This window comes from Trachemys scripta, chromosome 1, assembly GCF_013100865.1.
Source record: "Trachemys scripta elegans isolate TJP31775 chromosome 1, CAS_Tse_1.0, whole genome shotgun sequence".
In the NCBI taxonomy this organism is placed as follows: Eukaryota; Metazoa; Chordata; order Testudines; family Emydidae; genus Trachemys; species Trachemys scripta.
The window spans coordinates 9,027,177-9,298,203 of record NC_048298.1 but is presented as its reverse complement, the minus strand read 5'-3'; the positions used below and the strand labels follow the sequence as shown (position 1 = coordinate 9,298,203).

Below are 271,027 nucleotides of genomic sequence, written 5' to 3'. Positions count from 1 at the left end.
TGGGGGGGGGAGCTGTCAGGGGGTGGGGAGTGGTTGGATGGGGCGTGGGAGTCCCAGGGGTCTGTCTGGGGGTGGGGGTGTGGATAAGGGTTGGGGCAGTCAGGGGACAAGAGGCAGGGAGGCTTAGATAGGGGGTGGAGTCCTGGGGGGCAGTTAGGGGCAGGGGTCCCAGGAGGGGGCAGTCAGGGGACAAGGAACGGGGGGAGGGTTGGGGGTTCTGGGGGGGCGGGAAGTGGGAGGGGCTAGGGCGGGGCTCCTCCCGTCCTCTTTTTTGCTTGCTGAAATATGGTAACCCTAGTGTGTGTGTGTGTGTGTGTGTGTGTGTGTGTGTGTGTGTGGCCAGCAATGTTTCACCGCCCCGCCCCTTAAGAGTTACTGCCATGCAGGCGCCATGTATCACTGTGTGTGTCACTGAGATGCTGCATCCTCACTCACTGATGCATTGTCTCAATGCAGCACATGGGGCAGAGGAGTTGGTGGGTGTTTTGCCTGGACGGAGAAGGCCCATGTTTTCAGGCTGTTCTTAAACTATCAACTCTGAGGTCCTAAGTATTCATCTAAAAACTCCCACAAAACCGGGCCAGAATGAGACCCACGCTCCCTGGTGGGTTGGTGTGTGTGTGTGTTGGTTCTAAATAAGCCAGGGGCTGTGGAATATTGCCTCTCAAAAATGTTACAGCTTTGGCAGTTACATATGATGCACTATTAGCACACAACGTGACCCTATCTCATTCTATCCTCTCCATCCTGGCTACTTCATGGAAGGTGGGGGCGCTTCTCTCTTCCCACGCAATGCCTCCCTCCCCCTCACTTGCAGCTGCTGAGATGGAGTGAAGGAGGAGAGAGCCCAGATCTCCCCTACTTCCCCCCTCCCCCGCTCTCCTTTATTTAGGTCCTCACCTTTTTAATTCCCAGCTTGCTTTACTTGTGCCAATGAGCTTTAGCTGGAACTAGAGGCCAGAAGACATGAAAATAGGCTTAGTAGCAATCTGTGTCCTTCCGGTGTTCATAGAAACCAAACATTACACGGGAGGCTGCCAGCCCTTTCTGATCTCCCTCCCCTGGCTGCCCCAGAGATCTGTAGTATCACAAGGAGCACCTGATTATCCTTGGGAATCTTTCATGTGCAACCATGGTCAGAATGTGGTTCTCAGGATAGTCAGATGATTTTTGGATGTTACTTTAGACCTCTAGGACAGTGAGAGGGAAGTCAGTAAACGTTTGATGTGCCAGAGAGGTCCATAAAGAAGCCAAAGCCTTGAAGGGTTCTTGTATAACCAATCTAATTGATGCTGGTGTGGCTGGCCGCTGTTGAAGGCTGGGTCAGGAAGGAGCACATGTTTTAGTACAAGACTCCTTTGTCTTGCTGTTAGTTGAATGACCTGTCATAAGGTTCTGAAGATGCATGTGTTGTTTCTTTACATGTGTAGCAAGAGGCCAGGCCACAGAGCGTGGTGATGGAAGCTCTGTGGTGAAGCTGAGAGAGTAGCTTCAGAAATAATTCTGGTTTTCATTTTCTAATAAAGTTCCTTGCTCAGTGATAGGCTGTGATTGTTTCTATGATTCACCGCCACATGACAAATCAAAGGCCAATTTGTGTTTAATCTTAAGAAATAAATTGTGATATGACTGGGGCTGAGGCCCTACAGCCCATCCTGTGATCAAATTGTTGGTAAGGGTGTTAGCCCCAGGATGGATAGCCCCTAATCAGGAAGACTCGATTTAATCATGGTTTTCTACATAAAAATGCATTCTTGTTGGTTGTTATAACCTTCATACATATTCTTCACAACTCAGCGATAGATAGCTAGATGTAAGTTTCATTTTTAGAAGGTACACACTATACAATTTTAATTGATTTATTTTGAAAACTTTTCAGATTAGTTTTACAGCTATATCAGAAAATGAATGATTGTTTGGTTATTTCATTTACCAAAGGTAATTGAAGCAGGTATTTATGAAGTCATTGGGAGGTGAACTATCTCCAATTCAACAGGTTAATCATTAATATTTGGAGGATTTTCTTGCCATACTGTATTAGGAAGAGAACATCACCAGACAGACATTTAAATTGTTTTTTTAACTAAAACAGCAATGTTAAGTATTCTGGATTTTTTTCTTCAACAGCAAACATATCATATTTTAACAAAACACGCATATGTCCCTCACTTCTCACATTTATCTCCAGACTTTTTCTCCTTGTCCAGATCTATTCCGGCCCCAACAATCTTCTATTCATTGAACTTTTTGAAACTTTGCACTTTTAGAGAGGTAAGGGATTGACTCTGTGTACACAAATTGCAGAGGGACAATAGAGCTGAGGTCCGTTATTTCTCACCTCTATATATTATTTATTTATTTTAAAACATTTTTGCTGTTAACAAGCATGTTACCTCTGGAGACACAAATCTACAGTTTGAGAACTGCAAAACTAAGCATCTCTGATGGGATCTTCTAGACTGAGCACTGAGTCCCATTGGGTAGATAGAAAGAATAACCTAAATAATCTATACAGAAGTCTGTGGAACCCCATAAGATTGGGTCCCTAATCCATGAACTATTGGAACTCATTTACAAAATTTTTCTTAAACATTACATGAATATATTGTCTCATGCTATAGAATTAGAATTTATAATCCCTGTTCCATGATGAGATATATTTGAGCTATAATGTATCTTAATTAAAACTATCTGTAGATAGGATTTTTCCTCAAAAAAAAATTTATCAAAAAATCCAATTTAAATAAAAAAATCCATTAAAAAAAATTTTTTTTTAATCATTGATTTTTATCCACCCTGGTTAGCCCCAATGCCATTACCAAACCCCAGTCTGGATAACTCATTTGCATATAGTGTTCTTCAGTTCTCTCCTGACCAGTTGTACAGAATTGCTGGGTACTGTTAAACAACTGACATAGGGTAAAAAGTGCTTTATAAATACAATACTGATTGAAATACTATTAATGAGAATAAGTACTAGCTGACTGTTGGTGATGAAATGGTGGAAGCGGTGGGATTACAGGGGTATTGGAAATCTGCTGTACAAAAGTAGTAAATATTAAAGAATAGGCAAAAGAGGCTGTAGCTGATATCCATCCCAGTTAGGTCTGAAAAGGCCATTAGAACTAAGTAACACCATTAACATGGGATAAATAATATCCAGAAAGCTTTTAAAATATAGAACAATCTAATAATGAGGAGAAGGATTGGGTTTAGGGAAGAGCTGTAAAAAATGATCAAGCGCATGTTGCGATGGGTTGCCCCCCTCCCCCCCGCCCCTTCTGGGAGCTACCTGATGTACTGGGGTACCACTGAGCCAGTCTGTTCCACCAGCATGGGCCCCCTCACCCTGTTCTGCTGAGCCAGGCCCTCAAGCCTTTTATAGCACACACAGAGATAGGGACACACCCACCTGCAGAAAGACACAGACACTGAGATCAGCACTGCATGGGAAGGATTTCAGCTAAGGGATTGCCCAGCGCTCAAGTGCACTCCCGCTCTGGAGAGTAAACCCAAAATTGTATTGTCTTTCGCTGCACCGAGAACTGTACAGCATGAATTAACTGAAATTCGCCCTCTCCCTCAATGTGGAGTGAGAGAGGCACAGCTTTTTGCCCCTTCCCCGCCCCCCAGTCATGAATTACACAAACTGGGTTTAAAACAAAAACAAGTTTATTAAATACAAGAGGTAGATTTTAAGGGATAGCCAACAGATCAAAGCAGATTACCTTAGTAAATAAACAAAAACCGCAAACTGAGTTTAACACACTACACAGGTAGATATAAATTAGCAAATTCTCACCCTGAGTGATAAACAGGCTGGCAGACTCTTAAGGCCTAAGTTGGCTTGGTTTTTCCAGGTTTTCATAGACAGGCTAAAGATCCTTCTAGCCTGGGACCATCATTTTCCACAGTTCAGTCCTTGCCCCTCAGGTGTTTCCAGATGTGTTGTTGCAGGGAGAGTGAGGTACCCTCATGATGTAATTGTCCCCTTTTTATATCTTCTTCCTACTTGCTGGAAAGCTCTTTTGCTGGGACCTGGGTCAAACAGTTCCCATTGTGTAGGGCTCTCTCTGAGAGGTTTCTATTGTACACAGTTCTGGGGTAATCCTTGTGCTTGTGTGCATTTCCTCAATAAGCTATTAACATCGTTTGGCCTTTTTACTGTTGTACCTGAAAGGCTGCTTGGGGGTGTTTTCAACCTCAAAACATGTTTCAGTAGCCAAACTTCATAACTTCACATACGATGATAACACATACAATCCAATGACCTATTAACGTCTAGCAGATCAAGATTTTTGGAATTATATCACACAAGACATACTTTGTACAAAATATAGCCATTTGTGTAATAGGTAACTGCATCGCCCATGTGGGGTTCTGATGCGGTCCGCTGTGAGCCATATCTTTCCTGGCATGACGAAGCCAGGATAATCAGCACTCTTCTCGCGATTCCTGGTCTGGATGGAAGATGGATGACTCTGTCCCCCTTAAGAGGGAGTCCCCGACCACCAACATCCTGGTATTGAAGAGTTCAAGTCCCCAGAGCAGGTGTTCCAGAGTGCTTGTCTCAGGATTGTTTCCATTCTGTGTTTTCAGTGGTATTGGCTTGGGGCTAAGTGGTATCCTGAAATGTGACATGTCACTGCTTGCTTGTTTATGCAACAAGTGAGTCTCTTGTAATGTGAAGACATGAATCTTCTAGCCACTTAATAGCGTGGTCAGATTTCCCAGGAGAATGGCCTTTTACATTGCGGTGGCATGCACAGAGGTCTGAGCCTATGTTTCTCTCTGTGTTTGCCCTGAAAAAGGCCATTTAGCTTGAGATTTTCACTTGAGTCATAGGGCCTATGGCTAGAAGGGACCCCCAGATCATTTAGTCTGATTTTCTATAGATCCCAGGCCGCCAACACCACCCCGCTCCCACACACTAAACCCAACAACCGAACCCAGACCAAAACATTACAGCCCCCAGGAGACCAGACTATTATGTCCCACAGGCAGAGAATAGGAATACATACTCCTGAGGGAATTCTGTGCCAAAAAATTTTGCAAATTTTATTTGTCAATAAGTAAATGTGGATGCTCCAGCAGTGGGGCGCACAGGCCAATGGCTGCACAGAGGTGGGAGATCACCCTGCAGCCCCCTGTCCCCCGAGACATGGACTCGGCAGTGAGGCTGAACCCAACCCTGACACAGGTGCGCCAGGTAGGCTCAGCTCAGTAGGATCCAAGTGTGGAGCAGCTTAGTGGGGGGAGGGGGAATCCAGGTGAGGGGTGAGAGGTTCTGGGTACAGGCAGCTCAGTGGGGGGTCTGGGTGCAGGGGGGATTTGGATGCACAGGGGCTCATTGGGGGGGTTCTGGGTGCAGGGGCAATGGGACTCTGCAGGGGGATCCAGGTGAAGGCGGTTGGGGCTTGGCAAGGGGGTCTGGGTATGGGAGGATATAGGGCTCAGCGTGGGGGGTATGGGTGCGAGGAGCTCAGCTCTAGGGTTGCCAGTGTTGCCACTTTTCTAATTGCTGGTAACTGAAGCCCTGAGGCCCCAACCCCATTGCTCGCTCCTCTCCACTCTTCTCCCATCGCTCACTGAATCATCTCCGTCTCCCTCATCCCCACCAGCTGGGCTCCCTCTGCTCCAGGGCCTGACAAGGAGCCTGTCTGCAGCAGGAGGCAGCCCCGGCTGAGCAGGGGCTGGTGTAGGTTAATGACCTGGACCTCCCGCTGCCCCATGGTAACCCAACTTTTGGTGTCCAGTCAGTACATTTGACCGGATGCAGGGGGGCTCTGGATGCAGGGGGTAAGGCTCATCGGGGTGGGGGTTTGGGAGCAGGGGGGTTGGTAAGGGGGCTCTGGGTGCAGGATAGTGAGACTGAGCAGGGGGGTCTGGATGCACAGGAGTTGGTCAGACAGGGAGTGGGTTCAGCATCCCTTTCCTCCCCCCCTGTGATTTACCTCTCTGCCAGCTGCTCTGGGGACCCAAAATGTGGTGCATGCATTGCTGGGGAGGGGCGCGTGACGGCTCTTGCAGCTTCACTTTGCTTCCCCATCAGAAAGTCATTTTTCTGCAGAGAAGCAAAGAAATCTGCAGGGGAAATGAATTCTGCGCGCATGCAGTGGCGCAGAATTCCCCCAGGAGTAATAGGAGGACCAAGGTGCACTAATGCCCGAGGCCTCTGCAGGGAAATGATTGAGTTCTTGTTTAGACCACAAGGCCATTGATTGGCATTCAGTCATGACATTGATGGCATTGGTCGTGCTGGAGCACTTAACAAGAATGACCATGGGAAGGTTGTCATCTTCCTCCCCAATTTACTATCCTATATGAATTTAATTAGAGTACTGTTTATCCTTCTTCCAGATCATTAATGAAAAAAAGTCTGATTCTTAACTTTGATTCCTGCCCTAGATACTTCAGGCCTGATTTGACACTCTGCCATTTAGCATTAATTCTGTTCTAAGTGTCTTTGAGCCAGTTTCCAGTCTACATATGTGGTCACTCCAATTTGAATTATTTTTTCAAGTAAGATTTTGAGACACAGTAGCAAATGCTTTAAGCAAAACCCAAATATGTTACATCTGTTGTTTTCCCGTTGCCAGCTAGTTTTGTCATTCTATCAAACAATCTCTCGCCCCTCCCCCCCCCAAAAATAATTCCCTAACAAAATTGTGCCTGTCATTTCAGCAGCCTGATTCTGGTCTCACCGTTGTTTTCGAGTAGTGTAAGCCATTCACTTCAGCAAAGTTACTCCTCATCAACACCAGTGCAAGTGAGATCAGACTCGGGCCCTAAATATTTAATTATATTTTCTCATAATGCTTGTTGTATTTTGTTGGGAAGATAGATTAAACGTACAGGACACTTGGTGCCATGGTTTGTTTCTTTCTTTTTGAGAATTGGTACTGCATTTCCTTTCTTCTGTCACACAGAACCTTCCTATGAGTTGGATTTGCACAGGTGGATTAGAGTTGTGTGTGGACCCAAGGTTCCACCCATGCAGTTGTCTATGAATGTTCATGGTCAGCAAATCAGCATTTAGAATCATTAGCTAATTTCCTTAATAATGGCTGAGAACAAATGCCCTAGGATGTATGTAATCTGGACAGACTGATTTGTCCACATTACACAGTTCCAAGTATCCCTTTGTTTTCTCTTTATACATAGTTATTTGTAGAGAATCTTCCTTTCTTTCTAACTGTTCTTGTTGAGGAGGATTCTGGTATATCTCTTTTTGAGCTATCGTTAATTTCATTCCCCTCCACATTCACACTTTCCTCCTAGAACTTCTTTCCTTTGATGTATTTTGTAAAAGCTTCTTATTTCCTTTGACTGGTATTAACTGGTTTTGCTATTTAGCTTCTCTTCCCTTTTCCCAGAAAGCCGTAACTGATTTGGAATATGTTTGCTTGGTTACCTCCTCTTGTTCTTCTGAGCAGCCTCTGGGAAACCGCATGGGCTGATTCTTATTTCTGACACGCTTCTGAACTTCAGTCTGTTGCCCCTTGATTATAACATTGCTTAGGATTCCCCCAGCCCTCTCCCAAACTAGTGGACTTAATTCTTCCTCCCGTTGTGCCTTGCTTGCTAGATTATTTTTAAACTCCCCCCTCCCAATTTGCTTTCCAGCATTCTGTGATCCCATTGCTTACTCTGCTCAATTCAAATCACTCACAGTCACTTGTTCCAGGCTTTTTCTAGGCTTCTCACTCTGTAAGAAGTAGATATGGGAAGGTTGTCTGAAGAGTTACTGATTAGATTAGTCTACAGAGCCGGTCTTCTCCTGTGATAGGGGACTGTGGTCAGGGGGTGCGGGGCTGGGGGGAGGGGGGAGAATAGGGAGCTCACTGCAGTCATGAAGCAGCAGGACAGGATAGTAGCCCTAAAGAGCCTGGTAAGGGACCTGGTCTGCTAGCTAGAGGACTTGAGTCCCTCAGTTCTTCTGCTGTGGGGTGTAGCACATACTGGCCTGGGGCACACGCTGCTCCTTTGTGAACTACGTCTATTATTCCCTGAAAAAAAACTTTAAAAAACTCCTTCAAAAACAGACTCCAACAAGAAACTGCAGAATTGGAATTAATTTGCAAACTGGACACTATTAAATTAGGCTTGAATAAAGACTGGGAGTGGATGGGTCATTACACAAAGTAAAAACGATTTCCCCATGCTAATTTTTTCCCCTACTGTTACTCACATCTTCTTGTCAACTGTTGGAAATGGGCCATCCTGATTATCACTAAAGTTTTTTTTCTCCTGCTGATAATAGCCCACCTTAATTGATTACTGTTGTTATAGCTGGTATGGCAACACCCATTTTTTCATGTTCTCTGTGTATATATCTCTTCCTACTGTATTTTCCACTGCATGCATCCGATGAAGTGGGTTTTAGCCCACGAAAGCTTATACTCAAATACATTTGTTAGTCTCTAAGGTGCCACAAGTACTCCTCGTTCTTTTTGCTGATACAGCCTAACACAGCTACCGCTCTGAAACCTGAATCCCTCGTGTGATTCAGCCCTAACGAACTGACAGCTTTGATTTTGTGGATGCCTTCAAACACTACTACGTGACGCAAGGGATTGGAAGCTTTATGACTGTGCTGTCACATTCTAGTTTGGAGTTAGTGGCCTGCCTTAAAAGTGTTGCCTGGCATTGGGTCAAATGTTCCTAGAGGTGGCTTCCGTTTTGTGATACACCATCCCTGTCCCTAAGATTGGTCCTAACAGTGTCCGGGCTATGCAGAGTTCCATGTGATAGTTTAGGAGGAACAGGCTTAAGGCCATCATTGGGAGGAAGCACCAGAAATCTTCCAAGGCAGCCCGTTTCCAAGCGCCCTAGAGCCTTGTTCGGCAGCCCAAAGAGGATTGTACGAGGCTTGGATAAATATCCTGTGTAAGACTTCAAACATTTGGTAGTTTACCTGTGTACCGTGGCTGGCATCATGGTAGCTATAATATTTCTCTGATTACATCAGAGTCGTCTTTTCTCTTCCTGCCTGACAGTGATCATATTTTACCCTTCTAGAGCACTTCCTGTACATTTAGCCCCAGATCTGCAAAGGCATGTAGGTACCTAACTCCTACTGAACTCAATGGAACCAAAATACCTTTGACGATCTAGGCCCTAATCCTCTTGAGGGAGAATTTTACAGATGGGGAAACTGAGGCACATAGACGTGAAAGGGAGCATGTCAATGGTAGGGTTACATCTCAGGAGTCCTGACTTCCAGCCCTCTCTACTCGAGCATGCTTCCTGCATGTCAGGATTGTATGGATCTTGGTATGAGAGAGGCAGTGTGGTCAAGTAGTCTGAGCACAGCAGTATGTCAAGTGCTACTAAATTTTAACACTAGTTCTGAAAATGATTTTTGCTGGAGGCCTTCGGCAAGCCACTTCACTTCTTGTTATCTCTGGGTCCTATGTGTAAATCAGGGGTGATGATGCTTACCTACTTGACAGAGTCTGACACTGATTTAATCCTTCTAAAGCTGTGCTTCTTATGTCAATTTCTGAATCCCCTGGCATAAGAACATAAGAACGGCCATAATGGTCAGACCAAATGGTCCATCTAGCCCAGTGTCCTGTCTTCCGACAGTGGCCAGTGCCAGATGCTTCAGAGGGAATGAACAGAACAGGTAATCATCAAGTGATCCATCCCCTGTTGCCCGTTCCCAGCTTCTGGCAAACAGAGGCTAGGGACACTTCAGAGCATGATTTTGCATTCCTGCATATCTTGGCTAATAGCCAATAGCCTCCATGAACTTATCTAGTTCTTTTTTGAACCCTGTTATAGTCTTGGCCTTTACAACATCCTCTGGCAAAGAGTTCCACAGGTTGACTGTGTGTTGTGTGAAGAAATACTTCCTTTTGTTTGTTTTAAATCTCTGTCTATTAATTTCATTTGGTGACCCCTAGTTCTTGTGTTATGAGAAGGAGTAAATCACATCTCCAAGCAGTATTCAAGATGTGGGCATACCATGGATTTATATAGAGGCAATATGATATTTTCTGTCTTTTTATCTGTCCTTTTCTTAATGATTCCTAACATTCTGTTCGCTTTTTTGACTGCCACTGCCCATTGAGTGGATATTTTCAAAGAACTATCCACTATGACTCCAAGATCTCTTTCTTGAGTGGTAATAGCAAATTTAGACCCCATCATTTTATATGTATTGTTGGGATTATGTTCTCCAATGTGCATTACTTTACATTTATCAACATTGAATTTCATCTGCCATTTTGTTGCCCAGTCACCCAGTTTTGTGAGATCCCTTTGTAATTCTTAGCTTTGGACTTACAAAACTACTCAAGTATCAGGGGGTAGCCGTGTTAGTCTATATCTACAAAAACAACAAGGAGTCTGGTGGCACCTTAAAGACTAACAGATTTATTTGGGCATAAACTTTCATGGGTAAAAACCTCACTTCTTCAGATGTTTACTTCTCTCCATTCTGAAAACTGATCGTTTATTCCTACGCTTTGTTTCCTATCTTTTTAACCAGTTACTGATCCATGAGGACCTTCCCTCTTATCCCAATATAGCTTGCTTTGCTTAAGAGTGTCTGGTGAGGGACCTTGTCAAAAGCTTTCTTAAAATCTAAGTACGCTCTATCCACTTGCTCATCCTTGACCACATGCCTGATGACCCCCTCAAAGAAGTCTAGTAGTTGGTGAGGCATGATTTCCCTTTACAAAAACCATGTTGGCTCTTCCCCAACAAATCATGTTCACCTATGTATCTACAATTCTGTTCTTTACTGTAGTTTCAACTAGGGTGACCAGATGTCCCGGTTTTATAGGGACAGTCCCGATTTTTGGGTCTTTTTCTTATATAGACTCCTATTACCCCCACCCCCATTCTGATTTTTCACACTTGCTGTCTCGTCACCCTAGTTTCAACCAATTTGCCCAGTACTGAAGTTAGACTTACTGGCCTGTAATTGCCAGAATTGCCTCTGGAGTCTTTTTAAAAAATTGGCATCACATTAGCTATCCTCAAGTCATCTGGCACAGAAACTGATTTAAATGGTAGGTTACATCCACACGTAGTAGTTATGCATGTTGAATTCCTTCAGAACTCTTGGGTGATACCATCTGGTTCTGGTGACTTATTACTGTTTAATTTATCAATTTGTTCTAAAACCTCCTCCAGTGACAGCTCAATCTGGGACAGTTCCTCAGATTTGTCACCTAAAAAGAATGGCTCAGCATGGGAATCACCCTCGCATCCTCAGCTGTGAAGACCGATGCAAAGAATTCATGTAGATTCTCCACAATGGCCTTCTCTTCCTTGAGTGCTCCTTTAGCACCTTGATCATCCAGTGGCCCCACTGGTTGTTCAGCAGGCTTCTTGCTTCTGATGTACTTAAAAAACTTTTTGCTGTTACGGTTAGCCAAAGACTCAAAAAGTTCTTCAAATTCTTGGCCTTTCTAATTTTATTTTGACATGTCACTTGGCAGAGTTTATGCTCCTATCTATTTTCCTCAATAGGATTTAACTTCCACTTTTTAAAGGATGCCTTTTTGCCTCTAACTACTTCTTTTACTTAGTTGTTTGGCCGCGGTGGCACTTTTTTGGTCCTCTGACTATGTTTTGTAATTTGGGGTATACATTTAAACAGAGCCTCTATTATGCTGTCCTTTAAAGGTTCCATGCAGCTTGCAGGGATTTTACTTTTGGTGCTGTAGTTCTTAATTTCTGTTTAACTAACTTCCTCATTTTTGTGTAGTTCCCCTTTCTGAAATTAAATGCTACTGTGGTGGGCTGGTGTGGTGTTTTCCACACCACAGGGTGTTTTCCCCCCATAGGGTAGTGACTATTACTAAGCGGTAATAGTGTCCTTTAGCATTGCTCATCAAATAGTACATGGTTATTTATTTAGCATAGATACTTTGCCTGGTGCTACTCAGACGTGACACTCCTCATCTCCAAGGAACTTACAGCGATCATGCAGTTGGCTCTGCACAGGCAGATTAGATTTCTGCATGGACCCAGCGTTCCACTCCTGCTGCTCCATTTGCAGGAACTGAGCCCAAATCAGGTACAGAGAAAACAATTCAGACATAAAACACTGGGGGCTTGATGCTGCTCCCATTGAAGTCAAGGGCAAATAGGGTGACCAGATGTCCCGGTTTTATAGGGACAGTCCCGATCTTTGGGTCTTTTCCTTATATAGGCTCCTATTACCCCCCCATCCTCTGTCCCGATTTTTCACATTTGCTGTCTGGTCACCCTAAGGCAGTGGTTCCCAAACTTTAACAACCTGTGAACCCCTTTCACTAAAATGTCAAGTCTCGCGAACCACCTCCTAAAAATGAACATTTCCAAGGATTTTCTCCTTTACCTGAGTATAAATTATAAAAGCAGTGATCTTGGAAATATAAAATTTGTTTTTATGACATGTTTATTACCCACTATTTATTATTAATTATTTATCATTACAGTATTTTTATTACATTATGAAAACGGCAACACTCTTCCAAGATCTCGCTTTCGTAGCTTGTATCACTTTGAATAAGCCTGTTATAAGACAAGGATCCTAGGTGTCATCAAGGAGTATCAGATGTGAAACAGCAGGAAGGTATTTAAGAAGCCAACTCAGAGTTCCTCCTACACAAGCATTCAGGTCTTGAGCAGTCCAGGCAAACAACACATGTTACAACAAAGCTTAAATTTGTTCTTCATAATACTTTTAAAAACAACACTAGCTGCCTATTTAATTTTAATAACAGCAAAAAATATCCACCTCCCTTTTCCATTTCTTATAAGGAGTCTTGAAGTTTAAATCTCCTTAGTGTGATCGATATGCTTGCTTTGATCTGCTTAGTTCTTGGAAGTCTAGGGGCTCTGGGCAGCTGGGCCCATGCTGCCCGGGGTCCCTAAGGACAGCTCTGGCCGCCATTAGGGAATTTTTTCTCAAGAACCCCCTGTAACATTTCGTGAACCCCTGGGGGTTCACGGAACCCCAGTTTGGGAACCACTGCCCTAAGGGGAAACCCCCCATTTACTTTGATGGTGTAGAATCAGATCCCATGTGAGGCACTAATCAGGAATGCAATTTGCAATTCTGATGGCCCAAACTAGGAATGGGGCTGAGGGGAGAAAGGAAACGCAATATATTCACTGGACCTCGTCTCCCTCTGGAGCTTTGTGACGTTTACCAGTGCTTGGAAATCTGCTGGGAGCGCTGCAGTGGTGAAGATGGCTTGGTTCTCTAATCCAGTGCTTCCAGCTGTACAGATGCTCTCCTCACTGTTCTCCTGGAATTAAACCTCATTCTATTTTTCTCGTTTCCAAAACAAACTTCCTCTTTGGCAGTCATGTCGCCCATCATTGCTGGGAAGAAAAGCCGTGCAGCGTTTTCCATCCAGTCAATGGCCTCGATGGGTATGTGTACACTGCAATTAGACCACCCGCAGTTTGCCCATAACAGGCTCTTGGGACTCGGGCTAAGGGCTGTTTAATTGTAGTGTAGACATTTGGGCTTGGGCCACACTTGAGCTCTGGAACCCTCCCACCTCGAAGGGTCCTAGAACCTGAGCCCAAATGTCTACACAGCAATTAAACAGCCCCTTAGTGTGAGCCCCAGTCATCTGTCCTGGGTCAGCTGTGGGTGTCTGATTGCAGCGTAGACACTCCCCAGTGTTTCCCGCTCACCCTGCGACAGCCACAGGGAGAAAGTCTAATGTTAACAGCAAACTGAAACACACTGGAAGCTGCCCTGTCTTGAAATACACACCACCCTGATTGAAACAAGCTGAGCGGCTCTGTTGAAACGTGGAATTGAAACTTAAACAATGTTACTTTTAAGTGCTAGAGCTATGGGTTGTTTTTTTAATGTCAAGATGGTGCTCGAGTGTAGTGTGTGTTTAATTTGCATTAAGTGAGAAGATGAGAATTCCTTAACAAGTTTCAATATTAATAAAGAGACAGGTCAAGAAAGGGTATGTAAATATACTTTATCGCTGCAGTCCCTGTTTTGTATAGTCGGACATTTGTATGGCTAAAATGTAGCTCACTGCTTCCATCCGTTCTCTCCTTTGGCTTGGCTGCACCATCTGATTTGCTTGTAATGCATTCGTGTTTATTTTTGTTTTTTCTTGAAAACTTAATTTCACAGCCCATCTTGTGCAGTTCTCATGGAGAATTTCTGTAAATCTAAATCAATCAAAAGCACCAGGATCAGTCACTGTCAGATGTTTTTGAGTTTATGCTGGTTAATTGCTTGAGTGCATAAAATTAGTTAATGCTTTAAAGATGTAAAATGTTATATAAGTGCTAAATAGTTACATAAGTGCAAAGTATTGTGTATTGCACTATATTTTTTCATAGTATTTTGCACCTAAATAGCACCTTTCATCCTAGGTAGGGTTGCCAACTTTCTAATTGTACAAAACCAAACATCCTAGCCCTGCCCCTTCCCCGAGGCCCTTCCCCTTCCCCTTCCCTAGGCCCCGCCCCGCACTCACTACATTCCCCCTCCCTCGGTGGCTTGCTCTCCCCAGCACTCATTCACTTTCACTGGGCTGGAGTAGGGGGTTGGGGTGCAGGAGGGGGTGAGGGCTCTAACTGGGTGTGTGGGTTCCAGAGTGTGGCCAGAAATGAGGGGTTCACGGTGCGGGAGGGGGCTCTGGGCTGGGGCAGGGAGTTGGAGGGTGCGGGCTCTGGGGTGGGGGCCAGGGATGAGGGGTTTGGGGTGCAGGACGGGGGTCGAGGCTGGTGATGGGGCCGAGGGATTCGGAGTGCAGAAGGGGACTGCGGGTTGAGGCAGGAGGTTGGGGTGTGGGAGGGGGTATGGGCTCTGGGCTGGGGGTGCATGCTCTGGGGTGGGGCCGAGGGGTTCAGAGTGTGGGTGGGGGCTCTGGGCTGGGACAGGGGGTTGGAGTGCAGTGGGGGTGAGGGCTCCAGCTGGGGGTCCAGGCTCTGGGGTGGGGATGGGTATGAGGGGTTTGGGGTGTAAGAGAGGATTCGGGGTGGGGGGGGCTCAGGGCAGGGGGTTGGGGTGTGGGCTTACCTCGGGCGGCTCCCGGCCAGCAGCACAGCAGGGCTAAGGCAGGCTCCCTGCCTGTCCTGGCAACGTGCTGCACCCTGGAAGCAGCCAGTAGCAGGTCCGGCTCCGAAGCAGGGAGGCCAGGAGGCTCTGCATGCTGCTCTTGCCTGCAGGCACCCCTCCCACACACACACACAGACACAGCTCCTGGCCAATGGGAGTACAGAGCCAGTGTCAGGGCGGGGGCAGCGCGCGGAGCCTCCTGGCCTCCCCGCCTAGGAGCCGGACCTACTGCTGGCCACTTCCAAGGCGCAGCGTGGAGACAGGACAGGTAGGGGCTAGGCTGCCTTAGACCCGCAGCACTGCTGACCGGACTTTTAACGGCCTGGTCGGCGGTGCTGACCAGAGCTGCGAGAGTCCCTTTTTGACCGGGCGTTCCAGTCGAAAACTGGACACCTGGCAGCCCTAATTCCAGGTGCCTGCTTCAACAACTAAATGACATTCTTTCCCACTACGGTAGATCCAGAGTAGCATAACCCCATGTGCAACCTAGACTCTCTTTTAGCTTGGCACAGATGCAGGGTCACGTGACAACTCCTTCTGACAATTTGCAGGATCAACAAAATCTTTATTTTTGGAGCGAAGGGGGAAACTTCAATCAATTTGCACAGGGCAGAAATGCTTTGAACGAACTCAACCGATGTTTTTAACCTCGAGTGCTGGCCATTTTTGATTTATGGAGAGTCATAGAATTCAAGGCCCGAAGGGACAGTTAGATCATCTGGTCTGATCTCCTGTATATCACAGGCCATTACATTTCACACACTGTGTTTGGCTAAAGCATATCTTCCAGAAAGGCATCCCAGGCCAGATTCGAAGACATGGAGAATCCACTACTTGGTTGTTTGTTCCAACGTTAATCACCCTCACTTAAAAAATGGTGCATAATTTCTCACTTGAATTGTCTGGCCTCCGCTTGTTCTGATTTTCTCAGCTAGATTAAAGAGCCCTTTAGTAAGCAGTATTTCTCCCTGGGAAGGTTCTTACAAACTAATCAAGTCACCTCTCCATTTTCTTTTTAATAAGCTAAACAGATCAAGGTCTTTAAGGATGTCTACACTGCAATAAGAGACCCATGGCTTGCCTGGATCGTCTGACTTGGACTTGCAGGACTCAAGCTGCAGGGCTATAAAACTGCACTGTAGACATTCAAGATGAGCTGGATCCCGGGTTCTGGACCCTCCCCGTCACAGCCTGTCAGAACCTGAGCCCAAATGCCTACCCTACAATTCTATAGCCCCCGTTAGCCCCAGTCACCTGGCCCCGGCCAGCTGGGGCTGTGCTGCAGGTCTTTGATCGCAGCGCAGAAGTACCCTGCGTCTGTCATGGTAAGGCAAAATTCTCCAGCCCTCAACTAACTTTTGTGGCTCTTTTCTGCACCCTCTCCAATTTTTCAACTACTTTTGTAAAATTTGAATTAACATCTAATTGTAGGTTTAAGGAAAATCACTCCAACCTCCAAAAAAACAAGCCACACTGCTGACTGTGGTAGTTACTTAACGTTTGTGATAATTGGATTCTCAGAAAGCCAAACACTTTCTAAGCTATAATGAGATTCATACTTTAATTGCTGTGTCCTTTTCCCAGGCATGCAGTGGAGCCAATGAAGAAAACAACCACAATCAACTCTTGGATGTCTTGTTACAAGATATGGCCTCAAACGACAGTGGTTTAGCTTCTTAATGAGGGTGCATTCTTGAAAGACAGTTTTAGGGCCAGATTCCGTTATAGTGGGGCCTATTTGTGCCATTGAGGAGATGCACAGGGATTGGATTCTGGCCATAACATGCCAGTGCTGAATTTCCCCGGCAGAAGGGCTCTCCCCTCTGGTGTAAAGCCACCAGAACTAGCGCTTGTGCCAGCTACCCTCGCCACCGTGCTATAGGGAGCATGCTAGGGTAGGGGAGGGCAAACTTTTTGGCCCGAGGGCCACATCGGGGTTGTGCAACTGTATGGAGGGCCGGGTAGGGAAGGCTGTGCCTCCCCAAACAGCCTGGCCCCTGCCCCTTCTCACTTCCTGCCCCCTGACTGGCCCCCTCAGAACCTCCAACCCATCCAACGCCCCCTGCTCCTTGTCCCCTGACTGCCCCCTCCTGGGACTCCCGCCCCCTACCAACCCCTCTGCTCCCTGTCCCCTGACTGCCCTGCCCCCTACCACACCCCCACCCCCTGACGACTCCCCCTGGACTCCCACCCCCATCCAACCGCCCTCTGCTCTTTGTCCCTTGACCACCCCCTGCCCCTAACTGCCTCCCGGGATCCCACCCCCTTATCCAACACGCCCTTGCTTCCTGTCCCCTGATTGCCCTCCTGACCCCCATCCGTGCCCCCTGATAGGTTCCCCGGGACTCCCACTCCCAATCCTCCCTGTTCCCCCTCCCCTGACCACCTCCCCCAGAACCTCCACCGCCTCCAACCTCCCCCTCCTCCCTGACTACCCCCCAGGACTCCCCGCTCCCTTACCCAACCCTCCCACCTCCCTAGCAGCAGCAGGAGCTCGCAGCCATGACACCCGGCCAGAGCCCGCTGTGCTCCCCACGCTGCCCAGCGGGAGCGGCAGGCCAGGGTGCAGCCTGCACGGAGGCGTGGCTGCGGGGAAGGGGGGACAGCAGGGGAGGGGCCGGGGACTAGGTTCCCTGGCCAGGAGCTCAGGGGCCGGGCAGGACAGTCCCGCGAGCCGGATGTGGCCTGCGGGCCATAGTTTGCCCATGTCTGCTAGGGATGAAAAGGGCACGGTGTCAGGGCTGTGGCATGGCAAAGCTACATTCCACGGCACCAATCATCCACTTACATGAGGTCCCTTTGGGCCAGATGCAAGTAACAGAAATCAGAGCAGCCCCTAGGTTGCTGTAACTCACCCTAGGGCTGGGCCAATGCAGAATCAGTGAGCCATCACCAGCACCCTGACAGCTCACAGCCCCTCTCCCTCCTGAACTGAGCCGAGCTTGGAGCCAGAAGAATAAAGCCCTGAAGCTTGAGTGAATCCTCTGGCTTTCTTACCTCCCACCAAGAGAGATATTTGGATCTACTGAGCCCCAAGATGCCCATTACAAAAGGGATTCAGTGGGCATTCGGAATGGTGGTTAATCCTCGCTCAACTCTCCTGCATCCACAGTTGTCCCTGGGCATGTGTCCAGTGTGGGTGGCTGCACAGGGCCTCATGAGTTGGGGGACCCCGCTCTCAGCACCTACAGCCTTCCCCCTCTGCTGACTTGCTGTGACCCTGCCTCTTGAGATGAACTTGGACTCAGTCTCCCTAGCCCTAGTGACATTCCCCCTGCCCCAATCGCTTCCAAACTTCCCCTGCCCTCTCAATAACAAGCTCCTGAAACCACTGCCCCCGCTGCTGAAAAATCCTTTTTAACACACCCCAGTGACAAATGCCTTTTTCCAGCCTCTGCTGAAATCCTCTCTAGCTTCCCTGGTCCAACCCCCGCTTCTCGCTGGAAAACCCCAAACCACAACTGTCAAGCATCAACAATCCCTCCGCCCTAGCTAACCTCTTCACTCAAATATGCTGGGTGGTTTACCAGAATGTGCCCTGGGCACAACATGTCTCTGTTACTGCAGGGCTGTGCAAAACCTAATGCCAACTCCACCTACAAGGAAGCCATCCAACCACAGTACTTAGCACAAACTCTCACTGGGCAGAGGGACAGATTGGAATAGAATATCCTCTCACCAGCTCCTCATGAAGCCATACAGTTCAAGCCCTCCCAGCGGCAGCATTCACCTCTCAGAGTCGGCGGAAGGCAATAAAGCCAAGCTGTTCCAGTTGGTCTTACTGCGGTTCCTCTTAAAACCATCCCTTTACCAAAATGGGGAGTGAATCATGGAGGGGCCTGAGAGATTCGGGATCCACCGTGCATTTTCTTATGCTCATTCTTTCCTGGTGAATGTATTGACCCCCTTCAGAATGCAGAGCAGTTCTTGGCACTTTACCCAGTATTGCCTCTCAGCTGCGGAGTTCGAAACCCTTCACATAGGAGAGGAATTATCACTCCCATCTTACAAAAGGGAGGATCTGGGTCACAGAAGCAGTAGGTGACTTACTCAAGGGCACACAGAATGTCAGTGGCAGAGAAGGGACATTCCCAGTGCGTAACTCTCACCACTAGATAATACTAAACTGGAAGAGTCTGTGCTCCACCAGGAAAGAAGTGGGGGCCCCTTCCCTATTGGAGGGGGGGGGATCAATTTTAAAGCCCCCCACCCCCAACAATTATTTTAGCATTTACTTAGTAACTATGCAGCAGCCTGTATCAGGGTCTTACCTGACCCAGCATCAGACACTGCTGATGCTGCCATCTCTGTTTCCCTGCTCTGGTCAACTCTCATGCTTCTCAATGAGCTAGCTCTCCAGGCAACTCAACATCCGCTCCTTGCTTCTGGGGAGAAACAAAAACTCCAACCCAGCAAACCTATTCGATCCTGGGGCATCCCCAGGAGTCCACACATTGCACTTGTCCTCACTGGGCGATAGCTCATCTTCCAGCCCCTCAACACTCTGTTTGCTGTGACACAGACTGAGCCAAACCCGAGTGGCACTGTGACCCCATGCACCAGGTTGCAACAGTTGGGAGTGGGGTCCAGCCCCATGGGAGAGCTGCGGGGTGAGTGAGGGGCAGGCTTGCTGTCCAACCCCTCCAGGGCTGGTATGGAGGGGACACCCGGAAAAGTGTATGTTTGCCTTGGGACTTGCAACCCATTAGAAGCGTCCCATGACCCACTGGTGGACTGGGCCCTACCATTTGGGAAACACTGGTTCTGGTTACTTAAGCACATGCCTAACTTTACACATGTGAGTAGCACATGAGGTCAATGGACAGACTTGTGTTTAAAGTTAGGCATGTGCTGAATCAGGGTCCAGGACAAGAAGTCCGTATCCCGTTGCAAATGGTAATTTAAGTCAGTGAAGTATAAAATTTGGCTAGGGTATCAGAATTCACTCCCTTATGTTTGCTAAAAGTGCCACAGATGGTGAAGAACTCAGTTTAACGTCCCATTGGAAAGGCAGCGCTATGGGTGGCACAGCACCCTGTAGTGCCACCAGGGGGCGCCGGTTCAGTAATGAGTCAAGGAGAAGAACACTGGGGGTATGTCTACACGACCCGCCGGATTGGCGGGCAGTGATCGATCCAGCGGGGGTCGATTTATCACATCTAGTCTAGATAAATCGACCCCCAAGCGCTCTCACATTGACTCCTGTACTCCACCATCGCAAGAGACGCAGGAGGAGTCAACAGGGGAGTGGCAGCAGTCGACTCACTGTAGTGAAGACACTACGGTGAATAGCTCTAAATACGTCGACTTCAGCTACATTATTCATGTGGCTGAAGTTGCGTAACTTAGTTGATTCCCCTCCCCCCCTGCCAGGGTAGACCAGGCCTCAGTTTGCATCGAAGGCTGATCCCTGTGACTTCCCTGACAGATTGCTATTACTATTCATAATTATCCCATCCTCTGGTTTTCAGTCCATATGACAGTGCTCATGCCCAAGCCAATCGGAATTAATTTTTAAAGGAAGCTTTTGAAAGGGACTGTATCCAATGCTCTACTAACATGTTGGTATATTGCATCGACTGGGTTCCCGTCATCTACTAACTTTGTAAATGGATGGAAAAGTCTATCAAGCTTTTTCTGGTATAATTTGTTCTTTATGAACCCCTGCTACTTAATGATCATGCATCTTTTAGTCTCTAGATGCTTACAGATTTATTTCCCTTCCTGTTCTTCCCATGATTGTACCTGGGTATTAAGTTAGATTTACTGGACAACAATTACCAGGATCACTGTTCTTTCCTTTTATGGAATATCTGTACCGCATTGCCTCTCTTCCTCCCCAAATCCTTTGGTGCCTCTCCAGATTGCCAGGACTATTAAAAAGTAATTGCTCTCAATTCTTTTATTCAATTAGCAATTTAGGACACATGTCTTCTGGACCGCCCGATTTTCATAGAAGAGATACAGGCACACATTTTTCATAGTATTTCTTTTCCTGCTGTTCTCATTAGCCATATTCAAGGAGGTTCGTTATTTCCTGATAGTATTGTAGCAGGAAGGCCTGCTGACCAGCTTGCTTAGTGGTCATCTCGTGGCCTTACAGTTTCTGCCATGTTAATCATCCCAGGGAGGCCCCAGTTGCTGCCTCAATCACCCCCTACATGCTCAGATTGCTTCCCCCAGAGCTTGTCACTACAAAGGAGCCTAGGGGGACCTGGGCCCACCCACTCCACTGGGTGCCAACCCAAGGCCCTAAGGGTCTCAAAGTGTCCAGCCCAGTTACTGAGCTACCCCAAGTAAAGTTGCCCTCTGGGTCACTTTCTACCAGTCTGGAGCACCTCAGATTTGGGCATGTACTTTCTCTAGTACATCTTGCCCTGATATACTTATAAATCCCCTTAGCCCTTGTACCCTTTTGGAAATTTCTTCTGCTTTTTTTCCTCCTCCTTTGCCTCTTCCATACAAACTGTAATTGACTCATTTCCTTGTTTCTGTGTTTTCCCATTTCAGTATGTCATTTTTATCCTCAGATCTGCATAGCCCTTTGAGGAGCCACATTGGCGGCTGCTTCTTAGTATGTTCGTTTTGTCAGAGGAAGTGTAATCTGCTGTACCTTGACTGCGGTGTCTTTTTAGGGTCCCACGCTGCTGGATTTTAATTGTTATACAGCAGCACGCCCTACATGTTAAGTGCTTTCCAAACACTCAGGGCGGACAATGTCTGATCCAAAGAGCTCACAAGCTAAGGACAGATATACAAGTAGGCCAGAGGGAATGGGAAAAATAGGCAAATACAAAACTGAACATCCCTGCCCCGCCCCTTCCCTGAGGCCCCTCCCCTGTTTGCTACATCCCCTTCCCTCCGTCACTTGCTCTCCCCCACCCTCACTCACTCTCCCCCACCCTCACTCACTTTGACCAGGCTGGGGGAAGGGGGTTGGGGTGTGGAGTGAGGACTCCAGCTAGGGGTGCAGGCCCTGGGGTGTGGCCAGGGATGAGGGGTTTGGGGTGCAGGAGGAGGCTCCAGGCTGGGGCTGACGGGTTTGGAGTATGAGAGAGGGTAAGGGCTCCAGCTGGGGGTGTGGACTCTGGGGTGGAGCCAGGGATGAGGGCTTTGGGGTGCAGGAGGGGGCTGGGGCGTGGAGTCCCAGAAGTGCTTACCACGACTCCCGGGAAGTAGCTGCCAGGTCCCTGCAGCTCCTAGATGCATGGGCAGCGCCAGGGAGGCTCTGCGTGCTGCCTTGCACCCTCAGACACCACACCTGTAGCTCCCATTGGTCGTGGTTCCCAGCCAATGGGAGCTGCAGAGCCTCCCTGGCTGCCCATGCATCTAGGGGCTTCAGGGACCTGGCAGCCACTTCTGGGAGCTGCGCAGAGGTAGGTCAGGTACGGAGCCTGCCTTAGCCCCGGGCCCACGCTATGCCGTTGGCTAGACTTTTAATGCCCTGGTTGGCAGTGCTGACTGGAGCCGCCAGGGTCCCTTTTTGACCGGGCGTTCTGGTCGAAAACCGGACGCCTGGCAACCCTAACTTTGGGTCTGATCCTCATTTATTAAAGTGGGGGTTCATTTTAATTACACTCAGTTTAAGGCTCCCTTACACTGCCAGAGTGGTGTCAAAGGACCAATGTAAATGAGAATCAGTCCCTTACATATAAGTCAACGTGATTCACTGTAGGCAGCGTGGCAGAAGTAGGTTTTTAAGAAGGACTTAAGTGTGGACAGGATTGGACCTTGCAGATGAGCTCAGAGAAGTTATAATGTGCATAGGGGGCTGTGTGGACAAAAACTCGCAGGCGATTGTGTGAGAAGCTGTAAATGGCTGTACGATGCTTAGGATTACAACTTTTCTCCTACTGCATCCTGAGCTTTCTGCTTCTAACCTCCTCTCATAGCAGCTGGTGCCTTACTCAGATCGCTGTCCCCTCCCCGCCCCCACACCTTTCCTAGAACAGTAACAGGAAGCAGAGTATGTGCAGATAACTTTCCTTTCTTTGAGCACTGCCTGATTGGATCCAGTGTTGCCAAGACTCATGATTTTCTCTCGTGGTAATTATTTTCCTTAAAGCCCCAGCTTCTGGAGTCAAGTGGATACATGATGATTTCAGCCTTCATTCTTAAAGAAAAAGTAAGTTGGTTGTGGAGAAAGCTTCAAAATGTGACCCCAGTGCACCCTAAAGGTTCAAAAAGCAGAAGGTACATAAAAACACCAAATCTACTGTTTTTACATAATCTCTGGCTTTAAAATCATATCTCATGATTTGTGATGAGCCTGATTCATGATTTTTGAACGTTTGGGGTTGGCAAAACTGTGGACTCCACTGAAGGTGATGCATGCATCCTGAGTGCACAAACTCTGTGATTTCCAGATAGCACTGGAACTCCGGCCGGGGGGAGGGCGGCGAGCCCGCTGCGGCTCCACTCTCCCCGGCGGCGGGAACGCCACGGGGAGGGCGGCGAGCCCAGTTGCGACCCCGCTCTCAGGCTGGAGCACCCCGCCATGCCGCCCCCCTCCAGGCGCCACCCCAAGCAGATGGCACTGCCACTAATTTTTTCTTCTAAATGGATCCCCAAACTACTGGATCCACAGGTTAAAAATAGATAGGAACCATCAGGCACGGAGCATGGCTATATGTGTTGACCTTCACCCTGCCCTGTACTTATGTGTCCACATTACTTTAAAAGCAAGAGTTCCATTCTGTAGTGCATGAAACAATTTGCTCACTTATTCAAACCAGGAAATACTATTGTTTCTCCAGGATTATTCTCCCCTTTTACGGAGACAGAGAACTGCATTCAATCCAGCAAGGAAACTACGCAGCTAAGGGTATTAGATGCATACCTAATAACCAGCAACTTTGAAAAGGTTCTAAAGAATCCAAGTCTTTGTTTAAAATCTATGAAATCTGCAGAGATTCAAGAGTGGGAGAAAAAACTTAGCTCAAAAAAAGGTTAGGGGACTTTTTTGCATTAATTTACTGCTGTTACGTAACTTAAAATGGCAATGCTATTTGTTAAGTGAAAAAATATGTAAATACTGTAGTCATTCTCTCTTACTAGGTCTGTGGTATGAGTTTAGTTTCAGTCACTTAACAGGGGACAACTCTGGTACTAATTCTATGATACTCTAACCCTTGATTGTTCTAACTGAGAATCAACTCGTTTCCATATAGTTAAGGGGAGCTTGTAAAATATGTAAGTAATAACTGACAGGGCACACTCACCTCATGAGCAACTCCTGTCTGCTGGGTGTGAACCTGCACTCTGTCTGTCTCTCTCTGCTTGTGGTGCCTCCTGTCAGCTGTTGCCCTGACCAAGTGGGTCTTCAGTGGCTCAGCCTTCTGGCAAGGTCATGTAGTTAACATGAATGAACAAACCCCTTCTGGGGTGAAAGGTCCAACTGGGCCTATCACTGTGCCCTAGTTGGTATCTGCAGCCCTGTCCCTGGGTTCAGTTCTCTGCCCCTTCTGGGCTACTTTTAAGTTTGTCCCTGCCCTGTTCAAGAGCAGTGCCCCCCCGCAAGACTTTCTCCTAGGAGCATCTTTGTCCTCAGCAGTTCTTACAGACCCAGTTCTCCAGCCAAGTCACCTCTCACATTCACCCCCCTTCCAGGGTGTAACAACGCTAATCAAAATAATTGACCATCTTCAGCCCCATTCTAGAGCTCTTTACATTCCAGCCCTGTGCTTGGACTTCTGCATGAAACTTGTCCCTTTCTTCAGGCTTAGGCCACTTCCCCAGGGGCAGGACCCAGGCTAGCCCACTACTCCAGGTCCCAACCCAGGGGACCCTACAAATAGCAGCCGTGTGCTGCTTCCTTTAATAATCCACTGCTACTCCCAGGGCCACTTCCCACATAGCCCCTTCAGGGTTCTCTGTCTGTTCCATGCCTGAGCAGGGTCTCTCCCAGGCCTCCTCACCTGGAGAGTTTCACAACCTTACCCCCTTCTAATCCCACCCAGGAACTGCCCTATTCAGCCCCTGCAGCTCTTTTTAACTGGGCCTGCTGCGCTGTGATTGGCTGCTTCTCTACGCCTCTCTAGGCAGGCCTGGAGGATCCACCTTCACTGCTCCTTTCCTGGGGCAAGGTGTGGTAGGATTGTGAGGTCTCCGGCAGGAGGCCTCAAAGGGGCCTGGTAGACCCCCTCACAATAACCTCTATACAGACAATCCTCTTATAGCCGTTTCTTTTCTCATGGTTCTGATATTCCTCGCTCTGTATCCTTACGCCTGTCTAAAAGTGCTAAATGGGCTAAACTGATGTTTCCATGCTCACTCAAGGACACAGCTCATCTTAGGCCCAAGTCACCAAAGCACGTGCTTGACTTTAAGCACACAAGTTATCTTATTGACTTCAGTGGGCTTACTCACATGCTTAACTGATGTCCGTGAAGCTACTTGCACAAAATAAGTACTTTGAGGAAACAGTGTCTTGCTGATTAATGACTAACCCAGCCAAGGTGAAGATTCTGATATCTATGACATTCTGATTTTGTCGTGATTAATTTTATTTGAGATTCAACACAACACGCAAACTTCATATGGCTTGAAAATCTCCCTCTCCCAGAAACATAATATTGGTATAAAAAGGGAGGAGAAAGCAAGCTATTTGGTAGCTTGCTACATGATTGTATCCTTGTTGAATTAGTTGGGAACCACTATTAGAGTACTGAAGTATAGTAAATAACACTGGTACCGTGAGACGTTTGGTGACCGGACTTTTGTTCATCACTAGATGTGACTATTTAATAACTTTGTTCGCTTTGGGTGAAATTCATCCCCATGCAGTGCAAGGCCCTTGCACCACTTATGTCCCACTTAAGCCCTTATTTGAGTGTGTAAGTTGGACATAAGTGGAGCATAGTCTTTGGTTGAATCAGCTTGATTCAAAATGAATGTCCTGCCCCAAATATCTTGCCAGTCCTACGTACTTAGGATAAACCAGTAGCTAAAACATTAGCAAACTTATCCGGCATAGATAGTACAAAAAATCATCGGAGGCTTCAAAGACAGAAAACAAAAGTTCACATTAGCCTCTCCACCTGGAAATACTATAACTGGGCGGCTGTAATTCAACATGTTTGGAACTGTTTACATTTTAGGGAAACTCAAAACAACAGGCACAGCACTGAAGAATCATACTGCTCTTTTTATTCTTTCATGCCAGATTTATGGCAAAGACATTTTGCTCAGTCAGGAGATCAGACATCAACCTTTTTTCCAGTCCGGAAAAAGGCAATTGGCTACCCTTGGTAGCAGGCCAAAGCTCTCATCAACTTCCTATGTGAGCTAGCAGGTTTCCTCCTTTGAGCCAACTCCCTTAGGTCTGGGCAGGGCCGGCTCTAGCATTTTTGCCGCCCCAAGCAGCAAAAAAAAAAAAAGCTGTGATCGGCGGCAGCTCTACCGCCGCTTCATTCTATGGCGGCAATTCGGCGGCAGGTCCTTCGCTCCCAGAGGGAGTGATGGCCCCGCCGCCGAAGGGCCAGACATGCTGCCCCGTTCTTCATTGGCTGCCCCAGGCACCTGCTTGCTAGGCTGGTGCCTGGAGCCGGCCCTGGGTCTGGGGGCTGCTGTGGGGATCCATACAGGCAATGCTTGGAGAAGAAAGGACGGTTACTTACCATAGTAACCGTGGTTCTTCAAGATGAATGCCAGTATGGATGGACACTACCCAGCCTGCTTCCTCTCTATAGTACTTCAGTCTTATAACTGTTCCTTCCACTAAATACAAAATCTGAGTGGTGATTGGGGATGCACTGCCTTTTATTATCCTCAGGGAATATACAATATTATCAGAGGACATAGGCAGGGTGTATATGCAGCTTCAACACACCGCTACCTAGAAAGTTCTGAGCTTGCATGCCCAAGGCACAGCTAGATGGCAAATGCTAGGGAAGACAGCTTTCATGACCTCCCTCTGGCCACTACTTAGGCTCTCACTGGAACAGGAAATAGCAAGGGTCTAGCAACACCGGCTGGAAAACACCAGAGGATCACATGGGTCTAAGGGGGTCCCCCGGGTGCAACTGGGACTGTGAAATTGCTGAGCCCTCTGCCCCACCAACCTGGAGTATCCCTCTCACACTGATGCTGTGTCAAGCCACAAACCTCTGGCAGGTACTGCGATTACACAGACATCCACAGGCAGGGACACACCCAACTGAGTTATGAATGATCTCCCAGACACTCAAGAATGATCAATAGGCTCCAGCCAATTCTCCCCCAGCCTTGCACCCCAGAACTGTACCGTCTTGCACTGGTCAGAAGCCTGGCCAGTGTAAGTTCATTACCCAGGCCTCCCCTTCCTCGATGTGGAGAGGACACACACTAGCCTTTGTAAACTGAGCTGAGAGTTCCCAAGCACTTCAACCAAAACACACTGTTTTAGGTGAAATAGAAAACAGATTTATTAACTACAGGAAGATAGATTTTAAGTGATTATAAGTAGCAAGCGTAGAGATCAAAGTTGGTTAATTTAAAAATAAAATTTTCATCTGAATTCTATAAACTAAACAGGATTTGAATCAAGCAGGGTCTCACCCGACGGATGGTACAAACAGGTCGCAGATCCTCAATTCACAGTCTGGAACTGCCTTGCACCCTGGGACCACCCTCCCCAGTCCAAAGACTTTGTCCTCCAGATGTTTCTTCCAGCTGTTGAGTTGGAGGGAGGGGGGATGGAGACAGGCCAACTGATGTCACAATCCCTCTTTTATAGTTTCTTCTAGCTTGCTGGAAAAATCTTTTGCTGTGCTGTGGGGACCAGGCAGTTCCCATTGGTCTAGCAGTCTTCATTGTATATGTGCTCTATGATAGTGGATGCTTTCTTTGATGGGTGTTGATGAGCCATTAACACTGTCTGGCTATCCAGGGCTACTCCCTTGTTGTACCTGAAAGGCTGGTTGTGGGTGTTCCCAACCTCACAACATATTTCAGTGACACATACAACAATACATCATAACTCCATGTACCATGATAGCACCTACAGTCCAACAGGATATTAGTGTTCAATGGATTAAGACTTTTAAAATGATACCTCACAAGATCTATGTTGTACAAAGCATATCATACTTATATGACAATGGTGAATGTGGGCATTCCAGGGTGCTGCGTTGAGGTATAGAATGGCACAAAGGGTCTAAGGCCTTGTCTACACTGGCAAGTTTCTCCTGAGGTGTACACACTGCCAAGCCACTTAGTGCGCAGAAACTGCACAGTTGCAGCACTGTTTAAAAAAACCCACCCCGATGAAAGACATAGAGCTTTCTGCGCCGGGGCTACAGCGCTGCGGTGCCAGTGTAGATATCCTGGTTGATTACAGTGCTGCGATTGGTGTGAACACCCAACAGCGGATTCCCTTCAGTGCTCTCTGAGTGGCACTGTAACTGCCGGCGATATAACTCTGCCAGTGTAGACATACTTTAAGACTGTGACTGTGGAATTTGCAAATGCAGTGATGTTTTCCAAGGCAATTTTGGGAGAGCACTGATGTGCCATTAATTTCAAATACAACGGGGTGTCGGTGGGAATATTTGTTTGGAAATCAGGAAAATAAATAGCAACTATTCAGAATTTTTTTTTAAGATTCTCATTCCAGCAACAGTAAAGCATCTAAAGCTTAAGCCCAAAATCAGCTTTCTTAATTGCACCACTCTAAGGCACTCATTCTACATTAAGCACAAAAGAACAGAAGAGAGTTAATGCACTGGTCTAAGAAGCACACACTTATCAAATAATGTGATTCAGAGATATTTAAGTTCTAGGAAGCATGACTGAGATCTCACCTGTTCTGATCAGGAGATGTGACAATGATTGAAATTTTATCCATAATATAATTCACAGAATCATTGAAATCAGAGATGTAAAATTCCTACTGGGTCAAGTCTACTTCATTTGTTCTGGGGGTACGTCTATACTACCTGCTGAATTGGCGGGTAGTGTTCGATATATCGGGGATTGATTTATTGCGTCTCGTCTGGACACGATAAATCGATCCGCGAATCGACGCCCGTACTCTACCTCGGCAGGAGGAGTAAGTGGAGTCGACGGGGGAGCCGCGGCAGTCGACTCGCCGCCGTGAGGACGGCCAGGTAAGTCGAACTAAGATACTTCAGCTACGCGAATAGCATAGTTGAAGTTGCGCATCTTAGTTTGAACCCTCCCGATAGTGTAGCCCAGGCCTAAAGACCAGAACTGGACCAATCTCTACAGTATATTTTCTAGTGTGTTGTCTGTGTCCAATATAATTTTAAAAATGTCTCAAGCAACGGGGCTTCCATCAAATCCCTTTGGAGATTATTTCACAGTCTACTGCTAATTAATATGTATATCACAGTAGTGTCCAAAGGCCTCATTTAGCATCATGGCCTCGTTGTACTAGACATGCTGCCAACACATGCGTAATCCCTGTTCTCAAGAGAGTCAAATAGAGCTCACTATTAGGAAATTTTCTCTGATATTCACTCTACATTTTCTCTTTCTGAATTCCATCCCATTATTCTTAGTGCTTGTCTCTTGCACTTTAAGCAATTCTTCACCCTTTGTGGGGTTTTATCTCCTTCAAATACTTGTAGACAACTATCACATACTCCCTCAACAACTACTTAGTCAACAAACTAGATGATAACATTCAACAGAGGCTGAACATCTGAAATATTGAGATCAGACCTAATGACAAAGTTAAGCACATGACCAGTCTTGTTGGAGCTCTTCTTATAAAGCTCCCAAAGTCCCTCACTTCCAAGGAGACAGGTGGTGGCCTATCTGATAACAGTAATAATAGTTAGCACTTTGAAGAAGAGAAGCATTACACAAAGATTAGCTACTTATCCTCACTATCTTCCGGCAAAGTGGGTAATTAAATATTTAGCTTCATTTTACAAATGGAGCAACTGAGGCACAAAGTGACGTGACTTGTCCAAAGCCATAGAGGGCAACAGTGTCGTAGTCAGGGTTAGGACTCAGGAGTTCCTGGCTCCTAGACCTGTGCTCCGATCACAATCCTCTTTCTCTGTCTCCTTTTGAGCCAACATCGACCTGCATATTGAAGTCTCTAAGTTTCAGAACCTTATAGGACTCCAGCAGCTCAGAAAACAGCTGACACATTTCTTCCCAAACCTGCTGGTCTGTATACCAGCAAAGCCAGACGTTTTGGCTATGCCCCAGGGGCATCAAAGACAAATGCTCATAACTCATTTCAGTGCACAAGAAAGGTATGTTTTAAAAAACCTTTAAAAAAAGCATGCGTCTGACGAAGTGGGTAGTCACCCACGAAAGCTTATGCTCCAATACATCTATTAGTCTTTAAGGTGCCACAGGACTCTTTGTTGCTTTTTACAGATCCAGACTAACACGGATACCCCTCTGATACTTGACATCCTCTTTGGATAATTCACAACTGATAATCATACCATACACACGTACTTTGTGTTTAAAGAGAAAAGCATTTAAAGCGATTAATTGTGAAGGGGGATAGTCTGTGAACTGCATACCTGTGAGCTGCACTGACTCATGCATGTATTGGAAGGAGAACAGACAATACTAATATTTTTGGCTTCTTTTGTCTTGCCTTTGCAGTACAGTTGGGAATCTCTTGCCTGCCTGATTAAAAAGACACTGCGGAGAGATTTTCGTTTCCTCAGTGGAGTTTATAACGGCTTGAATACTCTAAATGCTAACATCCACTTTCTTACCCCACGTCATGCCCTCCATTGTCTGCAGGCCCATTGGTTTATGGAGGTGAAGTCTGTGAAAGAGGGCTGATACTGGCATTAATGTTTAATATTACGTTTTGAAAAGGCAGCAGTTTGAAATTGGTTTGAACACTCCCTTCAGTGTGTACACACATATGAAGAAAGGGGATTGAATTTAGGGGCATTTTCAACCTCACCAGAATCCCTGTGATTGCCAGTGAGATCTTCCAGTGAATTAGGACTTTTAACATAGTCTCTGAATCTGCATTATGTAGTGTGCGGGACATAAGCCTGCGCTTAAATAATTTACTGATTCAGTTTCAATTGCTGGACAGGGCCTACATGAACTAATGCAGCTCATCACGTTATGAGAATGAAGGTGCAACCAGTTCCTATCTATCTCAGAGATAAGGAAGAGAGGAATGAAGGAGGAGTAAAAGAGGCATTGCCATGTTGTGACCTGTTCTCTCACCTCCAGGTGGTCTCCATGAGGTCTCCATACCATGAGGTCCCAGCCACAGAGAATGCACTGTAGGTATTATATCCTTAACTCTCTTTTGTAACCAAGTTTCCTGTTGTATTATCTGATGGTTAATCATGCATTATCTGTGGAATCTACCTTTATTTTGCATTGTCTCCTATATGGTGTTTAGGCACCCAGTGTGAATTCCCTTAAACAGTGCCATCAAAGAGGAATATAAAAATAGCATCTTTCTGCTGTGACCAAGAGCTCTTGAAGGCACATTTCCAAACTGCACTCATTCTAGGCCTGCTCCTTCTATTTGATTGAAGCCCCATTTCCAAAAGGGGGACCCTTTCTTTTACATTTTAAGACAAGCCAAGGATTTTGCAGAGGGAATCTAGTGAGGCAGAAAATGGTTACCCAAATCACACATAACAACAGTAATTGAGTAGGGGAATACTCTACTTTTATGAACAGTGCCACGGAATCTTTAGTTACAAGACTTCTCGTCTGAAAAATGGTATCTCTAACAACACAGCTCCTCCAAACACCCTTGGTTCAGTCCTGTCTTGGAGGGAAGAATGCTATGTAATGAATCACCTGCCTAGATTTTCCATTAAGGTCTCCAGTCCAACTGCTGACCAGTTCTGCAGCTCTTGAGATCTAGCTGAATCAGAGCCCGAGATGATGGAGTGGCTGCAGGCCATGGGTTTGTTTGTATTCCTAATGGTTTTGTCACTACTTGGCACTCTAATGTCATTTATTTTCGCATCCAAATACCCACACACATTTTACATGAGGAAACTCAAAACACGCACACAAAATAAGCAAGTTTATGACTAAGGCCAAAATGTTTGTATAAGGGCAGACACAAACAACTGTCAAATCCCCTAGCTCTCTCAGTGGATTTCAAGCATATTTAAGAAAAACAAGATTCTGGGGTTGGTGCAGTCTGTTCAGCTCACCAGCAGAGGGCACGTCTTGCTGTCACTCTGGCCCTCACCACTAGCTCCATCCCTGGCCTGAGGGACCAGTGAGTGAGCTGGTTAGACAAACCCCTGTCAGGGATGGACTAGATAATATTTAGTCTCCCCATGAGTGCAGGGGACTGGACTAGACGACCTCTCAAGGTCCCTTCCAGTCCTATGATTCTATTATGTTCACAGCACTCACACAGAGAAGTTAAATAAAAACACAAACTATTCGTTCTGGAAGGTTGCAATGTAACACTACTTTATTTCTTAGAATCCACAACCCTAACGTACAAGAACCTAAAACAGAGACAGACAAAGCAGGCTACTCCCTAAGATCGAGAGCACAACTCACTCCCACCTTACGTCAGGCTGGTTCTTTGCAGACTAACTGCCGAAGATCCAGATTGCACACTTCTCAACAGAGCCCCAGCCTGTGAGCAGGACCAGGAAAACTCTTACTCTTAAAGTGATAGCTTGTAATTTTAACAGGTTTTTTTTATACACCACTCTCCCCATGTCCTGACATGAATAGGACCACCACGAAGGAACCATCTGGGGCTACTTATAAAAAGCCACTCCCTGGAGCTTCTACACTCATCAGCCAGCAGCAGAGGGTGCAAAGTGCGAATATGCCATTTTTCCTGGCCCCTAAGATTGAGCAAGGGGCCACCTCATGCTGCAGGACATAAGCAAAACATCAAGTGATGAGGTTTAGGAAGAAACTTCTTTTAACAGCTGGGTGTTCCACCGTTGTCCTTTTTGGGGCTTCTTGCCCCTTCCTCTGAAACGTCTGGAACTAGCCACTAGTGGAGATAGAGTACTGGACTAGATTAATGTTGTCTTTTGCTCTTTACACAACAAACATAATATGAAGGAACCACATGGACACAGTGGGGCTCAAATAACTATGCTTACTGAATATACACAGTACGCAAGGCTTGGCTACATATACCCAGCACTGCTCTGGTTGGGTTCTGGTGGCTCCTCAAGCATAGAACACAGCAAGTTCCACAAGGGGGCTTACCAACTATTTAAAGGAATACTGCCCTAGTCCTATATATTACATACTCCTTGCTCCTGTAATATAAAGAACATAAACAAGTTACAAAGGCATTACTAGCTAAACTACTGTCACCTAGGGTGGCCAACTTTCTAGTCGCACAAAACCGAACACCCTAGCCCTGCCCCTTCCCTGAGGCCCCGCCTCCACTCACTACATTCCCACTCCCTCGCTGGCTCACTCTCCCCCACCCTCACTCACTTTCACTGGGCTGGGGCAGGGGGTTGGGATGTGGGAGGGGGTGAGGGCTCTGGGGTGGGGCCAGAAATGAGGGGTTCAGGGTGCGGGAGGGGGCTCTGGGCTGGGGCAGGGAGTTGGGGTGCAGGAGGGGATGAGGGCTCTGGCTGGGGGGGGGTGGGCTCTGGGGTGGGGCTGGTGATGAGGGGTTTGGGCTGCAGGAGGGGGCTCCAGGCTGGGGGTTGGGGCTGAGTGATTCGGAGTGCGGGAGGGGGCTGCGGGTTGAGACAGGGGGTTGGGTGAAGGAGGAGGTGAGGGCTCTGGGGTGGGGCCAGGGATGAGAGGTTTTGAGTGCAGGAGGGTGCTCTGGGCTTGGGGGGAGCTCAGGGCTGGGGCAGGGGGTTGGGGCGTGGGCTTACCTCAGGCAGTTCCCAGTCAATAGTGCAGTGGGGGGGGGGAGTTAAGGCAGGCTGCCTGCCTGTCCTGGCACTATGAGAACCCTCTGCCAGAAAATCAGGCCTCTTTAAGATGTCTCACATTAGGCCCCCAAAGTCACTAGTAACTTTTCAAAAACTTGGTCAATATTCTTTAGCCTTCAAGGAAGCAGAGTGAATTTTTTCTTTTTTCAATTGGCTTTTGTTGCTGCACTCTGACTCATTTTCCTAAAATAAAGCTAAAATATACATTCTCTGTGCTAACTTAATCTAGTCAGGCATCTTTGTGGCCTATTTGGCCAGATCTATTTTTCCAGTTGGTCACCTTCAGGAGATGTCTGCTTCTTTTGCCTCTCCTCCTGTCCCAAGTTGTCTCCCTTTTCCATTCCCAAGGCCTCTAGGGGTACGACATCTTCACTGCAATAAAACATCCGTGTCTGGCCCATGTTACCTGACTTGGGTTTGCAGGGCTTGGGCTGTGGGGCTATCAAATTGCAGTGTAGACATTTGGGCTGGAGCTGGAACCCAGCCATGGGTGTTTTACTGCAATACAGATGTACCCTAGAACTTCCTTGTTGAGGTCCTAAACCCCTTCCCTCCAACATTACCCTCTCTGTATCTCTCAGGCCTTGACGGGCCATCTCTCTTCTATCTATCTCCTTCTCTGTGTCACCAGAACAAACAGACTTCTAAAACAACCTCTCCTAGAAAAATCCATTAAAGATTGCCAAACCCACTAGACACTCACTTAACTACACAGGACTTCAAAGAAAGCCTCCAGGTACTTACACCTGATACAGCCTGTGGTCTGGGTAATATGTCAGCTAAAATGATGAAAATCACCACTGTGTAAATCTGGAAGTCTGTCTGAGAACTGTCTAAACTCATTCTCCATGACAGATGATTCTCCAAGATATGGTCAGAGAAGCTATCATCCCATTCCAGAAATATGATGATGATCTCAATCCAAAAAGCTACAGAGGTATCAATGTTGTTAGCAACATCAATAAGTTATTCTTTAGACTCAACAGGAAAGTGCTATACTACCTAACAATACACCTGCCACAATACATAATAAGAGTCATACTGAATCCCTTCCCAAAATACAAATCACATTTGCAACACAGTTGCTCATCAATAAACATACAGACAAACAACAAAAAACACGAGGAAAGATATTTGTGTTTTTCGTAGACTTAAAAAAACCCTTGTGATTTACTATAGCAACTTAGGCTCAACTTTCAACTGCAGCCAAATGGAACTGTTGGCAAAACATATGACATAATTAAATCTATGCACCAATCAATCAGCTGCAGGATAAAAATAAACCACATGCAAACACGTGTCTTCAAAGAATAAAGAGAGGGGTAAAAGAAGGAGGCAGATTCACTTCCAACTTGTTCCAACACCTATGTCAGTGACCTACCTATTCTTCTCTAACAGTCCTCTAATCCATTCAACTCCTCAGAAAGAAAGAAAGTTAGTTTGATATGGATCACAAAATATTAAGACATGTGGGGCCAGAAACTTAGCTGGTGTAAACTGACATCAAATAGCCCCACTGCCATATCCCGAGATACAGCAGCAAAGGTTCTGGTCCAGGAGGGAAGAATTCACCAGTTTATCAGGCTCCTTCACCTACTTATACACCAGCAAAAATATTTTTAAAAGCCTTTAGCTCAGTCTGGCGCCATGAGCTATGACTTTAAATTATTGTAAAACAGAACAGGAGGCAAAACATATGACATAATTAAATCCATGTACAAATCCATTTACTGCAGGATAAAAACAAACAACATTATGGTTGCCAACCCTCCAGGATTGACCTGGAGTCTCCAGGAATTAAAGATTAATCTTTAATTAAAGATTATGTCATGTGATGAAATCTCCAGGAATACATCCAACCAAAACTGGCAACCTTACAACATGCAAACAGATGCTTTCAAAAAGAAAGAGGAGTAAGACTGGAATTAAACCTTCAATCTGTTCAAAATTATTTAATTACCAAATTAAAAGCGATATTTCAGTGTTACTCAATCCATCCCAAAACACCAATAAATAAGTCTGAAATAAATTATCTACTGTACTCAGATGACCTTGTCCTACTGGTGCCCAAACAGGACAGAAGAATCTATACCTTCTTTCTCTGTTCATGTTTATTGAAATAAAAACTTCCAAACAAACCCCCCAAATTACGGTCGCAGTCAGAATCACAGATTATCAAAGAAACCACCCAAAGCCTCCCCACTCCAGACTCTTTGTCCTGAAAACATGAAGATCAATCTGATATCATAGGCCTTCATGCCACCCACCATTCTACCAAACTCATTCTTTTTTCTCCACCATTGCCAGTGACCAAATAACCACACCAATAACATGCACCAGAGTTTCAAGTGTGTTGTTCTGTGTCTGAAGACAAGCTGACCAGCGGCTCTGCCATAAGTTGTATAAAACCAGTGTTAACAACGGCCAGAGTCTCAAATAAAAAAAATGTGGCAAATGTCTGTCCTTGAGCAAGGCACGATGCTGAATCCTCTCGTGTCTGAAAAAGTTCGAAAGCCAGTATGTAAGTCTGGCCACACAACAGCAGGACTCACAGTTTTGAAGCCAACAAATCCTAAATGTGGACACTAAAAGAACAGAATAATAAAAGGTGCTCTGTTGTCTCCTCTGAATCAGAGCACGCTTGCTGGGGACAATCTTTATATACTATATGTTCCCCCATAGGTTACCTCTAGCATCTGAAGAAGTGGGTTTTTTACGCACAAAAGCTTATGCCCAAATAAACGTGTTAGTCTTTAAGATGCCACTGGACTCCTCGTTGTTTCTGTGGATACAGACTAACATGGCTACCCCTCTGATACATAAAATACCCACCACTATATATCCCTGTTCTGGAAAGGAACTCTATTATTTTGAAAGTACAATAATGCCCCACTGAGACAATCTTCTGGGCAATTCAGTCATGCTAAATGGTGTTCTGAAAATGTTCCTTAAGCACCCTCTGGCACAGCACTCTCCTAAACTGTAAGCCACCGGGCTGGAATGCTGTTGCCTAACTTTGCCAGTGGGAAATACTTCTTAAAGCAAGTTGCATGTAAGTGGGCTATTGCAGGAGAAAATACCATTTTGGGAGCTGCATCCCCTTTTTCCCACCAATTACTCCATTTCTCCCCCGTGACATTTCCCAGTAACACTGGAAATTAATGGCCATACCCTGCCCCTAGCTGCACAAACCCTATGAAATGTATAAAACCATGCCCAAACCCCCTTCTTTAGCTGGCAGGTAGACTATGCTTCCTTTCATTAGGTTATATTTATTCCCCAAGAGCATCTGAAAAAATAACCAACAATTTTTCACGGGGAGGATACACATAGAAGCATAGAATATCAGGGTTGGAAGGGACCTCAGGAGGTCATCTAGTCCAACCCCCTGTTCAAAGCAGGACCAACACTAACTAAATCATCCCAGCCAGGGTTTCGTCAAGCCTGACTGTAAAAACCTCTAAGGAGATCCCACCACTTCCTAGGTAACCCATTCCAGTGCTTCACCACCCTCCTAGTGAAAAGGTTTTTTCTAATATCTACCCTAAACCTCCCCCACTGCAACTTGAGACCATTACTCCTTGTTCTGTCATCTTCTACCACTGAGAACAGTCTAAATCCATCCTCTTTGGAAAAGCCACATAAATGCATAAATACAAAGGGGTAACAGGAATGTTTTAATGAAACCTATCTTCCACTTCATCACCTTACCCTGGCAGGAGGCAAAGCGTTTCTCCCAGTTCAACTCAGCTATTGACGCACCGCTGAAGGTGAGTCTCAAAATATCTGTATAGCCCCAGGAGGGCTCATCACAATCTGCAATGAATCTGGAAGAGCAAAAGAGCAACCCCTAATCCCCATCCCCAAAGCATTGCTCTTCTATATGTCAATTGCTGTTTTGGCTGCTGCTGGTTAATTAAGTAAAGTGTCAAAAATATATTCCTATCATCTGTCCTGTCCACCAGCACTGTGACATCATCAGCATGGGCAAAAATTGCCATTGACAGAGTGAAATTCTTCTCCTTCTTCATCCATCCATTTAAACCCTGAAATTCCCTGTTACCAAATACTGTCTACAGCAAAGGGTGCAAAGAAAAACAATATAACCATGGACTCAAGGGACAACCTTGCTGTACCCCAGAAAGTATCTGTATAGCCCCCCTTTTTCCTGTCATTCGCTAAAGGGATTCATAGTGCATGAACATAAAAGAGCTGTAGCCAGTTAATAAGCTGTGAGGGAATGCCATATTGAGGAAGGGCCAACCATAATTAAGGCAGGTTCACTCTGTCAAAAGCTTTGGCCTGATCCAAGGCCAAAACATAACCCTGCCATTTTCCCCGTTGCCCAGTTTCAAACACTTCTCGCAAACTACACAAAGTGTCTGCCACTGTATGACCTTTAACTGCCTTAGACTGACTGGGATACAGTCATTTCCTTGCTATTGTCCCCAATCTCTTGGCTACAATAGAAGTCAAAATTTTGTAATCCATGTTCAAAAGGACAATTGGCCTCCAATTCCTGATATTTTCCAAATATCCTTTTTTTTTTTTGCCAAAAAATCAAAAGGGCTTCATAAAAGAGCCCAATGTGCTTCTAGTCAAGCCATTACTCCTGGAGGAATTTTGCGCCACTGTGAGTGCGCAGAATTCATGTCCCCTGTAGATTTCTTTGCTTCCCCGCAGAAAAACGACTTTCTGACAGGGAAGCAAAGGGCAGCTGCAAGAGCAGTCACACACCCTTCCCTAGCAGCGCAGATATGTTATTTCAGGCACCTGGAGCAGCTGGTGGAGAGCTAAATCACCGTGGGCCTGGGGACACTCCAGACAGTGGCTCCTACCCTGTGCTGGGATCAGCCGCTAGTCCTGGCTGGGTTGGAGGCGGGAGAAGACAGAACTTCCTCTTCCCCTGAAAGGAGTGGCTGGGACTGTGTCAGACCCACGTCCAGAAACTTCTCCCAGCTGCAGGAAGCTCATCATCCTCCCCTGCTTTTTTCCCCCATTGCTCCTCAGCTGCGGGGGGGAGGGATCTTTGTATGGGGAGCTGCTCCCCCATCCACCCAACCCCCATGCATCCAGACCTCCCATACCCAGACACTCCCGCCAAGCCATATCCAAACCTCAACCCCTGCACCCAGACCCCCTGCCTCCAAACCCCCACCCCTGTACCCAGACCACCCCCCCACTGAGCTCCCTGCACTCAAACCCCCACCCTGATGAGCCCCACCCCCCTGCACCACCCTGATCCCCCACATCCAGACCCCCATGCCACTGACCCCGAACTGGCTATAAACAGACCCCCCACCCCACCAAGCCCCCATCCCCCACCCCTCCGCATGCTGGATCCCCCACATCCAGACACTTCCTCCCCCCCCAACCCCCGCTGAGCCTGAACCACCTTCACCTGGAAGTCCCTGCAGAGTCCCATTGCCCCTGCATCTGGAACCCCCCCAACAAGCCTCTGTGCATCCAGATCCCCCCACATCTAGACCCCCCACTGAGCTGCCTGCATCCAGATTGTCCCACACAGAACCCCCTCACCCCACACTCGGACATCCCCTCCCTGAGCACCCTCACAATTGGATCCTACCTGGTTGAGTCTGTCTGCCCACAACTGGTGCCCCTGGCTCAAAGGGGCAGGGCCCCAGCATGTTTCTGGGGCAAGCCCAGGCCTTGTGCTGAGTCAGGGTTGGGTGCAGCCTCACCGCTGAGTTCTTGTCCGCGGGGTAGCAGGGGCCTTCAGGGTGATCTCCCACCTCCATGCAGCCAATGCCATGCTGGAGCCTCCGCATTTATTTATTGACAAATAAAACGTGCAGAATTTTAAAATATTGTGTGCCATCATTTTTAATTTTTTGGCACAGAATTTTTTATGTTTTGGCGCAGAATGCCCTCAGGAGTGATCCATCACTGAAAGCACATGAGAGAGTACCATAGAGGGGGGATCCATAAACCTCTCATAAAATTCTTCTGTCAAATCATCGACTCCTGGGGCAGTTCCCTTCTGCAGTAACAAGCTATCTGCACGAACCTCAATTTCTTCTATTGGCCTCACAAGTGAGTCCTGTTCCTTATCTGCCAATGTTGGAAAATCCGTGATACTATCCAAAAACTGCTGCTGCTGCTGGAAAGGAGGAATGGTTTGTTCCTGAGAGATCTCACTGTAATATTCCTGAACTATCCTCAACATGCCAGCAGGGTCCCTGTGGACATGTCCAGCACTAGGATTCCATAACACCATCATATGCTGCTGCAGTCTCTTTTCCTCACATCCTGCAAATACATTAAAGGAGGCTGTTCCACCTTTTGTCCTGAAGTCCTTTGCAAATTTATCTGATTCCAGCCATATCCTTCAGTACTGAACCATAATGGTCTCTAAGACCCTTGCATCTACGTGTTCCCCAGCTTGCAGTCGACTATGAAGATCTCTCAAATGGCTCTGCAGTACTAAATAATGCTTGTAATCAGATGTATACAGACGTCATGAAAAGGAATGTAAAGAGGTCACCAGGCTCCTCTTAGTCAGTTCCCACCCTTCTGTTTGGGATGCATAAAACTCCTGAACTGTCTCTTGTTCCATAAAGATGCTTTCAACCTTTCTACATGCCACTGCATTACTAAATAAACACGTATTTAGTTTCCAATAACCATGGCCAAAGTTCACTGTTCTGTACTCCCTGAGTTTAACTTGGACCAAATGCAGTGATAAGAAAATTCTACAGGCTGCACGCTGCAGCATCCGCTCACTGAGATAGCTTTCCCAAACACCCTGTCCAATCAATCAACCATTTCCCCTCCAAATAATGTAAATGCCCCCTTCTTCCTTAAATTAGGATGCCCCAAAACATCAAGTCAATGGAATCACACACTGATTGTAAATTTCAACAGCTCATAATCCTTTGAGTTGCTTTGCTCTGTCAGCCACTGCAGCTAAATAACTAAAATTCCCAATTAAAAACAACTGTCGAGCCATTAATACAAAACCTCTATAAAAAAAGATCTTTCCTCAGCTTCCGACGCTGTGGGCCACAGATGTAACACAATGATCCTTCACACTCCAATAACAGAAATCCACTAATAACCCTCTCCTGGCTGTAGTTCTACCACCTTCTGCACCAATATCACATAAATATAAAACTACCCCTATTCCATTAGCTCGGTGGACCAAAACAGATGGGTCTCTCCTCTGGTCCCTCTGAGCTACAAAATGTCACACCTAGAACATAGTCTCATTTCCTGGATACCCACTAGAACCAAATCCTGCCCATCCAAAAACTGAAAGATCATTTGCCTCTGGTGCACACTCGGGACGGGGCCTATGTTCTAAATTGCAGTTTTCGGTATCATCTAAACAAAGGTTCACAGCTACGTGTGGCCCCCATCTAGTTGACTGCCTTGACATTGCTGTTAAACCCTCTGACTTACCCTCCTCTCTTGTTCTTTTTTGTTTACCCACTTTTTCCTTGCTGACTCGTTCATTCCTCACAAACTGGGAGACCTCCTGAGTCCCCAGATCTTGATCCCAATTCTGATTCACCTCTATCCCGATATAATGCTGTCCTTGGGAGACAAAAAATCTTAATGCGTTATAGGTGAAACCGCGTTATATCGAACTTGCTTTGATCCGCCGGAGTGCGCAGCCCCCCCCTCCCCCCGGAGCACTGTTTTAGCGCGTTATATCCAAATTCATGTTATAGCGGGTCACGTTATATCGGGGTAGAGGTGTAGTTCGTTCTGAAGTAACTCAGACCCAATAGCTCGTGGGTCCCTTTCCCTCAATGAATGCACCCACAGACTCCTCTCTCTGCTCTTCCTCATCCGCAATAGCACCTAATACAGAAAACTTGTTATGTGTTTGAACTGTGAAAATGCTGTGTGGTTTGGACAGTTGTAGGGCACTCTCAGTCACTATAAGCCCAGCTGTCTCCTTGGATCCTCTCTTGCCATGGGTGATTTCAAGAAACTCTTCTATTCCTGAAGTTAAGCACATCAAATCCTGTTCTGCAACTGTCGGGTCTGCCAGACCCATAGCCTGCTAATCCCTCTGCGGTGGCTAGGATTCCTGCATGACAAATATCGCCTGTGGATTTTCCTTCCCCAGTTTCTCTTATTCTCCCTCCACTCCCCATCTCTAATTGTGTCCCCCACTTTACTAGTGCTCATGTCCCATCTCTATTGTCCTGGCTCTCAGTGGTTCCCACTCCCTTACCCTGACCCCTTCCCAGTCCTGTATCAGCAAAGAACAAGGTCAGCCCTTCCTCCAAAAATAGGGAGGCCCTGCCACTCAAAATGGGGCTTTCGTCAATCCTTGCAGAGCTGTTTGGCATCCTCTGACCCTCTGGCAAAGAAGGGTCATTCTGAGGCTAGGAATGATGTTTATCTCTATTGTGCCATGCCTTTAGGCACTGCCTATAAACATGTCCACTTTTCCCACACATGTTGCATCTAATGCAATCCCGGCAATCCTCAGTCTTGTGTGCATTAGAGCAGCAGAGCATGCGCTTCCTCACCACAGCCCACACTTAAATGTTCTGTCGGGTCACATGAAAAACATGTGCATGGCTGCCAGGGATACCTACAGCAGGGATAGTCAATAGTTGGACCGCGAGCCAAATCCAGACTGCCAGATGCTTTTGATCGGCCCCCGAAATCTTTTTATGTACTTATTATTATCATCATTGTTATTATTTTTGTATTATTTTCTCTGGGGTCTAGACATTGACTATATCTTGACCAATACATTTGGACCTTGACAAAAAACAATTGACTACCCCTGACCTACAGTAACTCTGCTCAGAACCAATGTAAAAAATATGGAGGAGCTGGTGCATTGTATTATTTACTTGGATAAGTTCAATGATGCCTTTAAATTCATCATTCCAAACCCTAAATCAAACATAAACTTTTACTGGGGCATCACAGAAACAAGGCTCATAACATCAGCTGATAGCGCCACAGGATCCACCAGTCAGTGCACAGTGACTTCTGCATATGTGTCCACCATCATGTCCAAAGAACTTACTCAAGGAGTAAAGCCTCCTTCGGCCCCACCATCTGAGGCTGCAGCTGTCTCCGCTGAAAGAGGATCAAAAATGAATTTCACTCTCTCTGTCCCCCACATACTCCTCACTGTCGTATCTACTTGAAATATATTGCAGCACATTTGGACGATAAGAGTCAATGTAGGAAGGAAGGTCTAGTGAATAGTGTGTTGGACTGGGACTCAAGAGACCTTGGTAAAATGGGGTATCTTGGGGATCTTACCTCACAGGGGTGTTATGAGGATAAAATCCATTAATGATTGTGAGGCGCTCAAACAATGACATGGGTCATATAAGTACCTAGATAGGTAGTACCAGCCTGTTCCTCTAACCTTAGAAAACATCCTGCAAGCCTAACTCTGCACACTTACAAAATTTGCAGCTGACTCTAAACTGTGAGGAAATGTGGAGAGCACTCAGAAATAACACAGAGGGGGATTAAAGAAATGGACAGAAGTTCAGCAAACAATGCAGTTAAATTCAGCAGAAATGCAGACTAATATGTTTTCATAGATTCCAAGGCCAGAAGGGACTACTGTGATCATCTAGTCTGACCTCCTGTATAGCACAGGCCATAGAACTGCCCCCAAATCATTCCCAGGGCGGATCTTTTTGAAAAACATCCAATCTCGATTTAAAAATTGTCAGTGATGGAGAATCTATTACAACTCTTGGTAAATTGTTTCAATGGCTAATTACTCTCACCGTTAAAAATGTATGCCTTATTTCCAGTCTCAATTTGTCTAGTTTCAACTTTTGGGGGGAAAAGGATTTAAAATACAGATATTCAATGGAAGGGAGAAACCTGAAAAACAGTAATGGTGCTACACAGCTATGAATTTGCAGTGGTGATTTGGTCATAAGGAAAAGGCCAATGCTGAGGTGGACTGCTTATGAAAAAACAACACAGTCAAGAACAGGTAAGTAAAATGTCTTCTCTAAAGGGCTGTGGACCAACCCCACCTAAAATAATACATTCACTTCTAGGCACCACTTACCAGAAAGAGATTTTTAGCTCCTTGGAGTAGGGACTGTCCTTTTTGTTCTGTTTGTACAGTGCCTAGCACAATCGGGTGTTAGTCCATGATTAAGGATCCTAGGTACTATGGTAATACAAATAATAAATACTATTAATAATGAATAACTGGAGGGGATATAGGGAAGATGAATAGAAAAGATCGTGGCAGTGGAAGGACAGACTTCTCAGCATAGAATAAAAAAACTGAATGTGTCCTACTTAGAATCATAGAAGATTAGGGTTGGAAGAGATCACAGGAGGTCATCTAGTCCAACCCCCTGCTCAAAGCAGGATCAACACCAACTAAATCATCCCAGCCAGGCTAAGTGATGACTAGGGAGGGAGAGGAATTCTTTAGTTTAGTAGCTGTGGTTAAAGGAATGATATGAAATTAAGAAAGGGGAAAGTTAAGCTGAATATCACTCTGACATTGAGGTGCACTAGGTTGTGGAATAGTCTACCAAGGGATGTGGTGGAAACCCCCTCACATGGGACTTTCAAAAATTATTTGTACCGTGGTACCAGACAGGAGCCTCAATCATGGACCAGAACCTCATTGTGCTAGTTGCTGTACAAACACTGAACATACAGGACCTCTGCCTTAAAGATCTTAGCTAAGACATTACCAAATGATAGCTCAGTGGTTTGCGCATTGGCCTCCTAACTCCAGGGTTGTGAGTTCAATCCTTGAGGGGGCCATTTAGGGATCTGGGGGCAAAAAATCTGTCAGGGGATTGGTCCTGCTTTGAGCAGGGGGTTAGACTAGATGACCTCCTGAGGTCCTTTCCAACCCTGATATTCTATTCTATGAAATGCAGTCCTACAGTGGCCAAGGGGAGATGGACTGTCTAACAGGCCTTTCCATCTCTAACATCTGTGGTATCAGGAGAAATAAATGAGATGGCACACAGCAGCCATGAACCAGCAATGGGTGATGATGACAAATGATCCTAAGGGACAAAACCCTGCTTGTGTAGTTTATTTGTTTTATCCATTTCTTTACTGCCCGGTGCCAGACAATTCCTCACTATATTGCTGGGGCTCCTAGCAGACACGCCACCACACTGCAACCCAGGGACGGAGCAGGGCTTGGCTTGCCAGAAACCACTTGGGCTTGGATCTCAGCATGCGTCTGTGAGCCCCGCTCTGTCTGTCCGTCTGTGCAGGAGGCCTAGGATTCAATTTTGTCCTCATCCTGGTCTGGAAGTGCCTACATGCCAGCGCACAATATAAGCCCGTAGAGAGACAGCCCCATCAGACAGCCAGGAAAGCCAGACTCACTGAACTGCCGGCCTGGCCTGCCCATCTACAATAGCTGCCTGCAGTGTGGGTCTGTCTGCAACGTTTGTCTACTTGTTTGTTATGTCTGCCAGTGTGTCTGCCATATCGGTCTGCTTGTTGGCAACGTCTGTCTTTCTGCCAGGTGCGACTGCAATGGCTGTAGGCTGGGTCTGTCTGTCTCGCTGCACTGTGTGTGTCTGGCTGTCAAGCCTGGCTGAGGGCTGCAGCGAGGGTCTGTCGGATTGTCTGTCATGTCTCTCTGCCTGTGCTGGCCGCAGCGTCTGCCCGTCTGTCTGCAATGGGACTGACTTAGGGTGACCAGACAGCAACTGTGAAAAATCGGGACAGGGGCTGGAGGGTCATAGGCGAATATATAAGAAAAAGACCCAGAAATCGGGACTGTCCCTATAAAATCAGGACATCTGGTGACCCTAGACTGTGTCTGCAATCCCTGCTCTGGCGGGGGGTCTGTCATGCCTGCCTGTCCGCGAGGTGTGTCCGCTTGTCTCTCTGCAGTAGGGTGACCAGATGTCCCGATTTTATAGGGACAGTCCAGATTTTTGGGTCTTTTTCTTATATAGGCTCCTATTACCCCCCCACCCCAATCCCGATTTTTCACACTTGCTATCTGGTCACCCTACTCTGCAGTGACAGACACACGGACAGGCCGGACCCCGAGTCTCTCGCCGCCCCAACCCCCCAGCCCGGCCCGCTCCCCTCGGGCTCGGGAGGGCGGCGGCCCCTTTAAGAGCGGCGGCCCCTCCCCCCTCCGCTCCTGCTGCTGCTGACAAGATGGCGGCGGCGGCGGCGGGGCCCGCGGGTCCGGCCGGGCCCGAGAGCCGGGTGCTGGGCTACACCCTGCACCGCTGGAGCAGCTTCTCCTCCACCTACCTGCCCGAGTGAGTGGCCGACCGAGCCGCCGCCGGGACCCCGGGGGCCGAGCGCGGCGTCGGTTCCCCGCGCCCGCCGCAGCGCTCTGGGCCTGCGCGGGCCGGCGGGCGAGGCCGGGGGGCAGAGCGGGCTGGCGCGGGCGAGGCCGGGGCGCCAGGGGGGGGCTGGGGACACGTCTCCTGAGAGGGTCCCGGGGCTTGTCCGCAGCCGGGCCCCGGCGCTGATCCGGGGGCAGAGGGGGCCGCTCCCCCCCGCCCGCCCACCCACCCAGCGGCAGCTCTGTGGGGCGGGAGAAGAGAGGCCGGCGGGGGTCTCGGACCTCGGTGCCCGGAGGAAAGATGAGCGGTGGCTGCAGGAAGGGGACACCGGGATCTGTGGGGTGGGGTGGGGTGGGGGGGCAGCTTTAACCCGGGGCAGGGGGTGACCTGATCATGTCTGCGGTGAAACGGGGCCCACCTGACACCACGGGGCAAAACCAGGGACGGTCCTAAACCCTGTGCCCCGTTCCTGCAGCTTCGCTAGTTCCTGCACTCGTCTTCGGGTGGCCTTGTCCTTGTCCTCATTTCCCCTCGCTCGTGCAGCCTCTGCAGTGCTCCCCGGGCAGCTCACCTCCACGCTCTGCCTGGTGTTAGGAGTTCGTGTTTTCTGTTCCTCTGTTTAAGGGGGGTGTGTTTGTGTGTGTAAGTAGGTAAGTAGGCTTTAAGGTTTGATCCAGGCTTGAAGCAAGTAGGTCGACGTTGCATTTTTGCCGTATTCACATAGCATCAGTAATGAACACCGAAGTGGTGAAATCTCGGTGAGTGTGAATCTAGGTCATGCTGCCCACTAGTTATGACCTGTTAAATTCCAATGGCTGTTGACAGTAAAATGAATAAACTTTATAAGTAGCATAAAACTAGTATGACGTGGATTTATTCTTATTGATGTTGACTGTTCAGTTTTGAATTTTCATAGATTTTTAAAGGTGCTATTATGGGTAAACAATCTGACCATCTGCATGAAAACAGGTCATAAATTCGGGTTGAACCAGAGCATATCTTCTAGACTGACATCCAGTCTTGACTTAGACTTCAAGTGATGGAGTTATCTCATCCTCTATCTATTTCCTCTGGTTAATTACCTTTACTCATGTGTTTTTTTTTTTTTTTAAAGTGTTTTACTTAGTTTAATTTTTTTTTTTTTTTTACTTAACCAGATTCAATGGCTGGAAGTTAATGCCTTTGCACATCTGGATTTCTTTAGTGTCAGATATCTTCTCTGTGCATGTACTCCTAATCTGTGACCAACTCATCTCTTCACCTTTCCTTTGATAAGCCATATAGACTAAACTCTCTCTTTGTAAGCCTTGTTTTCCAGAATCATAGTTGCAGTTGTTGGCTTTAAAAAAAAAATTTGAGAAGCATCAGGGTTGATACCAGAACTGGATGAAGTATTCCAGTATTGGTCTCGCCAGTTCTATTTACAAAGGTAAAGACTCACCACTGAATAGTTTTGCTTGCATAGCCAAGCATCCTCTTGGTCCTCTTTGCCGCAGTATCTCATTTGGTGTTCCTGGTTAGAGGCTATCTACCATGCTGATCTAACTTTTTTACAGAGTCTCTGCTCTTCAGGATACAATCTCCCATTCTGTAAATATGACTTGTGTTTGAGGATGTGTGACCTTACATTTAACTGTATTAAAAATAGGGCTGCCAAGTGCAAAAAATTAATCACGATTAATGGTGTGATTAATCCTGCTGGTAAACAGTAATAGAATAACATTTATTTAAATATTTTTGGATGTTTTCTACATTTTTAAATATTAATTTCAATTATAACACAGAATACAAAGTGTACAGTGCTTGCTTTATATTTATTTTTGATTACAAATATTTGCACTGTAAAAAACAAAAGGAATATTTTTCAATTCACCTAATACAAGTACTGTATTGCAATATCTTTATTATGAAAGTTGAACTTACAAATGTAGAATTATGTACAAAAAAGGTATTAAGAAATAAAACAGTGTATAACTTTAGAGCCTACAAGTCCACTCAGTCCTACTTCAGCCAATCGCTCAGACAAACAAGTTTGGTTACAATTTGCAGGAGACAATGCTGCCCGCTTCTTGTTTACAATGTCACCTGAAAGTGAGAACAGGCATTCGCCTGGCACTGTTGTAGCTAGTGTTGCAAGACATTTACGTGCCAGATGTGCTAAAAATTCATATGTCCCTTTTTGCTTCAATCACCATTCCAGAGGACATGCGTCCATGCTAATGATGGGTTCTGCTAGATAACGATCCAAAGCAGAACGGACCAACGCATGTTCATTTTCATCATCTGAGTCAGATGCCACCAACAGAAGGTTGATTTTCTTTTTTTGATGGTTTGGATTCTGTAGTTTCCACATCTGAGTGTTGCTCTTTTAAGACTTCTGAAACCATGTTCCACACCTCATCTCTGATTTTGGATGGCACTTCAGATTCTTAAACCTTGGGTCCAGTGCTGTAGCTATTTTTAGAAATCTCACATTGTAGGCTCTAAAGTTTTACATTGTTTTGTTTTTGAGAGCAGTTACATACAAATATAGATTATTTTTGTTAAGTTACACTTTCATGACAGAGATTGCACTACAGTACTTGAATGAGGTGACTTGAAAAATACTATTTCTTTTGTTTATAATTTTTACAATTTAAATATTTGTAATAAAAAATAAAGTGAGCACGTACACTTTGTATTTTGTGCTGTAAGAAATCAATATACCTGAAAATGTAGAAAAACACCCGAAAATATTTAATACATTTCAGTTGGTAATTCTATTGTATAACAGTGCGATTAATCATTTTTTTGAGTTAACTATGATTAATTGACAGTCCTCATTAAAATGTATGTTTTTGTGTGCCCAGATTACTAGCAATCTGGATTACTCTGTATTGGTGACACGTCCTTACAGTTATTCTCATAACTTTTTTGTTGTATAAAATCATTGCTGTTAAAGTTTGCATATGTTCTTCCAGATCATTGATAAATATTGAATAGTTGGGCTGAGAATGATCTTAGTGGTAATGGATTAAAACCCCCTCACTTGATGATTTCACACTAACTGCTATGTTTGGAGACCTAACAAACCTTATACCAAATGTAAAGGCCAGGAGCAGTCCTTTCCCTGGCTGTAGGCTAAAGTATTCTGCCACTCTTTAAATGGAGAAATGTTAAGTGGAAGCAGCATGAGAAGGAGTATTGAAATGTTGAAAAAAACCTCTGGAAGTGGAGCTGATGCAGTTACAGGATGTACACCATGACACAGTTAAAACTTAGCTTGTTTTAAAAGTAGACAGGACCAGACCAAATGATGGTCCAGAAATGTTGCTTGGGCCCACAGTTAAAACACAGTTCAGTCCTGCCTAAGTTGTAAGTCTGAATTATTTGAACCATAATGGGACATGCTAGGAGACTATGTCCTACTGTGTTATGGATAGAATTAATGTAGACTGCTGGTTTCCCCAAAATGATTAGCCCTGTCACTGGGAGAAGAACCATCCTTACTACAGTTGTGGTGAAGTACACCTCTACCTCGATATAACGCTGTCCTCGGGAGCCAAAAAATCTTACCATGTTATAGGTGAAACCGTGTTATATCGAACTTGCTTTGATCCACCGGAGTGTGCAGCCCCCCCCCCCCCCCCCCGAGCACTGCTTTACTGCGTTATTTCTGAATTCGTGTTATATTGGGTCGCGTTATATCGGGGTAGAGGTGTACTAATGTGGACAGGGTTTCTTCTGTCCATCTCTCATGGACTCTACTAACAAAACCATGGTTTAGACTCACCTTTGGCACTCAGCATGATTTTAAATGTAAAACAAAATTATGAAATGCAAAATCCTTGTCCCTGCTGGCCAGTTAGAGCTCTGCTAGCAACAGCTTTTTGAATGCTAGTAGGGATCTGAATCCATTGTTGACTTAAACTGGTAAGTGAATAAAATGTAGAAGGCTTGGGACTGAAGTTTAATTTTTAAACCGTTAACGTGATTCTAGGTATTCTCCCCGAATATTACACAAATACTTATTGGTAGCATTCAGATAACTTTCTGGTTGCTTTCTGTTAATATGGGGATGGGGCCAAAAGGCTGGAAGTACAGCCAGTACTTGGCAGTCCAGTCACCTGTTTGGCAGTGACAATACGGACAGCTTCTCTAGGGACTGTTTGTTTGTTTGAGGTTGGTGATTGCTAAACTATTAGTTATTGCAGAATCTGAAGTCAGACTCTTTAGGTTTAGTCTCTGTTTATAGAGAACCTTCCAAATATCACCCAAGGAAGTACTCTCTCGAATTTGCAGAAGGATAGCTCCAGCATCTTTTACAGCTGTTCCTGAGTTTCCCAAGCAGTCAAATGAAGTTAACGATGTTCAGAACGCTTTTGCTGTTGCTATTCAGAACTCCATGAGCAGCAGCAAGGGTGTCAGGAATCCAGGAATCATGTCATTGATTCTGTTGGTTCTTGGGAAAGTTATGAGTTGTTGCAAGGAAAATTGAGTCTAGAACAAATTCATACACTCATTGCTGGATCATTCTGTAGGATTTGATAAGGTCCATCATGGAATTCTGCTGTCCTGCCTCAGATGTGGCATAGCGTAGAAAGATAGCATTAAGATGACTTCCGTCTATTTCAACTGGATGAGGCTGCTCCTGGAGAGTTGTGATGGGCACCTGATCCTCCACTTTCTTAGCTCCTGCCTGCCTCCCCAACTTGTTCATCTATATGAACTGCTAGGATAAAGTGTGAAAAAGCATGGACTGAAATACCTGCAAGGTACAAATTGCACTGAGGACCACTAACTCACTTTGCATAAACCACAGAAACAACCATCTGATTGCAGTGACTTTGGTCACTATTGATCTGAGCTGGATTTGTTGAAGATTCTTTTTAAGGGAGTACATCTTGTAGTGTATTAAATATAATATGTGAAAAGAAGGGGACGGGCATTGATACCTTTTAATGTCCCATAAGTGCATTCCACTGGGGCTATCTTCCTAGCACATAGCAGTCTGAACCTCCAAATAGTGCCTAGTTTAGTCATTGTTTTATTGTGCTGGAGTAGCTTGATACTTGCAAGACGAGAAGAAAAACTGGATTTTCCTTCCATCACTTGCTCTGACTCACTGTAGACTGGCATTGCCAAAGAGCGCAGGCTCAGCCCCTGGGAAGAAATGGCTGTCTCATGTTGCTGACAAGTTTGTTGTGACTTTTCCCACCACTAAATATCCCATATTTTTTTCTGTAAAGCGATAAAACTAGGAAATTCCCTTCAGGGTTTTTATTAAGTGAAATAGAAAAGGTATACTGTTTCACTTCATAGGCGTGTATATTCCTCAGACACAAAACATCATACATTGTGCAGAATTGTTTTAATCCTGGGGAATTCTGCACCACTGCACATGCGCAGAATTCATGTCCCCTGCAGATTTTTTTTTTTTTGCTGCAGAAAATATATTCTGCTGGAGAGTTGCTGCAGTTATGCCTTTTGCCCAATAGGGGTTGCGATGGCACCAGAACAGAGGGTACCTGGCTCACCCGCTGTAGCAGGTACTTTTCTGTATTTTTCCCCACACATACCCAACAACCTTCTAGGGTCACTCCTAGGCTCCTTCCCAGCAATTACTTCCTTCTCCCTCAGTTCCTCCTTTACCCCTGACTCCCCCAAGACTTTGCACTGCATTTGTGGGGAATACGTTTCTGTATTGTAATTTAAATGAATTATTACTCAAAGTTCTGTATTAATATGCTTAGTAAGGAATCTATTTGTCAAAAAACATTTCCTGAATCTTTGTTGTTGTCTGTATTGTTAGACATGTTTGCTGACAGATATTTTGAAATAAATTACCAAAATAATTGAAACTGGCATGATTATATTGTGTTGCTTTGACAAATAAAATATGAAGAATTTTTAATTTTTTGGTGCAGAATTCCCCCCAGGAGTAAACTAGTGTCTACCATTCTTGTATTTACCCTTAGATATGGATAAACTTGCTTTTTCACAATCTAACCTATTAAAAAGTTTTGATCAGAACAGTCAGAGTGCTAAGAATGTGGTTGGTTGATTCTGAGCTGGCTGGAGTGGCATTCCGTTTTCTTTTTTTGAAAACTGGTAACATTCTGAATTCAGCTGTCCTGTGTTTTGAGATTATATTTCCACAGTTGTTTAGAAAAACTGATGTGACAAGCTTCTTCATAAACTTAGAGTCGAAATTTGTATCTTAATTTTAAATGGTAGGAAGAGGAACTCCCTTATGTTCCTTTAGTCACAAATCAGCTTTTTCTTCCTGTTCTAGACTCAGCCTTTGATTTGTGATCAGTGAAGACTAAGTATGAAAAGTTCCTGAAGCTTGTTTTTGGACTTTCCTTAAGTAGTTCCAGTTCTTTATTAATTAGGTGAAAGCAGATTTCCATTTGGACTGCAACAGTAGTGTCATCAGATTGCAGTCTGTCAGGTCCCTCTGAAAATGCCTTTGTTGGCTTTTACAGTAGAACTCAGTTACGAACACCTCTGGAATTGAGGTGGTTCGAAACTCTGAAATGTTCTTAACAAAATGTTCTGGGTGTTTTTTCAAAAATTATACAGCTGAACATTGACTGGATATAGCTTTGAAACTTTACTATGTTGAAGAAAAAAGCTGCTTTTAACCATCTTAATTTAAATGAAACAAGCACAGAAACGGTTTCCTTACCTTATCAAATCTTTTTTTAAATCTTTTCCTTTATATTTTTAGTAGTTTACATTTAACACAGTACTGTATTTACATTTTTTGGGTTTTTTTTTTCTGTTTTTTGTGTGTGTCGCTGCTGCCTGCTTGCATACTTCCAATTCCAAATTAGGTGTGTGGTTGACAGGTCAGTTCGTAACTCTGAGATTCTACTGTATATGTTTAGTGCTGTTGTTGTGTGGAGTCCATTAGGTAAAAAGCATGCTGTATTTTGATCAGTCATCCTTGTACACAGTGCAAATGTCAACATATTTAATGACAGTTGGATGCAGATGTAGAGAAACAATTTTCCTGAGTGTCTCAGTCTCTGCATTTCATCCGTCCATCTGCCCTCTTTCAGTCTATTATGCTGCTAATGGCAATTTTGGAAGAATGTTTGAACTACCACATTGTGCTTTAGATTGCTTTAGGTCTTAATACTTTCTCAGTGAGCTGAAGTGTGCTCTCCATTCATATGTCAGAAGTTTAGATGGTTGTACCTAAATTTTCATCCTTATTTCATTTTTGTTTTCAGAGTAAATGAGACCGTATCATGCTTTTATCTGCATTCTTGGATGGCATCTTCAGCAACTTGTATGCAAATAAGGTTTTCCTTTGAATGTATAGAATCCCTTCTATTAAATAGGAACACATTTTTTCCCTTTAGAGATTGTATAGTACTTACTGGGTCAATTCTCAATTTCAACAAGTGATATGCTTTGTGTACCTGATTCTTTTATTCCTCAGTTCTTTCCCTAGCTTTTCTGTTGCTGTATCTAGTAGTGAACCAGCAAGTTTAAATCAGTCTGGAAGAGTATATATAGGGCAGAGTGCTTGAACAATGTAAAGAAATGGATTTTTCTAAAAGTTATAAAAGAAAGTTGCAACTTGAAGTTCAAGTCTGTCTTTTTTTTAATGGAATAATCACTGATTAATCTTCACTGTACTTTTGGGTGTTGAAGATGAACAGAGACCACTCCTGAATTCAGTTGACATGGAATTATTGCTCCTGGAAACTTGGAATCAGACACATTTTTTTAAATCATCCTGGCAATATTTTGATAGTGGCATATCCCTTGCTGGGTCATCAAAAACTCTGTCTTCTGGTCTTCTATGTCAGTAGACAAGTTTCCTTCAATAATGAAATTGACCTTGAGTTATCCAAAGCAACTGATTATTTTTTTTACTTGATATGAGCACAAACTTCTTCCATCTTATTACTTAACAGCTTTTGTCAACATTTACATTTTACTTTAGAAAACGTATCTGTTTTTATTTCTTTAGTTTATTCAATTGATTGTTTCCAACTTCTTCCTTTTGATTTTGAACACAGAGTCCGATAAATACACACACTATTTGATAGTATTTGTTAATCCCTATGCACTAATGTTAATCCCTGCTTTCAGTATTGATCGGCTTTAACATTTATTGTTGGAATCAGAAACAACCATAGAATGAATTCTGACACTGACTAGTGCAAAATAAGATGGGCTAGTCAGCTTTATCACATTATCAGATGCACAACCCACCTTGAAGTTGTTCCTAGATTCTACCAAACCGTGTGCTTTTAATAGTTCAGGACTTTACCTTCTTCCTCCTTTTCAGTACCAAACGAAAAGTGATTCTGCCCATTAATCATGCCCTGCTCTTTCTTCAGTGACTCCACCCATTTCCCTTCCCCACTAGACAGTTCTAGAACTTGATTTATTGTTTCCTAGTAGTCATATAAATATCCCATGTGTTTTAATAACTTCCATTTTAGACTTGGTAAAGTTCTCAGTCACAGCTGGAACCTGATGTTTATAGCATCAAAAACATTTTAAAGATGATCTTTACATGAATACTTCAGGGTAATCTAGGAACTGAAAAAATTAAAGAGGTCCCATCCATGGAATAACTAATTAAAAGCACTGAAGAGTCTGGGAGGTTCACAAAGCTGCAAGCAGCTTCATTATCAGTTGGCCCATGCCTTTGATAGAAAGGGATGTTATGGAGTAGGCAGATTCTTCAAAGTGTTCGCCTTTTCCTAACATCAGCCTTATGTGGGTTCACTTTAACCTGGGTGGTGGGTCTTCTCAAGGCATTGGGAAGTCTAGGAGATAGTGCTGCTTAAATCTGATTTGAAGGATGTGTTGAGCTGAGTATCGTCTTCATATTGCTGACATTTTAGTCTGTAGGGTCTTGCCAGATTCCAAAGTGTTACAGTTTCTGCAATGAGATGAGGGACAGAATAGAGCTTTGCTGGACTTCGTAGATGAATGCTCTGGGAGTGTTGGAACAGTTCCCCATCACATCTGTCTGGGTTGGTCTGAGAGAAGATTCTGACAGTTTTAGGATGAACTTTTATAGTTTCTTGAAGGGAGAGAGAAGAATGTGGTGGTCATCAATGCCACATATAGGCCCAGTAGGTTAAGTATGCATTTCTGTGGACAGGAGGATATCCACAAGGGCAACAAGTAATGTGTCTATGCCATGTCTTGGCCTGAACCCTGACTGAGATGGCTCCAAGGCTGTGGAGGATGTTAAGTGGGTCTGGAGATGATTCTAAGCAAGCTAATCAAGAAGATGGCATAGGAAGGTGAGGCTTAACATGAGGTAGTAATTAGCCAAGGTCACCTGTGCAGAGTACTAATTTCTTTAGGATTAGTTGGAATACAGTTGCTTTAGGGTGTGAGGTAGCATTTTCTTTTTAAAGGAAATATTTACAGTCTTTTTTTGGGGGGTCCCAGAAGATCTTTCACTAGCCAGGAGGAACTGAGATCAATCACATATGGTAGACTTGATTGTTGTTAGCGCTTGTGCTATTTAAGTCTGTAAGCCTGAGAGAATTGGATGTGCTGGTGTTTATTTTAATTAATCTGAATAAGGACTATGTGGGATGCAGAACCCGAGTGCCTTCTCCTATTTCTGAGCAAGTGGGACATGTGTCCCAGTGGCTCTGGGAATTGGCCTATAGAAGGCGCAGATTCTCCCTGTGAATAGGTAAATGGCGGCAGCAGCAGCAGTTATAGCAGTAATATCTCAGGAACCCTATTGTGAACATCTTACTTTGCTTTAACAGGGATGCGAATCTCTTAAGGCAGATGGCAGTGGGTGGACCTTGAGAAGTGAATGGCCTGCAGAAAAAGAGGGTCACCAGAGGAACTGTATTTTTGTATAAATTTTAAAAAGTAATAGATGTGTTGATGCAAATGTAAATATTTACCAAGTATTAACATAGGTGAAGGCTGAAATTAAAAAAACTGAAATGGGGAGGGGTTTTAGGAAAATATCCCTCTCAATACTCTTAATTGAATCAGCTTAGATAGTGCACAATTTGATGTTCCATTTAATTGTGTGGCTGTATCACCGTTAGCTTTGTATTTGGGGTATACTGACTTCAAATCAATACACATACAATACTTTTGAAAACAAATTTTTAACTGTTCTCTAACAGTCTTTACCTATTTGTATTAAAAGTATAAGCTAACTCCTTGAAAGGTTGTAATACCTTCTGGTAACATATACCTGCTTTCTTTGATCAGTGTTTTACTAAATTACAGTTCTTCAGAGATTTCATTGTTAAGTAATATAAATTAGCAAGAGCTGTATTTCTTCTTTATTAGATCTTTATCTTTAAACTTCCTTTGCTAAGCAACGAACAAAAATGAGTTGGAAGACTGTTCTCTTCCCCCCTGCATTTTCTACATCCAGTTGGTTTCTCAGATTAGGATGAAGTAGTCCAGATTTAGAAAATGAAATTTCAACACCTTTAGAACAGACTCCTCCTGGAAAATAAGCAAGGTTGTCACTTCTATTAACTCATGACCAATGTGGCTGGCCAGTGATTTCTACTTTTTAGTTATGACGACCTGATAGTGTGTCAATCTTGGTTGTCATCCTTCATGTCAGTAACCCACTTCTCAGAATGCTATTTTATTGTTGCTGTCAATCCCCTATCTTTTTGGTCTTTTTACATGCATGTGATCCTCTCCGAACACTAGTGAATGATACTGGAAGCTCTTAAAAATATCCCCAGATAGGATCTCTTTAAACCCAGAGACATGGTAGGTTCCCTCCAAAGTGATGGGTACTACAATGTACACTCTAGTTTAATCACAATTTATTAGGCTTGTTCCAGGAATCACTGTAGTGATATTCTATGTCCTGTGTCATACAGGAGGCCAGAATATGTGGGTCCCTTCTGGTGTTAAAATCTGTTAATTATTGATATAATACTGTTAAAACTAGTCATTTCTGCACAATTTACATAAAAAGTAACTGTATTCAAATTAAATATTCTTGATTGTTCTCCAGTTGAAAAAGTATTATCAAAGTGTGTTTCTACAAATGGAAACAGAGTTACTGAGACTTTAAAGACTAGTAGTCATTCTGTAGTCCAGCTATAAAATTCCTTTATCCATTCTGTCCAAGTTGAGAACCTAAGTGCTTACAGGTTCAGAGCCCTAGATTGAGGCTCATTGAGGCAGGGACGTTCTGCGTTTATACATCACCTAGTGCAGTGGGACCACAATCCCTATTAGGGCTTTTTTTTATGCTGTTGTAAAATAAATTAGCAATATTCTTTAGGATATTAAAGATTAGAAATGTGTGAAGAACCTCAGGGGATCTAGCAAAGCTAACTGAATGACGACGTTATGGCAAAGGAAAATCCATTCTAATTAAAGGCCAGGTCAACATGGGGAGGAATAATTTGAATAAGCTGTAAACATCACTACGTTCCAAACTAACTGTAACCACACAGGAAAGACTTGGGTATCATTGTATTCAGCTCAATAAAAACAGCTGCTCCATGCTTAGCAATGGTCAAAAAAAGCAAACTAAGTTCAGATGTATAAAGTACGGAATAAAAAAAAAATTGTCATTATTTAAATTGAAGGTAGCCCTCACCAGGAATGCTGTGTTCAATTCTGGTTACCCCATCTAAAGAGAATATAAATAGATGTGGTCCAAGGAAAGGCCACAAAAATGGTTATGTAACTGAGTCTTTTGTATGAGGAGAGATTGAAATATTAGGACTGTTTAAAGAGGGGGTGACTAAAGGGGACATGATAGAAGTATACGCAATTAATCAGGGATTCAGAGAAGGTAAGTTAATTGTGCTTACTTATCTTTCCCAATAATGGATGAACAAGGGGACAGCCAATGAAATTGAAAAGTGGAAACCTTAAAACTGATAAAAGTAAATACGATTGTATGCAATAAACAATTAACCTCCGGCAGTCATGGCTGCTGTATATTGAGGAAGAGCTTTGCGGGATTAAAAAAATGCTCCATTTCTGGATAATGAGGACATATACAGTTACTTTATTAGAGTCAAAAGCCTACACTTCAGTGACCAGATCAGAAAGAATCTTTCCAACTGGCAATGGGATTCTTGCTTTTTTCCCCCCTCTGAAGTATGTGGTCCAGGCTGCTGTTGGAAACAAGTTACTGATCCAGTTAATACATTGATCTGATCCAATATGGTGGGCCCAATGATTCTGTTAGTCTGATAATCAGCCTTTTCTGGGGTTAAATTTTTATTGGAACACTTTATAAGAAAAAGATGGCTGCTTTTCTTACTGGGTAACAACACCAACTGATTTAGGGACCAAATTAGCCCTATGGGTTCAAAACCTGCAGCGTTTATGAAGAATTTCCAGCTCCTGGTTAATTATGGTCTCCTCTTTTTCACATGTAATACTTGAAAATGTTTTCCTCTTACTTATTACACAGATATTCTTACACTACTTTATTGTACTCTGCAAAGTTTAAAGTTGCTGGATTACATTTTGCCTGAATAATGATTTTCTATTGACTAGCTGCGGGGGGGAGAGACTTCTCAAGCTGTTTATTAGGGCAGATTTCAAAGCACAAAAACGCTTGTCTTCAGGTAAAAACAAGAAGGGTGGAACAAAACCTTACTATGTGGCAGAATTTTCCAAAGTACACTTTGAAGAGAACCTGGTATGAAATTTAATTTCTAGGGTGAATTTTTTGAATTCAAAATCCAATTGAACAAAGTAAAACACAACCACAGAGCGAGGTCATGTTTTCACAGAACTTCCTCAGGTGGAAATGCACTTTATTCAGAATTAGTTTGCACGTTTTAGCACATTGGGGAATTAAATTTGACTTCACTGTACTTAGAATTTCACTGTATCAGTTTCTGTAAATGAGTTTTACTGTACTTGTTTATTTCTGAATGCTTTATAGGCAAGTCTTGAGCATGCAGTGTATTTGGGAGAGTTAAGAGCGAAGCTATAAGTCTGGTACATGTTAACAGGTGTGGTTATGGCAGAGAGATTGTGTATAAGTGAACATCTCTTAAATCAGATTTATGAAAGCAGGAATTCACCTTCCTATGTAGTGAAATGCTTGTGTAAGAGCAATGCTACAGTATTGCAGAATCACCACTGAATGTCTTAATTCTTTCTTAGCTTTCATTAAAAGTTTACTTTATGGATATTTTTGTTTGACAGTTGCCCAACTTCTTTGGAGATCTTGCAAAATTCTGCAAAGAATAACTGGAGATTCACACAGATGTACATTGTCTATTGCATTACTCTGGTTTTCTGGCAATACCAAAAGATAGAGCTTATGTCAAAAAAGACTCTAGAGGCCTAATTCTCCTTTCTTGCTGGTGTAAATTAGGAGCAACTCCATTTGGTGTAAGTCAGGAATAACATTAGTTATCCCTTTGTCTAACTTGATGCTGTGTTCATCTTTATTCTGAAGGTGACACAGAAAAATGTAAATCTCATTAATCAGATTAATTCTTTTAAAAATAAAACACAAGTCTTGTAAATAGGCTTAATAGTGCATCCCAGCTTTGAAGCTACATAAATTATAGTAAATTTATTTGGGTTCATGAAAAGAAAGAATTGGTGAGGAATTAACTCTGAAGGTGCTCTTGGAAACCTCTTAGCTGTAATGCAAAATGTGAGCACAAGCTCTACTATTCTGAACAGCAAGTTTATGAAAAACATTGTAGCAGTACAAGCCACCTATTTGTTTTGGTTCAGATCCTTAAGAAATTAGAAATGGGTCTATAAAATTCCCTGTAAAGCTAAACTTGGTTCTTTCATTAAGAAAGAACTGCATAATTGGGTCACAACACAAGTTTTAAAAGGTACCGAAACTTACGGTATTTGTTTTATAAGAGGCAGTCTGTATGCAATTCTTGATTGAAGTTGCTGTAGCAGCAAATACTGTGCTAGCTTTGTTTTGTTAAATGTTGGCACTAGCAACTTACGGTGAGTGCTGCCGTTTCATGGAACTCTTGAGAAGTATATTTGAACTAAATTTCGTAGTCAGCAATTATTCTGCTTGTATTTTTCCATTAATTAAAATATGGATTTTTTTACCTTGGAGTTAATCTAACCCTTTTTTTACCATCAGTTAGTTGCTGAGGAAATGGTTAAAGCTCTCATATTACAAACATTTATGAACAAAATCAGAACACTCTTACCATATATCCTGGATGATTGAGGGGCAAGGCTGGGAGGGTGGCAGGGTAGATTTACGTCGTGCTTCCCAATTGGATTTTGGGTTGGTGGAGAGGAGAAATAGGAGCAGTGGATTAATGAAGAAATGTATGTGATCGTCCTTTTGTGCCAATGTTTTGGGGGCATCAGTTAATTCTTTGCTCCGCTAGTAGATTTGCTGATGTAGATTTTTCTCATTTTGGGGGACTGTGGAAAGATACTTTCAATAGATTAATAGATTTTTAAGGTCAGAAGGAACTGTTTGTGAAAGTCTAGTTTGACTCCCTCATAACACATGCCGTAGGATTTCCTTGTGTCAGTTCCTGCCTCGAGTCCAGTAGCTGTGCTTGAACTAAAGAATAGCTTTTAGTAAAACATCCAATCTTGATTTTTAAAAATTGCCAGTGATGGAGAATCCACCGCAATCCTTGGTAAGTTGTTCCAGTAGTTAATTCCCCTCAGTGATAAATTCAGACTAGAAATACGGCCCAAGCTTTTATCTGGCTTCATCTTCCAGTCATATAATAAGAACGGCTATACTGGGTCAGACCAAAGGTTCATCTAGCCCAGTGTCCTGTCTTCTGATAGTGGCCAATGCCAGGTGCCCCAGAGGGAATGAACAGAACAAGTGGTAATTCATCCCCTGTCGTCCGTTCCCAGCTTCTGACAAACAGAGGCTAGGGACACCACCCCTGCCCATCCTGGCTAATAGCCATTGATGGGCCTATCCTCCATGAACTTATCTAGTTCTTTTTGAACCCTGTTATGTTGCTATACCCTTTGTCTGCTAGGTTGAACAGCTCTATCATCAAATTTCTGTTTCCCATGTAGATATTTATAGACTGATCAAGTCGCCCTTTTTCTTAATTAGCTATATTGAGCTCTTTGAGTTTCACTATAAGGCATGTTTGCTAATCCTTTAATCATTTTTGTGGCTCTTCTCTGAACCCTCTCCAATTTGTCAATATTCTTCTTGAGGATAGAATTAGTGATGCCTCTGCAAGCCAAATGCAACCTATTTTTGACGGTGAATAGTCTATGGCTACATATTCCCTGCGAAAAAAGTTAGTTATCTTAAGGGGGGGAAAATTCACATTAACTGTCCTGCTGTAAAATCCTGGTGGAGACAAGGCACTGTCATTTTTACTCCAAAGTCAACCATGGGTGGGGTTTCCCTTAGCCACCACATGGTAAAAACTAAACGGTGCCTCATCTCCATTATGATTTTGTAGTGGAATAGGTAATGTGCGTCTGCTATCCGGTGGTAAAAATGCTCCCTTTTTGTCTGTAAAAACAAAGTTTGTATGGTAAAGAATTCCCTTAGTATGTTCACTTTATTCATCTTCACCTGTAGCAGCTTGGGTAAGTACTATGCTGTATTCTTCAGAGTATAGTCTAGCTGCCGCTGCTGTGACAAATCTTTGATCCTGCTTTGCCCATTCCAATTCCTACAGCATTAAGAAATTTGCAGGTCATATAATGTACTCACAGGAATGCTCAAGAAAATGCAAACTTCTGTAGGTTGCAAAGTTGACAAAAATTGGTCCTATTTTCTGAATTTATGAAAGTGTGATGGGATAAGCTGTCAGGTTGAATGCTGAATGAAGACTACTTGAGGGATAAGTGACTACTAAGATGCAAGAGTTCGATTTGGGACTTTTTTTTTTTTAGCTTTGGTTTGGTCTACACTAGAAAATTAGGTCGGTTTAACTACGTTGGTCAGGAGTGTGAAAAATCCACATCCCTGAGCAGTGTTTTAAACCAGCCTAACTCCCCATGTAGATAGCCTAGAGTGACAGAAGAACTCTTCAGTTGATCTAGCTCCGCCTCTTGGGGAGGTGCTTTACCTACCCTGATGGGAGAGACTTTCCAGTCAGTGTAGGTAGTGTCTACACTGAAGTGCTACAGTGGCACAGCTGTGCCACTCTAGTATTTTAAGTGGAAACCAGCCCTTTAACTAATCGCTTTCCCATATAGAGGGTTAATCTCTAGGCCTGTATGGCTAACTGAATTAATTTCTTGTATTTAAGTATACGTGAAACACAAAATCTCTTGATCTTTAGTTGCTTTTGCCCCATAAAATACAAGCCAACTACTAACTACACAAATAAATTCAGCAGAGTCCTTGAAGCCAAGAAAAGGAAGTGGAGAAGCCACCTCTGCCAGAGATATCAATCTTCAGTGCACAGACTCAATCCACGTCTCTCCCAAACCCGCATCCGAAGAAGTGAGGTTTTTACTCAGGAAAGCTTATGCCCAAATATATCTGTTAGTCTTTAAGGTGCCACCAGACTCTCTGTTGTTTTTGAAAATAAATGGGATTTGCAGCATGTCTTGCAGGTGGACAGATATGGGCTATTTTGGACAAGTTGAAGGGAGAGGAGTGAACTCAGAGTTCAGGGCCACTTCCAGATAGCATGCTGCTAACAGCTTCCTCTCTTTTAAATTGAGGAGGCCTCAGCTTGTGCACGTCTGCTGACCCAACTTTTTGTAATATGGCAGAAGGAGGGATGTGATTTCTCAAATTGGCAGGTCCCATGTTATTAAGGCCATAATTGCAATGCATATTAGCTTGGTTCCTAGCTGTCTGAAACAGCCCTCTCCCTCTGCACTGCTGTGACAGCTCAAGTCATCTGAGGTGCCTGAGCTCCTTGTGCTTGGATTTGCGTGTCTGAGGGTCAAGGACAGGATGTTCTTAGTGGAGTGTCTTCAAGTCTGGAATTTTGTTTCCTTGATGGGCAGAAAGCAAGACCTGCTGTCAGGCTTTTGCCAAAGGAGTGGGGGAGGAGCTGATGTTCAGTTTTCTTGTGTAGTTCTGAAGCATTGTACATGCATCCATAGAACTTTCTTTGTATTTGCATTTTGTAAATAAACATAACTTTAGGGTTAATTGAAACTCAGCTTTGAGTAGTAGAAACAGAAGGGACATTGTGGCTATTAAAAGAAATAGGCAAAAGGGGATAAATGTTGAAATCTAGTGAATGACAGTTAACTTTTGTCAAATTAAAGAAAAAAAACTGGATGATGTGCTAAAGGTGAAGGTCAAAGAGGGAGTCATGTAACAATGAGAGCTGCTGTATCTCTAGAAGCAGAAAAACAAGTTCTTCAAATACATATGGCACGGAGAGCCATAAAATAGTGCTCCAAATGTAGGGAACATACAGATAAGACTCGGACTGGATCCCTGGAGATGACATAGGCAATAATATTCACACATCCCATTGAGAGAAATAGAAACTTAAAGCAGGTCCAAATGATGCCAAGTAAACAGCTCCTAGGGATTAGTAGGAGTGGAATTCAGTTTTTCTGATAGTTGACCAGTCTCAGTAGAAATAATAAAAGTGCATAATATTATGAGCAGATATGGTTCACCTAAGAAATGTACTTTGAACAAAAGCCCAGTTTGGGGCCACAGAAAGTCTTAAATTTGTTGAGAGTTTTGGGATAGCACCACAGATACCAGTTACCAAATTAAATCACTTCTGATTAATCCGTGACTATGTCAGCTTTGTCATTGGGTTATGTTAATTATTTTTGACTTTTAAGAGAAACTTACTAGTAAGGTGCGTTATTTCTATGATCCAAAGAACTTTAAAAATTAAAAAGTTAGTGGTTCAGATATGTATTTAAAAAACCCCTTTTGTTAGAAGTTTTGCTTATTAAATCTTTTTTTGGTAACCATCTAAAATAAATTGCCATTTATTTATCTGTTGCTATCAAATACTCAAAGCTAGATATTACCATTTGAGGATTTACAGGATTCAGTAATCATTCAGATGCTGAAGGTAACTAAATTCTCAACGTGTTTTGAATATTCTCCCATAGCCAACTATAGAAAATTATCTTAAAAAAACCCCAAACAAACTTTGTGCAGCCTATTACTGTAGGAGAATTTATTTTTAAAAATTGATTGGAAATCTAAAACAGGTTCATGTGAATCTGGAGCTACTGCTTTTATGGATATCAGCCTCAAATGACAAATTTTAAACAGTAACTGTTTGAATCTATTAGTCTGTTTTCTGTTAAACTTTAACAGCCACCTGTAAGTGCTAACTTACGCAAATACACTTGTTTTACCTTGTACTTCCCCAAATGCCATTTGCCTATTCATCTGTTGCTTTTTGTCAAAGTAAATTGTGAGCTCTCTGAGGCAGGGATTTGTTTGTAACTGTCCTATACAGTAGGGAGCCATAATCCTTAATTAGAATCATTGGGTCCTACCACAAATGAAGTAACTATTAAATTAGTGAAATGATTATGAAAAACTGGGCATAGATTTGCACTATTGCAGCATTTTTAAGCCAATTTTCCTTACGTGCCAGGAATTCCTAAACTCTATGAAAAATGTCAGATTAGAAAATAACAGAAGGTCCTGTGGCACCTTTAAGACTAACAGAAGTATTGGGAGCATAAGCTTTCGTGGGTAGGAACCTCACTTCTTCAGCATCTGAAGAAGTGAGGTTCTTACCCACGAAAGCTTATGCTCCCAATACTTCTGATAGTCTTAAAGGTGCCTCAGGACCCTCTGTTGCTTTTTACAGATTCAGACTACCACGGCTACCCTCTGAGATTAGAAAATGTTGTCCTACATAAAGGATTCTTGAGTAAAGAGGAATATAGCAAAAAAAACCAAAACCTGCCTTTTTTTTTTATATTAAAAAAAAAAAAAATCATGCTGGAATCTTATGCAACATCACCAATATGGCAGTCAAACAATCCAGTGTTTCACCAGCTTGTTCCCTAGATGCTGAGGTGTTTAACCATGTAGAGTCAGACTATCTATCTGTGTAATACTTTGAAATTGGTTTGGGATTTGGCACTACCTTTATAACCACTGTATCACTGTTGGCTAGGAATCTGCCAGCAAGAATTTTAATTAGTGCTATCTTCTTCCCAATTACTTTCCCCATGTATGGAAACCAGACAATTACCACAACTTCTGCACCTCCTTGAGTTAATGAGTTGATTCTTTTGTCGGTTGCTACTAAATGTGATTTGACTAGGCCTCTCAATGTGGATATATTCAGATTACACTTGCATTTCATACAGTATATGTGCGTGCACACACATTCCCTTACTTCATTTTATTTTTTGGCAGAAACAATTTTATTTTCTCGCGACTTATTACAAATTCAGGGAAACAACCCTTAAATCAGTGATCAGGAGGTGGAGAGATACTATATAAAAATGGGCCAAAACATTAAATGTGGACATTGAAACTTAAAAATATGGCTTGCTATGCAGAATAATCAGGACTGACACAGGATTTATTGATTTTTGTCCAATCATGTGACAGGCCTTTAGGTAGTTCTAATGATCCTGGAAGTTTACTAAGTGCTGTTTAAAATCAAATAGCCTGTTTCCTGAGTGAGTAGGCGTTCTTTGTCCAACGTATAGATCGCTGTTTGCCAGTAGTGGTTTACTTACTGCTCTATAAAAAAGGCCTTTGGGTAATAGTTAATCCTAGTTCATTTACTAAAAGAAATATACCAAATGTTTTAAAAAAAAAAATGAATTATTGCACCACTAGATGATTGCAGGAATTAATCATCCTTCAGTTCTTGTTATCCTTCTATATCATTTTAGACAGCATATAAAAGTTATCCTTCTGACAGATGAGATACAAGAATGTTGCTTTTTTCTTGTGATTTTTACTCCTTTTTGAAACTATTTAGGAAGTTTTAACAGCCTTACAAATCTTTGCTATGTGAATATCAAACAAAATGATAATCATTATGACTGAAATTTTTTTTTTTGAGAAACATTATGCAATAATATCAAATCTCCCTTTAACAGGATGTTACCACATTACAGAGAGAGCATCTTTACCCCAACCAGGAGATGTTGTTTCTGGTGATTTTTATTAAATTGAGTGAAACTACTGACTCTGCTCATCGGAGTGCTGTTCTCTTGCAGGAGAATAGACTTTGAGTAGTGAATAAGTGGTAAATAAATACTGAAGTACTTTTTTGTCCTCTCTCTAATTTGCTGGGTACATAATTGATAACTTTTCCATAACCACCTCCTATGTTTTTTTGGGAACCGTTCTGCTGTTTTTGGACTTTTTTTCCCCCCTTTTCATTGAGATGCTATTAGTAGTCTCATGGTTATTAGCGGATGAGAGGAGATTAAGCCTTATATATATTTTGTATGTGATCATTTCTGCTAGGAAGCCCCAGGAAGATTATCACAGGATCATTTAATAATCCATCAATTTGTAATATTTGGTTATGAATTGCATTCCAATACATTCTGACTGGAGATGTCTGCCATATATGCATACAATCTTTTTACCACAATTTCTCCAACATTTTATCCCCTTTCAGTCTTTATATATTTTACATGACACCCTAAGGTACCATTCAAATAGTATCGTAAAGAAACTTTATCATGTTGCGGACTTAGGTTGGCGTCCTCTTTTCCAGATGGAATCCCATACCTGTGAGGTAATGTCTGTCCAAATTCTTTTCCCACAGTGTCCTATATGGATATTTCTTCTTTTGGGTAGGTGTCTGCAATGATTGATCAGTGTTTCCCAAACTTGGGATGCCGCTTGTGTAAGGAAAACCCCTGGTGGGCCGGGCCGGTTTGTTTACCTGCCCCATCCGCAGGTCTGGCCGATCGCGGCTCCCACTGGCTGCGGTTCGCTGCTCCAGGCCAATGGGAGCTGCTGGAAGCAGCGAACCGTGGCCAGTTGGAGCTGCTATCGCCGGACCTTGGATGGGGCAGGTAAACAGGCCCGGCCTGCCAGGGGCTTTCCCTACACAAGCGGTGTCCCAAGTTTGGGAAACACTGATAGAGTTACGATCTATGTTTCCTAATGGATCGGAAACCATTGCTTGTACTAAAGTTAGTTTTCTGTATGAAACAACTTATCTAGACAAGTTTTTGATTTCTAAATAAGATAAAATTCTTAGAACACCCTTCCAAGCATATGTATTTCCTGGCTCTCCCAATCTTTAAAACTCAATGGTTTGTGGTTTGAGTTCAAATCTGGATAATTTGCAAACGTTAAACATTGGTGAAGGGAAATTTTTTCTCTAGTTCTAGCCCAAATTGCAGCATAGCCTTTGCAGAGGGATAATTTATACCATTCTGGAGGATATAATTTTTTTTTTAATGTAACCCTGGTAACCTAGCAGTACATACACTGCCACAATTTTCTTGCTGAATAAAGATTAAGTGTTTGAGTGAATTAGAACAGGGGTTCTCAAACTTCATTGCACCATGACTCCCTTCTCATAACAAAAAATTACTACACAACCCCAGGAAGGAGTAACCGAAGCCTGAGCTCTGCCACCCTGGGCTGAAGCCCTTGGTCTTTGGCTCCGGGCAGTGGGGCTTGGGCTTGGGCTTCAGCCCCGGACTCCAGCAAGTCTAATGCCAGCACTGGCGACCACATTAAAATGGGGTCGCAACCCAGTTTGAGAACTGCTGGATTTGAGCACCCCTAAACCACTATTGTTTTGAGTTGTCTGGTTTGATATTTCTGCCTAATTGGAACAGCTAGTCCACCCTGTTAATGGTCTTTAATTATTTCATATAAATTCTAACGTTCTTTGCATTCCTGCTAGTTTTATCTGAAAGGATTATAGGAAGATTTTTGAAACAAGAAAGATCTCTCTGGCAAAAAAATCATTTTGACTGATTTTTCTACCTAACCATGAAACTGTATAATTTTCTCTGCACTCTTTTTTTCTTTTTTTTTTTTTTCATTTGCTAAAGTAGTGATTTTGACATTGAAATTATACAGCTCTTTTGGTTTTGTTTTATATTTGAATCCCCAGGTATTTTATAGAACTTGTCCATTTGTACTGAAATGTTTTCTGGAGGGATGATTTTTTTTAGAACCTAGCGAATATAGAGCTAACCTTTCAGATTTGGCATAAATTACTTTAAAGCCAGGAATTTTTCATTTAGTTTATGTTCTGAAGACACAGTATTTTAAGCTAATTTCTGATGTGTCCCTGTAAGTTTTATCCCTGTGATGAATTCTTTGTTGCTTTTCCTGTGTGTAAAAGGCTCCACGGCCAGTGCGGAAAATAAAGGAAGCAATGGACATCTTTGCCTAGTTTCCACATGTAATTCAAACAGAAAATTTAACCCCATTGATTCACTTAACAGTTTTATAGCTGGTATAAAGAGAAGTTATCCATTTAAGGGACTGGGGGCCTGTGAATTTATGGGACAGGACTTCAAACAGAAAGTTTCACTTTATTCTATCAAAAGCTTTCTGTGCATCAGGTGATCCAAGAAATGGATCTCTTTTGGTGTGGCACCATGAAAGATTCCAAATACTCTGAGAATATTATATGACACTTGTCTATCAGTTAATCTGGTTTGATCTGAATTTATGTAAACTGAGAGCATGGACTGCATTTGGTTAGCTAGTATTTTTGCTAAATTGTTCATCATGATTGAGCAGTGACAAGGGCCTATAAAGAGCTGCATATGGTAAAGTCTTTTCCATCTTTAGAGAGAGCAGCAGTAGCTTCTTTCATGGAGTAAGTTCCTCCCTTAACAGAATGGCATTAAAGGTACCCCTCCCCAGACCTGTTGATTCCTCTTCAAATATCTTGTAAAAATTCTGCTGGGAAGCTATCAAGTTCTGAAGTTTTATCACTCTTCATACTTAACGATTGTTTATAAGAAGACTTCTGTTATTTCTTTATCTAAAGATTCTTTATCTGTTTTGTTTATCTTTGGCAAACCAGCTACTTACAGATGTTCTTGAATCACTTCATAGCTTGGAGTATGTGAAGTACATATGTCGAAGCTGATTCCCCACTCTGGCACTTTGAGTGCAGAAGGTGGGGCCCCCCCCAGGATTCTAAAAATTAATACTGGCCACTCCAGGCTGGTATTAAACTCCCAAAGATACAGCTTTTCTCTGACCTTGGATGGGTAGATCCTACCACCACCCAGGTGCAAAAAAATCCCTTTGGACCCAGGAAGGTGCACTTGGGAATTCTTCCCTGTGGGGTACCCTCAAGCCATTTTTCCACCCCCCCGGGAAGAGCCGGGAAAGAAAACAAAGGAATGCAGCTGTTGCCACCAGCTAATTAAACAACATATGCACAAAACTCTTAGGACACAAACCCCCACAATCCTGTTCTTAAAAAAGGTAAATTTGATTAAAAAACAAAAAGCAAATATATCTGGAATGTAGGCTGTTGCTAGATTTAAAAAAGAGCAAATATAATAATTAAGCATCAAGAATGGTTTTCCTGAGGTCCAGCTTAAAGGTTACAAGCAAAAGAAAAGCACCTGGGGTTAGCACAGATGATAAGAGATAAACCTAATCGCGTCTTCCTAGACATTCCCTGATCTACTTACATATCTGGGTTTTCAGATAAGTAGTTTCGAGGTATGATTTGATGATTTTTTTTTATACCTGGTTTAAAGCTTCTTACAGCATTGCTGCTCTATCTCTCTTCTCTCCGGAGAACAGACAGACAAAGGGAAAGTTTTCCCCCCCCCCATTTTAAAAAGTTCTAGCCTTCTCATTGGCTCTTTTGGACAGGTGCCCACTCCCTTCCTTTTACCTCTGGGCTTTTTTTAACCCTTTCCAGGTAAAACAAGTAGTTTTGGGTTTAAAAATTAGTATTGTAAACTTACATTTGTTTTTCATTTTTTAGGAATATTTTAGTGGACAAGCCTAATGATCAGTCTTCAAGGTGGTCTTCAGAAAGCAACTACCCTCCCCAGGTAAGCATTTTAATTCTACATTAGTACTCAGCCCTATTGTGGCTTCCAAAGGCCCAAATTTTAAATTGCAATTTATATTACATCTTGACTATTATTAATCTAAACAGCTGGGAGAACACTTCAACCTCTCTAACCTCTCAGTGACAGACTTGCAGGTGGCAATTTTGCAACAAAAAAACTTCAAAAACAGATTCCAAAGAGAGACAGCTGAACTTGAATTAATATGCAAGTTAGATACAATTAACGTGGGTGTGAACAGAGACTGGGAATGGTTGGGTCATTACACTAATTGAATCTATTTTCCCATGTTAAAATATCCTCACACCTTCTATGGGTCATCTCGATTATCACTTCAAAGGTTTTTTTTTTCTGTCTCCTGCTGATGATAGCTCATCTCAATCGATTGGCCTCTTACAGTTGGTATGGCTACTGTCACCTTTTCATGTTCTCTGTATGTATAAATATCTTCTTTCTGTGTGTTCCATTCTATGCATCCGATGAAGTGGGCTGTAGCCCACAAAAGCTTATGCTCACATAAATTTGTTAGCCTCTAAGGTGCCACAAGTGCTCTTGTTCTTTTTGCAGATACAGACTAACACGGCTGCTACTCCAAAACCTAAACAGCTGGGTTATTCATGCTGGTATTGACTGATGGATCTGAGTGATCTGATACCTAAAACGTTACCTCTCTTGCAGCTTTTCTGTCTCTGTTCTTGGCAGGAATATTTACATTTCCACTTATGGCATGTTTGCCTCCTTGATTTTTAAAGCAGTTTCCTTTTTGGGGAAGAATGTCATGTTACCACAAGTGAATTTTGGCAGGTATCTTTTTATTCTTCATTTCAAACTTCAAGAATAAAACTAAAAGTGATTCAAGTTCTGCTGTCATTGAACTAATGGTGGGAATCTGCCATGCAGGCCCCATCTCCTCAGCACCTTGAGGAGCTGTGATAGAGTTCCTGTGCTCACCAGTCTTGTTTCAATGAGAATATTCTGTCCTCTAGAACAGACCACATACTCTTCATGTTCATCACTTACACTGCCAGACTTCTAAATGTGGAAGCTGTTAGAAATAGTAAATCATATTTCCCCTTCTTTTGTCTGATTACTGTGTTAGAACGTGGTTCTGTTTGTTCACTTGTCTTAATGTCACAACTTTAGTGTCTAACTCATCTTTCTACCATGATATTTTGGTTTCTGGAACTTCTGAGAGAAGTAAAATCTGTTCATCCTACCACTTTTCTTTCAAAATATTTGTTTGGCTTTTTCTCCAATAAATGTAAGCTCTCCTGTTTAAGCAAATAGATTTGCATGTTTGCAAAATCTGCTATTCGGCTTACCTCTTAAACAATCTAGTAATATTGGTAGAGTGTGCTCCTTTTTATCAGTCTTCTGGGACCATTTTTAAGCTCACAAATTTTGTCCTACTTATATATAAGGCTAAGATTATGGCACAGAAGTCACAAAATCTGTGATTGTGAGACCTCAGTGACATTTTCTGCTTCCGTCCCAGGGCGGTGGGGCTGGAGCTGTTGGGCGGCAGAGATGCCCACCCAGAGTTTCTAGTCACTGTGGGAACAGCAGCGGTGGGTGCTGAACTCCACCCTCCACATTTTGCCACTGTTACTTTTAGTAAACAGTGACATGTCTATGACGTTTACTGAAAATAACTGACAAAATCTTAACCTTACTTCTATGACCTCATGGTGCTTTTGGCTGCATTTGTTTACTCTGAGTTTACATTTTTCCTGATCTAGGCAACAAGAGATTTTCTTTTTCCCCCAGGACCAGTACTATTCACAAACTTCCTTGTCACTTTTACTTCACTAGATCACAACTTCTCTTTTTTTTTTTTTTGTTTTGTTTTTGATTTGCTTTTAAATTAATTTATTTAGCATATAATGTACCTGCTGCCACACAAAAGAGATTTATGAATGTTCATAATGTGTAGCAATAGTAACCCTCCACTTACCCACCCAAGAAACATCAGAAAATTAATCAAAAGAGAAAATGCCGCAAGACTTAAACTGTGTGGGGCAAATGCTTGGCTGGAAAGATGAATGTTCTGTTTCAGTCTGAAGGCTAACAAACATGCACAGGTCTGACAATATTCTACAGCAATGAGATCATCCACTGTGAATATCTTGTCTCCAGCCCTCATGTTTACAAGTCTAGGGCCTTTCAGCAAAAGTATTTTCAATGATCTCCATTGGCACAAAAATTAATCTACAAGAAGTCTTCCCCCACCACAAAGTTTTGGAGTTCAGAAAACATTTCACAATGTGTGCAGTTGTCAAAAACTGTGATGAAGAGTGACTTTTTTTGGATCCTGATGATCAAGGTTTCTGTTCAGGGATTGCTATTTAGGTACACACATAGCCACATCACTGTAGTATGAGCACCTGTTCTGGTTTTGGGAACATTATTTTTTACCTATTTGGTTGTTATCTCTGTGTTGTCTTCTGACTTCACAAAGCCAGAGATTTCAAGGAAAACCAAATAATGCATATTTCACATACCAACTTCCTCTGATCCCCAGGGCTAGTACATCTGCTCAGTCAGTTTAAAATTACTTGTTTTTTATCTTGTACAGCACAAATGTGTTGGTTTGTAGATGTAGAAAAAAATGTTGTTCCCCACTTCCAAGCAATCTTAGTCCATCCTAGAATGGTTACAGGGTAATGAGTATTGAGATTGAAAAATAACTTTCTTGAGAGCAAATCTTCTGCTTTCTCCTTCCTTACAGCTTCTGTGGCAGCATGTTCTTACTTTGTAGTATCAATTAGTAAGGAAATGTCATGTGGTATATTCAGAGCATTCAGCCTCACTTCCTTTCCTAGATTGTTTGGCAAGAATCTAGTTCTCTGCAACTGGAGACTCGTGTGTCTATCATGGGTTCGGGTCAAAAATTGTTTGTTTGAAATTAAGCTCCTTTCCCTTAGGTGTTTTTTCCCTTTGATTTTACAGCTTAGATTGTTCAGAGTTCTTGACTGACTTAAGTCACCTTCATTCTCATTGTGAAGGGTAATTAGAAGTTTACTCTCACTCCTATGTTCAGAACTGACATCAGTAAATAGAACATTTAGCCTTCTAATGTTTTTGAGAGACTTCATAACTGTCACTTAAAAAACCCCACTGAGAAATAATAATCTAACCATAGGGTCAAATTGGAACCCAGCTGAGTAAGAACCATTTCTTAAGCTTAATATGGATACTAAGAATGTAGGAACGTTTTCCTTTATGCCTAATAGTTCTCAAAGAGGCGGCCTTTCTAACAGGTAGTAAAAAGGGATCGCTGGTTTGGGGAAGGGATAGCCTACAGCAGGGGTGGGCAAACTTTTTGGCCCGAGGGCCACATCTGGGTATAGAAATTGTATGGGGGGCCATGAATGCTCACGAAACTGGGAGTTGCGGTGTGGAAGGGGGTGAGGGCTCCAGCTTGGTGTGCAGGCTCTGGGGGGGGCCAGAAATGAAGATTTCAGGATGCAGGCTGGGGCAGGATGTTGGGGGTGTGTGTGTGTGTGTGTGTGTGTGTGTGTGTGAGAGAGGCTCTGACTGGGGGTGCAGGCTCTGGGGTGGGGATAAGGGGTTAGAGGTGCAGGAGGGTCCTCTGGGCTGGGACTGAGGGTGGGAGGAGGATCAGGGCAAGGGCAGGGGGGTTGGGGCACGGGAGAGGGGCAGAGGTGTAGGCTCCAGGCAGCACTTACCTCAAGCAGCTCCTGGAAGCAGCAGCATGTCCCCCCTAAGTCTCCTACGTTGAGGCACGGCCAGGCAGCTCTGCACGCTGCCCCGTCCTCAGGTGCCACTCCTGCAGCTCCCATTGGCCGTGGTTCCCGGCCAATGGGAGCTGGGGGGATGGTGCTTGGGGCAGGGGCAGGGTGTGGGGGCTCCCTGGTTGCCCCTACATGTAGGAGCCAGAGAGGGGGACATGCTGCTGTTTCCAGGAGCCACACAGAGTGTGGCAAGCCCCCAACCCCACTCCCCGGCTGGAGCACTGGAGCGGGGCAAGCCCTGGACCCCACTCCCTGGCAGGAGCTCGAGGGCCAAATTAAAACATCTGAAGAGTCAGATATGGCTCCTGGGCCATAGTTTCCCCACCCCGGTCTACAGTGAGCTTTTTTTTTTTTTTTCTTTCTTTGACACATTTTGCCTTCATTTGTTAAGCTCTGTCAAAACAGTGGATTAGTTAGAAATGAGCTTGATTTTTCTTATAACTTCAGCTAATAAGTCAATTTAAAATATTTTTCTCTTGGCTATAGTTTTTATTCAGGCCTCCTAATAAGATCAGGATGCCCCTTATGTATAGACGTCCCTCTGTGCAAGGCTTGAGGAGGGTTGGTGTGTGTGTGTGTGAGAAAGATTGGGATGGTTTGGCACTGGGAAAACTTAGTTTTGTTCCACTCTGCTGTTTGTCTTAGCAGACAACCTATGAATCTCTCGATATGCCTGTAGTGAAATAAATTTTGGCATCAGAATTCTGTTTGTTGATAGGCTGAATTCCATGGGACTCTCAAGGCTTGCGGCCGATATATTATCAGTGTGAAATGGTGGATCTGAGTCCCAAGCCCAGTTTTCAGAAAATTAAATACTTTCTTGTGTAGAGTCTAAAGCAAGAAAATTCCTGTGGACAAACACAATCTAGTAAAGTAAATTTTCTGTAGCGTAAAAACTTGTTTTGATAGCCATAGGATATTGAAACATGTACAATTTTGCTGCTCAAGAAATTAATTGTAACTAGCATAAGTTTTCATTGGCATTGCTCATCCATGTTTAGCGTTAAAAGTGAGGTATGAGGAAATAAAGCCCTATCATTTCATTCAACTTGGTGAACCATGAAGCTTTATAATTCTGGGGTCAGAATGTTAAAGGCTAATCAATTGTGTGCATGTACGAGAGTTGTGTGGTGGAGATCGCAAGTATCAGTATTATTTTGGGGTGTTCTTTTTGTAAAGCTTTGGTTCACTTCCAAGGAAACAAACGTGCATTATATGATATTACATATAAAACTGTTAAAAATATCAGTGTTGAAAAGTCAAGCACGCAGAAGTTAGAAAAAGCTATAATTAAGGTTGCCTGTACAACCTTAACTCAGCCCTTTTTGTACATTATGATGGCTTTAATTACATGATCACACAGTATTTTTCTATAGGACAACTGCTTCATTCAGTGCATAGAATGGCCAGTACTCATTTTAATGAGCAGCTTTTCAATACTGTAACGCCTCACTTAACATTGTAGTTATGTTCCTGAAAAATGCGACTTTAAGTGAAACGATGTTAAGTGAATCCAGTTTCCCCATAAGAATGAATGTAAATGGCGGGGTTAGGTTGGTTAGATATTTTTTTTCCATACAGTACAGTACTATAGTTGGGAGGTGCCCCCACCTTACCTCACACAGGCACAGCCCACTGGCATTGGAGACAATGAGGTAGACAAGGAGGCTGAAGGTGCTGTAGGGCTAGGAGAAGCATGTTGCTCAGCAGCAGCGGCAGCTTCCCCTACTCTGCAAGCACCAGGGGCGGGGGACTCAATCCTCAGCCCGCCCAGACCACCCTTTCCCCAAGCCCTCACCCTTAACCTGCCTCTTCTTTCCCCACCCCCCCGTTACTCCGCATGCGGTGTCCTTTCTCCTCCCCCCTCCCTCCTGTCTCCCGAACGTCACAAGCCAGCTGATTGCCGCGGGCAGGAGGGACGGGGGAGGAGCGAGGACTTGGCGCGCAGGCTCCCCCCGCCTCCTGCCCGGGCAATCAGCTAGCTTGCAGCGTTCGGGAGGGAGGGGGAGCCTGTGTGCCAAGTCCTCGCTCCTCCTCTCTCCCTCCTGAACGCTGCAAGCCAGCTGATTGCTGCGGGCAGGAGGCGGGGGGAGGAGAGGGAAGGTGCTGATCCGCGGGGTCTGCCAGTGGGTGGGATGTGCTTTGAGGGGGAGGTGGGGGCATAGAGGAGCTGATGGGAGGGGGCTGCCAGCTGTGGACCAAGCAGGCAGCCAAACGGCATTCTAGCGAAGCATTGCACAACTTTAAATAGAGCATGTTCCCTAAGTGATCAGGGACGTAAGATCGAAACAACATTACGCGAGAGGACGTTAAGTGGGGAGTTACTGTATTTAGTTTCCTCCTCATTGTTCAGTATGTAGTCCCAGCCCTTATTTATTACACACTATTCAAACCTTGCTCTGAAGACAGCATTATTAATTTCCTCGTGGGCTTCTCTGACACTTATCACTATAGTAGCTGAGTGTTTCACAAATGTTAATGAATTTATAGTCACAGCACGCCTGGTGGAGGAGTTGAGTTACTGATACCTCTGCCTATCAAGTTGACAATTATTCTCATATTTTTCTTGACCTTCCTCATCTATTTGTTTGTACCAATCTGTTGTCTCTTATCTTATACTTAGATTATAACCTTTTGGGGGCAGGGGCCATCCTTTTGTTCGTTCTTTATACAGCGCTTAGCACAATGGGGTCCTGGTCCATTTTACAGGTGGGAACTGAAAAATTAAGGTTAGAAGCATCCACTAATTTAGGATGCCCAATTTGAAGCACGTAGGCCTTGATTTTTTTTTTTTTTTTTTTTTTAAGAGTACTTAACATTATAGATCACTTTTATGGTCAAAGCACAACTTCCATTGACGTTAATCCAGGGTGGATTTGATTTAAATCAAATTGATTTAAATAGCTAGTCAGGAAGACTCAATTTAATCATGGTTTTCTATATAAAAGTGCATTATTGTTAGTTGTTACAACCTTAATACATATTCTTCACAACTCAAAGATAGATGTAGGTTTCATTTTTAAAAGGTACACACTATACACTTTTAAACATTGATTTATTTTGAAAACTTCAGATTAGTTTTACAGCTATATCAGAACATGGATGATTGTTTAGTTATTTCATTTACCAAAGGTAAATGAAGCAGCTATTTATGAAGTCATTGGGAGGGGAGCTATCTCCAATTCAACAGGTTAATCATTAATATTTGGAGGATTTTCTTGCCATGCTATATTAGGAAGAGAACATCACCAGACAGACATTTAAATTGTTTTATTTAACTAAAACAACAACGTTAAATATTCTGGATTTTTTTCTTCAACAGCAAAAATAATATTTTAATGAAACAAGCATATGTACCTCGCTTCTCGCATTTATCGCCAGACTTTTTCTCCTTGTCCAGATCTATTTTGCCCCTAACAATCTTCTATTCATTGAACTTTTTGAAATTTTGCACTTTTAGAGAGAGGTAAGAGAGTGACTCTGTGTACACAAATTTTCAGAGGGACAATAGAGTTGAGGTCTGTTATTTCTCACCTCTATATATTTATTTATTTATTTATTTAAAACATTTTTTTCTGTTAACAAGCATGTTACCTCTGGAGACACAAATCTACAGTTTGAGAACTGCAAAACTAAGCATCTCTGATGGGATCTTCTAGACTGAGCACTGAGTCCCATTGGGTAGATAGAAAGACTAACCTAAATCTATACAGAAGCCTGTGGAACCCCATAAGATTGGGTCCCTAATCCATGAACTATTTGAACTCCTTTACAAAACTTTTCTTTAACATTACATGAATATATTGTCTCATGCTATAGAATTAGAATGTATAGTCCTTATTCCATGATGAGATATCTTTGAGCTATAATGTATCTTAATTAAAAATATCTTTAGATAGGTTTTTTCCTCTAAAAGCATTTTATCCAAAAAATTGATTTAAATAAAAATCAGATTTTTTTTAAAAATCATTGATTTTTTTTTTTTTTATCCACCCTGCTTTAATCACAACCGTGAGTGCTCATCACTTCTGCATATCAGACCCCAGGTGTCAAGTTGGGCATCCAGAAAATGAGACACGCAATTAATGACCACTTGTGGAAAGTTGGGTTGAAGTGACTTGCATAGCACCACATAGGAACTCTCTGGCAGAGGTAGGGATAGTATCCAGCTATCCAGGGCAGCATTTAAATGCCTTAGTGGTGAGGCTGTCCTTTCTCTTAATGCAGTCCCCTTACTGATTCACTACACACATTCCAACTTCTGTAACAAATGAATCACAGATCCTATATACAAGCCATCTTCACTACACAGCCCTGATTCATTCCCAGAGCAGGTCCATCCTGTGCATTGGTGAAGGCAGGACTCCTGTGCAGGGAAAAATAGCATGTGATCTTGTAATGAGACTGTCATAATGCATGTGCACAAAGAGGTTGAATTAAGGTTGCATAAGCATAGGCAACCTTAATTCCGACATTTTCTAAATTTTGGGTGCTTGATTTTGGAACTTTAATGTTCGTTTAACATATTTTTTTGAGAGTAATTTCCGAGATTTTTTTTTTTTTTAAACTGGTAAAACAAATTCCATCATATTGCCATCCATCTATCCATCAGCCCCACCCCACAGACCTGTGCCACTTGAACTAATGGAGTAACTGAGGGGCTGTGTGGACCAGCGTAGATGGGGATGGAATGCATTGCCAGGGGTTTCAGATTTTCTGACAGCAGAGGAATGGTGAAATTTGGGAATCTTGCATTCCATTCCAGGGCCGTGAGAAGAGTTTGCTCAAATGTGCACAGACTCTTCCACCTATTACCTCTGAGATGATCCTTTCTACCCTGTTTCCTATCCCATTCTCATTATCCTTATCTAGCCAGTCCCAGTCTCTACTCTTCAGGCTTCTGATTCATGTATCATTGTGCAGCAAGTTCAAGTCTTACCCCTCAGGACTCCGTGTCCCAGTGTTCTCATCACTGCCAGTCAGTCTTCTTGCCCAACCAGTTTCAGCTCCCTTTCTCCGTCTCTTCCTGTGTCACGTTCTCCTCTTCACCCAAAGACCTCATCCAATTTGTGTCTCTTGCCCATGTTCCCCATTCCCACTGGCTCACAGTCTTTCTTTTACTAGGCTCTTCATCTGATATGTGTATCCACCCAGGTCATTGCCCAGCCAGTCCCACTTCTCCCCCTGCACCCCAGCTTCTTATCAGATCCATTTCTCGTCATCTCCTTCTCCACTGCTCCGTTGGGTCCCCGTCTCTCCTCCTGGCTCGTAATCCGGTCTGTTCTACCCCCTTTCTTCGTGTGTAATCTCCAGTCCCAGTTTCTGTGCTCCTCACAAACATGCTTGTCCCAATCTACTCCCACTATAAATCTGACTTTTGTTCCCTCTGCATTTGAATCCAGCAGCTTACTACTTGGGGCCAGCAGGGTGGTCACTGAGAGCACAGGAAAGACTTGATGATTTTAGTTCATACCCTTGGATCTGGTATGACCTGCAGTTGCCTAGCAATTGCGGGGAGAGTGCTACTCAGGACAGACCGCATGTTAAGGAAATTTAGCTATTAAAATCAGAGTTCCTACTGAGCGGATTTTTACAGGGATGGCAAAAGGCACATCCTTGATTTAAAGACTACTGCCTGTCAAATTTAAATTCCCTGCTCCATAACATGGGGGCACCATAGGTTTTCAAAGAAAACCTTGTTTGAAAAATCCTAACAACTTATTTTTCACTAGCCTCATTCTCAGAAGTGGCCAAACAGTTTTGGTTGAAATTTTCTGAAGTATTCAACCTGAAACAGGCAGCTGGCATGGAAAACTTCAGCCGAGACAGTTAAAGTTCGACAAAGTTATAAGCAACTAAAAACAGAGTCTTCTCTAATGAAAGTGTTGGGCAGCTTTAACTGGGTGCCCACCAGCCCTGCCTATGATAAGCTGGGGAGAGGAAAATCCTAAATATATTTTATATCAATGCTTAAATATTACAGTAGTAAGGGGTACAGAAATAAGAAAAACAAGTGCATATAGATTGTGGAACAGAAACTGGGAGTGTAGTAGAAGTCTTACGGCCTGATTTTCAAAGGTGCTGAGCACAACAAGTCCTGTTGAAGTCTATGTAAACTGAGGGCTTAGCACCTTTGTCATTTAGGCTCCTTCCTGCATTCCTACAGTTTTGTGAGTAAATCATCTATTCTCCTAAAGCAGTCTAGAGTTCACACATATGGGGTTCATTTTATCTACCATTGAAATCCAACTATTTTTGAGCTGGAACACAGTTTTAACTGTATAGCAAAATGTCAAAATTGCTTAGGCCAGGAAATGAACTATGCTATACTCAACTAAAAAGTGAAAGTAAAGCTTCCCTTTCTGTGATATAAGTCCTACTGTTTTACCCTAATTATAGTTCAGACACCACTCAAATGTCATTTGATTGGTGCAGTGGGGTGTTTGTCAGGTTGTTCATTGAAAAAGAAATTGAAAGTGGAAGTCTAAAATCTCAACATACAACTGAAACATCTGACATCCTACCCCTTGGGTTATATTTAGTAAAGGGGTTTTCCAGCTATGTGGTTATGGTAGAGTTAAATGGCTCTTGTGGCCTTTAAGGCCATGAGTTGATTATGAATGAGTGCCAGCAAAAGGAAATACACTTCAGCTGTTCGTTAAACTGGATACTTTCTGGATCCACTCTTGAAATAGAATGACCCAGAAATTATATGTACAATGGTAAACCTGTGATGTAGTACTCTATTTAGGCAGAAGCTGGTATATTCTCGATTTTCATACTAGTTCTAGGTTTACAATGGAAATGTAATAAAATTGATAGCATTGGAGACCAGACTTTCATTTTATAAAAGAGAATCTTAGCTGTGGTTCCATTCTGATTTAGTACAATGTATGTACAACAATATGGATTCCTGTAGTTGATGACAGTTAATATATAAAAAAACAGGTTTTTAGATGTAATCCTTGTTATAAACATAAAGTAGGTCTTTAATGCAGTGAACTATGTCCACAGTCACTATGCCTGACTTAAATACAAAATCAACTTTTTTTTACTGTTTTTTATATACAGTACCTCATGTGTTAATGAAATACATTTACCTCCAGGGTGAAATCATGACAACTGCTTATTAATGAACTGAAATTGTTTGTTTAAAAACTAGCAGAGTATGTTGTGAATCAAATTGCAGGGATAATGTTGGGTAGATAAGACTTTAAATGTCTGATTCAGCCTATTGGCGCTGGAGAAATCACAGTTTGAGCTAATACAGAGCAGAAGTATTCTATCCTTATAAAAAAGAAAACGTCCTAAGCAGCAACTTCAATTTTGCCAAGTACATAAACAGTTGTCTGGTTCAAAAGATTTTTGTATCCCTGCAGAGTAAAGACTGATTTTGTTCTTCTGCCTAATCCCAAAAAATTACCTCTTGATTCTGCTCCTGCTGTGCAGATCATATCAGGGAGTGATTTAAAGTATATTGTTAAAACTTGTTCAACTGTATGTGGTAAACACACATGTAGATTCAACATGTGGCATGGGCCAGATGTTCAAAAGTGCTCAGTTCCCGCTATGACACATGGGGTCACATTTTTTTGATGCCTATGTGGTTGGGTAGCGGTTGCTAAGATAATACACCTCTACCCTGATATAATGCTGTCCTCGGGAGCCAAAAAATCTTACTGCATTATAGGTGAAAACACGTTATATCGAACTTGCTTTGATCCACCAGAGTCCGCAGCCCCGCCCCCCCCCGGAGTGCTGCTTTACCATGTTATATCCAAATTCGTGTTATATGGGGTCGCATTACATCGGGGTAGAGGTGTATGTATAACTTTGTTACACTCCCCTTTCCCCTGTACCTCAGTTTGCTTCTCTGCTGAAGCACAGGTTGAAGTTTCTGCGGTTTCAGGACTTCTCAGAAAAATTATTAAACAGAGTTAAACCTCAGAATTACAATGCAATCCCCTGAATGTTGGTGCTACTAGCAGTTGTCAGTCAGCCTCGGGGAGAGTACTATATGATTTTCTTAGTGAACAAACATTTAATGTAAACAAAAACATTTGGAATACTTTTGAATAACTGGTTTAATAAAAATGTTAGGGCACTGAATCTATTGGTGCTCTTTGTACAAACTCTCCCACTTTGTTACTTTACATATAATTCAGTGCAAAGTTTCAACAGAGCATATATACCCTTTTATACTTTCTGCTCTGATCTTCTCTCAGATTTTTTCAGTCTCTGTAGTATGGCATCAGAACCTTCTCAGCACAACAGTCAGGAGATCTTCACAATCAGCAGCAATTTCAGTCCCTGAGGTAATAGTCTGCGGTCTCCTCTTCCAACAAGATTAGGAATATGCAGCCTGTATCTAAAGTGGTAGAGGTATTGGAACGCAGCCTTCACAGCAGATGCATTTCTTGATCCTGTGTCAATCAGCCACTGAGTCAACAGGGCTGTCTCCCGCTCCTGTTTATAACTTTCACCCTGTGAGCTCTTTTTGGCTCTTTTCTCAGATGATGAATGTGTGGAACCTGCAAGACTACTCATTCTCAATTAAAACCTTCTGCATAGCTTCTAAAACAGCTAGTAAGTGTATCCGCTAACTACCACACCTCATTTCTAGATGTCTCTGCCCTTCCAACTAAGATGCCCTGCATATGTTGTGCAGAGAAAGGTTTTGACTAAAATCCATGTCTCCTCCCCACTGTTTCTCTCCCTTCCTTTGGACTAAAAATAATAAAAACTGCAGCATTTAATAAGCATGTAGACTACATGTGAGTTTGGCTCTTCTGAAAATCTGGCATTAATGTTTGCCAGAGGGTGTATCTGAGTAACCTAAGCATCTGATATGGAATTCTTAAATTCCTTGGAACCACAAGTTCAAATCTTGATAAGGTCAGTTCCAGTCCTTCAGCTTTCTGAGGTAAAACGGTGTAATATGTAAGTTTTTTATGGTATGAGATTTTTTGGAAAAGAACATAAGATCACATGGGATTTGTGCTAGTGTCCTAGGCCAAAAGTCCTCCATCTACTCCTTTGCTCTTCAGCATGCCACACACTAGTTCGCTCTGCTTGCTGACCAGTGTCCATTCCAGAAGAAGTTGGCGTTCAGTGCTGCTGAATTTATATGGTTTGTGAAGTTCTTTGGGATACTCTGATGAAAAGAAGCATGTAAACATAATAAATGTGCAGGTGGCTAGAGAGAGACTTAAGTTGAAATATGGCATTGAGCTCTGTGAGGCTTTGCAGAGAACTACTGGAAAAGCACCATGTCCTCACCTTGCATTGTAACTAGCTATTGGCAAAGTATTGGCATACCGCTTTTGTCCTAAATTGTGAATAAACTTTTAAGATTGAATTTCCTTGGTTTTGTGTCTTTCAATGCTATTATTTAACTAAAAAATAACTAACCAAATCATGTTTAAAGATTCCCTCATTTAGTATTAACCAGATGCTTTATAGTAATGTCTTTAGTGTGAATGCTGCTTCTTGTTGTGTTAGTAGTGTTGTGACACAGTGCATAGATATGGAAGTTTTTAAAAATACATAATCACTGCTATGATGTGTATTTAGGTTTGGCAGCATTCAATTGTATTTTTTATAATTACTGCGAAATTATGGGTTTAAAGCATTTTTCTTAATGTTAGCTATTTCATTTGTGGGAAATTATATTTGAGGTCAGACCATAATTGCTTAACGACAGCAGATGAAAGTCAAAAATTATTTTTATAACATTCAACACAAATTGTCAACATCATGTCAAAATATACAAAGTAAATATCCTTAAATCAAGCTCCGTTCCTTTCTTACTCTGCTTACCTGTAGACTTTGATTATTATTAATGGAAATTATTTCTTCATTTTGTCTAATTCTTTCTAGCCTGTGTGTTTTACAGTAAGACTTAGAGGCGCCCATTGAAATCATGATCCCATTGAGCTAGGTGCAGTATAAACACTTAGTGAGGGCCTGTTCCTGTCCTCAAGAACTTAGTCTAAATTTACAATTTTACTGCCCTGTACAACAGGTACAATGTGCTGTTGGTCTCAGTCCAGTTTCTAGGAACAGTTAGAGGTGACTGTACGATGGAGTCACAGGAGAAAGACCAAGGTCTGTCTATCTGACTGGTTGTGGGAAAACAAATTCCTCCATCACCCTGGACGTTGTAATTCTAGGTCAAGTTTGAGGTATGGTGGCAGGGCAGTTTCAACAAAGTTTGCATGGCTGCTTTCTGTGCTATACCTGCTTTGTGGATAGATACGACTTCAGTCTCTAATCTGGGATCTTTGAAAGCAGTCACTTGTATTTAAATTCTATGGAGTCTGTCACTTACTATCAAAATAGTTAAACTTAAAATGCTAGTCCATGTTTGAATCTGCTGCACCATTTTATGGTTGGACTAGGCCCCCCCATGTAGTTTGCAGTGGAAAGGTTTCTAGAATATTGTACGTCTGTTCAGACAGTAGCTTCTATTGAGGCTTTGTGACAAAATCAAGGGGAAGGTAGTGCATGTGGAGTTTATTGGTTGTACATTTTTTCAACCTCTTCTCACTTGTTCTATTGTGTGGGTGTGACAATCCTATTGTAGATCTCCCTGTCGTGAACTTAGGGAGCAGAACAAGATCTGCTATTCCGAAGTAAATTCTAGATTGTTCTGCTTCTGTTGGTGGGAAAAAACCCTTCTTTTGATTCTCAGAGAGAGAGAAGGGAGTTTTTTTACTCTCAGCTATGCAAAATTAAAACGTCTTGGTTCCTGGTGTCCAACCAGACTATTCAGTAGGAACATCTCCCTTCAGAGGCACTTAAGAAGTGTAGGATTCTTTCCCTCAGGCAGTGCTGGTTAAGGTGACCGATCAGGCCAGAAAATGGGAATTATGCCAACCCTTCAGCGCACAGGGGACAGCTGAAAGGAGAGCCTCATGAGCCAAACCCTTCTGATCAGTTTCTTTATGGACCAGGAGAGGCTCCCTATAACACATGAAATGGCCAAATATCATTTGATATGCTTTATAGGCAGTTGGTTCACCTATTACCGATGAGCCAAGCTTTTAGTGGCTCACTTTACTCTCTGGGACCAGGTAGTCTCAGAACTGACATAGTTAATGGAAGTTGTAGGTTAGCATCTAAGGCCTGGTCTACACTAGAAGTTTAGGTCACTTTTAGCAGCGTTAAATCGAATTAAGCCTGGACACGTACACACGACGAAGCCCTTTTTTTCGACTTAAAGGGCCCTTTAAACCGGTTTCTTTACTCCACCTCCGAGGGGATTAGCGCTGAAATTGGCCTTTCCGGGTCGGATTTGGGGTAGTGTGGATGGAATTCGACGGTATCGGCCTCCAGGAGCTAACCCAGAGGGCTTCATTGTGACCGCTCTGGACAGCACTCTCAACTCAGATGCACTGACCAGATAGACAGGAAAAGCCCCGCGAACTTTCGAATTTCATTTCCTGTTTGCCCAGCGTGGAGAGCACAGGTGACCACGCAGAGCTCATCAGCACAGGTAACCATGATGGAGTCCCAGGATCGCAAAAGAGCTCCAACATGGACCGAAGGGGAGGTACGGGATCTGCTCGCCATATGGGGAGACAAATCAGTGCTAGCTAAACTCTGTAGCAGTAAACAAAATGGCAAAATATTAGAAAAGGTCTCAAAGGTCATGAAGGACAGAGGCCATAACAAGGATGCACAGCAGTGCCACGTGAAAATTAAGGAGCTAAGGCAAGCCTACCACAAAGCCAGAGAGGCAAACGGAAGGTCCGGGGCAAAGCCGCAGACATGCGGCTTCTACGTGGAGCTGCATGCCGTGCTAGGGGGTGCAGCCACCACTACCCCAACTGTGTGCTTTGACTCCATCAATGGAGAATCATGCAACAGGGAAGTGGGTTTGGGATACGAGGAAGATAGCTCACAGCAAGGAAGCGGAGAAACTGGTTTCCCCAGCAGCCAGGATATGTTTATCACCCTGGACCTGGACCCCCGAACTCACCCAAGGCGGGCTCCCAGACCCTGAGGGCGCACAAGGGACCTCTGGTGAGTGTACCTTTGTAAATATTACACATGATTTAAAAGCAAGCGTGATTAATGATTAATTTGCCCTGGCAATCACAGCCAGTACAGTTACTGGAAAAGTGTATGGGGATGGAGCGGAAATCCTCCAGGGACATCTCCAGAAAGCTCTCCTTCATGTACTCCCAAAGCCTTTGCAAAAGGTTTCTGGGGAGGGCTGCCTTATCCCCTCCGCTATGGTAGGACACTTTACCACGCCAGGCCAGTAGCACGTAGTCTGGAATCATTGCATAACAAAGCATGGCAGCGTATGGTCCCGGTGTTTGCTGGCATGCAGACAACATCCATTCCTTATCTCTTTGTTATCCTTAGGAGAGTGATATCATTCATGGTCACCTGGTTGAAATGGGGTGATTTTATTAAGGGGACGCTCAGAGGTGCCCGTTCCTGCTCGGCTGAACAGAAATATTCCCCGCTGTTAGCCACGCGGTGGGGGGGAGAGGTGAAGTGATCATTCCAGAGAATTGGGTGTGTGTGGGGGGAGGGGGGTTAGTTAACCTGGAAACCGCAGCCCCTCCTTTTACTTTGCAAACCCATTTTAAATGGCCAACCCAACGGGTGCTTGGTATGGGAAATGAGGGTGCTGCTGTTTGAAACCATTCCCCCATGTTATGAAGGTTAAAAAAGCCAAAAGACTGTGGCTTACCATGGCTGCCTGCAAGCCGAATTCTGTTGCCTGGCACTGCGTGAGTGATCTCACACCAAACCGGCAGGCCCTCAATATAAGAGGAAAAGTGCGACCTTGTAACGAAAGCACATTGCTGTTCACATTACACAGCACAAATTTAACGTGAAAGAGTGTACCCATTGTTCTCTAAAATGTCGTTTTTTTTTTTTTAAACCACCTCTCCCTTCTCCACCACCAGCTGCAAATGTTTCTCCTTCGCAGAGACTAGTGAAGATTAGAAGGCAAAAATGGCAGACTCGGGATGATATGTTCTCGGAGCTCCAGATGTCCTCCCACGCTGACAGAGCACAGCAGAATGCGTGGAGGCAGTCAATGTCAGAGTGCAAAAAAGCACAATATGAACGAGAGGAGAGGTGGCGGGCTGAATCGCGGGCTGAAGAGGATAGGTGGCGTCAGATTGCTGACAGAAGGCAAGAGTTGATGCTCTGGCTGCTGGATCATCAAACTGATATGCTCCAGCGTATGGTTGAGCTGCAGGAAAGGCAGCAGGAGCAGAGACCGCCGCTAGAGCCCCTGTGTAACCAACAGCCCTCCTCCCCAAGTTCCATAGCCTCCTCACCCAGACGCCCAAGAACGCGGTGGGGGGGCCTCCAGCCACTGCACCCCAGATGATTGCCCAAGCATCGGAAAGCTGGCCTTCAATAAGAGTTAAAGTTTTAAACTGCAGTGTGTCCTTGTCCTTCCCTCCTCCTCCCCCACCCCTCCCGGGCTACCTTGGCAGTTATCCCCCTAGTTGTGTGATTGAATTAATAAAGAATGCATGAATGTGAAGTAACAATGACTTTATTGCCTCTGCAAGTGGTGCTCGAAGGGGGGACGGGAGGGTGGCTAGCTTACAGGGAAGCAGAGTGAACCGGGGGGTGGGGGAGGGAGGTTTCATCAAGAAGAAACAAACAAGTTTCACACCGTAGCCTGGCCAGTCACAAAAATGGTTTTCAAAGCTTCTCTGATGCGCACTGCGCCCTGCTGTACTCTTCTAACCGCCCTGGTGTCTGGCTGCACGTAATCAGCGGCCAGGCAATTTGCCTCAACCTCCCACCCTGTCATAAATGTCTCCTCCTTACTCTCACAGATATTGTGGAGCGCACAGGAAGCAGCCACAACAATGGGGATATTCTTTTCGCTGAGGTCTGAGCGAGTCAGTAAGCTGCGCCAGCGCGCTTTTAAACGTCCAAATGCACATTCCACCACCTTTCGGCACTTGCTCAGCCTGTAGTTGAACAGGTCCCGACTACTGTCCAGGCTGCCTGTGTACGGCTTCATGAGCCATGGCATTAAGGGGTAGGCTGGGTCCCCAAGGATCACGATAGGCATTTCAACATCCCCAACGGTTACTTTCTGGTCCGGGAAGAGAGTCCCTTCCTCCAGCTTTTGAAACAGACCAGAGTGCCTGAAGACGCGAGCATCATGTACCTTTCCCGGCCATCCCATCTTGATGTTGGTGAAACGTCCCTTGTGATCCTCCAGGGCTTGCAGCAGCATTGAAAAGTACCCCTTGCGGTTTATGTACTCGGTGGCTTGGTGCTCCGGTGCCAAGATAGGGATATGGGTGCCGTCTGTCGCCCCACCACAGTTGGGAATCCCATTGCAGCAAAGCCATCCACTATGGCCTGCACGTTTCCCAGAGTCACTACCCTTTATAGCAGCAGTTCTTTGATTGCCCTGGCAACTTGGATCACAGCAGCCCCCACAGTAGATTTGCCCACTCCAAATTGATTCCCGACTGACCGGTAGCTGTCTGGCGTTGCAAGCTTCCACAGAGCTATCGCCACTCGCTTCTCAACTGTGAGGGCTGCTCTCATCCTGGTATTCTGGCGCTTCAGGGCAGGGGAAAGCAAGTCACAAAGTTCCATGAAAGTGCCCTTACGCATGCGAAAGTTTCACAGCCACTGGGAATTGTCCCACACCTGCAACACAATGTGGTCCCACCAGTCTGTGCTTGTTTCCCGGGCCCAGAATCGGCGTTCCACGGCATGAACCTGCCCCAGTAACACCATGATTTGCACATTGCTGGGCCCTGTACTATGTGAGAGGCCTATGTCCATGTCAATTTCTTCATCACTCTTGTCGCCGCGCTGCAATCGCCTCCTCGCCTGGTTTTGCTTTGGCATGTCCTGGCTCTGCATATACTCCAGGACAATGCGCATGGTGTTCATAGTGCTCATAATTGCCGTGGTGATCTGAGCGGGCTCCATGATCCCAGTGCTATAGCGTCTGGGCTGAAAAAAGGCGTGAAACTATTGTCTGACTGAGGGAGGGAGGGGCGAGTGACGACATGGCTCACAGGGAATTAAAATCAACAAAGGTGGCTGTGCATCAGGGAGAAACACAAACAACTGTCACACAGAATGCCTCCCACCCCCCCCCACCCCAAGATTGAACTCAAAGCCCTGGGTTTAGTAGGCCGTTGATTTCACGGCGGTAGGGGGAAGCAAATGAATACAGAACAAATCTGGACCATCTATCTTTTACATCTTAGGCTGGCAGCAGACGGTGCAGCATGACTGATAGCCATCGGCATCTTCTGGGTGCTTGGCAGAAGATGCTGCATTACGATTGCTAGACATCATCGTCAAGATGGTGCAATAGGACTGCCAGCAGGACTGAGTCTCCAGGAGACGCAACACGTCTGCCCAGGTGCCTCTGACCGAACTTGCTGAGGAGTACGACGATGATGGGTACCAATCGTAATACACCATCTAGTGCCAAAAGGCAAGGAGCTGCTGCTGTGTAGCAATGCAGTACCACGTCTGCCGGCACCCAGATGACACATGGTGACGGTGAGCTGAGCAGGCTCCATGCTTGCCGTGGTATGTAGTCTGTGTAGTAAGTGAAGGCCCTGATAAAGGCCCAGTATGAGGCCTGAGGCCTGAACTAAAGTAATGGTCAAGACTTAGCTAACATAAAGTAAAGCTAAGCTGTGAGCCAGAGGCAGGCCCTGCTCACAGAAGCTGGCAAGGAAAGGGCTGATATTGCATAAATATATATTCACCTAGCAAAGTTAAAGTATAAACATGGTACCAAGGCATACCATACGGGAACATTCCACAGATAACATGGAACAGGCCGACCCATCCCAATGACAGGAGCAAAAGGGTAAAATGATGGATAGAGTTGTTTTGATCGAACCAACATGTACAAGGTGAGAGGCGGCACCTTACTACGTAGAGGGGTTGTACCTTGCTATGTAGAGGGGTTGCACCTCAATACGCCAGGAGTGATGTGTAACTTGTTTGTACCTGTGTATAAGAATGTATCCCTGGGGTGGTGTCTTTGTCCAGCCACGGGGGCAGTGGAAAGTCCCGCCACTGAGCCGGGTCCTGGCCAAGAGGCACTTTCTCGTAGTATGCCCGGTAGACTAAGTAATCTACGGGGAACTGCCATTGTGTCCGAAATCGCAATAAACCTAGTCGAAGTAACTTTGCATCTTACTAGACTCTGTGGTTATTGGGGGTTCTTGTCGAGTCTGCTGTGTCAGCTGTCTGCGCAGAGCTGAGACAGCACACGGAGGGAACACACGCACGCAGCCGAGTAATATTAACACAAGAGCAAGTAGAGCACCATACCGGTCGCATCTCACAACAGTCTGCACAGGTAACCCAGGAAAAAAGGCACGAAACGATTGTCTGCCGTTGCTCTTACGGTGGGGGTGGGGTGGGGCGGGGAGCTGATGACATGTACCCAGAATCCCCCGCAACACTGTTTTTGCCTCATTATGCTTTGGGATCTCAACCCAGAATTCCAATGGGCGGCGGAGACTGCAGGAACTGTGGGATAGCTACCCACAGTGCAACGCTCCAGAAGTTGACGCTAGCCTCGGTACTGTGGATGCGGTCCGCCGACTTAATGCACTTAGAGCATTTTATGTGGGGACACACACAATCGACTGTATAAAAATGATTTCTATAAAACCGGCTTCTATAAATTCGACCTAATTTCGTAATGTAGACATACCCTAAGAGAGATTGAATCAACAGAATGCACTCCAGAGTTAAACTTCAGTTCAAGCATTAGTGCATAGCTAAGTCACAGTTATCCAGAGCCTGGCCATACCTTGCAATGTCTTCTGAAGTCTGTCTTCCAACTCCCAGAAGGAATACATGAGGTCTCGAAGAGCATATGGGGTCTGACTTATTTTCTGGTTGTGTAGATTTCTTTTAAAGCAGTACTTCCTAATATGCAGCCCTCATCTTCCATTGTTTAATCTCATTCACAGGCAGGGACCATATAATTTGGAGTACCAACATTAATCGTTGTCCTTCAGCCTTGGTGTTACCTATGAAAATGTGAAGGCTGTAATTTTCCTCCTTCGAGGCGCGCACACTGCAGCATTTATTTTTGTGTTCAAAATTCATTCTCCTTTTTTTCCCCCTCTTTCCACAGTATTTGATTCTGAAACTCGAAAGACCTGCCATAGTCCAAAGTATCACCTTTGGCAAATATGAGAAGACTCATGTCTGCAATTTAAAGAAGTTTAAAGTCTTTGGTGGGATGAATGAAGAAAACATGACAGACCTATTATCCAGGTAAGAGATGATTTCAACAACTTGTAAATCATTCTAAATCAAAGGCTGGACTACAGTGTTCTTTCCTCCCCTCTTTTCTCCCAAATGGCACTTGGTTAATAAGTGCAAAAAGGCTGCTAGTGTAAGCCTGCTATTGGCTCCTGTGGTCCTATGTACAGCCCCATGGCAGATAACTAATGTGATATGGTCAGGCCAGGGAGCATATATGTCAAAATTTAGCTCTGGGAAACCTTCCCTACCTTGTTCTAACCACAGAGGATTTGTGGAGGGTGAACTCCTGGAGGTTTTGAAGAGCCAGGGTGCAATGCTTGTGGGCTGAGATTCCTTTCTTCTGCATACCTGAGACTCGCACCTAAATTTGAGCTACAGTTGTGGAAAACTTTTAATAGCTCTTTAGGAGTTGTGTAGTAAGTGTTCTCAATTGCATATGTATAGAATCTCATAACAGTACAGGTCTGAACTACTTAGCTGCTTTACCTTCATATTGATTGATCTGTCAAAGGGCAGAGTACAAAACTAATTTCTTTGTCTTAAAATCACTTTATTTGGTAGTCCAGTGCTAGGTATTTTATGGAAGGCAGCCTATTACCAGTTTTAGACTTATCATAGGTCTTAGAATAATTATTAATGTAAATTTGAGAAGCCCACCTAGCTAGTCTCCTGCCTCCCAAGTGAAAGGGACAGATAATGTTTAGATCACTCACTGTACTTCAGATGCAGAGGAGCCATACAGCAAGAGCCAATGTTAATTGGAGGCCAGCAACAGGAAAGCCCAGTTATAGGGAGTGTGTTGCTAGTTTGTTGAAGTAGTCAGTACTCGGCAGCTCTTTCTTGATCAAAGAATCAGACTTGTGCTGCCTTACCAAGGGAAACCATGCGGCATGAAGAACCTAGCATAGATATCCTGCAGGATCATGTTGTAGGATTTCAAAAGCATCTTCAAATTTGAGCTACCCCAATTTAGTAATTTTAAATTGCTATTGCTTAGTGCTTGAATTGTGGGGCAACTTGATGGGAAGAGGGAAGGTTTGAAATAGCATGCTAGTAGTTTGCTGGTATAGTTGAGCAGTCTTTGTGTCATTTGACTTCTCAGTTTGTCGGGAATTATTGCTTCCAGTATCATTTTTGATAAAACTGGACTTTAGTATAGTTAAATTTTATTATGAATCTCGATACCTTGCACTTTATGTAGTACTTTTTCATCTGGAAATCACAGAGCACTTTTTAATCAATTAATTTTCATCATGCTCCTGTGAGGTAGGCAAGTATTATCTATGGCTTACAAATGGGAAAGCTGAGTTGCAGAGAAGTGACTTGCCTAAAGTTACACTTTGAGTCAGCATAGACGGGAACAGAATCCATGTCTCCTGACTCCAGTTCCCTACTCGTATCACTAGACATGCTACCTCCTTGGGAGGTAAAGTGGCTGACAGCAATCCAGACACTGGTCCAGCATGCATACTTATGAATCAGTAGTAAAATGAAACCATCACGTTTCAGACATGGTTGCATTTACTAGCTAGTTCTAAAATACAAGGTAAGATTTAGTAACTTTATTTATTTTTTCCACAGTGGCTTAAAGAATGATTATAACAAAGAAACATTCACCTTGAAGCATAAAATTGATGAACAGATGTTCCCCTGTCGATTCATTAAGATAGGTAAATGCATTTTTTCAGCATTCTGAGTAGAAAATAATCTCTTCTTATACTTGTGCCAGTCTTGGCACTTGTGACTACGCTGTACTCAGGCAAAATATCCAAAATAGCTGTTCCCTTTCATGACCTTTTAGACTGGTTAGACTAGAACACAGTGAAGCCTTGTAACCAAGGAGTAATAGCGTAATATTTTGAATCCTATGGACTGCAAGCAAAGTAGAATACAAATGTAAAGAAATGTAATCATATAGCCAAGTAATATTGCTGGGGAAGCTGCTTACTGTCCTATTATGAATTACAGTACAGAGCTTTTTAAAAAAAAAAGTCCAGTAGTTTACTGCTGGTAAAACGTTCAGCATTGACAGCCTTCAAGGTTGAAAAGAGTTGAATTCTTCTATTTCCAAAACAGATATAGGATGGTTAGCAGGAACAGAAGCTTCCCTTGCCCCTTCCATACCACGTAGATCCACCCTGACTAGAGAGACAATATCTGGGGGAAGCAGCAGGTCAGTCCCCGTGATGTACCGAGTCATTGGTCTTTCTGTCAACGGGTGTATCAATTAGGGCCACTTGTGTTGGTGGTTTTTGCGATATGAGCATTTGTCCACTGAGAACTGGACAGAGTCATTTCCTCATTTCACCTGGGCCACCAAGCACAATAGCACATGGTCACTATTCTTCTTTGCTGCATTTCAGCGCGTGACCTAGAGGTGAAATATTCCAATTTATAAATTAGCTGAGCTATCTGGTCCCTCAGTATATGCCTACACTGCAATTAAAGAGCCCAGATCAGTTGGCTTGGGCTGTGGGGCTATAAAATTGCAGTTTAGATGTTTGGGCTTGGATTGGAGTCAGGGCTCTGAGACTCTCCCCTCTCGTGGGGTCTCGGAGAATCTGGGCTCCAGCCTGAGCCCAAATGATTACATAGCAAATTTATAGTCCTGTGAGGCTAATTGGCAGCACAACCACAGCTGGCCCCTGGTCTTATATTGTGGTATTAGACATATCCTTAGGTCAAGAAATAGAGAAGTTCATGGAGAATATTCCATCAATGGCTATTAGCCAGGATGGACAGGGATGGTGTCCCTAGTCTCTGTTTGCCAGAAGCTGGGAATGGGTGACAGGGGATGTATCACTTGATGATTACCTGTTCTGTTAATTCACTCTAAGGCACCTGGCATTGGCCACTGTCGATAATGGGCTAGATGGACCTTTGATCTGACCCAGTATGCCCATTCTGATGTTCTTATGTTATTTGCTTTGCTATAGTGACTATTCTTTGAAAGGAAAACAGCAAGGACATACTTGCAGAACAGTGGAGGAATGAGACAGGTTACTAATATAACTCACCGTATATGAATTATGTAGCTTGAGTATCTTGAGGTCGTGGTTTATCTTACCTCGCTCACCCAGACTTGGCTGAGACTAACTGAATGAGGCTCCTCTTGGAATCCATTCTTTCTGTCACTCATACCTCTGCTGTAGAGTTTTGTGAAGATGTTGTCTCCATTGTGTGCCAGCACCCAGGGAAGTGAGAACTTAGGCCCAAGAATTTAAATCTGTGATTTGTTTGATAACCAGAAACCCTAATGCCCATAAAAGTGTGCAAGTGTGTGTGTGTGGTGTTTTTTTTTTTTTTTTTTTTTTTTTTTTTTTTACTACTACTCCCCTTCCCCCCAATCATTTTCTTGGCCATATAATCTGCAAAATTTGGCTCTGAGGTACTTTGTGACAGAGCAAGGTAAAGCAGCACAAATGCTGCATTGAGTATAGAGTATTTGAATGTATTAGCAAAGTTGTATTGCCCTTAAACATGCTGAGGCCTTTTTATTTTGTCACAGGATAAAAATGTTACATTATGGTATTACTTTTCATATGTTGTGATGCAAGGTGAAAAAAGTAACACCAGTAACTTTTTGGTCATTTTTTGAGCAACTGGAGCATTAAATGTGTGCTGCTTTACCATTCAGAAAATGGTTCAGATGCTTTTTTGAGCTCAAATTTACAAATGGCTGTATTTTTTTTTTTTTTTTAAATAACATTTGACATACATAATTGCATAGGGGAGGCTTCCGAACTCCCTAACAATCCTGTCTCTTCTCCCCTCTTCCCCCCCCCCCCCCCAAAAAAAAAAAACCTGTTCCATACTTCTCCCACCCACACCCAACAAACTTCCAGGTTCACTCCAGGCTCCTTTCCTGTCCCACAGCTCCTCCATTACTCCTGGCTCCCCCAGGTCTTTGCACTGGTTTTGACTGGTGCAGGAAATACACTTCTGTGTTGTAATTTAAATTAATGACTCAAAGTTCTGTACTAATATGCCTAGTAAGGAATCGATTTCTCAAAAAAAATTATCAATCTTTTTTTTGGTCTGTATTGTTACCGAGAAACTTGCTGACAGATATTTTGAAATAAATTACCAAAATAATTGAAACCGGCATGATATTGTGTTTATAAAATATGCAGAATTTTGCAGAATTTTAAAATATTGTGGGCAGAATTTTTAATTTTTTGGAGCAGAATTCCCAGAGGCGTAGGACATGGGATACGGTCTTGCATGATATTCTTATCGATAAACTAGGCAAATACAATTTAGATGGGGCTACTATAAGGTGGGTGCATAACTGGCTGGATAACCGTACTCAGAGAGTTTTTATTAATGATTCCCAGTCCTGCTGGAAAGGCATAACAAGTGGGGTTCCGCAGGGGTCTGTTTTGGGACCGTCTCTGTTCAGTATCTTCATTAACGACTTAGATATTGGCATACAAAGTATGCTTATTAAGTTTGCGGATGATACCAAACTGGGAGGGATTGCAACTGCTTTGGAGGACAGGGTCATAATTCAAAATGATCTGGACAAATTGGAGAAATGGTCTGAGGTAAACAGGATGAAGTTTAACAAAGACAAATGCAAAGTGCTCCACTTAGGAAGAAACAATCCGTTTCACACATACAAAATGGGAAGAGACTGTCTAGGAAGGAGTATGGCAGAAAGGGATCTAGGGGTTATAGTGGACCACAAGCTAAATATGAGTCAACAGTGTGATGCTGTTGCAAAAAAAGCAAACGTGATTCTGCGATGTATTAACAGGTGTGTTGTGAGCAAGACACGAGAAGTCATTCTTCCGCTCTATTCTGCGCTGGTTAGGCCTCAACTGGAGTATTGTGTCCAGTTCTGGGCACCGCATTTCAAGAAAGATGTGGAGAAATTGAAGAGGGTCCAGAGAAGAGCAACAAGAATGATTAAAGGTCTTGAGAACATGACCTATGAAGGAAGGCTGAAAGAATTGGGTTTGTTTAGTTTGGAAAAGAGAAGACTGAGAGGGGACATGATAGCAGTTTTCAGGTATTTAAAAGGGTGTCATAAGGAGGAGGGAGAAAACTTGTTCACCTTAGCCTCTAAGGATAGAACAAGAAGCAATGGGCTTAAACTGCAGCAAGGGAGGTTTAGGTTGGACATTAGGAAAAAGTTCCTAACTGTCAGGGTGGTTAAACACTGGAATAAACTGCCTAGGGAGGTTGTGGAATCTCCATCTCTGGATATATTTAAGAGTAGGTTAGATAAATGTCTATCAGGGATGGTCTAGACAGTATTTGGTCCTGCCATGAGGGCAGGGGACTGGACTCGATGACCTCTCAAGGTCCCTTCCAGTCCTAGAATCTATGAATCTATGCCAGTCAAAGAGTTTTGAGGTGTGCCTTGATACCAGGTAGTGTTTGTTTTCTAGAGAGTATGGTATTTTGCTCTGTGATTAACACTCAACATCTTGCAAAAGTAAAAACAATCCTCACCTTTTCATTAGTTTAGTGATATGTAACAGTGACATAACAGAAGTGTGCATGGACTTGGGAATGAATGAACTGTGGAGTGTCAGAAGTCACTGCTGAAGAAACAGTGGCTGGATAACGTAGAAGAATGGGTCTGTGCTGTTCTGGACTTGTAAACACATGCAATAGGCAAAAACTAAGTAGAGTTAGGTCTGGTCTGTCTTTGGATGGAATATATCAGAGAGAGGAAAAAAGAGTCTGTTGGTTTTGTACACCAGACTAATAATTAATGGACTACTAGTGACTGGAAAAGCATAGCTAGAAGTCTTAGCATGAGAATAACCTTGCCTATAATGCTTCTGAATACCAAAGCCCCTTCATCAGTTTCTTGCTGAAATGGATTCCTTTCAAACAGAGAATCTTCATTTGTTACCTTTCTACATTGATTGAGATGGGACTCTCCATTCTAAGCTCCTTTTTTAGTACCGTAGTTTCTTGATTCCTCTATCTTTTGAGATGAAGTTTTTATGCTTTCTGCATGCCCAGAAGTAAATTTTGGTTTTGGAAAATTGAAGAAAGTCTACATAGCCACTTGGGAGAGATTAGGCATTTAAAAACTACAAGTGGCCTTTAGACTGAAACCTATAAAAATACTTTCTATTTTGTTTTATGCAGCATTGTTCATATAATAATGTGACATGAAAGTGTTTCTACTGTGAAATGACCATGAAAATGGTGTTGTGAAATCTGTTATCTTTCATGCTTACAGATCAAATTTGCCCAATTTACAAGTAAACTTTTCCCTACTTGCTAGCCAAGGTAATTCAACTTGGGATAGGAATGCTATGCCGTGTTCCTTGTGACATCACCAATAATCAAAATTCTGTAAGCCAAACTTTGCTCTTATATGAGCCTACTGGGTAAAACCCTGACTTCAATGAAGTCACCCATTGTCATCAGTGGGGTTGCACAAGTGTAAATGAAGACCTAATTTGGCTTGATGGTTGGAATTTGGTTAACAGTTCTATTAATAAGCATGCCACGACAGACTCAAACTTCCACTCCTGTAGTTGAATGAGCTCTGCAGAGTTAGCAGAAGGAAAAGGGGGGGAGGGGACCCAACCAAACCCCCAAATACCTTATGTTTGTGTTCAAACATGGCTCCTAACTTGAAAGGAGCAGACCTCTTGAATAAGAAGGCAACTTTAAAAAAAAATCTTTTAGAGTTGAGCTACACTTTTACAATTCGGACCGCTTGACATTGTTCGGACTTCATAGGCCATGCAGCAGAGCAGTGGGACATGTTTAACCCTTATAATAAAATTCTGTTTTGCCTGGTTATTCATTGAAAGACTGGGCGTGGGTGAGGGAAGCAGCTTACTTGGACGTGCCATATACCAATAGAAAGCTCATATATTCATTTCTTATCTCAACACTTTAATTTCTGGCCCTTCTACTTTCCCTGTTTTCAGAAAGTTTTGTTTGGGGAAAGCTCTTTATTGAGGGCGTGTGAAGGTGTTGTGAGGATTGTGGTTGTATTGAAAACTTATCAAGAGGAGTGTCTGACATACCAAACAACTGGCATGAGTTAATTAGTCCGCATGTACCATAAGCTTTGGTATATTGGAATGGAACTACACTTGCTTTACTGTTGTTTCTCTGGTAAGTCTTTGTAAATAAGTTGGCTGTAATGTTATCTAAATTGTATCTTGTAGCATGTGTTTCCATATACAGTAACTCCTCACTTAGTCGTCCCGGTTAACGTTTCATTGTTACGTTGCTGATCAATTAGGGAACATGCTCATTTAAAGTTGCACAATGCTCCCTTCTAAGGTTGTTTGGTAGCTGCCTGCTTTGTCCACTGTTTACAGAAAGAGCAGCCCGTTGGAGATAGCTGGTGGGGGCTTTGAATCTAGGGTGCATGGCAGCCCCTCCTATCAGCTCCCTGCTCCCCTAAGTTTCCTGTGTGGCAGCCGCCCAGCAGGCTATCAATTGCCGGGCAGTTCAGCTGTCTCTCCCCTCAGCGTCGTGTGCTGCTCCTGCCCTCTGCCTTGGAACTGTTCCCGGGAGCCTCCTGCTTGCTGTGCAGGGAGAGGAGGAGGGGGAGAGAGATGTTAATGTCAGGGTGTCAATCTCTTCCCCCCCACTCCTGTACCCCCATTTCCTGCACCTTATCTCCATGGGGGGGGCACTACAGGGCTCAGGACTGAGGGAGCTTGCTGACAGCACCTGCTGTCTCAATTTGCTAATCAATTAAAAAGGCAATGTACTTAAAGGAGCAATGTGCATCTCTCTCTCTCACACAGGGTGTCTCTCTCTCTGCCATACTGTCTCCCCTCCCTCCATTCGTGCTGCCTTGTAGAGTGTGAGCCTACATTAACAACGTGTTAATCCTTGAGGGCTCAGCAGAGTGCTAGTTAATCATTTAGCAGTAAGGCATTCCCTGGGAAATATCCCACCCTAGGACTCACTCCACCACCTCAACCAAGCATCACAATCATCATTGCTGTGTACAGTATTAAATTGTTCATTTAAAACTTATACTGTGTGTGTGTGTGTGTGTGTGTGTGTGTATATATATATATATATATATATATATATGTGTGTGTGTGTACTAACATGCATATAAAATATAGTCTCTTATCTGGCGAAAAAAAATTCCCTGCAACTTAACCCCCCGTGAATTCTTATGGGGAAATTGGATTCACTTAACAGGAACCTAACTACAACGTTAAGTGAGGAGTTACTGTACGTGTATGTTGTGTGGCCAAGTACCATAATGTCGGCTTGCAACGGTACAGTTGAGGTTGCTGTAGGAATTGTAGATAATTTAAGATTACATTTGAAATAGATCAGTGGTTCCCAAAGTGGGGGGTTATGAAATGTTACAGGGGGTTCTTGAGAAAAAATTCCCTAATGGCGACCAGAGCTGTCCTTAGGGACCCTGGGCAGCATGGGCCCAGCCGCCCAGAGCCCCTAGACTTCCAAGAACTAAGCAGATCAAAGCAAGCATATCGATCACACTAAGGAGATTTAAACTTCAAGACGCCTTATAAGAAATGGAAAAGGGAGGTGGATATTTTTTGCTGTTATTAAAATTAAATAGGCAGCTAGTGTTGTTTTTAAAAGTATTATGAAGAACAAATTTAAGCTTTGTTGTAACATGTTTGCCTGGACTGCTCAAGACCTGAGTGCTTGTGTAGGAGGATCTCTTTGAGTTGGCTTCTTAAATACCTTCCTGCTGTTTCACATCTGATACTCCTTGATGAGACATAGGAGCCTTGTCTTATAACAGGCTTATTCAAAGTGATACAAGCTACGAAAGTGAGATCTTGGAAGAATGTTGCCGTTTTCATAATGTAATAAAAATACTGTAATGATAAATAATTAATAATAAATAGTGGGTAATAAGCATGTCATAAAAACAAATTTTATATTTCCAAGATCTCTGCTTTTATAATTTATACTCCAGTAAAGGAGAAAATCCCTGGAAATGTTCATTTTTAGAAGGTGGTTCGCGAGACTTGACATTTTAGTGAAAGGGGTTCACAGGTTGTTAAAGTTTGGGAACCACTGAAATAGATGAACTCAGACTTCATTCACGTTTCTCCAGTCATAATATTTTGGATGATGGTTTTATTTCTATCCTCTATCACATGCTCCCTCAGTAGGCCTGTTCTTGCATCATTTTATGAAAACAAAAGCACCTTAATGCCAGTTAAAATACCTGTATGTTTTGTATGTGCCCTAAATATCTTCACTGCTTTTGATCTTAAGTGTGGTCAGATGTTTGGCTGCATGTATGTTCTCTCTGTATGCTGTTGCAGCTCTGTGCAGACAGTTTGCATAGCAGACCTCGAGTGAACCACCCAATGACCACAAGATTTGTTAAGGTGCGAAGGCATCCAGCCAGGTTTATTATCGATGAAGCATGGTAACAGCACCTGGCAGACTCTACGAGGATACTAAGACATGTATGTCTGTGATAATGGACACAGCTCAGTCAATGACGGGACTTTCCACTGCTCCCTAGGCTGGCCAAAGATACTCCCTCTGAGATACATTTTTATACCCCGATATAAACAAGTTACCTACTGTCACCCTAACCTTATCTTTTAGGAGGGGTCATTGTGTTTCTGTTATCCTTGGGGAATGTCTTTGTACCATCCTTGATATCTGGATGTTCTGGTACCACTTGATATCGGGCTGTGTTTGCATGAGTACTCTGTACTTAGCACTCCTTAGGAATGTGTATTTTTGCAGTATCAGCCCTGTTCTTGCCAGATTCTGTGATCAGGTTCTGCCTCATACTAGGCCTCTAATACAAGGGCTTATGTCTCAGGCTCTCTTCCTACTACAAAAAGTATATTGATTTCTGCTCTGCACCAGTTTTTTGTTACTGTGTAGCAGGGATTCATTTGGTCTAAACTGCTGTTTACATGTTCAGTACTGATTGCTGTAGTACTTGCAACAAAATATGCTGAGAATCTTTAGGTAGAGCTGTACTGAAGGTTTTTACTGTGGCTAGAATGAGCCAAAGATAACTAAAGCTCTGCCCCCAAAGGGATGGGAGTGCCTAGCATAATCCAGTACAGAACATACACACAATAGGGCGTGGCCACTGCAGTGAGACTACCCTTGCAGAACAAAACTTCGGACTTCATTTTTACAGGGGCTACTTCTCAAATACTTGAGAAGGTTTTACAGGCTTGAAGGGCAACACAGAAGAAGATACATAGTCCGGGGTGGGTGAAGGAGACAAAGGGAACTGTTGGGAAAAGAACTTAGATGGGGCATAGGTATTAACCTCCTCCTCCAAATCCTTCCTCAAAATTCGCTGCTTTGTTGCTTTTGCAAATATTACAAATAAAATAAATTTAAAAGAAAACTAGCGCAGTACATAACAAAAACAGGGTTACCCCCATGACCGTATTTTGTGTGAATCTCACCGCTCTTTCAAACTGCATCCCACCGTCTGTCTCTCCTTATGTCATGTCTAATTTAAATGGTTGCTACCCCAACCATATGACACTTTATCTGAAATGCTGTGCACATCTCTAGGAGCTGTATGAATCAGAGGGCAGAAAGCAGTGAACGTGAAGATGAGAAGCTTGCCCTTAATGTAGAAGAGGGGAACCAGGGAGAGATTCAAGACTGAGGAGATATGTTTAGAGTGATGGAAAAGGAACCTTAAAATGTCCTATGTATTAGAGTTAAAGGACAGGTTATACAGCCATTCAATTCATACTTTTTTTTTTTTTCTCTCCACCCTCATCTTTTGGAGCAACTTTAAAATATCTGATGAAATTTTCTTGGGCTTTGTAGCCCCTGCAAGGCGTCTATCATCTGTCCTTCCCATATGTGGTATAACTTCTGTTTTAATGCTAATTGTTTTTAAATACTTGTGAAATAGAATGATTCTGCATAATGGAACTCCGATAGTAAAAACACCACTGCTCACCTCTTTTCTGTTTTATTTGTGAACAAATGTAAGACCTTGTTGAATGTTTAATGAGAGCTATTGAACTGTTCGTGGTCTTACATCCTTGTGGTATTCATGGTTCACATTTCTGAAGTACCTGTCACCCTAATATCTGGACATGTACATAAATGATAAGAATTATCCCTAAATGGGATTTTAGCTGTCCAACCTGATCCTCTATTTCATGGCCTTTCAGAGTATGACTCCAAGTAAAGTGGGATGAGGTGGGGAACCTGCTATTCCATTAAAACGCCTGTGTAAGGAGAAGTTGTCGTCTTTTTCTTCCTGAGTCAGGTGTTAAACCTGGGCTGTTAAATCTTTGCTAGAAGCCAGTTCCGCAGTTTGGGTTCTCCATTGAGAAGTTCTGTCTCGGTCCATGTGAGGTATATCTTGTGCTCTGACAGCTTTCCAACCATTAGCTCATGTTTCAGTGTGAGGGACAAGTGGCAACTGTTGAGATAGATGGGCCACAGCCCCTTAATCATTTAGCAAACGATAGCTAATGCCTTGAATTGGACTTGGAACTGGGTAGGTAACTAGTTCTGAGGGTGATGCTCAGGGGTGGAATGTTCTTGATGGTCTGCCTTGCTCAGTAGAACACCAGTTCTAACATTTTCAGGTCTTCATGTCTCTTACTTGATTTTTCCTCTTTCCAAGCTTTTTGGGGGCTGGGGTGGATAGACAGATAAGCTATTAAGAGCTATTGGTTCTATTTATTTTGTGTTTTATAGCCTCTAAAATTGTAGTGTTGGGGACAATGCTTTTTCTTGTAGAGAAGGAACTAAATGAAAACAATCCATATTAAACTTTTATTAACCCTTAATTTTTTTTAAATGCAAATCTGTGTGTGAGAGAGAATTTGATAAATTGCTATGTATGCTCTTGGATTAAATCCACTTCTAATCAAGAGAAGAATGTTAGTAGTGGTTGCTGATGAGAAGGACTGGTTATTAAAGTCCTCTGTTCAAAGGACAAATATAGTTAAGACAGCAGGAGCATAACTTTCACCTGCACTGTGCATCAGTCCTGACCTAAAAAGATCGCCTCATATCTAAAGGGGGCTTCTGCTCTCCAGGGCCTGTTCAATCCTTTTTGCCTCGTATGTGATAACCATCACCAAGCAGTATCTTTGTTGGGTTTCTGTGATGTGACACCTATCCACTAGGAATTGAATTGAGAGTAACTCTCTTGGAACTCTGAAAGCCATCAGATGGTGGGTCACTTTCCAAACTGATGAATTTGAACAGATGACCTGAAGGCTTACGTCAGACATGTTAGAAATTCCATAAATTATCGGGTTGCAAGTATAGTTTTGATAATGCTGTGGTATGCCCCACCCAGAGTAGGAGACGGAGTAGCGGGCAGGTTTTAGTGCTGCATTAGGGAGCAACTACTGTGTAATATCTTCTCAGTTTGGATGCATCCGAAGAAGTGAGGTTTTTACTCACGAAAGCTTATGCCCAAATAAATCGGTTAGTCTTTAAGGTGCCACCAGACTCCTTGTTGTTTTTGTAGATACAGACTAACACGGCTACCCCCTGATACTTGTTACAGGTTTTTAACTTTCAAAGTATCCGAGCATTGTGGTGGGGAGGACTGTACTCGATGAAGTGATTTAGGGTTTTATTTGCAAGTTTAGCAAAGAATGGAGGAAGCCATCCCAACAGTCTAGATTGTAAAAGCTTGGAAGACATGAAAAACAAATTGTTCTTTATGGGAATGTTTATTTTTCAAAATAAAATAGGCATAATACATATCCTTCAGGCACAGCATTTGGCAAATCAAAGATTAAGAGCCAGGCAGTGTAGTGAGGAGAACCGTTTTTAATAGGTTTCAGAGTGGTAGCCGTGTTAGTCTGTATCAGCAAAAACGACGAGGAGTCCTTGTATCCCAGTTAGTCTCTAAGGTGCCACAAGGACTCCTCGTAGTTTTTAATAGGGCATCTTTGGTAATGAAAGTAGTCAAAAACAATGGACTGGAAATCTTCCATTTTGTGTTGTAGAATTTGGTTTTCTGTAACACTTTTTTCCATACTAGTGGTGTCACAGGTTAGCATTTGAAGATCATATGCAAATGTTGCAGCAAATTTTTTTTCCTTTGCAATAGCTAGGAAAAGCTCTTGCACACTAAGACATGTTCAACTGGGGGACATAAAGGTATCCAGGACTCTGGAGGTATCCTTTTTTATTATGTTTCAGAAAATGTCCTAATTTAGTCTAGTATCAGAGGGGTAACCGTGTTAGTCTGGATCTGTGAAAAGCGACAGAGTCCTGTGGCACCTTTATAGATTAACAGATGTATTGGAGCATAAGCTTTCGTGGGTGAATACTCACTTTGTCAGATTCATGTAGTGGAAATTTTCAGAGGCAGGAAATTTGACACCATCAGCTCAGGATTAAACAAAGACTGCGAACGGCTAGCCAATTACAAAAGCAGTTTCTCCTCCCTTGGTGTTCACATCTCCACTGCTAAAAGAGGGACTCATCCTCCCTGATTGAACTAACCTCGTTATCTCTAGACTGATTCTTGCTTGCATATTTATACCTGCCTCTGGAAATTTCCACTACGTGCATCTGTTTTAAATTGAAACAAAACATTTTGATATTCTTGAATTGGAATGTTTAATGTCCATTTATTTAACTGACCCAAAATTCAACACTTTGAGTCAATTCAACATTAAAAATCATTTCCCTATAGTTTTGCATTGCCTCATAAGAGCTGTAGAGCAGGTAACTGATGCCCTCTTTCCCCTATGGACTGGACTCCTTGCCCAGACTACAGCTTCTGTGATGCTTCCATGTGTGACTTCCCTGATGCACCACACAGTGTGGTCAGGGGAGATCATGTTGCATCATGAAATGTAGTCTGGCCAGGGAGTCTGCTTCATGGGGAGAATGGGGGCACCGGGCATCTGAAGTACAACTTCCATGATGCAAAGTGGCAGTATAGGGAGATGCAGTTCAGCAAACCAAAATATTTTTACTTGTGTCGAACAGCCAGAATTAAACATCTTGTTTCAGTTTTTCCCAGAGGAAAACTGAAGGAAAAAAAAATCCGTCAGAAAATACATTCTCAGTCAATGACTTTTGGACAGAAAATTCCTAGCAAACTCTAAACCTGGTATATTATGTTGACTTGGTATATTTGGCTTCCTGTATGGAGCTTGTGTATCTACCAATAAGCACTTTTTAAAACTAAGCTATTTAGGAGAGGAAGTGAAGTCTCAGTTTAAGCTACAGATAGATAGTTACAATTGCACAACTAAATATCAATGGGAATTTGGCTAGGACACCAGTGTCAATATTCCTGTTCTTAAGAATGCAATAACGGACACTTTTTTAATTACCACCAGTGGTCCGAGGATATTAGGGTTGTAACTGAAAAAATAAAATGATACCGTTACTCACTAGTATGATTGGTTGGGATGGAGTTTCTGTACCTCCTGTATCTCTCCATAGTTTCAGATCTATGCTGCAACTTCAGTGTAGAGTCCTCTGTCTTGGCTTGTGTTGTATAGTTAACACAGCTAAATGCTATAGATCTACAGCATTACACTTTATTCGTATTAGATCTGCCTACAGACCGGCTGTTAAAATTTTGCACTGGATTTTGGCATCCTTCGCTATTCCTGAGAGCATGTCATTTTTCCTTAAAGTAACATTTTAATATCTGTTTTCCCTTTTAAAGGGGTATTGTCAAATAGTTTAAGCCCCAAAGCTATCTTCTTTTACCTCTAAAATTAAAGAGGACTTTCTCCATGTTCCATAACTGTCTGTGTTGTTCTTCACATTTTCTAAATGCATGTACTATTTATTCCTTAACCTTCATTAGCAGGTCTCTACTGCTGTGGGCTTGAGCATAGTGTACTCCTGGGGGAATTCTGCACCAAAAAATTTGAAGTTCTGCACACAATATTTTAAAATTCTTCATATTCTATATGTCAAAATAACACAATATAATCACTCCATTCAATTATTTTGGTAATTTATTTCAAAATACTTGTCAACAAATATGTCAACAGAAACACTATAACAAAAAAAGATCCCCCCAGCAAGTAGAGAGTTAAAGAAACCCCTACAACTACCCAGTTCCAGTTAGGGGTTTTTGGAGGGGGTTGTATGGCAACTCCAGAGCCCAGACATCTGCATTCCCCTTCCCCCCAGAGCCCAGCCACATGGCACGCCCCAGCCCAGAAACCCACACCCCTCCATCTCCCCAGAGCCCAGTCATGGGGCACTCTTTGACCCAGACACCTCCACCCCCAGAGCCTTTACTCCCCCCACCTTCTTTATTGTCCTGCTGGGGTATGTGGTGTGAGGTGACCCTGCCCTTCCTCACCCTTTGCCAGACCCTCTCCTGTCCCTGGGAGGAAGAGGATCAAGCCGGGTAGCCAGAGCATGCAGAGCCTCCATCCCTGCCGTCCTGGGCACTCTGCTCACTGCTAGCTGGGCTCTGCAGAGTCCAGCAGCCCTTAGTGGCGGTCTGCAGCCCCAATTCTGCGGGGGAAACCTGGAACTCTGCACAAATTCTGCATTGCGCAGTGGCACAGAATTCCCCCAGGAGTATGTCATGGTATAGACTTGCTGTGGTGGTAGTTCTTACTAGTACTGCCTGCTGTTGAGGGAAAAGCCACATCCAGTGAAGTTATGTCACTCCAGTGTGTTTGCCCAAACTTGAGGTGAGGGCACAAGAGGAGCCCTGAGCAGGCTGCCAGCTAACCTGACATCCCTGATGTTAGAAATGGGGTGGGAAAGTAATAATATTTGATGGGGGGAGTTTTAGGGAGAGATGTATGCAATTGTGGAAGTCAACTACCAGGAAGCCAAATTGGTTTCATATGCAATTAGATAGAAATAATGTATGGATGAAAGTTGTGAACCTGGAAAAAGCACAACACTTTTTCCTCCCAAGCTTCCAAGACTATGTTGCAAATCATGTAAAGTAAAAAATAATCAAACTTGATATCCTCTTCCTTAACCAGGGATGGTATTTCTACTGTTGTCAAAAATGAAATAAACCACACACTTTTAAAATATCACGTACTGCCCTTAATTTGCCATTTGAGCTATTGTATTCAGATTCCAGCATTCTGACCCTCCTTTTCTCCACCTGTGTGCAAGCATCTAGACTGTAAAGATCTGCTGTCATCTTTTTTCTTTCGACTGCAAGCTGTTTTGAGGCACAGCTTAATATGATGTATGGCTAGTAGATTTTCTAACCTTACAGAAAATCAATAACCAAAAATTTGTGTGTAAAGGAAGAGAATTTTATTCTTGTTAAATCGTTATTCTCCTTGGGCTAAAAATGCATTCTTTTGAAATAGTGTTGTAGGTTTGATCAATAATCTAACAAGTATTTTACATTTATGTACCTTTCTTTTTTTTCCCCACCCTCTCCCCCTCCAGTTCCACTGTTATCATGGGGGCCCAGCTTCAATTTTAGTATCTGGTATGTTGAACTTAATGGCATTGATGATCCAGATGTGGTCCAACCCTGCCTCAACTGGTACAGCAAGGTAGGCCTGCATTTTAAAATGACTGCACCACTCTCAAAGCAAACACAATCTCAAAACACTGTAAAACTTACTCTTGTGGAATTGTACTATTTCTCTTCTGTTCTGCAGATATCAACTGTTTAAACAAGCATTTAAAAAAAAATATATATATATATATAAAGGCAAGTGCAGAAGCTTGAATTCAGACTTTCTGAAACTGTCCTGTGCTTTAAATTTGTATGATTTATTGTGTACCAGTGAGTCTATGGAATTTGAGGCAGATTTGTTAAATTGTGATTCTTTTTTGCCTTGCACCCTCTTCCAGTAACTTTTTTCCCCTATATTACCCTTTCTTTAAAGGGTCTTGTATACACTTGAACACTTGGTTATTTGAAGTAGGTGGACTTGTATTTTGTATTTGGTTTTCACTAGTGAAGCATGGCTTACACATAACAGGACAGTTGTAGGCATAGGCTTTAGCATGGTGGGAGAGGGACGACATGAGCTGTTCTAGGACACTGCTATAATGCAAACATGTTCCAGGACAAAATACTCAAGCTTAAACATATAAGGATCTTGGTGGTGATTTTCAACGTTCATTTCCATGTAAAGTGCTCTCTTATAGAGTAATATCAAATCTCGTCATACTGACCAAGACAAATGTGTGTATGTAGATGTACACGTTTTCATACGCACTTTTGTCTTTGGTCAGTATGGTGAGATTTGGTCGTTTGAAGTCTTGTGTACAAGAGAGCAGTTTATATAGAAAACATCAACAAAGTATGTGTGTGTGCATGCACTTGTGCACACAGACCTCCTCTCTTTTCCGAAACAAGAATGGTTGATAAAGGTCAATCCAAATAGTAATCCATGCAACTTTTCACCTCCCCTTTCATCTGTCCTTCTTCCTGTCACTAGGTCCTTGAATTTTCAATGTTGCCATTACATCTTTATAATACTTTACTTTGATAGGTCAGCCTCAAAACCTGTTGCTTTTATGGACTCTAAATGAAGTTTTATGAAAAAAAAAAATAAAAATGAAACTCCTCTCCAGAATTCCTGGTTCAATTAACCACACTCATCAACATCAGAGCATTTTTCTAGATTGCTTTTGCTTGACTATACTTCCTGTTCTCGTTCCTGCATTTGCCAGTGAATAGTAGAACACTTTTGATACTACTTAAACTTTAAAGTTAGCTGCAGTGGACTGTTTAACATGATTGATTTTTTGTTTTTGTCTCCCTGTTCTGTTAATTATGAGAAGTTTATTAAAACCCAATCTACAGCTATAGTGTGGCTCATCTACTTGAACCTTGACAGTTGTGTAAAAAATAGTCTTTAATGATTAAGGCGCTACTTGAATTGTGGGATGATTGTCAAAAAAAAAAAAAAAAATTGCAGCTGAGTTGCAGACAAGCCATGGAAAATTGCAGAAAAGTAATAATGGACGTTAATGGACTTCATTACCACAAATAATAAGGTCCATTATTACTTTTTTGCGATTTTCCGCTGTCTACCATCCAGGGCTGAGAGTGAGGGCTCCCACTGACAAAATTGTGATGGAAGCTTAATATTGCGGAATCCACAATTTCCACAAATATTGCAAGTTAAGTAAAGTCTTAATAATAGTACCCAAAAGCCCCAACCAGGAATGGGGCCCTGTTGTACTAGATGCTGTACCAGTGAAGATGTGGTCACTGTCCATGTATAAAAGATCTTACAGTCTAAGATGATGAGCATTATATGAAGGGTGGGAGACAATGAAATATATAAAGTGTGTAATGTACTCGTAGCTTTTCCCAATAAAAGCTGTGCTGGGCCTCTGCTTGTGTTTTACAATAACCATTTATGCTCATAGGGGCATTTCATTGTAAATATTGACCATCAAAATTAGCATCCAACATTAATTTCAGTCTTTATGGACTAAATACATCAAATGTATTCATGCCCTCAGTGGAGTTACACCAGGGTTGAATTTGGCCTTATGACTAAACTAGGGAGTTGAATATGCTCCAGTCTGCTTTTTTTTTAATCCTTCCATCACTTGAGTAATTTAGGAAATTTTCTATATAGGTTTCACCTTAAAACTAGGTACAGTTTTACTGATGTACGAGTGAACACTTTTAAAGTTCTAAACAATATCATAACTCTTAGAAACCAAGCTGGTATATGTTATGGTTTGTATATATAGCCACATCTGGAGTATTGCGTCCAGAGAGGGTGACCCACTACAGAAAGGATGTGGACAAATTGGAGAGAGTCCAGCGGAAGGCAACAAGAATGACTAGGAGTCTGGGACACATGACTTATGAAGAGAGGCTGAGGGAACTGGGGTTATTTAGTTTGAAGAAAAGAGTCGGGGGGATTTGATAGCAGACTTCAACTACCTGAAGGGGGGTTCCAAAGAGGATGGAGCTAGACTGTTCTCAGTGGTGGCAGATGACAGAACAAGGAACAATGGTCTCAAGTTGCAGTGTGGGAGGTCTAGGTTGGATATTAGGCAAAACTGTTTCACTAGTAGGGTGGTGAAACACTGGAATGGGTTACCTAGGGAGGTGGTTGAATCTCCATCCTTAGAATTTTTAAGTTGATGGTTTAGTTGGGGTTGGTCCTGTTTTGAGCAGGGGTTTGGACTAGATGGCCTCCTGAGGTCCATTCCAACCCTGATATTCTATGTTTTTTTCATACATTCAACTATATTGTGAAGCTGATCTCCTTGCTTTATTTGCATATTCCAGTAAGTGTTCTGAGTTTTTTGTTAGCACACAACTTAATCTCTTCCACATATGTGCTGGTAGTTGATTTTTGAAGTCACAGATAACGTTCACTCCCAACCTTTTCAGGTAACTACCAGTTCACAGATGACTGTTGTAAATAATTTTGGATTAAGAATGATAAACACTGCACTTATGACTATTGTAGATATTTTCTTTCCACTTGTAAACCTTTTGTCACAAAATTTAATGTTGATGGAAGATTGAAGGGACAGTGACCAATTTTTTTTTTAGTTTTCAAAAGATTTGTCAAAATTCATCCAACTCTAGGCATTTTGAATATATACTAAAATACAGAAACTGACCTCACCTACTAAAAATATGTTTAAAATAAAATGTATCAATATTCGATACCTACATTTTAAGAGGCAAAAAAAAAAGAGGTGAAATTTTAATAGTGAATGAAAAACCCCCAAATCAAATTCAATAAAGCTGGCATATTTCTCAATAATAAAGGCTAAGGGTGGGATTTTCAAAAGTGCCTGTGATTTATTCATAGCTTCCAACGTAAGAAGGAACAATTGTGATCTCTAGTCTGACCTGTATAACTCAGGCCATAGGACTTGACCAAAATTACTTTTTGAACAAAAGCATACCTGCAATTTTAAATTGGAATAATAAAAAAAAAATCCAGTGATGGAATGCCCACTGTGACCCTTGGTAAATTGTTCCAATGGTTAATCAGTTTTTTTTTTTTAAATCGCACCTTATTTATAATCTGAATTGGTCTAATTTCAACTTTAGCCATTGGAACATGTTTTACTTTTCTCTGCTTGATTCAAGAGCCCATTATTAAATATTTGTTCACCATAAAGGCACACATAGATAGTGATTAAATCACTACTTACCCTTCTCTTTAAGCTAAAGAGACTGTTCCCCTTGAGTCTCTCTGTAAGGCATGTTCTCCAGCCCCTTAATTGTTTTCATGGCTCTTCTCTAAACCCTCTGATTTATCAACATCCTTCTTGAAATGGGGGCACTAAAACTGGACACACTATTCCAGCAGCAGTTGCACCATTGCCAAATACAGAGGTAAAATAACCTCTCTATTCCTACGTGATATCCCCGTTTATGCATCCAAGGATTTTATTAGGTCTTTAATCACAGCATCACACTGGGAGCTCATGTTCAGTTGATTATCCACCACAACTCTCAAATCTTTTAAGAGTCACTGCTTCCCAGGATAGAATCCTCCATCGTGTAAGTATGGGTGTACGTTCTTGTTCCTAGATGTATACTTTTACATTTAGCCATATTAAAACATGCATAGTAAGCAGTGCACAAGCAAACAAAGTGAGCCATATTGCTCTTTATCAGAGATCTGTTCTCTTCACTAGTTACTACTCCCCCCAATTTTTGTGTCATCTGCAAACTTTATCTCTGATTTTCTTTTCTTCCAGGTTGTGTTAAATAGTGTAGGGACAAGAACTGATCCCTACACGATCCCACTAGAAATGCATCTGTTTTTTTATGATCATTCCTCATTTACAGTTACGTTTTGAGACCTATTAATTAGCCATCTTTTAATCCACTTCATATGTGCCAAGTTAATTTTGTATTCCAGTTTTTTAATCAAAATGTCATGTGGTACTTTAGTCAGATGCCTTACAACCAAACTTGTAATCTCGTTAAAGAGATATGGGAGCACAAGTTCAATTGAAAGTGGGTGTGCTAAGTTGCTTACACACTTTGGAAAATGTCACCCTAAATTCCTTCCATCTAATTATTGCTATTAGCATATTTAAAGCTAATGATAATTAGGGCTGTCAGTTAATTGCAGTTCACTCTCACGATTAACTAAAAAAAAAATTAATCGTGATTAATTGCAGTTTTAATTGCACTGTTAAACAATAGAATGCCAATTGAAATTAATTAAATATTGTGGATGCTTTTCTACATTTTCACATATATTGATTTCAATTACAACACAGAATACAAATGGTTCAGTGCTTGCTTTATATTCATTTTTATTACAAATATTTGCACTGTAAAAATGATAAAAGAAATAGTATTTTTCAGTTCACCTCATACAAATACTGTAGCGCAATCTCTCTATCGTGAAAGCACAATTTACAAATGTAGATTTTTTTGTTACATAACTGCATTCAAAAACAAAACAATGTAAAACTTTACAGCCTACAAGTCCACTCAGTTCTACTTCTTGTATAGCCAATTGCGATGTAGGGGTTTTTTGATGTAAAACATCAGAGCCTATAGGTCCACTCAATCTACTACTTGTTCAGCCAATCGCTAAGAGAAACAAGTTTGTTCACATTTACGGGAGATAATGCTATCCGCTTCTTATTTACAATCTCACCTGAAAGTGAGAGCAGACATTCGCATGGCACTTTTGTAGCCGGCATTGCAAGGTATTTACGTGCCAGATATACTAAACTTTCAGATGCCCCTTCACGCTTTGGCCATCATTCCGGAAGACATGGTTCCATGTTGATGAAGCTTGTTAAAAAAATGAAGCATTAATTAAATTTGTGACTGAACTCCTTGGGAGGGAATTGTATGTCTCCTGCTTTGTTTTACCCACATTTTTCCATACATTTCATGTTATAGCAGTCTCAGATGATGACCCAGCATGTTGTTTTAAGAACACTTTTTCTCTGAAGATTTGACAAAATGCAAAGAAGGTACCAATGTGATATTTCTAAAGATAGCTACAACACTGGACCCAAGATTTAAGAATCTGAAGTGCCCTCCAAAACCTGAGAGGGACAAAGTGTGGAGCCTGCTTTCAGGAGTCTTAAAAGAGCAACACTCTTGTGTGGAAACTACAGAACCCGAACTATCAAAAATGAAAATCAACCTTCTGGTGGTGGCATCTGACTCAGATGATGAAAATGAACATGTGTCCGTCCGCACTGCTTTGGATTCTTATTCAGCAGAACCCATCATCAGCATGGATTCATGTCCTGTGGAATGGTGGTTGAAGAATCAAGGGACATATGAATCTTTAGCACATCTGGCATCTTGTGACGCCAGCTACAAGAGTGCCATGTAAACGCCTGTTCTCACATTCATGTGACGTAAACAAGAAGCAGGCAGCATTATCTTTTGCAAATGTAAACAAACTTGTTGGAGCGATTGGCTGAACAAGAAGTAGGACTGAATGGATTTGTAAGCTCTAAAGTTTTAAATTTGGTTTATTTTTGAGTGCAGTTATTTTTTTGTACATTATTCTACTTTTGTAAGTTAAACTTTAAATAAATAGGATATCTCCGTTAATGTATTTATTTATCTCCTAGAACTGGAAGGCACCTTGAAAGGTCATTGAGTCCAGCCCCCTGCCTTCACTAGCAGGATCAAGTACTGATTTTGCCCCAGATCCTTAAGTGGCCCCCTCAAGGATTGAACTCTCAACCCTGGGTTTAGCAGGCCAGTGCTCAAACCACTGAGCTATCCCTCCCCACATGATACTTTCATGATAAAGAGATTGCACTACAGTACTTAAGTGAACTAAACATACTATTTTTATTTTTACAGTGCAAATATTTATAATAAAAATAACTAAAGTGAGTAATGTACACTTTGTATTCCGTTATAATTGTAATCAATATACTTAAAAATGTGGAAAACATTCAAATTTTTTTATATAGTGTTCTGTTTAACAGTGCGATTAATGGTGATTCATTTTTTTAATCACTTGACAGCCCTAATGATTATATATCTTTCCCCCTCTCTGACTGACAACTAAAACGGTAGCTTTTTCAGACGCTGCATGCTGTCTTTTGAGTTTTGGGTACTGTAACTCACTGGATCTCCTCCAGACCCTAGTGTCAAAATCCTGCACTGTTGGATCGCAGGTGGGCAGCATTGATATACTGGGGCATGAGTTCAAGAGTTGGTGTGAGGGAATAGCCTGCAGTGCTAGTTTTGGCATGTACACCATTTTTTTCCAAATACAGTTATGCAAGACAGCTGAGCTTTTGAGGTTATGGGTTTTCATGCTTTCTGTCTTTGATTTCAAGTAATGGCAATTAATGGTGTGTGTGTGTGGCAGCTGAGGGGTGAAAACATTATCTATATTCCTGTTTAATACTCTTTCCTTATGCTCTTTTGCTTAGAGAAGCTGTGACCTACTTACTGTTCTAAAGTATTTTGTTATATAATTTATGATTGTATGACGCTTACATAATTTTGGGAGTGAAGGGTTTTTTCCACTTTTTTCCATTTTCGTGTAGAATTCAGCAGCAAGACCAAAGAGCTAAAAAAGGAATGGCAGTGATTTTAAAGATTTGGTCTTGTGGTGATCACATCTTGTAACTGTATCAAAAAATTAAATCATCTTAAAGAAAGAAATAGCACAATGTTTTGTCTCATCTCCTTGAGAGGCAGATGCCGTGGAAAGTATATTACATTTAGTATAGCTTTGTAGGCTATGAACAGTTAACATATGCAATATTTACGAGAGCTTACACTTCCCTGCCATCCCAACAAATTTGTAAGAAATTCCTGTTAGTACCAGCCAGGGAAGTCTACCCTTCTCATAGGTTTTCTTGTGTTCCAGTAGTACCGTGAACAGGAAGCCATTCGTCTATGTCTAAAGCATTTTCGCCAGCACAACTACACTGAGGCTTTTGAATCACTGCAGAAGAAAACCAAGATTGCGCTAGAGCACCCAATGTTGACAGATCTGCATGACAAACTAGTGCTGAAAGGAGACTTTGATGCTTGTGAAGAATTGATAGAAAAAGCTGTAAATGGTAAGTGAATCCAAAGCAGCATCTTGTCTGGAAAGCCTATTGATGTATAAACTCTTTCCATAATGTACATTAAAATATACACAGCTGTATTGTGATAGCTTTTGTTTTGCATTATGTAAGGGGAGCTATTTAGTATCTGAAGCATGATGCCTTGTAAACTCTTGCTGGACACATGAGCATTCTCTGCGCTAGAAGAGTTAGTAAAGGTTTACAAGACTTACTAACGTTTTCCCTTGGTTATTACTATTACTTTGGAGCGCCGCCCCCCCTCCTCCCCCTCGGCAGAGTTTAAAAGGTGCTTCCAGGAACAAGTGAAGACAAGGTCTGTGACCCAAATAGCTGACAATCTAAAGCCAGACATAACATTACAAGAGAAGGTAATAAACAAAAGAAGTTGGGAGGAGTGTAAGGAAATGACAAGATTTCAGTAAGACTCACCAATTAGCAAGGCCATCTCTTCATTATGATGGATTTTGTTAAATTTAGTGGATTGTTCTTTTTAAACCTACCTAGTTGGGCAACACAGCAGAAATAATATTTTGGGAGGGATTTGAATGAGGGCAGTGGCTTTGTGACTGGGTATAGGGACAATATGCCTTGTAATAGGAGTCCGCTTACAGGAAGACCCTGAGGTGGGAATGGGAGAACTACTCCAAAAGTCAGAGCCTAGGCCCAGTGGCTAGATTCGTTATAAATAAATTAAGGTTAACCCTTATTTAGAGCATTATTTAGAGTGCAGAGGGAGCTTGAGTAGCAGAGTTGAAGTGTCTTTGCCCTACACAGCAAGTTTGGAGCACAACCATGGCTAGAATTCAGCAATTCCTGACTCTCAGTATTGTGCTCTATGTTCATTTGCTCTGTCTAGGTGAAACTTAGGCCTGGTCTACACTGGGTCGGGGGGAGATCGATCTAAGATATGTAACTTCAGCTACGAGAATAGCGTAGCTGAAGGCAACGTATCTTAGATCGACTTACCTCCCGTCCTCACAGTGCGGGATCGACGGCCGCAGCTCCCCTGTCAACTTCGCTTCCGCCTCTCTCCTGCTTTGTAATAACTGTTAATAAACACAACTTCCAGAAGTGTGTATGTGCCTGCTGGCAACATCAGTAATGCAGTTTTTATCAAAGCAGTGATTGGTTCCTGGGGTACAGTGGGAGTAAAAAGAAGTGTAACTAAAGATAGCCTCATAGTTTGTATCTCCTTTATAAATCAAGTATATCAAATAGCATGTTCTGTTTACTGTGTGGGATTTTGCTGTGCTACTTTCCACTCCTCTGGGAGTGCTCTGTTTTCTTCAGTCTTCTAGATTGTGCTTTTTCTAGGAAGTACTTTCTCTTACTTGAACAAATGATTCATAACTGCTGCAGTGTTCTCCCGCTTATCCAGGTATAGAAGTATTGGCAAAGGACAAGTATGGCAGATTCCTAGATCCAGTATTTCACTGGTTAACAAATCACCGTTGCTTTCCAGCTTAATCAATTTTTTTGTAGTGAACAGTCAACATGCCTAGTTCCTGACACAGTTTTAAATGTCAGGTTTGCATTGGCTGCTGACATCTCTTGGCATAGAGCAATGGCCTTGAACAATTGATTGCTTGCTTCAATTGCACCTATGCAGTGTGCAAAAAACTCTGGCTCTAGCTCTAGGCCAGGTCTACACTAGAAGAGGTTTGCTGTTACAGCAATACTGGCAAATGCTCCCAGTGTTAGATGCTGGTTCCTTGAGCGAAATAAACTAATCTGAGAAAAGCACTTTTATGTTAGTATAATTGCGTCTACACTAGGGCTTGTGCCAATACAGAAATTTGCTTAAAATAAAAAAGGACATGTAAACTGACACTGTTAGCAAAAGTTTCTGGTGTATACCTGGCGTTAGGCTATGGCCAGGGTCGGCACCAGCCCAGCAAGCAGGTGCTTGGGGCGGCCAAGGGGAAGGGGCGGCACGTCGGGCTCTTCGGTGGCAATTCGGCAGCGGGTCCCTCGGTCCCTCTCAGAGGGAAGGACCTGCTGCCGAATTGCTGCCTGTAGCAGGGTGGTTACCCTGCTCCTGCCTGGAAGGGCTTAAAACAGCCCTGGCAGAGGGCTGCAGCTCTAAAAGCTGGGCTGATTGGGGAAGTAGCCACAGCTGGGCCATGCCCCAAACAGGCCACAGCTGGCCTGTATAAAAAGGCTGGGAGCCAGAGGCCAAGCAGTCTCTCTGCCTTCAGAGAGAGAAGGGCCTGGCTGCAGCGAGCTAGACACAGGGTACCTGAGTGGAGCAGGCCTGGGGAAAGGCTGAGGAGCTGGGGAGCTCCAGCCTGGAAAGTCCCAGGCTGTGGCCTAGGAGAAGGCCAGGGGTCCTGGGGGTTGCAGAGGGCAGCCCAGGGCTAGGCCAAGGCAGCAGGTCCAAACCCTCCTGGCCTGTGATGAGTGGCCTATACTGCAGTCTATCCTAGGGGGCGGGGGCTAGTTGGTGACTGGCAGTGGCCTTATTCTGAGGTGAGGTAGGGATAGTGGGTGGGGGTTCCCTGGGGAGGGGAGACCCTAGTAGTGAGGGGTGTACTGCCAGGGGGCAGTCCCCGCAGATACAAGGGCACCGGGGTCTGGGAGGGACACAGGGCCAGAGTACAGGTGGATCACCAGCCTGCAGGGGGCGCTCCAGGATGCTGGAAGAGCTAATTCCCAGAAGTCACCAGCAGGAAGCGCCGCAGGGGTGAGTCCGCTCCTCTACATGGCCGAAGAAGAAAGCGGCGTGGTGGAGCTGCCGCCGATCGCGCTTGCAGCTTTTTTTTTCTTTCTTTTGCCGCTTGGGGCAGCAAAAACCCTGGAGCCGGCCCTGGCTATGGTTCTGCTGGAGAGCTTAGTGGTGTAGCTGCACTGATGCAGCTGTGCCGCTGTAAGCTCTCTAGTGTACCTGCTCTAAACTTGTGTGTGTGTGAGAGCTTTCCTGTTGACTTAATTGATCCATCCCCAACGAGCGATGGTAGCTACATCAATGGGAGAAGTTCTCCCACTGACATAGCGCTGTCCACATCGGCACTTAGGTCAGTGTAACTAGGTTGCCTCACGGGGGTGGCTGATTCACACCCCGAGCGACATAAGTTATACCAACATAAGTGGTAGCGTAGACACAGCCGTTAACTTGATACCTGCAATGTTAAGCATGTTATGGTATTGCGTCCTTTGTTCTTGTCCCAGTTTATTATAACTGTAGAGTGAGCTATTCCTTTCACTAGCAATCTAGTTGAATGATTTAGCATGAATTTTTATTTACACATGCTATTCTACATTCTGTCACTGATTCTGAAGGAGTATTATAAATCTGATTTCAGTACTTTTACGATATAATCCTGTTATCCAATACTTGGTTAACTGAAGCTCCCGGTTACGTGTAACTTGCATTACTCCCTGACTATTCTTTACTGATTCCCCTTCTGTTGCTTTGACCACGTTACGCCTGAACCCCTTCGCTGGCTTCCCCTGTCTTTCACATTAAGTTGCAACTCCTTAATCCCACTTTTCACCTATCTTTCCATCTAGCTTTCCTTCTTCATGTAGCCGCATTACTTCTGTGTTGTTATACTCACAACATCCCTGTAAAGTAAGGAAGTAGTATTATCCTGAAGCACATTTAGGCCTGGTCCACACTAGCCCCCCATTTCGAACTAAGGTACGCAAATTCAGCTACGTTAATAATGTAGCTGAATTTGAAGTACCTTAGTTCGAACTTACCGCGGGTCCAGACGCGGCAGGCAGGCTCCCCCCTCGATGCCGCATACTCCTCTCGCTGAGCTGGAGTACCGGCGTCGACGGCAAGCACTTCCGGGATCGATTGCTTACCTTCGGGTCTGGCAGTAAGCAAAGTGTAGACCTACCCTAAGTGACTTACTTGAGGTCACACAGGAAGTCTGTGGCAGAGCAGGGAATTGAATCTGTACTTCCAGAGTCCCAGGCTAGTGCCCTGAACCACTGGACTATCCTTCCTCTTTGGCCTTCAAGGCCAAACATCTTCATTCTGGTCTACCATGTTTCATTCTGGACTTCTACCACCACCTGCTCACCATGCTCTTTTACATTCTTATTCTGTCTTCTGTGTCTGAAATGCCTTCTCATACACCTCACTCTCAAGTTCCCTGCTTAAAACTTTTCTGAAACCTTTCTACAATAATTTCTTCATATGCAGAGTTTGGGGCTTTTTCATTCCTGAATTCTTGTCCTGTGTATTAGCTTTCCAAATAACTTTGTTTTGGTCAGTATAGTGTTGTGTATATACTTTCAATGCTGTACAAACGTACATTTAAAGAGAAATATATACAAATGCCCAATTAACTTTCAAGGCCTTCAGAGACTCTGAACTCTCCTGGCCATTACATAGCCTAAACCTGGGCATATGAACTTTTGACCTCATGTTGATCTTGAGGTTCATGGCCTTAACCTCACTTCACCACTACATTTTTCTTTAACAGGGATGCCTCACAGAGTTAGTTTAGCACAAATTGACTTAAAAAAAGGGGGCAAATATTTGTAATGCTAGGTTTAAAAATGTGACATGCCATACCTCTTGCAGGCCGTCACTGTATTATTAGACGGGAAGAATGGGTCTGCATGGATGAGAAGGAAGATTAGTGGAAGTAGAAGTGGATTTTTTTTTTTTTTTTTGGTGTTGCTAGTGCTGAACACTGGTGTCTTCCACCCTACCTCACTGGATAATTTCTTTTGAGAACTTTTTGGCAGGCAGTCACACTCTTCCCACAGATTCTTAGGACTTCCTCATGCGCACTATGCTCAGAAAATGAGCATATTGAAACTCTGGCAACTGGCTGACTTCCTCTCAAAACTAAAAGGTTCCCTAAATCTCAGTTGCTTCTTAGATGTAGCTCAAATACCTCACATTTGGATTCATTCCTGCATCTTCCAGACAGCCTACGCTCTGACAGACAAGTCTGGTTAATATTCCTGTATAGCAAATGCAGAATCCAAGTTACTTAATGGAACTGCATGAAACTACTGCAAAAGGTACTTACAGATTAGATTTCTGTGTGCAAGCTACAGGTAGTGTTCTGGTTTCATTTTTTTTCAAGGAGGTGCTTCATCTGGCTGTTTTTTCATGTCAATATCTGATGTTTGATCATCCACTAAGTCACTAGCCAGAAGTCTTGTCTTATAGTTGTTGACTGTGCTCAAAGTGCTTAGGGTGCATCAGAAGGGTGTTCAAAAACAGACTCCAAAGAGAGACTGCAGAGCTAGAATTGATATGCAAACTAGACACAATCAACTCCGGTTTGAATAAGGACTGGGAATGGCTGAGCCATTACAAACGTTGACTCTATCTCCCCTTGTAAGTACTCTCACACTTCTTATCACACTGTCTGTACTCGGCTAGCTTGATTATCACTTCAAAAGTTTTTTTTCTCTTAATTAATTGGCCTCTCAGAGTTGGTAAGACAACTCCCACCTGTTTATGCTCTCTGTATGTGTGTATATATATCTCCTCATTATATGTTCCATTCTATATGCATCCGAAGAAGTGGGCTGTAGTCCACGAAAGCTTATGCTCTAATAAATTTGTTAGTCTCTAAGGTGCCACAAGTACTCCTGTTCTTCTTTTTGCGGATACAGACTAACACGGCTGTTACTCTGAAACTTGTCAGAAGGGAATGGTTGAATCTTCCTGGAAATTTCAGACACACTGCAGTTTTGAGGGGTAATACTAAGCCATACATACTCCCTTCATTCAGTTATTCTGTAAAATTTCTTGCTACATAACATTCAACTGGCTGACAAAATAAAGTCTCTAATATTAGTAAATTGTACCTCACTGATGAATAACCTGTAATCTCTAGGAGATGGATGTTACTATATGCAAAATGCATCACAGTGTAGGTGTAAAGGAGTTAATAGATAATGATACATAACGAATCATCTTCTTTGGACATAATTGTAGAGCAGACATGGTCATTGACCTGTGTGAAAGGCCTCATGGGCTCTGGAATCTGATTTTCCTTTAAAACTAATAGGCGCTCTTAAAATTGTTTCTGCAGTGGAGTTGAAAATATCGTTCTAAACCACTGTTACTGTTTCATTGGAAACAGATGATATAAACCTAATCTGTCCTAGATCTGATCCTCCACAGGGCCTATGCAGTATGTTGTCTCTTTCTTCAAACATGTCAAGTCAGCTTAGCTGATAAAACAAGAACTACGAGCAAGGTACTAGAATAGATCAGATACCGGGTAGGAGATCCACCTAGGCCCCCTTCTACCTATGTGCCAAACCACTAGTGAGTGGTTCAGCTTCCAAAACAAGCCACTGCTGATTTATAGCGCAAATAGAATGAATGTGGAACTGCTCCCAGCTGAAAGAAACATTTCTGGGAATAGAGCTGGAATATCTCCAAACCAGTGTCCCATGGAGGAAGAAAAGCATTATTAAAAGAAGCTGAAGGCACAGCAGGGGAGAAGTGTTGTCTTGACAAGTGCAGTCCATGGGTTTTGAGTATGGGGGAGAGGTTAAACCACCCTTTTCAGGTCATATGGTGCAATTCATCCTCTTGTTCTATGTGTCCAATTATATCTGTTTGCTGCCAAAGGGATTGATGTTGCTATTTATCTCCTTTCTTGAAGACCAAACCATCGTAATGTTCCATAAAAGAATGTTTTTTTTTTTCCTACCTGTTTGTGGCTAGTAAAATGGGACTGATTCTGTTAACATGGAATTTTTTACTAGTGTCAAATAATAGAACGTATACTGTGCATGTATCTCTGGAGCGAGTCAAAATGCCTGAAAACCTTTGTAAGTTTTATAGCTAGAATTGTCCAACGTAACTCTTGTTTGAGTTTGTAAATGATGTGTAGTGTTTGGGGAGACCAGACTTCAGAACCTTAGAATGCTCAGCCTCTTCCAGGAAGCACTCATTGACTTGCAGAATTAAGCCTTTAATTAAACCTAGATCTCAGTCCTGACAAATTAAGACCAGAAAAAAATTAAAAATATGATGTGGTGAAAGTTCATCATGTACTACACATAATTAAGAGCTTATACAGTTTTGATTTTAACTTTTCCACTTAGAGGCATCTGGGGTAGGTAATACACAGCTGAATTTGCAGCTGTATTTTTAGGAAGTGGATGCCTATCAACTAAGTTCATAACTTTTAAAGTCCCTGCCTTACCCTCAAATGCCTGGTCTCCTGAATGGGGAAAAGTCCCCCCTCCACTCCCACCTCCCTTCCTAGGACTGACAGTCTCCACACTTTATAAAAAAAAAAAAAGGGGGGGGGGGTAGGGATGAACAAGTGAGTGTTTAAAGTTTTTTGTTTAGAGTTATAAACTTCATCTTGTGATTCAGGAAGCATATATATACTCTAACCCTGTACAAATCTGCTTTTTATCAGGGGCCCCAAAAGCCCAGTCCCCTTTTTGTGTCTCTGCCCCCTCTTCTCAAAAAAAAAAAAAAAAAAGAAAAAAGCCACCAACAAAAAATGCCCTCAGGTAAGCTGAGGAGAGAGATGGGATTTAAGACTAATTTACTTTTCTGTTTTGATCCAATGCCTGTTTGTTTCTTCTCAGCATTTACAACTGCTTTACCTTTTTCTCTTAGATGAAGCTCTGGAGATGCCATCTGACCCAGTTTCAGCTCAACATGAGCTAAAATGGCTGAATTTATAAGCACTTGCAACTTCCTCCCTTCTTGTTTAAATAATGGAAATAGGAACCCATCCTTAATTAAAACATGCCAGGCTAGAGATTTATGGATAACTGGCATGACATGGCAATCAGGCCAGGTTGATTCTTGATTGATGTAGTGGCTAATGTTTACTTTTTTTATTTTGTCAAAATACAAATTGAATAAGGTATGGTTTATGAAAATGTTATTAGTAACTGACATGCATATGACAGTTCAAAGAGAGCTCTAGAGTAGCAGTTAGGTTTGAGTGAGAGCATCTTATTTTAATCTGAAAATGTTCTGCTACAGCATAATGTAAGTGCAAACATTACAAGCAGCAATAAGTGGGTTTTTCTGTGTTTGCAGATGGCTTGTTCAATCAGTACATCAGTCAGCAGGAATACAAACCGCGTTGGGGTCAGATTATCCCCAAAAGTACCAAAGGTAAGAGTCTAAATGGAAACACTTCTTAAAAAAGAACAGGAGTACTTGTGGCACCTTGGAGACTAACAAATTTATTAGAGCATAAGCTTTCGTGGGCTACAGCCCACTTCTTCGGATACAAAGCTTATGCTCTAATAAATTTGTTAGTCTCTAAGGTGCCACAAGTACTCCTGTTCTTTTTGCGGATACAGACTAACACGGCTGCTACTCTGAAACCTGACACTTTTTAAAATTACCCATGCATTAGTAATTGCCACTATAGTAGTTTGTGGATACAGTGCACGAAGGTGATAAAAGGGAGGCTATAGGACAGCTTAGTCCTGGCTTTTACAGGTGCAGCTGATGTCATTTACTTTTCACTCTGGCACAATGCATTTATCTTCAGATTCTAAAATAATGTATGTGAATGCACAGTTCAGTAAGGAACCGTTCACAGAAGAATAGCTTTAAACCAAAAGTTATACAAGGTGGCTTTTCTGGGGTGGTGGAATATCATTTAAGGTGCCATTCCAGCTGACTTGTCTTCAAGCAGTTCTGAGGCTGCTTTTTACCATGCTGGGAGCTGAATTAGCCTTTGGCTGTCCCCAGCATTGGGGGCTGCAAAGGTTGGTTTAAGCTCAACAGTTTTTATGGACCTGAGGATATGTTTTCACATCCAGGGTCTGTTAAGTTCTCCTCTTGCAAGACACTCCCTGTACTGATAGAGAGCATTGTATTCACTGATTTACACATGACAATGATTTTTCTCTGGAAGATAGACACAAAAAGCAATACAATACAAAAATAATCTTGGTTGCTTTGAGTATAAACATGCTGTTCTCCAGATAATTGCTATGTCTATTTTGAATGTTTGAAGAACTCTGGGCTATTTAAGTTGTGCTGCCTCTGCTCAGCTTGTATGGCATGAATGAATGAATTCTAATTTTTTAGAAAAATCATGTATAATAGAAAATCTTTCCTTTGTCTTTCACAAGGTGATGGAGAGGACAGCAGACCAGGAATGAGAGGAGGCCATCAGATGGTCATTGATGTACAGACAGGTGAATGGTCATTTATTCTTTAAGAAGAAAGTTCTGTCCTATTTTTATTTTGGGACTTAATTATATTGAGCTGATACAAGCTCAGCTATAAATATGCAAACATATCTCGTTCCTTTGTATATTCTTTTCTTCTATTAGTGTTGGGACAAAACTCTCTGCTCTTAGTGCATCTAGATTGTTGTTCTGCTTTCCCTCTGTGGAGCCCTACTTCACTCTTCTAGATTTCAGGCTGCTTGTTTTGGTGATGCAGGAGTGACTTCTTCCATAGGTGATCTGATCTTTTGGTTGGGGGAGGGTCTGTTATGGGTGCCCTTTCCGCCCCTATCTGCTGCAGGTCTGAAGACTGGAAGCAATATCAACCTTTGCTGGCCAAGTGTTACTGGTCCCTAACTCACACTGATAACCTAGGAACCTTCTGATTAAGAGCCAGGGTTTTTTCCTGAGAAAGGGGCCTGGGGATCTTAAAACTAAACCAATCGGTTTTTTTTTATTATTATTATTAAATGATTGGCCATATGCTATGAGCCCCTCTTTTCTAAGAACTTACTCTTGGGGGAATTCTGCACTGAAAAATTAAAAACTGTGCACAATATTTTAAAATTCTGCAAAATTCAGTGTATTTTATTTGTCAAAATAATGCGGTATAATCACGCTGGTTTCAATTATTTAGGTAATTTATTTAAACTAGAGTATAATGGACGGAGAATGGGAAGTATTGGAGGAAATCCCCAAACCCGCTTGCCTAATCATGGGACTGGAAGGGACCTTGAGAGGTCATCTAGTCCAGTCCTCTGCACTCATAGCAGGACTAAGTATTATCTGGACCGGCCCTGATGAGTGTTTGTCTAACCTATTCTTAAAAATCTGCAATGATGGAGATTCCACGGTCTCCCTAGGCAATTTATTCTAGTGCTTAACCCCCCTGACAGTTAAGAAAAACTTCCTAATGTCCAGCCTAAACCTGCAGTTTAACATTGCTTCCTGTCCTATCCTCAGAGGTTAAGAAGAACAATTTTTCTCCCTCCTTTTAACAACTTTTTCACTGTTGCTGTCTAATTGTAATAAATATACAAATCCCTACCCTGTAGCTACTTTGTGTGCACTGCTATGGAGGAAAAAAAAGTGTTGTGTTCCATGTAAACACACAAGAATGGTACAGTCCCTGCCCCAAAGAATTTAGTCCCTCAAAAGATAGAGGAAAGGGGGATACAAGTAGGATGGTCAGGGTTTTGATTGACCATATCTTGATAGGTTGATATGTAATAACATACACTACACCTCTACCCCGATATAACGCTGTCCTTGGGAGCCAAAAAATCTTACTGCGTTATAGATGAAACCACGTTATATCGAACTTGCTTTGATCTGCCAGAGTGTGCAGCCCCGCCCCCCCCGAGCACTGCTTTACCACGTTATATCTGAATTCGTGTTATATCGGGTTGCGCTATATCGGGGTAGAGGTGTATCTCCAATTGCTGGTTAACCTTGCTGTTACCAGTCAGAAGACTTCGTGTTGCCCTCAACTCCTTATTTAAATACTCCTAACAAACATGGTTTCTTTCCCCCACCTAATCCATACAATTAATACAATGTAATAAAGATGACTTGCAGTTAGTGGGAAGAGAGGGGCGAGTGCCAAGCCTTTGGGTACATCTGTACTACGGGTCGGGCTGCAATTTGCAGCTTGTGTAGGTGTGCGTGCACCCGCTTTAATCTAGCGATCTTGCAAAAAATAGCAGTGAGGACGTGGCAATGCAGGCTGCACAAGCCTGTTTCACCCCTCTGGGTAGGTACTCGTGCTGTCTGCACTGAAGTCCAGGCTGCCTCCCGCATCCTCACTACTATTTTTAGCAGGCTAGCTAGATTAAAGGTACTATGGGTATGTCCGTGCAAGCTGCAAATCATACCCTCAGCTACAGTGTGATACCCCTTGAGGGGCAAGAAGGAATGTGGGCTTATTGAAGATTTGGGGGAGCTGAAGGTGACTATATTGGTTGTGGGTGTATAGATAGGGAGTTGAAGGCTGTAACAAGTTAAGGTGTATGGGCATGAGGACAGAATACATTTAAAAATAACTGGGGCTGTCAATTAATTGCAGTTAACTCATGAGATTTAAAAAAATTAATCGCGATTAATCGCAGTTTTAATTGCACTCTTAAGCAATAAAATAGCAATTGAAATGTATTAAATATTTTGGATGTTTTTCTACATTTTCATATATATTCTGTGTTGTAATTGAAATAAGTGTATATTTTTTATTATAAATATTTGCACTGTAAAGGTGATAAAAGAAATAGCATTTTTCAAGTCACCTCATACGAGTACTGTAGTGCAATCTTTTTGTTGTGAAAGTGCAATTTACGAATGTAGATTTTTTTATTTGTTTTTGTTCTTGAGTTCAGTTATGTAACAATGTAAAACTTCAGAGCCTACAAGCCCACTCAGTCCTACTTCTTGTTTAGCCAGTCACTAAGGCAAACAAGTTTGTTTACATTTGCAGGAGATAAGGCTGCCCTCTTCTTATTTACAATGTCACCAGAAAATGAAAACAGGCATTTGCATGGCATTTTTGTAGCCAACATTGCAAGATATTTCCGTGCCAGATACGCTAAACATTCGTATGCCCCTTCATGCTTTAGCCATCATTCCAGAGGACATGCTTCTATGCTGATGACACTTGTTTTAATAAAAAAAAAAAAAAAAAAGCGTTAATTAAATTTGTGATTGAACTCCTTGGGGGAGAATTGTATGTCCCCTGCTTTGTTTTACCTTCATTCTGTCATATTTCATCTTATAGCAGTCTCGAATGATGAACCCGGACACATTGTTCATTTTAAGAACACTTTTTTACTGTAGATTTCACAAAACGCAAAGAAGGTACCAATGTGAGATTTCTAAAGATAGCTACAGCACTGGACCCAAGATTTAAGAATCTGAAGTGCCTTCCAAAATCTGAGAGGGGCGAGGTGTAGAGCATGTTTTCAGAAGTTATAAAAGAGCAACACTCCAATGCGGAAACTACAGAACCCGGACTACTAAAAAAGAAAATCAACCATGTGCTGGTGGCATCTGATTCAGATAATGAAAATGACCATGTCAGTCCGCACTGCTTTGGATTCTTATCGAGCTGAATCCGTCATCAGCATGGATGCATGTCTCCTGGAATGGTGGTTGAAGGATCAAGGGACATGAATCTTTAGTGCATCTGGGACATAAATATCTTGTGATTCTGACTACAACAGTGCCATGAGAACGTCGGTTCTCACTGTCAGGTGCAGGGCTGGCACCAGCGAAGGAAGCAGGTGCCTGGGACGGCCAATAGAAAGAGGCGGCACGTCGGGGTATTCAGCAGCTCTTTGGCGGCAGCTCAGCGCTCCGCTTTAGTCTTCGGTGGCAATTCAGCGGTGGGTCCTTCACTTCGTCTCTTCCTCTTCGGCAGCAGCTCAATCTGGTTTTTTTCCCCTTCGCCGCTTGGGGCAACAAAAAAGCTGGAGCCAGCCCTGGTCAGGTGACACTGTAAACAAGAACCGTGCAGTATTATCTCCTGCAAATGTAAACAAACTTCTTTGAGCGATTGGCTTTACAAGAAGTAGGACTGAGTGGACTTGCAGGCTCTGAAATTTCACATTTTTATTTTTGAATGCAGTTTTTTTGTACATAATTCTACATTTGTAAGTTGAACTTTCATGGTCAACAGATTACACTACAGTACTTGGATTAGGTGAATTGACAAATACTATTTCTGTTTTTTTTACAATGTAAATATATTTATTTTTGATTACAAGTAAAGTGAGCACTGTATGCTTTATTGTGTTTTAATTGAAATCCGTATACTTGAAAATGTAGAAAACATCCAAAAATATTTAAATAAATGGTATTCTATTACTGTTTAATAGTGCAATTAATCGTGATTAATTTTAATTGCTTGACAGCCCTAAAAATAACTTGCTTGTTCACCATTAATTTTTATTATGGTTTCCTGGTTTGATAAAGTTCTAAACCTTTGTCACCCAATATATAATTATTGCCCCAGAGAGGAAGTACTCCATTTGCATGAGGCTGGCAAAGAGAGAGGTAGAAGAATCTGAGGAAGATCTATGAGGATAAATTTTCTTGTTAGAGATTGTATTGAGAAGAAGCACTACCATGAGAAATGAAAGCTGTGAAGCGCACTCTAGTGGCTATATAGAATATAGTTTTCAAGATCGGGTGCTTATTTCAAAGCCGCAGGAATGATGCTGATACAAAGAAGAGGGATATATGCATTTTGACATAAAATGTATTAAACATTTTCGGAATGAATGCATTGGTAAGTGTGATTCTTCCTCCCTTACTCAGAGCAAGTTGACTAGCTCAGGCTTTGACCTATGATCATTCTGATATTAAATAACGCAGTGAAACGGAGTCAGTCTTCCAGTTTCTTAAACTGACTAGCGAGTAACTCACTAAATCAAACACATGTACTTTTGTTTTCAGGGAGAACTGGACTTCCTCCCATTCTTTTAGTCAATTTCACCGCCAAGCTTTATGCCTTCTAGTGACAGAGGGTAACTTTGGATCATTCTTACAGCTCTGGAGAAGAGATTTCCTGTAGGCTCCTTGGGAGGCTGTACTTAGTTTTGCTTCAGGGCCTGCTTGGGCCTGCAAAGTTTGTTTTATGTGGTGGTGGTTTTGCTCATGAGGAAGTTTTGCTCTGGGTGTTTCTGGTATTTAATTTGGCTCATGAAAAGGCCAGGAAGGTTGCTGATACTGTTTGTTGTAAAACCTGCTGCTTCTACTAATGGCTGCTCAAGCTTCTTTTTGTGCTGGGCCCATTTATCGAAGGTGTGGGAATTTGGCTAGGCGTGGTTTTGGGGTGTATTTTACAAACTGAAGCTAGTCTCTCTAGGCAGCGTCATGCATGCCTAATGTTAATGGAAAAAGGGGAAAAAAAAAAAAAGGAACATACGCCTTGCCCCACTTGCTGAACTGTTATCACATAGATCCTGGGGATGAGAGGGGATAATAATTGGCGCTTAGCACTTTTCATCACTGGATCCAAGTGACTTTCAAAGATTGGCATTATACTCATTACCATCTGTGAAGACTGATGTAGGGAAAGGTTAAGTGACTTGCTCCATGTCTCACAGTAAGTCAGTGTCGGGAACAAACCCCTATTCCCTGATGCCCAGGCCTAACCTTTGCTGCTTTTAACTGTGTATTTTGTAGCTTATCTACAATTCTGCTCTTGCTGAGTTTCCAATAAAAATGAGCCAGCAAAAGTGAAAGACGTCACGGTCCGCAGGCTTAAAATAGAATACTGAAGCTTATGTTACTCTGTTGGGACAAGTATGATGTTGGTATGTTGCTTCTAACAATTTAGTCCTGCAGGACAAGTCAACACTAACTCTGCCCTCTTACAGGTATTTCTGGGAATAGACTTTTTTTTTATGGGTGGAGATGAAAGGGGATAAATACATTAATATGTTAACTAAAGATTCTGTGGGTTACTAGGTTACCTCTCCTTTAAGGTAATCAGATGATATTAAAAATATTTTTAAAACTAGTTGGACTGCTCTAATGCTACACTGTGAGTGAAGCTGGAGGCTAAAATTACTTTATTCTTTTTGTGTAGTGCTGCTTTCTGGGTTTTTTGGATTTTTTTTCACACATGGGAGCATCTTGGAGGGGACGGGCAACTCTATTCTGTATCCCAAGAATCTAGTCTGATATGCATGGTGCAAAAAGGTCTGATGCTCATGCTGTAATCCATAATGTCCTTCCTGGCTTAAGATAACTGTAGCTTCAAGGTAAGATAATCTTTTTCGGGACCAGACAGTACTCCAGTCAAACACCACAGCAGAACCAGGGCCGGGTCCAGCTTTTTTGCCGCCGCACACGCGGCCAGAATGCCACCCCTTAAAATGTGCCTCCCCAAGCACGTGCTTCCTCTACTGGTGCCTAGAGCCGGCCCTGAGCAGAACACTCTTAATATAGCTGTACAGAAGTATATTCATTAACCAGGTCATGCCCGACTTAGATCAGGGACAATAACTTTATACATCCACAGGCACATACAGTTTAAAATTTCCATTTCCATTTTTTCCTGTAAGATGGACCTATTTTTAAATCACTCTTTATATGGGAGGCAGGACAATTTTCTGTACCTTTTTAGGGGAAGAAAGTTATGACTGCATTTTGGAAGCCCTAATATAAGGAAACATGGGTCATCACCCAAGGACATTCGAGGTAAGTGCTTTGCCTAGTTCTGTAACAGAACTACAGTACCTTCTTACTTATGTAGATTCTGGCAAAATACCCAAACAGAGGAGTGAAGGCTTTGATTTCAGTGCTGTATTCCCAGCTGAACAGAGCTGCAAATAGCAGAGTCATTGCCTTGATGCATTTTGTAAGAGGATTCAGACATCTACTGCTAGTATCTTTATCAAAATGACCTAATCGTGCTTTGTCAGGCCATTTATTGAGCAAATGAGAGGCAGGTTCAGCATAGCAACAGGATTTTTTTTTTCTTCTTGCAGATGAATTCTTCTACTTAATGTCATGATGCCAAACATAGGTTTTAAGGAATAACAGCGTGTCTTTGACAGGAATACAATGCACATTTCGTTACGGAATCATTCCTTGCAGTCCCATAGTTAAGGTTGTGTTGAGTTTTGCACTAGAAGCAGGGATTCAGTCATTTTGTATATGAAGCATACGTTGTAGTGTCCCCCAAATAACAGCACTTGCTTCTTGAGTACAGAATGACTGTTCTGATAATTTACAAGTAAATTCATTAACTGGTTTAAAGTTACATTTCACAACAGAAATATTTTTAATGTTATCTGTCTGTGTCACTGTACTTTTATTCCTAATGATCTCAATTAAATAAAACAGACCCTTCAGACATTGCATAGATAAGGCTCAATAAAATCTCATGCATAGGCAACATTTGGATTAATGGTGATGAAAGCTTCTCCTTTATGGAGAAGCAGATGAACAATCTTCTTCACGGAATTCCACAAAGAACTGCTCCCTTTGAAAATGGATACCACCTCCCATTGTTTCTTATGGGAATGAAGCCAAGCTATCCTCCAGGAAGACCCACCATTTTATACTGGAGAAGGCAGGCAAATTACACTAGGTAGCTAAGCAGCGGGGCGGCCAATGGAAAGGGAGTTGCGGTAGTCAGCGGACCACAGATGAAGGCCTAGTTAAAGGTTTCAGCAGAGGTGGAATCAAGGCAGCAGTACACATGGGCAATGCTGCAGAGATATGGTGAGTCAGATTCAGACAAAGGCATTACAGGAAAAGTAGCCGAGGATGGCACCAAGGTTGGGGTAGGGCCGGTGGAGGCAGATAAGAGGCTTAAGTTGAGGAAGGAAAGAAAATGCTGCTTTTACTCAAATAAAAGCGCTTCTGTCTTAGGACGCTTACCTGAAAGCTGAGAATAAGACATGAGTTTACTTGGTTGAGGGGGAAAGAAGGGAAAGAAGGGAGCACAAGGTATAATCAAAGGTATTGGGAGAAGCACTGTTTGCATTTCATTTGGTTCCATTACTGTAACACAATTAATATGACTAAACGTTAATCTTCCCCTCCCCCTAGTTGTCTGTTGAAGTATTTACCTGGGGTAGCTTATATTAGCCTACCCTATTGAAAAGTTGGTAAGCATATTGAGAGAATTGGGGGAGGAGGAACCACTTCATTGGTATCTTATGCTGTATGAGTGAACCTAGCCATTGCTCTTTAGTACGGTAGAATCTAGCTATTCAAACTGATTGAGAAGCCATGTTATGATTCGTGTGAGTGATTCTTAGCAAGTGACAAATTTAATGAAAGAGCAAGGGTAACTCATTACAGTGTTTGTTTTGAGAAGTCTAGTTCAATTTTAATTTGATCTGTGCTTCATAATGTACTAGTGCTATTAAATGCACTGCAATATATTGTAAAAAAAAAAAAGTAAAATTTTCAAGTGCCTAAATTTCATTGATTCAGTGTGACTTGGATTTCTAAGCGACTTAAGCAACTTTTGAAAATTTTACCCGAAGTCGTCTTAGTATGAGCTTTAGTTACATTGGCCTCGATTTACATTTCTATTGAGGAGTGTAATCTTTTGTGCAGACTAATAGTGACGTGAAAATGGCTGCGTAAATGAACACATTCTCTGGAGATAGGCAATCTGACTGATTTGTTGTGTAGCACATGATTGGAGAGGGTTTCTAAATACTCTTCTGAAAAAGGGAAGCTTAGAGAGAAGTTGGTAGGCAGTATCTAGGTTGAGGCATGGTGTTAAAGGATGGACAGAGTAGTGCAGCTTCTTGCACTCTTGGGAAAGGGGGGGTTGTTGACGATAGCAACAGTATTGAGAGTAAGGGAAGAAAGGGGGAGAGCAGAGTAGGCCTCTTGGGGACTGCTTTTTTGCCAGAATAAGCAATTTAGAAGTACTCTTGAATATAGTTTTTCTAAGAAATACTTTAATTTTGAGTTTTGGGCATGGCAAGAACATTCGGGAATTTTTACCTCCAAATTATACCTCATAAGGGCTTTGGATGGATGTAACAGTGCTATAGCCTCTTGCAAATGTTCACTGGTTGACCTGTAGGAGAAATTCTAAATTTGTGCCATGAGTGGGAAAGGCGGAATTGAGCGGGAAGCTGGAGAGTGATGCAGCATTACTTCTTGGGCACAGGGAGAGTCTTTTCCTATATATTTTTACAATATGTAGCACAGTGGAATTCTGATCTTGATTGAGCTCTTGGGGTGCTGCTACAATATAATTACCTTGACATGCCAGGCCACTGCCCTCTCCATTCAGATCAATCCTCCAGTACCCATTGCAATGCCTGCAAGAAATGACATTTTAAAAGAAAAAATGTAGTTTGTTTACCTTTTGTCTGATCACTTTACTTGTATGTTGTTATATTTGTGTTGTGGGAGCACCCCAGTCATGGCAGGGCCCTATTGTGCACAGAGGGGAAAAATGATGGCCCCTTTCCCAAAGAGCTTACAATCTAAGTATAAGACGAGACAGTAGGGGGTTACAGACATGGGAGCACAAAGAGTAAGACAGTGCTGCTTTCTCCCCTGTTTGTTTTTAGTCTTTAGATCATTTCCCTATATGTCTGTGCAGTGTCTAGCACATTTTTGGTGCTACCATAGTACTAAAAATAAGGATTGTTCACATCTCAGATACATGGTAGAAAAATATCTACTATGCAAGCTGATATTGCATCAGTCTTTTTAACATTAATACACAGTAGACATTGCCTCTCCTGTCTTTTGCATGCAAAACTGGTCTTGATCAGAGTACAGATATTTGATATTCAGAAAAGCACCCTAATGGAAGCAGCACGCAACCTTGAAGAGTTGCCTTGCTCCTTGGTAATTGAAGACAAGCCGCTTTAATTTTGACCTTTGCTATTTTATGTATTTTTTTGGTTGGTCAGCTTGAGAGTTCTGAGGGAGCAAGTGAGAATGTAGCGCTCCTTGCCTGGGATGAGTTTGTTCCTATTCTTATATGTAGTTTTAGTTCTTTTGTACCATCTTACCGGGTCTGTCGCATCTTACGCGCATTTAACATGGACGATTTCAGCTTTATGCAGTTGGCAAAAACAAGAAAAGAAACAATTTTAATACTGTACCTGTAGTGCGGGCGATTTTGCCCGCCATTACACTCAATGTAATTTTGACTATACGTGATTTTCGCTTTACGCGCTGACTGTGGAATGTAACCCCAGCTTTTAAGATGTGACCAACCTGTAATACTTTTAGTGATCTTTAATCACGTCAGAACGATAAGGCTGCCAGTGAGCCTTTCTGGACACAGAGGTTGGAATACTGCATCAGACTTGCAGACCTTGTCCTGGAATACTGTCTGACTCTCAGTTGTATCTGAAGAATTGAGTGAAAATGAGGTTTGCCACTACCTGCACTTCTGTATTGTAACTTGTATTATCAGAATAGCACCACTGGGAATGGATCAATTTTATCTTCTCTCCCTCTGTCTCATAAATCATTGTGAGGTCAAATTGTTTTCCTACAATGGCTGCATGTGAAGCTTCCTTTTACCTTTTGTACTTTTTGTTCTTTTAGGACACACATTACCTTTTTTGCAGTTTTAATGTTAAATTGACTAGATTACCAAGAGGTGTCAATTGGAATTGGAGCCTCATTGCGTTAGTCTTCAAACACTTAGCCCTGGTCTACACTACAGGATTAGGTCGAATTTAGCTGCATTAGATTGATTTAAAAATGACTGTGTCCACACAACCAACCCCGTTCTGTCGACCTAAAGAGCTCTTAAAATCAACTTCTGTACTCCTCCCCGACGAGGGGAGTAGCGCTAAAATCGACCTTGCTGGGTCGAATTTGGGGTAGTGTGACCACAAATCGATGGTATTGGCCTCTGGGAACTATCCCAGAGTGCTCCATTGTGACCGTTCTGGACAGCACTTTGAACTCCGTTGCACTAGCCAGGTACACAGGAAAAGCCCCGGGAACTTTTGAATTTCATTTCCTGTTTCGTCAGCATAGCGAACTCAGCAGCACTGATGACCATGCAGTCCCCTCAGAATCATAGAGTGTAGAATGTTTCTATGATGATAGGTTATTCTATCATCTCCGTCCCTGAGGTTATCACAGATTAAAAGGTGGAAAAAAACAGTTGCGATGACATGTTTTCCGAGCTCATGCAGTCTTCCCATACTGATAGGGCACAGCTTAATGCATGGAGGCATTCAGAGGCAGAGGCCAGGAAAGAATTTAGTGAGCGCGAAGAGCGGCGGCTGGACGCGATGCTGAGGGTAATGGGGGAGCAAACTGACATGATGAAGCATCTCTTGGAGTTGCAGGAAAGCAGACAAGAGCACAGACCCCCACTGCATCCACCGTATAACCGCCTGCCCTCCTCCCCATGTTCCATAGCTTCCTCATCCAGATGCCCAAGAACGTGGGGGGAGGCTCCGGGCACCCAGCCACTCCACTCCAGAGGATGGCCAAGCAACAGAAGGCTGTCATTCAAACAGTTTGATTTTTAGTGCAGCTACAATAACTAATGTGGCCTTGTTCTTCCCTCCTCCCCCACCCCACCCGGGCTACCTTGTCCATTATCTCATTTTTTAAAAATTAATAAAGAATGTCTGATGCGCAGTGCGCCTTGCTGTGCTCTTCTAATCGCCCTGGTGTCTGGCTGCTCAAAATCGGACACCAGGCAGTTTGCCTCAACCTCCTACCCTGCAATAAACGTCTTCCCCCTTACTCTCTCAGATATTATGGAGCACACAGCAAGCAGCAATAACAATGGGCATGTTGGTTGCACTGAGGTCTGACCAACAGCGCCAGCGAGCTTTTAAACGTCCAAAGGCACATTCTACCACCATTCTGCACTTGCTCAGCCTGTAGTTGAACTGCTCCTTACTACTGTCCAGACTTCGTGAGTCATGGGAGCAAGGGGTAGGTTGGGGTAGGTGTGACTGCGCGCTGCTGCCATCTGGGAGAGCAGCCTGAGACATAAGCCTCCAGCTCAAAACAGCAGCGGTGACGGTGAGCTGAGTGGGCTCCATGCTTGCGGTGCTATGGCATCTGCACGGGTAACCCAGGAAAAAAGCACAAAATGATTGTCTGTCGTTGCTTTCATGGAGGGAGGGGCGACTGACAACATGTACCCAAACCACCCGTGACAATGTTTTTGACCCATCAGGCATTGGGAGCTTAACCCAGAATTCCAGTGGGCAGTGGAGACTGCAGGAACTGTGGGATAGCTACCCACAGTGCACCACTCTGTAAGTCCATGCTAGCCACGATAGTGACTCCATTGTTTTAATGCGCTTAGTGTGGACGTATGCAATCGACTGTATAAAATCGACTTCTATAAAATCGTCCTAATTTCGTAGTGTAGACCTACCCATAGGAACGTGTGGTCCCTGTCCTGACTAGCCAGTCCGTTTACTTAAAATGGGGGATACCACTAATACTAGTATTGTGTTTTCTAGAAGTAAACTGAAAGTTTCAAAGTGCAGCCTTTTTACCCATAAGTATGATATGTTGCCTAAGCCAAGACTAAGAGGGTCAGTATCACCATCAGACTACTCCAAATCCATTCACCAGACTTGTCCTCCCTTACAAGTCTTTGGATCCTGCTGAAACGTTTTCACTGCAATCATAGGCCTAGTAGCTGTATGTGCAAGTGTGGTTAGAGAAAACCGATACTGTGATTGCTCTGAACAGCCAGTGCAGCATAATCATCATTTACCAACTGTTAACACACCGTGGTATTGGAAATATTGTATTTTTTTTACGCTGTGAACAGAGATAAATGCAGTATGGCAGAGACTATGAATTTAATAAAAGTTGAAGACTTAATGGCAAGCCAAACGTTATGGAGGATGTCACAGATCCCCAATTTGATGGTGGAATAGTGCACATATATAAAGGGGGCTAGGAAGTGAAACTGTTGCTGCAAAATTGAGTTGCTTTGGATTTGTGGTGAAGGATAAAAATACATTTTACTTAAACGTTGGAAGAATAGTTGCAAACATTTAGAAGAAAACATAAAAAAACAAGTAACCATGAATCTCTTGGCAGCAGATAAATTTGTATTTGGAAACACCGTTGTCCTTCTAAAAAAAAATCTTGTAATAAATAAATTTCAGTACAAAAATTGTGCTGGCAATACAATAAATAAAAGATGTTTGGTTTTATTTTGTGCATCTGCTAAAACGCCAGTAGAAAGGGAAGGAATGTTAGTCATTCTGGACTGGGTAATGATGGAGCCTTTATCGCTGAGCTGGAATGTAGTTATGCAGTAAGAATAAAAGCAAATTTGACATTGTTTGTGTACATTTGTCTCTTCGTTGCCACTTGTAAGCACTGAGGTGCTTACAATTGGCATTTACTTTTATGATGATATTTTGAACATTTGCAAGATTTCATTTTACCAGGTTTTCTTAAGGTCGATTAAAAAGGTTTAGCTTTCATTAGATTTATTCAGGTTTGCTATTAAACTTCAACTGGAGCAACAAAGCCTTCATAGGCAGGCATGACATTTTGGCAGAGACCCAATAGGATACGTGGTCTGTGCCAAATCTTTTATTTTCTTCGGCTATCAATGAAGCTGTTGTGGTAATGTGGGTTTTGTGAACTGTGAGAATTTATGTGCACAAAGGGACTTGCTCTTTGCAGGGAACATTGGGAGCCCTGAGCCCAAGAGGAAGGGTAATTAAAGTTAATGAACCAGGATAACCTTTTCATGGTGATGCCCACTAGCACAATTATATAGACAAGGGTCAATAGCCATTTAAATTCTATATCACATTTTTAACTGTGCTGTTTAATTGGTACCGGATTGAAAGTTGGCAGACAGTTGTTATAGTAAACTAGTGCATATTTTTTTAAGAAAAGTACTTAAGTGAATACTTAAAGGGTTTTGAAAGCTGCCCCCCCAATTAGAAATACTTTTAAATTTTGAGAAAAATAAATTTGAACTCTTGTTCACTAATCAATTTGTTTTTTGATATTAAAATCAAATTTTCTTTTGAGGAGATCTGAGACTTCAAAGTTACCAAGCCAGTACACTAGATGCTTCCTACTCCTCTTCTTATCAGAGCATTGAGATTCTTTTTCACTTCTCCTTTGCGCAGAGACTCTATGCCTCTCACACCCAGAAGCTTCATTCAGTTATATCTGAGCATGACTGTCCGGGACACCTGTTGGAGACCGTTATGTTGGTCATTAATTGGTTGGTGGGGTCATAGTTTTAATATGCCTCATACTCTGACATTTAACTTTTGATGGGTAGCAAGCTCTAGAGGAATGGGCTTGGAACTTGAAGTCATGGAATTTTCTGGTTCTGCTACTAACTTGTTTTGGTGGCTTTCCTCACTTTCTCAAAATCTGAGGACTTCATAAATTGTAATTACCTCACTGTTAAGGGAATTAGTCTGCCCTTTTGTAAAAGATATAAGCTAGAACATTTGTAACTGAGTCCATGTCTAATAGCAAGCCTGCCAGAGCTTGGACTAGAACCCAATCTCAGGTTCTAGTTGATAGCTTCTGCACCACATCCCATACAAAATCCTAACACCCTGTTGAACAAGCTGTGCTTATTCACAGTACTCTGAACATGAATATTGTTGAATTTTTTTTGTCCTTTTCTCCAGTACTTTTACAGTGAAATACTGGATTTGATTCTCCCTTCTGAGATAGAGACATTATAAATAAAATCCGAATAGCCTAGAAAATCGGCTGTATATCTAAGGGGACTGTGTCAAGCCACTCTGAAAACCTAAATTATTGGATAAACCACCTCCTTTCCATTGCTCTTTCAATTAACCGGTGAGAGAGAATTGCATTCAGAAGGGAACTTGCTTGAAATTAGTACCAGTTTCCATGTCCACTGACTTATACATGGATTAATTCATGCTGCCTTTTCATCACATCACATCAGCCATACCATCAGGGGCTCGTTCACCTGCACATCTACCAATGTGATATATGCCATCATGTGCCAGCAATGCCCCTCTGCCATGTACATTGGCCAAACCGGACAGTCTCTACGCAAAAGAATTAATGGACACAAATCTGACATCAGGAATCAAAATACTCAAAAACCAGTGGGAGAACACTTTAACCTGTCTGGTCATTCAGTGACAGACCTGCGGGTGGCTATATTACAACAGAAAAACTTCAAAAACAGACTCCAAAGAGAGACTGGTGAGCTAGAATTGATATGCAAACTAGACACAATCAACTCCGGTTTGAATAAGGACTGGGAATGGCTGAGCCATTACAAACATTGACTCTATCTCCCCTTGTAAGTACTCTCACACTTATTATCAAACTGTCTGTACTCGGCTAGCTTGATTATCACTTCAAAAGTTTTTTTTCTCTTAATTAATTGGCCTCTCAGAGTTGGTAAGACAACTCCCACCTGTTTATGCTCTCTGTATGTGTGTATATATATCTCCTCAATATATGTTCCATTCTATATGCATCCGAAGAAGTGGGCTGTAGTCCACGAAAGCTTATGCTCTAATAAATTTGTTAGTCTCTAAGGTGCCACAAGTACTCCTGTTCTTCTTTTTTCATCCTGGGTAGATCATAAGTATGTTTTAAGGTCATGCCTCTTCAAGGCATTCAAATTAACTGGTTTTGTGTTTTTTAAAATCCATGTATGTTCTTTCATTTTTATAGAAACTGTTTATTTGTTTGGTGGCTGGGATGGGACTCAGGATCTGGCTGACTTCTGGGCATACAGTGTGAAGGAAAACCAGTGGACCTGTATATCTAGAGATACTGAAAAAGAGGTAAGTTCACCAAACATTCATATTACTAGTATCTGATTAAATGTATCATCTGTACAGTTACAAAATTCGTCATGCTTCTGTAGTACTTGTGTTAGAGTATTGCTTGCATTAAGATTAAGATTTCAGACGCTGAAGTTCTACTGGACTTTTGAAGTGCTTACATTGGGAGAATATGAAATAAAGTGGCTTCTCAATCTCAAATACTTTTCAGAGTAGAGGAGGGAAGAGGTTGTTTTATTTGTCAATAGCAGAATAACCCACAAGTTAGAGACAAGATGGGTGAGGTGTAATATCTTTTATTGGATCAACTTCTGTTGATGAGAGAAGCAAGCTTTCCAGCTACACAGATCTTTTGTTCAGGTCTGGGAAAGGTACTCAAAGTGTCACAGCTAAATAAAAGATTGAACAGATAGTTTAGCATAAGTAGTTAGCATTTATGGTTATATTCAAGGTGATGTGGCCTGTTAACACCTCTTTAGTCATAGGACAAAAAGGCGGGTTGATGGGCTACAGATTGTTGTAATAATCTGTAAATCCAGGGTCTTTATTAAAACCATGATTTTGAATTTAAGCTCCCAGGCTTATCTTTTGAAAGTGTTGGGCAGGTTTCATTTGAGGATGACATAAAGGTCAGATATAGAGTGATTGCTTTGTGAAAAGTGTTGACCCGGAGGTGATGGGTGTTTTTGTCTTTTATCATGTTCCTATGTGAGTTCATTTGAGAGCGTAGAGATTGTCTCTCTGGTTTCGCCCACATAGTTATTGTTGGGGTATTTAGTGGACTGCATGAGGTACACCATATGTTGTGATAGGAATGTGTAGGACCTATGGATCTTGAAAAATGTGTTCAGACGGGATGTTGATCTTTGTAACAGTGGAGATATGTCTGTGGGTTTTGTATCTGTTCTGGCAGGGTCTGGTCCCATTTTGAGCTGGTGTGTCCTGGTCTGTGGAGAGCTTGCTTTTGATGATGAGGTTGGGGGTTGTTTGCAGGCCAGAAAGGTGTGTGTGTGGGGGGGGGGGGGGGGAGGATGGGGGGGTTCAGGAAAGATTTATTTCAGGATAGGGTCCCCGTTGAGTATTGGCTGTAGTTGTTAAATAATACTCGTTTGGGTTCCAGTGTGGGGTGGAAGATGAGAACTAGGTGGGCGATCGGATGGGATTTTGTTTGTATTGAAGCAGGTTCTCTCAGGGTATTTGGGTGGCTCCTTCAATGATGCAATCTGCTTCTCTGGTGAAGTGTTCTTGTTTGGTAAAGGTGGTTTTGAGTATGTTTAGGTGTATATCCTGGACTTTCTCCTCAGAGTATATTCTGTGATATCTGAGTGCCTGGCTGTAGATAACAGATTTCTTGGTGTGTTTTTAGGGTGGTTACTTGGTCTGTGAAGGTAGGTGATCTGAGGGATTTTTTTGTATATAATTGTCAGTAGGGTTTGATTGTTGAAGCTGATTGTGGTGTCCAGGAACTTGATGCTGGTGTGGGAATGTTCCAGAGAAGAGTTTAATGCACGGGTGGTGGTTGTTGAAGTTGTGGTGGAAATCTGTGAGGAAGTTTGTCATCTGTCCAGTGGATGAAAACATCATTGATGTATTATACAGTGTGTGTGTGTGTGTGTGTGTATATATGTGTGTGTGTGTATATATTGGTTTTGTGGTGCTTTTGTCTAGAAATTCTTCATACAAAAAGATAGAATTCAGCAGGTAGCATATGTGGAAATAATTTGACAGCACTGAATGAGCAGTCTGTCTAATGTCACATTCCAATACTGGTTCTGAAGCTATATCAGTACAGAAATAACTTGTTACTTTCTTCAGCTTCTCTCAGCTACAGAAATAAAAGGGACACTTAAAAATTTGAACCTAACTAAAAGGCTTTGGAATCCTAAGAGCTTTAGTGTTTTTGCTTGTACCATGACCTTCAGCCTGTTTTTGCTTTATATTTGATGCATGAAGCTGTTGGAGCTGCTGCAGTTTGGGCTAGTAGGAAGCAACAAAAAGATTTATAGATTCATAGTTTAAGGCCAGAGGGGACCTTTAGATCATCCAGTCTGACTTCCTGTATATTACAGGCTAATACCTTTCACCCCGTTACTCCTGTACTAAACTTAAGTATTTGCGTTTAGATAAAGTGTATCTTCCAGAAAGGCATCCATTGTTGATTGGAAGACATCAAGAGATGGAGAATCCACCATTTCCCTTGTCTGTTCCAATGGTTAAAAATGCATGCTTTGTTTCTAATGTGAGTTTGTTTGGCTCTAACTTCCAGCCATTGTTTTTCTTTTCTAAAAATCCCTTTAGCACCCATTATTTTCTCCAGGTGATGGTTCTTATGCACTGTAATGAAGTCACCTCTGTTGTCTTTTTGATAATCTAAACAGATTGAGTTTTTTGTAAATCTTCTGCTGTAAGGCATTTTTTTCCAGTGGTGGAATCAATTTCGTGGCTTTCAATTGGACTCCGTCCAATTTTTAAACATCTTTTTTTAAAATATGGACACCAGAACTGTACACAGTACTCTAGTATCAGTCTCACCAGTGCCATATACAGCTCCCTACTCCTACTTGCAACTCCTTGTTTATACATCCGAGGATCACATAAGCTCTGTTTGCCATAGCATTGCTCTGAGAGCTCCTGTTGAGAAGCTTGCCCATTATAACTCCTAAATCTTTTTCAGAATCACTGTTGTCCAGGATACAGCCCCCCATTCTGTAGTTATGGCCTGCATTCCTTGTTTCTACATGTATAACTTCCCATTTGTCTATACTGAAATGCGTTACCTCTGGTGCATCATGGTTCGCATACTTGTGCAACCCAACTGAAGATAATGAGGTTTCACAGGCATGGGCATAAATACCAGGCGGGATTGGTGAATATCTTTCATACTCACCCTTCCCCTCCCCTCCCCAAACTTTTGGTGGGCTGTAAAGGGGAGGGTGTGAAAGCAGTAGAGGGGGCAGAGAAGAGATTCGGAGGTTGCTTTTTGCAGCAGTGCTGAGCATTCTATTTCTCCCCTCTTTCCTCTTGCCAGCTGCTGATTAGCTATTAATAGCTCAATAGGCAGGATGCAGTTGCAGTTGCTGCCTTGTGCTGTGGGAAGGGAGGGATGGGTGGAAAGTATGCCATGTCCTCTTGCTGGACAAACAGGAGCTTATAGCTCTGGTTCATGCTTGCACTGGGCTCAGTTCCTTCGTTCCTTCTTTGTCTGGACACCATTCCTGCTAGCTTTGAGCATCCGCAGGGCAGGAGGACCCTGGCTGGAAAATGATAGAAGCTGCTGCCCTAGCCAGTGCTTCTCCGCTTCCCCTTTCTCGCCTTAGCGGATGAGGCAGGAGGAGCTATGAGGGGCACTGATATGGTGAAGGAGGACAGCTATGGATGGTGGACACTAGGTGGTGACCAGGTACTAAGGGATAGCTATGGGAGGACAGTCCCTAGGAAACGGTTGAGAAAACCGGCAGTAGCAGTGCTAGGTGCTAGGGGGAAGCTATTGAGGAAAGGGAAAACAGGGCAGAATATAGAAGAGGGAAAGGAGACAGGTGCAAAAAACAGTTTGAGGAGAAAAGTAAGGGTTTGGGGATGAGCGAGAGAGAATCAGGAAAATTTGAGGAAAGGGAGAGACTGGGGGAGTGTAAGGAGGATGGATCTTGGAAAGGAGTGACTGTTTTTCGGGGGGGATAATCAGAAGTAAGAGGAGAAAAATGGCTCGGGGGAGAGAGAGGAGACATTAGGGTAGTTTATGGGGAAATCTGGGAAGGCTTCACACAAAGTCTTGAGGGGAATTTGAAGCAGAGGGAGGTTTACAGTGTGTGGGGTTTTTATTGATTATTGAAAGGGGGCATATTCAGAATTCAAATATAATATACTGTCAGTATGTACTATATATTATATGTACTTACATGCTAATAATGCCCATCTTTCTTATGAATGATGGGTAAAACGAGTGAAAAATGGAAAGGTTAGAATTTCAACTGAATAGGTACGCTAAAGAAAACACTCCAGATATTCCTCTAACAAGAAGGTCAGAATATACATAAACAAGTCGCTATAAGGAATAGTCTGTTGACATGGAATGGCTGAAAATATTCAAATAGATCCCAAGAGAACTTAAAATCTTATTTTCTCTTCATATTGTAGTATGTATGTATTTTATTTCTATGCCTTTAGTGCTTATTAATTTGGCACTGGTTTAGCTATTCACACTAAATAATTAAACTGTTAAGCTAAAATATGAGCAGAATGCAATAAACATTTCCCCGTTTATCCAATATAATCTCAAGGGTAATATAAAGTAACCAGTTCTAGGACAAAGAGGTGTAACTATAGGGGAGACAGTAGTGGTCCATATACACCTCTACCTCGATATAACGCGACCTGATATAACACAAATTATGATATAATGCGGTAAAGCAGTGCTGCGGGGGCGGGGGGAGGAGCGCACTCCAGCGGATCAAAGCAAGTTCGATATAACGCGGTTTCACCTATAACGCGGTAAGACTTTTTGGCTCCCGAGGACAGCGTTATATCTGGGTAGAGGTGTATTTAGGTTGCCTAGCGTTTTTTATGAAAGATTGTATTTTTTTTTTATAAGAAGCTGTATTGGCTCAATTGTTTGCAGCAGTCCTTTGAAATTCATTAGTGAGAGAGCCATCAGGCTAGAGAAATGCCTTTTCTTTGTCCCATTAAATTCCATTCATGTTTAGCTGAGTTACAAACTGTTGAAAATTGTATTCTATGGCTGGCGCAGTCAGCAAAATTTGGGCGCCTGGCCAAAATAACAGAACATTGTTTTAAAGCATTAGACCCACACAGGAACATGGCAGCAGCAGATGATACTGTGCTCAGAATTTGGGGAGTAGACAAGCAAGCTGTTGCCAGAGCAGCTGAAGCAGAGTGGAGTGAGCAGGGCTGAGCTCTAACTACCCCTCTCCCTATCAGGGATTCAGGGCATGGACCCAATGGCTCATCTTCCCACTCTGAGTACCATGTGGAGGCAGGTCCCTCCATCTCTGGGTAGCCCCTGACCAGCACCTGGACCCAGCATCCATTCCCTCTTTTTTTATTTCTCCCCCTGTAACAGGCTTCTCTGCATATATGGTAACTTTACAAACATGTTACCTCATGACGAAAATATGTGAATTTAAAGAAGCCTTATCATGGGTCTTACGTTGAACCGTGGTGAGTGTTTGTGGGCAGTGTACTCAATTGACTATATAATTAGCAGCCATACAATGCTTAACATTAATACATTTTAGGTTGAGATTTTTCAAACCTTCCTAGGGGGTCAGGGCACCCAATACCCATTAATTTTAATGGAAGTCTGATACCCAAATCCTCTCAGATTTTCAAAGTTGTCTAGTCTTAGAGCCTATATTATCACATCTGTCATGTTATCCTCATTCACTCAATATCCAGTTCTTTCATTAAATATTGGTATGTTGCTTCGTCTCTAGTTTTACTATTAATTGATAAGTATGAAATGTTTCTTGTTTTTGCGTTTGCTTAGAAACTGGCACTGTAACGAATAACTTTCATATATCAGATTTTAGTTTTCCTGGAAGAGGTCATACATGAATTTTAGTGAAAGTAATTAGAAGCGAAAATCTTTGGCTCATTGGGTAGCTGAATGAAAGACTGCAGTTGTTGTAAGCTGACCATTATCTAAAGTTTATAAATTTTCTCTTCCTGGAAATCCCAAAGCCTCTAAATTGGGTCAGAATGCTGACATTTTTTGGTAGTCCCAGTGGTTCTGATAAGTAAATCAGCAAACTGAATATAATGATAGTTAGTTTGTTTTTGATATTTTATCAATAGTACCATAATTCCTGCAATAATTTATTTGTATTACAGTAGCTTCTAGAGACCCCAACTGATATCAGAGCTCCATTGTCATAAATGCTGTACAGTCACAAAGAATAAAATCCTACGTTTACAATCTTAATAGACAAGACAGGGAAAGGGATGCAATGTATAAGCAAAAGACTGAGAACTGAGGCTCAGAGGAACTAAGTGACTTACTGAGGATTGCATAGGAAGTCTGCAGCACAGTGAGGAACTGAACCCAGATCTCTGGACTCCTTGCCTAATGCCTTAACCATAAGAATATCCTTCCTCAGCAGAGTTCTGATTTAGCAAGGTATTTAGGCACATGCCTAACTCTAAGCATGGGAATAGGCTTATTGGAGACGACAAAGGTGGTAATATTCCCTTTCTCCCAACCTTTGCCTTCCTTTTCCATTTAGATGGTAAGGTCTTTGGGACAAGGATTTTCTCTTGCTATGAATTTGTACAGTGCCTAGCACAAAGGGGCCCTATAGACAGCTGCAGCTTTGTGCTATCTAACAGATTGAATGTAACCTTTTAAAATCTAGAAATCCTCTACACAGAGATTTGTGGTATGTCACCATGGGCACAATACAAACTTTTATAAGAGAAAAGTTCATAGCCACGCTGTTCACAGTATATGGGAAAGTAACCCATCCCTAATATTAGCCCTTCTATATTTTTTCAAGCATGTCAAATTAGAGTTATTGTAAGTGATTGTGAGTTTTTAATTGTTAAGGTGCATTAAATTTGTGTAGGCATTTTTGTAGACTTTAAATCTAAATAAATGAAATAATTTGAGTCTAGTATTACTTCTATTGCAGTTTGCACACAAATACCTCAATTAGTATCAGGTGCCTGTTACGCTAGATACCACACAAACACACAGGGCGAGATGGTCACTGCCCCAGAGAGTTGACCGTGTATTCCTGCAAACATGCATGTGAATACCTTTTACACACACAAGTTACTCATGCATGCAATTGTTTGCAAGATCAGGGCCTAATTTTATTATTGCCCTTGCTTATTTTTATTTACTTGTAACCTCTGCGGTGATTTCTGTTAACCCCTCCCTGTTTTTATGAAGGTTTCTACTCCTCCAACATTGAAGAAAAGCTCACCCCTGCTTCTCCCAGCCCAACCAAGTACCTAGAGCAGGGGTCTCAAACTCAAATGACCACGAGGGCCGCAGGAGGGCTAGTTCATTGGCCCGAGGGCTGCATCACTGACACCCGCCCCTTGCTGCCCCCGGCCCCGCCCCCACTCCATCCCTTCCATGATGCCCTCCCCCTCCCCCACCTCTTCCCTGCCCCCATTCCAACCCCTTCTCCGAAGTCCACACCCCAACTCTGCCCCCTGTCTGCCCCCAGGTGGTGCAGGAGTGGCGTGGGGTGTGATGGGGGCTCAGGACAGGGAGTTGGGGTGTGAGGTGCAGGAGGGGTGAGGGGTGTGGGATGTGGCAGGGGCTCCAGACAGGGGGTTAGGGTGCAGGAGGGGTGTGGAGTGTAATGGGGGCTCAGGGCAGGGAGTTGAGGTGTGGGGTGCAGGAGGTGTGCAGCAGGGGGTTGGGGTGTGGGGTGCAGGAGGGGTGCAGGGTGTGGCAGGGGGTTGAAGTGCAGAGTGCGGCAGGGGGCTCAGGGCAGGGAGTTGGGGTGTGGGGTGCAGGAGGTGTGCTGCAGGGGGTTGGGGTGTGGGGTGCAGGAGGGGTGCAGGGTGTGGCAGGGGGTTGAAGTGCAGGGTGCGGCAGGGGGCTCAGGGCAGGGAGTTGGGGTGTGGGGGCAGGAGGTGTGCAGCAGGGGGTTGGAGTGTGGAGTGCAGGAGGGGTGCAGGGTGTGGCAGGGGGTTGAAGTGCAGGGTGCGGCAGGGGGCTCAGGGCAGGGAGTTGGGGTGCAGGAGAGGTGAGAGGTGCAGCAGGGGGTTGGGGTGCAGGGTGCGGCGGGGGCTCAGGACAGGGGGTTGGGGTGCGGGGTGTGGGCTCCGGCCTGGCGCCGCTTACCTAGAGCGACTCCAGGGTGGCAGCACCTCACTGAAGAGAGAGGCTCAGGACTAGGGCAGAAGGGCAAGGGAAGGGCAGCCTGTCCTGGCCCTAGTGGAGAGGGACACTAGGACCTGCCGGAAGCCAGCAGCCTGCAGAGCGGATTCAAGGTGTGCTGCAGGCTCCTGAGTCACCCTGTGCTGCAGGCTCTAGGCTCCTGGGCAGTGAGGAGGCAGCAAGTGGGTGCCGGAAGACACTCCGGGGGGGGGAGGGGGGGCATGGGGTGGCAGGTGCCCCAAACTTTGGGGAGCTTAACAGGCACAGAAAATAACTCGGGGCGGCGGAGATGAGGAGTTTGGCGGCGACAGGAAGTAACGGGGTGGGGGTGGGGGGAGCTCCACAGGCTGCAGGGAAGAGCTCCGCGGGCCGCATGTTTGAGACCCCTGACCTAGAGTTATTCACTTCCACTCCATTGCTCTCCATCACCTGGCACTTACAATTCCCACTTCTGACCGTGATAAAACTGCATAATAGCATTCCAAACTTCAGGCACTTTCAAAACTCCAAATGTCCGAAATAAGCATCTTTCCACTGAAACACTAAAAGTTTCACAGCAGCTTCACAGAGAAGAGAATACTTACATAAATACGTTATGAATCATGCCGTGAAGGGTCCCAAACCTTGGTCCTGGGAGATCTTGGGAAGGAACCAGTTCTCCACATGGATCACCCTTCTTCTGAGAAGGCTCAATCATTTGTGTCTAGGCTAAGGTTGCATACTCAAGTGGCATAAAAGATATGTGGTACCATAAGTTATGACATGCTAAATTGAGAGCCGCTCTTTTTTATGTTTGTAACACCACATGTGGCATGTGTAATTGCTCTGAAAAGCTTGTCTTTTAATAGAGACCACTGTTTTAGCTGTATCTTACAGTTTATGTTCCTGATGAGGCACCACAGAATAGTAGTCTTGTTCTAGTTCTCTGACCATATTTGGAAGATCACTTACCAGTTTTCTGTATTTTAAGGATTCTGCCATAAACTGAAACTCCTCCCCATGATGGTTTTAAATGCCTCCAAGTGCAGAGCAGAAGACCCTTGGATTTCTTTTAAAAGTATTATAGCATTTTCAACTGGCTATATTAGGCAATTTTTAAGAGGGGAACAGGTCTTTCCAATTTCTGCTAGAGGGGAATCTTAGTATGTTAACTTCAGGATTGATAGGCGCTAGTTCTGAGTAGTGGCAGGTGCCAAAGGCTATTCCCCTTGTTCTGTGTGCACACAGTTGATGAGAACAAATTTCTTCAGCACCATAGGTGGTCTATAAGCCAATGTGAAGACTAACAAAAGTCAACCAGACTAAAAAACACTTCTTGCCTGTCGGGGAAAGTATCTCCAAACAGCATTCAGATATGTCTGTAAAGTTTGTCGTCTTTGCATTTCTTCTCACCTAGTAGAGGCTTTGTGTTGGACTCATGAAACAACTAAAATTGCACAGAATACAGTGAGATTTGACAGAAGTAACGTGATTAGCAATCCCAATTTGGTAAAATGGAGGAGCCATTGATTTTCAGAGCCGTAGACCGATACTAAGCTAATCTGTTGAAATGTACCTTCAATTTAACAATATTCTTTCTCGATCTCTTGTGACTTTGCTGGCAGGAGAGGGTATAATTGTGTATTAAGATGATTATACTCGGTTCGTGGTTAGTGAGGTATTAAAGTTCCAGCCAACTCAGTTTCTTAAGTTTGTTGGCATCTCCCTATAGCAAATGCTGCTTGAAAGAGCATCACATTCCCCCCCCCCCCCCCCCCCGGCTTTTAGGCTTTGAACGAGCTCCAGTATGTTTAATAGGACTTAATCCATGAATGTTCCATAGCAAGCATGTGATTTGGTTAGACACCATATGAAGTAACAGGGCCAAGAGGCTTGAATTTAATGTTGGGAGCCAGGAACTCCTGAGTTCTAATCCTAGTACTGTGCTGACTTGCTGTGTGATTTCACTGCTCTTTACATCTTCCCGATCGGTAAAATAACAAGTATCGGGGGTAGCCGTGTTAGTCTGTATCTACAAAAATAACAAGGAGTTTGGTGGCACCTTAAAAACTAACACTGATCCACAGGAACCCTCCTACCAACACTACAAGAAGAAGAACTCTGCGTGGACTCCTCCTGACGGTCGAAATGACAGACTGGACCTCTACACAGAGTGCTTCCGCAGACGTGCACAGGCTGATATTGTGGACAAACAACATCACTTGTCCCATAACCTTAGCCGTACGGAACGCAATGCCATCCACAGCCTCAGAAACAACTCTGACATTATCATCAAAGGTGCTGACAAAGGAGGTGCTGTAGTCATAATGAACAGGTCGGATTATGAACAGGAGGCTGCCAGGCAACTCTCCAAGACCACATTCTACAGGCCACTATCCTTTGATCCCACTGAGGAATACCAAAAGAAACTACGCTATCTGCTCAAGAAATTCCCAGCTACAGTACGGGAACAAATCTACACGGACACACCCCTAGAGCCCCGGGGTATTCTATCTGCTACCCAAGATCCATAATCTGGAAACGCTGGACGCCCCATCATCTCAGGCATTGGCACTCTTACAGCAGGATTATCTGGCTATTTGGACTCTCTCCTCAGACCCTACGCTACCAGCACTCCCAGCTATCTTCGAGACACCACCGACTTCCTGAGGAAACTACAATGCATTGGTGTTCTTCCTGAAAACACCATCCTGGCCACCATGGATGTAGAAGCACTTTACACCAATATTCCACATGAGGATGGACTACAAGCTGTCAGGAACAGTATCCCTGATGAGGCCTAGTGGCTGAGCTTTGTGACTTTGTCCTCACTCACAACCACTTCAGATTTGGGGACAACTTATACCTTCAAGTCAGTGGCACTGCTATGCGTACCCGCATGGCCCCACACTATACCAATATTTTTATGGCTGACTTAGAACGCTTCCTCAGCTCTTGTCCCCTAGTGCCCCTCCTCTACTTGCGTTATATTGATGACATCTTCATCATATGGACCCACAGAAAGGAGGCCCTTGAAGAATTCCACCTGGACTTCAACAATTTCCACCCCACCATCAACCTCAGCCTGGACCAGTCCACACAAGAGATCCACTTCCTGGACACTACAGTGCAAATAAGCGATGGTCACATAAACACCACCCTATACCGGAAACCTACTGACCGCTATACGTACCTACATGCCTCCAGCTTCCATCCAAGACACATCACATGATCCATTGTCTACAGCCAAGCCCTAAGATACAACCGAATTTGCTCCAACCCCTCAGACAGAGGCAAACACCTACAAGATCTTTATCAAGCATTCTTAAAACTACAATACCTACCTGGGGAAGTGAGGAAACAGATTGACAGAGCAAGACGTGTACCCAGAAATCACCTACTACAGGACAGGCCCAACAAGGACAATAACAGAACACCACTGGCCATCACATACAGCCCCCAGCTAAAACCTCTCCAGTGCATTATCCACGATCTACAACCTATCCTGGAAAATGATCCCTCACTCTCACAGATGTTGGGAGGCAGGCCAGTCCTCGCTTACAGACAACCCCCCAACCTAAAGCAAATACTCACCAGCAACTACACACCACAGAAACACCAACCCAGGAACCAATCCCTGTAGCAAACCTCATTGCCTACTCTGTCCCCATATCTACTCTGGCGACACCATCAGAGGACCCAACCACATCAGCCACACCATCAAGGGCTCATTCACCTGCATGTCCACTAATGTTATATATGCCATCATGTGCCAGCAGTGCCCCTCTGCCATGTACATTGGCCAAACCGGACAGTCCCTCCGCAAAAGAATAAATGGACACAAATCGGACATCAGGAATGGTAACATACATAAGCCAGTAAGTGAACACTTCAATCTCCCTGGTCATTCTATTACAGATTTAAAAGTCACTATCATTGAACAAAAAAACTTCAGAAACAGACTTCAAAGAGAAACAGCAGAACTAAAATTCATTTGCAAATTTAACACTATTAATCTGGGCTTGAATAGGGACTGGGAGTGGCTGGCTCATTACAGAAGCAGCTTTTCCTCTCCTGGAATTGACACCTCCTCATCTATTATTGGGAGTGGACTACATCCACCCTGATTGAATTGGCCCTGTCAACACTGGTTCTCCACTTGCGAAGTAACTCCCTGCTCTCCATGTGTCAGTATATAATGCCTGCATCTGTAACTTTCACTCTATGCATCTGAAGAAGTGAGGTTTTTACCCACGAAAGCTTATGTCCAAATAAATCTGTTAGGCTTTAAGGTGCCCCCAGACTCCGTGTTGTTTTGGTAAAAGAACACTTATTCATAACATTCTTGTGATTTTTGGCTTAGTTACACATGCAAAATGTGTAGAAAAATGGAAGTGCTATGAGCATCCTCTCTGCTCAGTGCATTCCTCCTTGGGAAATTCCCCCCTTCTCCTGTCATTGTTAGTAATTCCCCAGACCCTCCCTCTCCTACATTCTTGCCCTACAATGTTTTCTGTGTGTTTATATATGTAAATTTTTCAGCTCCTGAGGGCAGAGGATATATCTTGCCTTCTGTGAACTGTCATGGTAATTTACATCTCTGTTAAGTGTTTAATCACTCTTGCAGTTTATTAACTCGCTTTATTTATTACAATTTATTAACTGTAGTACCTGTTAAAACATCTTTTTTTCTTTGAGAGGGGTGGTATTGCATGGAAGTTAGAGGTGGAAAAGCATCTGTTAGATCAGTGGTTCTCGACCAGAGGTCCAGGGCCCCCTGGAGGGCCGCGAGCAGGTTTCAAGGGTTCCACCAAGCAGGACCAGTGTTAGACTTGCTGGGGCCCAGGGCAGAAAGCTGAAGTCCCTCTGCATGGGGCTGAAGCCCAGTGCCCTGAGCTCTGCCACCTGGGGCTGAAGCAGAAGGCTGAGCAACTTAGCTTCACAGTGGCGTGGGACCCTGGGCAATTGCCCTGCTTACTACCCCTTAATGCCGGCCCTGGCTTTTATATGCAGAAAACCAGTTATTGTGGCACAGGTGGGCCGTGGAGTTTTTGTAGCATGTTTGGGGGGGCCTCAGAAAGAAAAAGGTATTAGATCATCCAATCCACCTCACCTCTTTCTTGACTTGTTTTAGAAATGGATGTTTTCTAATCTTCATAGGGTTTTGCATTTTTCTTGCATGATTCATCATGCTGTAAATTAGTGAGGCTATGGCCAGTTACTTCACTTTGAATTGAAGTGTAATCTGAATTACCTCAAGGATGATTTTTTTTAAAGTCTGGTTCTTCAGTGTGTCTTGCCTCTTCCTGTTTCAGATAGAGCAGGCAAAGGCCTAATTGTCATGATAATTAGAACTTTGTCTTTACAGTGGTAAATAAGTTAATCATTCCCAAAGGAAGTTATTAAATGGAAATTTGTTTAGATTTTTATTCAGGGAGCAGGACTTTGTGATACTTTGTTTGGTGTTATGGTAAGGCTTGCTTGAAGTGGTATTTTGTTCTTGACGGTGCTGATGATCACAGTGGTTCTGATGTTTACTGGAGTGAGTTAGAAACTTCTGAGGAGTTTGAGACAACAATTTCTTGGGGCAAAAGTTTAATGCTTTAAGTTGATACATTGCACTGGAACAATGGAGCTATCTGTCATGGAAGGGCATGATCGTGCTTGGTGAGGGTAACTTGTGTAACAGTGCTTTGAAGATGAGGATTGAAACCTTGAATTTCACCGGATGTTCCATAGAGAGCTAGTGAAGAAAGTGAAGCACTGGAGTGATATGTTCTTGATAGCCTGTATGACTGAGCAGATGGGTTACTTTGTTATGAGACAAGTGATCTAGATTCTTCTTGTCACCTTCCATTTTTAGGTTCTAAACTGATGTTTTTGGAACCAGATTAGGGATTTTACATTTCTGTTCACTTTTTAGGGTTATTTGCAATGAAACTTGCACGTTATTTGATTTATTTTAATTATTTATTTAGATTTCAAATTGATGCCTGTCCAAAGCTCTAGACATGCTAACTTAATCATATAATAAACACAATTAGATTAAACCTCAGCAGCATTAAAATCAGGAATTTGGTCAGCCAGCCAGCTACTTTTCATCTAGAAAATGTACCCTCAGCCTTCTCCAAAGGCTCTATCAAACATATATTTTGCAGCATCCCTGGAAGGTTGCCAGGCTGGGGCTATTTCAGACTATGGTGAAGAGAGCATGTTCCAGACTCTGAGCCCTCCTGGAGAAACACCTTGCCTGCCAGTCTCTTACTTACAATGAGGGGCTCTAGCTTGAAGTCCGCATGCTGACCACAGCTGTGATAGGATGGGTCGGAAGAGAAGCAGTCCCAGGCCATATAGGGCTTTGTAGGTCATAACCAAAACCTTAATCTCCACTCAGTGGGCAGCAAGTGCAGATATGGCAGCCCAGGTGTCATTTGTTTCCAGCAAGATGCCCCACTTTATGTAAGTGAGCTGCCGTGTTCTGCACTGTCAGTTTCCAAATGGCTTAAGTTGTAACCCCATGTAGAGTTTATTGCAGTAGACTAATCTTGAGGGAACAAAAGCATGGATAACAGAGGCAAGGTCCACATCTGAAAGAAAAGCTAGCAGCCTCCTAGCCCGATGCAGATGGTAAAAAGTCACTGAGTCACTGCGACATGACTGTCCAACACTGCCAGGGGGACTAATATCACCCCTTAATTTGTAGACACTATTAACTAATGGTGGATGTGCTCCTTCAGTCCACGGAGGGTGATGTTACCTCCTCTGGCGGCTTTTCCCAACTGGCCATCATCACCTCAGACTTGTCTGTTTTGAGCCTCAGCCACTCACTCTTCTCCAAGCCCCAGCATCAGTTAGATACTGTCTGAGATGTTGAATTGCGTTACCTAAATCAGATGAGAGAGACATACAGTTGGGTGTCATAAGTCCATTCAAAACTCAAAACTCTGTGCCTGTTTACTAAACTTTCTACTGGCCCCATATGCATATTGAACAGGAGAGGTGACAGAACAGGACCCTGTAACACCCCACACTTGAGAGCTCTTTGGGTGCAAGAGCAGTTGCCTACAACTACACATTGAGCTCTCCTTGAGAAGAGAACTAAGTTGCTGAACATCAGCCCCTCCAGAGTCTACAGGTGAGTTAGTGGCATCTCATGATTAAGGCTATGATTTAGTCATAGGTATTTTTACTAAAAAGTCATGGACAGGTCATGTGCAAAAATCAAAAATTCATGGCCCTTGACCTGTTCATGACTTATACTAAAAATACCTGTGATTAAATCTTGGGGGAGGGGTCACTGCTGGGGGGATACCTGAGGCCAGGGGCACCAGCTTCCCAAGTCCATGGACTATGGCTGCTCCGGCTGGCCGGGGACCACGGCTGGTGTGGCTGTCTCTGGGACCACCTGAGCTCTGGCCCCTGCAGAAGTCACGGAGGTCGCGGAAAGTCATGACACGGACACGGAGCCCTACTGTTGGTAATGAAAACAGCTGATGGATTTAATACCAGCATTGGACATCTTTGTGCATTGCCAGGAGATCATTGGCCAATGCAGTCTGTGTCATTGCCAGGTCTGTACTCAGATTGACAAGAGTCAAAGAAATCAAATGCATCTGTGAATTATTTCACAACCTTCTCAGCAGTCTTACCCAGAAAGCAAGATGTGATACTTTTTGATAATTAGTGAAAGCAATGACTTTTTAAGGAAAGAACTCATTATTGCTTCCTTCAAAGCAGCAGGCAACCTACCTTCTCTCTGAGAGGCATTGACAATCTCCACAAGTAAAGGTCAGTACTTCCCCACTGGCCTTCACTGGCAAGGAAGGACATGGATCCAAAGTACAGGTGGTGGGATGAAGTTCTTCCAACACCTCCAGAGTCTCATGGAGCATCACTGGTTTAAACTCTGGAGGAGAAGAGAAGGCCCTTGTTCCCTCAAGACCTTACTCTGCTATCACGGAAACAGACAGCCAATCCCTAAATGATCAATTTTGTCCACACAAAAAGCGAACAATTTCCTCTCAGTGGGAGGGACTCAGATCAGCTACTGAGTGGAGACAGTCCAGATTTACCAGATTATCACCTGAAACAAATCTGCTATCTGAGATTTCACAGATGCTATGATGGAGGAAAAGGTTTTTCTTTTTGTCTCCTACACAGCCACATTGTAAGAGTTTTTAAAAAGTCTTTATGCTGCAACCAATCAGTCTTGGCACGAGGCTTCCACTTTCAGTGCTCTAGCTGTCTTCATTTGTTGCAGATCATCTGTAAATCAGGGTAACCTGTGAAAATGAAGCTGGCCAAGACAGCACCCCATCAATGATAGACAAAAGAGGAGTATTATATGTATCCTACCAACCCACTAAAGGAGTGGTCTGTTTGTGGAACGTGATTCTTCCTCAGCTCCCTAGAGCGTTTCTGGTTCCATTAATCTTTGAAAGCAGACCATCAAAACAAGCCTTTTGCCCCAATAGGAGGGGTGAGCCCCAGCCTCATAATGCAGGATGAAATGGTTGGTCCATGATACAGGTTTGATATCCAGTTGCCTAACCTTCACTCCAAGTCCAAAAACGAGTTCCACACTGTGACCAGCTATATGAATTGAGCCAGTACCTACCTGGGATAGCCCTATGGTCGTCATGGTGGCCAGGAAATCCTGAGCTGCCTTAAGAGTCTCAAAGTTGCTGAGAACCATCAATCTGTACATTCTAATGCCCCTGGAATGAGGAATTTAGTTGGCTTATGAAGTGACTTGGTAGTGCCATGGGGCGAGTGGTACACACATACCAGCCCCATGTTAATCTCATCCCCTGACTCTCGTGTAAGTTGAAACACTGTATCAGATCCAGTTTTGGAGAAGAGCTCCTACATTTAAGGCTAGCTGCAATCAACCTGGTTACACCTCCTTTCCACTGAATTCCCCCCCCACACCCCATCCTGTGGCTTATGATGACCGCTATGCTAAAACTGGCCAAGCAGCAGCATCTACCGAAGTTTGTGTAATGTACACAAAGGGAGGGGGGGGTGTCTCATCTTTTAATAAATGATAGATGGTTGGTTAATTTCCCACCATCCAATCGTTAATTGTGAATTGAAGGCCAGTTTCCTTGTCTCCTGACAGCTTGACCTCCTGAGGTGAAACCAAAGGAACAGAAATTAAACCTCCCTTACAAATTTTATAACCTTGTCTCTCCTTGCCAGCTACAACAGAGATTGAGAATTCAAAGTCCGCACAACCATACCACCTAGCCTTGGGCTTCCATATTCCCACTACAGTAACTCCTCACTTAACGTTGTAGTTATGTTCCTGAAAAATGTGACTTTAAGTGAAACGATGTTAAGCAAATCCAATTTCCCCATAAGAATTAATGTTAACAGGGGGCTTAGGTTCCAGGGCAGCTTCCCCTACTCTGCAAGCACCAGGGGCAGGGGGCTCAACTCTGTCCGCCCACTCCACCCCTTCCTCCAAGCCTCCACCCTTGACCCGCCTCTTCTCCCCCCCCACCTCCTCCACCTGTACTTTGCACGCTGCGTCCTGGCTCCTCCCCCCTCCCTCCTCTCCCTTCTAAATGCTGCAAGTCAGCTGATTGCCGCGTTCGGGAGGCAGGGGAGGAAGGGGGAGCCTGCGTGCTGAGTCCTCACTGCTCCCCTCCTGCCTCCAAAAAGCCACAAGCCAGCTGATTGCCATGGGCAGGAGGCGGGGGGAGGAGGAGGGGAAAGGCTCTGATCCGTGGAGTCTGCCGACGGGCAAGAGGTGCTGGGGGGTGGAGGGTGTGGCGTAGGGAGGCTGTCAGCTGTGGAGAAAGCAGGCAGCCAAACAATGTAAGAGTGGAGCATTGCACAACTTTAAATGAGCATGTTCCCTAATTGATCAGCAACGAAACAACGTTAAGTGGGACTGTAAGTGAGGAGTTACTTTGTATGGCAGTGATGTCCCACCCTCTGTGACACTTGACAGTGGCCATCAAATGCCTGCAGTTGGTTGGCTGGGTAGTGATCCCTAGAGCTGGTTGGAAAAGACATCTTAAAGAAAAAACACACCTTTGCTAACCCACCACCCTCTCACTGTCGCACATTGAAGGGCCATTCTCCCCTTGCAATGCACTTGTGCTCTCTCTCTCTTTGTTCTGAGAGAGAGAGAGAGAGAGAGTCCCTCATTTCTACAGTCGTGTCTTTCTCCTCCCCATGACCCCACTGCCACTGTGGCCATATGGTTAAAACATCTAAATGATTGCTTACACGCTTGGTCCCTAACCTGCCAGTCTAACTGTCATGAAACTAACAGGGCAAAGTGCTGTACAGTGTTATTGGAATTGGATCTGGGCAAATGGCTTATAGCAGATAATTAAACATGTCCTAATTTTTGCTCATAGGTTGTGATTATTTGAATAGGTTGCAATTGTTTTCATTTTCCACAGGGTTCTAATTTCACTTAGTGAATGATTCTTGGTTTGGAGGTGATTTGTAAGCATTTTGTTGCAAATATTCAAAAATATGGGATGTATAGATTCCAAGGCCAAAAGGGACCCTTGTGATGGTCTAGTCTGACCTCCTGTGTAATACAAGCCATAGAACTTTCCCAAATTAATTCGTAGAGAATATCTCTTTAGGAAAAAAAAATCCAATCACTCAAAAATTGCCAGTGATGGAGAATCTACCACGACTCTTGGTAAATTGTTCCAATGGTTAATTTCTCTCACTGGTAAAAATGTATACCTTATATCCCATCTGATTTTGTCTATGGTCAACTTCCAACCATTTGGTCATGTTATATCTTTGTTGGATTGAAGAGCCCATTATTAAATATTTGTTTCCAATGTAGGTATTTATAGATTGTAATCAAATCACTCAACTTTCTTTTTGTTAAGCTAAATAGATTGAGCTCCTTAAATCTATCACTGTAATACATATTTCCAATCCTTTAATTATTCTTGTGGCTCTTCTCTGAACCCTTTCCAACTTATCAACATCTTTCCTGAACTGTAGATTGTCTTCACTTCTGAGTTAATTCAGATTCTTAGCTGGCTATTACCCCTAACCCTCCTGTTAATTTAATTCTAGCAAATATTATTGTAAAACACACAGCTCAGCTATACTGGACCAGTCCTTCACTGCTTCCTGGGTGATGAAAAAAGATGGCCCTAGGAGGACTTTTTGTCTTTAGTCTAATCTGAGCAGTGATGTCATTTGTATTATACTCCGGGGGGAATTGTGCACCACTGCGCATGCACCTTATTTTTTTTGCAGAAAATAACTTTGGCTGGAGAGTTACTGCAGCTCTGCCTTTTGCCCACCAGGGGCTGCTGTGGCACTAGAACAGAGCAACCCCAGCTGCCGATAGGGAAGAAAAGACGCTGCCTTCCTTCAGCGCCCTGTGGTGGGGCAGGGTAGGAGACAGGGGAAATGAGGGGACAGACAGTGTGGGGTATATGGGGCAGGTGTGGGGGTCACAGACTGGGGTTCATAATGGCTATTGTGGGAGGACAGATTCGGACAGGGACTGAATGGGAGTGGAGGCACAGGGCCACTTGGGGAGATGGTGCAGGGACATATGGGGCTGGGGTGGCTGAGGGAGTGCAGGGCCACAGGGGGAAGAGGGTGGCTGAACAGGGACAGAGAGAGACATGGGGGAGGGGTGCAGGGACACATAGGGATGGGGGGCTGGGGGCTGGCTGAAGTAGTGCAGAGCCACATGGGGAAGGTGTGGTAGCTGAGTGGGGGCAGAGAGAGACATGGGTGCAGGGGAGGGAATGCAGGGCCACCTGGGGAAGGGTGAGTGCAGGGTCACATGGGGGAAGAGGGGTGATTGAAGGCACAGGGACACATGGGGACGGGGGAGGGGGTTCAGGGCAACAGGGGGGTGGCTAAGTGGGGTGCAGGGCCACATGGGGATGGGGGAGTTGGTGTCGGGGTGGAGGGACACATGGGGACGGGGGTAGATGTGCCTGACTGAAAGGGCAAGGCCAGGGTCTGCACGAAGGAGGCTCCCTAACAATCCCTCCCTTCCCTCCAAAAAAAAATAAAAAATAAAATAACCTGTTCCATATTTCTCCCACCAACACCCAACAACGATCCAGGTTCACTCCCAGTCTCTTTCCCTCTCCGTCAGCTCCTCCATTACCCTTGACTCCTCTGTATTTTTGCAGACATATTTGCTGACCAGTATTTTGAAATAAATTGACCAAAATAATTGAAACTGGTGTGATTATACTGTGGTGTTTTTGACAAATAAAATTTGCAGAATTTTTAATTTTTTTTGCACAGAATTCCCCCAGGAGTAGTATTGGAGTATAACTGTGAGACTATAAATAATTCATTCATGCTTTGAATATTCAAAAGAAACTTCAGTATGTACACAGAATAAAAAAGTCTAATAGGTTCTCTTGTATCATACTAACTGCTTTCCTCTTTTTTTTTTTTTTTAATTTTCATCTTAAATCATAGAGCTGCTAAACAAATCATAACTGCATGCTAAAAGCTGCCTCTGACTTTAATCCTGTTCCTGCATGTCTGAGTCAGATGCCCGGAAAGGACTTTAGCCATGATTAAACCTATTTATTTGCATATGAGTGTACTTGTAAGTATATCAGCCAGAGCCAAAGTACTGCATTTGCTGCCTGAATGAAGAATATTTCTTCATCCTTTTCCCCTCACTTGTGACTAGATGCGTCAGTGGACAATTATCTGCAAAAATTGTACTTGTTTTCTTTTGGTACCTGAATCTAAAAAAAAATCCCCAAACGGTTTGTGGAAATGGCATTGAAGCATTCTTTCCAAAGGAGTATTTAGAGAGAACCTTAAATGTCACAAATTTTAGCCAGACTTCCTGTTTACATGCTACTTCACAGCTCTTTTTATACCTCAAGATCATAGCTTAGAGTACCTCTAAAGCTACAGTACTTGAAATTTTTTTTTTTTAAAAGCACAGGTGGACAAAAGCACCTTGTGGGTGAAATCATTATAGGTATTGAACTGTTGCAAAAGGATGTCACGTGTTTGCTTATGTTCATATCTGTGGCATGTTTGCAGAGTTCATGTTTGTGGCTGTAATGAGGGTAACTTCCAAGTTCAGAAGAAACTTTTGGCTGGATTCTTGTCTTACACTTTTATAAACCACTTAAGACATAAGTTACTCCTGACTTACACCATTGTAACAGGGCAGAATCTTCCCTAGGTATCCATTGTGTGAACATTCTGAAGAAGGCTTGCTAATCATGCATGTTATTAGTGGGTGCTTTTATTTAATTCGTTAGCATTTATCCCACATCCAGTTTATTTTGTAGTTTGGCCTTGTGGGCTAATAGAAGTGCTCTATGCTACAATATGGACACACCAACATCAATTCTTCTGCTAGTCTTTAGCGTCCTTGGCTTCAAGGGGCTTGAAATAAGTTCTAAACTGAGTGGGATGGTGTCATGAATTTACAGGATCTGTGGTATGCCCTGGCCTGTAGATAGTTTCCTGGAAATGCCCCTTGAAGTTATGTCTACACTATGACCTGGTGGTGTGATTCCCCAGCTCACATACACATACTCCAACTAGCTCTCATTGATCTAGCAAGTATGAGTAATAAATAGCATTGTAGGCATGGAGCAGCGGCACAGTTTAGCTGTGCCAAATATGAACCTGCCTGAAGCCAGTGGGTATGTACTCAGCATGGCTAAGCCGAACCTTTGCTGCCCCTACACATTCTACTGCGGTTACACTAATATTTATACTTGCGCTAGCCTGATGAGAACTAGCAGGAGTATATGTACGTGAGCAGGGAAATCACACCCCTAGCTTGTAGTGTAAACATAGCCTTAGTGTGCCAGACCCCCAAGGGATCACAGTCTCTTGCACTAAGTGAGGCTGCAGCACCTCACTACCTCAGAGACTGAGCTTCTGGGCTCCAACACTCCTTGTTCAGAGACTTTTACCCCCTGCAAGGATCAATGCACTTCAGCAAATATCTGCAGAAACTCTATGCAGCCCTTTCGAAACAGAGTAGGATTTATTCGTCAACTGGACTGAAGCATCAGGAAGTCCTTAGGTTAGCACAGAGAAGCAAAGGTTAACACGGCGTTCAGACTGGCCAATGCCACGGCTCCGCCAAGCTGCTGCAGAATCCATCTTCTTTGTCTGTCAAATCAGTCTCAAATGAGGCCTGCTGTGTCTCCGTGAGGCCAGTTCTGATCACAGCATGCGGTTGGTCGCCTCTTGGGCCATTGTTCTGCTATGAAGCCATGCTGAATTCACATGTTCACCTGCTGGGAGCCTTCAGTTGTTGAGTATCAATTGTTCAGTCATTGGGTTCCCATTGGCTTTCCAGATCCTCCAGTGATGCGTGTTGGTTCCGGCCAGTCCTTGAGAACCCGTTCATATCACTCCAGATAGTTATGTAACACATCACTCATGTCTCCTGCCCCCAAGCAATGCCAAGGTCGTAGGTACAGAGTCAAACGTAGTTCATAAAAAAATTACAGAAAATTCCCACATTCGTCACCCATGGGAGCTCGTTTTATAATGGTAGCTAGTTCTGCTGAATCTGGGATAGCATTGACCGGCCTAGAAGGAAGACCAAAATTGTTGTGTTGGATCAATCTTACGTTGTATAAGCATTGTGAGGCAGCAGTGTCCTAATTTGACTTGTTACAACATGTTAAACACTAACAATTTTTTTTTTAAAGCAGAATAAATTTGGATGAAGGTAGCATCATCAAGAATAATATGCACTCCTCTCTTTTCTGAGGCTTTCACTTGTGGATGGTTTATCCATTCCAGTCCCCCGGGGGAAAAAATTATACTTCTCTGTATATTTATGAATTGTAATCTATTAAGGGAAATGGAGAAAAATGAATTTCTGCAGCTGAGTGCGGACGGGAGGGAGTATTTGTGGAATGACAGCCTGCTCTTGGAAATAAAGGCAGAGTTGATTTATTTTTTTTAAATGTCCTCATCCTAGTTCGCTTCAGGACAAGAGTGTTTATCTCATGATGCTTATTTCTGAACTTTATACTGGAGACAGTGTTCACATTCCATTCAGTCTTTTAAAGCACCTAAAAGGGATAAATGGTCAGCTGTTTATTTTTTCCCCCCTGATTTTTAAACAATGTCCAGACCTGCTCCTGAGGTTTCTCATCTGGTTCAATCCATGTACAGCAGATTATCATTGCCTATAACTCTTTATTAGCACAAAGTTATGACATCCAAAACCAGCTAAAATTCCCCACGCAGCCTTTTCTTTAGGGGAAGGCGAATTGGTTTTCTCCTGTCTTGTTACAATGAATCTATTTTAGTGTTAACATTTATTTTTAAAAGATGTAAGGTGCAAAAACAATTTTTTTGTGCTTTATTGGAGTATGCCAGGGCTATGTGTTGCTACAATAATGCATAGTAACTCTGGCATAGATAATCATTTGAGCAGACCCTAAGGAATTGTTACAATCCTTTCTCCTTTTTGTATAGGAGCAAATTATTTGAGAGGTAATGCCCACTATGGTGCTCCAGAGCAAAAATAGCTGAACTTTTGAAAATATTTCATAAGTTAGTCCTTAAGTGGGATAATTGCTTTCTCTGTTTGCAAGTTAAATGAAGTTAAGTCTTAACTGAATTTTATAACGTGGTGTAGCATATTCAGAAGAGATTTTTCATAAAATATACTATGATTCAGCATTGCATGGAACAGTTGGGTACTGTGAGTGTTTTTTTGGTATTCCTCAAAGTCTGGCATTGGTCATTGTTGGAGACATAGTGAACTTGAAGGCCCTGTGTATCTTAGGTACTTTCATGGCCCCTTTTACAACAGTATCTGACTGCCTTACAATTTTTCATCACTGTGAGGGCAGTGCTGTTAACCCCATTTTACAGGTGGGAGGCTGAAATACAGACTGTGAGTTGTCCAAGATTGCAGAAGGAGGAGCCTGTGGCAGAGCAGAGAATTGAAGCCAGGTCTCCTGAGACCCAGGCGATTGCCCTAGCCAGCAGCCCATTCTTCTGCTCCATGGCAAATGGGCTATTGCTGTATCGCTTTCCATGCTACCAAGCAGCTGTGTGGCATGCTGACGTTGTCAGATCCTATTGGTTTTAGTTGCTCTTTTAAGAGAAGTGTAATTTTTCCACTGTCTAACTCAGAGAATCATCCAAGCTATTGGCCTCCACCAGTGTGGGAGTCTGGCATCTCTGGACACAGGTAGCAGTACAAAATGCTGGTGCACAAATCTTCACCAGGAGAGAGAGCAACTGTTCAGATAAAATCGTACTGTTGCTGGCAATGCCTTCCGTATCGCTTGAGAACCTTATTCATTTGCAAGTCTTGGAGGATATTTAATCCTTTCAAGTGAAGATATGGTCAGAGTGTAGAGATTTTCCTTTCGTACTCAAAATTTAGTCACCGCAGACTATCCCCTTGCTTTACTTAGGAAAAAAATGACTTTACTTCTCTTCTTCTCTTGGCCATGTGGAGCCACTACAGATATGGAAGAGGGAGAGCTGACTATCTTCTTCTTTATACATAATCTGCAGGCTTGTTGATCAAATTCAAGTTGCAGAATATTTATTTTGAGGAATACATAGGTGTACCTCTCACTTGTACCTTAATTTCATGCATAATTTATTTGAGGGCCTGTTTACACTGGCACTTTACAGCGCTGCAACTTTCTCGCTCGGGGGTGTGAACCCCCCCTCAACCCCCCTGCCTGAGCGCTGCAAGTCTCAGCATTGTAATGTACCAGTGTAGACAGTGCACCAGCGCTGGAGCCGTGCTCCCCGTGCTGGTAGCTACGACCCTCGTGGAGGTAGTTTTTTAAAGCGCTGGGAGAGCTCTCTCTCTCAGCGCTGTGCTGCGACTACACAATCCACGTTCACACTGCCGCGGCAGAGTGCCTTTCCCAGACTTGACGGAGAGCTCCGTGGAGTTTAGAAACTTATTTCTAAACCAACAGAAGTTGGTCCAGTAAAAGAGATTACTTCACCCACCTTGTGTCTGTCATATCCTGAGACCAGGAGATGATGTTGTAGCCATCTTGAACAGATGTGACAAGGATACACATAATTTACTTGGATTCTTGTCTGTTCCTCAGTTTGCACACCAGAAGTTTCGGAAGAGAAATGGAAAAGGTTCCCAAAGCTAACATTTGCTGTTAATTTGTTTGTAGGCTGAAAGTCACTAAATGTTACTGTCTGTGGCAAGTAGTCAAAAGTGAGATGCCTATTTCATAATTATGTCTCTGTTAAACTCAGGGCCACCCGGGGGGGGGGGGGGGGGAGTGGGGCAATTTGCCCCAGGCCCTGGGTCCCACAGGGGCCCCCACAAGAATATAGTGTTCTATGGTATTACAGCTTTTTTTATGGAAGGGGCCCCCAAAATTGCTTTTCCCCAGGCCCCCTGAATCCTCTGGGCGGCCCTGGTTAAACTAGGTAACATGTTCTTTTGAAGCTACCACTAACAAAGCTTGTAATTTACATGTGCAAATAACTAACTTTTTAAAAAGAGACTATTATAAATCTAGGTATTTAGAGGAAATGTTTAATGTAAAATGTGCCCTTTACTACTAATTGGGTACATCCAGACTACCCGCCGTATCGGTGGGTTGCAGTCGATTTACCGGGGATCGCTATATCGCGTCTCGTTAAGACGCAATATCTCGATCCCCGAACATGCTCCCCGTCGACTCTGGAACTCCACTGGAGCGAGCGGCGATAGCGGAGTCGACGGGGGAGCCGCGGCCGTCGATCCCGTGCCGTGAGGACGGGAGGTAAGTCGGAATAAGATATGTCGACTTCAGCTACGGTATTTCCGTAGCTGAAGTTGCGTATCTTACATCGACCCCTCCCCCCCCCCACTGTAGACCAGGCCATTGATTAGCACTTCGGCTATCCAAAGTAATAGATAAGTAGAAGTTAGCCTTAAACACCTTTGTTTATTTACTTATCCATGATACTTAAATTTTTCTCAAGACCACAGATCATCCTGGTGGCAGAGCCAGGACCACAAAGTCTCTTAGTCCCATGCTCTGCCCTCCAGAGCACACTGCCTCCTTACAGTAGAGATGCCTTTTTATTTGACAATTCTTTTTTTGAGTGGGAGGCTATGATGGATAAAAACTAATCAAGATTTGCCTTACTTGCTGTCTTCCACTGGAAAATCTGTTTCCAAAGAGCGTGGTATGCATGTTTTCGGTAGTAAGTTTTCTCTTCTCCCATTCATAGATGGGGAAGGTATGTGTAAAATTTCCCTCTTTGTCAATGGATGTGCACCATACAAAGCGGGTCTGTGTGGTGAGAGTACTAAATACTTAATAAATCAGTTCGCAGTTTTAGTGGTTCTGCCCAGATTCAAGAGAGGGCATAATCTCAGTGGGGTCTAGCCACCTTGTGATGTTGACTCACGGAATTTGGACCAGTCAAGGCTCTGGAAGAAATTTATTCTGTAGCCCTTTCACCGTATTTGATCTCTTCCATTACTAGTTTAAAAGGAAAGTTATATCTACTACAGTCTCTCTTCCTTCCCTGTTGCTTAATAAATAAGGAGTCAAGATTTTTAAACACTTCCGGAATCAACAAACTCATTCCCAGTTTGAATTCAGTCAGGTCACTCTCTCCACAACAAGTTGTTTCACTGTACTCTTTGTCTGGACAACAGGCCTGCTATTGTAGCTATGTGAAGTAGACTTCTTTGGATGAACATTCTCAACTGCCCACAGGCTCTTTATTCATTTCATCACGTTGCTGTAAGTGTCTTATTCATTTTCTTTTGTCCAGAGTATCTATACATATCTTTCTTCATAAATGGACCTTGTGTCCCCCGCACTGAAGTGTGTTCATATTACAAGGGCATGTGTAGACAAATATAGTAACCCTCAAGCAAGTGCAGGTTTAGACCTTTCCACTCTGGTTTCGATTTCAAAATAAACGACACCATTGTTTAAAGCCATTTTAAAGGAGTTGTTTTCATCGCTACCAAAAAGTGGTAGACTTACTGATTAGAAGCTTCCAGTGGATTCCTTATGCCCCTTTTCACTGTAGTTAATGCTCTCATGCATGCACAGTTTGAGTTTTTGAATAAGCTACCAATTAAGCACTCTTCTGGTGGGCAAGACTTGTACTAGAAAAGATGGAACAAGCTATGGAAATTAACTAACTTTTCCCTAGAGGTGTACCCTTCAGGTTAGAGATTAAATGTTGTTAGGGACCAGTCTGGGGAAGCTTACATTGTTACTCCCCTTGCTGTGCCTGTTACCTGAATACATAAAAAGGGGAATTAGGTCTCCAGAAGCTGTTAATTCAGCACATATAATTAGTACTTTAAAAAAAAAAAAAAATCTGCATTGAGACTTGAAGGATCACTTTGCCTTTACCTTGCTATTCCATTTAGATAATCGGAATGAAATATGTTACTGCTGACCATTTTTGTCTTCTAAGAATCTCTTCTTTTGGTTTGCACCGTTCCTGTGTTTCGTTTACTTTTGAGCAGTACACACTTCTTTACCCTTGGTACCAATGCCAAGAATTTGGTACTTTAAGGTATCAATGGTTTAAGGTTTATTTCTACTTTTCAGAGAAACATCACTTGAGAGGAAGGATGGTCTTGTGGACAAAGCACTAATTTCAAAATTAGAACATCTGAGTTCAGTTCCTGGCTCTGTCACAGACGTTGTGACCATGGGCAGATTGTGTACTCTTAACAGTGCCCTCTATTCACCGCCTGTAAAATGAGGATAAATACTTCTTGTCTTGTCCCTTTAGACTGTAAACTTTTGAGGCCAGGGACTCTCCCACTATGTGTCAGGGTCCCTGTACCTAGCATCATTGGTTGTCTCAACTACAAATGGATGCAATATCTTGATGCCATTGATGCTTGTGTAAATTACTTCATGAATTTTTGAAGTACGTTCAGGCTATACATCAAAAGCCTTTAATGTGAAAACAAAACTGGCACTTAAACCATCAGGTTCAGTATAAAAAAGACTTCACTTGCAAGGGCAATGACATAACAAATGGAGAATCCATAAAACATCTACTTGAAATACAGACATCGATCTTAACATTCCATCTAAATGGCTTCTTTAACAAAGCATAAAATGTTCTACTGTTCCCCTTGCCAAAGAGCATCCATAAGTGTCAGAACTGCATAAATGTGCTCAGAGATGGGCTTTCACTTTTGTGTTACAGGGATGACCTGCTAAAAAGGCTGGGGGTACCTCTAAGAAGTATAAAAACTAGGGCTGGCAAGCGATTAAAAAAATTAATCGTGCTGTTAAACGATTTAACGCATTTATTTAAATATTTTTGAATGTTTTCTACATTTTCAAATATATTGATTTCAATTACAACACAGAATACAAAATGTACAGTGTTCACTTTATATTTATTTTTTATTACAAACATTGGAATTTTAAAAAACAAAAGAAACAGTATTTTTCAATTCTCCTAATAAAAGTACTGTAGTGCAATTGAAAGTTGAACATACAACTGTAGAATTATGTACAAAAACCCCCCTACATTCAAAAATAAAGCAATGTAAAATTTGAGAGCTTACAAGTCCACTCAGTCCTACTTCTTGTTCATCCAATCGCTAAGAGAAACAAGCTTTTTTACATTTGCAGGAGATAATGCTGCTATCTTCTTGTTTACAATGTCACCTGAAAGTGAGAACAGACGTTTGCATGGCATTGTTGTAGCCAGCATTGCAAGATATTTGCATGCCAGATGGGCTAAAGATTCATACGTCCCTTCATGCTTCAACCACCATTCTGATGACAGATTCTACTCAATAACAATCCAAAGCAGTGTGGACCGACGCATTTGCATTTTCATCTTCTGAGTCAGATGCCATCAACAGAAGGTTGATTTTCTTTTTTGGTGGTTCGGGTTCTGCAGTTTCCGCATCAGAGTCTTGATCTTTTAAAACTTATAAAAGCATGCTCCACTCCTCATCCCTCTCAGATTTTGGAAGACGCTTCATATTCTTAAACCTTGGGTCGAGTGCTGTAGCTTTCTTTAGAAATCTGGTATTGGAACCTTCTTTGTATTTTGTCAGATCTGCTGTGAAAGTGTTCTTAAATCAAACATGTGCTGGATCGTCATCTGAGACTACCATAACACACAATATATGGCAGAATGCGGGTAAAACCTTGGAGCAGGAGACATGCAATTCTCTTCCAAGGAGATCAGTCACAAATTTTAATTTTTTAAAAACCAGCATCATCAGCATGGAAGCATGTCCTCTGGAATGGTGGTTTGAAGCATGAAGAGGTATATGAATGTTTAGAATATCTGGCACGTAAATACCTTGCAATGCCAGCTCTAAAAGTGCCAGGCAAATGCCTGTTCTCACTTTCAGGTGACATTGTAAATAAGAAGCGGATAGCATTATCTCCCGTAAATGTAAACAAATTTGTTTCTCTTAGCGATTGGCTGAACAAGTAGTAGATTGAGTGGACTTATAGGCTCTGATGTTTTACATCAAAAAACCCCTACATTGCTCGCCCGCGCCACTTCCCGCCACCCCCATTGGCCCGGCACGGTGAACCTTGGCCAGTGGGGGCCACGATCGGACGAACCTGCCACGTCAGCAGGTAAATAAAACTGGCCCGGCCCGCCAGGGTGCTTACCCTGGTGAGCCACGGGCCAAACGTTGCCGACCCCTGTTTTACATTGTTTTGTTATGGAGTGCAGTTACATAACAAATATATATTTGTAAATTGCACTTTCACGATAGCGATTGCACTACAGTACTAGTATGAGGTGAGTTGAAAAATACTTTCATTTTTACAGTGCAAATATTTTTAATCAAAAGTGATATAAAGTGAGCACTGTACACTTTGTAGTCTGTTATAATTGAAATCAATATATTTGAAAATGTAGAAAAACATCCAAAAATATTTAATTTCAATTGGTATTTCATTGTTTAACAGTGTGATTAAAATTCTGATTAATCAAAATTAATTTTTTTAATCATGATTAATTTTTTTGAGTTAATCTTCTGAGTTAACTGTGACAGCCCTAATAAAAACTCAGTTTTGTTTAATTGGAAAACCCGCCTCTTCAATATAAATGTAGTCATTCTGGAAGCTACAGTTGTCAATGTTTCTCCTAGATAATCAAGCTGTAGTGAGTTTCTTTTCCTTCCTCCCCTTTAGTACTGGTACTTCCTCTAGATGAGAATGGGAGAAGTGCAGAAAGAGTGTGGTGAGGAAAGAGGATTAAGAAATATGTCGAGAGAGGGGATGTGAGAAGGGTATTTAAGCTCTGATGTGAAAGTAGTTAACCTTGCTGCATGTCAGCGATGTACTGCTGAAATTTTCTTATAACGTTTGTCACAGGTCCCAGTTGAGTGCCCCTCTCACAACTCTCTAGACTGCTACAAGGAAACCCAGTGGTGGGTCTGTGGGTGTTTTAAGCCTCTGGATTCTGAACTGAACCCAGTCACTGCCCAGTCTTGGGGTCCTTAGGCATGCTCTCAGCACACAGATCTTCTGTCTTCCAGCTCTTAGGAGTGGGTGCTACTCACTGTCCAAGTGCCTAGACCCTGGTCTCAGTGCTGATGCTTCAGTCTTTTCTGTAGCTTACATATGCCCTCGCTTAGAACTCCACTCAAACTCCACTCCACTCTTCTGGTTTCCCTCTTCAAGGGGCCACATAGTAGGTCTGAATGCTTATTATACAGACTTTGCAGAGAAATCTAGCTCATGCTTTCTCTTTAATGGCACAGGAGTTAGAATACCGATAATTTAGAAAACAGTGAACATCCTCAACATAATGCCTTTCACTAGCTCACCCTTTCCTTGGGGAGTCCTTGCGGTCCCCTGCCTCATCCAGATCCCACATGCTGGGTTGCTTCCCTCTCCTCTTGAGCTGGAGAAAAATGGCCCTGAATAGATCAGCTCCTCCCTTTTTTTTTTTTTTTTTTTTTAAAGAACCTGTGTTTCATCTGTCAGGTGACTCCCTCATCAGTCTCAACACGTGACCAAAGATCCCCTCACAAGGTGACTTCGTTGCCCAGGTGACCTAGGTTTTTCTGGTTGGGAGCCAGTCTGTTGTCTAGAGCATTAAATGTCAGTAGTTGAGTATTTGTTAAATTACCCTCTATTGTTAAGCCATTGAAAGAACAAGGGAAGATAACTAGCCCACATTTTCACTGAAGACCACCACCTCCTCTACAATCCCAATGACTGGCATATTTAGTTTGGCTCAATGGCGGAAGTGCTACACTCCTGACCTTTGTTTTGCGTGACATCAACGGCCACCCAATGCCATCCACAAGGTCAGTTCTCAGTGACTTTCCCAACACCACCTGACCATGATTTACATAGACCTGGAACCATGCTAGAATCTACAGTCTGCTGACTGGTCCTGTTATGTGGCGATTGTAGAGGGCTTGGTAAACCGAATCCCACCATATCTGGCTTGTTACCACCGGTTTGTAGGTTGTCTAATATTGGCCACCAACTTGAACATTGCAAGGGGCTTCAGAAAAGCATTCATTCCTTTGCTGGACTATGGCTCCCAGTTTTGGCAAGGCACTCTTCTGGCAATATTAAGCCAACAAAAGTCCTGAAACCGCAATAGCATTGCTTGAGTCTTTGAACTCAGCAAGAAAAAGGTGGTGTGAAACTGTGACGGTGCTTGACTTTACAAGGTCAAGCCACAATGCCTGAAAGTGCCTCCTTTTCAAACCACCACAAGTAAGTGAAGATGTCATCTCCTCAGTTAATTGCCGACTCCTGCGTGGCAATGGAGAAAAACATTAGGCGGCAAGTCCAGTTGTTTTCACCCCTTTCTGACCCCTATAGAATAGATGAAGTGAATAAGGGTCTTTCCAACACGAAGTCCGAGAAAGTGGCAGAAATGGACAGAATATATCCAAAATTTCTGAAGAACCTTGTTCTAAAGGCAAGAAGGTGGCTGGCAGACTTTTTCAGCAACATCTACTCTTCTGCTATAATACCAAAAGAGTGGAAGATAGCCAAGCTCATAGCCCTTTTGAAGCCTGGAAAAGAGGCCACTGATCCAAAAAGCTACCAGCCTATCTCCCTCTTTAGCAGTTGCTATAAACTGTTGGAGTGGCTCATGCTTCAAAGGTTACAGCCAATACTGAAGCAACGGGTCCCCAAAGAGCAGGCTGGATTTAGAACCAATCACAACTGCTGTGACCAGGTGCTGGTCTTAACCAGCTACATAGAATCTGGCTACCAGTGAAAATTTAAAACATTGATCTGTCTTGTGCATATGATACTGTATGGCACAAAGGTCTCCTGCTGACGTTATCATTAGCTTTTCCATGGCAGTCAGCCATCAGACTCATCACCAAGATGCTGAGTAACGGAAGATTCATCTTGGTAAATCTGTCCACAAATTATAGCAATTGAACAGCCGCCTCCCAGAGAGGTATGTTTTAACACCTGCACTAGTCAGGCTCTATACCAACAACATTCCAGCCACATCTTCCTGTAAATTCATCTGTGCAGCCACAAAACCACAAACCTCCTCTCTGAAGGCCACATCAAAGGTCATGAACAATGACCTCCAGACACTTGTAATGTATTTCAGAGGTTGGTGACTGAAACAGGGTGCTTCAGAAATACTCCTCTCTGGCTTCCACTCGAATAACCATGAGGCCAAAGTGCTGCTGAAAGTGGACTTTTGTGGTCTGCCTCTTTCACCTGACCACAATCCATGGTATCTTTGTGTTACCTTTGATTGGATGCTGAACTGTTGCCAACACCTTGAAAACAAAAAGAAAATCGAGACAAGGCTTAAAATCATCCAGAAGCTTGCTGGCATATCCTGGGGATGTGATATATGCACGCTTCGAACATCAGTACAAGCCCTGGTCTTGCCAATGTGGAGTATTACACACCAGTTTTGGTGCAAGCAGCTCTCGCACCAATCTCATTGACATTGAAATCATTGCCGTGCTCAGGATTATTACTGGCTCTCTCAAATCAACACCAGTACTATGGCACCCAGTTTTGGTGGGCATTGTGCCAGCCAACATCAGGTGGGAGGTTGCTGTGGTCCGGGAGTAAGACAAGATCCTGATGGCTCATGACCTCAATTCACTGCCACTCTCCTGACTCAAATCCAGGAAGTCTTTCTGGATCCATGCATCAGCCCTACGTGCCAATAACAAGGATGCCAGCACTCTCTGGCTCGAATTGTGGGCCCCTTATGACATCTCAAACAAAGACCTGATTGAAGCTCCAACGAAAAGTCCTGGGATTTCGTCTTTCTCAGAGGCAGTAGATGATACTCAACTGCGTTTTGAACAACACGCAGAAGGTGTGGATCCCTCCTCCACAAATGAAAAATCCCCAAATTGTGACTCTGGTATGGTACAAAACCGTGTGATACATCATGGATAACTGCCCCATATACACCTCTACCCCGATATAACGCAACCCAATATAACATGAATTTGGATATAATGCAGTAAAGCAGCACTCCAGGGGGCGGGGCTGCGCGCTCCAGAGGATCAAAGCAAGTTCGATATATCGCGGTTTCACCTATAATGCGGTAAGATTTTTTTGGCTCCCGAGGACAGTGTTATATCAGGGTAGAGGTGTAGCTTACAGTGGTGGCAGAAGGAGGATCTGCCTAGTTACCCTAGAAATATTAAAATGGCTTTCAAATCTCAAGAGTCCATTTTCTCAGCCTGTTGCTTTTCAAATGTCATTTGAAAGAAGAAGACTAGCCCCACATTTCTGACTGGAGTTTGGCTGCAGAAAGATCAGTCTCACACAGAATTAATTTTTTTTTTTATAGATTTCCCCAAATTGTCACAATGCTATATATTGCTTTTGTTTAAAATAATCTTGTTGCCTACTGGTAACATAACTGCTATGTAATCTTCAGAAAGGTGTGTTCGTGCCTGTGATGTGATAGCATATCCTATTTATAAAATGCAAGAGAAATTCAGTATGGTTTTTTATAACATTTCAACAATTTAGGGTTGCAGGAAATGGTGCTTGCAATATTTATTCCTTTTTTTAACACAATTTGAATTCTTGTCCTTGAAAACACTAACATTAAGTCTCTTGGTTGAGGCCAACACTTACGTTTTTTGGTCATTATTCATCTCTAAAATATACTGAGGCAGTTTCACATTGTGTGCTTAGACTTCAAAAGTAGTTTTAGAAGTATTTCTTGTCCTGGTATTGTATAATTGTGATTTGCCTTATGACATTTTAGATAAGATTTTACATAGTGGACTAATTTCATTTATGCTGCTGGCTATGTCAAGTGTCATAATACCACCTCTGAATGAGGGATTCCCTAATTGGGCTTTTATTAAAGCTGAGGTACATAAGGTGCAGTTGGTTTTCTTCTGTAACTGATCTTTTAATAAGGGAAAACTTACATAACACATTCATGCTGGGGCAGAGGATTTTTGTATATTTCAATAAAGGTAGATTTATTTATTGGCTTATTTTAATCCTGTCACACTACTACAGACTAAAACATCTCATTCTTTATTTGAGCTTGATTTTATTTATTTATTTTTCCCCATTGCTCATGGAGGTTTCTGGGCTAAGCTTTCTTAGTTAACACTCTGCATATCAGTGCAGGCTCCTGACACTCTTTCATTTTGAGTCATTTGTACTTCTCACCTCCTAGCTTTTAGACTCTCCAGCTCTAATATTGAGCTTGCTGGAGAGCTATATTATTCAGTGTTTGGGTTTCTTTTTGTCAGAATGCTAAAATTACTCAAAGAACTCGTCCTCATGCCCAACCAAACACCTAAAATGGCTGACAAAAGCAAAATGTCTTAAGCTCTCACATCACTTCCAGATGTTGTTCCAAGTGATTCAGAGCAAGCCAAGGTTAAGATCAAATAAACTGTTAGTGTATAACCTGGAAGGGCGAAAAAAGCCTTTCTTCTCGTAAAATCTTATGTGAATAATAAAGTACATGAAACCTTGAACAAGTCTTTGCACACTTGGGACTCTGACAACACGCACACACGCACACACCCAGCACTTTTATACGTACTCATACATTGGAGTATGGAGTCACTTTATGGCCCATGCTCTGCAGCAGCAGAGTGGATACTTTCTGTATTATTTTTTAACTTTCTTGTTTTCTCAACCAAGGATAGAAACGTTGGTTATGTCATATCTTGCATATTCAGGTTTGATTGTATTCAGCCCTCTTGGTTGGATAGATTTTTCTGTAAATTTTGGAATTTTGGTAACTCCAAGTTTTTTTAGCAGCAGATCATGACCAGTAGTTTTTTGACTTGCAGTAGGGAATTCCTTCTTGAAGTAGTTTTACCTGCATAGGAAGAACAGTTCTTGTATTTTTTGCATCCAGATCCAGTCCAGGGTGTAGCTAACTGTGAATATCTGGAAAGTGTTGATCAGAAAACAAAAGTGGAGCGTTCTGATAGCAGGTCAGAGATTTTGCTGGATGAATGTTGAAGTTTCCATCAGAAGTTTCTCTGAGAAGCCTTTGGTATCTGGGAGCCAATGGATTAGCAGGATACCATGTTAGTCACTTCTTCCTTTTTAATGTTGGAAGGGACCATTGTAATTCTCTAACCTCCCGAATAGCTCAGGTTTGGGGATTTTACTTCATCAAGCCCTGTAACTTGTGGCTAAACTGAAGAATATCTTCTAGAAAGACTTCCATTCTTGATTTTAAAGATTTAGTTTTGGTGAATCTATCATATCTCTTGATAGGTTGTTCCATTGGTTAAGTACCCTTACTCTTAAAAATTGGCACCTAATTTTCAGTTTGTCTAGTTTCAACTTCCAGTTGTTGGATCTTGTCATGTCCGTCCTGCTTAATTAAGGAGACCGCTGTTATTACATCATCATCCCATGTAGGCATTTATAGGCTATGATATTTGAACTTGTGCATTGAGTGGATCAGCTATTGTCATTTTAATATCTTAAGTAGATTTCACATGCACCTGGAAATTCACTCTTTTAAGGTTAAGTTCTCAAAAAACTGCAGGTCATAAAATTAGCTGGAAAAGACGTGTATTAGGTCATAATGTCATTGCTTTTCTAAAGTGAACTGGACCTTTACAATGTATGAATAGCATGTGCCCATGCTGTAGGGCAGGGGTGGCTAGCCTGAGAAGGAGCCAGAATTTACCAATGTACATTGCCAAAGAGCCACAGTAATACATCAGCAGCTCCCAGCACCTCCCACCCACTGATCAGCTCCTCCCCGCTCCTGCCCATCAGCCGTTTCGTGGTGTGCAGGAGGCTCTGGGGGGAAAGGGGATGGAGCGAGGGCACGGCAGGGCTCAGGGGAGGGCACGGGAAGGGGTGGAGTGGGGGCAGGGCCTGTGGCAAAGCCAGGGGTTGAGCAGTGAGCACCCCCGGCACATTAGAAAGTTGGTGCCTGTAGTTCCAGCCCCGGAGTCGGTGCCTATACAAGGAGCCGCATATTAACTTCTGAAAAGAGCTGCATGTGGCTCCGGAGCCACGGGTTGGCCACCCCTGCTGTAGGGAATATCACTGGGGATGGAAATAAAGAATTGTATGTATTCTCCAAAGCAGATTATTTTATAAGGCTATATAATTGTTGAGTATTTATTTACCCTGACTGAGCAAATATCTGGGGCCCTAATAAATGTATTGTGCCTATTAAAATGTTTTCTAACTTCCTTTTTTAATAGAATGGTCCTAGTGCCAGATCTTGTCACAAGATGTGCATCGATATTCAGCGAAGGCAAATCTACACACTGGGCCGTTATCTGGATTCCTCCGTGAGGAACAGTAAATCTCTGAAAAGCGATTTCTACCGTTATGACATTGACACGAACACATGGATGTTGCTAAGTGAAGACACTGCAGCAGATGGAGGTCCCAAGCTGGTGTTTGATCATCAGGTCAGGTGCAGAGATAAACATTGAGTGCACTTTTACTTCACAGGCTTTGCTTAAAACATTTCTTACTATAGCCCATTACTAGAATTGAGAAAGTGTGTGCACCAGGTAATGCAACTAAAAAATATATTGGGAGAAATGGATATGATGTATTTTTTTAAAAATGTATGTTCCTAACTAGCAATGTTAATGTTACAATCTAAAAAACCTACCCTATTTTTTTTTTTTTTTTTTTTTTTTTAAGAACATGAAGTTATTTGTTAGTATCTTGTAATCTCCTATGAAGATCAAGAAACAATGCAGTTATGTCTGGGAAAGCTAGTCTTGCACAGTGATGTCTTGTCAGTGAGTAACAGTTGCTCGTCACTGGGATTGTGGCACCGCAAACATATTGTAGCCAGTGTTGGGTGTTACTGTGGACAGCAGTGCAAGAGCCAATGCAGATATTGGAAAAAGAGCTTGGTTTTTGATCAAAATTTGGCCTACTTTTTAATTTAAAAAGAATTATGGTGTGTGTGCGCGTGCGTATACACGTATATGCACTTCATAGGCATAGGAATTCATTACGGAATTGGCTGCCAATTTTTCTTTGGAGTATTGTACCTTGAAGAATTCAAATTCAAATTAAATTGATACTTTTTCCTACCTTTTGTGCCAAGCTGTGATCTAACCTGTGCTGAGGAGCCACCTAATGCTGTTGTAATTCCATCTGTCCTCCTTCCCTGCGTCCCCTGCTTTTTCCTACTTTTTTGTAACTCCGTTTGTTGTTTCATATCTGAATTAAGTTTTTTGGAGGCAGGGACCACATTGTCGTCTTTGTACTGAGAGGCACTTTTTGGGTGTTGTAAAATAGTTATGTTTCAAGCTTTAGAGATTGTTTAATAACAGTACATATCTCTTAACATCTATATTGCCATAAGACCTAGAGACCTTACAAGGTCAGAGCCCTGCTGTTTTAGAAATAACAAGTAGATGAGACAAACAGGAAGGCTGCTGGAGGAAGAGGGGCAGAGTTGAGCATGGGGTAACAAAAAACATAGGCCATTTTAATCCTAGCTGTGTGTGCAGTCCTTGGCCAGTCCTCAGTAATCTTGACTCCCCCTGCCTCGCCGTTATCAGATGGTAGCTTTTTGTATATGTTATGACAGAGGTTATTGCAAACAGTAGAGTTAAAAAGCAAACCATTGACGACTTCATTTTTACTCTTGTACATCAAATTTTGAAAACATTATTGAATACTCCGAGGTGACCAAAGTGCAGCCTGTGGTTGCCCTCATCTTATGCAGATGGGGAGAACGGAGCCACTAGACCCTGGCATGCAGTGTTGCTTCATGTGGGCAGCCAAGCCACATTGTAAACTAGGGGCCAGTAATCTCTGTGCACTGCATCTGTATTCCCCATGGAGTTAGCTGCAAACTGCTTCATTTACTACAGATTAAGGAAGGAGGATGTGCTGATGTTAACTCATGCTGAATACTGCTGTTCTACTGGTTACCTCAATGAGCTAAGGGTTTTTTATCTGCTGATATGAAATATTAATGTATTCTTCATTAAACAAATCTAGTTTAACATGCATCTCTTGCTTCCTACAGATGTGTATGGATTCAGAAAAACACATGATCTATACATTTGGAGGTAGGATTTTGACATGTAATGGCAGTGTAGATGACAGCAGAGCCAGTGAACCTCAATTTAGTGGATTGTTTGCTTTTGACTGTCAATGTCAAACATGGAAACTGTTGAGAGAAGATTCATGTAATGCTGGACCTGAGGACATCCAATCCAGAATAGGACACTGCATGTTATTCCATTCGGTAAGAGTTAACTTTGGATTTTAAGTTGTAATGCCTGGTTTTAGGGGGTGATACCTGTTCAACTTCATTGAGCACATTAATCTTTCTTCAGATTATTCTTTTGGGTGAGAAGTAAAACAGATATTAGCCACTTATAATCATTAACACTGGCACTGTTTGTAGGAGACAGTGGTAGTAATGTGTGTTTTTGTATACTTTTAAAATTCACCTTGTGATTTAGTTTGAAATGGTAGTAGTCATCTGAACTGTATGTAGTAGTGCGCTGACATTAAACAACTGTCGCATTCCCTCCTCTCCCTCTCCCTTCAGGGATGCTGCATTTCCGGGGGTCTCAAGTGATCTTTGCTAAAAGTTGGTAAAGCATTTTGGGATCCTTTGGCCTGATAGATGATGCATATTATTAATGGCAGCAGATGGTGACTTGTAGATATATCCATGTGTTTGAGTTTGAGAAAATAAGGGCCTGATTGTCAAAAATGTTCATTACCCAGCAGCTTCTTGTTCTTGAAAGGCACTAGCACAGTGGTCCCCAACCTTTTTGTGACCAGTAGCACATTCATGTTTTCAGAAGAGTGTGGCGGGTGCCAACAGTTTTTCAAGGCTTATTTTGTATTTGTACATTAAATAATACGAAAAACATCATATTTAATATTACATAAGATATGAATCCAGAGAGAAGCTGGAGAGAAACCGCGAGGACAGAGAACACCGGCGCCCGCAGCCCCGGAGTACTTTGTCCCCAGCTGGCGCAGGACCCTGGCTTCTCTCCCCTGCTGGGCACTAGGCAGGCCCCCCGCCTGCCGGGGCAGGGCCGGCTCGAGGTTTTTTTGCCACCCCAAGCAAAAAAAAAAGTTTTGGCTGCCCCCCACCCCAGCCCTGGGGTCGTCCCCCCCCCGGACCCTCCCCCACCCACGCTCAAATGCACATGGAAGGCATAGGGACTAACCCTCAAACCTTGTACCTGGAAAGGGATGGGGATCTAGTAAAGAGGGTTCAGGCAGAGGTGTGGAGGTGCTTGGGGGCTCTACACTGGCAGAGAAGCGGGGTGTGATGTATTTGCGGAGGAGGGTGGAGGAGGAGGAGAGAGAGGTTATCAGGAGGGTTGCAGGAGAAGAGGTGCAGGGGAAGGGGGAGGTGTGGGAGGAGAGGGCTAGGGGAGAGGTGCGGGTGAAGGGAGAGTACAAGGGGAAGGGGTTCGGCAAAGGAGTGATGCGGGGAGGTACAAGTGAAGAGGCCGCGAGCGGGATGGGGGGGGTGCAAGGGCTGAGAGGGGCAGGCGCTGACAGCTGCTTCCCCAGCCCCATGCAGGCAGAGCTGAGAGGACAGACACTGACCCCCAGCTGCCCAAGCCGCAGGGGTCCCCCGGCGGGGCAGTATCCCCCACTGCCCCACTCGGAGCCGGGCTCTGCCTCTCCCCGCCCCTTGCGCTGTGGGGGCCCGGGGCAAGCAGCGCGAGGCTGAGGCTGGGGAGGTGTGCAGCGGGCTGGGTCCAAGGGCAGGAGGGGGCAGCTCCCTGGCAGCTTGGGCTGCCCAGCCACTCGCCCCATCAGCGCGCGAGCTGGGATCCGCGCCCCCTGCCCAGCCCGGCGGCACCCTGCACAGCTCACTCGGGCGGGGAAACGTCGCGCTGCCCTGGGGAGACTCAGAGCAGCAGCAGTGGTGGTAGCGGTGGTGGCAGCAGGACCCCTTCTCCCTCCTTGGAACCCTGGCCCCGCTTCCCTCCCTCCCCGGCTCCTCACACACTCCAGGAGCCCCTCTCACCGCCGCAGCCCAGGCTCGCCTCCAGGGGACGATGCTCTGGCTCTCCAGCAGCAGGGCTCTGGCCAGGGCTGGCTCCTGGCTTTTTGCCGCCCCAAGCAGCCCCAGAGTTCTCTGTCCCCGGCAGGCCCGGGGCCACGGCTTCTCTCCCCTGCTGGGCACTAGGCGGGCACACATAAATGCCCCGGCGGGTGCCATGGCGCCCACAGGCACCGTGTTGTGGACCACTGCTCTAGCGGGTACTGAATACTCTTGTAAATCTGGTTATTTCATAAATTCCAAGCCCAGAAGGGACAACTGTGATCTTTTAGTCTGACCTCCTATGTAACACATGCCATAGAATTTCCATGAATTAATTAAATGTTTGAATTAAAGCTACCTTTAAGAAAAACATTCCAGCTATGATTGAAAAATTGCCCGACTTGGAGAGTCTGCCACAACCTTTGGTAAATTGTTTCAATGGGTAATTCCTTCACTATTAAAAAATTATGCATTATTTCCATGCTGAATTTGTCTAGTTTTGACTTCCAGCCGTTGGATCTTGTTATACATTTGTCTGCTAGGTTGAAAAGTCCATTTATAAAATTTTTGTTCCCCATGTAGGTACTTATAAACTGCCATCAAGTCCACTCTTAACCTTCTCTTCGTTAGATTCAAGCAGCTCAGTCTCTTTAGCTTGAATCATTCTCATGGCTCTTCTCTGAACCCTCTACGTCTCTATCAACCTCTTTCTTGGATTATGGGGACCAGAACTGGTTACTGTACTTATGTCGGAGCTTAAATGTGATCGGAGCTTTTTGAAAATCTGCCCTCAATTGTGGGCACTGAGGATTTTCAAAAATGTGTCCTTAAATGCCTAACCGCTATTCAGCTGTACGTTTATCTAAGAATTGTGGTGACAATATGAACTTTATGATTGAAGTTAAGCATGGTTTTTACATATTACCAGGCCTCTGAGATTAGATTTTTACAATATGTATAGATTAGTAGTATATTCTATTTTTCACTGTTTTAATACTGCCAACATAAAACATAAAATTTAAATTGTAGTGATTTATTGTGTTTGTATTTTGATCCCTTAGGAATTCCTATCTCTGTTCATTTAGTACAGGTGCGGGCAAACTTTTTGGCCTGAGGGCCACATCGGGTTTCTGAAATTGTATGGTTAGGGGAGGCTGTGCCTGACCCTCCGACTCCCCCCCCGCTTCTTGCCCCCGACGGCCCTCCCCCGGGACTCATAGACTTTAAGGTCAGAAGGGACCATTATGATCATCTGGTCTGGCCACAAAGCCGTCCCTACCCTTTCCCTTGACTCTGCTGTTGAAGTCCCCAAATCCTGTGGCTTAGTGACTTCAATTGGCAGAGAACACTCCTGCTAGCGATCCCTGCCCCATGCTGCGGAGGAAGGCGAAAAACCTCCAGGGCCTCTGCCAATCTACCCTGGAGGAAAATTCCTTCCCGACCCCAAATATGGCGATCAGTAAAACCCCGAGCATGTAGGCAAGAGTCTCCAGCCTGACCCTTGTTAGCCATTATACTATTTACCTGCCATGGCACGGTATTCCTTTGGCTAAAATCATGTTTTTCCATTAAACCATTCCCTCCATAAACTTATCTAACTTAATCTTAAAACCAGACAGGTTCTTCGCCCCCACCGTTTCCCTCAGAAGGCTGTTCCAATATTTCACGCCTCTAACGGTCAGAAACCTTCGTCTAATTTCAAGCCTAAACTTCCCCACAGCCAGTTTATATCCATTCGTTCTCGTGTCCACATTAGTACCGAGCTGGAATAATTCCTCTCCCTCCCTGGTATTTGTCCCTCTGATATATTTAAAGAGAGCAATCCTATTCCCCCCTCAGCCTTCGTTTGGTCAGACTAAACAACCCGAGCTCCTCTAGTCTCCTTTCATACGACAGGTTTTCCATTCCTCTGATCATCCTAGTGGCCCTTCTCTGTACCCGTTCCAGTTTAAATTCATCTTTTTTAAACATGGCCCATCCACCCCTCCCTGTCCCCTGACTGCCCCCCGCCCCCCCAACCCATCCTCCTCTCACCCCCCCCCCTCCCCCCCCCACCCCCCCCCCCCCCTTCCTGACCGCCCTCCGGGATCCCTGCCCTCATTCAACCCCCCTGTTCTCCGCTCTCTGACTGCCCTGACCCCTATCCCCACCCCTGACCATCACCCCGAACTCCCCTGCCCTCTATCCAACCCCCCTTGCTCCCTGCCCCCTACCATGCTGCCTGGAGCCCATGCAGCCCGGTGGCTGGCGGCGTTACAGCTCTGCCGCCCAGAACACCAGGACAGTCAGCTGCGCTGCCCGGCTGGAGCCAGCCACTCCACCATGCAGCACAGAGCACCGGGTCAGGCCGCAGCTCCGCAGCTGTGCTGCCTGGCAAGAGCTCGCAGCCCACCGCCCGGAGCATTGCGCCGGCGGCTCAGTGAGCTGAGGCTGCGGGGGAGGGGGAACAGCAGGGGAGGGACCGGGCCTTAGCTCCTGGGCCAGGAGCTCAGGGGCCGGGCAGGAGGGTCCACAGGTCAGATGTGGCCCACGGGCCGTAGTTTGCCCACCTTTGATTTAGTAGAAGATACTTTTTTCAAAGTTCCACTTTGTTTCAAATTGCCTTCTAAAGATTTAGAAATATTGCTAAGTTATTCCCACAAAATACTCTTTCAGGTAACTGTGTGAACTTGTGTGTGTTGTGCTCACATACCTGTTTGCACAAACTCAGCTTATGGAAATTTTAGACCGTTGTCTGTTTTAAAAAAAATACTTGAAAAAGAGCAAAAGCAATGTACCTACACAGAGGGACTTTTAATTGGTCATCCTTGGGGAAAAACAGTAACATACAACTGGTATATTTGATTAGTCATTTCTGTCTATTGTGTGTCTAATATGAATACATTTGTATTTGGATAACTTTTCTCTCTCGTGATCCAGTTTTTCTTTTGGTTTCTGTAGTGAAGTCATGATCTTGTGTATTTGACTAGGAGACTGTTTACCATAGAGAATGATTTTATCACAATTACAGCATTGTAACTTTACTGCCTGTTCAAACAGGATTGTAGTAGTTAAATATGGAAAAAGTTCTACTAGATCACTTCATTGCTGATCTGATATTGGTAGGATCCAGTACTGCTAACTCTCTATGTGCAGAACTCGTAATTGAAGTCAAGAGTTACATGCACCCTGGGCTTTCAGGATCTGGCCCTGGATCCGAGTTGGGAAGCAGTGAGCATAACAAGATCCAGTTGGTGGAAGTTAAAGTTAAATAAATTGAACATTAAAATAAAACATTGTTTCTTAGCAGTCAGGATAATCTAAATATTGGAACATCTTATCAAAGGAGATGGTGGACTCATCACTGATCTCATTAAAATGAGATTAGATATATTTGTAAAAGAGATGCTTTAGTCCAGCTTCGGATCGTGTGTTCATGGTGGAGCCTTCTGGCCTTGGGATCTGCGAAATCCTCCTGTTCATCACCTTCCTTCATGGGCCTGGGAGAGGATGACTGTACACGTTGCCCTCCACATGGTCATGACACCTGCAGCTCTACATTCAGACGATGATAAACAAATGTCATGGTTCAGGGCTTCAGGGGTCCACAAGGAATTTTTATTCTCAATTCAATTGGTGGGTTGGGTTGGGTGCAATCTTGCTCTGTGGCATCAGAGATACCATGTGGGGTGGACCAGTTCTTTGAAGTGTTACAGTGAATCATTTTCTTAGATGACTGATTAGTGAGTCTTGCTCTCATCTCCCAGGGTCAAACCTCCAGAGTTGGAGTTTGGGAAGGAATTTTCTCCAGGTCAGACTGGCAGGTGCCTTGGTGGGTTTTTATCTTCCTTTACAGTGTGGGGAATTGCCTGCTAGGATCATCGGGCATATCACACCAAGTCAATTCCCTGCCTTTGCAAGGCCATGGGCACTGATGGCACTTTGGTATCGTGTTCGCTGCCTGTGGCACAGCCGGTCCTCTTGAGGACTGAAATGCTTTAGTTCAGTGTTTCCCAAACTTGGGATGCCGCTTGTGTAGGGAAAGCCCCTGGCGGGCCGGGCCAGTTTGTTTACCTGCCCCATCCACAGGTCTGGCCGATTGCTGCTCCCACTGGCCGCAGTTCGCCGCTCCAGGCCAATGGGAGCTGCGGGAAGCGGAGCGGGTCGAGGGATGTACTGGCTGCCGCTTCCAGCAGCCCCCATTGGCCTGGAGCAGCGAACCGCAGCCACTGGGAGCAGCAATCGGCCAGACCTGTGGATGGGGCAGGTAAACAAACTGGCCCGGCCCGCCAGGGGCTTTCCCTACACAAGCGGCATCCCAAGTTTGGGAAACACTGCTTTAGTTTAACTAAAATAATTGGGCTCAATATACGGGTATGGGGTAAAATGTAATGGCCTGTGATAGGCAAGAGGTCAGAGGAGGTGATGTTATGGTCCCTTCTGGTTTTAGGGCTTATAGTTTCGTAGAGTTTAAATAAACAAATGTCGTCTTAGTTTACCCATGTCATCAAAACATCATAAAACGCTGAAAGATGAGAGGATTTGTAAGCATACTATGTTTGAAAGGTTACCCCAGTAAATCTTTCATTTAAGAGCAAACTGTTTGCCAAATTAAATCAACTTCTTTTTCTGGGGAAATCTTTGTGGGGGCAGGAATCAAAAAATATAGTGAGCTCAATTTTAATATTTTTTTTGTACATTTCCCATATGCCAAAATAGCCACACTGATGTAAATAATTTTCCCTTCTCCAACTAAAAATGTGCCTGAACTATTGCTTGTTTTCATGATTCATTGATGTTTTTGCAAATGCTTACTGAGAGCTGGTTGGCTAAGAATTTGTTTTCTTGAGCCCAGTTCAAAAGTTAAGCATCTGTTTTCCTTCCTCTCCAGAAAAACCGCTGTTTATATGTATTTGGTGGGCAAAGATCGAAGACTTATTTGAATGATTTCTTCAGCTATGATGTTGACAGCGATCACGTGGATATCATATCAGATGGCACCAAGAAAGATTCAGGGATGGGTAAGAGCTTCACTGTATAATGTTGTCTTGTTGGTATAGATGAAAGACTTAAGGTATATAGCAGAAGATAAGACCTCAGTGGTGGAGGATAGAGGCTGTAGTCCTGTTAGGTCACAATGGCTTGTTGACAATAGTGACATCCAACTAGAGCTTGCACTCTCTTGCCCACTCTGTACCTGTTAGTTAAATAAATGGCTGACTTAATTCTCCAGGGCTGTGAATTTGGGATCTTCACCAGTACTATTTTTAAGGCTTACAAGTAAATCACAGTTTGTTAGGTTTTACCATTCACCACAGTCTTGATGGCCTTCTAGCTATGTGACTTATATTATTTCCCTCGTTCTAGCAAATGATGAATGCTCATCACCTTGCAGCCTATAAAAATGGAATCTTAGCAAAGAATTTGCTAAAATATTTTGTCCCAATCTCTGGCAGATACTGAAAACAAAAGAAGTTCTACATATAGTTTGTTCCTTAAACCAATGCAGTATAATACCCCCTTATTTTTACAGCGTCTTTCATACAAGAAATATTCCAAAATAGTAAAGAGTCTCTCTTCCAGCTCATTATTTCAGGGATATATAAAGTCAGCCAAGACAAGAAATGAGCTGTAGAATTGATGAGGCAGAGATATAGGGAAGGTATTCCAGATGGCACAAGCCACTTGATAGTAGCCAGCTTCTGTAATAGGACAGAGAAATTTTATGCTAAAGGAAATGAAGGGACTAAAGGAGTAGAGGAGAACAGATTTGTGCGTTAAGCTTGGTCTCCATGTAGAATTTGCCAAGGAGAATGAACAGTTTTGAACTGATCCATAGGGAAGCAAGTGGAATTGTGAGAGAATCAATGGGTGATTTGATGCACCTTTTCTCTGTTGAAAGGCAGGTAGCAGGTATTTTGCAATGTGGAGAAAGGGGTTGAAGGGAAGCAGTGTGTGTGTGTGTGGGGGGGGTGGTGGATTGCAATTGTCTAGGCAAAAGGAAGTTAAGGCCTAGATCAGGATTTCTTCAACGGTGCAGTTGAGGCAGTGACTTACGCATAGTGGCACTCCACACTCAAAGCATTTACTGCCCATTGATGTTAATGGAAAGACTCCCATTGGCCTCAGTGAATTTTGCATTGGGCCCATTCTGCCTTATTAGCATTTTTTAGTAAGACTTCATATGTAAGTCTTGCCTTAGTTTTTCTTTCTTCCTTCCCTTGACATTGGCAGAGAGATTCTGTAGTTCAAGTTTGTTTGAATGGATCATGTGGCTTGCAACCATCTCTGTATTATGATCTATAAAGAGAATCATTTTGGTTCTAAAACCTTGTCAAGAATACCATGTTGTTGACAGGTGCTTTCAGAAATACCTAAGAATGATTATTAGAGAGAGAAGGTGGGTGAGGTAATGTCTTTTTTTTCTTTTTTGGACCTATTTCTGTTTGTGAGACAGGCAAGCTTACACAGAGCTCTGCTTCAGAAAAAGACCTGAAGAAGTTGGTTCAGTAAAAGATATTACATCACTCTGTCTCTAATATCCTGGGACCAAAACAGCTACAACACTACATGCAAGAATGATTATAACAGAATCAGAAACACTGTAATCGTTTATCTTCTAGGTCTGACACTTACTTTTCCCTCTAGGGTAAAATTACAACGTTGCTGATGTACATTTCCCTTTTTATGAAAGAAGGAAGGAATTTTCTGTATGTGCACAAACTGTGTTAAAGTATATAAACACCAGTTTTGTCTTCCTTGCCAAGTAAAGGAAGGGCCATAACTCACTAGAACTATTGCCTGTTATTTAATTGTGAAATTCCCTGTCACATTCAACCCTCAGCAGGGAAGTTAAAACTGTTGTTTTTCTGTGTGCCATTATATTTCTGAGAATATTGTGTATATTTGTAAGAGTTTCTCATTTATGCAAGTAATTTTGCCTTCTGTTTATTTGGGAAACAAATCACTTATGTTTAAAAACACCGCTTCCACCCCTTATTTTGATCTTTTTTTTTTTTAAGGCAAGTACATTGGTTATTGCTTATTTCAATCATACTCTCATAAATTGCTCTTTGCTCGTTTAGTTTGCTCACTTGGGTTAATTTAGTCATCTAAAGATTGAATAAATCTCAAACAAGGGATAAAAGTTCATGATACTTTTCCTGCAAAGTGATGTGAGATATATATCTATATATAGATATATAGATATATTTATTTTAACTCTTCACTGTCTTCCTGAGGGAGATCCAGATTGCATTCTGTTCACAATCTTATTTAAATGCCCTCTCTGTGCTTGGCGCTGCAGTAGGACCCCCTCCCCCCCCAAAAAGTCCGTGCCCACAGTTTAAAAAAAGAATATCCTTTACTAGTCTGCTAGCACTCGGTTATTGAGGGGAACTGCAGTTTTGAAAATCTAAATGGCAAACATTTGTGTGTGTGTGGCTTTTTAATGAACACCTGTGATGAGTTCAGATTTTAGAAACCAGACTTGTCTTATGACTAATGAGCATAATGAGCCACATTTCTCTGGCCAAGTATATTAATTGCACGTTTCAGTTAGTCAGACAAATGAGAGCATAATAATTAGCCCTCTTCCCCCCTCCCTCAAGCCCCCTTTAGTGTTGAATAGTAGACTGTGACTAAATGATTCATTAGAAATCATTTATGAATAGATTTTTCAGTTTGCTGTCCTCATGTCTGAGAAAGTAAATAAACAACTTTGAACATTTCCCTTGTTTGTGAAAGGGAATGTTAGAATTATTTGTTTTTAACAAGAACAGAAGAAAGGCCTATTATATTCGAAACCACAAATGCTGTCAAAGAATTACTTTGGTCAAAGAAAGCAAGTCTGGATTGGAACCCCTTTCAGAATGTTTAGTAATGAGGCACTGGTTTAGTAAAAAATAATTCTGACATAGGCCACTGTAATATAAACTTGACTCATCCCTTGAAATGCGGTTAAGGATGCTTGTTTTACATGTTAGTATCTTTAATGCATTGTACTTCATTTTGCTCCTGGTTTTCAGTTGTAGGATCAGATCCCAAAGTCTTACAATTCAGTTATATTTTTAGCCCAATGTACATCTGATGCCTTTTCTGCTTGGGAGAGAACCATAACCCTGATAGATGCTCTGTACCAGTCTTTCTCCCCAAGGACTCAAAAGTCCAGGGACAGTTGGCTCAAATTATCTTATAGACCAGTCTGTGGGATACTGTTAACCCTGAGGAGATGCCAACAGCCAGACTGGAGCTGAAAAATCTTTGGTCAGTGCTCCCTTGAGCAGATACCATACTCTGGGCCTCCGGAGAGAAGAAGTCCTCAAAGAAGATGCCAATAACATTGCAACCTCAACGCCAACTATCTCGGCATGGGCAGCCTCAGCAATGGCACAAGTTACATCAGCACTGAATCTGACAGTGCTCGTGCCCTCACACCAAAGGGCAGCATCAAGAGGCAAGACCAGATGGAGCATAAATATGACTCCAAGCGCCACATGGAACCACCCCACAAGGAGGACTTCAATGTCACTCTTCCAAAGACACAGCCTCCAAACTCCTTACATCTCCGAAATTGGAGGAGGCAAGCTGGTCAGCTGGTGGGGCGCAAGGGGCTTTTGGTCTGGTGCCAATCTCACTACTGACACCTGCACCAATAGCTGAGCCTGTCAAGGGTCGTACCTCAAGGAAGAACTGGAGACATGCTCTGCACCAAAACAGCAGCTGGCCCCAGGGGAACACCACTCTGTCCCTACCATTTGAGGAAGAATACTCTTCATCACGCTCTGACCCCTGTTTGTTCTTGCTGGCATCAAGTAGGGATTCCTATCCCTTACTGTCGGAGGACTCCCATTCCAAGCCCTGTTTCAAGCAAAATATTAATGGCACTGGGCTGGCCAACTTCAACCTAGCCAGTACCCCATAGCATGCTCTCTTAGCCATACTGGGGACTATCATCCTATATGTACTGGAGCAAATCCTCCTGTTTCTCAGTGAAGAGGAAGAGATCCTGCTCCCCAGCAGCATCAATAGGGAGGCCACTGACTCAATCAAACAATGAAGGGACAGCAACAAATCCAGCCCCAACTGAAGGAATTGTCATAGTCACCACATGAAGCAGTGGCCCTGGTACAGGTGGTACTCGAAGGCTTTCCAGGACCTCCTCTCACAGACCGCAGAGACCCTGCCGTTGAAACCACAGTAATCCAGGTGAGGTCTTGTAAACCTTGTCAATCACAGCAGAAGACCTAGTCCTATTCCCAGAGCAGACAGCCAGATTACCCGCCAAGAAAAAGATCTCACTACTGCAGGGGACACCCGTTGTTGTCCTCAGTCATTCCCCCTGCAGCATCACAGAGGCAGAAGGTTTGATGGGAATGTGGAGCTCTGATGTTGCATCAGAAGCTTGCGATTGCCTTGCCCCTTTCCACTGGGCGTGGTCTACTCTTACAACAGAAAGTGGATGTTGGACGTCATTTCCCATGGCTGCCATTGGTTTCATTACCACACTGACTCCCTATCCTATTTGCTTCCCTAGCCCTCTTCAGGGTCCCTTCTCATGAGAGCCTATTGCAAAAAGTGGCCCCGTTGCTACATCTGAGAGCCATAGAGCTGGTACCTCAGGTGTACAAGGGGGTAGGTTTCTACTCTAAATATTTCCTCCCCCTGAAGAGGGAGTCTTCCGCCTATCCTAGACCTGAGGAGAATGAACAAATACATATGCCACCTGAGTTTCAGAATGATAAAGCTTGCCTCCACCATTCATAGATTCATAGATTCTAGGACTGGAAGGGACCTCGAGAGGTCATCGAGTCCAGTCCCCTGCCTGCATGGCAGGACCAAATACTGTCTAGACCATCCCTGATAGACATTTATCTAACCTACTCTTAAATATCTCCAGAGATGGAGATTCCACAACCTCCTTAGGCAGTTTATTCCAGTGTTTAACCACCCTGACAGTTAGGAACTTTTTCCTAATGTCCAACCTAGACCTCCCTTGCTGCAGTTTAAGCCCATTGCTTCTTGTTCTATCCTTAGAGGCTAAGGTGAACAAGTTTTCTCCCTCCTCCTTATGACACCCTTTTAGATACCTGAAAACTGCTATCATGTCCCCTCTCAGTCTTCTCTTTTCCAGACTAAACAAACCCAATTCCTTCAGCCTTCCTTCATAGGTCATGTTCTCAAGACCTTTAATCATTCTTGTTGCTCTTCTCTGAACCCTTTCCAATTTCTCCACATCTTTCTTGAAATGCGGTGCCCAGAACTGGACACAATACTCCAGCTGAGGCCTAACCAAAGCAGAGTAGAGCGGAAGAATGACTTCTCGTGTCTTGCTCACAACACACCTGTTAATACATCCCAGAATCATGTTTGCTTTTTTTGCAACAGCATCACACTGTTGACTCATATTTAGCTTGTGGTCCACTATAACCCCTAGATCCCTTTCTGCCGTACTCCTTCCTAGACAGTCTCTTCCCATTCTGTATGTGTGAAACTGATTTTTCCTTCCTAAGTGGAGCACTTTGCATTTGTCTTTGTTAAACTTCATCCTGTTTACCTCAGACCATTTCTCCAATTTGTCCAGATCATTTTGAATTATGACCCTGTCCTCCAAAGCAGTTGCAATCCCTCCCAGTTTGATATCATCTGCAAACTTAATAAGCATACTTTCTATGCCAATATCCAAGTCATTAATGAAGATATTGAACAGAGCCGGTCCCAAAACAGACCCCTGCGGAACCCCACTTGTTATGCCTTTCCAGCAGGATTGGGAACCATTAATAACAACTCTCTGAGTACGGTTATCCAGCCAGTTATGCACCCACCTTATAGTAGCCCCATCTAAATTGTATTTGCCTAGTTTATCGATAAGAATATCATGTGAGAGCGTATCAAATGCCTTACTAAAGTCTAGGTATACCACATCCACAGCTTCTCCCTTATCCACAAGACTCGTTATCCTATCGAAGAAAGCTATCAGATTGGTTTGACATGATTTGTTCTTCACAAATCCATGCTGGCTGTTCCCTATCACCTTACCACCTTCCAAGTGTTTGCAGATGATTTCCTTAATTACTTGCTCCATTATCTTCCCTGGCACAGAAGTTAAACTAACTGGTCTATAGTTTCCTGGGTTGTTTTTATTTCCCTTTTTATAGATGGGCACTATATTTGCCCTTTTCCAGTCTTCTGGAATCTCTCCAGTCTCCCATGATTTTCCAAAGATAATAGCTAGAGGTTCAGATACATTCTCTATTAGCTCCTTGAGTATTCTAGGATGCATTTCATCAGGTCCTGGTGACTTGCAGGCATCTAACTTTTCTAAGTGATTTTTAACTTGTTCTTTTTTTATTTTATCTTCCAAACCTACCCCCTTCCCATTAGCATTCACTATGTTAGGCATTCCTTCAGACTTCTCGGTGAAGACCGAAACAAAGAAGTCATTAAGCATCTCTGCCATTTCCAAGTTTCCTGTTACTGTTTCTCCCTCTTCACTAAGCAGTGGGCCTACCCTGTCTTTGGTCTTCCTCTTGCTTCTAATGTATTGATAAAAAGTCTTCTTGTTTCCCTTTATTCCTGTAGCTAGTTTGAGCTCATTTTGTGCCTTTGCCTTTCTAATCTTGCCCCTGCATTCCTGTGTTGTTTGCCTATATTCATTCCTTTTCAGCAGACTTAAAACTGGTTCATGGTTCTCAGCTTGTAGGACACATAATTACAAGTGGCCATCCACTGACCCATAGAAAGTACTTGGGATTCACTCTGCAGCCAAATGACTACCAGTACAAGGTACTTCCCTTCAGACACTCCATTGGCCCAAGAGTTTGTTGCAAAATGTGCCTGGTAGTGGTGGTGCATGCACCTGAGGAAATGGGGCATCCACATCTACCCTTAAATTGGTTGGCTGATCAGGGCAGATTCCAGCAGGAGACTGTAACAAGCCTAGATTACACTCACTCTCTCTCTGTTCAGCCAGCTGGGTCTCCTACTGAACTAAGAAAAATCACTTCATTCCCCTGAAAGTTAATGGGAGCTATGATTGATTCCAGGTCAGAGAGAGCGTATTTGCCAAACAGGTTCCTGTCCTTATAATTGGTATTACTCAAGATAAAATCAAGCCTGGCTGCAATATACAGACTTGTTTTGGAATGTTAGGCTGTATGGTGGTGTGCATATACGTGATGTTGCTTGCCATACCTCACCTGCAACCCTTGCAACTCAGGCTCAAGTCAGTCTTCTCTCCCATCAGTCCCTGGATGGACAGAAAGGACTTGATGCCACCTCACATCCTTGCAGAACTGGGATGGTGTCTAGAACCCAAGAACATAAGACGACAGACTCTAATCAGACACTTCAGGGACAGGTTTGTCATCTGACCTGGTTCACAAAAGACATGAGAATTCACATAAATGTCTTGGGGTTCCTGTGATAGATCTGTTTATCGCAAAGGACCATGCCAAGTGTTAGAACTACCTGGACCTGATTTTACAACACTATGGTAAGGTACTCTATCCAGCTCCAAAGGCCCTCCATCTGACAGACTGGATGTTGGTTGGTTAGGTACCATGGATAGGGACTGCTCCCAACAAATTCTGGTTCAGAGCAGAGATGTCCACCAAGAAAAATGATTTATCAAAATGGAAGTCGTTCTCTCTATGGGCATCCCAACATGGCCTGGATCCTCTGCAGGCTACAATATTGAAGATCCTCAATGACTTGCTGCACGTAAAATACTCTAATGCTTCACTAAGGTTCACCTCGCACATTCTCAGTGTTCCCATCTGCCATGCAGTTGTGCTAGGCTTTTCCCACCGGATGATATTGAAGTTCCTCAGGGATGTGCTACCTATTTACCCACAGGATAGAAAACCTGCTTCTGCCTGGGACTTCAGCATTGTCCTCTTGAAACTCCTTTTGAACCCCTTTCAGAATGCTTCTTACTTCATTTCACTCTGCAGATGGCTATTATAGTTGTTATCACTTTGCCCGGGAGAATGAGTGAGCACCAAGGATTTATGGCTGACCTCCCTACACAATGTTTCACAGGGACATGGTAATGTTGAAAGTGCATACTAGGTCTTTCGCCAAGTTGGTCTGAGTTCCGTTTGAATCAGTCGCTTAATGTATGTGTCGTCTCTCTGAAGTCACATGTATACTGGATGATTCTAGGGTCTTACTTTACTACATCAACAGAAGCAAACCATTCACTGTCTTCCCATTTATTTTTGGCTATCTCTGGCCATTCCAAAGACCAGGCCATCTCATCACAAAGAATATCTTGTGTGGATAACGCAGTGTATCGCACTGTGTTGCCAGTAGGTTGATGTACCTCTCCCACTGAACATCAAGGCTCGCTGTAGCAGAGCTCAGGTTACATCCTCCTGTTTCAGAAATATGCCAATTTCCAAGATGTGAAAGGTTGCACCATACATGCTGCTAATAATCTGTTTGTTTTTACCATTATATTATAAACAGTTTCTGAGGAAAATTCTGAAATGTAAAACTTTATTGCAGTCACCCGTTGCAGTCTTCTTATTCTGAGCAATTGGACATTGAGCTGACAAATGGAGATAATCTATGAGAACATCCTCCATCTATTAGATGGGCTTATTTCCCTGATTTAGTGTTGATTTAAGGATTGAGAGCCCAGTGGCTTCTGTGAATGCATGGCACAAAACGTCATGGGCCAGTTTCTGAGCCCCAGTTCTGTACCCTTTGAACCACCTGAGTGGCTCAGAGGAGATGTGAACTGGCTGTAATTGACCACTTGAGGGAATTCTCAGCCGGTGTGAAACCAGTGGAGTCCTCTCCAGTGTCAGCTGCCTCCTGCCCATTGTAGGGGGGGGGGGGGGGAAGGGGAGGTAGGGAGTGGTGGAACAGAACTTCTGAACAGCAATTCTGAGCATATATACTCCTTGAGGGATCATAATCGTTTGGGGTAAATTAGAACAGCTACGCACTCTCCTTATCCTGAATGTATTTTGGTGCAGGAGAAAATTTGTCCCCATATTGATCATCACATGCTATGAGAAGACATCAGAATGGTAGATCCCAAGCAAGTAACTGTTGTCTTAATAAGGGTTTAATATTTTTACATGCACTTATGTTTTTAAATGTCCTTTTAAAGAGACTTGTTGGCTGAATACCCAAGAACACCTTTTCAGAAGCTCACTACTCATGTGTACCCCTCAAATGACTGAGGTTACTACATTATAGTTTAATTACCATCAAGTACTTAATACATTGTATGCTGCAGATGTAGATAATGAAGTTGTTGAACCTCCTATCGGAACAGTTAGTTTTTCATACAGGTTGGTGGTTTGTTTTTGTGCTCATTGATAGGAATCAAACATCTGGTAAACACCCTTAAAGGTTTTAATGTTTTCTAGGCTGAAATATTACTCTACCCAGCATCTTCCAATTAGTGTGCCCTAGTTCCACTGCTGTCTGATCAATTTTGTTGTTTTCAGGAACTTGTTCAGTCCAAAGCCTTTTTTTTCATTGTGTTGCAATAATATTTTTACTTTCTCATTCTCTTCCTCTGTAAAGGATTGAGTAAAAGGCCTTGTCTCAACACCAACTTGTGTGTTTAACCACTTCAGTTTCTAAGCTGAGTGAATTGAAGCAGCACAGCTTGTGTGTGTGGTCAAGGTGTGAGGTTCTAGTTCTGCGGTTATCTGTTCCACCTCTTTCCCCATGTTAAAACACCACTACTGTGGTGAGCGGCCTACCTCCTATCCATCTCCAAACTCCCTCCATTTTGAACCTTTTGTCAGGAGGTGGTTGACTGACACTTTTGAGGGGGAGGAAGTGTTGAGTGAATTTGATCTATTTTTGATTCTCATTCTAGGTGAACCCTGAAATTTTATCTTGAGTGGATCTCATCTGGTCTTACTCCCTTTTGTTCTTTACCTTTGCCAATAAGCTTTGTATTTTCTTTGCTCTTACAGGATGACCTTTCCTCAAAGATTTTCTTCTTCTTCATATAACTACAATAAACTAACTTTATATAGTATCCTTCATACACTACAGAGAATCACTCCTAGGCCAGAGGGACAATGCAGGTGATTTACAACAGCATTTAAAGAAGGAGGCTATAACTAAATATTCTGTTCTTCCAGGATCCCAGTTTTCTCACCCTCTTTTATTCTGAATATATTTATGTTCGCACAGACAAAAATTGGAAGCAACCATAAATGGTTTCTGTTAAGGGAAAAGCCACCCACATAAGCCCTTAAAAGCAAAGAAATGTCAGAGTAAGAGATTCTTTAACATATCTAACCTCCCACAAATCACATTTTACTGACTTACTCTACCTCTCTATAAACAAGTCCATATACTTCCAATATGAACAGTAACATAATACATGCATCATATTCCTCTCAATTGTATTACAATGTAGCCCTGACCTCAGAGTCTGTTGTGTGTGTATATATGCACTGTTTTTTTTAACTGTTCATTACTCTGGGTAGTCCTACAGAGCCAACACAGGTACGGGAGAGTGAGGTACTGGGCCTTTGGGCCAATTTTCCCCTCAGTTGCAAGGCAGAAGATAGTAGTGTTGCATAGATAACATTTCTGACCAAATTCTACTTATCACTAAAGATGATGCACAAGCCAGAAACAGCTCAAATGTGCATTGCTGCCAGCTAGAGGCAACCTTTCACTCGTAAACTTGACATGGAAATTGAGACAAAAGCTACGGGTAGGAGCGGGGAGAGACTAGGCTAGTTAAAGATCTCCAAGGACTTGTGCTTTCCACTGAGGAGCATAACTGGAGCCTGGAAAGAACTTTGAGTGGTGCTCACATGTGCAGTTTCACTGGAGGGTTGTACGTGTTCAAGTGTGAACTAGATGTATTACATATGTCTGTTTTTATCGGACTACAGATTTGAATATGAGACTTACTGAATGGCTTATTTACATTTTTGTAGAGAAATTAGTACTGTCCAGATTTTTTTAAATCTATGTAGGTTACTTTCCTGGCCCAGCATATGAAAATAGTGAAGCATAATACTAAAACCTGTTGCAAACAGGCTTGCAAAATGCAATTCTGTATATTGTTTAATAATAATGTAAAAAGGTAGTTAGCACAGGGCTTCTCTTCCAAGGAAGCACAAGATTGTATATACGTGTATGCAATTTCATAGTTAATTGGAGGGAGAATTTGCAACGTGTAAGCGCCTTGAGAGTTCTCCTGCCAAGCAACTTGACTGAGAGCCAGGAACCTTCACCAGCCTTTGTAAACTGACCCAGAAAGAAAAATGAGACAAACAGAATCGATAAACAAAGATCACGTGTTGGTCATGAGTGCATTTGAAAGGATGGTTGCCTGGGGAAACAGGAAATAAGAATTACACAACAAACAGTTAGGACTGCCAAACTGCTAATTTGATGACGCTGTTTCGGGGAACTACATACAATGAAACCTCCAGGAATCGTCAGTATTTCAACGTTTCTAAATCTGAAGGTAGAAAAGAGAGGAATACCTTGATGTTTATACCACAATTTTTCTTAGTGCAAAAAATACAACTTCCTCACAGTACCCTGTAGTCCAGGGGTAGTCAATTATTTTTTGTCATGGTCAGGGGTGAAAGTAACTTAAAGGAATTACCGGTATGCCGGAGTCCTTGAGGCGTGGCCTCAATAGGAAGGGGCGTGGCCTCAGCCAGAAGAGGCGGGGCCTTTCAAGATTTAAAGGCCCTGGGGGTCCGTCTGTGGCTGAGAGCCCCAGGGCCTTTAAATCACCCTGGAGCTACCAGCTGTAGAGGTGGCTGGGAGCCCTGGGGCTCAGGGGCAAATTAAAGGTCGCGGGGCTCCGACCGCTGCGGAGCTCCAGGCCCTTTAAATCACCACGGGAACCCTGCCGCCGCTCCCCCAGGGTGACAGGCTCGGGCAGGAATTTAAAGGGCCTGGAGCTCTCTGCAGATGCAGGAGCCCTGGGCCCTTTAAATCCCCGCCTGAGCCCAGCTGCAGGAGGAGCCCCGGGCCCTTTAAAGCACCACTGGAGCGTCGGCAGTGGGGCTCGGGCGGCGCTTTAAAGGGCCCGGGACTCCCAGCAGGGGCCGGAGCCCTTTAAATCACCATCAGAGAAGCTGGTCCAGTCTGGCATGACGTACTGGCTCTTGCCGGCATGGCGTGGCGTAACGTACCGGCTTACTTTCGCCTCTGGTCATGGTCCAAATTTCTTGGTCAAGTTATAGGCAAGGTCCAGACTCCAGAGAAAATAAAAGTAAAAAATAAGTAAATAAAAAGATTTCTGGCTCCATTCAAAAGCATCTGGCTGTCCGGATATGGCCTGCAGTCTACCTATTGTCTACTGCTGCTATTATCTACCCTGCTATAGTTTTACGGGAAAGTGTATTAGTCTGTGAGTCATGAGACCATGACTTCGAGTGTCGCCTCTTCTGACTACCATTAATCTGTTTGTTTGCATCACAGCCCTTATCATTAAGTAAGGCTCCAGGTATCCTATGGCCCCATTTGACAGATGAGGTAACCCAAAGATTATGCAAGATCAGTGCTGCCAGAGGAGGAAGTAGAATTAAAGTATCTCTTATGGGAGATCTAGGTCTCTTCCACTAACATGTCGGCGGCAGTGGCTATGTGCTTGGCCATACTCTCTGTAAAATGAGGCTACTTCTACATACCTGCCTCTAGGAAGCATTGACACAAACACAGATGATGATCTTTATTAAACAGTGCTATTTGCTGTATAGGATGGTCTTGTAGTTAAGGCCCTGGAGTCAGGAAAAATGGGTTATATCCTTGGTTCCTCAGCAGACTTCCTATATTATGGTGAGCCAGTCATAAAACACATTTTCAAGAGGTGAATGCTTAGTATGGTTTTCAGCTATCTTTCTACTTTGTGCCATCTTAAAATGATTTAAATGGTTTTAAAAGGCAAACATTTAATATTAAATAGAAGAAAATTAATCAAAGGAGATGTAATTAGCATTTTCACAATTATGATGTAGTAGCACATAATGTTTTTCTAAAATCTATGCTCTAGGAATTATTATGGGGGAGTTCTATGGCTTGTTTTATATAAGATGTTAGACTAGATAATCACAGTGGTCCTCTCTGGCCTTGAAATCTGTGAATAATGTAAAGGACTGCTATACCTTTTAGTTCTTTGGTACACACTTTTGAGGTCCTTGCTACATATTTAATCTTCGAGGCCCTTTTTCTACCATGTATGGCCTTCACCTCTCAATTAAGTTTCATCTCTTTATTATGCAGGTACAAACTGTGAATGTTGATTTGACTTTTATACGTATTTTGGTTGTCTCTAAAATTATCTGCAGGTGTGTATTTAATATTGAGGGTGGGGGAAAGGAATCTGCACATATCTTCTGCGTAACCTCTCTATGTATCTTAAAATAGCAAGAAAATTCCCACAAAAACATTGCTAAAAGGGAACATACGCCCACGCAAACCCTTCAAAGCAAGAAAGTATCCAGTTATAGAATCTTGCACCTCACTTGCTGAGAGCTAGCAGCCGTAGTTCATAGTAAAACTGGCAGAAATCCCTGTCCAGGCACATTCATTTCAGTTTAGCCTAAACTTGTTGCTAATAGATTTAAACTAAATCAAAACAAGCCTGGTTTAAACCAAAAAGTCTTTTGCACTGATTTAACTGTTTAAACCCACACCTTGAGAGCTTAAACGGGTGCAAATCTGTTGTTGTTTTTTTTAACACAAACAAACAAAAAAACAAAAACAAAAACTTCCTTGTCTTGGTTTAAAAAAAAAATTGTGTCCTGTTGAATTTTATCAAAATGAAGCAGTTGCCCTTAGTTCTTTCCAATCTTCTCCCTCTAGCAGAGATGAGGCACCTTGTTACTTTGGAATTAAAAGGCAACGAAGTTCTTCTTGGTGTAAATCAAAGGATTTACTTTAGTATTTATTTAATGCCAAGTATATCTCAGCAATGTACAGGACATGAGAGAACCAATCCCTGCCATATAAGGAATAACAAACTAGCTAAATAGAGGTCCCCATGCCTCACAAGCAGACTCTGTGCTTGCAGGTTATTTCATTTTCGTATTGTATATCGGATTCCTTCAGTTCTCCCTTCTCCGATACCTGCTTCCATCATTCTGTTTAAGATGTAACATTTACTTTCTCTCTCTTACTGAACAGTTCCTATGACAGGTTTCACTCAGAGAGCCACCATTGATCCAGAACTGAATGAAATCCATGTGTTGTCTGGGCTCAGTAAAGACAAAGAGAAACGGGAAGAGAATGTTAGGAACTCTTTCTGGATTTATGACATTGTGAGGAACAGTTGGTAAGTAAATTAAAAACTTCTCTGAAAGCAAGGTGCAGTTGTTAATTTTTACAAATTAGGGAGGTTATTCCATTGTGTGCTTGTGGGATGGTAGGAAAGTAGTATATTTAAAAAGCCTCTTCCCCCTGCAACGTGTTCAGATGCAGGCAGGGTTGACTCAGGCTTTCATCCTACTGAGTTGGATAACTTGGTTTCCTTGCAGCTTTACTGGGTGGATGGGTGGCCTCCAACGAGACCTTTAAAAATGTATGGTCCAGGGTCGCTTCCCAGATAGCATCTTTGATCCAAATCTCTCCTCTTACTTCTGTTTAGTGTGATGTATACCAGTTGGGTGCCACTACCCCACCCCAGAAAATTAATGGGTGAAGTTCTTGTCCCACTGAAATTAATGGGTCATGGGCTGCTAAGTCACTTAAGTACTTTGAAAATTTTGCACTATGTAATTAAAATGTTATAGCAGTTTCAAATTAACCATTTGCCTACTGAGTACTGTAACAGCTACCGTGCATAAGGCAAAACGTAGTTGCAGTAGAAATTAAAAAAATGTATTTTAACTAATGTTAAAAAAAATTATATAATACATGGGTTAAGAAATGTGTCTGTACATCTGGATATAGTGCTTAGATTATCCACAAATACAAAGTTAGTTTTAAAAGTCATAGAATACATATAGTACATAATCAGCAGTAACCCAAATTTACGTGAAGAAATTTAACAATACAGTTTAGATATTAGAATCCGAATACTTGGGTACATCACTCGTGAAAAGTTATACAGAAAGTTGGTTGTGGAAAGCAAATATAATTACATTCTGATGCTGTATCACATATTACCCTTTGGAAGTGACGGAGTTTCATACGACACCAGACTTGAAGTAAGGTTGCCATCCAGTTGTTATAAAACTGTGGTTCACAAGGAAGTCATTTCCTATATGGTACATTTATTTGGGATTAGGTGGGGCAAACTGAAACTAATAAGACTCCCTGATCCCTGGAATGGCCATTGTTTCCTGCCTTTTCTCTGATAGTCTCCCACAGCCCCTCCATTAAGGAGCCAGATACCTACCTTGCACACAATATGAGTTTTAATCAACCACCCACATTTTATGCGACCTTCTCTTTTGCTAACCTCTTCTTTTATCTGTAGCTAATTCTCATTTGCTAGTGGGAGAATGTTTGAATATTATCCTGTGTTCCAGGTCTTGTGTCTATAAGAACGATCAAGCAGCAAAAGATAATCCAAGTAAAAGCCTTCAGGAGGAGGAGCCCTGCCCCAGGTTTGCCCATCAGCTGGTGTATGATGAGTTGCACAAGGTATGGATGTCTATTTTCAGAGTGCTAGATTTCAGTTGTATTTAGTGGGCATAACTGCAGACCTAAAAAATAAGCTGGTTGTGTGTTTGCCTGTGATAAAGCAGAAGAAGCTGATGATGATATGACATGGTGTAATGCACTTAGCTTCATCGAATAGTTGAGTTTGGCCCTATGGGTGGTGGGAAGATCTGCTGGTGATGGTGAATCAATTAACATACAAGTTACTGAGCTGCTTCTTCCTTTAGAACAGGGGTAGGCAACCTATGGCACATGTGCCGAAGGCGGCACGCGAGCTGATCTTCAGTGGCACTCACACTGCCCAGGTCCTGGCCACTGGTCCAGGGGGACTCTGCATTTTAATTCAATTTTAAATGAAGCTTCTTAAACCTTTTAAAAACCTTATTTACTTTACATACAACAATAGTTTAGTTATATATTATAGACTTATAGAAAGAGACCTTCTAAAAACGTTAAAATGTATGACTGGCACGCACGACCTTAAATCAGAGTGAATAAATGAAGACTCGGCACACCACTTCTGAAAGGTTGCCGACCCCTGCTTTATAATATTAATAGGCATGATAGTGCTAAGTTAGAGGCAGCCAAAAAAGCAGCCTATGGGACAAATGCTGCCTGTAAAGTTCTGTAGTGAGGTTAGCTCACAATCATTCTCATGTTTAAAACAAAGGTAAAGCCCATGGAGGCTAAGTCCATGCATGCAGCGCTCAGTCCATATGGAGCAGCACATGCTGGCTCGCTTATGCTGTCATTGAATTGCATAGTACAAATGAGGGTGGTTGCAATCTTTTCCGTTTCACATACCCATCTTGTGGGCTCCCAGCAGACAGGGCCGGCTCTAGGATTTTTGCCGCCCCAAGCAAAAACAATTTTGCCCCCCCCCCCCTTTTTTAATTACCCCACCTCCGGCCCCGCCTCAACTCCGCCCCTTCCCCAGCCCTGCCTCCTCCCCCCAGGCTCTCAAGCCTAGGAGGGAGGGGGAGAAGCGGCGCACGTGCCGCGGCCACTCGGAGTCTCCCCCTCCCTCCCAGGCTCTCGAGCCTGGGAGGGAGGGGGAGCAGCAGCGTGCGAATCAGCTATTTCGTGTGCCGCAGCCGCTCAGGATCTCCCCCTCATCCCAGGTTTGAGAGCCTGGGAGGGAGGGTGAGCAGTGGCGAGTGAATCAGCTGTTTCGTGCGCTGTGGTGCGCAAGCAGCAGCAGCGGAGGTGAGCTAGGGCGGCCGGGGCACATTTTAGGGGCGGCATTCTGGCGCCGGCCATGCCGCCCCTAAAAATGTGCCGCCCCAAGCACCAGCTTGTTTTGCTGGTGCCTAGAGCCGGCCCTGCCAGCAAATGGCATTGTGAGACGCAGGCAGTTTTTGGGCATGTAATTCAAATTCTCCAAACTTTTAAAATCTTGTATTAATTTAGGAAGAATAAATATTGCTTGTGCAGGGGAAACTTGTCATTCAAAATACCGGTGCAGAATAGACAACTGGTGAAGAAAAATTAACTGCTGTCACTTAAGAAAAGGTCTGTACTGCAATCCAGAACTCAGCTGCAGCATGGATAAGAACAGCAGTGTGTATGCAGCATTGCAGGCTGCAGCGCAGGCTTTCAAGCATGCTGGGGACCCCTGGGTATGTACTTGCATTGCTAGTCTGCATTAAAGCCAGTGCCACTACATACAGTTATTTTTAGCCATGCTAGCATGGTTAAAGCTAGCATGTGTCTAACCATGCTGCAATCACACCTCTAGATTGCAATGTAGACATATCCTAAATGTTATAGACCATACAAGTCTGAGAGCAGAATTCTAAGTGCCACCGGGTTGCTGAATCATGGCTCCTATCTTGAATTCACTCTGTATGAGAAGCCATACATATTTTTAGAAGTCTCTGTTCAAATGACCTTTCTGGACTCCCCTGATATAAATGAGGAGTCTCCCTTCTATGGATGCTAAAATAGTGAATTTTTGGGGGTGTGTGTGTGTGGGGGGTGAATATATGGAGGAGGAGAAAAGGTTGAGTCTCTGCAATTGCAGAACCCTCTATGGGATATTTAGTATTCAACAGATGAGTTTTCAGGTAATAAGTGGGTTTTTTTTAAAATCCAGTAAAAGAAGGGGAAAAAATCAATACTACTTGATTTCCACTTTCCTTGTGCTTTACATCTCCTTATTGTAAAGAGGTCATGGACTCAGCCTCATAATTAGAGGGAAACATCTTCGTTATCCTGAAGTGCTTTCAACAACATGACTTTATTTTTCAAAATTTGCCCTTAGCGCTGGCAAAAATAGAGGCTTTGAGCAGAGATGTTGTAATGCATTTACCAGTGCTGTATCATTTAACTGGTCATTAGTGCCACAGCTTCTAGTAATTTGCGTGTGTAGGAAGACTTACCTGGACAGCCTTCTGATGTCAGAAACTAAAAGTTGTAACATTGAGTTTATGGTACTGCCGGATGCAAACCAGCAGAATGTGAACTGTACACCGTACTTGTTATTTATACATATAAATCTTTTTGTATACCCCTAGTTGACAAAAAACGGGGGGAGATGGGAACAAGGGCTTTCTCAAATGTATTAATTTTCAGTGTCTTGGCTTTTCCTTCCATTTTTCGCTGTGTGCAATTAATTCTTCTCTCTTTTACAGTGAATTATAATATTCATTGGTGCTTTATCTGTTCCAATGCAATAATAGCAATCATTTATGAAATCATGGGTGGGGCTGGTTCATTTCAGGATGCATCCTTTCCATTTTGACACTTTCTCCCATTAGCTCTTTGCTTTGCCTCCAGTTAAGGTAGGAGCTGAAGTGAACAAGCCTGTTGGAGTTCGCCATGTAGAACATCTCACAACCAGGCTATTGTATTATAAGATAATGAAAACAAATCTGGCCTTCCAGAAGCTACTTGAGTATTTGTCCATATACTATGGTCATATTAAGACAGTCGGGGACCTTAACAGTCCCTGTTGACCCATCCCTGTTTGTGTGGGTAGCTCCTGACACGTCTACTCTTAAAAGCATTCTGCTGGACTGGGATCAGCCCACAATCACTATCCTTTGAGCATTCTTAGGCCTCCCTAGAACAGGGGTTCTCAACCTTTTTCTTTGTGGCCCCTATAAAAACTTCACGGCCCACTTGTGCCACAATAACTGGTTTTCTGCATATAAAAGCCAGGGCTGGTGTGAGGGGGTAGCAAACAGGGCAGTTGCCCAGGGCCCCATGCCGCCGGGGACACCACGAAGCTTAAGTTGCTTCAGCCCCAGGTGGCGGGGCTCAGGGCCCCAGGCTTCAGCCCCATGCAGTGGGACTTCGGTCGGCTTTCTGCCCTAGACCCCAACAAGTCTAACACTGGTCCTGCTTGGCGGACCCCCTGAAACCTGCTCACAGCCCCCCAGGGGGCCCTGGACCCCTGGTTGAGAACCACTGCCCTAGAACACTGGTCCTTGTCTTCAGATGAGTTGGGGCCTAACTCAGAAGAGAGGACTTTGCTCTCACAAACCCAGAGAGCTGCTCACATCTCTCCATCAGAATCATGATTCAGTGGTAGCAGTGAGGATCCCCCCAATGCCCTCTGCTGTGGTGATGGCACTTCCAGAGTAGTGGGTTTCCAAGTTGTTAACTCATTAGGATGACTAGGATAGTTAGTACTTCAGAGCACCATTGTTGCAGGTTGTCTGCAAAGTTATGTTTTCAAGACTTACTTTGCAACCAAAAGAGAGATTCTGTTGTCATGTGACTCCAGGAACCTGAGCCCTAGGCCCTCTAGTAGCTATGCTTTAATTTGGTTCTACCACACACTGGTGGTCTGCCTCTGGCAGATCATTGTTTAAGTCTACTTCAGAGTCAGGGTCTTGGAGATCAAGAATGGAGGGAGAGTATATTAGCAATCTGTCACTGTTGAGAGGTCATTATGCCATAAGTCTTTCTGAACAGCAGTGCCAGAAAAGCCTAATGAGCAAAATGTGTTGGGAGACGATGTACAAGAAAAGGTTGAATTTCTACTGTTACTTCCACATAGCCACTATCCTATTCACTGTGAAGGGCTGTTGCATTAGTATGGGCTTCTCTCTTCAATAGATACAGTAACCTAAAGAACATTTGAAAGAAGTTATGTAGTTTATGGATATTAGAGATCAGTTCAAGATATCATCTTAAAGTAAGACACATACTAGTCTTTGACAGCACAGACTTATATTTTTCATCCTGCTAGACAGTAAGCTTGAGGAGAATTACTATTTCTCAATTTATTGATCAGCAGATTTGGTAGAGTGAAGCAAGCCTGGTAATAACTTGGAATAGGTTTTCAACCCCCCCCACACACACACACACACCTGTGTACGTAGTAGAAGAACATCTTCAGAGACGTGACTTGCCAAATGTACAGTAAATGTTTAATACATGTGCACATATCAACTTAAAAACTGTCTCTGGCCTACATAGGTTCATTATTTGTTCGGAGGAAATCCTGGCAAATCCTGCTCTCCAAAGATGAGGCTGGATGACTTCTGGTCACTGAAGCTCTGTCGGCCTTCAAAGGAATACCTGTTGAGACACTGCAAATACCTCATAAGAAAGCACAGGTATAATAGCGGAGAGGGCTTCTTTTGAGATGATTAATTACAAGTTGTAGCCTTTCCAAAAGCTTTTTAGAGAATTTGAATATTGTCTTTCATTATTTTGTAGATATAGCATTCCCCTGATTATGTAACGGGTTATAAGTTTCCCAATTATTTTTCATGTGTGTATTTTTCAACATATACAGAATTGTATACTGAACATTCATGGAGTATCTAGATAGAAGTTTTGTGGGGGAAATAAGGAGAATCTTTGAAAATTGTTATAGGTTCCCCTATTATTTTTTGCTGTTTTTCAAAAATAAACCCTGATATTCTTGTTGTCCCTTAAGGAATTCAATGACACATTCCTAAGGCAGTGTTCGAGTAGGCAATTATGTCTTCCAATGGTGTTAGCAAGGCCATGTGTCCAAATTCCCCTGCACATCTGGAAATTTACCCCCTTATTGGTTCACATGAAAATGTTTCTCGGATTCATATGGACCTAGTTGGTTTATCAAAGAAAAGGTTAAGAAGAAAGTAGATGAAGGTCTACAAGTACTTACACGGAGATGAGATTTCTGATCGTAGATGGCTCTTTAATATAGCAGAAAAAGGGAGAATGTGATCCAGGGGTTGGAAACTGAATCTAGTCAAATTCAGACTAGAAATAAGGTGCAATTATTTAACTTCGAGGGCACTTAACCATCGGAATAACTTATCTAGGGGGATATTGGTTGGTTCCCCATTTGAAGTCTGTTTAAAAAAGGAAAAAAGTGAATATCTTTCTAAAAGATCTGGTATAGCTCAAACAGAAGTTATGGGTTTAACGTAGAAGTTAATTGGTGCGGCTCTGTGGCCTGTCATACGTAGAAAGTCAGACTAGATCATAATAGTTTCCTCTGGCCTTAAGCTCTATGAATCTGCTAGGTGTATAGAACAGTGACTTGCTTAGTGGTAACCATTTGGCTGCTCCTGTTTACTCAGACCTATAAAATGGCAATGGTGCGAAACTGAAACGTTAAAATGTAACCAAACCATTGAAGACTGATTAAAGGCAAGCCTAAGGCTACCTCTGTAACTTGTTGTCAAGTAAATGTAGCAGAATTTAAAAACATTGAAATAATATCATTATTATTTATATTACCGTAGTACCTAAGAGCACTAGTCATGGACCAGGGACTCATTGTGTTACTACAGTGCCTAACACACAACAGAGTCCCTGCCCCAAAGAGTTTACAGTCTAAATATACACAGAGTGAGGGAAGGGACAAAACACACAAGCAGATTGAACAAAGTGATAAATTTAATGTCACGTTAGTTCCATATTTTTTTGGTGGAGGAGGTTGGTGGGTTTACTTAGAAGGGGATAAGCTAAAGGGGAAGTTCTCCAAAGATCCCTGCTTTGGCTGCTTTGCTCATTCTGGCTGTAGTCTCTGGCTAGCTCTTACTTTGCAGCCTTCTTCCAAGCCGCTGCCAGCCTGGCACCTGGGGAAGGGGAGACACCATCAAGTCCTAGTGCCCCCAGAGTGCGTGGCGGAGAGAGAGTCTTCTCTGCTCCTCTCTATCATTCTGGGTCCAGGAATTTGCAGGGAGGGAGGGGTGGTCCTGGCTGGGCCCCATTTTACCCCCTGTTCTCTGAGTGCTGCTTCTGCCCCCCTTGGCTGGAGTCTCTGGCTCTTTGCAGCTTTCTCCCAAGCCCACATTGGAGGGAGGGCAAAGCTACCACCTTGTCCTAGTGCCCCCATATTGTTTGGGAGGTCTCCCTTGCAGAGTTATGTGATTGGGGAAGCGGTGGCCCCATGCTAGAAGGATCCATTTTCCCCCCTAGCACTTTCAGCTATGTTAACTGGATCAAAAAGTTACAAAGCATAGCAGTCCTCATGCTTGAGGGTTGCAAACTGATTATTTCTTTTCCACTTACAGAAACTTTCTCCCCATTCCACTTTTGTGTGTGTTGTGTAATTCACTAGCTGAGCTACGGGAATTTATTTGGTTTTCGTTAGGGATGTCAATTAATCACAGTTAATTCACACGATTAACTCAAAAAAATTAATAGCGATTTAAAAAAAATTAATCCTGATTAATTGCAGTTTTAATCGCATTGTTAACCAATAGAATACCAATTGAAATTTATTAAATATTGTGGATGTTTTTCTACATTTTCATATATATTGTATTCTGTGTTGTAATTGAAATCAAAGTGTATATTTCTTATTACAAATATCTGCACTGTAAAAATGATAAACAAAAGAAATGGTATTTTTCAATTCACCTCATTCATGACAGAGATTGCATTACAGCACTTACAAATGTAGATTTTTTGGTGTGTTATAACTGCACTCAAAAACAAAAGAATATAAAACTTCAGAGCCTACAATCCATTCAGTCCTACTTCTTGTTCAGCCAATCGCTAAGACAAACAAGTTTGTTTACATTTACAGGAGATAATGCTGCCCTCTTCTTATTTACAATGTCACCAGAAAGTGAGAACAGGCATCTGCATGGCACTTTTGTCGCCGGTATTGCAAGGTATTTACTTGCCAGGTATGCTAAAAATTCGTATGCCCCGTCATGCTTCGGTCACTATTCCAGAGGACTTGCTTCCATGCTGATGACGCTTGTTTAAAAAAAAAAAAAAAAAAAAAGCGCTAATTAAATTTGTGACTGAACTCCTTGAGGGAGAATTGTATGTCTCCTGTTCTGTTTTACCCACATTCTGCCATATATTTCATGTTATAGCAGTCTCGGATGATGACCCAGCACATGTTCATTTTAAGAACACTTTCACTACAGATTTGACGAAACACAAAGAAGATTTCTAAAGATAGCTACAGCACTGGACCCAAGATTTAAGAATCTGAAGTGCCTTCCAAAATCTGAGAGGGACGAGGCGTGGAGCATGCTTTCAGAAGTCTTAAAAGAGCAACACTCTGATGTGGAACTTACAGAACCTGAACCACCAAAAAAGAAAATCAACCTTCTGCTGGTGGCATCTGAATCAAATAATGAAAATGAACATGCGTCGGTCTACATTTCTTTGAATTGTTATCGAGCAGAACCCATCATTAGCATGGACGTATGTCCCCTGAATGATGCTTGCAGCATAAAGGGACATATGAATCTTTTGCATAATTGGCACGTAAATATCTTACGACACCGGCTACAACAGTGCCATGAGAATGCCTGTTCTCACTTTCTGGTGACATTGTAAACAAGAAGTGGGCAGCATTATCTCCTGCAAATGTAAACAAACTTGTTTGTCTGATTAGCAGCCTAATAAATTTGTTAGTCTCTAAGGTGCCACAAGTACTCCTGTTCTTTTTGTTTGTCTGAGCGATTGTCTGAACAAGAAGTAGGACTGAGTGGACTTGTAAAATTTTAGAACCTACATTTTTATTTTTGAATGCAGTTTTTTTTTTACATAATTCTACATTTGTATGTTCAACTTTCATGATAAAGAGATTGTTACAGTATTAGGTGAATTGAAAAATACTATTTCTTTTGTTTTTTACAGTGCAAATACTGTATTTATCAAAAATAAATATAAAGTGATCACTGTACCACTTTGTATTCAGTGTTGTAATTGAAATTGATATATTTGAAAATTGCAGAAAACATCCAAAAATATTTAAATAAATGGTATTCTATTATTGTTTAACAGTGCGATAAATCGCGATTTAATTTTTTTTAATTGCTTGACAGCCCTAGTTTTCATTAAAGCTGATTACGTTATGGTTATCTCCAACACAATTATATTTTGTAGTGCAGATAGGAGCATTGCTGTGTCATCAAGCTGTGCTAAAGCCTTGGACAGACAAAGATTTAACACTTCTTCATAATAGTCGTGGTGGGAGTTAGTTCACACCACCGCTGCTGTTTAGCTAGGAACATATTTTCTGCAAGGCTCTGCTAACAACGCAGGGAGGTCTGTCAATTGTGAAACATACCTTGTGAAGGATGGTAGCGAGGGAGAAAGCTAGAAACTTTCTTAAATGAAACCACTTGCAGAAAGACCATAAAATTGGAGATCCTGCATTTTTTCTCTCTCTCGTTTGGGACATACACTTGATGACAAGATCTTAAGAAATAATCTGTTCCTGCTGGTGGTGGTCTAGAGATAATTATGATATGCCTCTTATCTGAAGTGTTTTAGGCACGGTGTGTCCTAGAGTGGGCCCTGGATCTCTTTTTTTTTTTTTTTTTTTAAAGAAGGTGCTAATGCATCATATGGAGTAAGTGCCCTTCTTGCTCCCCATCAGCCTTAATAATAGTACAGCTTGAGGGTGATTTCACCTTCATTAAAGGCATCTTTGTTTTGACTCATGCTTAAGGCTATGGGTAAGTGATTGATTTATTAAGGACAGGTCTGTGCTATTTCAGAATCACTGCTGCTTTACAGCAAATAGGTGAGGAGGCATTGGGACAAGAGGCACTCCCCTAGCAACCCTTTTAATTGCTTCTTCTCCAGAGCCCAGCTCTGTTAGGTTGATTTGGGCGGGACTTTTTTTATTAGTCCTATTTTTTTGGTGTTGGTTATTCTCATGATAGGGAGATGAGGACTAGGTTCATGGTAAAATGGCAGCTACAGTTCAGTTGGTATTTTGATTAGCTGAATGCTCCTATTGAGGATGACTGCGTTTATTAGTTGATAGCGTGAATCTAGCTTGACATTTTGTGTAGTTACTATAAATGGAGATTGGAACCATCCCCTGGGGAAATGGCAGCATTCTTGATGTCGTACTGTGCAGTAGAAGTATGTGCTCGTATCATGCAGCTATTAGCTAAAGTTTCAGTTTAGCTCTTCAGTAAGAGCTCTTTTTTCAAATGGCCATGTAGAAAACAGTGCATGAAGAGGTAGATTTGCATAGTCAGACATGCTCAGGTTTGAAAATTACTTTGAAAATTTGGGCTTGAATGTCCTCTTTTATACTGTACAATATCTGAGGCCTCTAGTCATATGAAATAGAGCTGAAGCTTAACCAGCACTTACTGGTGAGTCTGGTATACTGTCAAGATCACATCAAACAATCTCTCCTACCCTTTGACTGCTAATTCATGGTTACTTCTGCCTTTGGACCGTCCATGCAGCTTCCTAAAAGGTGTGAACTTTTTTTCAAGGAAGGAGATAATCAAAGACAGAGTGACTTGATTTAAACCAAAATCATTTATATAATTATAATGATTTAAATTAGCAAGCAGTAAGCTTGATTTTAAATAATTTAATATAATCATGTTTTGCACTTGTATCTTTATTTTCGTAAAGAAAGGTTGATTCTCATTGGTTGGTAACCATTAATACATATTGGTTTGCAACTAAATTTGATCCTTTTTGCTAACCAAAAGGATATACTATATGCACATTTTATTTAAGCAGTTATTGCGTAACATAAATGTATTCAGTTTCTTAATTTTTACTTTTTAGAAAATGGCGAATGATGCATGTGTTAATTATTGGTTGATTTTTTTTTTTTTTAATTCATGACAAAAAAAAGTGTTTTTAAATTGTTCTGTTAGTTAAATAAAGCTACCTTAAATGTGCTGGATACATAAGAAAGTCAAAACATGTTTTGCTTTTAAAACTAATTGGTTAAGTAGAGGAAGTATATCTGTAGTTAGTGAATTGAACTGGTTGTTTCTGGCCACCATGACCTTCAAGATTTTAGAACTAGTAGATCTCATCCCCTTACCTCCTTTTTATTTGTAGAGTGGAAGAGGAAAACAAGCTTTCTTGCTTCAACTCACAATCGGTGTCTCAACTTAGAATGAACTAGTCATTGAATTGAATAAACTGAAATAAAGAAAATATTCTCTCTGCAATTGCAGAAGAGGCTAGTGCACTTCAGCAAACTCTGGTTCCAGGTGCTTATCCAGTAACTTCAATCAGTTCAGTAGTCTGATTTTCTTTAAAACTTTGGCAGCAAATGTGATGCTTGAAATACTTTTATTTAATTTATTTTAATAAGTCATAGTAAGTTTAGGCCTTAACATATGTTGTCACAATTTCCAATACATATATTTAAAAAAAATAAAATGTATTTAATTTAAATAAAATACAATGTAAAGAAACAGATTTTTTTTTTAAATTTTAAACCAGTTTTATCCACACTGATCAAAGGAGATATTCAAAGCCAAGACTGAAGAAACTCCTTAGCATAGCACAATTAGGTTGGAATTGAGGTTCAGCCCGTTGAAAAATGTAGATCTAAAACTGCATCTGTTTGAAAAAAATGGCTCATTCTTTTTAAACTGAGAACTATATTGGCTGATGTGTCATCACTGCCCTCTACTGGGTGGAATGTCAGACCTGTGCGAGTGGCCTATAGAAGAAGGAAACCTTATTGCTACTATTGCAGTGAAGTCTCTGTTTAGCTTCTAAAAAGACCCATGCTTTCTGAAGCAGGTTATCCCAAGTTGTCCTCCCAAGATCCACAATGAACAAGGTAGATAACAATTGCTAAGTGCTTTTGGTTACAGAAGAATCACAGCAGCATCTTTTGTGATTTATAAACGTGCTGTCTGTTTGAGAGTGGCTGCTGCGATCAGTAGTACAAACCATAGAACTGGAGGGGCCTTTCAGTTAATGACATGGGGGGAAACTAATTCTTCAAGCAACCTAATGAAAAGTCAGTGTAACTGAGAGAATCAATCTCCAAAGCAAGATTGTCTAGTCTGTCCATTCATTTGTCTTTGGGTCAGACCAACTTGAAGTCCTAGGTTTATTCCCTTTTGGTCAGTGGGTGCCGGAATACCATACTTTTAAGACATTTGCAGCCCTTATATTCATTCCTAAGGGAATATTTTGGATGAAAATGTGCTATTGGTTTTTTAAAGGCGGTTAGATCAGGTTTTGGACATTTTGTGTCTTGATTGTAGGTAGTGGGTGTTAGAAATTTTGAGTTCTATCTCTGAATCTGCTGTTTGGGCAAGTGACTTCACTTCCTCATGCCTCAGTTTATCTCTCTGTGAAATGGATACACCACGTTTATTTGCCTAATGTTTTAGAACAGAGTACCTTATGAACAACAACTTATACAGCTTTGAGATACTCGGTTGTTTTAGCAAAGGGATAGAAGTCGCTAGCTTTGATTTCCCCTGAGCACCTTAGAATGCTGCTTCTGTACCCAGACTTCTAGCAGGAGGGGGCTGAGCTGTCATAGAATTCATGTGCTTTAAGCAGTTATCAGCTGAACAATTTGCATTTGTGACTTTTGCTCCCATAAGAGTAGGGAGTGTGTTTAGTAACTGAGCTCAAAGTAAATGAAAACAGTGCTTGCTTTGTGTGTCTTATAATCACATACAAGTTGCTTATCTCCTTCCACTGTACAGGTTTGAAGAAAAGGCCCAAACTGATCCACTCAGTGCACTGAAATACTTACAGAATGACTTGTATGTAACTGTGGATCATTCTGACCCTGAGGAGACAAAAGAGGTAAGGGTGAAAACTACTTCCTTTTTTTTTTTTTAGTTTAAAAAAAAAAAATAGAATGTAAAGGTGCATACTGTGGAACTTTTAGAGTTACCTTATATTTTCTTAGACCTTGTCTACATACACGTATTTCTTTAACTATACTAGAATAGTTAGAGGTACAACTCCCTAATGTGGTTGCAGTTATACTGATATGAAAGTGCTTATACCAGTATAGCTTATTCCCCTTAGGCCTGGGCTACACTAGCAGGGGGGTTCGAACTAAGATACACAACTTCAGCTATGCTATTAGTTCAACTTACCTGGCTGTTCTCACATCGGCGAGTCGACTGCCGTGGCTCCCTCGTCGACTCCGCTTACTCCTGCCCAGGGTGGAGTACAGGCGTCGATTCGTGGATCAATTTATCACGTCCAGACGAGACGCAATAAATCGATCCTCGATACATCGAACACTACCCGCCAATCCAGTGGGTAGTATAGATGTACCCTTATATATGGGAATAGCTACACCAGTGTAAGGCACCTTTATGCCAGTATAACTGCATCTAAGCTAGGGGATGTACCGTATAACTATTTCTATTTTTTAAAAACTCCACACCCCATACCAAAATAGCTATCAGTAAAAAACTGCATGCAGCCGGGACCTTAGATTTAATTCTAATGGGCTGTCTTGTGTTTGGGGGGGTTAATGAAATATAAACTCTGTATCAAATGGCACAGGCTTATAGTTAATTGGTTGGTTGTACTATGGAAAATGCATTATATTGCACCCAATAAAAGGAAATGCTGCTATTATGTTATATTAAGAAGATGTAAAAGGATTCTCTGATACCTGAAGGTGATGTTCTCAGGATATTTTTTCATTTGGGTTGTACATATTTAAATGTCTCTGAAGGAAAAAATTGAGCTCTTCTCCAGAATATATATTTCTCACTCTGGATTTTTTTATGTATCTTGATCACTAAGGCTTTTATATGGCCTTATCGCATTTTTCAGTGCACATATTTGGTTTTTCCAAGAGTAAGTTTGTTCCCAAAGCACAAATGAAGCAATAAGTTCCCAAGAGCTGATAGGAATTTCAGACAGCCTCTCTCCATTACATATGTCACTTTACAAAAGGGTTTAATGAAGTCTAGTAGCAGCCCTAGATAACTTACTGAACTTATGAAGTTTAGGATAAGCTTTTGGGTTTTGCTTCTATGTGCAGTTATGTATAGACCTTCAAAATGCTGTACAAACATGTAACGCTTATCACTCTGTCTCAGTTGCCCCATTTTAACCGGTTAGGGTGTTCCTTACTTTCCTTACATTGGTGCAAATGAGAAGTAGATCCACTGAAGTCAGTGGATAGTTACAGTTGTAAAGCTGGTATGAGACAAGAATTGGGCTCAGTAACTAAATGTCTTGCTCTAGTTCATGTGTCAAGTCAGTATCAAAGCTGTGATAAAAACTTGGGGAGTCTCTGATCAAAGCCCCTTAGCGTGCTGGCTAGATCATGTAATCTAAGCAAATAGAAATTGTCTAAGTATAGCCTCTAAAAGCTTTGTTTTTGTGGGGCTGTTACTGAAGGCCATATGCAATATGGTGCTGGGGTTATAGGGTGACAGGACTTTGGAAAATAATTTGCTTGTCTCAGGATCCTGGAAATTGTTGTTTAACCACTTTATCATAGATTGCAATTCATTTTCAGTAACATAATTGACATGCTACGGTTGTTGCCAAATTTAATAGGTAACATATCCATACAACATGTCTAAATTATGAGTTTCACACTGAAATTGACTCATACTAGCTACCTTCACATCTTTTCTCTTGTTTGGGACAGGAATAGGAAGAAAAATAACAGGAAATTCTTGCTATTTTTCAACCTGAAAAGTATTTGAATTAAATTTCATATAGTGCATAGAGGATCCCAAAATATTTCACAGTACTTTCACAAAGTCTCTGCAAGATACTCGCACAGTAAACTGCATGCTATTCAATTTATCTACCTTGCAAGCATGAAATGTTTGAGTTGACCATGTGAACCTGTGATTCCAGGGAAGGGTTTCAATCCTGATGTACAGGGCCCTAAGCCACTCTCTGGCTTTTCAGGATAATAGTTGTAATTTCACTACACCTTGTTTCTTTGCAGGCCTAATGCTTGAATTTTTTGATCTCTTTCCTCTTGCTTCTCTTTGCCAGATCAGTATTTACTGTTTAGCAGAATTAGAGCAGCTGCTGAAAACCTTCTGCAACTTCTTCCTTTACAATCTTTTCTGTTCCAATAGCTTCAACTCTCATAGACTTGTTGTATCAGAACAGAGCTGCCAGTCAGATGGCTTTATGGCCACGCTGCACTGATACTGACTGGGTATGTTTCCATGACGTCAATTTCCCTTCCGGTTATCTCATTGAGTTGGCTTCTGGCACTACATCTCCAAATGGCTCCTGTGTGTTCTTCTCAGCACTGATGCCATATTTTGCATCAAAATTGAAGCAGAAGTTTCATTGTTTCCCAGCACAGCTGCCTGCATAATCCCTGGCACCACCTATAACAAATGTGGTCTATTTCATAGCAAGGGCAGTGTAGCTTGTTGACGCTGTGTGTGCTGAATATAGCTCACCATTGTAGGACTGCTAGCTTTGATTCTCTTCAGAGCTCCTCTTACGGCTGTCTTTCCTCTCTCCTTTACCTTCCCCCATCTCTGCTCTGTCTCCAACCAACTCGCATTCACTCTGCAAAGCAGCAAGCTGATTGGATTTGTCCCTGATCAAGTGTAGTGTGATTGTTTGTGGTGTTCAGTGTCAGTTGGTGTTCACGTTGTGAGCCACAAATTTCAGAGGTTTGTAAGCATTGCTGTAAAAGATTGTACCAAGGTAAAATTCTGCATAAAACGATCTTAGCTTAGGAGGAGTAATTTCATTTTTTAAACTTCATTTCATATCTTTTCAGCAGTTTTGAGTTGAGTGCCAAAGAAAACAGACAACTTGTTCTTGAGAAACTTGCTCTGGCTTTGGTAACTAATTTTGTTTAATGTAGTGTGAATGAGAGACAGCATGGCACCTCCAGAATTTCAGCATTTGTTATGAATTTATCCGGTTAAGGGAATCCTATTTTTTTATTTTCTCTTATTTTTTAAATTCTGGAATATAGCTGAGAACCTCTTGGCATCATTTAGCACATGAATGCTCATTACGTTTTCCCCATGGGCCATGTATAGATCCTGGCTGTGCTGTCGCTCACCAACACAACAGATTTGTAAAGTCAGGTTCTGACTTGCGCAGATTAGTGGTGATCCCACTTGAAGTCATGTTGGATCCCTCCAGGCAGTTCATCAGCTTCTCAGATAGAAATGGGTCTCTGTCTTACTGGCCTAGAGACCTGACAGTTGTGGTGTGCTCGTAAGTGAGGTGACTAGCAGGTCTCCAGGGCAAATAGAAAGCTGATGATTACTGCACCAGTGTGTGGTGTGGCTTCCTGGCAGATGAGATGAAAGGCATACTAGATACTGAAATTTGCTAATACTGTTTTTTTAAAAAAAATATATATATATTGCACATATATTTTTCCTATTCCATATAAACAACACAGCCGTCCCCAAATTCATGCATCTGAAAAGGAGTGATTCAGACCTAAGGATGATAAATATAAGCTCCCAGTCTGGTGCTGCTATGAGGGGAAAAAATCCAGTGCTATTAATTCATGTAAACCTTAGCAGGTCACCTATTATGCCCCAGAGGCAGTAGTTTCTTAAGCTTTAATGTGACTATACCTGGAATGTTACTGTTCAGGAGGATATAAACAAACCTAGAGAAAACACAGAACACAAGTATCTAAGGAATGGAGAGTAAAATAATTCTGTAGGGCAAGATTGAGAGTGGAACTTCCCTAACACTGGAAAGTGAACTTGAGTGGGGACACATGATCACTCTATAAATAGGTTCAAGGTAACTATATAAATGAAAAGAATCAGTCACACTCAGAAGATGTAGAAGGAGCAATGCATTGTAACTAAAGAAGGAAATGTTTTATGCTAGGCTGTAGGCGGTGCTATGTATAGGCAGGACTGGATAGATCTGCTTATAATTATTTCCCGACACTTCCAATTATAAGACCATTTTTTCAATTGTGAGTAACTTTGCCAAACTGTAACCATTTGAGCTGAAATTTTCCATGCCAGTTGTCTGCCTCCGTTTGAAATTTTTGGGAAAACTCCAGCTGAAACAGGTCAGCCATTTCTGAGAACAAGGCTAGGGAAAAGTGTGTTTTGCCCATGTTGGGGGAAAAAATAAATACTGGTGACCTTTTCTTTGAAGAGCTCCAGCTCCCCTATGCTTTGGAACAAGAACTTGAATTTGGCCTGGGTAATAGGGAGGTGGTGATCTTGTGTCAGGGATGTGCCTTTTGAAATCTCACAAAAATCTGCCCAAATTTTGCTAAGTTATAAACCTTTTGAAAAATTGCAGTTCGCACATGCTCAGTAGAGACCTCTGAGATGGTAGCTGCTAAAATCTGAGTTCATCCACACTGAGCTTGCTTGAGCCTCTCCTAGCCCCTAAGTATGACTGGACTGCACATGTGCCATCCCCACAGAGCAACTGAGCATGCTCCCTTCAGCCCGGAGCTGCAGGGGTAAAGCTGGTCTCCTCCAGCTTGGAAGGAGGTCCCTGCAAATCTTTGTAAAGCCACTTTATTGTTCCCCTTCAGATCCCTCTTTAAACTCCCCTTTTCTGATGCCGTCAAAAAATTTGACAGTGGTTAGGCTGCTGGTGGGCTAAGACCACAGCCTTTGATACTGACTAATATTGTCTCACTGTATCCTTATATTCCTCTGTCTGTATCTGTCTGTCTTACTCTTGTCTTATACTTAGATTGTAAGTTCTCGTTCGATTTGTGAAGAACCTAGCACAAGCAAGTCCTGGTCCGTGACTGGGGCTCGTAGGCCCATGGATAATACAAATAATAAATAAGCACCTTCCTGAATCAGGGCCAGAATCACTCTTTCATACATGGCCATTTGCAGTGGCAATGAAGCTCATCTTTAGCACTACAAGCGCACTAAGCTTAATGATTGATTTAGTTCTGTTTTATGTATGTGTGTACCTCGCCCTTCCTTTGGAATCTGCACATCTGAGTACCAGAGGGATGCAGGCGAACAGGAGGAAGGTCAACAGAAATGATAAAGAGCCTTAAGGGACTGATTAAATCTTCATGGAAACATTAATTACTCAATTTGTTTGTATAGCTCTGCTAATTGGCGACTAGTGGTATGGTGAAGGGGGGTTTGCTATTCATAGCTGCCTCCCGATAGCTGAAGGGTGCAGACATGAAGGATGGCTATTACTACGTTGAAGTTATTCTTGTTGCATTCTCGCTCTTGTGTCTCATGCTCCCAGCCTGAGAATCTTTTAATGGAAAAACCCAAAACTTATGGGACTGAATGGATGGGGGTTGGCACTGGGATATGGATGATCAGGCCCAGGTTAGTAGTGACCAGAAGTTATTAACCATTTAAAGGTTGCTTGGCCTATGAGCAAAAGTTGGTGGTTGTAGTCACGTTCCTTCTGCACATCACAAACATCTATCTCATTCAGTGCTAATTGGCACCCTTAGTTGTCTCAGTTGGGCAACCAAGGATTGAATGGGCATGGAGACCATATCACACTCATAACTCTTATCTAGAAGAGGCCATTCCAAGACACAAATGATCTGGAGGGGTAGTTCAGGAGGCGTTTGCATTACCTTTATGATGTGTGTCTTCTGTGGATAAGTAGGACTTTTATCTCTGGGGCTCTGAATGTTGCCTTTCATGACATTTATGCTAAATTTTAAACACTGAATTCACTTAAAGCCAAAGGGAAAAGGAGGAATGGACACATGTAAATATAGATTTTACAGTTCTAAAAAAATGCAGTCGCAAAATCCTGTGTGGCTCTGCCTGCCTCTGTTATGACAACCACGGTACCATACATCTGAATGAACATAGTGCTAGGTAAACACAGCACAGGCCACCTTTAATGCAATTTGCTGTTTTAAGAAGCTTTTGTTTGCCTTATGTAGACATCTGTATAATTTGTTTGGCTCTTGTTTTTTTCCCCCACAGTTTCAGCTTCTTGCTTCAGCACTGTTCAAGTCTGGTTCAGATTTCACCACTCTGGGTGAGTATTCTAATGAACCAGAGATGAATTATGTTAAGACCACAAAGTGTAGCCAGGCTTATTACTGTGATAAGATTTCTGCTATTGCTATTGAAGTGAACAGGTATAGGCCACAAACGTGTTAGCACATTCCGACTGTAAAAGGGGTAAGTGCCTTCATGCCCTGTTACAGCTGTGGTGGTCCCAGGATATTAGAGAGACAAGATGGGTGAAATAGTTTCTTTTATTGGACCAACTTTTGTTTGAGAGAGAGACAAGCTTTCAAGCTTACCCAGAGTTCTTCTTCGGATAATAAAAGAGCAATAAAAGAGATTACCTCGCCCACCTTTTCTCCGAAAAGTGCCTTTAAATATTTGAGAAGGAACATTTCTATTCAATAGTGTTTATTGCCTCAAGCCCATTTTTAAAACAGCAGTCATCAATGGTCTCAAATTCAGGTCTCAGTGGATCATTTTGCAGCTCTTGTTACACCATATGCTGCGCCATTACCCAAATAAGCAGAAGCCGTGATCAAAAGAAAGGAACTTGTGTCGTGTCATTTTGGAATCCAGCAGCATGGTTACAGATTTCTGTTTGGTGTGAAAACACAGTGCAGTTCCTAGAGCAATTTAGTTGTTTGTTCCTTGCAAAACTGGCTCTTTGGACAGAATGTCAAGAATAAAGATGACAATGTTGTAAACTTACAAAAACAAGAACTCCCAAAACATAATTGGTTTCTCCTGACATATTTAACAAGATATTTTTCATGGTTATTTGAATGATAATTTGGAGATTGACCTATGAGAAGGCCAGAGGCATTACTTGGCTTTCGTTTTTCTAACTCTGTGCTGCCTAGCAGTTCCTGGTTTCATACTATGTAAGCACTGATCATTTTGGTATTAGCCAAATTGGCAATTTGCACCTCAAGAATTAATAGGGTACGGAAAAAAAAGACTGCACAGTTTGTCCAAATGGATGAGGAGGTTGTGCTGATCTTGTTTAAGCATTATCAACAGATACTACATTTTTCCAAGATGAGTTTTTAAATAAAAATTCCTTGACACCAGAGGTTGCGAGTTTCCAATTTTTTTGTTCTATTGTAACAAGGCGAATTAGCCTTTATCACAGTGGTGCCAAGGAATTATCTATTGTAACACTCTCACTGTGTATGAGCCACAGAGTTAGATTTCCCATAAAGAGCACGTATATGGTTTTAAAGAAACTGAATACTTAAATTGTATTTTAGTAGATCATTTTCCCCTTTGATTTAAAAAAAATGGTAACTTTAGAAAGCATCTAAATTGTCTGTATTTCTTAATTGGATAACATGGTATTCCAATATTTTGCAGTACATGATTAAGGTAATACACGAAGGTATTTTTCTTTTTAGTCCTGTTAAGATTAAGATCTACATTGTAACAATGTGGATATATTGCACCTTTCTTTGTGTCCTGTATCTTTTTAAAGGAAAATTCCCCTTGTTTCAGTCAATGTGACAAGTCTGGATTCATGTACGTAATAAGAATTAATTATGATTGAAAAGTGACCCCTTTGGGATACAGTGGTGTGAATTGTAGAAATTAGAGAGGAAGTTCCAGTACATATAAATAGGGCCCTACCAAATTCATGGTCCATATTGGTCAATTTCACAGTCATAAGATTTAAAAAATGGTAAATTTCATGATTTCAGCTATTTAAGTCTGAAATTTCATGGTGTTGTAATTATAGGGGATCCTGACCCAAAAAGGAGAGGGGTGTGTGTTGGGGGGTGGGGTCGCAAGGTTATCGTGGGGAGGGTAGTACTGCTACCCTTACTTCTGCGCTGCTGCTGGTGGCGGCACTGCCTTCAGAGCTGGGCAGCTGGAGAACAGTGGCTGCTGGCCGGGAGCCTAGCTCTGAAGGCAGAGCCACCGCCAGCAGCAGTGCAGAAGTAAAGATGGCCTGGTATTGTATTACCACCCTTATTTCTGCGCTGTTGCTTGCAGAGCTGTGCCCTCAGTCAGTGACCGCTGCTCTCTGGCCGCCCAACTCTGAAGGCAGCACAGAAGTAAGGGTGGCAACACAGCAACCCACCTAAAATAACCTTGTGACCCCCACCCCGTAACTCTCATTTGGGTTAGGAACCCCAATTTGAGAAATGCTGGTCTCCCCCATGAAATCTGTATAGCATAGGGTAAAAGCACACACAAGACCAGATTTCATGGTGGGGAGACCAGATTTCACGGTCCGTGACGTGTTTTTCATGGCCGTGAATTTGACAGGGTCCTACATATAAATCCATTGCCCTTGAGTGATGTTGGCTTGAATGTGAGACAGACCAACTCCAGGCTGGTTTAGAGGATGTATAGTGGATAGACTCTTGGCAGTGGATAGCAAGGCTGAATAAGCAGTCTGGACTGTTAATGCTGATGTGTGACGCAAGGTTGGGAAAGACTTTTGGTCACAGCCAGTGCAGTGAGGTGTATTCAGAAAGGAGGATGAGGAGAGAATTGCACATATTCCGCATTCCTTTAAAATGTATATATTTGGCATATTTCATTGCTTAATTTATTTCATGTTTTAAATTTGACTTATTTTTTCCTGTCTTTCTCACTCCCCCCAGGATTTTCAGATGTTGACCATACCTATGCGCAAAGAACTCAGCTCTTTGATACGTTAGTAAATTTCTTTCCTGACAACATGACTCCTCCAAAAGGCAACCTGGTAGACCTCATCACACTGTGACAGAAAAATCACTGGACATGTGAAAGAAGAAAAAAGCATCCATTTTCAGTATTTTAATTTTTTTTTACTGCATTGATTGACTGCTGTGTGCAGTATATAGTGACCCCTGGGTCTTTGAATGGGGCTTTATACTTGTATAATGAATACCTGAGGTTTTTCCCCTTGTTGAATTAGGCTAATAAAATGTAACTGACATAAAAATATATATATAATATATATATTTTTTCTGATTTTGATTTAAGAGTTAGCAAATGTAAGAAGAAGAAATCAATCATGCAGTCATCCTTTTTGCATTTAGGGGAAATGCTGAGATATTTCAGTCTCCTTGAAACTGAAGATGGTTTTACTTTTTTTTTTTTTTTTTTTTTTTTAAATGCCTCTTGCTTGATTGTAACTAGTCATGACATTTGCTTTGCCCTACTGGCTTTATTCACAGCAGTTGTGTAGCTTGGCAGCAGGACACTGCTGTACATTAAGGTAATGTGTGTCTTTATTGACTTGAGTCCTGTAATTGTAATGTGCAGTGTGAAGGAGGATATGTCTCAAATTTGCCACCCTCTTCTAGTCTGAGAAACTGACTAACACTAGCGTGTAATTGGATTTGCTATAGAGTGTGAACATAAATATTTAGCTGGTGCTACTGTAAATGCCTGGCTTCCATTCTCTGAAGCCTTCTACATAAAGCTGGCAGTCAAGTTTGAACCTCAGAGAAACCTTTGAAAATAGAGTGCAGGAGGTGCTGGTACAAGCATTTCTTCAGGGATGGTTTTATGTCTGTGCCTCTCCTGTGCTGTTTTCATGACAAACTTTGCAAGTCCTTGTAGAGTTCTACAGAATTGGGTCTTCCACATCCCCCAGGCACACGCTGCACCTCTACAGCACTTCAGTCTGGATGCAGTTTTCCAAAGCAGCACGTCTGGGTTTACGTACATGTTGGCTCTGTGCGTATATTTGTGTGTGAATGTGAAATTTAATGAGGATTGTTCGCAACAGCTTGTGTTTTGTCTTTGTCCTATGTAGCACAGCTCATTTAAGTGCATCTTAGAATTATTCTGTGCACAAAGGCCTCTCCCCTCGTTTAAAGGGTGGATTTATTAAAATAAGCTGAATGCATATGTCCAGAAAGTGGACTTTATTTTCTCCCTTGCAGAAAACGTTCTTTGTATGTAGGCCAAAGGGCTTGGAGCTGCACTGTGTCCGTAAAGTATAATGAAGGACACATGCACCTAGTGTTAGCATATACTTAAATTCAGTGCCAGAAAGCATGCAGTTCAAACTGGTTGATAAATTATATAAAGACTGTAGAGATTCATGTCTAGAGGGCCAACAGCCCATAGGACATGAATCCTGAATTTCCTGTGTCTGAGTAACTTTTTTTCTCTGAATTTACTGGAAGTATTGTGTGTGCAGGGATGATGGATTAGACTTTTTTTAAATGAAAAGAAATGACAGTGAAGAATATTTTTTTCATAGTTCTAGTATTCTTGTGCTTTCATTCAGTTAGTCCCTTTCTTCCTCACATTTTGTTTCCAGTTTCAGTACATTGGAAATCATGATGAAAAATTTGTAATAATATTTAGCTTATTAAGCTATTAAACACCCAGAAATCTCAGTACATTAGAGGCTGGATTTGCTTTAAAAACTGTGTGATTAGACTTGACTCTCTTCCCCCCCCCCCCCCCCGAAAGGATTATAGATGTAGGGGGTTTTTTTTAAGTTACCACTAACTTACTGTTGGGCAAGTAAGTTAATGTAGTTAACAGGTAGCAAATCAAAAAATCAATGGAAAACACAGTTTAGCAAATACAATCTGGTTAAATGTCCAAAAAAAAAAAATTTCTCCAGTAACATGAAAAAGTGCCATGCCACAGGTTTTTTTTGTTTGTTTTTTTTACTGCATGTTGTAACCCTCTGGTTCTTTGCAAGGTAATTGCTAGGTTAATTTTGTTGCTTCCATTAGCATTGTGCCATAGCACTGCTGTTTTGTAACTAAACTAAATTTTTCAGTCCTCAAGTACTGAGATTTACAATGCTGTGTGCTGTTTATCTTGGGACTATGATTATGCATTCTGTTCACAGAAACAAACTTGCTCACAACATCAAGCGGGTGATTCTTGTTTTTTTGGTGGTTTTTTTTGGTTCTCCCCCCCCCCCCCCCCAATCTTTCTAAGCAGTTTACCCCAAAGCATTTACTCTTCTAACTTTTTTTTCTAGCTGGTGGGTTTTTTTCCCCCCATGTTACCTTTTAACTTTATTTTTATTTAAATAAAGTTGAACCAAAGTGAAGCAATTATATTAAAAGTAACCAACAGTAGATTTAGTGGAGGGTCTAATAAAAAAACACCAAATGTTTTTGGGGTAGTAACCTCACTGAGAAGCATATCTTGCAAATCAAGCTGTGATTAAGTGACAACATATTCACTTTATTGAAGTGAAGTAAAGCATGATCTCCGTGTGATCTGATGAGAGATTTGCAAACATAATTGGCTAGCGTGTGTGTATGTGTGATTTTGCTGAAAACTACTGGGAGTAAAATTCTCAATTTTAAAGTTTATCTCTGATATATATAGACAGACACATAACGGCAAATGTTCAGTCATGGGCTTACGCCTGCTGTGTGCTAGGGGCAGGTGGGGAGGTTGTGGATGCCTGCAAGTGCAGAAAGTTAAATTCGCTAGCTTAGTACTTCCTACACAATGACTGACAATCCGGTCTCTTATCCCAAGCTAATGGGAGTACTTCAGGAATATCAAATATTGACACACCTTTGCTGTGTACACAGACAAGTTTACCAATTCTCCCCACCACCACCAGTCTGTGTGCACTTTATTGCTTCCAGCTGGTGATTAACCAGCTGCCATTTCCACCGCTCCTGTCCTTTTTAAGAACTGCTTGATGTACAACCTGACACAGCAAATGCATTTGCAGCTGTTTATTTGTGAAGCAATTGAGGCACCCTGTGGCCAGATAGGTTTATCCAAAGTGAGTATTTCCTATGGATTTGCTAAAGGGTATCCACTACTTCCCTGCCCTCTTTAAGGTTAGTAATCATAATTCTATGATTGGTGCTTTGCCATAGTATACTCTGCATCTCTTGTATAGCTGATAAAAAATAGATAGTGTAAAAAAACGTATTCAGTTTCCTGAGAATGTACAGAAATTCCTGTAATAGCCTGTTAAAGTACAGTTGTGATATTAGATTTTGGGGTTGTATTATGCATGGGCTTAAGCTGTGAGTGTCATTCCAGGAACTTATTAGCTCCAAGCATTATGGAAATACAAATGTCCAAACAGAAGAGATCCTCCACCTTGCTTGGAAAGGTCATTTTAGAAGACATTTTGTTATATAGTGCACTCACTGGATAACGTCATGCGTGTAAACACATGCTTTACTTGGTACCATCTCGGTACTTGATCCTGCTGATTACATAGTGCCTCAAAACACTTTAATACCGAGCCTGCCTCCTGGTGTGGAGCACATGAAAGAACATGTAGTATACATGATCTCTACTTTGTAAACTTACTACCACATATTATCCACATTGCAACTGTAGGCCACTTCATTACATGGAAATGTAAATTGGGCGTTCTAAAGTAAGCATTGTCCCATTTGCTTAAGTGAGCACTTTCTACCAACTGAAGTCTGTAAAACAAAGACTATTTTAACATACAGCTGGCTTATTTGTAGCGATTTATAAGGCAAAAAATTTTGTACCAACAATTTGAAGAATCAGAAGCGATAATTTAAATGTCTGCTATTCCCAGTGCTTTCTAACTAGTAGAGACTTCGAGAGACACTGAGCCAATGTCTACTGATATTGGTCTTCAGAATGTTTGTCTTTGGGATGGTGTTCGGTAGGTAAGTTTTTGTTCACACGAAGCTTGTTTTATCGTAATGTTCCTGAGAAGCTGTGTATAAATCTTCTGCAGAAAACAAGGCCCTTTACCTACTGCAAATTGCCAAAACTGAATCCAATGTTGAATGTATAATCTTAGACATGGGTCATGAACTTGGGGGAGTGGAAACAATCTCTGTATCACCCCACTTGCCAGTGGGTCAGAAGGCAGAAATCCATAGATGTCCATGTTTGTTGTGTGTTTTTAGATAAATCTGTATCCTTTGGATTCTTTCAAAAATGGTATCTTCAGGTAAAACTACCATTGTAAAACGTTTACACACATTTTGCATGAGGCATATAAATGCAAGGGACAAAAGGAAGATTTTGGGTTAATTTTTTTTTTAAGAAATCAAATTGACCAACATTCCATTTGACTCTTATCTGTTGTGAGAGGTCTCAGTGGCAGCATTCCTACAGTGGTGAGACGTGAATGTTGTCTACACCTGTCTGCAGGGCGGTAACTATTCAAACTAGCTACATCCTGATGCTTGCTGAGAGAGTTTTGACATATAGTTGGTCATAATCCAAACCCTTTTTTCTTGCTGATCAGAGTGAAGGGTGGTCATTCCTTGTAATCAGAAGATATGCTTATTCTGCCTTTTGCTCCCATGCACAGTACCCCATATATGTAGTGTTTAGATGGAAACAGTAGAAATTTAAATAAATACTGATCTGTTAGGTTGCCTATAATTTTGTGTGTGTGTAAATTGCAGGTTAACTTATGAGTAAGGCCACAGGTACTGTGTATGGAATTGTTTTCAAAACCACGTTGAAGCATTTGTTTTGAAAAATCGGTGGGTGCAGACGCAGTTGCAAAGGGTTTGCAAACAGACCCTGGAGATCAGACTGTAGGTAGATCTGCCTGATGATGTACTATAGAAAAGCCTCTGCACTGATTTCTTTCTTTGAGAATAGTTTTTACTATGACACAGAGATGGCATCCAATGTAGGCATTCTTTTCCCTGAGCATGGAGTTGCTTGAGGAAACCATCTTTCTTGCCAGAGACATCAGTAATGTGAAAACTGGTGAGCAGAGTGTAATTCATCTCTAAGTTTGCATAGCTCTGTTCCTAAGAATGAATAGCAGTGAAGAATCCATGATCTCTGGATGGGAGATATTGTCACATCTCTTATGTTCATTGCTTTTCCTTTCTTCTTCCCAGAAGCTAAAAAGATTTGTAATCCCGTGTGTAAAAATGTACTTTATAAAACCAGTTGCTGGAGGAAACAGACTTGGTATATGGAGAGTTTTCTTTTTTCACCTGTTTCTTCTAGGAACAAAAATCAGGAAGTCTTACATGGCTCATGAATGAATTCTATATCCAGTGTAGTAGGTTGCGTCTGACTTAACGTTTTTTCCTTCGATAGTTATTTCTCTTGTGAGATGGGAGTATAAAACGAGTCATAAATTTGCTATAGCCTGCTATCGTTTGGGTTAGAGTACCACACAGATGATAAAGCATTACAAAACAGGCACCAGTGTAAACTCCACTCAGAGGTGATTGGAGACAAAGGCTATGTACACAGTACAACTTAAGCTGGTATAAGTTGTCACTCAGGGATGTGAGTAAGCCACCCCCCTGAGCAATGTAAGTTACGTCAACCTAAGTGCTGGTGTGGACAGTGTCATGTCAGTGGAAGAGCTTCTACCACCACCAACAGGGCCTGGAGTAATTGATGGGAGAGTTTTCTCCCATCAGCAAAATTGTCATGAAATATACTGCACGCCTGTGCTAGGTAATCTGCCCCAGGCCTTATCTTGATGACTGGGCAAGTAGAATTTTGCAGTGTTGAGAAATGCTTTACCTTTTAGTGAGTTGGGAGTAGGTGTTGGCGAAGGAATTTAGACCAGGTGACTTGGTGTAAGGGAATAAACTGCTTGTGTAACCTGACCAGATTACAGTAATTTAAAGGGACACAGTCAAAAAGCTTCTACATAAAACAAAACTGCTGTGTAATGAGAAATGTACAGATCCTCATATTAATACACTTTTGATGGAGTTATAGCGCAAAGGTTTTTTAGTTGAATGCCTCCCCACTACCCGAGCAAGGTGGGAAACAAATACCCATTGCATCGGTGCAGGAGCATCAGAAAGTTAATCTAATTGATATGTGAAAGTGCATACTCCATGGCCAAGTCCAATTTTATTGTTGAGGGTAGCTGAGCGTAGTGGGAAAAGTTACGTCAGCATAAATGGGAAAGAGTAAAATAGGTAGTTCAACTTCCTTTACTATTCGGAGGTCAGCACCCCTTAATTTACACAGTTTGGAATCAAATCCCAGCTACTGTATTGTTGCCTTGTTCTTTGCATCCAAAAAAGCCAGCCCTGTGGCCTAGGGGAAGCGCTGTGTGCTGCCATGAGGGATACCCTGTAAAAGAGATGGCGTTCTCACCTCTATGGTGTTGGGACATGGGAATTCCTGACACTGCTCTACAGCAAATTCCTCCCATCAGTTTGAGCCCTGGTCATCTCCAAACACGACATCTATTCTTGACTGGGGAGAAGCAGAGGCAAGATGTAGGTGGGGGGAGATTGAGACCTGGTGGAGTGGGGTTGAATTAAGCCAAGACGATTGCTCCTTCAGGGGCATGGAGTTTAAAATAGCAGACAAGAGAGACCTGGAGGATATAATTGCATCTGGACTTCAAAAGACTCTATAAAAAAATCTTTCAAGAGGCTGCTAAGGAATCTTGATAACTATGAGGTGGAAGGAGGTGAAGCTGTCAGACTGAACACTGGTTTAGGAGTAGAGAGGAAAGGTAGGAATAAGCAACTAAGGGCGTGTCTACGCTACCGTTTAAGTCGATGTAAGTTCTATCGCTCAGGGGTGTGAACCCGCTCTCATTACCACTACAAAAGTTATTTTTCCTCCCTTGGTATCCTACTGTTAATTGAATTGTCTCGTTAGACTGACCTCACACTTGGTAAGGCAACTCCCATCTTTTCTTGTATTTATACCTGCTCCTGTATTTTCTACTCCATGCATCTAATGAAGTGGGTTCTAGCCCACGAAAGCTTATGCCCAAATAAATTTGTTAGCCTCTAAGGCAGGGGTGAGCAAACTTTTTTTTGGCCCAAGGACCACATTGGGGTTGCGAACTGTATGGAGGGCCGGGTAGGGAAGTTTTATTCCAGAATAGTATCCATGTGGGGGTTTATTCCAGTCAGTTTCCCCAGGTAGACAAGCCCTTACAGAGGAGGGTTCCCTTTGGGGGCTGGGGAGGCTGAGAAAGGGTGGGATGTGATAGGTTAGTGTAGTTTTTCAGAAGTCTGACCTCTCTCATATATAGCTCATTTGTAACAATTAAACCATCAAGTGCATAAAATCCACAAAAATCATATTGAGTAACTCCGCAAGTATTAAAAGAGGAAAATAATGTGGGGATTCAGTCATCATTACAGATGATGCAAGAACATGCCAAGAGAATTATTTATAATCCTACATGTCACGATAGGACCTGAATTGGGAAGGAGAGTCACGTTGCTCTAGAGGTCTTATTTAATGCAGTTTGCTTAATATATTTAACTCTGCACAGAATAAAATTTTAACTCTCCTGTCTCTCTTGGCTTGTGTAATACTGTTATAAGATAATACATCTCTTCTTGTTGGAAAATGCTGAAATGATCGGTTACAGAGGTACCAGGTGGCAATGTAGTTGAGAGTGGAGAAGTATCTGTATTGACACAATGTGAATCCAGGCTCAGGTACAAATTTTGAATCCGTGCCCCGTAGTTCATGGGTGGTTCAGATTTGGGGTACAGGTTTGGCCACTATATAGATAAGTACTTAACAGCAAAAACGGGTCTGGATTCTGAAATGCTCAAGTCACTTGTCTTGCTGCAAAGTAGCAGTTAGTGGAAGCTGCCTGCTTTAGTATAATCATGGGAAAACACTACATTTAATCAGTCTGAGGAATGGCCTTTATTTCAAATTAGTCTCGGTAATAATAATAGCTCTTACATAATGCTTTTCAGAGGTAGATCTCAAAAGTGCTTTATAGGGAAGGCACGAAGAGTTTGCAACTTGCCCAAGGCTGAGCCAGAGGCCTACCTGGGAATAGAACCCAGGTCTCCTGAGTTCTAGTTCGGTGCTCCATCCACCAGACACACTGCCTTTCAGTCCATTCTTTAGTCCATGGAGAATTAGACCAGTTGACAAAACTATTTTTCATGTGTGATGAACTAGAGAGAGGCCTCATGCCCAAGAGAAGTGGAGGGGAAACTAAGTGGAAGTGCATGACTTGTTTCTATTGGCTGTAGTTTTGACAGTGCTGTAGCTTATGCCACAGCTGTGAATATTGGTGCATTAGATTAGTGTAACTGTGTAGTAGCACCATATTACAGTGAGGAGTTCTTTAATATTTATTAACATGGGCACAGTGCGTGTTTAATCACTGTACTGTCATGAGAGGGTTGCGTTAAAAACTTTCAGGTTGTGGTAATCAGAATTTTTATGCAAGATTTTTGCTCTCTGGAAACCACCTGTGTTCTGATGATCCAAAAAAGATAACTAGGGGAAACTGTTAAAACGACCTATAGAACACTGTGTGGCTCTTTCACCTCTAGGACACTGATTGAAATCCAGCAGAGAATGGTTCTGGTACCATCTAATGAAGTCCTCACTACCGTCTCAAGTGACCCCCCCAATACAAATTACTCCAGTTAGTTCAGATGGTCTGTGTTGACATTCTCAGCAAAGGGGCAAAGGATTGAATGGAGAGGAAGCCTGGGTCACCCACGTATGCCTGGGGTTACACACCTAGGCTTCTAGAACAGGGCTGTGACTTTCCAATAGTGAGTAGTGTGCAGGGACTTTGTATTACTGTTGCCTATGTTGTGCCTGAGGTTAACTTGAGGATTTAAATTTCCAGGGTTGCCAGTACAGCACCTTTCACAAACACTGTGATTAAAAAATAAAAGTAAACATTTGCACTGATGCGACCTCCTTTAGTTTTAAGTTCATTTTACTTTTAAGTCCTAAACTGGGCCAGTTTCTACGTGCAGGTGAACTCCAAGCTCTCTCTACCTGCAGTGACCGAGTTTGGGGTTCTGTTTCTGAAGTTAACACCTGGAACCCCAGTGAGCTCCTTCCTTCTAGGTGTTGGCATGCCATCACCTATTGCATCAGCAGAAGAGAACTTTCAAAGCCGGCTTTGGCATGTCAGTGAGGGAGAGAGCAAGATGGGGGAACAGTCCTGCATCTGTTTCCTTGGAACAAGCCTGCTGAGATTCCATTGATTGGTTTGGAGTTTAACTTTTTGAGGGCCGCTTGAATTTAATTAGCAGCATTCAACATCGGTGTGGCATTGTAATTCATTAACCAAGTGAACACAGGTCAGGATAAACTGCTTTACAGTTGACCTTTTAAAGACACACATGTGGAAGATGAAAATCTTTGTGGCTATTTTTTTTGCACATTCCAATGGACAGCAGTTGATCATCCAGGCCTTCTTCCCAGTTCCTTACTCTTTAGCATGTTCTTCTCCATTGTGACTATTCATTCTTCACCAAGGTCCAGAGCATGCCTAATTTCCTTATGCTGATATACTGAAGGGGACTCTTCTTGAATGGAAGCTGTGGTGGATCACTTTCATTCCCTTCCATCAGGGCATCATTGTGACCCTTTCTGTCCAGAGTGCCTCAACATCAGTCTTAAAATAGTCGCTACTGATTGGGCCAGCCCTGAGCTGCACTCTTCTCAAGGCCTGCTGGCCCAAGAACAAAGGACATGAAATCATGCGCCCTGATTTCCACCCCCCAGCAATAGCGTGATGTTCTGCCACTTATACCACTGTACTGGAGAGAACTGGCTATTCACATCCTTCCAAACAACCAACATTCTGGTCAGGACGTAGAGGCCCTAGACTGTAATAAGACCTTATTCCAAGGGTGGCGTATGATTTGATATTGCATCAGCAGTGTGCTAGCTCCTTTGCAGAAGTATGAGGACAGAGATCTTGTCTTGAAGTTAACAAGCTAAATAATGGATTGGGGATTATGAAGAGGGCAGGGGGACCCTTCTGCTTGTGTAATGTAGATATTAATAGTCAAAACAGTTAATTATCAGCTTTCAGGGTTTATTGTAAGTTGCAGTCTCCTCTGCCCTCCTTCCTCGTTGCAAATAGGAAGAGAAACCGAGCAGGGCCAGGAGGTAGGGTGGGCCTCAAACTGCTTCATTAAGTGGGCTGTTCCATATGCAAAGATTTTCGAAACCTCTCCCCTCCCTTTCCACCTCCAGTCTATAAATTTGCACCATTAGGAAAGAGTGTGTCCTCCCACTATCCAGATTCCTTATAGATCACCCACCTGCCCCCTTTTTAAAATGAAATTAGTGCAAGAGCAGCCTCTTGCAAATGCCAGGGCTGCACTTCAGGCAGACTTTGCTGCCTCTCTTCTCCACATGAGAGCATTACATTGGTTTTATAATGTTGGACAACGCTTTTCCGCTTGCTGTGCCCAGCTGCAGAGAGAAGCAAATCTATTTAGAACATGTTCGGACCTAGCAGTTGTAATACAGAATAATCAACAAACCCACCAGGGGTGGCCATCTTGGAAGATGAAAAGAACGACCTAGAAAATACATCTGACAACTGGAAGCAAGGGAGATCCAACTGGAAGATGTTATAAGGTTTCTTCTACTTAAAGTTTAACCAAAAAAAAAAAAAAAAAAAAGTGGGCTAACTTAGGTGAACTACTTTTAACTGAAAATAGAAGAGATCTATACCAAAATCTCAGCTCCCACTGACACACCTACACTGTTCCAGGCTTTGTAGATACGAAATTGCATGTTTCTCAATGTTGATTTAAAAATTCATTTAGTGTAATTACCTAATACATCGCTCTTCAAGTTATTGAACCAACTGATGCACGCTTCCTTGAAACCCAGAACCACGGCAGGGTGTTAAAGCTGCCTTTTCACAGAATATCTGATCTTAGGGGAGAAGGTGATCTTCGAAATCTTTGGGAAACGACTTAATTCTGTTGTAAGAGAAAAGTGATGTTTAAAAAGTGTTCGTCTTCAGCTCCGATCAACTTTGCTCAATTTACAAGCGAATAAAATGATTTCTAACTGCAGAGATTCTGGGATTTAAACACCAGCCGTTCTTTCTACCTCTGATATGTATTTCTGTGTCAGCTTTGCTGCTGCACGAGACAGGAGAGTAGCCAGCTTGCTCTCCCACAGCGGTGTTGATTCTGCTGCCGGGGTGAACAGAATTCATTACTTTTGCTTTGGTTAAACTCTACATGTGAGAGTTAGTGAAACATGGGGAGCAACTATGTTGAGTAAGAAGCTGGAATTTTTTTTAACACTTTCCATCCTGTAACTGTACTTGATGATTCTTTCAATTACCAGGATATTTTAAAAGGCAGAATAGCATTGAAAACCTAATGTCTTCATTTTTGTCCTTGTCTGTTGAAGGTTAATGTCTTAAGGTTGCCCCCTTGGGGTGAGAGTGAGCACTCTGCTTACTTCCCGTGTCATTCTCTAGGCAGCTACAACCCTGTGCTCTGGTTGTAGGGCTTAATCTGGCAAACTGTTCCTGGTGAAGCTGATAAGAGTCCTGTGCACCGTTTGCAGAGTCTGGTTTTAAATCAATGGCCTGATGGCTGTATATTCAGTTTACTAACTTGGACCCTCTAGTTCATTGTGGGATATTGCAAGATTGCATTCCAGCAACTTCCGCATATGATTATCAGATGGATTTTACACATGCAAACTTCGAGGTGTGACCTGGCATCAGGTCTTTGTAAATGTTTTCCCTCCCACCTTAAAACACCTAGAGCAAGTTTTGTATCTCTGGGTTCACTGGCTGCTTGGACTACACTGTGATAGTCTCAGTGGATGTCATTAAAATCTTCACACCCAACAGTTGTGGGACAGATGCACCAAGCCCTATGTATATAGAGAGGATATAGTTATTAACAGTACCTTGGACAGTAACTGCAGAGATTTTAATGCTGTCTGCCACAAACTTTTCCCCTTGTACCATTTGGGCAAAGGGCCTTTATCCTCCATCCCACTATCCTGAGCTGTTAGCACTTGTGCATCTGATTAATTGATGATTTGTAGACCTAATAATCTGGGAAAGGGATTGAATCTTACATTGCATGGTTCCCATTAATGCTAATAGGAGTTGTGCCTGCACATAAAGAGAATCTATGTTTGACTGTTGTAGTAGTCTTTGAAATAGAACCTCATTCCTTACCCTCCACCCACATTAAGCCCCCAAAAGCTGTCTCCCATATGGTGCTTTGAGATCTGAACTTCCCCTAGTCAAGAATTTGGCACATCTACATTTCTCTTTGATCTCTGACATGGTGCCTAGTTGCATTTCTAGGACAGTCCTAAGTATACTTGTGCCCATTTGAGTCCCATTAGGTGGACATTCACTGATCATTTGCCTTACCTTCAACCCCTGCCATAGGAGATCTGGACTGTGAGTTACAGGAGAACGTTTGAATCAACGAGGGTCCTGCAGAGAGACATCCTGTGAGTTGCAGCGACATTTTCATGAGTAGGTAGAGGTCTGTACTGAATACTCATACAGAGCTGACGGAGCGCTTAGGATACAAATCACATTAATGCTCTGAGATACTGACAGGATTGTCCATCTGCATCTATCACCTCTTCCTGACCCATCACCTCAGCTATTCAGATTTTTTTTTTCATCTTGGAATGTTAATTTCCCTTCTCTGGCCCTTGGCAGTGTTATGATTCCTGGGTTGCTAAATACGTAAGCACTGCTCTGTGAATAAATGAATGGGTGAGCTGGTGAACAATGACAAATGTAGAATTCCGCTGTATGTAATGTACATATGGAAAGAATGTATTTTCATTTTTTTCTTAATAAAAATATATATACAAACAGGATGTGATAGTTTGGCTACTGTGTGTTCATTCCAGTACCATTTTCTCCTAGGAACTGAACGCACCTTTTGGAGGAGGCATATGGAAATTGTGATTTTTTTGGGGGGGGGGGTACATATTGAATGTATATTACAGGTTTCCGCAAAAAGAATTGGGACAAGTCTGTCTAGCATTCTTCTATGCCACAAAGAGAGCTGAAAGGGTATCCTGAGTACTGAAATCAGTGGTTAGCTGTGTCCGTGCACCCTGCAGCTGGTGCTTAACAATCAATCATAGCTTTTGTATTTGTAAGTAATATACAGTCAGAGCATTGCGGGGGGAGGAGGGGAATGCATAGGTGGGATAGAATGCAAACGGAAATGTACAGGAGACACACCTCCCACCCTCCATGGAACAGTGAGCCCAGCCACTTGCATGTTTCTGGGTTTCAGACGGTGTACGGGGATTGTGGTGAGGTGTCCATCCCACACAGGATTAGGAGTTCATGGAGGCTAGATGGGCCAATTAATCTCGTAGATTAAACACTGAGAGGAAAGCCCTAAGTAGAGGAACAGGCTCACCTGTGCAGGAACCGGCGGGGCCTGCATAAAGCCAGATAGCTGGCCGCTGATGGGGGCTGTTGCTGGGAAGGGCTGCAGTCACTCTTTGAGTGGAGGGAATTGGAGGCTGACAAATACAGAGGGGGAAAGCCATAGGAGCAGGAAAAGGCCCAAGGAAACACCAGCAAGAGGTAGGACTGTACAGGAACTGTGGCTGCTTGTTTTAGGGTCCCTGGGCTGGAACGCAGTGTAGAGGGCAGGTCTGGGTTTCCCTCCCAGCCACTGGGAAGTGACAAGGGCTTGGAGATGCCAGCCAGCAGGTCTGGATTTTGAATTCCCCAGAAGGGGAGGACCTTGGTGATCTGGCTGGAGAGCCAAGCCACAAAGAGGAAACTGCAGATCTGGGAGTGAGCAAGGGCTGCAGAGCGAGGCAGGATGGGGAGAAGATACCACCGGAGGGAGAGCGCTAGCCTGGAAGCGTTAATTCCCAGAGTGGCCAGCAGGAGGCGCCACTCACTGTGGCAGGGATGTTTATAGATGTTTTCATAGAAGGGTTGGAAGGGACCTCAGGAGATCATCTAGTCCAACCCCCTGCTCAAAGCAGGACCAATCCCCAGGCAGATTTTTGCCCAGATCCCTAAATGGCCCCCTCAAGGAGTGAACTCACAACCCTGGGTTTAGTAGGCCAATGCTCAAACCACTGAGCTATCCCAACTCAAAGCTATCTTAAATATTGGAAATACACTTGCAATTTATGCTTAATTTGTGGCCATGTCCCTTTAACGCAAGGTGTCCCCCCCCCCCCCCCCGCCGCCTTCGTCCCAACCAAAAACGAAGTCCCGTTTTACACACAAGAATGTTTATTGACAGAAATACATGGTGTCTTCAAAATATAGTTTGTAGGAAAATGCAAGAATTATAATCTCTACAATCCAGTTGCTCAGTAATTTCCAGTGTAAGTCAGACTCCTGTCCCTCTGAGAGATACCACTCTACAGCACGCAAGATAGCTGCATTGTGTACATGGGAAACATTCAACAACAACATCGCCTCTTTACACCTGTATTTTCCCTCCCCACGGTCTGTTTTGGGTATGATTTTTGCTGTGGTGGCAGTAATATAAACCTACTGTCAGCTGGACCATGGCATGACTATGAGCATAAAATAGGCATTATTTACACTTCTATGATTCTGAAAATAGAAGTCTTCCAAGAACTTGTCTTACCAAAATGTAAAGGTAACTCTGTACAAATAGAGATTGTGTCTTTACGTTAAAGCTATTGTTTCTGGGAGGATTTTCATTCTTTTTGGTCTAACACACAATTATGGCTACATTATACTATGAAGTTTTAAGGCCAAACATGCTCAAAGTTGCATTTTCTAGTTCTCCTATTTCCTAGTGGACTTTGAAGAACATGATCTACTCTGCATCACTTTCCATTCTTCATAGGAATCTTGATTTTAAAAGTGGGAGGGAAAAAAATCTATATTTTAAGATTCTTGTGGTTTAAAAATATGGTGTATGGAAAAAATAAATACATTTCACAATTCCCACTCAAATGTTCAGTCACTGCTTGCTGAACAATGTTGTTTGCTCTGAATAAGACCTGTAATTTCACAGTGTCAGGCCCTGGACCTGCATCGTGTTCTTCCAATCTGTGATATCAGGTCTCTGGACCCAATTCAGCAATGCAGTTAAGTATATACCTGATTTCAATAGGGCTTAAGCATGCGCTTAAAACTGAGAACTACTTTCTGCTCCAAGTGCGAGGCGCATATTTTTGAGCTTGCCTCCTCTAACATAAATAGTAACATGTATATTTAAAAAACAAAACAAAAAACACCGTAGCATGCTTCAACATGTGGCTTTCCCCTGTGGTTAGGGTGAGAGAACGAGACAGATGTTAGTCACGTAGCAGAAGGCACTCCGATACTCTGGTGATGAGCATGGTATAAGAACATATATAGAGTAGAAGTTGGTTGAATAGGGATGATTTGCTGAATTGAGGCCTTTATGATAATATCCTGCAATTAAAGATTCCTTGGCACAAACAAGCAGAGAGACTCAACATTATGTGAAAGGGCAGATGCGCAAGCTTACAAATGGATGAGTTGTCCATTAGAACAACTGTGAATCAACATGGTTATGAAAGTTATTGGAAATGCTGAGACCAGCTCCTTAAGGCTTTTTGTAACATCACGACGGCAGGTTCAGCCTGTTTAAATATGAAAACAAAGCTGCTTGTTCTAATGCAACAGCACGCTTCAAAGACAGTCACTTGGCCACTGTTGGTCAGGTTTAGCCATCACGCTTCACCTTAGAACACAGCAAGGGTCTTCTGGGCCTACCAAAAATGGTCATCTGCAGTGTCCCATGGGCAAGCTATAGTCTGAAATGTTAGTTTGGATCAGATTCTCATCCCCCTGATGCAGGTGAAGAAGTACTTGCCTGTGTGAGTACTCCTAGCCCTTTTAGTGGGGCTGCTCTCACAGCACTGGGCTCTGAACCTTACCTTTATTTCCCCCCCAAAGCAGTGCCAAGTACATTGCCACACCACTCGCAGTAATATTTACATATTGAACATGCACCGGTTTAAACACTTTTCAGACTCTTTCAGTGTAGGAGAGAAGGGGGAAGGGTTACTTTATATCAGAGAGTTTATCAATTCCTTGTACCAGGTACTCTGTTCTGGTTGAAATCCCTCCCTCTCCCCCAAACCTTTAAGCTGTGTGAATACCTTGGATGATTAACACCTGAGACTCCAAAATGTCTGTTACTTTTTCACCATTCCTGGTCTGCACTTTTCTCAGCCTGGATATGGAAATGCGTAACACTCCGTGCATAGCCCTCTTCCTCCATAAATCTGAACCCGCTCTACCAGAGAGAAAATATTCCCTTCGATTCACAGAGCAGGATCTTGGGTAACATTTTCCCATATTTGTACGTCAGACACTTAAGTACCTCAGGCCCATTGGCTTTCACTCATAGTAAGGCTCCTTAAGTGCCTTTTGCTTTTGAAAATGGGAGTTTGGTGCTGCTTCTGGAAACTTTACCCCTTTGAGCGCACAGAGATTAAGGGACAGATTTTTAAAGGTATGTAGGTGTAACACTGACAGACCCTGGGCAGGATCAAACCTGGGACCGCTGAAGCTTAGTGTATGAGCCTCTACTGCACGAGATAAAAGCCATGTGCCTCTTAGCTGAGGCTGTAGCAGACTCATCCATCTCTACATGGTCTCGGTGCTACTAGAAGTGGACAGAACGCATCAAGCAGGCCTGGGTTACGTACTTCCCCTACCTGAGGAAGCATGTCCCAAGCTTCAGAGACTTCCCTGTTGATATCCCGGACAAGCTCCCACTTGTAACTGAAACCAATGGGCGTTAGGTGCCTAAATACCTTTTAAAATTCACCCTGAAGTGTTTTGCCCTAGGTGTCAGAGCCCGGGCTAGCATCTAATACCCTGTCCTCAGACCACACTGCCTTCGAATTAAGGAGGTTACTTTCATTTTCTGCCTCTCCTAGACCAGCACACGACATCCCCACAACAATGAAATTAAAGGGATACCGTCCACTTGACCCTACTGTTAAAAGGTTTAAAGTAACTTGTTACTACTACACCTGCCCATGTGACTTCCTGTAAACTATTGAGGTTTCACGATCTGGTTCCTATCTTTTAAGATGCTGATGCTGTGTTAAAGACCCACACAAACAAGAGAGGCTGGTTACACCGGGAAACTGAACCTGACCATGAACTAAGTGAACAAACCGAAAAGGCAGAGGAAAAATAATTATCTAATCGCTTTCCATTACAGAAGATGAACAAGATGGTCCTTGCAACAGGAGAGTACAATGGTTAGGGCCAGAAGTATGATGCCTTTTTTTAAAGTGGATGGTGTCCCTTTAAAAAGAGAGAACCGAAGTCATCATTTTGGGTTTTGTACCGTGAAAGCCTTTTTTTAAAAAACGCACCTAAATTTGAAGCTTAACTAAAATCAAGCCCTTTTTAGAGAAAAGAATAAATTGTCGGGGCTTCGGGTGATTTTTTTTCTAAACATTGGTCTGAAGTTCTTATGTAGGCAAAAATCCCTTTGATTTAACCAGCCATTCTGCCAGCCCAAGGGCTATCGGGGCTCTGCCATATTGTCTGAAACAGATCATGGGCTCTTCAGCGCCAGCACCCTGGCCCTATGCGCTGAGCCACACAAGGATCGTCAGGGAGCAGCCAGGTGGGCTTGAGGGTCTGCCAGGGCTGGTCAGATGGCAGGATTGGGGCCTAGCCAAGTTTCAGATGGGAAAATACCCTGTTTCTTGTACCCGCTCAGACTTCTGCTTCTTGCCTTCGGTGATGCCTTTTGCGGGTCCTTAAACTTAAGACTGTGCTGGAGGGAAACTTGATAGAGAAGAAATCTGGGAAGAAATTCGGAACTTGCTCAGCTTTAGACAAACCAGCCTGGGATGATGCTGGGTGGGGGGGGGGTGGGGGGGGACAAACACCCTGAAAACTCACCTCTAGATAGGACTTTAAAAAAAAAAGTCTCAGAAATATGAACTCTTCTGTTCCCTCCCCCAGCACCTCCTGTAATGAAAAGTGGCTCTTTCCTGCACTGCTGGTGTATTTCATGCTAAAGCAGCGATGCCCCCTCCAGTGGCTGGAATCTGTACAGTGGCTTGACATGGCTACTGCCCCCAAGCTAATGATGCTGCTCCTTTTGCTGGTACTTTATCCACTGGGCTATCCCTGCCCATGACCCAAGCAAGGGCCACGCTTCAGAACTGCTCTACGGTGCCCAGCCATGAGGGGGAATAGCGCTGTACTATGTTGGCATGAGTGACGCTAGGCTAGCATGACCAGATAGCGACTGTGAAAAATGGGGACAGGAGGTGGGGGGTAATAGATACCTACATAAGAAAAAGCCCCCCAAATCAGGACTGTCCCTATAAAATCAGGACATCTGGTCACCCTACGCTAGGCTCTGCTCGCAGTAACGATGTCCTTGGAATTTAAGTGCAGCTCACTGCAGTTCGCCCTTTGCTGATACCTCTCAAGGCTCTCGCAGGTTTAGAGGCCCAGCCTGACACAATCCAAATCAATACGTAGGTGATTTCCAAGACTCTTTGCCTACTAAGGTGGCGACATGAGGAGGTGCTTTTTCTTTCAGAGCTTGATGCAACCTCCATTCGCCTTTCCTATTTTGAAACCTGTTGATTTCAACTGGGTGTGTGAACTGGCAGAAATTGACCCGTGCCACCTGGATCCGGATATGACATTGGGCGAGCTCCTCCCCTGATGAAGCCAGCTGTTGTTTAGCCTGATTGCTGAATTCTCTTTTCCTTTGCAGCTGGGCAGAGCTTTCAAATTATCTGATTGCACAAAATCCCGCCAGAAGCGGGACTAGCTAACATCACTCAGACCAGCGCTAATTTTGGCACTGACTTTAGGTTCCCAGTCACTGGGCCCCAACACATTCTTCTGCTTATGGCACGGGGAGCAGTGCTAGAGTGTGTTTCAGCGGGTCAGTGTCGGGCTGTAAAACAGCCTTGGGCTGTTTTCTTCTAATCCTGTGTTGGGGGCCTTTGCAGTGTTTCTGACTGATGCTCAGGAGTGCAACACATGTCCTTAAAGGAAACCTGCAGTGATTAACTGACGAGAGAAGCGATTACTGCCCACCATGGAACAGATGATCGGTTTGGCTCTTTCTAGAAATGCCTGTTGCTATTTCGTGCTCTCTCTCTAACAGTGCCTGGATTTGCTCTGAGAGCTGCCCGTGTTACTAACACTTTCCCCCCGGGAAGGCATGTGTGATGCCACAAGATCGGAGCTGAGGGGGGCAGCCCTGTCCTGGCACGACACAGATTTTTCTCTGTGTAAAAGAATTTTTGGGTTAACATCAGCAACTTCACTAAGTTTTTCCCCAGCACCAGCCCTTCCCTCACATAATGAGTTTGAATCTCTTTTGCATTCACACACTCTTGTCAGAACTGCATTTCCTGAGTCTGCCTGCACGCCAGACAATCAAGGTGGCAGTTTCCTATTTGCCTGCTGTTAGATGCCTTTTTAGCGTCAGTGAGAAACTTCAAGGCGCGTTTCGAGTGACTTTGTCATTGGATGCAATGATGAAACAGGGAGTTTAGTCCTGCTTCAAATGCAGATCTCACTAAGGACCCCTACTGAGTCCCTCCCTAAATACATGGTGGGCTTCCTACACACTTTAAACTTCTATGACCTTTGGGTTATGAGCTAAAAGAGTGGGCTTGGGAATTTCATTTGAATGGTAGAGGCAGTGCAGGTATTTCCTGCTCAGTTAGTTTATGGACATGATTCCAGCCCAGAATTAAATAACTCCGTTTTATTCGCTGTAGTAAGGACACTACGGTATCTGAAAAATGCTGCATTTTAATGGCTTGAGAAGGCAACATCCCACGCCAACATCTGCCTACAGTGAATGATGAATGAAGATATCCCATCTCCTAGAGGTGGAAGGGACCTTGAAAGGTCATTGAGTCCAGCCCCCTGCCTTCACTAGCAGGACCAAGTACTGATTTTGCCCCAGATCCCTAAGTGGCCCCCTCAAGGATTGAACTCACAACCCTGGGTTTTGGCTAAAGAAACCCAGCAGAAGTGCAGTCTTGGAGCCTTAAACATTGCCCCTGTCCTGAAGGAAGGGTGTATCCTCAACAGGACCTCAGTGTCAGTCAGTGGAATTCACACTGCAGGCCAGGAAGGTCCATGGAGGACAGAGGGAGTATTAAGGACCCAGGAGTGATCACTGGTGTTGGCAGGGGAAGCTTTGGTGAATGCAAAGGATTTTCCATAGTGATTCCAGGGAGACTTGGCAAATGACCAGGCAATCACGTGGCTTGGGATGAGGGCAGTTGCTGTTCTTTCCCTTATCTCCTGTGGCTTAATAATTGGCACTTCTATAAAGCTTCTCTGCACATAACAAATGGGGAAAACAAAAGCACAGAGCACCTAAGTGACTTCTTTGAGGTCACACAGAATGGACCCCAAATCCCCTACCCTGCACTCTCACCACTAGATGGCACTGCCCCCTCATTTGATTGGAGCAGAGCCTGGAGGTTTGACTATGGTATTGCAGGTGACGGTGGAGGTTACGTGGGGGAAAGATCCTCATTCTCCCGGTGAGCAGTGATGGAAGAAGAACAAACAGGGTGCAGAGCCTCATAATGTACTGGGCACTAGCAGCAGGTGATGCACATGACGGCAGAGCGAAGAACTGAGAAAAACCTATGACAGTAGGTTGCTAGCCCTTTGCCTCCAGCCCTTCTACCCTGAGCAGCACCCTTCACTAAGGCAAATCCGCTGTGATGCTAACGCGGTTTCTGGAGTTAGGCACCGTTAGGCACCAGAGGCTTCTGATCATTCTGTATCCAGGTTCTCAGCCCGGGGGTGGGGGGTGTCATGACCACTCTGCCCTTCCCATAGTGCTAGATCCCAGCTAGACGGAAGGGGTCCCAGTATGGAAAAGACTGAAAAGCCCTGCAAGAGGCCTTCAAGCGCTTAACCTTTTACGATGGCCAGAAGCTGAACTTTCTTGTCTCTAGTCAAGGCTTATATACCGGCACTCTCCCGCTATAGAAGCAAAAATACAACCTAGTCTGGACTGTGAATATGTTTTGATTGAACAACGTTTGGGCCAGAGCAAACGCCAGTCATGGTCTGCTGCCTCAAGGGGGCATTCAGGCACCTGGGTGGCTCCTTGCTCCACAGGATGCTCCAAGCGACGGCACTTGTGGCTCTGATCGTTTTGGGGTTGTTTTGTTTTGTTTTGTTCTGCTGGTAGAGTTTCATGTCACTTATAAATGCGTGTCCTCCTCTCCCTCCAGCTCCTCTTTTGTGAGGTTGTCCATGGGGACTATCCAGCTGTCTCCCAGCTCCCCGTTCAGGTTCACCTTCTTCTCCTGCATCTCTGAGGAGGTCTCCATCACCTCCAGAGTCGGGTTGTCATGGTAGCCATTCTCCATGGTCTGTAGCTCTTCTGTCAGGCGTTGCTGGAGGGGGACAAGAAAAAAACAACACAGAAATCTTTGGTGAAAACAAGAGCATGATCAGTCTGTGGATAAATGTACGGTATTTCCCAGCTGCCAACGTTATCCTCACAGCATCTGTCCACACTGCACAGTCATCTCACAACCAGACATGTTAGTGTGACTTTCCTGGTGCTGACCAAAACTAGACTTGCCGGGGTGCTGTAGGTCAGGATGGAGGGGCCTGGACTGGACAAGGCAGGGGTGCTGTGGGTCAGGACTGAGGTACCTTGGTGGGGCGCTGTGGCGAATCTTACAAAGCATCTGCCAGCCTTTGACACTACACAATCAGTGACTTTTAAAAAGAGCGTCTAAAGTGTAATGCAGCTGGTGGCTTGGTTCTACCTCAGCTCCTCACGCCCAGGGCCAGAGACGGGCAATCTCCCTGGCTCACCTCACCAGCTCCTGATTCCTTCAGCAAGGCCTTTCCTGAGCTCAGCGGCACATTGTCCTTCAGAACTAGCCTGCTCCACGCTCTGTTTTCTGCACCTGTCCTCCTGGCATTCCCAAGGCAGGAAAAACCCTGTTCAGGCTGAACCTTCTTTGACTGGGACCACCCTTGGTTTACAGCGCACTTAGGGTCACGAAGTGCCTCTATAAATAATGCCACGGAGTCCCACCTTAGTCCTCCGTGACAGAAGTCACAGATGGGAAAGGATAAATAGCTCATCCGCTCCCTCTCCCCTTAGCCAGGAAGCGTTGTTCTCCATTCTACGCTCCCCGCTGTCTTTCTTGTCCAGGCTAGTCCCAAGGTATTGGGCTTCACTATTTCACGCCTGCTACACCTCCTCTTTCTAGTGATATGGTGCCTGGAAATGAACTAACTTGCTGTCCATGCTCCCTCTGTTGTCTCTTTGGGCATTGTTGTGCCTCGCAGGTGTCTTGCACTGGTCAGGTGCCTGAGGGAGCATCCCCCAGGTGTCCTCACCTGGGCCTTTCCCAGCGCATCTTTGTTTTCTGCCCATGTTTCCAATCTCTCTCTCGGGCTCTTTCAAGGATTTGTCTGTCCTGGTTGGTTCTTGCCACTTCTTCCAGTTTCATATCATCAGTCTATGCTCTGAATGTGTTGTTCTAGCCATGCTCCCAGCTCAGCTGTGAGGCTAACAAGCCATCACTGTAGAATGGGGCTAGACTTCTCCCCCAGCTACATTGGTTTACCATTACCTGGGGTTTAGCCTGTTAATCGTTCTTCGAGTGTTCCTATCCAAGCCAATTCAAATAAGACTTCAAGACTCTACATCAAATGCTTTGCTAAAATCCATTTGACATAGAATCATAGAAGATTAGGGTTGGAAGAGCCCTCAGGACGTCATCTAGTCCAATCCCGTGCTCAAAGCAGGACCAACACCAACTAAATCATCCCAGCCAGAGCTTTGTCAAGACGGGCCTTAAAAACCTCTAAGGAAGGAGATTCCCCCACCTCCCTAGGTAACCCATTCTAGTGCTTCACCACCCTCCTAGTGAAAAAGTGTTTCCTAATATCCAACCTAGACCTCCCCCACTGCAACTTGAGACCATTGCTCCTTGTTCTGTCATCTGCCACCACTCAAAACGGTCTAGCTCCATCCTCTTTGGAACCCCCCTGCAGGTAGTTGGAAGCTGCTATCAAATCCCCCCTCACTCTTCTCTTCTGCAGACTAAACAATCCCAGTTCCCTCAGCCTCTCCTCATAAGTCATGTCTCCAGAACTCTAATCATTTTTGTTGCCCTCTGCTGGACTCTCTCCAATTTGTCCACATCCCTTCTGTAGTGGGGGGCCCAAAACTGGATTTAATACGCAAGGCGTGGCCTCACCAATGTCGAATAGAAGGGAATAATCACTTCCGTCAATCTGCTGGCAATGCTCCTACTAATACAGCCCAATATGCCGTTAGCCTTCTTGGCAACAAGGGCACACTGCTGACTCGCATCCAGCTTCTCGCCCACTGTAATCCCCAGGTCTTTTTTCTGCAGAACTGCCGCTTAGCCAGTTGGTCCCCATCTCAGTCCAGAAAGCAAAGCAATTAAGTTTCTGGCAGGATTTCTTCTTTATGAAACCCACCGGTCATGCTGCTTATTGCTCGTGGCTCTGTATAGTTACTTGATGTTCCCCTTCTCAGTTTGACTGTGGGTGGAAATTGGCCTTATGGGCTGATTACAGCCAGGATCACCCTGCCTTCATTTTTTGGGAAATCTGCACTAGCTTGTACTTGCCCTTTCCCCAGGCCCTCCTCCCCTGCCCTGTGGTCTGTGACGTTTCTAAAATAACTACAGCAAACTGGCTTGCTCTCGAATGCCCCGCGGGATGACTGTTCTACCAGGCTGAACGTGGGCGCTGAACCGTCCCTTGTAATGCAGCCCCTTACAATGAAAGCGACAGCGGAGATCAGGGAACAGAGCGCATATCGGAGTTGTGAGACCGTGCGCTACTGGCTCTGATTTGCCTACCTCCCACACACTGTCTGTCTTGTCTATAAAGGCCTTGTCTTCATGGGAGAGTTGTTGGAGTGAATTTAAGCTGCTCCAGTTATAAGTGGAAGGCATGACTATTAATATAGTGGTTTAACACGTGCCCCTTCCAGGCACTCATTCCTATGAGTGGCTTTTTTTGATTCAGCTTGTGTTACTTGGGAAGGGGCTTAAGCTAAACCAAAAAAGCTGTTCTTATACCAGAATCAGAGTGTGCACACTGGAGGACGGGGGGGCGGTTTATATTGGTCTGAGTACATGGGCATAATTGGTACAACTTTCCTGTGTAGCCATGGCCGTAGGCAATAAACTCTTCCGGGCACGGACTTGTCGTTGGTTACGTGGCCGTACAGCGCCTAGCACAAACAGGGCCGGCTAGCTGTTGCTGTTAGAAATATTAGAAGCCAGGTTGCTGCCATGGCAACCGTAGGAGCCAGCAGCTGGAAGTGCTGCTTTGTAAAGAAAGCCAGCGGCTCTGATGGGCGCTCACACATCTCAGGCTGGCTGCGTTCACTTCCATCACTCACATATTGCAGCGGGAGCCTCTTCGGCGCTGCCTCCGCAAACCGCCCGCTTCTGAATGCTTCCCTGGAGACAGATGGGGAGCTGAAGTGGGTGTTGATTCTAGCAGTGCGTCACTCAGACCAGGGTTTCTCAACCTAGGGGTCGGGACCCAAAACTGGGTTGCCAGAATGTTTGGAAGGGTCACGTGGCAGCTCCTGTCCCTCGAGTCTCTCTGAGCTCACCTCCCTGCTCCAGGCACTGCAACCTCTGGGGTCCCAGCGCCGCTTAGGGTTGGCCCAGCCGCCATGACGACGGGACTCCGGGTAGGCCAAATTTGAGTGAGTGGCACCGCCACCCCACGAGCCAGGTCACAGCTCCACTCTCACAAATTTAGTCCAGTCGGGTGGGGCCAAACTTGAACAGCACGGAGAGCCAAGCCCAGCCAGCCCCACAGCACTGGAGTCGCAGGAGCTGCCACTATGGGGTGAGTGTCGGGCAGGACCCAACCCCGCTGTGGGGCAGAACAGGGGCAAATCCACCTGCGGGCCTCCACCCCCAGATTATTTACTGGGTTGCGAAAGGCCCTAAACAGTGATAAATGGGTCCTGAGCCCCAAAAGGTTGACAACCACTGGACTAGGGTTTAAGGCTAGATGGGACCCCCAGACTGTCTAGTCTGATCTCCTCTATAGCCCAGGCCTCCACCACCACCCAGCACCCGCACACCAAGCCCAACAACCGGAATCAGACCCGAGTATCCCAGCCCTCAGGTGCCTACACTGTTGTGTGCCATGGGCAGAGGACAGCAGGGACAGAGATGAACCAATGGCAGGGAATTGCCACAGCTGCCTTCTCCCAGTCTGCTCCCCCCAAGCACATCACCCCTACGTCTATTTAAAACTCAGCCCTGCATTGGAGCAGCCTTGCCGGCTCTGAAGCGGGGCCCTGGTCTTTTCAGGTCCAAATGCAGCCTCACTTTCATCCCGCTCTTAATCTTCAATCTAGTCTGTGGCTGGTTCCTCAGGGCTTGACAAACAGGCCGAGGAGCGAGTCCTTCGGTGTCTAGACAGGATGCTGCCACTTCCTGTTTGGTGACTCGACTGCAGCTTTTCTCTCGTGTTTGTAGATTAAATAATCATGGCAAATTAAGTAAGCTTAGAAGGAAATTTGGAGGTGGAGGGACGACCTGGCTTCATGCTAGCAAGAACCTGCAACGGGTACAGGAGAGGGGAAAAGGGCGTATGCCCATTTTTGCTCTGATGATGTATAAAGAAGGCCTGAAATGTATTTGCTGGAGGGAGAGGGGAGAAGAGAAATCATCTGCTTGTCTTTTACATTAGAACTTCAAGCCTCATCTGCCCCGGAAGACACCTGTGGTCTCGTCCCTCCAGTCCCAGGAGGTTGAGAGCTGAGCCGTGACGCTCAGCGACACGGGAAGGGTTTGCTCTGATGCAGCTGCACTGGTGGAAACCCCCGGCCCACGGCTCCTCAGCTGACAGGCAGTGGTTTCGAAGAGGGGTAACTGATGTAGCTGCACTGCCTCAGAACTCCTCACAAGGGAAGGGGTTTTCAAGTCCGGGTGCTCCACAGCCATTGCTTTTTGTCCTTGCTCAGAGCTCCTCTGCTCCCATGCGCACTTGGGACAACATGAGCGAAAGATGGAGCCGCCAGCCCCTTCAGGTGTAAGAACCCACAACACCCCTCAGTGCCCCAGTCCTCCAGCAAAACCCAGGAAGAGCAGCTGGGCTGTACCAGTTTCTTAGCTAGCCTTCCGAGTCACCGCTAAGGCCTGTCTTCCTCAGGGCAGAGAGAGCCTTTCTTCTCAAGGACGCCAACCTGACTCCAGCCCAGGCCCACGATTACGGATACCTGTGACTGTCTGGGCCTGGCCAGCGGCCTTTTGGGACGTGAGTGCTGAGCTGCAGTCCAGTTCCACCTTGCAGTGAAAGGGACCTAAAAATCACACGTCTGCCTGAAAATGTGTTTCAATCTGTAAATGGCTGTAGCCAACACCCAGCGCTGACAGCTCGTGGTGTATAATCAGTGTCACGCCTTCCCCCATACAGCGAGTTGCACCTGTTGTTGGGCCTCTCACAGAGCAAGAAGGGTGAGAGAAACACGTACACTCTAGTTGTGTGTGTACAGCGCCTAGCACACTGCAGTCCTGGGCCAAGATTAGGGCTCCTAAGCACTACAGCAATACAAGGAATTCACACTGATGGAGGGCTGCAGGCCAGGTAGAGTGTGTAACCACTTCTAATGCTTTTTTATATATATATATAGTTAATTTCAAGCTGACAGTAATCCTGGTTATGGTCTCGGCACAGTGACCAAAAATGAAATGGACCTAAAGACCAGCCTGTCTTTTCGCTCCTGCTCGCGGAGGTGGGGCACATGAGAAGCAGCATGAGTGTAGGAAGTTGGGGCGGTAGCCCTCGCTGTTGTTAATCCACCTCCCGAGAGGCGGTAGCTAGGTCACTGGAAGAATTCTTCTGCCAACCTAGTGCTGTCTACGCTGGGGCTTAGGTCAGCTTCACGACATCGCTCCGGACTGTGGATTTTTCACACCCCTACACGTCATAACTGGGTTGACCTCACTTTTCAGGGTAGCCCTGAGTGATCACCTGCTATAGATGTTTCTAAGCCAATTGAAAGGAGGATTTTAATGCTCTGACAAATCCCACACTGCCCTCAGGAGAACTTGTGAAGACCTCTAGTGGTTTTGCCCTATCACAGGATTCTTGCATATGACATTGTCAAATTCCTTCTCCGTTGGATCCAAACTTTTAGCAGTAGCAATTGGAGCTGTGTAAACCTAGGGAGCAGTGACTTGTACTCTGGTATCTTTTCGCTCTTTACACTGATTCTACAGCCAGCCTTTTTGCTCGTAAGCTTGGCACCAGATGTTGCCTTTATCGGTTAGGTTTGAGACCGGACTCTGCCCAGGCAGAGCAAAGGGATGTCCCTAGCACTGCTAAACTAAAGGGTTAAATTGCTGCAGGAGCAAACATCACTCCTGGCGCTCTTAGATCTGAAGTGTGTAGTGCCTGCGCCCTCCTGTGGACATCAGCTGTGTCTGCAAGTCACATCTGCATTTCCTACAGCACAGAGCGATGCAATGACGGTCCAGCAGTGCCAGTGAGGGTAGGGTGACCAGATGTCCCAATTTTATAGGGACAGTCCCGATTTTGGGGGCTTTTTCTTATATAGGCACCTATTATCCCCCACCCCCATCCTGATTTTTCACACTTGCTATCTGGTCACCCTAAGTGAGGGGATAGCAGGAATAAATCTGTACAGGCCAATATTCAGATTGGTAGGGAACCTTTGGGAGCAACAATCCAGCCTGTTCTGCTGTGAGCCTGATCCTCCCAGGGAAACTCACAGGGACATGAACAGGAGAAACGTATGATGCCCTGTCAAATTAGCCTATTGTAAACTCTACTGTTCTGAGCACAATAGACTCACCCATCGGCTTCTAAGGAGGTGCTCAGGCCCGAAGGTATTTAGGTGTGTAACTCAAACTGGAGCTTTGATCCACGCTATGAGAATTTAGAGGGATGGAATGCAGGCTCGGGGCAGGAAGCCACGCTGCCCATCATTTCAAAACCACAGCCAAGGGCTGCGTGTTCGGTGACTGTCCCTGTGCTTGCTGTGTTAGCCAGGGATTTAATTTGGATGAGGGCCCGAGGAAAAAACTTGCCACCCACTTAAAAATGTTGGGCGTGTGGGAACTGTCAGCCCATCTTGTCCCGTATCCTGTCTCTGATAGAGGCGAGTGTTAGATCCGTTACAGAAACTGTGTAATGGACAGATTGTTCCATAACTTTCCCCTGGGGGCATCTCCTGGTTGATTTCCTGAAGGGGCAGAGTCTGGGTTACAGCTGGTTGGAAAATGCCAATTATTTTTCACAGGAAATTTTAAAATTTTTGAAAGAAATCAAATTGCTTTGGGGGGTGGGTTTTCATCAAAAAAAAATTCAGGGGAAATTTTGAAAAAAAAAAAATCCCCAAAAACCTGTTTTTTGATAACCAAAATTTTTACCCATTTTTGTTTTTCTATAAGAAAACCAGTTTCATTGCCAACAGAGCGATTCCCCCAAAGCATTTTCTGTGCTCGACCAAAAGCAATTTACATCACAACTCGGTTTCCCTGGGACAAACTTCTGACCAGCTCTTGCCTGTCTAATGTAATGGAGGGGAAATGGAACTTCTCCATATCAGTCCTCCTAGCCCAGCCATGCTGACAGAGCCAAGCAGCCAGCCCCACACGTCCCCAAGGAATTCAGGGTGGCTGGCAGTGGTCTGATCCCAGGACAGACCAGTAGCCCAGTCCATGTTGGGACACAGCTCCCTTCTCCCCCGCCACACAGGTCACCCCAGCCTTCTGGCTGCTGATTGACTACCATGCAGGGGGCTGGGGACATAACGGGAAGCCCCTGCGGGTGCACGGACGGTGGGAGTCGCTTACCTGATCCTTCCTACGGGCGACCCGCTGGTGGCAGCAGCCGTAGATGGCAGCGACGAGCAGCAGGGAGCAGGCCATGCACACGATGGTGATGATCAAGGGCATGCTGAACCGGTCTTCGTTCTCCTCCTCCAGCCGCTTGTCGGCATAGGTGACGTTGCCAATGCCAAGCTGCCAAGGGCAGGAAGGGTGAGGGGGCAGATCCAGCAGCACCTGCATTCCCTGCCCTCGGTGCCTAGCCTGCGCTGAGAGAGCACCCGCCTCCCCGACACCCCCTGCAGTCCTCTTTCCATAGCACGGCAAGCGGCCCAGCTCCTGCCCGCTCTCCCCAGCCTGGGCCTGCACGTTACGGCCAGTTGCCCAACCAGCTGGGTGCATACAACTGTGGCGTACGACACCCAGCGGGGGAACTATGCTGCCCTGCCCTGGCAGGGGTTCCAGGCAACCCTCGCAGGGGGGAAGGAGGGATGTCCAAGGACAGCAGCCGGGCTGAGTGAGACGCCACCCCCATGTTCCCGTCCTCTGCTGATCCTTAGTCACAGTCTAAAGACCTTTAGAAATGGAGACGCTGATTGCCCTGGGGCTGGCATGGCAGGGAGCAGTGGTACTGTCTCCATCGCCTTCCAGCCCCAGAGCTCCAACCAACGTCATCTCAGCAGCTGGCCCTGAGCAGCGTAAGCCCAAAGCCTCCTCCCCAGGAACGGGAAGTGGGGTTTGTCCGGGGGGACTCACTCACCTGCTGGAGCTCTCCCTTCTTCGTCCCCAGCAGTTCAAACAGCTCCTTGGGCACGGCTTTGGCTGTAGGGAGAAACGAGCCAGAGGTGAAGGGCGGCCCCCTGCATAGCGGCTACGCCACCCGGCCTGCCCCATGCGGAGCTCGGGGCCTTCAGCCTCCATCTCACACATGAGGAAACGGGGCAACTTGCCCCAGGCCCTGCAGTGAATAAATGGCAGCCTCCCCCCGGTGCCCCCATCATCAGTGAAGTGGGCCTCTGCAGAGAAGCCAAGGATTAAACGGGGGAGGGAGACTGCCCAGCCCGCTCTGCGTGTCAGGCTTGGTGCATGGCCACCTGAGGTCCCGTCCAACCCTGAGGTTCTATTGGGTTAAGGAGTCCGTGGGCCCGAGGAGGCCGTGCTGCTGGTTGTGTTTTGCCTGCCGCCTGGATGCTCGCTGGGTTGGAGCCCAGGGCTGTAACTCTAATACCTTTCAGCAGCGCGACACCCAGGCCCAAAGCAAAAGGAACATTTACCCAGGGAGATTTTTGGGGCCGGAGCTCCAGTTGGGGAAGGGCTGCCAGGGGCTGCCTGAGCCCTGCCTGGGGCGTTATGACACACGTGCTGCAGAGCGTGACAAGAACAGCATTCAAAGCAGGAGCAAACCTCGCAGGACAGCTAGTCCCTGCCCCGCCTGGGCTGGGCTGGTCCCTCCATGGGATCCCACAGCCCTCTGTCCACTCCGGCCATCCTGTTTGTGCAGCGCATTAGGGCCATGTGGGGAGCGGATGCAGCCCTGGGGCTGTTTTCACTAGCGAGATGGGCTTTGGGGATTGGTTTCCGGCCTCATAAGCACCAAGGGTTTCAAACAATCGCCCTAAGCATGTACTTGAGTCCCCGAGGGAATGTCTACACTACAACTGAATCCCCGTGGCTGGCCTATGCCAGCTGACTTGGGCTAAGGGGCTGTGTAATTGCATTGTAGACGTTCGGGCTCGGGCTGGAGCCCCGGGCTATAGGACCATGCTGGGGGGATCCCAGAGCTCAGGCTGCAGTCTGAGCCCCAGTGTCTACACTGCCATTAAACAGACCCTTAGCCTGAGGCCAGATGTGAGTGCCTCACTGCGGTGTAGACATACCCATAGCGCAAGAGGGCAGCTCCGAATCCCAGCCCCTGCCTACCCTGTGCCCACGCCGCGGGAGGGCTGTTACACCTGGCCGTCAGGCAGTGCGGTGTGCAATGGAAGCAGACAGCACGGGGGAAGGTGAGACAGGGAGGCTGGTGGTCGAAGAGCAGCTCACAGGCCAGGAATCACCTCCCTGCCCCCAAGGGCAGGCGTCCTTCATGGAGCGCGGGAGGGATCGGATTTTTCCCGGCAGTGTGGCAAACAGCCTCTGCCAAGCAGCGGGCTCCTACATCTCCCCAGCAGGTGGGGCTGTTGCTGACGTGACCAGGCAGCGCAGGGGGGGCTGGGAGAGGCTGTAGCAGGGTGTGTGCCCGGAGCGCCAGCTTGGGTTACCTAGATCCGCCTGAGCTTTGAGATCCCCTCTCCCCACTCTCGCCTGCATGAGCCCACTGGCAGGTCTGGTACCAGCAGCTCTCCCTGGTGGGTAGAGGGGGAAGACCATGCACTGCTCTCACTTTCTCTCCCTTCCCCGCCACGCCAGGAGTGGCATTAAACAGAGAGGCAGGTGCTACCCTCCTTGGCTGTGAGAGCAAGTCCCCGCTCCAGTACCAGCTGCCTCAGAAGAAAGTGAAAGAGCCCCCGTAGGGGGCAGCTACAGACTATCCTGCCCCGAGGGGAGATCTCTTCCTGACCCCAGGCAGCTAGCAGTTAGCTTCTGCCCTGAAGCATGAGAGCTCTGGCCTGTCCTGCTCGTGTAAACTGGCTCTAACTGCCTGGCCTCGCTGAAAGAAGGGGAGTCCATCTTCAGGCCCTGTAAACACTGTCCTCTCCTCTGTGGGTGCCCAAAGGAGGTCAGTCCTTCTGGGACCCTTTAACCATGGAAGCACCGGCAGCCTGGAAGCTGGACTGAAACCTACCACCTCATTTCACATCAGCAACCCAACAGCCATCAAATTGATGTTTGGTCACACCTGAGCTGGCTGGATTTGAACTGGGGCCCTTGAAGTGAGAGATCATTGCCCAGCTACTCTCCTGAGCCTCCGTGGGGTGAGGCTTTTCTCTCCCTGGCCTGGGCTCCAGTCCCTTGTTGATATTGGCTAATGAGTTGTAACCCTACTGGAAGATAAAATTGAACTGATCCACCTGGCAACTAGGTTTGGAACCAGAGCGGTGGCCTAGCGGTTTACTGATTGCTGGGGGCCACTGGGCTTCCGTCACACCCCAAACCAGCCCTTAATGGAAAGTACTGGAGTCCCCAGTAAGGCTGATTACACAGCTCCATGATTTCCACCAGGCTTCCTGAAGAGGTTAAAATAGTGGTGCCCAAACTTCCTCTCGCCTCCCCCCAGTAATGGAATGCGCACGCGCGCACACACCCCCACACCCCCCCCCGGAGCGGAGTTGTGGCCAGGCTGGGGCCAGGGGCGGAGGCCTGAGGCCAAGCATGCGGGCTCGGGGCTGGCGGCTGAGCCAGGCCTGGAGCAGGGCCGCAGCTGGGTGCTGGGAGTGGAACTGGGACCACGGCTATGGCTGAGGCCAGGGCCAGAGCGGGGCTGGGTAGTGCCCCTCCCTGCCTCCCACCCCCCGTGGGGGGCTGGCCCAGGCTGCTGCCTCCCCCCAACACCAGACATTCCTCCATGCCACTGTAGAGGGGCACACCAGTTTTGGGACCATTGGGCTAAAAGGTCTTCAGCAGTGAGACGCCCCCTCCCCTCCTGCAAAGCCCTTGGGTAGTGAGCAGGCCTCACTTTGCACAGAAACACCGAGCACAGCAATCCTGTTGGGGGGGTTCCCAGTGGCGATCAGGTTCACGGTGCAGATGTCTCGGCTCTGGTTGAACGTGGCCTTCACGGCTTTGCAGAGCATGTTGTGCAGGGAGGGATCCACAGGGCTGTCCTGCAGGGACAGAAAGCGCACATCAGCTAAGCCGGCAGAGACAGCTTCCAACCAACCTTCTGGGCCCCAGGTCTGCCTGGGTCCAGCACCCCAGGTCAAATCCAACCCAGCACTGTAGTGCAATGAGTGTGACGGTTCTCAGCCCTTGTCTGGGGGGAGAGGGCAGGTGTCTACATCACAGCCCCACACCAGCACTGGGCACGAACTGGTCCCTTTGTGGGTGGCCTCAGCGGAGTGTGAACAACCCTCTTGTCCCAAGAGGTGGTACCTCCAGGTCAGAGATGGAGGCAGTGCTACTGTGACCAGACGTCTTTGAAATGGAGGCCAGGCCAGATTTAATTTATCGCTCTATGGTACTTATACACCTCCCCACCCCCATCACTGTAGTACCTGAGCATCTCCCAGTCCTTAATGCTGTTATCCTCCCCCGCGTTGACGGTTTTAGCCTCACAACAGGGATGGGAACGAGGCACAGAGGCTAAGCGACTTGTCCAAGGTCTGCGGGCCAGCAAGGAATGACCCCAAGTCTCCCACACCCCATGCTAGAGCCCTAACCAGTGGGCCGGCTTCCGCTGCATTAAAAGAATATGGTCGGGGGCTTGCTTTTGAGACGCTAAAATAGCAGCAACAGTTTCCTGCCTGGGGAATCCTGCGGATGGTCTCGCCACCAATAAGGAGTTTGTGACACAGCAACCCCTTGGCAAAGAGTGCCCTGTTCTTTGCAACCACCTCTCCCCTCAGAACTGAGAAACTCACTACACCAAACGGTCTCACAGAGTATTTACCCATAAAGAGATGCTCCCAACGGGTCTGGATTCGTAATCAGGGTGAGCTGTACGTACGCTAGTTAATAAGGTATTGCTATTGAACGTCTGCTTTATGGACTTGGCGTACAAGTTAGTCACCTGAGGATAATGTATCTGGGCAGAAGGCAGGTGTCACCCAGCCCTGTTCAGCCAGCAAGGTATTTGTCGACCCCCCCCCGCTCCATCCCAAGACGTTCAATGGAAAACCCCCAGCGTCAGCTGCGAACAATTGAAACCACTTGGAGGTGAAAAGAACCATTATAGCAGGCAGTTGATGGCCCTGGCTGGGAATAAAGACAAAAGACTAATTCAGTGTATAGGGGGCGGAGGGGAACCTACTTTATTAACTCGGAAAGGGTGTAGCCCCAAGGCTGGGTTGTTATGATTTTGTTTTGTATTGTAGACATGTTTCCACCCCTCTCGTTCTTTCTCGCTGACTCTAGGTTCTTTCTTAAATAAACCGTCTTTTACTTCATGGCACGTGCTGCGGGGTTTACGGGAACGGGGATTTAAGGGAAAACTGGGGCCCACGGCTCCTTTGGGCGGCACAGCGTCTGGGATCTCTGCAAGCCGCCAGGGCTGGATAACACAGGAGAACGATTCGCAGGGACTCAGGAACTGGGACATCCCTACTGCCAGGGAGAAGCCAGTGCTGGCAGAGGCCAGAGAGGGCTTGCTAAGCTGGTGGTGGCGGCGATCCCCTGCACGTTTTCCTGAGACGCCCGCCTGTGGCAGGCAGGGGGTAACAAGGCGGCTCTCAGGCCCAGGTGCCCCAAGAGGCATCACAGGGTTGCCTCCCTTTCTAGTCCCCCACCTCCACCTCCAGCTTCTGCAAAGCAGGCAGTGACCCACATTGGCTGCTTCCCTCCCCAGGTCAACATGGGACGAGTCTCCCTCTGGTCTCGCCTAATAACCCCAGAGGAGACTGAGCGCTGACGGGCACCACACCACCGGCTCACTGAGCAGCAGTGGGCTTCTTGCCCGGGGCTTTTTCTCTGCTGCACACATGGGGCCCATGAGCGTCCCTCCTGGCCGCGGCCTCCGCAGCCTCCCCTCTTCATCCGCCTTGTGCCTCAGCCCCCAAGGCCAGGAAGAGTTTCGAAGTAGTTTCTTTATCACAAGCCAAATCCAGTTGGCTGGAGTTCTTCGCCAGGGCACGGCCGGCCTTATCTGAGGGCTGCAGCTTTCGGAGTTACAGAAATAGCAACTCCCCGGAGGGCTGTGGGGAGCCAGATCACGCTTGCACGTCCCTGGCCGCGGCTTCAAACGAGCTGGGCTGTGCCATTAGCGAGACGGGAGCCAGGGGATAGGATGGGGCAGGGTAAATAGGGCCCTGCGAGAGAGCAGGCCCAACGGATGTTGTATGAAGAGCCCCAAGCCCCAGAGGCAAGCAGGGCCCCGGTCAGCTCCCATCCCACAGGGATTTGTGAGCAAATGGCTGGACTTGTGACACTGAGCATGTGCTGCGCAGGTACCCGGTACTGAGCTGTGCCAGGCTGGCCAGACAACCCCCCGCCCCCCGCCTGCACCCCCCCTCCGCCGCCAGTCCCAGGCGAATGAACAGCCAAGCAAAGAGCCAGCCCCGCCAGCGAGCCTGCAGCGTGCTCCGGCCCGTCACTCCCCTCCCCCTGCCTTGTGAGGGGGGCTGCCCTGCACCCCAGGGTTATAACCCACGGCGCCGTCAGCCCCCATGGAAACCCCAGCAGAGACCGTCCCCTTTGGAGAGGGCCTAGCTAAGACTGTGCCAAGACAGTGCGGCAGCAACAGGGCGGGACGTGGGGCGGGGACGACTTCTGAGCTGGGGCGCAGCATGTGGGGAGCATTAGGAATGCCAGCGAGCCTGGCCTGGAATGGTGCCGGGCAGAGCTGGGGAGCAGAGCCCAGGGGAGAAGGAGGCACCCGGGAGCTCCCAGAACGGTGCAGGGGGGGCTGAGCCAGGGGGCAGAGCCCCAGGGAGTAGAGGGCACCCGGGAGCTCCCAGAATGGTGCAGCGGGGACTGAGCCGGGGGGCAGAGCCCGGGGGAGAAGGGAGCGCCCGGGAGCACCCGGAACGGTGCGGTGGGGGGCTGAGGTGGGGAGTGGATCACAAACACCGGTTTGGCAGCTGTGTGCTGTGACCGCGGTTCAGTTCACTAAGCCCCATCATCTGTCTGTTACGTCCTGCTCCCCCGTCTGTCTGTCTCCAGCCACTGCCTGACCTTACGCTCCCACCGTAGCTCTCTGGGGTAGGGACCGTCCCTCTGTTCTTTGCGCACACACAGCCCAGCACAACGGGGCCCTGCCATCTAGGTGCTACCACAAAACACACCCTACTAGGGCAGTCAGGGAAGCAGATGAGCTCCTGTGATGCTGCTGGGGACTGGAGCACAGGGGACAGTGAAGTGGGAAGGGGGCAGCCAGTGTGAGCCCAGAGAAGCCGATCTCCCTAACCCCTCACTTCTTAGTTATTTCCCTTTAGCCGTCTCCCTCGGCCTCCCTTTAACTCCTGGGCTAGAAGGAGCCAGGCCTAGCCACACAGCAGTGGCCCAGGAGCTGATGCTTCCTTTGCTGAGTCCTCAGCCCGCTCCCGTGGAGAGGCGAGCCCAGTCTCTCTGCTAAGCCCCTGGGCTCGCAGCCACCAAGAGCACAGTTGCTTTATTCCCGTCCTCTGCACCCCTGACCTCCCAAGGAACAACCTCGCCCCTCCTTGTCTAAATATTTGCGAAGCGGCTGAGGAGGCGCCCGTGGCAGTGACAGGATGCACATGCTCCGGAGGAAGGAACGTTCCCCAGCCGCCTGCGTGAGGGAGTTCGCCTGCATTGTTAGCCCCGCAGCGGGGACGAGGGCCCTTGGCCTCAGCTCCATGAGACTCCAGGTGCTGCCCTTCTCCTGCCCTTTCGCTCTTCAATCGCACAGCGAGCTCCTCCTCCCACTTTCCTCTGACCCAGCCAGCCCTGCCCACAGGTCGAAGCAGGGCCCTAGCAGCGATTGTTCCTGGGCACAATCCCGGGGGGCCAGGTGCAGCACACGCAGGAGGGCCGGGCACCCTGTCCTGAGAGCTGACAACGCAAAGACAAGGCGCAAGCAGTGAGTGGAACCAGCAAAGCGGAGGCAGGGTGCTCGGGAGGTCCCCCCGTTGGCTAACGACAGGCACAATGGGACGCGGCTAATCGTTTCATTATCTTGTTAAATGACCCCTTTGAAAATTCCCTCTCAAACCACAACCCTTTGTGCTCCCTTAACATCTGACCCTGCCTCACCCTGAAAAGGGCCTCGGCTTGGTATGCTAGTGTGTGTGTGGGTGTGTGTGGGTGGGTGGGGATGGATGGGAGAGTGGGGACTAGCATTGGCTGCCTTCTCCCTCTCCCACCTGGCATTACCAGGGACATGGCTGCTCCAGGGCTTCGGGTGCTAGCCTGGGACTTAGGAGTTCTGGCTCCAAGTCCCTGTTTGGCTGCAGCTTTCTGTGGGCCCTGGGGTGAGTGGCTCAGGGGAAGGTTTTCCAAAGACACCTGTTAGGCACCTAACGCCGTAGGACCAGGCAACTCATTGCCACTGGTGCTTTTGGAAACCTTCTCCCCTTAGGGGCCGTGTGCCTCCGCGCCCCGGCTCCTAGCGCTGTCCTAGCTCCCAGGCACATTGTGAGGGGAAATCCACTACAGAACGTGAAAAGTAACAGAGGGTCCTGTGGCACCTTTTAAGACTAACAGACGTATTGGGAGCATAAGCTTTCGGGGGTAAGAACCTCACTTCTACAGAACGTGAGGTGCTCAGCTACCCAGGGGTGGGGGTTCAGATAAGAACTCTACGTGACAATGATGTCACTGTAATCAGTGGGGCCTGCTCCATCCCTGGGGGGACCCTGTGACGGTTAGAGGAGATCAGTGAGTATCAGCCTGCTGGATGCTGGCTCCCGGCTCCCAAGGGGAACTGAATCCTTTCAGGCTCTATGTTCGAAGGGATCTTTCCCATCCCTCCTGTCCGTGACCCGGCGTGTTCAGCTGAACGTGCTGAGGAAATCAGTGCTGCTCCGAGATCTGCTTTCTCAGACACCCCGTGAGCTGAGTCCTGCCCCAGCAGTCCCCTGGCAATGGGACAAAGGAAATCAAGGTCCCCTCCTGCTGAGGGACAGACAGCAAAGACGAGGCCAGCCTGGGGAAAGGCGCGAGGACAGGCAGAGCCGTGCCTGTCATTGGCACCTCCTGCTGTGGGATCTCACAGGTCTTAGGCAGGCTCAGAGCATGCCGACAGGATGGAGCCCTGCTGGTGAGCTAGGCGTTCCCCCACCTAGCTTGAGATTCTCACTTTGGGGCCTGTGGGGGGTTTGGCTTGAGCGAGGGCTCTGAGCAGATCCTTGGCTGTGGGGCAGGGGCAGGGCTCAGGCGGCTTTGTGAAAGCCAACCGGCAGAGACGTAGGTGCACAGAGGGATTTAGGAGCCTACAGGGTTAGATGGCAGCGAGGCGGCAGTTTTGAAAATGTCAGCGGTGTTTAAGAAGTGGCCGCAGGCACCTACCTCGTGGCCATAGGCACCCACATGCTGCTGAGGAGCTGATCCCAAGTGGCTTGCCCCAGGTCACGCAGGCAACTTGTAGCAGAGCTGGGAACCGAACCCACTCTCTAGGCTTGGTCTTTCCCTGCCCTGGCTGCTACGAATCAGCCTGGACCTGGAGAGCCATTGCTGGCTGGGCCGGAGCAGCAAGCGCAGCCGCGCTAACATCCGTGTTGCCAACGCTTATGATTTTTTTCGGGAATGACGGGATTTTGGTTGGGGCCGGAGCCGGGCTTCCGCTGATGCAAGCCGCTCCCGTCCTCTAGTGACCCCTCAGAGCTGCTGCAGAAAGAGCTCTCTCCCCTTCCCCAGGGCAACGGGCAACCCCAAGGGAGGAGGGAGCTAAAGACCCCAGCAGCTCATGCTCCTCTCCTTCCTCCTGTGAGCAACCAGGACAGGACGGTGCCTCTGCTCCTCCCCTTCCCTGCAGCAGCTCCCTGGGGAGGGGTGGAGAGTCCCAGGAAGCACCCAGCCTGGAAAGAGGAGAGGGGGTCCCACTGCAGCCCCCCAGGCCTGGGAGAGGGGGTGAAGAGCTACAGGAGGAACAGAGGGGGCTGGGTGGGATGAACTGATGGGGCGAGGGCGGGGGGCAGAACTGATGGGGTGAAGTAGGATGAGACAGGACTGATTTGGAGGTCAGGGGCAGAATTAATTGCAGGGCAGGGGATGGGGGGATGTTGGGGTGAGAGTTCCTGCAGTGGGGGGGGGCAAATCCCATTACCCAGTACATTTGGGAGAGTGAGCGGCCCTAGATGTCGCTCAGACCCACGCTGGGGCTGGGCAAGGGGAGTTCAAAAATCAAAAGATAGAGCAAAAAACCACAATACCGTCTTTTAAAAAAATCTCATGAGATTGTGGGCTGTCCTCCTGCCTTGTTGGGGTTTGATCTCTTGAAGATCCCAGTACTGCAACATTCCCAAAGGCCTGTCGACACGATGCTGAATGCCACAGGAATCGGTCTCCCTAGCCGCTGGCTAATTCTGCAGCACTTAGTGGGCCTTTTCGAGAGTCATGAAGCAAAGGGCTTTAGAAACAATGTGACTTAGCACCGATGAAGGGCGCTGGCCTATTTAAACCCTGCGTAGGACGCACCAAAGCAATGGAAGGCCTGGCCCCCTCAGGTGAAGAGGGGGCCCACAGAATCCAGAACTGAACTGAAAATGGACGGTACAGAATGAGAAACAGGGACAGGGTGCAGCTCACAGGTCAAATTGAGGGACCCAGAGGGGGACCCCATGCACAGAACGTCACACAGAGTTCACTGCTCCCACATGGAGTCAATGCAGTTGGCTGACGCCATCCAAGGAATTCTGCAAAGACGAGGGATTGGCAAACAGGCCTCATGTCACAGGAACACGACTTCTCTGTCCTGCTTTGATGTGTGGCTGATCTGGCCAATGCCAGCGTCTGACAAGGAAGCCTCAGGACTTTGTGGGGCCATGGATGGGTCAGCCCAGGAGACCAAAGGGCTCTGGTCATCTGCAAGTGTCATTTAATCACTCTGCTCTAACGTGCCCTGGAGTGGCGGCCTGGATGGGCAAGAGGATGGTCCTACCTCCATGGCCCATTTGGTCATTGCTGCCTCTCCAATGACTGCTGGTGGCTCTCCACTAGAAACCCCCAGGCTCACCACCTACAGGCTCCCAAAGAGCCATGGGACAACTTTCAGTCCCTCCTGACGTGCACTGGGGGGGGTGGGGGCGGTCTGCTGCCCTCGGAGGCGAACATCTCTATTCCTCATTCCCAGCCTCTTGAACCTGCTGGTCCCCCATGGTTTCCATCTGCTCCAATACCTCCCTGCCCCTCGGAGTATTTTACATTCTTTGGCTGGAGTTGACAGGGCCTGACGGGCTGAGCTAATCTGGTTCCCACACTGGCAGGAATCTAAAACTAACATCCCCAAATGAGGTAACAGCACTTGAATCAACAAACCGCCCTAAACAGATGGACAGGGAGAGAGAACAGAGATTTCCCCTGGCCGCCACTCTCCAGCTCAGTGAAGTACCTCAGCTCGGCCCTGAGCGCGGCTGACGTGGGAAAATCCAGGCTTCAAGGCACGGTTTATAGCCGAGCAAGCTCGGCCTGCGCCCGTCGGAGGCCTGCTTTCCCATGTCAGTCGCTGTGGGGGCGAAGCCGCCAGGCTGCGACGCTGCGCAGATCTCCAGGAAGTAAAGGCCTGACCTCCCAGCCCCAATCCTTTCCTTTTCTGGTGGCGAGGGAAACAAGTTGTCACGGGCCCTTTAAACAATAAATCAAATCAATGAGATGAATGATATGGTGCGTCTGAGAGGCCCAGCAACAGGTTTCCCTGCCTAGGGAAACCAGCCCTGCTCTGGTGACATTATACCGAGCAAGGGGCTTCCCCTTTAAAAATTCCTTCAAAGGGGTTGTGAGACAGAGTGTGAGGTGAGCCCAGCAGACTGAACCTGGTGATTAGGGGAGAGGCATGAGACCGGAACTCAGGAGACCTGGGCTCTACTCCAGAGACTCCAAAAGCCTTTTACCAATGTTAATTGTGCCCCACGATGACTCTATGGAGGTAGGAAAAGTAGACAGTAAAGCTCACTTTACTAGCTACTGAAATGCAGCCAGCTCTGGGGTGGCGGGCAGCAGCTCTTTAACTGAACACTGCAATGCTACCACATAAAAACAGCAGAATACTCTATCCAGCTGGAACTATGTTCTGCCTCTCTAAATCCCTCGTGCACTCACGAAAATTGGAATTTAATTGGGACTCCAGAGTTGAGACCCTCACCAAAACCACCACCACCTCTTAAATAGTCACAACGGGGTGGAACCATGTCTCATCTGCAAGTCAACCCCAGCTGCAGCCCAGCACCAAGCTGCATGGTGGGGCAATGGTTTAGATCTCACTTAAAGGGAAGAGTGCTACCTACTGAATCAACAGCACTGCCTCCAGGTCTCCCACCCAAGTACTGACCCAGTGCCACGCTGCTGAGCGGGAGAGACCTACCAGGATCAAATCACAGAGCAGTTTTGCTGCTCATTACTGGCCTCAAAGGGGAGGTCTTGTGAGGCTTAATTGACTAACCTCTCTCAACTCTTTGAGATCCTTAGCTGTAAGATGATGCTGAAATGCACGATTGGAAGGTGGCAGATCCTACGGTGAACCTACAGATAATAGACTAGAGCATCTCAGTTTAAAGTGAACTCTGCCACCACAGGACAGACACGGAGGCTAGCGCAGGAGACTAGAAACCGGGACTCTTAGGTTCTCAGCTTGCCTCTGGTGCATGAATTGTGGGCAAGTTGCTTGTAGCGATCTGTGCCTGTCTGCAGAGTGCTTTGAGAGTCTCTGAGCCCCACCCATATGGTGCAGATGTGTTTCCTCTGCTATAGACACCTCCAGCCTGCAGGCTAGCAGAACACTCTGCGTTGTCCACGCAGGCTGGCGGAGCAGAGTTCACCACAGGGCCCACCCACAATATTTTGGCACCTGAGGCGGGGAGCTCAAATGACGCCCCCATGCCCCCTCACTTGGGCCAAAACTTTGAAAGGTGTCAATTCTGCCTTCTTCCTGTTCTACTCCTCTTATGGTACTGCTCTGGGGAGTCTCCCAGCCTGAGGTCTTGGGTTTGCGAACAGGGCTGCCTCGCTGAGGGGAAGGGGGGCAGAACCCCTCGTATGTCAGGCTTGAGCCGTTCCGACAGGATCCGCACGTGCCTCCCCTGAGTGCCCGACTCACCCCTACCTGGTCTCAGGGCCGGCCCACAACATTTTGGCACCTGAGGCGGGGAGCTCAAATGACTCCCCCATGCCGCCTCGCTTGGGCCAAAACTTTGAAAGGTCTCAATTCTGCCTTCTTCCTGTTCTACTCCTCTCATGGTACTGCTCTGCTACCTACTGCAATAAAGGAGAACTAACCATTTAAAATGCCTTGTTCAAAAATTTTAAGTAACACTTAACTTTCAAACTCCTGAACAGCAAATGTAACTTTTCTTGTCGGCATAGTAAACACTGGCATTTTTATCTGTTTGAATAATCAAAGTGGTGCCTTCTTGGTTGCAAAGATTTGAACTGCTTCCTGAACGTCCACGGTCTGGGCCAGCTCATGCTCTATTGAGATGGTTGCAAGGCCGACCAGCTCTCCTGTGTCATTGTGGAGCGTAGATGTGTTTTTATTCACTTCAGCTTGGAGAAGCTGCGTTCTCCACTGGCAACTGTTACAGGAAGTGTTAGAAGTATGTGCAGAGCAACAAAAGCATTTGGAAAGAGGGCAGTCATCTTATTTGTGCACATATATTCCAGAACAGCCTTTCGAGTTGATCCTGCTGAAATGTATCTTGAAAGGGCTTTCAGTTCATCATTTAAATCACTCGCATCAATATTGCGCATGTCATCATGTGTCAACACTTCTCTAGTGCATTGTTGGTGTAGGTCTTCTTCAGGTTTAGTGAGGAGTTTTGGAATATCCTACAACATCCCAAATATACTGCCTTCCTCCGCAGCATGGGGCAGGGATCTCTAGCAGGAGGGTTTCTGCCAATTGAAGTCACCTAAAACAGGATTGGGGACTTCAACAGCAGAGTCCAGGGAAGGGGTAGGGACGGTTTTATGGCCTGCAGCATGCAGGGGGTCAGACCAGATGATCATAATGGTCCCTTCTGACCTTAAAGTCTATGAGTCTATATACTGCTGTGTTCCTTGAGCTGCATGAAATGTTCTTTAACTGATTGTATTGCACAATCTAGCACCTGGTGAAAGAATTCAACTTTGAATTGTTGTTTGGGGTCTCTTATGGGATTATCCCGTGTCTCATAATCAAAATGTCTCCTTCTTCGGTGACTCTCGTATTCTTGAATCGGTGGGAAAATAGCTTCAGTGTGAAGTTCCTCTGCCAACTTCTGTGCACTCTTCAGAACATTTTGAAATCCCTCATCTGATCGGTAAGACTGTAGGTATGACTTTGCTTTGTCCAGTTGTTCCATTGCTCCAGATCTATCAAGGTCAACACCTTGGAGCCTCTTGCTTACAACATTTATTTCAAACAGTATGTCATGCCACAACACTAAGCCACACAGAAATTTGAAGTTATGTATGTTTCTCGTGATTCCATTTCCCCCTGCCGTTGTTCTCCCACAAACAGTTCCTGTCATAGCATTATCCTCCATAATGGCAACTATGGCATCATCTATCTTCCCAATTTGGTTTTTGATAGGTGTTTGACAGGCTCCACAATGTTAAGGAAGTTTCCATTGTTTGGCGCATACAGCTGATCTGAAGTGCCACGCAGGGCGAGGTTTTGGGTAGCAAGCATTCTCACAAAGGCAATGAGCCTTTTCAGAACATTTTGCCAGTAAAGAGACTCTGATGCAATCTTCTCTTGATGCTGATCATCTACGGTGGCCTTTAACCTTAGTCTCATCTCAAGGTCTTTCCACCTACGGAATGCTCTCTGGCGATTTGCTGCCTTCTCATGGCATGCCAGATTTTTCCAATGTGGCTGGAACATTAGACCGGAAGAGTTTGCAACAAAAACAGTATGCAGCATTCTGGGTTTTTGAGTACATAAGCCATGGCCTCTCCACTTTGTCACCATTGGGGATTTCAGTCCAGTAATGTGTTGCATGGAAACTTCTATTTTCATTGTCTTTGGGGAATATGAAGTTTTTCACTTGCTGTGGCCCATGCATTACAAGGAAGTCCCTCAGGCTACTGCTCAAGTGGGTCCATAGTCCTGGATCATCTAGACTTAAGGAACTAAACTCAGCAGCAGCTGTTTTTTGCGCCTCCACCACACTCTTCTCTGATCTACAGTTTTCTTCAGGGAATGTGCATGGTTACATCCATTTGAGATGGAGATATGGATGCTACAGTAGCTGCCAGGTCACCTGCACTCTGACTAACTGGAAGATCAGGCATCTCCTCACCACTCACATCCTCCCTGGGGCCAGAAGGCTCACTGTGAACATTTGTGTCTATGTATCTCCGGAGAGCTCCTTCCTGCTTAGATAGAAAAGCTTCCTTTGCTTTCTTTCTTTTCCTGAATGCTGCCCCAGAGGGGCATTTTCTTCTTTCACTTATGACTGCTGTTCTGTGCCAGCTAGAGTGGCTCATAAATACTCAATTGAAGGGGACAAATAAGCAGGCCCTGAGTGAGGGAAGATATCAGCGTCTTAAGGGCCTAACTGGCTCCTACTACTTCAGTTGACTGCCTGTTCTCCTCAAGTGGGTTCAGGGAAGCAGCAGGCAACAGGAAGCTCCCTGAGAAGCTGGTGTGAATCAGTCCAGGCTCCTGGGGGTGCTAGAGAGGTACGTAAGAGGCTCCTCCTCCTCTCTCCCCCTGCAGCTCCTGCTGCTTTCTGTTATTCCCTCTTACCTTTCTCCTACCTGCTTGTTATGTCTCTTGTGCCCTCCTTCCTCCAGCCCAGCTCTCCACCATCTCTGTTCATCTAGAGCAGAGAGAATACATATCACCAGCTGCAGACACAATTGTCTACACTCTGGGCCCTAGTGGCGCCCCACCACAGTCTGGCACCTGGGGCGGCCGCCTCAGTTCGCCTCATGGTAAGGCCAGCCCTGGTTCACCACCACGTCCCTGGCCCGCTGTGACGTGAGGAGCTGGCCACCTTCGCTTCGCAGTCCTTGCTGAACGGGCAGTGCCAGACCTCCCAGTGAGCACGTTGGGCCAATGCAGCTTCCCTGCAGCACTACACGGACGACCCCTTCAACGCTCACGGCACCTGCTCACACCCCCTTCCTAAGAGCCAAGTAATTCAGGGGCATAAAGCTTGATCCTGCATCACTGAACCTCGACTTCAACAGCAGCTGGGCCATAAAGAGATGGGATATAATGGGGTTTATGCAGCTGCAACCCCGGGTAAGAGAGCTCCATGTCAGAGAGCCACCATATGTGCTCTTACAGGGTAGGATGGTCTTGTGATGAAAAGCTGACCGGCCATCAGAATATCTTCTCTCCCTGGCTCCACCACAAGCCTGCGGTGCCTTCGGCATGGCACCACTCTGAGCCTTAGTTTCCCCATCCTTAAAATGAGGATATTGATCCTGACCTAATTAACGAGGGTGCGTTGAGGCAGATTTCATTCGTATTTATCAAGTGCTTAGAGATCCAGAGATGGAAGGTTTTAGGGATGGATGAAGCACAGTGTCAATACATTTGCTCTTGTGTGGGAGCTTTCCATCTTCAAAGAACTTCATAGCCGTTCACGCAGCAAGCTGCCAGCCCCGTTCTCTGATGTTATTCCCTCCTTTGACAGCTGGGGAGTCTGAGGTTCAGAGAGGTGATGTGCCCCAAGTCACACAGGAGAAGCCACGGATTAGACTTCAGGACTCCTTGGCTCCTAACCCTGTGCCCACATCACAAGGCCATGCCGTTTGCTTAGTCAATCGTTGTCTCAGCAGAACAGACTGAGGTGGGAACAGACAGAGTCCTGCACTGGGAGTCAGGCAACCCGAGTTCTAGTCCCACCTCTGCTGCTACCCACCCAGGGGCAAGTCACTCTGCCCCAAATCCTCAACATATCCAGGTACCTGATTCGTTTCAACAGGAGTGCAGTACCTAAATATCTTTATGTGATACTGTTTTCCTCTTCCACTCTTTGTCTGACTTGCCTAGTTAAATCACAAACTCTTTTGAGCAGGGCCTTTTGAGCAGGGCCTGTCTCTCACTATGTGCATGTACAGCACCTAGCATGCTGGAACCCCGATCTGGGTTAGGATTATGGAACAATCATTGACTCAATCATGGAACAAAACAGTCCTCTTTGGTAGCTCTCGGTGTGCTGCTTTCCCTTGTGTTACGAAGTGCGTGAGATTCTTTCACCTGACTGTCAAGGTTTGGCTAGAAACTTGTTTACCAGATCATCAGAAGGGGGAAGCAGATGCTGCAGGTTCTCAGGTTCTGCTTGGGAGACATAAACATTGTTCTGATTTTCAGGAATTCCTATCATGGGGAGTTAAAGGTAGCTGAGCGGGAGGCATTCCAGGAGCTGGTGAGGCAGGGACCTTCGAATGCTGGTGGGATGCATAATCAAGATCTTACTGCAGCTGCTTAAATATTTAATTAGCATGTCGCGTTAACAACATTTTAGATAATTATGTCTCTAAGAAATTGGAGTTGCAGACTTCCTGACGAGCCTGCCAGAAGGTGCAAAAGTGCAGCTCCCATAAGCACACCGGAGACGTGGACGAGGCTAACCTATGATGTTCACATGCCGACTACCCTACTCGGAAAATGAGCCGGAGGGGAGGGCCGGGGAGCGGAACTTAACCAGGGTCATTTCAGCACAAAGGGGCATGTCTCGGTTTTATTTTTAAAAATGTAAACAAAACCCATCGTTGGTTTGGAGTGGTGCCACCAGCATGAGCCCTGGCTGTGTAGAGACAGACACCACCATCAGGAGAGGACCGAGCACACGACCTTCAGAACGAAGCACAAGTCCCTGCCGCTATCCTCCTTTAGCTGTGGGTAGCAGGCTGTTACCGTCATGCTCTCACACACTAAGCTGGTGTAGTACAGTATCCGTTCTCTGCACACACACCCTTTTTGAACATCTGAGGTCGATGGGAGTTCACGTCCCATGGAGGGTGTGATTTTGTGACAAAGACATGTATACAGACAGACACCACGGGGTCTCAGCAGGGATCAAGCCCAGCACTGTCAGCACCCACAGCACAAACCCTGCCACTTCGGCTAAAGGAGGAATTTACTCCTTGAGCTGTGCGCCAGTCGCTGGGGCCTGCTGCAGGGAGAAGAGAATCCCAGGCTACAGCCAGCGTGTTAGACAAACAGGATTAAAGAAAGTGACAGCCAGTTTAGGTGCAAATTTTAGGGTTTGTAAATAAAATACAGGAGAAACATTTTCATGAATGACTATGTACACAGGGTGATTGAAAACTAGGGGTTATTCTTGGTCTGGATTTAAAGATCAGATTTAGAGATTTAACAGAGATCGGGACGGGACCTAATGTGGGGAACAGACTATCCCACGTCTGCCGACAGCAGAGTTCTTACAGCTTCCACCGAAGTACCTGGATCTGGCCAGCATCAGACAGGATACTGAAGCAGATGGACCTTGGTTCTGATTCAGTCTGACAAACTATGTTAAACAGTCCCCGGCAGTTTGCAAACCTGTCTCGTGCTACTGACTGACAACATGGAAGTGAAACTAACTAGAAACACCAGCAAAACAGGCCTGTCTTCATCCTCCAGTCCAAGTGAAATGTACCAGTGGGGAAAAGTAAAGAGGAACGTAGGACGAGCCAGACTGGATCAGCCCTGAGGTCCATTCAATCCAGGATCCTGTCTCTGGCAGTGGCCAGTACGAGTTGTTACAGAGGAAGGTGCAAGAAACACTAAAGTGGGCAGTTCTGGACTATCCCACCCAAAGCAGAAGTTTCCTCCTGACCTCCGCAGTGAGAGGCTGGCTTATGGCCTGAAACATATGAGTTTATCCCTTCCAGACATGCATTGTTATTTTGACATGACAGAACGAGGAGCAATGGTCTCAAGTTGCAGTGGGGGAGGTCTAGGTTGGATATTAGGAAACACTATTTCACTAGGAGGATGGTGAAGCACTGGAATGGGTTACCTAGGGAGGTGGTGGAATCTCCTTCCTTAGAGGTTTTTAAGGCCCGGCTTGACAAAGCCCTGGCTGGGATGATTTAGTTGGGGTTGGTCCTGCTTTGAGTAGGGGGTTGGACTAGATGACCTCCTGAGGTCTCTTCCAACCCTAATCTTCTATGATTCTATGATTTTAAATCCTCTTTAACTGTGGATGCTTTATCCATATTATCCATGTTAATGCCTAATACTTTTTGGAATCCTAAGCAATTAAGTCATCAGAGGTGTTATCAGGGACACAGATAAAGACACAGATGGGGTTTTTAGTCTGACAGTGTCCATTTAAGGAGCTAATTTTCCCCCAATTGCGGCAAGAAAGAGAAGGGGTGACTGATGACCAGGTGGTGGCAGCAGTGAGTCATTTCCCATCTCAGATGTTGCCTATCAGACTGCGATTTAGGTGCAAGCTTGCACCAACCTCACAAGAGTGCTTTCAAGGGGCCGGCTGGCCAGCCATCAAGCCATTGTACTGCTTGAGAGGCCAGAAGTGGCTCAGAGGCCCTGCCTCTCAGAAATGCGCAGGGCTGCCACTCACCGAGTCCCGGCCATTTTCAGGCTCTCGCTTATGTATGTTTTTTTTAAGCCTGCAGGGTGGGAAAGGGGATTGACTGTGCTTTCAAAACTACTTCTGAGTCCATCCCTAACATCCATCCCCAGAGCCAGGGGGTCAAACTGGACCCGGACAGGCACATCTTCACCTCTCAAACCAAGCACTCCCCGCCCCCCACCCACCCCCCCCCACACACACACACACACACCCACACCCACACACCCACCCACACACCCACACACACCCACACACCCACACACCCACACACACAGAGGAGAGGGAGTGATAGACAGGGATTAACAGGCTGACAAACAGAAGGGGGAAGGTCTGCTTCCCTCTCGATCCTGGCAGCTTCAGAACTGCCGATCTGTATGAAGAACGCTGTGCACTGCACAACAGATTCTTTAATCTGAAAAAAGCACCAGAGAGTCCTGTGGCACCTTTAAGACGAACAGATGTATTTCATCAGAGGATCTCCACGCATTTTACAGACATTGGGGAAATCGCGGCTTCCTGCATTCCACTGAAGTTAGGGTTATTCCATTTTACAGGTAACAGACGCACAGGAAGTTTAACTGAAACCCTCTGAGGCCACGCAGGGAGAGCCACGGAAAGGACCCAGAAGTCCTGACCCCCTCTGTATTTATACTATCATGAGCCCCACCGGCGCCAGAAACTAGAGCTTTATACTGTCCTAGAGCAACTCCGAATCTGAACTGTGCTCCAAATCTGAAGCAGGCGCTCATGTTCTATGGTCAAATAATGCTGGCCCCTCGTCCTCATTTCCCAGGTGCTACATCGTATTACAGACAGCGAGAAATAAACTAAATACTTCCCCAGATAAGCAACTGCTGTGGTAGGAGGTTATGCGACAGTGAATGACAAGTGAGGGGTCCCTGAGCTGTGGCGTGGGCCACATTCAGAAAGAGTCTGAGTGCTCCTGGTCGAAAAGATAAGTGCCAGGTTCTCCTTTCCACCTAAACCAGTTTTACAGCTGGTAACTCCACTCACTTTAGTGGAGTTGCTCCCGATCTTCCCCAGTGCAAGCAAGAAGAGAATGGGGACTTTTCTCTCTCCCTCTAGGGTTTTCTCAGAAATTGGCTGTTAAAATCATGTCAGAACTGAAGTGGAGGCAGAGGGAGCGAGAAGGTAATCAGAATGACGTGGTTTACAGGTCCACTCTCACAACCTGCCATGGCCAGAAATGAATCTCGTCTCCTACTGGAACCCTAGTTTTCCAGAGCTGTAAGGCATGCGTGCCTAGTTCTAATTGTCTGCAAGATTCAGGACTGTAACATTGTGCCTGGCCCCTTGGTCTAACCGGGCTTTTTTGACCTTAATATAGAGAGTCCCCAGATTGCAGGTCATTTGCTGTATGATGAGCAGTCACGCTGCCTTCTGCTGTGGCGTTGCTAGGTATCATAAAATAAGCAAGTCTGTCTGTGCTAGTACTTGGATGGGAGACCTTCAAAAACCAACCAACCAACCAACCACCTCGCTGCTGCACTGAATGGTGCTGGTGAGTCAGCAGGGGCCGCTGTTCACTCAATATTGAGCGAGCACCCCAGCATGCTATCAGAGGGCAGTGCACCCCTGGAAATATCATCTCGTAGATAGCAACAGAGGGTCCTGTGGCACCTTTGAGACTAACAGAAGTATTGGGAGCATAAGCTTTCGTGGGTAAGAACCTCACTTCTTCAGATGCAAGTAATGGAAATCTCCAGAGGCAGGTATAAATCAGTGTGGAGATAACGAGGTTAGTTCAATCAGGGAGGGTGAGGTGCTCTGCTAGCAGTTGGAGGTGTGAACACCAAGGGAGGAGAAACTGCTTCTGTAGTTGGATAGCCATTCACAGTCTTTATTTAATCCTGATCTGATGGTGTCAAATTTGCAAATGAACTGGAGCTCAGCAGTTTCTCTTTGGAGTCTGATCCTGAAGTTTTTTTGCTGTAAGATGGCTACCTTTACATCTGCCATTGTGTGGCCAGGGAGGTTGA

The 271,027-nt window shown here is 44.0% G+C and overlaps 2 protein-coding genes across 4 annotated transcripts in view; one reads left to right on the top strand and one right to left on the bottom strand.

The window, feature by feature from the left end:
- The first annotated feature begins 46,005 nt into the window (after positions 1–46,005).
- Positions 46,006–226,160, top strand: MKLN1 (muskelin 1). 3 transcript variants are annotated; one of them, XM_034764311.1, is made up of 18 exons: positions 46,006–46,127; positions 69,950–70,019; positions 90,927–91,069; positions 92,642–92,730; positions 107,384–107,493; positions 114,769–114,961; positions 122,970–123,047; positions 124,022–124,087; positions 139,259–139,371; positions 175,815–176,027; positions 177,617–177,838; positions 184,488–184,617; positions 198,737–198,884; positions 200,083–200,197; positions 204,644–204,783; positions 212,086–212,188; positions 218,272–218,326; positions 220,908–226,160. In XM_034764311.1, the coding sequence occupies exons 1-18, from the start codon at positions 46,021–46,023 to the stop codon at positions 221,027–221,029; spliced, it is 2,217 nt and encodes a 738-aa protein (XP_034620202.1). In that variant the 5' UTR covers positions 46,006–46,020; the 3' UTR covers positions 221,030–226,160. The 3 variants fall into 3 exon arrangements, with proteins under 3 accessions (XP_034620202.1, XP_034620211.1, XP_034620220.1); XM_034764320.1 differs by lacking the exons at positions 46,006–46,127; positions 69,950–70,019; positions 92,642–92,730 and having other exon boundaries at positions 90,956–91,069; XM_034764329.1 differs by lacking the exons at positions 46,006–46,127; positions 69,950–70,019; positions 92,642–92,730 and having other exon boundaries at positions 90,956–91,069; positions 114,766–114,961.
- A 15,954-nt stretch (positions 226,161–242,114) lies between these two features.
- Positions 242,115–271,027, bottom strand: part of PODXL (podocalyxin like) — an 88,732-nt gene continuing 59,819 nt past the window's right edge. Inside the window, exons 5-8 of the mRNA XM_034764302.1 lie at positions 253,394–253,541; positions 250,541–250,602; positions 249,808–249,975; positions 242,115–242,349 (exon numbers count right to left, since the gene is read on the bottom strand). Coding sequence (XP_034620193.1) covers positions 242,155–242,349; positions 249,808–249,975; positions 250,541–250,602; positions 253,394–253,541 — 573 coding nt within the window. The 3' untranslated portion in view covers positions 242,115–242,154. The remainder of the gene's footprint in view (positions 242,350–249,807; positions 249,976–250,540; positions 250,603–253,393; positions 253,542–271,027) is intronic.

Coding starts and splice junctions, on each gene's coding strand:
- MKLN1 (XM_034764311.1), top strand. CDS start 46,021: ATGGCGGCGGCGGCGGCGGGGCCCGCGGGTCCGGCCGGGCCCGAGAGC. Junction 70,020..90,926: donor AAAGCAACTACCCTCCCCAG/GTAAGCATTTTA, acceptor CTCTTTCCACAG/TATTTGATTCTGAAACTCGA. Junction 139,372..175,814: donor CTAGAGATACTGAAAAAGAG/GTAAGTTCACCA, acceptor CTTTTTTAATAG/AATGGTCCTAGTGCCAGATC.